The 288,358-nt window shown below is 34.1% G+C and overlaps 1 protein-coding gene across 1 annotated transcript; it reads left to right on the forward strand.

Annotated features, from left to right (window-relative positions):
* The first annotated feature begins 266,830 nt into the window (after window positions 1-266,830).
* Window positions 266,831-267,962, forward strand: LOC142235078 (uncharacterized). The gene is made up of 2 exons (XM_075306303.1): window positions 266,831-266,958; window positions 267,054-267,962. Exons 1-2 carry the CDS (start codon window positions 266,896-266,898, stop codon window positions 267,528-267,530), a joined length of 540 nt encoding a protein of 179 aa, XP_075162418.1. The 5' UTR covers window positions 266,831-266,895; the 3' UTR covers window positions 267,531-267,962.
* Window positions 267,963-288,358: the final 20,396 nt, after the last annotated feature.

Consider the following 288,358-nt stretch of genomic DNA (forward strand, 5'->3'; position numbering starts at 1 on the left):
AGAAACCCAATGAGTGAAATCGGGAGATCGGTCTTATGGGGTGTATACTAAACCATGGACCTATACTCACTGTTTCGGCACACCACTTTATGGTCCTAAAATAATTCTAGATTTCGAATTTCATGCCAATTGGATAAAAACTTATAAAATCCCAAACAACAAAATCATTTCGTGCATACCTATTTATAGTCGTAAACAACCTCCAGATTTTCAATTTCAGGCAAATTGGACAACAACTACGGTTTCTACAAACCCAAAAAGTTAAATCGGGAGATCGGTCTATATGATACTCTAGCGATACTCACCATTTTCGGCGCATCTGTTTATGGTCATAATATAATTCAAGATTTCCACTTTTCATGCTTATTGGATAAAAACTACTACCCAAGAAATAAAATCGGAAGGCGGTCTATATGGGGGATATACCAAAACATGGACCAATACACGCCATTTTCGGCACACCTCTTTATGGTCCTAAAATACCTCTAGATTTTCAATTTCAGGCAAATGGGAAAAAACTACGGTTTCTATAAGCCCGAGAAGTAAAATCTGGAGATCGGTCTATATGGGGGTTATATCAAAACATGGACCGATACCCACTATTTTCGGTATACCTCTCTGTGGTCGTAAAATACCTCTAGATTTCCAATTTCAGGCAAATTGGATAAAAACTACGAATTCTATAAGCCCAAGAAGTAATATCAGAGATCGGTTTATATGGGGGCAATATCAAAACATGGACCTATACTCACCATTTTTGGAACACCACTTTGTTGTCCTAAAATACCTCTAGATTTCCAATTTCAGGAACTGGATAGAGACTACAGTTTTTATAAGCCCAAGACCCCAAATCGGGAGGTCGGTTTATATGGGGATTATACACTGGTAGAAAAAGTTTCGTTATATGAATGAAATGTGTCATTAAAATTGAGCCAATGAAACAAATACATTGATATAACGAAATTTTTCGTTATTGTAACGAATTTTCTGTTAGTTAACGAAACGTTTCGTACTATTAACGAATATTTTCATTGTCTTAATGAAAATGTTTCGTTGTATAATGAAACATTTTCGTTTGCTCAATTTTAATGAAATTTTCTTTGTGTGTATCAAAACTTGAACCGATATAGCCCATCTTCGATGTTGACCTGCCTGCAAACGAAAGACGAATGTGTGCCAAATTTCAGGACGATAGCGCCATTATTGAAGGCTGTAGCGTGATTACAACAGACAAACAGACGGACATGCTTGTATCGTCTTAGAATTTCTCCCTGATCAAGAATATATATACTTTATACAGTCGGAAATCGATATTTCGATGTGTTACAAATGGAATGACAAACTTATTATAGCCCCGTCACCATTCTATGGTGGTTGGTATAAAAATACTGGATATATTTAAATTGCAAATATTTCGCAAATCGGCATTTACGATTTATAGGTCGATATATACGAATTAGAGTATAGGTAAATTTGAATCATTGAATCATAGTAAAAATGTTATTTCCATTCCTTGTGCACAATTTTAAGTAAATCGGTGGGAAATTTTGATCTACGGTAGTCATATGTTTGTAAATCGGACGACAGATATATATGAGAGCTAAATATAAATCTGAACCGATTTCAACCAAATTCGGTATGCATATTTATCATGTTTGTTCTACTCCTTGTGCAAAATTTTATGCAACTCGGAGTAAAACTTTGGCCTCTGGGGCCGTAGGAGTGTAAATCGGGTGAAACCTGTATATGGAAGCTATATCAAAATCTGAACCGATTTAAACAAAATTTGGTATGTATATTTATAATGTTAATTCTACCCCCTGTGTAAAATTTCACGTAATTCGGAGTAAATCTTTGGCCTCTGGGGCCGTAGGAATGTAAATCGGCGAAAGCTATATTTGGCAGCTAATCTGAACCGATGTGACTGATATTCTGCAAAATGTACGAGACTCACAAAGTATTCAATTATGCGAAATTGGAAGAAGATCGGTTGATCAATACGTCATTTATGACCAGATCGGTTATAAATATATGTATATAGCAGCTAATCTAAATCTGAACCGATTTTTTCCAAAATAAATAGGGATCGTCTTTAAGTCGACTCAGATCCCTATTTATTTTTTCCAAAAATAAAATAGGGATCGTCTTTGAGTCGACTTAGAATTTAGTTCTAAGCCGATCGGTCTATTGGTCTATGACTATTCCTTCTCGGTGTTACATACAAATGCACAAACTTATTATACCCTGTACCACAGTAGTGGTGTAGGGTATAAAAATTAACCATGGAATAGATAAATTGCCTATTGGTACAGTTAAATTAACAATTCTTTATTGTTAAATTCGAGTCAAAAAAACAATATTTAAATTAACCTTATATAACGTAGGCGCCAAATCATATTTATTTATGGTTAAATTTCCATTATATAACGTTAATTTTTTCTCTGTGTAAAAGTAAATTTCTGTAATTTTTCGCTGTGAATCCAGTCATTGTGCACTAGTTCATTGGTTGGAGAATAATATTCCGTTGTATCATTTAGACTTCAAATTTAAGAATATCTGAGACAGACGGATACTCACGGCTAAATTGGTAATTCTGACTCGATCAGAATACATTCTTATGGGTTCAGGTTCTATGATTTTGTTGAATAATGAAAATGTTCGTAATACCAAAGGGTGATACGGTCAAAATTTGGTCAAGGGAAAACGTGTGTATATCGGTGAAATCGTTTATTTAAAAAATCAAATTAAATTTCTTTTTCAAGTTCAATTAGTATAAAATTCAGGAAAAATATTCAGTTAGGCTTTCGCTTTTCCAAATCCGAATTGCCGGGCCTCACGCTTGACACCTGCCATCAGATTTTGTACAGCCAGCTTGTCCACCTTCTTCGCCGCAGAAAGCCAGTTTGCCTTGAACTGCTGCTCGTCCTTAGCAGCTTTTTTGGTCTTCTTTAGGTTCCGCTTGACAATAGCCCAGTATTTCTCAATTTGGGCGGAGCTCTGGCGTGTTCGGAGGGTTCTTGTCCTTGGGAACCACCTGCACGTTGTTGGCGGCGTACCAATCCATGGCCTTTTTACCGTAATGGCAAGATGCCAAATCCGGCCAAAACAGTACGGAACAACCGTGTTTCTTCAGGAAAGGCAGCAGATGTTTATTCAAACACTCTTTCACGTAAATTTCTTGGTTGACAGTCCCGGAAGCTATGAAAATGCTGCTTTTCAAGCCACAGGTACAGATGGCTTGCCAAACCAGATATTTCTTTGCGAACTTTGACAGTTTTATGTGCTTGAAAATATCTGCTACCTTTCCCCTTCCTTTTGCCGTATAAAACTCCTGTCCCGGAAGCTGTTTGTAGTCGGCTTTGACGTAGGTAATGGACGACGAACATTACCACGCAGTCAAACTTCGTCAGCATCGTCGTGTACAGCCTCCGGGATTGCGCTTTGGCCGTCGTATTTTGTTTATCATCGCGATTTGGAGTCACTACCTTCTTGTAAGTCGATTGTCCGGCTCTTTTTTTTGGCTCGATGCACGGTTGTAGACGATACACCCAGCTTATTTGCGGCATCTCGGAGAGAGAGGTTAGGATTTCGCTTGAAACTACCGGCAACTCTCTTTGTCGTCTCAGCGGCTTCCGGGTTTCGATTTGCCCCCGATCCAGACTTCCTGGCTTTCGACAAACGTTCCCCAAACACTTTAATTACATTTGTAACGGTTGATTTGGCAACTTTTAGCGATTTTGCCAGCTTTGCGTGCGAGTAGCTCGGATTTTCGCGATGCGCGAGCAAAATTTTGATACGCAGCTCTTCTTGCTTGGACGGCATTTTGACAACTGAAGAGTGAATTCCAAAATCAAAATAGGAGCAACATTCTACACACACACACACCTTCAAAATGAGGGGTGATCAGTTTTTTAGATGCAAAATTGAAAGATATACGTCAAGTTTATATTGACCAAATTTTGACCGTATCACCCTTTAACGAAATTAATCCTAATTGTAAAAAGGATATTTCGTTAAACCTTCTGTAGGATTAATGTCCCTGGTTGAGAGTGTATGAGCAACAGCTAGGCAGCTCTTAAGCACTTTTTTTATCGATTTCTTTCGCTTTGTAAACACTGTTTCACAGCTACGACAATAAACCATCCAAAGACATGTCCGTCTTTTTGTATGCATGTTGGTGATTTGTGTTGTAAACAAAGATGATGTTGTTGACAACACAGCGCAAATTCATCAAAGGCAATTGGTTAAGACGACGACTAAGGAGACTCACTTATACATCCACTGATGTGTTATCAGTCCGTCTGTTTCCATCGCCCTTATGTTGTACTAAACTGATTGTCTGAATCACTCTTCTGATCAATCCGTATATGAGAGAATATCATCAAGGCAATGGTCTAAAGATTGCCGCTACAATATAATGAAAACCGAAAAAAAAAACAAACAACTAAATGTTGATATTATGGGACATCATCTGTTTTTATTTGGATAAAGGACGGTATTTGAATACGCATAGATTTTGACTGTCGCACAGACATTTGTAACCCTTATGAGATGGAAAGGACGAGTGGATGATGCTTGTATTAAAGTTGATGTCGAAGCCATTGATAATGTAGATGGCGATGACGACGACTAGTTCGGAACTGATGATTCGTATAATGGGTGTAAAGACAACAAACAGAATGTTGTATCCACTAGCTGGCATAGCAATGCCATTATTCACTGGTTACAAATATCCATATAATTTTTCGTTTATTTATCAGATACAGGTATCCGTATCTATGAACCTCCTTATGATTCGACTTGTATAGGTGTTTCGTCTTTACTCATGCGCCACACATTGGTTTCAAAATATTTTACAATATTTTTGAATCTTTTTATGCCCATCATCATAGAATGGGGCATAAAAAAGTTTATCTCTCCTTACACAGAAAAAAATTTCCGTAGTCAAATTAACGCTAAAATTAGCTTATTTTTATTTTTATTGGAAAAAAATTATTTGCTTGTAGTTAAATTTTATTATTTTTATCGATATTTCTTTTTTGAATTTAGACATGTTAGCAATCATTTGTATATTATTAGAGAGTTGTTCCAAAGACGAATGGTGGATATGTAAAATTGCCTTTCAGATATCGGAACTGGATTAGACGATTACCACGATTTGATTGGGCAAACTGAAGTCTCTCGAAGAGATTATGGGGTTCTCGGCTATAGATGATTTTATGTACAAATATCATAGAATTAAACTTTAAAAGATTCTCAAAGCTGATGTTAAAAATTTTATGCGCAAATTCTGATATTCGTTCGCTAGGCTCTTTCAGGAATATATACCTTGCGATGTTATTGAAGGCGACTTTAAGTTTATGGAAGTCAGCAGCACTATAGTTGCACATATTTTACAGTCATATAGCAGAACAGGGATAATATAAGTTTTAGCTAAAAGTGTACGAATATTTTGGGGTGTGGAGTCTTTGACAGCCCATAAGTTCCTAATCATTGCGTTAACTCTTCCGACTATATTATTAATATGGTTGCTCCAAGTTAGCTCTTTGTTGAACGTTATTCCAAGGTTTAGTACAATATCGCCTCGTTTTAAAACCGTATCATTAATTATACGATCATGATACGAACTGACCTGCTGTCTACGCTTAGAAATCACAATGTATTTAGATTTTTTCGGGTTAAGAGTTAAGCAGTTACTGGATGCCCATGAATATATTGCATGTAAATCATGATTTACATTCTGATAGAGCGAAGTGATGTTTCCGAATTCAGAACTCAACGTTGTCTGCATATATTTGTAATCACAATATTTCAGAGTGTTTTCCAAATCATTTATGTAAATACAGAATAATAAAGGTCCTAGAAGGGATCCTTGTGGAACTCCACGGTAGATTTTCATTTCGCTAGATCGAGTATTTTCGCAGTAAACATTTTGAGAACGATTCGAAATAAACGATTGTTATAGCTTACATGCCGTGTTTGAAAAGTAAAATAGTTTATCCAGTTTATTGATAAGAGTTGTGTGATTAACAGTGTCAAATGCTTTGCTGTAGTCAAGCAGGACAAGAGTGGGCACTTGGTTATCATCTATTTTCTCCCTCACAGATTCAACTACATCTATAAGAGCTGCGATTCAACTACGCTTTGGCCTAAATCCAGATTGTCGTTGTATAAATAAGTGCGAGGATTCGATGTAAGTGCTCCCCTGTTGATACATAATCTTTTCAAGTACTTTCGATAAGTATGGCAATATAGAAATACGTCTGAACTCACTATTAGTCTTGGGTATCGGTAGTACCTGTGATCGTTTCCATGATGTAGGGAAGATTGATTTAGTCAAGATTTTATTGGACACATATGTATGTGAAGTACGGAAGGAGATTGGGTAAAAGCATTTTTATACCCTCCACCATAGGATGGGGGTATATATATATTTGTCATTCCGTTTGTAACACATCGAAATATTGCTCTAAGACCCCATAAAGTATATATATTCTGGGTCGTGGTGAAATTCTGAGTCGATCTGAGCATGTCCGTCCGTCCGTCCGTCCGTCTGTTGAAATCACGCTAACTTCCGAACGACTTGAAGTTTGGCACAAGTAGTTGTTATTGATGTAGGTCGGATGGTATTGCAAATGGGCCATATCGGTCCACTTTTACGTATAGCCCCCATATAAATGGACCCCCAAATTTGGCTTGCGATGCCTCTAAGAGAAGCAAATTTCATCCGATTTGGCTGAAATTTGGTACATGGTATTAGTATATTGTTTCTAACAACCATACAAAAATTGGTTCACATCGGTCCATAATTATATATAGCCCCCATATAAACCGATCCCCCGATTTGGCTTGCGGAGCCTCTAAGAGAAGTAAATTTCATCCGATCCGGGTGAAATTTGGTACATGGTGTTAGTATATGGTCTCTAACAACCATGCAAAAATTGGTCCACATCGGTACATAATTATATATAGCCCCCATATAAACCGATCCCCCGATTTGGCTTGCAGAGCCTCTAAGAGAAAAAAAAATTCATCCGATCCGGCTGAAATTTGGTACATGATGTTAGTATGTGGTCTCTAATGACCATGCAAAAATTGGTCCATATCGGTCCATAATTATATATAGCCCCCATATAAACCGATCACCAGATTTGAACTCCGGAGCCTCTTGGAAGACCAAAATTCATCTGATTCAGGTGAAATTTGGTACGTGATGTTAATATATGGCCTCAAAAATCCATGCAAAAATTGGTCGATATCGGTCCATAATTATATATAGGCCCCATATAAACCGATCCCCAGATTTGACCTCCGGAGCACCTTGGAAGAGCAAAATTCTTCCCATTCGGTTGAAATTTGATACGTGATGTTAGTATATGGTATCCAACAAACATGCAGGAATTGGTTCCTATCAGTTCATAATTATATATAGCTCCCATATAAACCGATCCCCAGATTTGACCTCCGGTGCCTTTTGGAGAAGCAAAATTCATCCGATCTGGTTGAAATTTGGTAAGTGGTGGTAGTATATGATATTTAACAACTATGTGAGTTGAAATTTGTAGATAAAAGTCTTTCGTAGAAGTTTCGACGCAATCCATGGTGGAGGGTACATAAGATTCGGCCTGGCCGAACTTACGGCCGTATATACTTGTTATGAGTTTCGGAGTTAAGAAAACGTGGAAGAAGATGATTAAATTAATGCAGTACACATTTTTTTCGATAACTGGGGAAAGGAAAACCCCCTCTGAAGTAGTGAAAAATCTAAACTTCTTCGATTTGCTTGGAATTAATAGGGAACGTGGGGAGGGCTATGATGTGGATGCTGGGTATCTTAATTTTTGGTATCTGGTTCAGACCCAAAGGCGCGCGCACCCTCTTTTTCAGTTTTTTGAAAATTTTCCCATTTTCTTGAAATTTTGCAAGGAAGCAAAATGGGATGATGTTTGCAGAGGAAGGATAACATCTTATTGTCAGACTTTTTTTAAGTAAAAAGACTTAATTTATATGACATTGATAGGCAACATATACGTATATTTTTATATTATTGTCAGGAAAGACATCTTTCCATTGTCTTACATTTAAAAATGTTACCATGCTAATTTTTTTTAATAACTTTTAAACATTTATTTTCTCTCATTTTTTTGACTACACGCAAAGAAAAAAAAAACAAGTATATACGGCCGTAAGTTCGGCCAGGCCGAAGCTTATGTACCCTCCATCATGGATTGCGTAGAAACTTCTTCTAAACACTGCCACCCACAATCGAATTACTTAAGTTGCGGTAACGCTTGCCGATGACAAGGTATCTTAAAACCTCCTAACACCATCTTCTAAATTGTATGTAAGTCCATACGTGGTATATATTAAATCAAAAAAGATCGATCCAATACGTATATAATTCAGTTTGACAAAGTAGACATACAATTTTGACAAAATTTTCTACAGAAATAAAATTTTAACAAAATTTTCTATAGAAATAAAATTTTCACAAACTTTTCTATAGAAATAAAAATTTTCACAAAATTTTCTATAGAAAGAAAATTTTCACAAAAATGTCTACAGAAATAAAATTTTAACAAAATTTTCTATAGAAATAAACTTTTGACAAAATTTTATGTAGAAATAAAATCTTGGTAGATTATTTTTGGCTCGATTTTCTATAGAAAGAAAATGTTGACAAAAATGTCTACAGAAATAAAATTTTAACAACATTTTCTATATAAATAAACTTTTGAACAAAATTTTCTATAGAAATAAAATTTTGACAATGATGAAAATTTTATTATGAACCGAATAAAATTTTAACAAAATTTTCTCTAGAAATAAAATTTTGACACAATTTTCTATAGAAATAAAATTTTGGTAGATTATTTTTGGATCTAGTGGCAACCATGATTATGAACCGATATGGACCAATTTTTGTGTGATTGGACCAATTTTGGTATGGTTGTTAGCGACCATATACTAACACCACGTTCCTAATTCGAACCGGATCGGATGAATTTTGCTCCTCCAAGAGGCTCCGGAGGTCAAATCTGGAGAACGTTTTATATGGGGGCTATATATAATTATGGACCGATATGGACCAATTTTTGAACGGTTGCTAGAGACCATATACCAATACCATGTACCAAATTTGAGCCGGATCGGATGAAATTTGCTTCTCTTAGAGGCTCCGCAACCCAAATCTGGGGATCGGTTTATATGTGCGCTATATATAATTATGGACCGATGTGGACCAATTTTTGCACGGTTGCTAGAGACCATATACCAATACCATGTACCAAATTTCAGCCGGATCGGATGCAATTTGCTTCTCTTTGAGGCTTCGCAAGCCAAATCTGGAAATCGGTTTATATGGGGGCTATATATAATTATGGACCCATGTGGACCAATTTTTGCATGATTGTTAGAGACCATATACCAACACCATGTACCAAATTTCAGCAGGATCGGATGAAATATGCTTCTCTTAGAGGCTCCACAAACCAAATCTGGGGATCGGTTTATATGGGGGCAATATATAATTAAGGACCGATATGGACCAATTTTTGCATGGTTGTTAGAGACCATATACCAACACCATGTACCAAATTTCAGCCGGATCGGATGAAATATGCTTCTCTTAGAGGCTCCACAAACCAAATCTGGGGATCGGTTTATATGGGGGCTATATATAATTATGAACCGATGTGGACCAATTTTTGCATGGTTGTTAGAGACCATATACCAACATCATGTACCAAATTTCAGCCGGATCGGATGAAATTTGCTTCTCTTTGAGGCTCCGCAAGCCAAATCTGGGGATCGGTTTATATGGGGGCTATATATAATTATGGACCGATGTCGACCAATTTTTGCATGGTTGTTAGAGATCATATACCAACATCATGTACCAAATTTCAGCCGGATAGGATGAAATTTGCTTCTCTTTGAGGCTCCGCAAGCCAAATCTGGGGATCGGTTTATATGGGGGCTATATATAATTATGGACCAATATGGACCAATTTTTGCATGGTTGTTAGAGACCAACACCATGTACCAAATTTCAGCCGGATCGGATGAAATATGCTTCTGTTAGAGGCTCCACAAGCCAAATCTGAGGGTCCCTTTATATGGGGGCTATACGTAAAAGTGGACCGATATGGCCCATTTTCAATACCATCCGACCTACATCGATAACAACTACTTGTGCCAAGTTTCAAGTCGATAGCTTGTTTCGTTCGGAAGTTAGCGTGATTTCAACAGACGGACGGACGGACGGACGGACATGCTTAGATCGACTCAGAATTTCACCACGACCCAGAATATATATACTTTATGGGGTCTTAGAGCAATATTTCGATGTGTTACAAACGGAATGACAAAGTTAATATACCCCCATCCTATGACGAGGGTATAACAAAACGTTTGGAAAACGTGTACGTTTTTCTTTTGATAGATTTTTTTGAATTTCTTCGAAAATGTTAAACAGGTATCACCAAAAAAAAATATTTTTTATTGAAAAAAATAAAAAAATTGTATTTTTTTTTCAATAAAAAAATATATTTTTGAACCAATAACACAGTCCATTTCGTTTATATCAAGCGTTTTCTGACTTTAAGTCTTTAATAAGACACATTTTACAGTTTCATAGTAAAAATTTAATATATTACTATGTAACGTTGAACATTTAAAAACTATATGTAAAAAAAAACTTTTTAGGGATCGAATCCACGACCCTTGTGGTATGCAAGGCGGACGTATTAACCATTGCTCCACGGTAACCAACTAATTGTATGTTTCTGCCACATAAAGTTTGTTTAATCGGCTCGTGGGCGTCGAAAACGAAATTACTTACAAATTGTATAGTCCGCGGTTCGATTCTCCGTCCAGGTGAAAGGTAAAATTTATAAAATAGAATAATTTCTTGTACACTGTTTACATTACAGAAAAAGGTGCTAAGAACTAAAAAAAACACCTTATGGAAGTGAGAAAGATGTGAGAGAAAATGCAATTAGCCAGAAAAGTTTGTTTTTTGAGTTAGTCTTTATGAAATTGTTTTTACATCCTGGAAAAGAATAAACGTTTATCACAAAAAGTATATACTTTTCTTCCGAAGAAACTTCCTTACTGCGAAAAGCAAATGAGGAACGATCATTGTTTGTCTAAAATTTCGTTTGGGAGGAAAGAATTATTTTTTGCGTACACTTTTTAAATAGTTCGACGGTTTATTCTTTTGGTTGGTAACATCACGATCGGTCCCCGATAATAATTCAGCTTATGTTTTGTTGTTGGTATCAAGAAATTTAAAATTTTCATTAAAGTGGGTCCGCATTATCGGAACAATTTTACTTCGAATTTCCGAATTAATTTTCAATTTTTCAACAAATAGTCTCTCAGATTTAAAAAAATAGGGAAGACACATCGAAACGGGCCCTCTTCATACACATTTTGCTCGAACCCACTGTGCATTACTATCAGTTTTAATTTTACGTTAAGTATAAACAAACGTTTTTAATGTTGTTCGTCTCTTCTGACTGATACCGCAAAGTGATTATGGTTGATGAGAAATTTATGTGTTTTCTCCTGTCGTTCTCGTTTGTTGGTGATTTAGTCGCGAGAACATGTTCCCTGTGCCTGCCTGTCTGACTAAAGCAGTTTCATCTTAAACTCGAATGACTTACTTCGATGCGCCAATGGATGATGCCTACATACAATGTACTCCTTGGTGTCTGGTTCAAGATTTCCTTTGGTCTATAAATTTATCATCATCGTCAATTTGGTATTCATCGTTTTGTTCGACACTCTTCGCTTCCTTTGAAGCGCTATAGTTGCACACACACACACACACACACACACAAGTCAAGTGTCGCACAGATCAAACGATATAATCCAAGGAGAATTGTTTTTTGTTGACACAATTTTCTTTAGACTCCTTAAAAATTTTCCTTTCTCTGTGGTAAAAGGAGTTTCCCTTTCCATGCATACAGCTGAAATACATTTCAAATTTTGAGAAAGTTAGACCGCAGGCGCCATCTAGGACTAAATTTCAAATTTCAATAAGTATAATACGTGAACATATGAAAGCTTTTAGGTTCCGTATCTGCTAGCTTACCCTTAACAAGAACCTATTTTGTAGGATGCATGCCGATGAATAATGCAGTACGTACGACAGCTGGCTGAAAAGCTTTTTGCTTGGAGAGCTTTTGTTAACCATTCGGTATGTCATAGGGTTTGCATGAGGCTCGTTGTTTAGCGATAAGTGGAAAAGTCGTGTTGGACTAGAATACACCACATTATTCGTTTATCCAGAGCATTTGCAGGTTGGGGATTTTTTTTTATCAACCACCATACACTCAAAAAAGAGTGAACCCTCTAGGGTAGTAAATCCAATTTAAATTTATTGCAGTTCATGGAAATTATTATGTTTTAGATAAAATTTACCCAACATGTGAAAGTTCCCTACACTTACTTTTGTTTTGTATGTTAAGGTGAGTACTATGTTTGGTTTTTTCAAAAAAAAAGAACACTAAAACAAGAGTACAAAAATTTATATTGATTAAGATTAAATTATTATCAAGTTTTTTCAAATATATGCAGTGATTGCGAAATATTTTATATTTCTAAATTAATTGATTCAAAAAGGTAACCGTGAAATGGAGCGATGGGAATATATTGACTTTGTCATTCCGTTTGGAACACATCGAAATATTGGTGCAATTCTGAATCAATCAAGCGATGTCCGTCCGTCTGTTGAAATCACGCTAACTTCCGAACGAAATAAGCTATCGACTTGAAACTTGGCACAAGTAAATGTTATTATTTTAAATCGGATGATATTGCAAATGGGCCATATCGGTCCATAATTATATATAGCCCCCAGATTTGACCCCCGCGTCCTCTTGGAGCATTACCTTTAATCTAATTTCCTTGTAGTTCGGTACTTGATGTTACCGAAAATTTATCTAAATTGCTCCATAATTATGTATATATAGCTCCCATATAAACCGTCTTCCCAAGCTTTAACTTCCCAGCAAAAAAACGTCGCTAAACAATTTGTGAAAATGCTCTTTCTTGATCCGGAAATGGTGCAAAATTGACGCAGCAGCGATGAATTTAATATAGGATGTGAATTAAAAATGTTGTGATATTTGCGGAAGGCTCATGGAGGAACACATTTAATCCGATGTTGTTCAAATTTGGCCCTCTAATTACTATGCGAAAATTAGTTCATATCGTTTAATTACTATTTATAGACTCCTCTATATAAAACGATCAAGAACTGGAGGAAAAAAATTGCAATTCGAAAAATGTCTTTATCGTCATACGAAGTTTAAGGTGGTAAAATTTACAAATTTTAAGCCAATATGAACTATTTTGAGGGAAATACAAATTTAGTTCATTTTTATACTTTCTCATATTAAGGAAATTTTTAATAAACCATAATAAATTTCATGAAGTAAAATAGATTATAATTGGCTTTTTTAACATAAAGAGTTCACTGTGTTTCGATCGAGTGTCTCGATCAATGCAGTGTTGCCAGAGAAATTTTTCGGTTTACCCTAAAAGGTAAAAAAAGTTCACTACTTTTACCTACATTCACAAAAAATTTTCCCTACAATAATTTTCGTTAAATTTAAACAAAATGTACAAAACACAAATGGTTCTATATGCTTTATTATTTTAAAACATATGAAAATGCAACGTATATAACGTAAAAATAAATTTTTATAACCACCACGATTGCCACAGTGTGTAGAATTCTAGATTGGTCGAATTCTTTATGTTTTGGTAGATCAAATCTCTATAGAAATAAAATTTTGGAAAAAGTTTCTACAAGGGCGGTTCGGAAGCTTCTTAGCCTATCAATGAAATGAAATAGTTAGGTTACACTGAAAAAAATATTGTCGTGAGGTCAAAGATTTCATGTCTTTAAAATGCGAATGCAAATTTTGCTTAGCATAGACGACGCATTTCTCTAATATAAAGTTTTTTTCCTTGTCCAAAAGTCGATAAACTTTTCAATAAAGTCGTGTTGTCCTTATAATTAAGTGATTTCACTTAAAAATGGGTATCATAACATGAAAGACAAAATGTTTGGGCAAAGGTCAAGTTGACTTTAATAATTCAGAAAAATTCTTTAAATTTAATGAAATTGCCATTAAATTTGTTGTCTTTTTGCATCTTGACTATAAAGCAAAAAATCGTTCAAATATAGGACATGTTTCTCAAAACTTTATTTTAAGGAAGTTTGTTACTGGAAACATAGCATAATTTCTACTGGAAGTCGAGTCTTAATTTGGAAAATAAAGTTGTCGTTAACTCGTTTTTAAAGGTCTTTGATAGCATATGAAGTAAAAATGATGAGAAAGCGAAAAATTAAAATTTGCTTCCTAGAAGCAAGTACACAATACCCAAATTTAAAAGAGAATTGTGTCTTAAAAGTATCCTTACTTGTATTCCCCGCTTCTTTGGCTCGGAATCAATACCAAATTTTTTAAAGGAAAGTCAAAATCTTTGGAACCGGGCATGCTTTTTTTCAGTGTAGGTTAGGTTAGGTTCAATACACTTAGTCCAACGCTTTTCTAGCAATTCTATCCCTTGATTAAAATAGTTTTCCTCAAGGTCTTCAAAATAGTGGTTTACACCTGTAATTGCATCTTCATTTGAGGTAAAACGCTTGCCAGCAAGGAATTTTTTTTAGATTTGGGAACAAGTAAAAGTCACTAGGAGCTAAATCAGAAGAATAAGGTGGGTGGTCAAGCAATTCGTACTTTAATTCGTTGATTTTAGCCATTGTTAAAACACTCTTGAAAAATTATTTTGTTGTGTTGTAAGCCAGGATGTTTTTCTCGAATTTGTACTTTTAATTGATCCAAAAGGTTGCAATAGTACTCTGAATTTATTGTTTTACACTTTTGCAGATAGTCAATCAATAAAATACCTTTGAAGTCCCAAAAACCCGTTGCCATAACCTTACCAGCCGATTGAATTGTTTTTGCCTTCTTTGGGGCACTTCCTCCAGCTTCAGTCCATTTTGGTTGGATTGTTCTTTTGTCTCTGGAGTATAGTGGTGGATCCATGTCTCATCAACAGTTATGAAACGACGCTTAAAATCCATTTTATTTCGCTTAAAACGATCCAAGCAAGCTTGAGAAATGTTCATTCTTATACGTTTTTGATCGACTGTTAAAAAATGCGGCACCCATCTTGCAGAAAGCTTTTTCATCTGTAGTTCTTCATGCAAAATTAAATGGACTCGATCATGTGAGATGCCCATGATATTAGCAATTTCACGCACTTTTATTCGTCGATCATTTAATACCATATCATGCACTTTGGCTACAATTTCTGTTGTTGTTGCTGTTTTTGGACGTCCACTACGTGGTTCATCTTCAGTGCTTGTACGACCACGTTTAAATTCAGCAACCCAATTTTTTACTGTTGCATATGAAGGAGCACTTTCACTTAACACATTCACCATATCATTATGAATTTCTTGTCCCGATAAACCTTTTTTATGTAAATATTTAATGACAGCACGTATTTCTAATTTTTCCATTGTAAAAAAATTGCGGATGCGTATTTTTTGAACACCTGTTTCTATATAAAGGAGTTGCCAGATCGAAACAAAATTTAACATATGTTCATAATAGAGGTGGAAGTTTCCAAAACACTTAACTTAACTATCTCCTTAAATATGCGTCCTAGAGCGAAATGGACTTTAATTAGTGACCACACCCAAAAAATTGGAAAACTACCCAAAACCTAAAATAATTTAAATTTTTATATGAAAAACTTCTTTTGCCCATATCTCCTTAAATATGCGTCTTAGAGCGAAAGGACTTTAATTCGTGACCACCCCCAAAAAATTGAAAAATCCACCCAAAACCTAAAAAAATTGAAATTTTTATATGAAAAACTTCTTTTGCCCATATCTCCTTAAATATGCGTCCTAGAGCGAAAAGGACTTTAATTCGTGACCATCCCCAAAAAAATGAAAAATCCACCCAAAACCTAAAATAATTTAAATTTTTATATGAAAAACTTCTTTTGCCCATATCTCCTTAAATATGCGTCCTAGAGCGAAAAGGACTTTAATTCGTGACCACCCCCAAAAAATTTAAAAATCCATCCAAAACCTAAAAAAATTGAATTTTTTATATGAAAAACTTATTTTGCCCATATCTCCTTAAATATGCGTCCTAGAGCGAAAAGGACTTTAATTCGTGACCACCCCAAAAAATTGAAAAATCCACCTAAAACCTAAAAAAATTGAATTTTTTATATGAAAAATTTCTTTTGCCCATATCTCCTAAACTAAGCGTCCTAGAGCGAAAAGGACTTTAATTCGTGACCACCCTCAAAAAAGTGAAAAATCCACCCAAAACCTTTTCTTTGTGCTAGGCTAAGAAATTTCCGAACTGCCCTCGTATAACAAATTTTTTTGATAAATTTTTCTATAGAAATAAAATTTCGAGAAAAAAAATCTATAGAAATAAAATTTTGAAAAAATTTTCTATGAAAATAAAATTGTGACAACCTTTTCTATAGAAATAAAATTTTGACCAAATTTTTACAGGAAAAAAAATTTTGACCAAATTTTCTATAGAAATGTTTATTATATGAACTAAAAAACCAGTAAAAAATTATACACAAATGAAGCATAGGGTTTAACTTAATTTGAACTTCTCACAAAATAGTTCACTATTTGTTTTTAATTTGTAAACTTGAAACTCCATTTTTTCCTTCAAACTACAAAATTTTCTTTAACAAGAGGAAAAATAATTACGTCTAATAAATTTTCTTGTATTTGTTGAAAAAATTTACTTATTTTTGTGACAACGGCTTGATGTCAGCGTTTGTATATTGTTTGGTTAAAAAAATATTCAAAAATTTCTAAAAATACAATTCAGTGCAGAAACTTCTTCACAGAAACCAAGATATATTAAAAAAGTTTCGCTAAAAGCACGAATTTTTAAGAAGAAAAGTTAAAGTAGCAAAATTTTTATACATTTCGTATTTTTTGATTCTTTGTAAAATTTATGAAAATTTCATTGTTTTTAATCAAGAACTTATGAATAATACATTGAAATAAATAATGCATTGAAGTTAATTCTTTCGGTGTAGCTCTACACCTATATTGCACATGAAAGCTTTTTTTCCACACCCAAGAAACAAGGAAAAGCAGGTAAAGAAATTTCTAAATATGAGAAGCCCATATTGCAAATGACAAAGTTATCTAATTTTAGTAAATTCTTAACTCGAGGAATTAGATGGAAATTGTGAGCAATATTTTATCTATAACGTGCTAACAAAATTTCCCACTATTTTCTCAGCTAGAATTTCATTTACTACCAGAGTCTTCGTTCTCTCTTAGCCAACCACTAGATAAGTGGTGTAAATTAGAACAGCCCCAAAAATGGCTGATTTCACTTGTGGCTGTGGAGGTTTCTACACACAAGATATTTTTATCTGTGCTCTAGTAAAACGATATGTGAAAAGAGTTTAGCAATATATTTTGCTTCTTGTCTACCATCGATTGAATTGTCCACACTTTGCTCTCTTATCTATTGTTAGCGTTCTCTTTTTTTGGGGGGGAATTATCTCAATGTTATGGTATGTATGCGTGCGCAATTTCCCCTTTTGATTGAATTTGTGGTGGTAATTGGGACACACATTTCCACACAACAGCGATGATAAATAGCAGGGATAGGTACCATATTGAAGCTTCGAAAAAGTACCAACCAAAATTAACTTTTTCATATTTGTGAAACTAATACCAATATTCCGCTAGAGTGATACAAAAAACCGGGTCTTTCGGAAGACGGGGTTTCACGGTTTTTAAAAACCGCACTTCTTCCCAAAAACGATTGACGGTGTTTCTTGAAAAACCCGCTTTCAATAAAAACACCTAATTTTGTAAAAAAAATATAAATTTATTGTCACAAAAATCAAAGAAAAAACTAATTCGCTAAATCGTTAAAAGTTGGATACATTTTTATACCCACCACCATAGTAATACATTGAAATATTGATTTCCGACTATATAAAGTATAGGTTAGGTTAGGTAGCAGCCCGATGTATCAGGCTCACTTAGACTATTCAGTCCATTGTGATACCACATTGATGAACTTCTCTCTTATCACTGAGTGCTGCCCGATTCCGTGTTGAGCTCGATGACAAGGGACCTCCTTTTTATAGCCGAGTCCGAACGGCGTTCCACATTACAGTGAAACCACTTAGAGAAGCTTTGAAACCCTAAGAAATGTCACCAGCATTACTGAGGTGGGATAATCTACCGCTGAAAAACTGTTTGGTGTTCGGTCGAAGCAGGAATCGAACCCAAGACCTTGTGTATGCAAGGCGGGCATGCTAACCATTGCACTACGGTGGCTCCCATATAGAGTATATATATTCTTGATCCGGTAGAAATTCTAAGATGATATTGCTATATCCGTCTGTCTGTAATCACGCTACAGCTTTCAATAATGGCGCTATCGCCCTGAAATTTGACACAGACTTGTTTTTGTTTGCAGGCAGGTCAAGTTCGAAAAGAGCTTATAACAGTCCAGGTTTTGATATAGTCCCCATATAATCCGACCTCCCGATTTGGGGTCTTGGGCTTCTAGAACCCGTAGTTTTTATCAAATTTTCCTGAAACTGAAAATCTAGAGAGAGGTAGTGCTGATTACATTTCGGAGTGTTTTTAAGCTTATCTAAGTAGGCTCACCGTTGTTGTGATTTCATCCATTGTTATGTTATGCGCTTTGCTACTTCAGTTTGTATCCAGATCAAGGAACTCTGCGACTAAGGTGGGATGTGCCTAGTGTGGTCTGGTAGTGAGTGTGGTTGGTTTAGATGGGCAAGCGAAAAGGTGACGCTTCACGTCAGCTACGCTGCTATCAACCACTGATACACTGAAACAAATATTTACGTGATATTAAAGATTACGCAACCTTAATTTTAGGATGCGAAATTTACAAAATATTAAGGACAAATTTCTTTAAAATAATGAAATTTTAATTAAAATAAAGTTTAAAATCTTTGCTTCAAAAATTTGTTTCATTAAATTTATGACACAAATTTTGTAAATGTGCGTCCCTCCGTTAAAGTCGCATGCCTTTAAACTAAGGCTAACTTTCCTTAAAGTAAAGAAAAATATTTTTGATTTAAAGAAATTGTCCTCAAATTAACTGAAATATTGAAACTTTAGATTTAAGATAAAAACGCTTCAAATATAGGCTAAGACTTATTTTGAGGATTTAGCGTCTTTGGTTTAAAGTTTTTTTTTCTTTTTTGAATTAAGAAAATATTTTTTACTTTGAAGTATCTGTTATAATTTGGATTTTTTAAACTGGTATTTTTTTGTACGTGAGTACCTTTATTTGTTAATAAACCGCAAAAGGAGAATGAAAATTTGATAAATGAGATCTGTATCTATTTTTAATTTTAATGGTCCTCGATTTAAAGCCTGATAGGTCGCTAAAAATTTCTTTATTTTAAAGAAGCCGCATTTTTTGGCTCGGAATCCATACCAAAATCCTTAAAGGAAGGTCAAAATCTTTGAATCCAAGTAAACTTTTTTTTGAGTGTAGATAGGAATTTAAGCGGCTACATTTGTCTGATTTAAGTTGGGTCAAAACTATCCTAGTCTGTCTTGAAGCGTATCTTTCCTCCGGTGCTATGGGCGGTGGTCGGACTCCAAGAACAGGATTAGCCACGTAGCATTTTACCGCTTCAACTACAGTTTCCTCATGAACAACGGTGCCAACTCTAACGATTTTTCGTCATTTTGACGATTTTTAATTTGGCTTGTGACGATTTGGCCTGTGATGATTTGACGACGATTTTAAGACACTTAGTTATGAGTTGACGATTTTTGAAAATGTTCGACTCGAGTGTTTCCTTTTAACGTTTTTCATGGCGATTTGACGATTTTTCAAAGTAACATAGTTATAAGTTGACGATTTTTCATAAGTTGTAAAGTAAACAATAATTTTTTAGTCTCAATGCTATGACAATTTGTGTCTAGATTGCTCTCGTTCGTCTCCAATGTAGAAAGAAATTAACAGCAAACATTATAAATAACACAACAATTCGGAATTCCTTTAAACTTCAACTTTACAAGGTATTCTGTCCAAAAACTATTTAAAGGCTATTGGCGATAAGCCAAGTTATTCACACAAATAGTAATAACAATAAAAATTATACATGAGAAAGTAATCAGGATTTAAGGAAAAAAGAAAAAATTATCAAGGAACATTTTTAAACAAATTGAATCGGAAAAAAATTTTAAAAATGTAGTCACAATCAGAAATATATTATAGTCTAGTCATATCTTAAAAAGTAATCTACGTTTAAAACACTGGAAGTTACATTACTGAAGTAGAGATTTAAATGGTATTGTTCATGAATTTAAGCCTCTTCTTATATTTTTGCTTGAATAAAACTTTTATTTTGCTCCTAAATCATTGTTTTCAGCTCTTTTGTGGGTGACGATTTTTTGACGAATTTTTTGGGACGAATTGACGATTTTGACGAAAAATATTTTAAAAATTGACGATTTTCAGCCCAAACCAGTTGCCACCACTGCTCATGAATCCTGTTCAAACCTGCTTGGTATGCTGCCTGATCTAGAGGTTATATTTTGTAGCGCTGGATCTCGCGCTTTAGATGATGTAGATCAACCCTTACATTGTAGTGGTTGTTTATCCATAAGATGGTGATTTGGATGATTACTGCGATAACAACCCACTAGATACTGCTTTGACAGCATGTAATTCTGTCTACGCACTCGAGTGATCTTTGTCTCCACATAAAGGTGATCCAGGTGTGCCGCAGTTCTATGGTCAGCGTTCTGGCAGTTGTATGTTATTCCACTGCGTATTACTTGTCTGACGTGTCGGCTCACCGTAGGTTAGGTTAGGTTATATGGCAGCCCGATGTATCAGGATCACTTAGACTATTCATTCCATTGTGATACCACAGTGGTGAACTTCTCCCTTATCACTGAGTGCTGCCCGATTCCATGTTAAGCTCAATGACAAGGGACCTCCTTTTTATAGCCGAGTCCGAACGGCGTTCCACATTGCAGGGAAACCACTTAGAGAAGCTTTGAAACCCTCAGAAATGCCACCAGCATTACTGAGGTGGGATAATCCACCGCTGAAAAACTTTTTGGTGTTCGGTCGTAGCAGGAATCGAACCCACGACCTTGTGTATGCAAGGCGGGCATGCTAACCATTGCACCACGGTGGCTCCCTCGGCTCACCGTAATACGTCGTTCGGACTTGAATATATAAAGGTGTCATTGAGCTAAAGATGACTGATTAGTCTAAGTGAGCCTAAATTACGGACTGACACAGTACCTATGCTATCCTAATCTAAGGACGTTAAACATTCTTAGTGTTCGGATTTTATATAGACAGGTTTTTTGTATGATTCAATCAAGAAATGAATTTTAATTGAAATTGCTTCAATAACGAAAATGGTAACATCATTCACAGAATTATTTAGAAATAAAGGGTGATACGGTCAATATAAACTTGACGTATTTCTTTCAATTTTGCATTTAAAAAACCTGAACACCCCTCATTTTGAAGGTGTGTGTGTGTAGAATGTTGCTCCTATTTTGATTTTGGAATTCACTCTTCAGTTGTCAAAATGCCGTCCAAGCAAGAAGAGCAGCGTATCAAAATTTTGCTCGCTCATCGCGAAAATCCGAGCTACACGCACGCAAAGCTGCCAAAATCGCTAAAAGTTGCCAAATCAACCGTTACAAATGTAATTACAGTGTTTGGGGAACGTTTGTCGACAGCCAGGAAGTCTGGATCGGGGGGAAATCGAAAACCGGAAGCCGCTGAGACGACAAAGAGAGTTGCCGGTAGTTTCAAGCAAAACCCTAACCTCTCTCTCCGAGATGCCGCAAATAAGCTGGGTATATCGTCTAAAACCGTGCATCGAGCCAAAAAACGAGCCGGACTATCGACTTACAAGAAGGTAGTGACTCCAAATCGCGATAATAAACAAAATACGAAGGCCAAAGCGCGATCCCGGAGGCTGTACACGACGATGCTGACGAAGTTTGACTGCGTGCTAATGGACGACGAAACCTACGTCAAAGCCGACTACAAGCAGCTTCCGGGACAGGAGTTTTATACGGCAAAAGGAAGGGGAAAGGTATCAGATATTTTCAAGCACATAAAACTGTCAAAGTTCGCAAAGAAATATCTGGTTTGGCAAGCCATCTGTACCTGTGGCTTGAAAAGCAGCATTTTCATAGCTTCCGGGACTGTCAACCAAGAAATTTACGTGAAAGAGTGTTTGAATAAACGTCTGCTGCCTTTCCTGAAGAAACATGGTTGTTCCGTACTGTTTTGGCCGAATTTGGCATCATGCCATTACGGTAAAAAGGCCATGGAGTGGTACGCCACCAACAACGTGCAGGTGGTTCCCAAGGACAAGAACCCTCCCAACACGCCAGAGCTCCGCCCAATTGAGAAATACTGGGCTATTGTCAAGCGGAACCTAAAGAAGACCAAAAAAAACTGCTAAGGACGAGCAGCAGTTCAAGGCAAACTGGCTTTCTGCGGCGAAGAAGGTGGACAAGGTGGCTGTACAAAATCTGATGGCAGGTGTCAAGCGTGAGGCCCGGCAATTCGGATTTGGAAAAGCGAAAGCCTAACTGAATATTTTTCCTGAATTTTATACTAATTGAACTTGAAAACGAAATTTAATTTGATTTTTTAAATAAACGATTTCACCGATTTACACGCGTTTTCCCTTGACCAAATTTTGACCATATCACCCTTTAGGAAATTAAATATATAACAAACAAAATTAAATAACTTCTTCGGCAGTTTCCATTAATTTTTTCAATGATTCAATTACAAATTTTATTAATATATATGACAATATGTAGTTAATTTTTAAATGAGGGAATTAATTAATTGCCAACCATTTTCTTGTAATTTGACAGCAATTCATTAATATTTTTTACATTTTCCAATTATACAATAGAACCGGGCAACTATGTGATACCACCACTGTGGTATCACAAAGGTCTTCAATTATATTTTTAATTGAAGATCTTTTGAATAGTTTTCTTAACTGAATTTATTTTTTTTTAAATTTGATTAAAAGTTTATTTTAGTTTCTAATTGATCACGTTGGCAACTGCAATCAACTTTTTAATTTGAAAATTCTATTTTCTGTGTCTGAGTTTGAAAATTGTGTCAAACGTCTAGCAGGAGTACCATTGTAATTGTTTCATTCAAAAAGTACCAGAAAAAGTACTAAAGTGTCAACTTGTTCAGCCCTGATACACAAGTGCTTTTGAATTCTTGTTGTTTGAGTACTCGTTTGCAGTTCACTTCACTCACTTTACTTTGAACGCTCTTTCGTAGGCTTTGTTTCAGATTTTGTTTTATTTGATTGTTCGACGACTAAGTGCCAACAACTAAAGCGAACGCATCGGGAGCTTTTTTAGCTAACCAGCAAAACAAAAATTCAGTAAAGTGGCATGGACGCCAATGTTTGAACCAAAACTATAATAATTTTAAATTGCAGAATATTGATTTATTTCCTTGCATGAAATTATATGTGAGATAATAATGTAAATACATATTAAAAAATATTGTTTTTTTTCGTCAGGAAATTTATTGATCCAATTAAATTTTAACTGAAATATTTCAATCATGGAAATGATAGTACACCATTTAAAAATTTTATTAGTGCAACCTAGCGAAAACTGGTGTACTTTATATGAATTGCAAAGTAAAACGCTATCCCCCAGTATACAAAAAAATTAAAGAAGACTTCAAGCCTACGTTTACCATAGAAATTCCTTCGATAAACTGTCAATAAATTGTTTTACATATGGGCATATATATTTTAATTTTATTGTCCAAAAGCAACGAAAATCGGATATAGCATCAAATTTTAGAATTTTATTAAATTTTTTCGAATTGGCTACCATTGGCACGAATTGTGGTCATCTAACGGACGACCAAGCCATAAAAAGCTTTGGAACATTATCCAAATAATATTCGGTATCAAGTGTGACCCCACGGTCGACAAATACGATCGGGAAGCGACCGACGGCCCACACAATACTATCGGCGGCTGTTCAAATCTGGTGGCCAATGGAATGTGTTGATTTTCAGCTGACCTCTCCATCATTTTGTTTGTTCACAAAGTGCTCAATTCGGAATGGATTCTGCCAATACGGTAACAGGCCACTTTGATGCAAACGAAGAAAGTCCTTGGCTCTCTCCAGTATAACATTTGTCGGGCATCTGTGAATGCTTGCACTTTTTAGAACTTCAATAAACTTATGTCCAAGCTTACTATTCATATGTTTTGCATCCGTTTTCGCGGTATGTTCAGCATTCACTGCTTGGATCATTCTGGTGTTGTTACGGTTTTTCGTCCGCTTTTTGGACGAAAAAGAGCAGGGTTAAAATCTAGAGAATCTAGATCTCGAGTTATCTGATAGGCTTTTGAGATTTTGAATCAGAGATGAAAAATTAAAAACTCAGATGCGAAAATCTGTGCGTTTGCACACTAACGACAGATAAAACAAATAATTAAATTGACTTAAATTTAAAAGTGAATGAGTGGTCTTAAGTGTTGCCTTAGTGTAATACATCGCTTTTTTCCTTGGAATCAATAGCATAAAGACAAATTCTTGGAAACTGTGAAAGCTGTGTTTTTTTGTTTTTCTATGTAAATATGTAAGATTCGGCCTGATCAAACTTACGGCCGTATTTACTTGTTCAACTTCAATATATGAAATTTTCTTAAACAATAGAAAACCATTACTTACGTTTAATCATTTTTCAAAAAACAAAAAAAAAACAAGTAAGTAAAGTCTAAAGTCGGGCGGGGCCGACTATCTTATACCCTTCACCCCTATGTAGGCCAAAATTTGTGTTACCATCTCAACTACTTCATATTTGCTGGAAGCTAGATAAAGGAGACAATTTTTTTACTTCTACAAAATCTCTAGAAATATCTCTAGAAAATTTAAATCGGCTAAATCGGCTATCCAGTTAATTGGAGGAAACTTCCATTGAAAATGGGTTTAAAATGTGTATCAGTCTACCATATTTCCCCAACTCTGGTGTACGTATATATGGGAACTATATATAATCTGAACCGATTTTGACTAAATTTGACATGTATAGTTTGAATAATAATTCTGCTATCTATGCGAAATATCACGTAAATGGGAGTATAACTTTGCAAATCGGACGGAAGATATATATGGGAGCCATATCTAAATCTGAACCGATTTCAATCAAATTTGGCACAGTTACCGATACTACTAAACGTACTCCTTGTGCGAAATTTGAAGGAAATCTCGGCAAAACCCTGGATTTTGAGGACATATAAGTTCAAATCGGACAAAAGATATATATGGGAGCTATATCTGAATCTGAATCGATTTTGACCATATTTGGCACATACAATAGTATCATTAAAAGTACCGCTTGTGCAAAATTTGAAGTAAGTCAGGGCAAAACTCGGGCTTTTGAGACCATATAAGTCCAAATCGGGCTAAAGATATTTATGTGAGCTATATCTAAATCTGAACCGATTTTAACAAAATTTGACACACTTAACGATACTATTAAACGTACCCCTTGTGCAAAATTTGAAGCAAATCACGGCAAAACTCTGGCTTTTGTGGCCATATAAGTTCAAATCGGACGAAAGATATATATGGGAGCTATATCTAAATTTGAACCGATTTCAATCAAATTTACCAAGCATTGGTAGAATGTCAATTATATCCTCTGTGCAAAATTTCACGAAGATCGGTAGTAAACTTTGGCCTCTGTGGTCATATGAGTCTAAATCGGACGAAAGATATATATGGGAGCTATATCTAAATCTGAACCGATTTGGCTGATATTTTGCAAGATTTTCGAGATTCATAAAATATTTGGATGTACGGTATTTCAAGAAAATCGGTTGATAAACACGCTAACTATGACCAAATCGGGGATAAATATATATGGCAGCTATATCTAAATCTGAACCGATTTTTTCCAAAACCAATAGCGATTGTCTCTGTCCCAAGAAACGGCCCTACGCCAAATTTTAAGACGATCGCACTTAAATTGCGAGCTGTACTTTGTGCACAAAATTACATATACGGACAGACGGACGGACAGACAGACAGACAGGCAGACGGACAGACAGACAGACAGTGGGACATCGCTAAATCGACTCAGAATTTAATTCTAAGCCGATCGGTATACTAAAAGATAGGTCCATGACCACTATTTCTTGGCGTTACATACAAATGCACAAACTTATTATACCCTGTACCACAGTAGTGGTGAAGGGTATAAAAATACACTAAACAAGTATATACAGCAGTAAATTCGGCCGGGCCGAATCTTAAATACCCACCACCATGAATCAAATATTATAGTTTCTTTTGAAATTTCAGGGGGGTTTGATGACAGATATTCACCCAAGCAGAGCAGTTCAACCAGTACACTTCCCGAAGATAAATTTAAAGATTTTACCTATGAAGACTATATCAGGTTGTGGATTTATATGAACCACTTTTGTTTGAGTTTTAGAGGAATCATTAACATGTCTTGTAAGTGTGCAAGGCAATGATGAATCCTATACACGTTTTTGTGAGTCTAAAATACCAGTATATTTACAATATCAGGCAAATTGGATAAAAGCTACGGTTTCTAGAATCCCAAACAATAAAATTATTTCGTGCACACCTATTTATAGTCCTAAAACACCTCCAGATTTTCAATGTCAGGCAAATTGGACAACAACTACAGTTTCTACTAGCCCAAAAATTCGGGAGATCGGTCTATATGATACTCTATACTCACCATTTTCGGCGCATCTGTTTATGGTCATAGTATAATTCAAGATTTCCAATTTCATGCATATTGGATAAAATCTACTACCCAAGAAATAAAATTGGAAGGCGGTCTATATGGGGGATATACCAAAACATGGACCAATACACATCATTTTCGGCACACGTATTTGTGGTCCTACAATACCTCTAGATTTTCAATTTCAGGCAAATTGGATACAAACTACGGTGTATACTCGTATAAGCCCAAGAAGTAAAATCAGGAGATCAGTCTATATGAGGGCTATACCAAAACATGGAGCGGTACTCACCATTTTTGGCACACCTCTTTGTGGTCCTAAAATACCTCCAGATTTCCAATTTCAGTTAAATTGGATATAAACTACATATTCGTGAAGCCCAAGAAGTAAAATCATGAGATCGGTCTATATGGGGGCTATATCAAAACATGGACCGATACTCACCATTTTCGCCGCACCTCTTTATGGTCCCAAAACAAACATTTCCAACTTTAGGCAAATTGGATAAAAACTACTGTTTCTACACGCAAAGAAAAAAAACGTTTGGAAAACGTGTACCGAAAACGTTTTTCTTTTATTAGAGTTTTTTGAATTGCTTCGAAAATTTTAAACTTTTATCACCAAAAAAATTCGTTTGTTTCAAAATTTTTATTTTTTCAATAAAAAAAGTTATTTTTGAAATAACAACACAGTCCATTTCGTTTATATCAAACACTGTTCTTTTCTGACTTTAGGTCTTTAATAAGACACATTTTACAGTTCTAAATTTAATATAGTACAATGTAATGTTGAACATTTTTTCGGAATCTTCCGAATATATCTGGAATATATATAAAAAAAAGCAAACGCAAAAAAAAAAACTTTGGCCGAAGCAGGGATCGAACCCACGACCCTTGGCATGAGAGTCGGACGTAGCTACCACTGCTCCACGGTGACAAACTAAATGTTTGTTTCTGTTAAATAAACTTTGTTTATTTGGTTCGTGGGCGCCGCAAGCTATGCTATATAAATATAACTTATATGGATATTTATCTATTGATGACCATAACAGGTACATAGCTCAGTGGTTAGTGTGTTGGCTTACAATGTGCATGGTCCGCGGTTCGATTCTCCGTCCAGGCGAAAGGTAAAAAAAAATTATAAAATCGTATAATTTCTTCTACATTGTTGGTATTACAGGAAAAGGTGTTAAGAACTAAAATTCCTCGTGGATGTGAGGGACAATGCAATTAGCAAGAAAATAATGTTTTTTTTTTTTGAGCTAGTCTTTATGAAATTGTTTTTACATCTTGGAAAAGAATAAACGTTTATCACAAAAAGTATATACTTTTCTTCCAAATACACTTCCTTACAGCGAAAAGCAAATGAGAAACGAACTTTGTTTGTCTAAAACTTCGTTTGGGAGGAAAGAATTATTTTTTTGCGTGTATAAGCCCAAGACCCCAATCGGGAGGTCGGTTTATATGAGGACTATATCAAAACCTGGACCGATAAAGCCCATCTTCGAACTTGATCTGCATGCAAACAAAAGACGAGTTTGTGCAAAACTTCAGCACGATTGCTTCATTATTGAAGACTTAGCACACAGACAGACCGACAAACGGACGTGGTTATATCGTCTTAGCATTTCTCCCTGATCAAGAATATATACTTTATATAGTCGGAAATCGATATTTCGATGTGTTACAAGCGGAATGACAAACTTATTATACCCCCGTCACCATTCTATGGTGGTGGGTATAGAAAAGTGAACTCTATATGGCACTAAAGCCAATTTAATTCTATTTTACTTCATGAAATTATTGTGGTTTGAGAAAATTTTCTTGACATTAATAAATTTTGTGTACGTTAGTCAAATGAACTAAAAAAGGGAAAAAATTATACACAAATGAAGCATAAAGAATTCAAAATAGTTCAGAATTCCTTAAAATTTGTAAATTTTAACAGTAATGCGACCATCATGAACTTCGTATGGTACTAAAGACATTTGTAAAATTTTTACCTCCAACTTTGATATTTTCTTTCAACTTGGCTTTTATACTTCTGAAAAAAAAAATTCAAAATTAATGAAATCGTTTCAAAATTTGTTGACTTGGTAATCTTGGCTACAAAGCGTTTAAAATTGGAGATGTTAACTTTATTTCAAAGACGTTTTTACTTGCAATATAGCATAATTTACACGTGAAGTCTTTTCTGAATTTCGAAATTTGAGGTGCCGTTAACACGTTTTTAAAGGACTTTGATAGCACATTAAGAAAAAATCTTAAACAATTAACAAATTAAAATTCGTTTTCTAGAATCAAGTAAGCAAAACTCAAATTTAAAAGAAATTTGTGTCATACAGTTATCCTTAGTTCAATTCTTCTTTGGCTCGGAATCAATACCAAAATCATTAGTGTAAAGATAAAATCTTTAGAACATGATTTTTTTTAGTGTCAGTGTTTTTTTTTTTTTTTTGCAGTGTGTCAATTACTTCATAAATGATCGCGATTTAAGTTCGGGGAAATTCCAACCAATTTCCATTTTAAACAAGTAAGGAAAGTCTAAAGTCGGGCGGGGCCGACTATATTATACCCTGCACCACTTTGTAGATCCAAATTTTCGATACCATATCACATCCGTCAAATGTGTTGGGGGCTATATATAAAGGTTTGTCCCAAATACATACATTTAAATATCACTCGATATGGACAGAATTTGATAGGCTTCTACAAAATCTACAGACTCAAAATTTAAGTCGGCTAATGCACTAGGGTGGAACACAATGTTAGTAAATAAAAAAAATATGGGAAACATTTAAATATGAAGCAATTTTAAGGAAACTTCGCAAAAGTTTATTTATGATTTATCGCTCGATATACATGTATTAGAAGTTTGGGAAAATTAGAGTCATTTTTAAAACTTTTCGACTAAACAGTGGCGATTTTACAAGGAAAATGTTGGTATTTTGACCATTTTTGTCGAAATCAGAAAAACATATATATGGGAGCTATATCTAAATCTGAACCGATTTCAACCAAATTTGGCACGCATAGCAACAATGCTAATTCTACTCCCTGTGCAAAATTTCAATTAAATCGGAGCAAAAAATTGGCCTCTGTGGTCATATGAGTGTAAATCGGGCGAAAGCTATATATGGGAGCTATATCTAAATCTGAACCGATTTCAACCAAATTTGGCACGCATAGCCACAATGCTAATTCTAGTCCCTGTGCAAAATTTCAACTAAATCGGAGCTAAAAAATGGCCTCTGTGGTCATATGAGTGTAAATCGGGCGAAAGCTATATATGGGAGATATATCTAAATCTGAACCGATTTCAACCAAATTTAACACGCATAGCTACAATGCTAATTCTACTCCCAGTGCAAAATTTCAACTAAATCGGAGCTAAAGGTTGGCCTCTGTGGTCATATGAGTGTAAATCGGGCGAACGATATATATGGGAGCTATATCTAAATCTGAACCGATTTCAATAAAATTTTGCACACTTGACTACACTGCTAATTCTACTCCCTGTGCAAAATTTCAACCTAATTGGGGTAAAACTCTGGCTTCTGGGACCCTATTAGTGCATATCGGGCGAAAGATATATACGGGAGCTATATCTAAATCTGAACCGATTTCAATGAAATTTGGCACACTTGACTATAGTACTAATTGTTCTTCTTGTGCAAAATTTTAAGCCAATCAGGGTAAAACTCTGGCTTCTGGGGCCATATAAGTCCATATCGGGCGAAATATATATATGGGAGCTATATCTACATCTGAACCGATTTCTTGCAAAATCAATAGGGATCTATTCTGAGCCAAGACACATACTTGTGCCAAATTTGAAGTCGATTGGACTAAAACTGCGACCTACACTTTGATTACAAAAATGTGTTCACGGACAGACGGACAGACGGACATGGCTATATCGACTCAGAAGCCCACCCTGACCATTTTTGCCAAAGACACCATGTGTCTATCTCATCTCCTTCTGGGTGTTGCAAACATATGCACTAACTTATAATACCCTGTTCCACAGTGTGGAGCAGGGTATAAATATTTGGCATATTTAATTGTGCCATATATTCAGGCACATGGTACACTTTTCTCTTATCACTCAGGAACAATATTATATCGAAATATGGACTTTACACTCTACAAACGGAACAAATCGATAAGTTGGCGCCAGTCTTATTGTCCAATTTTATGTATCAAAGATATACAAACGAGTTGTTCTTTGTTCCCTCTAAAAACAACAGACAAAAAATAAATCGAATTGCTTAATTAATATTAAGGCGACATAAATAGAATTAAATGAAGTAACAACAAGTTTATACGGCCGTAAGATCGGTCAGGCCGATTCCTATGTACCCTCCACCATGGATTGCGTAGAAACTTCTACGAAAGACTGTCATCCACAATCGAATTTCTTGGGTTGGCGTAACACTTGCCGATGGCAAGGTATTTTGAAGCTTCGTAACACCGTCTTCTCAAAAAAAGGGCGATTAAGTACGTATATAATTCAGTTTGACAAAATTTTCTATGGAAATAAATATTTTGACAAAATTTTCTATAGAAATAAAATTTTGACAAATTTTTTTTTAAACAAAATTTTCTATATCAATAAAATTTCGACAAAATTTTCTATAGCAATAACATTTTGACAAACTTTTGTACAGAAATAAAATCTTGAAAAAATTTTGTATAGTAATCAAATTTTGACAAAATTTTCTATAGTAATAAAATTTTGACAACATTTTCTATAGAAATAAAATTTTGGTAGATTATTTTTGGGGATCGGCTATATATAACTAGGGAGCCACCGTGGTGCAATGGTAAGCATGCCCGCCTTGCATACACAAGGTCGTGGGTTCGATTCCTGCTACGACCGAACACCAAAAAGTTTTTCAGCGGTGGATTATCCCACCTCAGTTATGCTGGTGACATTTCTGAGGGTTTCAAAGCTTCTCTAAGAGGTTTCATTGCAATGTGGAACGCTGTTCGGACTCGGGTATAAAAAGGCCAAAGCTTCTCTAAGAGGTTTCACTGCAATGCGAAACGCTGTTCGGACTCGGGTATAAAAAGGCCAGCACTCAGTGATAAGAGAGAAGTTCACCAATGTGCTATCACAATGGTCTGAATAGTCTAAGTGAGCCTGATACAGCCTCCTAACCTAACCTAACCTAACCTAACCTATATATAACTATAGACCGATATGGACCAATTTTTGCATGGTTGTTAGCGGCCATATACTAGAGCAATGTGCGAAATTTCACCACGTACCAAATTTCAACCGGATCAGATGAATTTTGCTCCTCCAAGATCTACGGAGGTCCAATCTGGGGATTGGTTTAAATGGGGGTTATATATAATTAAGACCGGTATGGACCAATTTTTGCATGGTTGTTAGAAACCATATACTAACTCCATGTACCAAATTTCAACCGGATCAGGTGAATTTTGCTCTTCCAAGGGGATTCGGAGGTCAAATCTGGGGATCGGTTTATATGAGGGCTACATAAATTTATGGACCGATATGGACCAATTCCTGCATGGTTGTTAGAGACCATAAACTAACACCACGTACCAAATTTCAACCGAAGCGGATGAATTTTGCTCATCCATGAGGCTACGGAGGTCAAATCTGGGGATCGGTTTATATGGGGGCTATATATAATAATGTACCGATATGGACCAATTTTTGCATGGTTGTTAGAAACCATATACTAACACCATGTACCAAATTTAAGCCGTATCTGATGAAATTTTCTTCTCTTAGAGGCTCCGAAAGCCAAATCGGGGGATCGGTTTATATGGGGCTATATATAATTATGGACCGATGTGAACCAATTTTTGCATGGTTGTTAGAGACCATATATTAACACCACGTACCAAATATCAACTGAATCCGATGAATTGTGGTCTTCCAAGAGTCTACGGAGGTCAAATCTGGTGATCGGTTTATATGGGGGCTATTTATAATTATGCACCGATGTGGAACAATTTTTGCACAGTTGTTAGAGACCATATACTAACACCATGTACCAAATTTAAGCCGTATCTGATGAAATTTTCTTCTCTTAGAGGCTCCGAAAGCCAAATCGGGGGATCGGTTTATATGGGGCTATATATAATTATGGACCGATGTGAACCAATTTTTGCATGGTTGTTAGAGACCATATATTAACACCACGTACCAAATATCAACTGAATCAGATGAATTTTGGTCTTCCAAGAGTCTCCGGAGGTCAAATCTGGTGATCGGTTTATATGGGGGCTATTTCTAATTATGCACCGATGTGGACCAATTTTTGCATAGTTGTTAGAGACCATATACTAACACCATCATTGGCGGAGCTAGAAATTTTCTCTGGGGGGGGCTATGCCCCCCCCAGACACCCTTAAAGATTTTGTCGAAATTTTCGAAGCGATAAATTACGCCTATTGATAAAACTATACATCCTCAATTTTATTGCGGTGTTAAAGGCAATATGCAGCAAAATCAATCAAAAACAAAAAAAAACTCAATCACAAAAATTAGTTGTATCAATTAATTTTTTAATTGGCTTTGATGATTGATACTATCATTTTTTTTATTGAATACATTTCAATTAAAAACAAGTAAGTAAAGTCTAAAGTCGGGCGGAACCGACTATATTATACCCTTCAACACTATGTAGACAAACATTTGTGTTACCATCTCAACTACTTAAAATTTGCTGGGAGCTATATAAAGGTTTGCATTTCCAGATACAAATACTTTTAATGGAAACAATTTTTTGTACTTCTACAAAAACTCTAGAATTAAAATTTAAATCGGCTAACGCCCTGGGATGATACACAATGTTAGTAAAAATATGGGAAATATGAAGCGAGAGAAATTTTAATGCAATTGTACAAAAGAGATTTATGATTTTTCAGGCGATACATATGTATTCGAGATATAGGACAATTAGAGTAATATTTACAATTTTTGCTACTCAGCAGTGGCGATTTTACAAGGATATTGGTTAGATCTCGCCAAGATATGTGTAGGGCGACTTGGAGCCTTATTTAAAACTCATCCGTTCTGTGGAAATTTTGGCATTGCAGTGTGTAGGATATGGCTAAGATATGGGGAAATCATCACAGAATTTTGTGTAAACTGTGAGAATTTTGGCCATATTTGTATTCTCTGTGGAAACTATCCAGTCAATTGGAGGAAAATCCCATTGAAAATAGGTCTAAAATATGAAACAGTCGACCATATTTCCCCAACTCTGGTGTACGTATATATGGGAGCTATATACAACCTGAACCAATTTTGACTTAATTTGGCATGCATAGTTAGAATAATAATTCTGCTATCTATGCGAAATTTCACGTAAATGGGAGTATAACTTTGGGCCCCTGGTCATATGAGTGCAAATCGGACGGGAGATATATATGGGAGCCATATCTAAATCTGAATCGATTTCAACCAAATTTGGCACAATTACCTATACTACTAAACGTACTCCTTGTGCGAAATTTGAAGCAAATCACGGCAAAACCCTGGATTTTGAGGCCATATAAGTTCAAATCGGACGAAAGATATATATGGGAGCTATATCTAAATGTGAACCGATTTCAATCAAGTGTACCAATCATTGGTAGAATGCCAATTCTACCCTCTGTGCAAAATTTCATGAAGATCGGTAGTAAACTTTGGCCTCTGTGGTCATATGAGTCTAAATCGGACGAAAGATATATATGGTAGCTATATCTAAATCTGAACCGATTTGGCTGATATTTTGCAAGATTTGCGAGATTCATTAAATATTTGGATGTACAGTATTTCAAGAAAATCGGTTGATAAACACGCTATCTATGACCACATCGTAGATAATTATATATGGCAGCTATATCTAAATCTGAACCGATTTTTTTCCAAAACCAATAGCAATTGTCTCTGTCTCAAGAAACGGCCCTATGCCAAATTTGACGACGATCGGACTTAAATTGCGAGCTGTACTTTGTGCACAAAATTACATATACAGACAGACGGACGGACAGACAGACGGACATCGCTAAATCGACTCAGATTTTAATTCTTACCCGATCGGTATACTAAAAGATGGGTTTATGACCACTATTTCTTGGCGTTATATACAAATGCACAAACTTATTATACCCTGTACCACAGTAGTGGTGAAGGGTATAATTAATTAGATCAATTAATTTCATGGTTGAAGACAAAAAATATTTTATTGTGTGTGGGAGCCGGTTCCACGACACCGCTATAAATAATCAAATAGCAACTTACCATTATTTAATATAACAAAAAATAAAAGCATTGCTTTAAGTATGTGTTTGAAAAATATTTTATTTAAAATGTGTGTTTTAAAACAGGACTAGAAATCATAAAGCAAAACATAAACTTAACATATTCATCGTGTATAAAAAATACTAAGAATAAAAAATTAAATAAAAGGCAAAAAATAAATTGAATATTATAAAACGTCTATCTTCGATTAGTTTTTAAAAATTCTGTGAGAACAGAATACAACGAAGCAACTGTTGAGAGCAGCGGTGCTAACTCTGTGGATTTTTCGTGATTTTGACGATTTTAGATGGTAAATTGGGCATGTGACGATTCATGATTTTAATCAACGTAGTTATAAAGTGACTATTTTTGAAAATGTGCGTCTCAAGTTTCCTTTTAGTGTTTTTATTACGTGTTTTTAGTTGTAATGTAAATATCAATACTAAAAAATATGCTAAACATACTCTCTCTGCCACAATCTTAATTGGATTAAACACATCGCAAAGCTTGAATTAAAATATAAAACAACTGTAGCTTTGATTATTCTGGGGGGGGCAAGAACTATTCTGGGGGGGGCATAGCCCCCCCCAGCACCCCCCTAGCTACGCCAATGAACACCATGTACCAAATTTCAGCCGGATCGGATGAAATTTTCTTCTCTTAGAGGCTCCGCAAGCCAAATCTGGGGATCGGTTTATATGGGGGCTATATATAATTATGGACCGATGTGGACCAATTTTTGCATGGTTGTTAAAGACCATATACTAATTGCATGTACCAAATTTCAGCCAAATCTGGGGATCGGTTTATATGGGGGCTATATATAATTATGGACCGATATGGACCAATTTTTGTGTGGTTTTGAGAGACCATATACTAACACCATGTACCAAATTTCAACCGGACCGGATGAAATATGCTTCCGTTAGAGGCTCCGCAAGCCAAATCGGAGGGGTCCGTTTATATGGTGGCTATACGTAAAAGTGGACCGATATGGCCCATTTGCAATACCATCCGAGCTACATCAATAACAACTACTTGTGCCAAGTTTCAAGTCGATAGCTTGTTTCGTTCGGAATTTAGCGTGATTTCAACAGACGTACCGACGGACGGACATGCTCAGATCGACTCAGAATTTCACCACGACCCAGAATATATACTTTATGGGGTCTTAGAGCAACATGTCGATGTGTTACAAACGGAATGACAAAGTTAATATACCCCCCATCTTATGGTGGAGGGTATAACAATAAACAATGTGCCCATCATATCAAATTTGTTTAAAATAAATTTAATTATTTCTAAAAGATAAAAGCCACAAAATCTTTTAATTATGGTATGGCAAATATTATAACAAAAACTTTGGTCGGCGTGCATTTATTATCGACGTCATACACCAATGCGATACGATCCCTTTTGACAGACATGAAAAGCATGAAAGGTATACAAGTAACTGGCCTCAGTGTAATACGACACTATCCGATTAGTTGATTTAATTTAACTGATTATACCCTTAAACATGCCTTTTATTTAAATCCTTCCAATTTCCATTCACTCAACTGATGTCGTAATGACCTCAAAGACATCAAAACTTAAGCATGGCAAATGATTAACATGAGACCGACCCGGCCAACCACTTTGACATGCTCTGCCATCTAGAGTCTTAAATGTCAAAGGATCTAATTGAACTTAGCCCTTATACTCTGCTTTAGTTCAATGTATTCTTGTGGTTAGACCATGTCACATTTTACAAATTACAATGACAAACTTTCGCAATAGTTTTTTCAACAGCCCCACTCCACCTCCCCCGCAACATAAACCAATATGCCATACCTTTGCAACAAAAGGCAATTGACCGAGAACTTCGCTAAATCCTTAACAAATACACCATATATTTAGGTATTTTGCTGGTATTTACGCATGGAAATCATTCATAAGTACATGAAGCTTTCGGAATATTTCATGAGAGTCAGAGAAAGTGATTTCAACAAATCAGAGAGTCAACAAATCAAATTTTAACAAATTCCTGAAACCTTAGCTCGTTTACTTTTGTTAACGACCTGGGGGAGGGGAGCCAACAAGCCAGCACATGTCCACATTTCACCACAAGGATTATCATTCATGTGTGCAGCTTGTAAAGGGTGATTTTTTAGCTATTATCTTTTTGGCAACACGGGTTTAAACAACTGACGCACGTCAACATCTTCAATTTGGTCTACACAGCATGAGCGGTTCCAAAGATTTTGTCTTTACACGAATGATTTTGGTATTGATTCAAAGCCAAACAAGCGGAGAATTGAAGTAAGAATACTTTTACGACACAATTAACATATCTTTTAAATTTGAGTATTGCGCACTTAATTCTGGGAAACAAATTTAAATTTTCTTCGTTTTTCAGAAATACGTCTTCTATGCTAAGTAAAATTCGCATCCGCATATTATTTTTAGTGTATAATTTAACTATGAATTGCCTATGTTACAGATCATGTCTGTACTAAAAAGCGCTTCAATTGACGCTATGGACGACACCATTAGAATGGATTAGTAAATTTAATTATTTCTGTTAACCAATCTGGCGTTTAGGCCAAATCTGTCCGGGGACACAGCGAACAATTCATTATAAGAGTAACTTCACATTTTTCACTTTTGCTTCCAAGCTTTCTAACACTATTCTCTTAAATGTAACGACGGAATATGAACGGAATTAAAAATTTAATTAATTCAACAAATTTTTTAATTAAAGCAAAAATAAATCACAAAAATTAATAGTAACAAGTAATTTTTTAATTAATTTCGGTTATTGATACTATTATTTTGCGATTTAAGACATTTCAATTAAAAATTATTTCTTTGTGTATTATGAGTGTCGAAAAATATTGTCGTGAGGCCAAAGATTTCATGTCCATAAAATACGAACGCGAATCTTGCTTAGCATACAAGACACATTTATCTGATATAAAGTTTTCTTCCTTGTTCAAAAGTCTATAAAATGTTTAGTGAAGTCGCTTTGTCCTTATAGTTAAGTGTTTCGAGTTAAAATTGGGTACTCTAACATGAAAAAAAATCATTTTACTAAGGCCAACTTGGCTTCAATAATTCTGAAAATTTTTTGATTGAAATCTTCTCTAAATTTGTTGAATTTTTGCATCTTAGTAAAAAAACTAAAAAACGCTTAAAAGTAGGAGATGTTTTCCGGAATCCTTTTGCACAATATATAATAAAACATTAGCATACTTGTTACAACAATGAAATTTCTAAAGTCACATCCCATAATCTTACAATATTCCGCAACATCTTCACACTGAAAAAATCATAGTTACGAGGCATAGAAACGGAGAATTGAAGTTAATACACATTTAAGTCACAATTCTTTTTTATGTTTGAGTTTTGCGTACTTGATTATAGGAAACAAAAATGTAAGTTCTTTCACACAATTACCACAAAATTACTTGATCCAATTAATTTTTTAATTGAAATGTCTTCAATCACGAAAATAATAGTATCAATCGTAGTTTTAACTATGCTTTATTTGATTAAAAAATAAATTGAAATGATTTGAAAATTTCAATTAATTTTTTATTAGATTCAATTAAAAATTTAATTGAAGTTGATTGCAAAAATCAATTTTTAAATTGATTCAATAAAACCTTTATTTTATGTCGATTGGGAAACTCAATCAGTTTTTTAATAGATTCAATTAATTATTTAGTTCAACTTTTTAATTAAACATTTAAATAAAGGGTGATTCTTTTGAGGTTAGGATTTTCATGCATTAGTATTTGACAGATCACGTGGGATTTCAGACATGGTGTCAAAGAGAAAGATGCTCAGTATGCTTTGACATTTCATCATGAATAGACTTACGATCTGCCACAACGTCGAATTTTCAGTGAATGGGCCCTACACCGAAAAAATTCTCTTCGTTAATTTTACGCAGAATTCTTCATTAACTATTCTTCCTGAATTCTTCATTAAAATGACGAAATTTTCATTCATTTTCGTAAATTTTACGAAGAACATTTTACGAATATACGAAACTTCTACGAAACATTCTACATTAACTTTTCTTCGTACAAAGTTCGTACTTTTAACGAAACTTTCTTCATATTTCATGAATTTTGTGAAGAAGTTTTTACGAATATTTTACGAAACATTCTGCGTTAAAATTTCTTCATAAAAAGTACGAAACATTTTCTTTGAAATAACGAAGAAGTTTCATCGAAGTTGTAAAATTTCCGTTCGCGGCATTAAATTGTCTTTTATAATGTGCTTGAGTGTATTTCTTTATTCTATTTTTTATGCAAGTCTATGCTACTTCTCATTTAGGTGATAGCGCGCTATGAATAAAAGTGAAGCAATAAAACTAAAAATTATTCAAAAACTTAAGATGTAAAGTAGTGATGTCATTTTTCACATTTGCAACTACAACCAAATGCACTTTCGACTATATTTTTTTTTTTCTAAAAGTTCGAACATTTTTCAGAAAAACTACTAAAATTTTTCATAAAAAGTACGAAACATTTTCATAAAAAGAACGAAATTGTTTCATAAAAAGTACGAAGATTTTTCATAAAAAGTACGAAGATTCTTCATAAAAAGTACGAATTTTTTTCTTACAAACTACGAAAATTTTGGAAGAACTTTTCTTCGTAAAAAGTACGAAATATTTCGTACTTTTAATGAAAAGTTTCTTTGGTTGTAAAACAATGACAAATTTCGTACTTTTAACGAAATTTTTCGTTCTTTTTACGAAGAAAATTCTTTCGGTGTAGAAAAGTTGGCAGAAAATCCGCTTTTTTATCGACAAATTTTGTTCAGCGATGAGGCTCATTTCTGGTTGAATGGCTACGTAAATAAGCAAAATTGCCGCATTTGGAGTGAAGAGCAACCAGAAGCCGTTCAAGAACTGCCCATGCATCCCGAAAAATGCACTGTTTGGTGTGGTTTGTACGCTGGTGGAATCATTGGACCGTATTTTTTCAAAGATGCTGTTGGACGCAACGTTACGGTGAATGGCGATCGCTATCGTTCGATGCTAACAAACTTTTTGTTGCCAAAAATGGAAGAACTGAACTTGGTTGACATGTGGTTTCAACAAGATGGCGCTACATGCCACACAGCTCGCGATTCTATGGCCATTTTGAGGGAAAACTTCGGAGAACAATTCATCTCAAGAAATGGACCGGTAAGTTGGCCACCAAGATCATGCGATTTGACGCCTTTAGACTATTTTTTGTGGGGCTACGTCAAGTCTAAAGTCTACAGAAATAAGCCAGCAACTATTCCAGCTTTGGAAGACAACATTTCCGAAGAAATTCGGGCTATTCCGGCCGAAATGCTCGAAAAAGTTGCCCAAAATTGGACTTTCCGAATGGACCACCTAAGACGCAGCCGCGGTCAACATTTAAATGAAATTATCTTCAAAAAGTAAATGTCATGGACCAATCTAACGTTTCAAATAAAGAACCGATGAGATTTTGCAAATTTTATGCGTTTTTTTTTAAAAAAAAGTTATCAAGCTCTTAACAAATCACCCTTTAATTAATTGAGGTTTGCAATCGACATCGATTAAATTTTTTACCGCGGAAAAGTTGATACATTTCCTTAACTAACTGTGTGTTATCAGTTTGATTAAAAAATGACTGTGTCAATTAATTTTTTTAATTAAACATGTAACTATTTGAAATCACTTTCTTAATTGACTTTGTGTTTTTAGTTTGATTAAAAACTTCATTGTATTTATTTTTAGTAAAAATTAAACAAATTCAATAATTTTTATGCCCTCTACCATTGGATGGAGGTAACACAGACGGGCTGTTTGACTGACAAGGTTGGCGCTTGCCAATATTTTTCATGGATTCTATGGAGTCATAGACCATTTCAATTCCATTAGATATGACAAAATTAAATTATTACAATATAATGGATATTTATGAAATTTTTATACCCTCCACCATAGGATGGGGGTATATTAACTTTGTCATTCCCTTTGTAACACATCGAAATATTGCTCTAAGACCCCATAAAGTATATATTCTGGGTCGTGGTGAAATTCTGAGTCGATCAAAGCATGTCCGTCCGTCCGTCTGTTGAAATCATGCTAACTTCCGAACGAAACAAGCTATCGACTTGAAACTTGGCACAAGTAGTTGTTATTGATGTCGGTCAGATGCAGCGTTGCCAATTTAGCTTTTTTCCCGCTAGATTTGGCTTTTTTTGAAGACGTTTAGCGGGAAAAAAATGCATTTAGCTTTTAGCTTTTTTTCTGGCTTTTTTTTCATGACACTTTTAGCTATTTTTGGCTTTTTTTATTTTCGACATGTTCCTATTGAAATATGGATAAAACTTCGTTTTTATCTAAGCCTTGCAACCAGAATAAGGTTTTCCACATATTTCAATTCCTTATATAAACTGTCAGTAAATTATTAGGAATATTAGCATTTGACTCGTTTATCCTTTTTATGTTATTATAATATTCTACACTTATTATGATATTACTAAATTAAAATAGTAGATGTGAATTGCTGTATACATTGAAAAAATATTGTGGTGAGGCCAAAGATTTCATTTCCTTAAAATACGAACGCGAATTTTGGTTATAATAGCATTTGTGAATTTCTCTTATATAAACTGTTTTCCTTGTCCAATAGCCGATAAATTCTTTTTGTCCTTATAGTTAAGTGATTCAACTTAAAAATGGGTATCTTTTCATGAAAGAAGGCTAGGTCAATTCTAAAAAATTCTTAAAATTAATGAAACAGTCTTTAAATTTGTGGAGTTTTTGTATCTTGACCACAAACCAAAATAGCGTTCAAAAATAGAACAGGTTTTTCAACATTTTATTTTAAAAACGTATACATAGAATAATTTCTACTTAAAGTCGAGTCTGAATTTGTAAATTTAAGTTGTCTTTAGCACGTTTTTAAAGCACTGTGATAACTCATGAAGAAAAAGCTGAAAAAAACGAATATTTAAATTCAAATTTGACTCGGAATCAATACCAAAATCATTAGTGTACAAAATCTTTGGAACCGAACATAGAAATAATTAAGGAAATAAAGTTTTGAATGTGGTATTATTTTTTTTAACATCAAAAAATGCAATGAAAAAATTCGTAGTGATAGGATCAAAACAAATCTGCTATATATTAATGGAATGGATTTACATTTACGAAAATTGGACAACAATAGGTTTGTATGGGAATTTTTCGAATAAAAGTTATTCAATATAAACTTGCAAGACAGTTAGAATGGGTTTTATTCTCTTGGGTAAAATTAGGAGAAGTGTACACGTTCACGAATTTATCATTAATTCAGTTAAAACGAAATATATTGATATTTTCTAATGCAGTTCTATGTGATATTATGCAATATATCGCACATTGGACTTGTTGATGATTAACCAGCTGGCAATTGCAAGTTTACTGGGAAAAATGTTTTTACTAGGAAATATAAACGAAGGACTTCCAGTAAAAATTTGTGATAGTAATCAAAATGTATCGAGTACGCAAACAGAGCTAATATGACTTAAATTTTCTTACAGTCTCACAGAAATTGAATTAAAATGAATACAATTAAAATAATATGCATTTTAAGTGAAATAAAGCCTTTAAGTTTGTTAAATTTCAACCAAAAATGTGACTATTGATACAAAAAATTTTAGCTTTTTTTCTAGCTATTTTTTAAAATTTTTTAGCTTTTTTTGGCTAGTTTTTTGGACAAATCTAGCGGTTTTTTGTGAAACAATTCTGGCAACGCTGTTCAGATGGTATTGCCAATGGGCCATATCGGTCCACTTTGACATATAGCCCCCCTAAAAACGGGCCCCACATTTGGTTTGCGGAGTCTCTAAGAGAAGCATATTTAATCCGATCTGGCTGAAATTTAGTACATGGTATTGGTATATGGTCTCTAACAACCAATGGTCCATAATTATATATAGCCCCCATATAAACCGATCCCCAGATTTGACCTCCGGAGCCTCTTGGAGGAACAAAATTCATCCGATCCGGTTGAAATGTGGAACGTTGAGTTAGTATATGGCCGCTAACAACCATACCAAAATATCGGTCTATATTTATATATAGCCGATCCCCAATCACACAAAAATTGGTCCATATGGGTTCATAATCATGGTTGCCACTCGAGCTACAAATAATCTACCAAACATTTATTTCTATAGAAAATTTTGTCAAAATTTTATTACTATAGAAAATTTTTCAACATTTTATTTCTATAAATGTCAAGATTTTATTTCTATAGAAAATTTTGTTAAAATTTTATTTCTATAGAAAATTTTGTCAAAATTTTATTTCTATAGAAAATGTCAAGATTTTATTTCTATAGAAAATTTTGTCAAAATTTTATTTCTATAGAAAATTTGGTCAAAATTTTATTTCTAAAGAAAATTTTGTCAAAATTGTATTTCTATAGAAAATTTTGTCAAAATTTTATTTCTATAGAAAATTTGGTCAAAATTTTATATCTAAAGAAAATTTTGTCAAAATTTTATTTCTAAAGAAAATTTTGTCAAAATTTTATTTCTAAAGAAAATTTTGTCAAAATTTTATTTCTATAGAACATTTTGTCAAAATTTTATTTCTATAGAAAATTTGATGAACATTTTATTTCTATAGAAAATTTTGTCAACATTTTATTTTTATAGAAAATTTTGTCAACATTTTATTTCTATAGAAAATTTTGTCAAATTTTATTTCTATGGAAAATGTTTTCAAAATTTTATTACTATAGAAAATTTTGTCAAAATTTTATTTCTGTAGAACATTTTGTCAAAATTTTATTTCTACAGAAAATATTATCAATATTTTATTTCGTTGTTGTTTTTTGTTTTCAGCTTTAAACCATGCATTGACTAAACTACAAGTGTAGCTTAACCAACAGAGGAAAAGAATGTTTGTCAAATTTATTTGGGCTAATCCCTATAGACTGCAAGATAGTTGGATAGACGCACGTTTCGGAATTAACACATTCCTCATCAGCATCCTCTACTTGCAGCAAAACTATCAACCAATTATCAGAATAAATTCAGGCAGTTCATTAAACACAACAATGAACCACACTTAAACCTTCCGAAAAAAGGTTTTGCATGATAGCCGGCTTATGCCGAAATAAATTCGTACAAACATATTTTATTTCTATAAAAAATTTTGCCGTATTTAATCGGCCTTTTTTAGTTTAACTTATACCATGTATGGACTAACTTACAATGTAGAAGACGTTGGTAGGAAGTTTTAAGATACCTTGCCATCGGCAAGTGTTACCGCAACCCAAGTAATTAGATTGTGGATGACAGTAATTAGTAGCTTCTACGCAATCCATGGTGGAGCGTACATAAGCTTCGGCCTGGCCGAACTTACGGCCGTATATACTTGTTTTAACTAACTTTGTATTCCGGGTTTGTCAATTAGTTTTACGTTACAAGTAAAAAACGTGTTAAAAATAAATTATTACACTGAAAAAACAGTGAACACACCAGGAAGAAAATTCTTGGTAAATTTTAAAGAAATGTAAATTATTTTTAGAAAATGTTAACTTAATAATATTACAAACGCTGACATCACGCCGATATCACAAAATTAAGTAAATATTTTTCAACAAAATTTATTAAACATATTCAATTTTTTCGCTTGTAGTTCGATGTAAAAAATTGGAGTTGAAAATTGCAAGAATATTTTTAGTGCCATACGTAGTTCAAGATGGGCGCATTTGTTGTAAAATTTACAAATTTTAAAAAATAATGAACTATTTTATGAGAAGTACGAATGTAGTAAATCTTTATGCTTCATTTGTGCATAATTTTTTCCTAATTGGTAGTTCATTAAAATAACTTACGAAAAAAATAATTAGAGTAAAGGAAACTTTCTCCAAACATAATTATTCTATGAATAGAGGGTTCACTTTTTTTGAGTGTAATAAACATATTCTATCTTTTAACACTTTTTGTTTTGTAGTTAAGATACAAAAAGTCTATACATTTAAAAACGTTTTCATTAATTTTGAAGAAGTTTTCTCAAGGCCAAGATAACCATAGTCAAGGAAAAGATACCCATTCATATAAGATACCCATTTTTATGTCGTGTCACTCAATTATAAAGACAAAACGACTTTATTGAAAAGTTTATCGTCTTTTGGGGAGAAATGTGTCGTCTATGCTAAGCAAAATTGGCCTTTATTTTAAGGACATGAAAACGTTGGCCTCACCATTTCAGTGTAAGCATTCTAAAGGGTGATACGGTCAAAATTTGGTCAAGGGAAAGCGCGTGTAAATCGGTGAAATCGTTTATTTAAAAAATCTAATTAAATTTCCTTTTCAAGTTCAATTAGTATAAAATTCAGGAAAAATATTCAGTTAGGCTTTCGCTTTTCCAAATCCGAATTGCCGGGCCTCACGCTTGATACCTGCCATCAGATTTTGTACAGCCACCTTGTCCACCTTCTTCGCCGCAGAAAGCCAGTTTGCCTTGAACTGCTGCTCGTCCTTAGCAGTTTTTTGGTCTTCTTTAGGTTCCGCTTGACAATAGTCCAGTATTTCTCAATTGGGCGGAGCTCTGGCATGTTGGGAGGGTTCTTGTCCTTGGGAACCACCTGCACGTTGTTGGCGGCGTACCACTCCATGGCCTTTTTACCGTAATGGCAAGATGCCAAATCCGGCCAAAACAGTACGGAACAACCGTGTTTCTTCAGGAAAGGCAGCAGACGTTTATTCAAACACTCTTTCACGTAAATTTCTTGGTTGACAGTCCCGGAAGCTATGAAAATGCTACTTTTTAAGCCACAGGTACAGATGGCTTACCAAACCACATATTTCTTTGCGAACTTTGACAGTTTTATGTACTTGAAAATATCTGCTACCTTTCCCCTTCCTTTTGCCGTATAAAACTCCTGTCCCGGAAGCTGCTTGTAGTCGGCTTTGACGTAGGTTTCGTCGTCAATTACCACGCAGTCAAACTTCGTCAGCATCGTCGTGTACAGCCTCCGGGATCGCGCTTTGGCCGTCGTATTTTGTTTATCATCGCGATTTGGAGTCACTACCTTCTTGTAAGTCGATATTCCGGCTCGTTTTTTGGCTCGATGCACGGTTGTAGACGATATACCCAGCTTATTTGCGGCATCTCGGAGAGAGAGGTTAGGGTTTCGCTTGAAACTACCGGCAACTCTCTTTGTCGTCTCAGCGGCTTCCGGTTTTCGATTTCTCCCCGATCCAGACTTCCTGGCTGTCGACAAACGTTCCCCAAACACTTTAATTACATTTGTAACGGTTGATTTGGCAACTTTTAGCGATTTTGCAAGCTTTGCGTGCGAGTAGCTCGGATTTTCGCGATGCGCGAGCAAAATTTTGATGCGCTGCTCTTCTTGCTTGGACGGCATTTTGACAACTGAAGAGTCAATTCCAAAATCAAAATAGGAGCAACATTCTACACACACACACACCTTCAAAATGAGGGGTGTTCAGGTTTTTTAAATGCAAAATTGAAAGAAATACGTCAAGTTTATATTGACCAAATTTTTACCGTATCACCCTTTAGATGCCCAAGAAGTAAAATCGGGAGATCGCTCTATATGGGGGAATACCAAAAAATTGACCGATGCATCTCAATTTCGGCACACCTTTTTATGGTCCTCAAGTACCTCTAGATTTTCAATTTCAGGCAAATTTGATAAAAACTACTGTTTTTATAAGCCCAAGACCCCAAATCGGGAAGTCGGTTTGTATGGGGACTATATCAAAACTTTGACCGATATAGCCCATCTTCGAACTTCACCTGCCTGCAAAAAACGAATCTGTGCCAAATTTCAGGACAATTGCGCCATTATTGAAGACTGTAGCGTGATTACAACAGACGGATAGACGGACATGCTTATATCGCCTTTAAAATTAGAAGTGCCCATATGTAATAGGTACTTTTAGTTAATGTGGTATCACAATGGACTGAATAGTCTAAGTGAGCCTGAATCTTAATCGGGCTGCCACCTAACCTATATCGCCTTAGAATTTCTCCCTGATCAAGAATATATATACTTTATATAGTCGGAAATCGATATTTCAATGTGTTATACACGGAATGACAAACTTATTGTACCGCCATCATCGTTCTATGGTGGTGGGTATTGGCTTTCAAATTGAATATTGATAGAGTTGCTAATAAATTATGACAACTTAAACTGTAATATATTACATATTAACGACTAGTCAGAAAAGGTAGTTAATTTTATTTTGATATTTACAATGGGAATTCAGTATTAATTGAATTTTAACCCTTTCACTACCGATGTCCACTACAGAGGACATTCGAAAACAACTCCAAACTCTAACTCCCCACTTAGTTTCGATTTATTTCTCAATTCTATTTTAACCCTCTAATGCCCCAATTTTTTTGTCACCTGATTAAATTTTCAATGTTAACGACACAAAAACAAGAAAACTAAACAAGATAAATTATACGGTACAATTCAGTGTATGCTGCAAAGCATCTTGAACAGTTTAAACTAAGTTTTCTCTTTATTTTATCCATTTTTGTTGTCTTAAGGCGTGTTTTACTAAAAGCTTCCTTATTAAATGAAGCCCGCCTAAAGGCGTTATTGGGCATTAGAGGGTTAAAATAGAGGTTCTTATCTAAATAAGCTATAAATATTTTCCATATTACTGGGCCCTAAAACGTATTTTCATAACATTTCTTGACAATAAACAAAAAATACACAATTTTGATTCTAGTAAATCGATATTCGTATAAAAACTATAGCCTATGTTATTTCAGATTCTTTTTTGATTTTTTTCCAAAACCTCAACAGATACAGGCCAAATAGTGTTTAGTTTCGTATGACCATTTGGTCACAGTTCAAGAATTAACTTTTCAGAACAAACACATATAGCTTTATAAATAATTGAGGTAGGCCTTCCAAATTGCAATATTTTTATACCCTGCGCCACACTGTGGAACAGGGTATTATAAGTTAGTGCATATGTTTGTAACACCCAGAAGGAGACGAGATAGACACATGGTGTCTTTGGCAATAATGCTCAGGGTGGGTCCCTGAGTCCATATAACCATGTCCGTCTGTCCGTCCGTCTGTATGTGAACACATTTTTGTGATCAAAGTCTAGGTCGCAATTTAAGTCCAATCGCCTTCAAATTTGGCATATGTTCCTAATTTGGGTCAGAATAGAATCCTATTGATTTTGGAAGAAATCGGTTCAGATTTAGATATAGCTCCCATATATATCTTTCGCCCGATATGCACTAATATGGACCCAGCAGCCAGAGTTTTATACCGATTTGCTTGAAATTTTGTACAAACATAGCTTTTAGTCGTATAGTCAAGTGCGCAAAATTTGGTTGAAATCGGTTCAGATTTAGATATAGCTCCCATATATATCTTTCGATATGGACTTATATGGCCCCAGAAGCCAGAGTTTTGGCCCAATTTGGTTGAAATTTTGCACAGGGAGTAGATTTAGCATTGTAGCTATGCGTGCTAAATTTGGTTGAAATCGGTTCAGATTTAGATATAGCTCCCATATATATATTTCGCCCGATATGGACTAATATGGTCCTAGAAGCCAGAGTTTTGGCCCAATTTGTTTGAAATTTTGCACTAGGAGTACAATTAGTAGTGCAGTTAAGTGTGCAAAATTTGATTGAAATCGGTTCAGATTTAGAAATAGCTCCCATATATATCGTTCGCCCGATATGGACTAATACGGTCCCAGAAGCCAGAGTTTTACCCCAATTTGATTGAAATTTTGCACTAGTAGTACAATTAGGACCATATCAGATATAGATATCTCCCATATATATGTTTTTCTGATTTCGACAAAAATGGTAAAAATACCAACATTTTCCTTGTAAAATCGCCACTGCTTAGTCGAAAAGTTGTAAAAAGACTCTAATTTTCCTAAACTTCTAATACATATATATCGAGCTATAAATCATAAATAAACTTTTGCGCAGTTTCCTTAAAGTTGCTTCAGATTTAAATGTTTCCCATATTTATACCCTGCGCCACACTGTGGAACAGGGTATTATAAGTTAGTGCATATGTTTGTAACACCCAGAAGGAGACAAGATAGACACATGGTGTCTTCGGCAATAATGCTCAGGGTGGGTCCTTGAGTCGATATAACCATGTCCGTCTGTCCGTCCGTCCGTCCGTCTGTCTGTGAACACATTTTTGTGATCAAAGTCTAGGTCGCAATTTAAGTCCAATCGCCTTCAAATTTGGCACATGCTCCTAATTTGGGTCAGAATAGAACCCTATTGATTTTGGAAGAAATCGGTTAAGATTTAGATATAGCTCCCATATATATCTTTCGCCCGATATGGACTAATATGGACCCAGCAGCCAGAGTTTTATACCGATTTGCTTGAAATTTTGTACAAACATAACATTTAGTCGTATAGTCAAGTGTGCAAAATTTGGTTGAAATCGGTTCAGATTTAGATATAGCTCCCATATATATCTTTCGCCCGATATGGACTTATATGGTCTTAAAAGCCAGAGTTTTAGCCCAATTTGGTTGAAATTTTGCACAGGGAGTAGATTTAGCATTATAGCTATGCGTGCCAAATTTGTTTGAAATCGATTCAAATTTAGATATAGCTCCCATATATATCTTTCGCCCGATATGCACTTATATGGACCCAGAAGCCAGGGTTTTATCCCGATTGGCTTGAAATTTTGCACAAGGAGTATAATTGGTAGTATAGCCATGTGTGCCGAATTTGATTGAAATCGGTTCAGATTTAGATATAGCTTCCATATACATTTTTCGCCCGATATGGTCTCATATGACCCCAGAAGCCAGAGTTTTGGCCCAACGTGGTTGAAATTTTTCACTAGAAGTACAATTAGTAATATAGTCATGTGTGCCACATTTGATTGAAATCGGTTCAGATTTAGATATAGCTCCCATATATATGTTTTTCTGATTTCGACAAAAATGGTCAAAATACCAATATTTTCCTTGTTAAATCGCCACTGCTTAGTCGAAAAGTTGTAAAAATGACCTAAACTTCAAATACATATATATCGAGCGATAAATCATAAATAAACTTTTGCGAAGTTTCCTTAAAATTGCTTCAGATTTAAATGTTTCCCATATTTTTTACTAAAATTGTTTTCCACCCTAGTGCATTAGCCAACTTAAATTTTGAGTCTACAGATTTTGTAAAAGTCTATCAAATTCTGTCCAAATCGAGTGATATTTAAATGTTTGTATTTAGGACTTTAGACTTTCCTTACTTGTTTTTTACTAACATTGTGTTCCACCCTAGTGCATTAGGTTAGTTAGGTGGCAGCCCGAAGTATCAGGCTCACTTAGACTATTCAGTCCATTGTGATACCACATTGGTGAACTTCTCTCTTATCACTGAGTGATGCCCGATTCGATGTTAAGCTCCATTACAAGGGACCTCCTTTTTATAGCCGAGTCCGAACGGCGTTCCACATTGCAGTGAAACCACTTAGAGAAGCTTTGAAGCCCTCAGAAATGTCACCAGCATTACTGAAGTGGGATAATCTACCGCTGAAAAACTTGTTGGTATTCGGTCGAAGCAGGAATCGAAGCAGGAACCATTGTACCACGGTGTCTCCCCATTAACCGACTTCAATTTTGAGTCTATAGATTTTGTAGAAGTCTATCAAATTCTGTCCAGATTGAGTGATATTTAATTGTATGTATTTGGGACAAACCTTTATATATAGCAGCCAACACATTTGACAGATGTGATATGGTATCGAAAATTTAGATCTACAAAGTGGTGCAGGGTATAATATAGTCGGCCCCGCTCCACTTTAGACTTTCCTTACTTGTTTCTACTTGTTGTTAGTACAAGTAGAAACAGAGGAAAAATTAAAGTTTTTAACATTAGGTTTAATTCGATAGTGTAAGGGTTAATACATTATATGCAACAAGTATAAATCCTTGTATATGCGGCAAAACGTTGTCCTATGGCACACTCACCTCCACATACAATTTCGAACATCATCACATCAAAATTCCTTAATTGTCAAGAAGTTATTCCGGGTCAGCATTTTAATTGAAATTCTTGCTGATCGATCGAAGTTTGAATTATTTTTTACAAGCAGCCCTCATACGATTGCAATTCTGTCCATCGTTCATAAAGATCAAAGTAACTTTAAATGGTATTATCGCCATCTATGAAATATCCTTGCCAAAACATTATTGATCCTATCACAGATAAACATTTCAATATCACTTTTATGTGCGCCAGTATAAAACCCTCTACGCAAGCAAAGCAAAGTAGTAAAAGGATCGGAGGCAGGGGTTCTTCAACATGTGTCAATTGCTTTAGCGCCTCGTTGACGCCACCACAGTGTACAACAAACAGCGGCTAATGAAACTACACAAAGCAATACATGAGAGAGGGAAGGGGGATAATTCAAAATCTATATCTATGAAAAATATCAACAAAAAGAAAAACTAAATCGAAAAATAGAAGAATAAAAAAAATAATAAGCAATCACGACGGCCACGAAGATATGATGTTCAAGTACGATTGTTTAGTATATGCCGTATTGTCGGTATCTTGCCTTTATCTATTCACATGATTATGATTAGTATAAAGCGGGTGGTGTCAATATAAATGCGACGCCACCGCCACCACCAACCACCATCATCCTCATCATATTCCACTACACATGCATATGATGTGGCTACGTTCACCACAAACAAATACATTTCAATACTGCCACATATAAATGAATTTCTTACCAATTATTGACACTTAAAAAAAGGCTATTTTTCAATAATCAGAGACTATGATTTATTTGCTGTATGCATTCGATGTCATATATTGAGGTAGGTATTAGTAAGTTTGGGAATTACAATTTTCAAAGAACTAAACTTAGAATAAGAGGTTAAGACTCCTATAAGACAAAAACCAAATAATAGGGAGTTACAATAACCAGAGCCACCGTGGTGCAATGGTTAGCATGCCCGCCTTGCATACACTAGGTCGTGGGTTCGATTCCTGCTTCGACCGAACACCAAAATGTTTTTCATCGGTGGATTATCCCACCTCAGTAATGCTGGTGACATTTCTGAGGGTTTCAAAGCTTCTCTAAGTGGTTTCACTGCAATGTGGAATGCCGTTCGGACTCGGCTATAAAAAGGAGGTCCCTTGTCATTGAGCTTAACATGGAAGCGGGCAGCACTCAGTGATAAGAGAGAAGTTCACCAATGTGGTATCACAATGGACTGAATAGTCTAAGTGAGCCTGATACATCGGGCTGCCACCTAACCTAACCTACAATAACCAGATGAAATAGGTTGCTCCATGAGGAGGAAATTTACGGATCAGTTTTTGAGGGCCTATACGATGTCCGTGTGTCAGTTTTTTTCTGTATGTTGTAAACAATGCTACATCCTTCAATAATAAGTCTATCGTGCTAACATTTTCTACAAACTCATTTTTTTGTGCAAGCAGACTAAGCTCAAAGATATTTCGTTTTGGCCCGATCCAACACACAGAAAAAAGCGCCTTCGAAACTAAAGGAAAAAATGTTTATCAATTTAGTTTAGCCACTTTATTTCCATTAAGTTAAATTTTTGTGTGAAATAGTAAAATTTACTTGTTTCAGTAAAAAAATCCTAAACTGAAAGCAGTTAGGAATAGTTCATTAACTAGAATAAGGCATGGAATTTTATTAATACGGGTTTCTTCGCTGGGTATAACAGTTTGGCTGATAAGTCCCCGGTCTAACAAAGAAAAACAAAATTCAAATTTCATTTTTATTATTCAACATAGTTCCCTTCAAGAGTCTTTCCACGCTTCGGAGGCGGTTCACTGGTCGCTGTCCACTCAGCCGACTGTCGATTGGACTCAGGAGTGTAGTGATGGAGCCATGATTCATCCATTGTCACATATCGACGGAAAAACTCGGGTGTATTAGGAGTTAACAGCTGCTAACACCGCTCAGAATCATCAACACGTTGTTGTTTTTGATCAAATGCACGCTCACAAAAAATCGCTTCTGTAACATATACTCCCAAACATATTTTGCTTCAAGCATATATATTTTTGGGTATTGCCCAAACATTTATATGTTTGATCTCTACCAATATATAATATGTTTGAAAGCATATTGGTCTAAACAATATATATTTGGGTAGTCTAAGTTCCAAACATTTTGTATTTTTGCATCCAAATTCAATAATGTTGTCTTCCAAAAAACAATATGTTATTATGTGAACATATAATATGTTTGGAAGCATTTTGCACCCAAAAATATTGTATGCTTAAAAAAAATTCTCCCAAACAATATTGTGCTCAAAATTTTATTTATTTATTTATATATTTACAATCATAATGAATTATGAAAATAAACAGGTAATATAGGTGCTAACAACATAGGTTTTCGACCTGAATGCTCAAAATTTTGTTTCTGCTAAATTGTATATTCCCCCCACATCTTTCTCACTTCCACGAGATTTTTTAGTTCTTATCACCTTTTTCTGTAATACCAACATTGTAGAAGAAATTATTCAATTATATGATTTTTTTATTTTAATTTGACCTTTTGCCGGACGGGGATTCGAACAGCCGACCACACAGTTTGTAAGGATCAAAGAAGTAGCTGACCAAGGAAAAATAAAATGTTAATTTTGTAATAAGCAACAAAATTGTAAATAACAACAACCACCAACTTAATTCAATATCGCTCCCTGTTAAATAGCGCTCCAAGCTACTAAACACATATATGTTTATAGGCTATTTCTAAATTAATATATGTTTGCATCCAAGCATATTATATTTACAAACATTTTATGTCCCAAACATAATATGTTCTAACATATTAACATATATGTCCCAAACATGTTATGCTAGTTTATGAACATTATATGCTTGCACTCAAAAATATTGTGTTTAAAAATTTGTGTTCCAAACATATACTGTTTATAGCCAAACATATGAAAAACAGTCTTTTTCATCCGTGTGGGTGCCGCATTTTGCACAGAGCTTCCGCATATCCAAATATTGATGAATGATATGACCAATACGTTCCTTTGATATCTTTACGGCCTATGCTATCTCGATCAACTTCAATTTACGGTCATTCAAAATCATTTTGTGGATTTTTTTGATGTTTTCGTCGATAACCACCTCTTTCGGGCGTCCACTACGTTCACCGTCTTTCGTGCTCACGACGCTTGAATTTTGCATACCAATCAATTATTGTTGATTTCCATGGGGCAGAGTCCGGAAACTCATTACCAAGGCAAGTTTTTGCTTCCACCGTATTTTTCCCTTCAGAAAACAGTATTTTATCAAAACACGAAATTCCTTTTTTCCATTTTTTTCACAATAACAAAAGTTGCTTCACAAAAGACGCTCTATCTCACAAACTAATTGACTTACGGACGTCAAATTTTGACACGAATCATTTGAAGGTTGGTACTATATAAAAATAATATGCATTTAATACTAGCGACGCCATCTATGTGTCAGACCGGGGACTTATCAGACAACCTGTTATATTCGAAGCAAAATTAGCGTTAGTATTTTAAGAACATGAAATATTTGGCCTCACGCCAATATTTTTTTTCAGTGTACCGAACTCAGCACCATCGATTATATAATGACCTTATGATTTACATCGATAGCTGACAATATATCGAGTTAAGCTTCGTTCTTTACGTTTAACCTCACTTATAGACCATCGCCTCTATGGGATTTTTGTCATCAGACATCACTCAATAGCTAGCATATTGATTATTATTTCGCTGTTGTTTTTATTATTGTTTTCAAACGATTTGTTTTTGTTACTCATTTCATTTGGAATTTATGGAAGGCTACAGAAAATTGAAAAGCGAAAAATAATCAAAAGGAAAAATAAAACTAAATGAGTTATCATCAATGCTGATGATAACTTATTTGTTTATATATGTGGGGTATGTTTTAAAGTGAATTACGACGTTGCTAAGTTTCTCGTTGCGTTTCCCTATGTACTATGTCCATTGTCACATTGATGTTCTTAAGTGTTAACTATAGATAGCCCCTATACATTTTATGTCACTCCTACGAGCTATCGTAAATGACTTGCTGACAGACGGGCTGTTTGACTGACAAGGTTGGCGCTTGCCAATATTTTTCATGGATTCTATAGAGTCATAGACCATTTCAATTCCATTAGATATGACAAAATTAAATTATTACAATATAATGGACATTTATGAAATTTTTATACCCTACCCCATACACAGAAAGAAGAGTTTTCTTTTCTGAGGAACGAAATTTTAGACAAGCAAAGTTTTCTTTTAACGCTAATTTTTTTCATTTAAAGCAAATAAAAAATACGAGAGACAATCGACGAATCGCTTATCATAAATTCGGCTTTAGTTGCTCTAAAAGAAAATATGTGATAAGAAAGAGGAATTTCGTTTGGGGAATTTCGTTCGTGGTGAAATTCTGAAAGTCAAAGTCAACTTGACTTTAATAATTCAGAAATTTTTTAAATTTAATTAAATTGTCTTTAAATTTGTTGTCTTTTTGCAAAAACTCGTTCAACACAACATTTTAAAGACGTTTTTACTTGAAACACAGCATAATTTCTACTGGAAGTCGTGCCTGAATTTGGAAAAAAAAGTTGTCGTTAACTTGTTTTTAAAGGACTTTGATAGCATATGAAGAAAAAAAGCTGAAAAATAAAAAAAAATAAAATTTGCTTCCTAGAGTCAAGTACACAAAACCCAAATTTAAAAGGGAATTGTGTCTTAACAGTATCCTTATTTGATTGCTTCCTAGAGTCAAGTACACAAAACCCAAATTTAAAATGGAATTGTGTCTTAACAGTATCCTTACTTGAATTCACCGCTTCTTTGGCTCGGAATCAATACCAAAATTTCTAAAGACAAAATCTTTGGAACCAGGCATTCTTTGTGTCTTAAATTTGTCCTTACTTCAATCCTCCGCTTCTTTGGCTCGAAATCAGTACCAAAATCATCAGTGTAAAGACAAAATTATTGGAACCGAGCATGCGTTTTTTTTCAGTATGGGAAGAGATTTTTTGTACAAACATTTTTTTCACTATACGAGGCCGGTTCGGAAACTATCAATGAAAAAGAATAGTTTTTCAAAAATATTTTTATTTTTCAATATAATCGCTTTTTTAGCAATTCTATCCCTTCATTAAAATAGTTTTCCTCAAGGTCTTCAAAATAGTGGTTTACAACTGTAATTGCATCTTCATTTGAGGTAAAACGCTTGCCAGCAAGGATTTTTTTTTTAGATTTGGGAACAAGTAAAAGTCACTAGGAGCTAAATCAGGAGAATAAGGTGGGTGGTCAAGCAATTCGTACTTTAATTCGTTGATTTTAGCCATTGTTAAAACACTCTTGTGCGCTGGTGCGTTTTCTTGATGAAAAATTATTTTTTTGTGTTGTAAGCCAGGACGTTTTTCTCGAATTTGTACTTTTAATTGATCCAAAAGTTGCAATAGTACTCTGAATTTATTGTTTTACCCTTTTGCAGATAGTCAATTAATAAAATACCTTTGGAGTCCCAAAAAGCCGTTGCCATTAACTTACCAGTCGATTGAATTGTTTTTGCGTTCTTTGGGGCACTTCCTCCAGCTTCTGTCCATTGTTTGGATTGTTCTTTTGTCTCTGGAGTATAGTGGTGGATCCATGTCTCATCAACAGCTATGAAACGATGCTTAAAATCCATTTTATTTCGCTTAAAACGATCCAAACAAGCTTGAGAAATGTTCATTCTTATGCGTTTTTGATCGACTGTTAACAAATGCGGCACCCATCTTGCAGAAAGCTTTTTCATCTGTAGTTCTTCATGCTAAATTAAATGGACTCGATCATTTGAGACGCCCATGATATTAGGAATTTCACGCACTTTTATTCGTCGATCATTTAATACCATATCATGCACTTCGGCTACAATTTCTGTTGTTGTTGCTGTTTTTGGACGTCCACTACGTGGTTTTTCTTCAATGCTTGTACGACCACGTTTAAATTCAGCAACCCAATTTTTTACTGTTGCATATGAAGGAGCACTTTCACCTAACACATTCACCATATCATTATGAATTTCTTGTCCCGATAAAACTTTTTCATGTAAATATTTAATGACAGCACGCATTTCTAATTTTTCCATTGTAAAAAAAATTGCGGATGCGTCTTTTTTGAACACCTGTTTCTATATGAAGGAGTTTCCAGATCGAAATAAAATTTAACATGTGTTCATAACAGAGATGGAAGTTTCCAAAACACTTCACTTTTTTCTGTTTATACCGCGCTGTTTGTGCTAGGCTAAGTAGTTTCCGAACTGCCCTCGTAGGAAGAACTTCTAAGCTTTTTTGTTTGCTGGGTACACTCAAAAAAGAAAGTGAACTTTCTAAAGCCAATTTAAATTTATTTTAGTTCATGGAATTGTTATGTTAGGAGAAAGTTCCCTTTACTCTAATAATTTTTTGCGTACGTTAGTAAAATTAACTAAAACAAGCATGAAGCATAAATATTAACTAAATTCGTGTCTCCCAGAAAATAGTTCATTATTTCTTTGAACTTGTAAATTTTACTACAAATGAACCCATTTTCACATTCTTGCAATTTTGAACTGCAATTTTTTCCTTTAAACCTAAAAAGTTTCTTTAACAAGTAAAAAAATAATTATGTCCAATAAAATTTCTTGAATTGGTTATTTTTAGTTAGTTTAGTTATTTTTATTATATCGGTGTGATGTCAGCGTCTGTAATACTGTCTAGATAAAATTTTCAAAAAAAAAAAAAAAACAAAACAAAAATTAAAATGTTCTAAAATTAACCAACATATTTCATTCTGGTGGGTTGAGTGTTTTTTCAGTGTACTTATTTGTTTCATATAGGAAATATGTGCCTTTGGTGTATAAACGTCTCCGAATATCTCAAAATTTGCATATTCATTTTTCACCTATCGACACATATTCCAAATTATTGGTTGCTCTTTGTCAGTTGTTCGTGTTTTCTGGCCAAAAACTTTAAACTCAAAATTGTCAAGAGAATCCACTGCTTAGTTTTCGGGCCTACGACGCATTTTCGTGAAATTTTGGTTTGGCGAATTTAGCAGTGCGAAATTTAATTTTTCCATCATTGAAACGTGAGCTGGCATATGGTATTTCTCTCCGAAATTTGTTGTTACTGCAACCTCATGCGTAAGTTTTGTTATTGAATCGTAGTCTTTCGAAGAAATGGCCAATTTAAACAAAAGTGCATTCGCATTGGCCTAATCCCTTCTACCATTCAACTCTCCATGCCAATACAGCTATGACGCGTTATGCGTCACCTATTTAGCAATTAAATAAAAAAGAAGCCGACGGATATATCAACGTGAAAGTGAAGAAGTAAGCAAAGCATTATGTCGTTTGCCATTGATGTTGGCAACACGTAGTTCAGTGTAAACTGTCGACACCAACTAAAATTTATGAATGAATCCATGGACAAACAGCAATAAAGGTAGTTTCTTCTTTCACCCATTGATTGACCAATAATTTAATAATGAATTTTGTTAATAAATTAAATGTTTGCATATTTATGAAATATGCCTATAAAAAAAGACAACAAGAAAACAAATCGAAAATGCATATTTCAGCGAAACATTGTAATTGTATACAACTGCACTGTCACATACATATACATACGTCTATAAATGTGGGTGAATTATCAATTCAAAACGACCACTTCCGTTCGAATTTATCAAATAGAGGTCATTGACTGACAATTGAAAATATAGATTTTTTTTTGGAGTCAGGTTTACTTAGTCATCATATTTTGATGCAACCAAGCCCAATACCATTTACTTGGCTATAATTGCAAGAATATGATTGAGAGCTTTGTTGATTATAATATGTGGTGAATTTACCCATCCAATTATTATACTCTTAACAAAGTTTGAGAGTATAAATATTTGTAGACCCCAATGATATTAAACAAGTCAAAATTCAGAAAAACCAAATTTGTTTCATGAATGTCATCCATCCGCTCGAGGGTGGAAACTTTGTCTTTCCTTTTGTAGAACATCGAAATACTAGTCTCAGACCCCGTAAAGTACATATATGTTATTCTGTGTCGTGGTGCAATTCTAAATCGATCTAGCGATGTCCGTCCGTGTGTTGCAATCAGTCTAACTTTCGAACGAAACAAGCTATCGACTTGAAACTTGGCGGACGGTATTGCAAATGGGCCATATCGTACCACTTTTAGGTATAGCCCCCATATAATACATACGAATGTTATCCGATCCGGTTAACATTTTATGCTTAGCAGATTTAGGGAAATATTTAATTCAATGGAACACGTAAGATTGGAATATGGAAATGGGGAAATTATGTCTATCGTGGGTATTCTCCTGGGGATCCTAAATGGCATCTGCTCTTTTTTCCCATGGACACCTGTCTTATCATGTGGTGGTGACACACGGGACATGATTGGTTTCTTTTCGGGATACTAGAGATTGAATTTGATTGATTTTGATTTGGGGTGATTTTAATAGGGGTGTTTGGAATCGACCATCGTTGGGATTTTTTATATTTTTATATTTTTTTATTATACCCTCCACCATAGGATGAAGGTATATTAACTGTGTCATTCCGTTTGTAACACATCGAAATATTACTCTAAGACCCCATAAAGTATATATATTCTGGGTCGTGGTGAAATTCTGAGTCGATCTGAGCATGTCCGTCCGTCCGTCCGTCTGTTGAAATCACGCTAACTTCCGAACGAAACAATCTATCGACTTGAAACTTGGCACAAGTAGTTGTTATTGATGTAGGTCAGATGGTATTGCAAATGGGCCATATCGGTCCACTTTTACGTATAGCCCCCATATAAACGGACCCCCAAATTTGGCTTGCGATTGCTCTAAGAGAAGCAAATTTCATCCGATCCGGCTGAAATTTGGTACGTGGTGTTAGTATATGGTCTCTAACAACCATGCAAAAATTGGTCCATATCGGTCCATAATTACATATAGCCCCCATATAAACCGATCCCCCGATTTGGCTTGCGGAGCCTCTAAGAGAAGCAAATGTCATCCGATCCGGCGGAAATTTGGTACAGGGTGTTGGTATATGTTCTCTAATGACCATGCAAAAATTGGTCCATATCGGTCCATAATTATATATAGCCCCCATATAAACCGTTCCCCAGATTTGATCTCCGGAGCTTCTTAGAGGAGCAAAATTCATCCGATCCGGTTGAAATTTGCAACGTGGTGTTAGTATAAGGACGCTAATAATCATACCAAAATTGGTCCATATCCGTCTATAGTTATATATAGGCGATCCCCAATCACACAAAAATTGGTCCTTATCGGTTCATAATCATGGTTGCTACTCGAACCAAAAATAATCTACCAACATTTTATTTTCATAGAAAACATTGTCAAACTGTTATTTCTATAGAAAATTTTGTCAAAATTTTATATCTATAGAACATTTTGTCAAAATTTTATTTCTATAGAAAATTTTGTCAATATTTTATTTCTATGGAAAATTTTGTAAGAATTTTATTTCTATAGAAAATTTTATCCAAATTTTATTTCTATAGAAAATTTTTTCCAAACCATGAACAAACGTGGGAGTAATTTCTAAAAGTGGACTGTAGTTAATAATGGTAAACTCCCAGAGTTGTTAATGCAGAAACCAAGACAATTTACCAAAAAATAAAGAAACAGAAAAAATTCAAGATTCAGTATACAATATTCAGATTTATTGCTGCTGCTCTCGATTGTGCTTCTTACCGTCTTCGATGAATGTTGTCAAAATTTTATTTCTATAGAAACTTTAAACTTAATTATATACGTGTTTAATCGGCCTTTTTATACCCTCCATTATAGGATGGGGGTTATTAACTTTGTCATTCCGTTTGTAACACATCGAATTATTGCTCTAAGACCCCATCAAGTATATATATTCTGGGTCGTGGTGAAATTCTGAGTCGATCTAAGCATGTCCGTCCGTCCGTCTGTTGACATCACGCTAACTTCCGAACGAAACAAGCTATCGACTTGAAACTTGGCACAACTAGTTGTTATCGATGTAGGTCGGATGGTATTGAAAATGGGCCATATCGGTCCACTTTTACGTATGGCCCCCATATAAAGGGACCCTCAGATTTGGCTTGTGGAGCCTCTAACAGAAGCATATTTCATCCGATCCGGCTGAAATTTGGTACATGGTGTTGGTATATGGTCTCTAATAACCATGCAAAAATTGGTCCATATCGGTCCATAATTATATATAGCCCCCATATAAACCGATCCCCATATTTGGCTTGCGGAGCCTAAAAGAGAAGCAAATTTCATCCGATCCGGCTGAAATTTGGTACATGGTGTTGGTATATGGTCTCTAACAACCATGCAAAAATTGGTCCACATCGGTTCATAATTATATATAGCCCCCATATAAACCCATCCCCAGATTTGGCTTGCGGAGCCTCAAAGAGAAGAAAATTTCATCCGATCCGGCTGAAATTTGGTACATGATGTTGGTATATGGTCTCTAACAACCACGCAAAAATTGGTCCACATCGGTTCATAATTATATATAGCCCCTATATAAACCGATCCCCAGATTTGGCTTGCGAAGTCTCAAAGAGAAGCAAATTTCATCCAAGCCGGTTGTAATTTGGAACATGGTGTTGGTATATGATCTTTAACAACCGTGCCAGAATTGCTCCATATCGGTCCATAATTATATATAGCCCCCATATAAAACGTTCTCCAGATGTGACCTCCGGAGCCTCTTGGAGGAGCAAAATTCATCCGATCCGGTTCAAATTTTGTCAAAATTTTATTTCTATAGAAAATTTTGTTCAAACTTTATTCGGTTCATAATCATGGTTGCCACTCGAGCCACAAATAATCTACCAAGATTTTATTTCTATAAAAAATTTTGTCAAAAGTTTATTTCTATAGAAAATTTTGTTAAAATTTTATTTCTGTAGAAATTTTTGTCAAAATTTTCTTTCTATAGAATATCTTGTCAAAATTTTATGTCTACTTTGTCAAACTGAATTATATACGTATTGGATCGATCTTTTTTGATTTAATATATACCACGTATGGACTTACATACAATTTAGAAGATGGTGTTAGGAGGTTTTAAGATACCTTGCCATCGGCAAGCGTTACCGCAACTTAAGTAATTCGATTGTGAATGGCGGGTACATAAGCTTCGGCCTGGCCGAACTTACATCCGTATATACTTGTTTTGTTTAATATATACCATGTATAGACTATGTGGTATATATTACGGTGTTAGGATGTTTTAAGATACCTTGCCATCGGCAAGTGTTACTGCAACCCAAGTAATTCGATTGTGGATGACAGTCTTCAATAGAAGTTTCTACGCCTGGCCTGGCCGAACTTACTGCCGTATATACTTGTTTTTTTACATTTGTTTTTTCGCATGATTCAATTTTTGACTCTTTGATATGGACTGTGTTTTGGTGACTGCTTGACTCTTGGGAGATGATATAAGGAATATCTATTGGGGATTGATGGTTAGAAGTGGTATGACTGATATAGGAAGTATTCCCCGTACACTGAAAAAAATATTGTCGTGAGGTCAAAGATTTCATGTCTTTAAAATACGAATACAAATTTTGCTTAGCATAGAAGACGAATTTCTCTAAAATAAAGTTACTTTCCTTGTCCAAAAGTCGATAAACTTTTCAATGAAGTCGTATTGTCCTTACAATTAAATGATTTGACTTAAAAATGGGTATCTTAACATGAAAGAAAAAATTTATAGGCTAAGGTCAACTTGTCTTTAATAATTCAGAATTCAGAAAAATTCTTGAAATTTAATGAAATTGTCTTTAAATTTGTTGTCTTTTTGCATCTTGACTACAAAGCAAAAAATCGTTCAAATATAGGACATGTTTTTCAAAACTTTATTTTAAAGAAGTTTTTTACTTCAAACATAGCATAATTTCTACTGGAAGTCGAGTCCTAATTTGGAAAATAAAGTTGCCGTTAACTCGTTTTTAAAGGATTTTGATAGCATATGAAGAAAAAAAGCTGAGAAAGCGAAAAATTAAAATTTGCTTCCTAAAAGCAAGTACACAAAACCTAAATTTAAAAGAGAATTGTGTCTTAAAAGTATCCTTACTTGTATTCTCCGCTTCTTTGGCTCGGAATCAATACCAAATTTTTTAAAGTAAAGACAAAATCTTTGGAACCGAGTATGCTTTTTTTCAGTGTATTTGTGAGATATGACTTTTCTTATGTACTTTGACCTGCCAAATACGAAAAAAACGTTAAAAATGTTTGTATGTAACAGTTTTTGAGATATCCCGTAATTTTTGGTTTTTCACTCTTTTTTTACTAAACAAATTATATCTCGAGTTAGAAATGTCCGCTTATATCGTTGATAATTATATGAAAGTTATTGAGATGCCGTCGTGTGTAATTGGATATGTGATAAGTTAAGTGGTCGAAAAATATCGATGCAAAAACAAGTTTTCAAAAAATAGAGCGAACAAATAAAAATAACGGGATATCAAAAACTGTTTCATAAAAAAAATTTTTAGCATTTTTTTCTTATACTTATATGAAACTTATTGAGATGCCGTCGTGTGTAATTGGATTTGTGATAAGTGCAAAAACAAGTTTTCGATGCAAAAACAAGTTTTCAAAGAATAGAGCGAAAAACTAAAAATAACGGGATATCTCAAAAACTGTTCCATAAAAAAATGTTTAACATTTTTTTTCGAATTCAGCAGATCAAAATGAATAAGAAAATTCACATCTCATCAAATGTACATTTTCAGTGTAAACTAGTGTAATATAAACCATATAAACCGATCCCCAGATTTGGCTTGCGGAGGCTCTTGCGAAAGCAAATTTCATCCGATCCGTTTGACAGTTGGTACGTGATATTAGTATATGCCCTCTAAAAACCATGCAACAAATGTTCCATATCAGTCCATAATTAGATGTAGCTCCGATATGAACCGATTCTCAGATTTGGCTTGCGGAGCCTCTTGGAGGAGCAAATTATATCCGATCATGTTGAAATTTTTTACGTGGTGTGAGTATATGACCTTTAACAACCAGACCATTAGTACGTATAAACTCAGGGTGGAACAAATGTCATCCGATCCAGGTGAAATTTGGCCCTCTAATTACCGTGCGAAAATTAGTTCATATCGGTTCATAATTATTTACAGATTCCTCAAGAAATGAATGGGCTTACATAGGTATTTAGTCTGCCTGCAGATGGACTAAGGCCATGTTATGAAGGTTCAAGATACAAATGTTACCACAACTCAAGTAATTCTTTAGTAGAACTTTCTACGCATTCCATAGTGGACCGTTCATAACATTAGGCCTGGCCGAACTTAGGGCTCTATAAACTTGGTTTTGAAATTAAGTGTTCAAAAGGCAAAGAAAAACGTCAATTTTCAACACATTCAAAAAAATTTATTAGATGCAATTAATTTGTTCAGTTATTTAAGAAAATTTCGTAGTTTGAAGAAAAAATTGGAGTAAAAACTTACCAAAATGTCTTAAACGCCATACATATTAAAATTCAAAAATGTTTAAGAAATTCTGAACTATTTTGTGGGAAATACGAATTTCGTAAATCCTTATTTGAGTAAAATTGTTTATCCATTTTTAGTGCATTTAACTAACGTACGCAAAAGATTATTAAAGTTAAGGAAACTTTCTCAAATCATAGTAATTCCATGAACTAAAAATCGGATGCAAAAAGTATGACTTCCGCCCTATGACAAGACCATGTAAAATTCATTGCTTCTGAGCCAAATTCGCACTACTTCCGGATCCAAAAGGAAAATTTCCATTGCTTCTTGGGAGTTTTGCACAAACCCTCGGACATCCTAGTAAAAAGAAGGATGTCCGACGGTAGTACAAGGGCAGTTCGGAATCTTCTTAGCCTAGCACAAAAAGCGCGGTATAAACAGAAAAAAGTTAAGTGTTTTGAAAACTTCCATCTCTATTATGAAGACAAGTTAAATTTTGTTTCGATCTGGCAACTTATTCATATAGAAACAGGTGTTCAAAAAAGACGCATCCGCAATTTTCTTACAATGGAAAAATTAGAAATGCGTGCTGTCATTAAATATTTACATAAAGAAGGTTTATCGGGACAACAAATTCATAATGATATGGTGAATGTGTTAGGTGAAAGTGTTCCTTCATATGCAACAGTAAAAAATTGGGTTGTTGAATTTAAACGTGGTCGTACAAGCATTGAAGATGAACCACGTAGTGGACGTCCAAAAACATCAACAACAACAGAAATTGTAGCCAAAGTGCATGATATGGTATTAAATGATTGACGAATAAAAGTGCGTGAAATTGCTAATATCACGCACCCTCAAAAAAAATCGCTTATGTAACATGTGCCCCAAACACATTTTGCTTCAACATATATATATATTCAGGATCGGTCCAAACAAAATATTGTTTGTATCGTTCAAACATATTATGTTTCGTATTAGGCATGTGCTGGTAGAACAAAATTTTAATGAAATTTTCTTTGTGTATATATATTTTTAAGGAGCCAATTGGTTACTTCCATTCTTTTACTTGCTGCATAACATACTCTGTAATTCTCTCTTTCGAAACACATATATGTTTATAGGCTATTTCTCAATTAATATATGTTTGCATCCAAGCATATTATATTTACAAACATTTTATGTCCCAAACATAATATGTCTAACATATTAACATATATGTCCCAAACATGTTATGCTAGTTTCTGAGCATTATATGCTTGCACTTAAAAATATTGTTTTAAAAAATTTATGTTTCAACATATAATTTTTACACCCAAACATATGAAAAATAGTCTTTTTCGTCCGTGTGGGCATCTCAAATTATAGAGTCCATGTAATTTTGCATGAAGAACTACAGATGAGACATGGATCCACCACTATACTCCAGAAACAAAAGAAGAATCCAAACAATGGACTGAAGCTGGAGGAAGTGCCCCAAAGAAGGCAAAAACAATTCAATCGGCTGGTAAGGTTATGGCAACGGGTTTTTGGGACTTCAAAGGTATTTTATTGATTGAAGGGTAAAACAATAAATTCAGAGTACTATTGCAACCTTTTGGATCAATTAAATGTACAAATTCTAGAAAAACGTCCTGGCTTACACACAAAAAATTATCACCAACATTTTTTCAATTAAACACTTAATTGAATTTGGAAACGGATTCAATTAATATGTTAATTGATTCAATTAATTATTTAATCAAATCCGATTAAAAACCAATTAAAAAAATGATTGATATTTGTTACGTTTCCAATTAAAATATTAATTGATTCAATCAATTTGTTAATCAATTCCGAAATAATTTTCAATTACAAACGTGATTGAAATTTTTTCCGTTTCCAATTACACATGTGATTGATCCAATCACCTTTGTGATTGAAACTGAATAATTTTGAGCAGTGGAAAGAGCGAAAAGAGAACAAGAGAACGGGTATTTATTCAACAATGTATGATGGAGAGATCAGTCTGTGGAAGTAACTCGTAACGAATGGTTGGGTTTTTGTTTTTCGCGTAAATTGAAAAACATGATTGGCGACATTCTGTCTGATGCATTCAAAATGTGTGCATAAATATTTTGAACGCAACAACAAATCATAGCAAAGGGTTGAAATAAACAAAGTGTGCAACAACAAACGGCCACGTGGTAAAGGTTTGAAAAAAATATGTGACAGAACGCATTTGAAATTACCTGTGTTTGTGTTTTGTGGTATTGTAAAAATGGAAAACAATCTACGTTTATTGAAGGTAAGAAATTGTGCAATGTGAATACCGTTTTCCATTGAAGCCTGTTTATATTAAACGGACTAAAGTAATATATTTTTTATTCATTTCTTTTAGTGACCAATTTTATTTCGTGAAATTGACCAATCAACTCCATCATTGTATCAAATATATAATAAACATGTTATTATATATTTGATAAAATAAAAAAGTGGGTACCGTATTGATCTTTTAAAATTATAAATTTTTTTCACTCCTAGTTTTCTTAAAACCAAGAGCGGTATGGGTTTGTTGGAAGATTCACCTTGAAGTTGCGAAGTAGCGTTGGCATTAAATTGCATTTTTGTTTTACCTGCCTTTTTCAGTTTGAACCCAAGTAGAGAGCAGTATATCTGGTATATAAACTACTGAGCTGAATTATGTAATGGTAAAAAAGTTCTTTCTTTTGGATTTAAAAATATGAAAAATATCCGAAAATAATAAAAATATGTATTTTCCATTTATATTTTTTTCTATTTCCAGAATTTGAAAAGTATCATCAATATAATACCAAATATTACATTGCTTTCCCATTATTTTTGTCTTTGATTGGTTCAAATTTTAATAGACGATTTTAATGTGTTGAAATTTTGAAAAGGAATTGTTACTAAAATTAAATTACCGAGCTCCTTAATACACCTTTTTATGCTAAAAGACTACAACTGCAAAAGAAGATTATAAATCTGCAACCTGGAACTAAGAATTGAACTTGCTATTCTATGCAGGTAATGTTTAACAAAATTAACTTTTAATTGAACAAAATTAAATTCGAATTATTCTGTTTACTTACAGAAAAACTAATTTAGCTTACAGGCTGCTGATTTATTGGAAATCTAGGCGCATCTACATATTAGAAGGAACATGCTAACATGGTTATTATAAGGAAGATAATGATTTATATAATTTATTTTTTCACCCTATAGTTGTTATTGATAGTAGTTGTATTTGTAAGTTATGTTAGAACAAAACACAAATGACAAGAAAAAAATTTATTTGTCTATTGCATAATTCAAAAAATAATAAAATATTAATGTTTTATAAGAAACACATATTTTCTTTTATTTCAAAAGAAAAAAAAATTAAATACGATTTTGGGGTCGCAATATATAAATATTTTGATCGAAATTTATAGCCAATTTCAATTAATTATTTAATTGAATGAATCAAATAGTTGATTGATTTTTGTCGCGAAATTAATTAAAATTTTAATTGATTCAATTAAAACTGTGATTGAATTTTATGTTAAAAATCAATCACGTTTTTAATTGATTCAATCACACAATTAATTGATTCAGTGACAAAAGTCAATTAAATTTTTAATTAAAAATCGTGTTGGTTTTCAATCAAAATGGGTGATTGATACTATCATTTTCGTGATTGAAGACATTTCAATTAAAAAAATGATTGAATCCGCGATTTTCGTGATTGAAATCAAAAAAAAATTTTGTGTGTTACAACACAAAAAAATATTTTTTCATCAATACAACGCACCAGCGCACAAGAGTGTTTTAACAATGGCTAAAATCAACTAATTAAGGTACGAATTGCTACACCGCCCACCTTATTCTCCTGATTTAGCTTTTACTTGTTCCCAAATCTTGAAAAATTCCTTGCTGGCAAGCGTTTTACCTCAAATGAAGATGCAATTACAGTTGTAAAGCACTATTTTGAAGACCTTGACGAAAATTATTTTATTCAAGGGATAAAATTGCTAGAAAAGTGTTGGACTAAGTGTTTTGAAGTTTCAGGAGATTATATTGAAAAATAAAAATATTTTTGAAAAACTAACTATTCTCTTTCATTGATAGGCAAAGAAGTTTCCGAACCGCCCTAGTAGACCTTTACAATAGTGTGCAAAACTAATTACTTATTGAATGACCCTCGCATTGCCACAAGTTTCAGAAGTTTCCCTACCAATGATCACAAACATGATAGCAATTGAGGGCGAATTGTTTGACTAAAAAATCACATTTTTTGTTTTAGTTAAAAAACACGTTTTAGCAAACAATCAATTAAAAATGGGCTGTGATTGCAAATTAACATGTTGATATTATTACTGATACATAAGCACAGTTATGAAAACCATTTAGCTTGCATTAAATTAATAATTCTGAATGAAGAAAACTAATTTATGAGCATAGACGTAGCTAAAACCATTCTCTAGGAGGGAGGGATTAAATTGATTCAGACGTCTTTATATGGGGGCTACATAATCATGAATCCATAAGGACCAAATTTTGTATAGTCGTTAGATGTCATTAAAGTTCGTTTAAAAATAAAAATTAAAAAATATCGTTGATTTATTGAAAAAAAAAAAACAGAGAATGAAAATTCGATGAATAAGACCTATGTCCTATTTTTTAATTTATAGAGCCTAAATTAAAAGCTAAAAATCTCCATAAAAAATTATTTATTTAAAACAAGTGTAAACGGCCCTAAATTCGGCCAGATCGAATCTTATGCACCCTCCCCCATGGAGTGCGTAGAAAATTCTACTACAGACTGTCATCCACAATCAAATTTTTTGGGTTGCGGTAACATTGCCGATGGCAAGGTATCATAAAACTTCTTAACAACGTCTTCTACATTGCAAGTTAATCCATACGGGGTATATATTAAAAAAAGCATATTCAATACATATATAATTAAGTTTGACAAAATTTTCTATAGAAATAAAATTTTGACAAAATTTTCTATATAAATAAAATTTTGACAAAATGTTCTATAGCAATAAAATTTGGACAAAATTTTCTATAGAAATAAAATTTGGACAACATTTTCTATAGAAATAAAATTTTGACAAAATTTTCTATAGAAATAAAATTTTTACAAAATTTTCTATTGAAATAAAATTCTGACAAAATTTTCTATAGAAATAAAATTTTGACAAAATTTTCTATAGAAATAAAATGTTAACAAAATTTTCTATAGAAATAAAATTTTGACAAAATTTTCTATAGAAATTAAATTTTGACAAAATTTTCTTTAGAAATAAAATTTTGAAAAAATTTTCTTTAGAAATAAAATTTTGACAAAATGTTCTATAGCAAAAAAATTTTGACAAAATTTTCTATTGAAATAAAATTTTGACAAAATGTTCTATAGAAATTAAATTTTGACAAAATTTTCTATAGAAATAAAATTTTGACAAAATGTTCTATAGCAAAACAATTTTGACAAAATTTTCTATAGAAATGAAATTTTGACAAAGTTTTCTATAGAAATACAATTTTGACAAAATTTTCTATAGAAATAAAATTTTGACAAAATTTTCTATAGAAATAAAATTTTGACAAAATTTTCTATTGAAATAAAATTTTGACAAAATATTCTATTGAAATAAAATTTTGACAAAATATTCTATAGAAATTAAATTTTGACAAAATTTTCTATAGAAATAAAAATTTGACAAAATTTTCTATTGAAATAAAATTTTGACAAAATTTTCTATAGAAATAAAATATTGACAAAAATTTTTTTTCGTAGTAAAATTTTGACGAAATGTTCTATAGAAATTAAATTTTGACAAAATTTTCTATAGAAATAAAAATTTGACAAAATGTTCCATAGAAATAAAATTTTGACAAAATTTTCTATAGAAGTTAAATTTTGACAAATTTTTCTATAGTAATAAAATTTTGACAAAATGTTCTATAGAAAGTAAATTTTGACAAAATTTTCTATAGAAATAAAAATTTGACAAAATTTTCTATAGAAATAAAATTTTGACAAATATTCTATAGCAAAACAATTTTGACAAAATTTTCTATAGAAATAAAATGTTGACAAAATTTTCTATAGAAATAAAATGTTGGCAAAAATTTCTATAGAAATAAAATTTTGACAAAATTTTCTATTGAAATAAAATTTTGACAAAATTTTCTATAGAAATTAAATTTTGACAAAATTTTCTATAGAAATTAAATTTTGACAAAATTTTCTATAGAAATAAAATTTTGACAAAATTTTCTATAGAAATAAAATTTTGACAGAATTTTATATAGAAATAAAATTTTGACAAAATTTTATATAGAAATAAAATGTTGACAAAATGTTCTATAGCAATAAAATCTGGACAAAATTTTCTATAGAAATAAAATTTGGACAAAATTTTCTATAGAAATAAAATTTTGACAAAATTTTCTATAGAAATAAAATTTTTACAAAATTTTCTATTGAAATAAAATTCTGACAAAATTTTCTATAGTAATATAATTTTGACAAAATTTTATATAGAAATAAAATTGTGACAAAATTTTCTATAGAAATAAAATGTTGACAAAATTTTCTATAGAAATAAAATTTTGACAAAATTTTCTATAGAAATAAAATTTTGACAAAATTTTCTATTGAATTAAAATTTAGACAAAATTTTCTATTGAAATAAAATTTTGACAAAATTTTCTATTGAATTAAAATTTAGACAAAATTTTCTATTGAAATAAAATTTTGACAAAATTTTCTATAGTAATAAAATTTTGACAAAATGTTCTATAGAAAGTAAATTTTGACAAAATTTTCTATAGAAATAAAAATTTGACAAAATTTTCTATAGAAATAAAATTTTGACAAATATTCTATAGCAAAACAATTTTGACAAAATTTTCTATAGAAATGAAATTTTGACTAAATTTTCTATAGAAATAAAATTTTGACAAAATTTTCTATAGAAATAAAATTTTGACAAAATTTTCTATTGAAATAAAATTTTGACAAAATTTTCTATAGAAATTAAATTTTGACAAAATTTTCTATAGAAATTAAATTTTGACAAAATTTTCTATAGAAATAAAATTTTGACAAAATTTTCTATAGAAATAAAATTTTGACAGAATTTTATATAGAAATAAAATTTTGACAAAATTTTATATAGAAATAAAATGTTGACAAAATGTTCTATAGCAATAAAATTTGGACACAATTTTCTATAGAAATAAAATTTGGACAAAATTTTCTATAGAAATAAAATTTTTACAAAATTTTCTATTGAAATAAAATTCTGACAAAATTTTCTATAGTAATATAATTTTGACAAAATTTTCTATAGAAATAAAATTGTGACAAAATTTTCTATAGAAATAAAATGTTGACAAAATTTTCTATAGAAATAAAATTTTGACAAAATTTTCTATAGAAATAAAATTTTGACAAAATTTTCAATAGAAATAAAATGTTAGCAGTTTATTTTTGGCGATATGGACCAATTTTTGTTTGATTAGGGATCGGCTATATATAACTAAATACCGATATGGACCAATTTTGGCACGGTTGTTAGCGGCCATATACTAGCTTAATGTACCAAATTTCAACCGAATCGGATGAATTGTGCTCGTCCAAGAGGTTTCGGAGGTCAAATTTGGGGATCGATTTATATGGCGACTATATATAATTATGGACCGATATGGACCAATGTGGGCTATACGTAAAAGTCGTCCGATATGGCCCATTTGCAATACCATTCGACCTATATCAATAACAACTACTTATGCCAAGGTTCAAGTCGATAGCGTGTTTCGTTCGGAAGTTAGCTTGATTTCAACAGACGGACGGACGGACATGATCAGATCGACTGGGAATTTCACCACGACCCACAGTATATACATATATACTTTATGGGGTCTTAGAACAATATTTCGATGTGTTACAAACGGAATGGCAAAGTTAATATACCCCCCTCCTATGGTCGTGGGTATAAAAGGTAGCATCTTCGGCCCGGTATCAATAAGAAAATTCTTAAGGGAAGGTCAAAATCTTTGAATTCAAGTAAACTTTTATATGTGTGTGGTCGTACACAAAGCTGCACTGGAAATTATTTTTCAGGTGAATTTGAAGCCCACCTATTTAACTCCTCCTCCAGCTACTCCAATGATGTTAAGTTAATTACAATATGAATATATGAATAAAAGCATGTCACGTCTGTGGTATAAAAAAAAATTGTATTTCCGGATCTTATTTTATTGTTACATGTAATTGACATTAGCAAAATGTCTCAATGATTTTCCCTATAATTGAATCTAAAAAGATCGAAGGTTGGTTTTTAATTATTCTGTTTTTCAGTTTTTTCTTTGGTATTTCACATAACTCAATTGCGTATGGATTCATTAATGAAAAATTACTGTTTACAATTGTCATTAACCTAAACAATTTAACATATCAATGAATACGCTTAGGGACTTTGTATTAAGAAACCAACAATAGGAAAGACATGTGTAAATAAAATGTAAAACAATTTGTTTAAGTTGTAGTTTTGATGCAATTGCGAACATAAATATGTTACATGTATACAAAGGAGGATAGTTCTAACAAGTATATACAGCAGTAAGTTTGGCCGGGCCGAATCTTAAATACCCACCACCATGAATAAGATATTAAAGTTTCCTTTGAAATTTCAGGAAGGGGATATGCTCCCAAGCAGAACAGTTCAACCAGTACACTTCCTGAAGATAAATTTAAGGATTTTACCTATGAAGACTATATCAGATTCTGGATTTATTAAAGGTTGATACGGTCAAAATTTGGTCAATATAAACTTGACGTATTTCTTTCAATTTTGCATTTAAAAAACCTGAACACCCCTCATTTTGAAGGTGTGTGTGTGTAGAATGTTGCTCCTATTTTGATTTTGGAATTCACTCTTCAGTTGTCAAAATGCCGTCCAAGCAAGAAGAGCAGCGCATTGCTCGCGCATCGCGAAAATCCGAGCTACTCGCACGCAAAGCTGGCAAAATCGCTAAAAGTTGCCAAATCAACCGTTACAAATGTAATTAAAGTGTTTGGGAAACGTGTGTCGACAGCCAGGAAGTCTGGATCGGGGGGAAATCGAAAACCGGAAGCCGCTGAGACGACAAAGAGAGTTGCCGGTAGTTTCAAGCGAAACCCTAACCTCTCTCTCCGAGATGCCGCAAATAAGATGGGTGTATCTTCTACAACCGTGCATCGAGCCAAAAAACGAGCCGGACTACAAGAAGGTAGTGACTCCAAATCGCGATGATAAACAAAATACGACGGCCAAAGCGCGATCCCGGAGGCTCTACACGACGATGCTGACGAAGTTTGACTGCGTCGTAATGGACGACGAAACCTACGTCAAAGCCGACTACAAGCAGCTTCCGGGACAGGAGTTTTATACGGCAAAACGAGGGGAAAGGTAGCAGATATTTTCAAGCACATAAAACTGTCAAAGTTCGCAAAGAAATATCTGGTTTGGCAAACCATCTGTACCTGTGGCTTGAAAAGCAGCATTTTCATAGCTTCCGGGACTGTCAACCAAGAAATTTACGTGAAAGAGTGTTTGAATAAACGTCTGCTGCCTTTCCTGAAGAAACACAGTTGTTCCGTACTGTTTTGGCCGGATTTGGCATCTTGCCATTACGGTAAAAAGGCCATGGAGTGGTACGCCGCCAACAACGTGCAGGTGGTTCCCAAGGTCCCCATATAAACCGACCTCCCGATTTAGGGTCTAGGGCTTATAAAAACCGTAGTTTTTATCCAAATTGCCTGAAATTGGAAATCTAGAGGTACTTGAGGACCATCAAAAGGTGTGCCGAAAATGGTCCGTATCGTTCCATGTTTTGGTATAGCCCCCATATAGACCGATCTCCCGATTTTACATCTTGGGTTTATAGAATCCGTAGTTTATATACAATTTGTCTGAAATTGGAAATTTATACGTATTTTAGGACCATAAAGAGGTGTGCCACAAATGGTGAGTATCGGTCCATGCTTTGGTATAGCCCCCATGTAGGTCGATTTTACTTCTTGGGCTTCTAGAATCCGAAGTTTTTATCCAATTTGCCTGAAATTGGAAATCTAGAGGTATTTTCGGGCCATAAAGTGGTGTGCCGAAAACGGTGTGTATCGGTACATATTTTAGTATATCGGATTAAGTTTTTATCGTGTATCGGATTAAGTTTTTATCGGTCCTTTTGGTAATGACTCCATATAGACCGACTTCACTTCTTGGGGGTATAGAAGGCGCACTGATCATGAAATTGCTTGAAACTCAATGTAAAATTTCCAGATTTTACATCTCGGGTGAAAATCTACAGATTTAAGATTTCAAATCAAGACGTTATTTTATAATTTTCTTGCACACTTACAAGAGATATTAATGATTCCTCTAAACCTGAAAAAAATGGTTCTTATAAATCCAGAATCTGATATAGTCCTCATAGGTGAAATCTTTAAATTTATCTTCGGAAAGTGTCCTCAAGCCCTCCTGAAATTTCAAAGGAATCCCTAATATTTGGTTCATGGTGGTGGGTATTTAAAATTCGGCCCGGCCGAACATACTGCTGTATATACTTGTTATGAAGATCCCTTTGTAATTATAGCCACCACCATAGAATGGTGACGGGGGTATAATAAGTTTGTCATTCCGTTTGTAACACATCGAAATATCGATTTCTGACTATATAAAGTATATATATTCTTGATCAGGGAGAAATTCTAAGGCGATACAAGCATGTCCATCTGTCTGTCTGTTGTAATCACGCTACAGCCTTCAATAATGGGCCTATCGTGCTGAAATTTTGCACAAACTCGTCTTTTGTCTGCAAGCAGGTCAAGTTCGAAGATGGGCTATATCGGTCCAAGTTTTCATATAGTCCCCATATAAACCGACCTCCCGATTTAGGGTCTTGGGCTTCTAAAAACCGTAGTTTTTATCCAAATTGCTGAAATTGGAAATCTAGAGGTATTTTAGGACCATAAAAAGGTGTGGCAAAAATGGGGCGTTTCGGTCCATGTTTTGCTATAGCCCCCATATAGACCGATCTCCCGATTTTACTTCTTGGGCTTCTAAAAGCCGTATTATCAATCTAATTTACCTGAAATTTGAAATCTAGAGATATTTTAGTACCAAAAGTTGGTGTAGCGCAAATGGCGCATATTGCTTCATCTTTTGGTATAGCCCTTATATAGACGGATCTCCCGATTTTACTTCTCGAGCGTCTAGAAACTGTATATACTGTCCCATTTGCCTGAAATTGAAAATCTATAGGTATTATGGGACCACAAATAGGTGTGTGGCGAAGGGGGTGTATCGGTCGATGTTTTGGCGTAGCCCCCATATAGACTGATCACCCGACTTTACGTCTTTGGCTTCTAAAATCCATAGTTTTTATCCAATTTGCCTGAAATTGGAACTCTACACGCAAAGAAAAAAAACGTTTGGAAAACATGTACCGAAAACGTTTTTCTTTTGTTATAGTTTTTTGAATTGCTTCGAAAATTTTAAACTTTTATCACCAAAAAAATTCGTTTGTCACAAAGTTTTTATTTTTTCAATAAAAAAGTTAGTTTTGAAACAACAACAGAGTCCATTTCGTTTATATCAAACACTGTTCTTTTCTGACTTTTGGTCTTTAATAAAACACATTTTACAGTTCAAAATTTAATATAGTACAATGTAATGTTGAACATTTTTTCGGAATCTGCCGAACATATCTGGAATATATGTACAAAAAAAAAAAAAACTTTGGTCGAAGCAGGGATCGAACCCACGACCCTTGGCATGAAGTCAAACGTAGCAACCACTGCTCCACGGTGCCAAACTAAATGTTTGTTTCTGTTAAATAAACTTTGTTTATTCGGTTCGTGGGCGCCGCAAGCTATGCTATATAAATATAATTTATATGGATAATTATCTATTGATGACCATAACAGGTACATAGCTCAGTGGTTAGTGTGTTGGCTTACAAATGCATGGTCCGCGGTTCGATTCTCCGTCCAGGCGAAAGGTAAAAAAATTTTAAAAATTTATAAATTCGTATAATTTCTTCTACATTATTGGTATTACAGAAAAAGGTGTTAAGAACTAAAAAAACTCGTGGATGTGAGAAAGATGTGAAAAAATGCAATTAGCAAGAAAAACATTTTTTTTAGATAGTCTTTATGAAATTGTTGTTACATCCTGGAAAAGAATAAATGTTTATCACAAAAAGTATATACTTTTTTTCCAAATACACTCCCTTACAGCGAAAAGCAAATAAGAAACGAACTTTGTTTGTCTAAAATTTCGTTTGGGAGGAAAGAATTATTTTTTTGCGTGTAGATGTATTTTAGGACCATCAAAAGGTGTGCCGAAAATGGTCCGTTTGGGTATAGCCCTCATATAGACTGATCTCTCGACTATACTTCTTGGGCTTCTAGAATACGTAGTATTTACCTAATTTGTCTGAAATTAGAATTCTAGAGGTATTTGAGGACTATTAAGAGGTGGGTAGAAAATGATGAGTATTGGTCCATGTTTTGGTATAGCCCCTATATAGACCTACTCCCCGAATTTATTTCTAGGATTATATTTTTATTTTTACTTCTAGGACCGAATATGGTGTGTGTCGAACCATGTTTTGGCTCGACACACACCATAGACCGATCTCCCGATTTAACTCTTTGGGCTTCTAGAAACCGTAGTTTTTATCCGATTTGCTCGAAAATGTAAGTATACTGGTATTGTAGACCCTCAAAAATCTGTATCTCGTTTATTTTTACCGGTCCATTTGGTAAGGCATCGATATAAACTGATTTCTCTTCTTGACGGTACATCCAAAGAAAAACTAATTTCCTCCGGAATGCATTTTTAGACAAACGAAATTATTTCGTTTAGAGCAAATAATCCGAATTTTCGATTACAGATTTAAGATCAAGGCATTATTTCATAATTTGCACGATATGCACGATTTCTCTAAAACTCAAACAAAAATGGTTCTTCTAAATCCAGAATCTGACCTAGTTTTCATAGGTAAGATCTTTAAATTTATCTTCGGGAAGCGTACTTAATGAACTAATTTGCTGGGGAGACTATTTGTCATCAATCCCCCTGAAATGCAATATATTATCAACTAACGCGCTACGACGAAGAGTTTTCAAAGGAAACTATTATATGTATTTGATTCATGGTGGTGGGTATTTAAGATTCGGCCAGGCCGAACTTACTGCTGTATATACTTGTATTCTTTACTTTTAGTTAATTTTTCCCCATTGGGAGGGTGTTATTTCCTAAATTGTAATTATACCAGATCATTAGTTTTTTTTTCCTTAGTTTAACAAGGAAATGTAGAAATATTAAAAAGTGGAGTACAATTTATTTAAATTTTCGCACAATGTAGTTAATTTATTCCATAATACAGTTTCTATTTTTCTCTATGTATATTTGAAAGTACTGATTGTACATCATCAGTGTAATAAAATACTTACAAGGGTCGCGTGATTTGATGCCTTAAACTCAAAAATCATTCGTTTTATTTTATTTTGCCATCTACTTGTGTTTCTTAAGAGGATTTCCATTTTACCTTACGAGTTGAGTTGCCTTTTTAGTCCCTACTACCCTTTTCTGGCCGTACCAGAAATTTCGGTTGAAATGCAAACTATTTTTATTGCATTTAATTTGTTTTTTGTTTTCTTCGTTTCTCGGTTCGTGTATAAAAATGTTTATACATTTATGGAGATTGTTATAAATTTTACAAGATTTTCACATTTAACTTTGAATTTGAATGATAATGATATGCGATTTTTAAACCACTTTAAAAATGTTCAACACGAATTGAATTTATATTTTTTGTGTAAGTAATATTAGTTTGTTGTTCTGTTCGGTATAATGCCCTACACAAAAAAGGCCGTAGTTAAACTAACGTTAATTTCATTTTATTTTTATTGCAAAAAAATATTTGTTTGTAGACGCAAAAAAAAATTCATTCCTCCCAAACGAAATTTTACACAAACAAAGATCGTTTCTCATTTGCCATTCGCTGTAAGGAAGTTTATTTGAAAGAAAAGTATATACTTTTTGTGATAAACGTTTATTCTTTTCCAGGATGTAAAAAAAAATCATAAAAAACAATATTTTCTGGCTAATTGCATTTTCCCTCACATTTTTCTCACGACAATATCTGTAACACAAACAATGTAGAAGAAATTATGCAATTTTATAAATTTTACATTTCGCAACCGCGGACCATGCAATTTGTAATCAAACACACCATCCACTGAGCTACGTAGCTGTTATTGCCATCAATAGAAAATTATCGTTATAAGTTATATTTATATAGCACAGTTTGCGGCGCACACAAGCCGATGAAACAAATTTTATTTAATAGAAACATACATTTAGTTGGGCACCGTGGAGCAGTGGTTGGTACGTCCACCATGCATACCAAGGATCCCGACCGAACACCAAAAGGTTTTTTTTGTTTTTTATACACGCAGCGAAGGAATATGATCACCTCAAACATGTTTAAAGAGCAAAATGTTATTTTTGTATGGTGACGTAACATGTTTGATGATGGTGATGTAACATGTTTGTCACTAAAATGTTATTTTCTCGTCAAATATAACCTGCTTGCCGAAATCATATACATGATTTCTGAGAAAAGAACATGGTTGCGAAAACCATGTTAAATGGTCACTACCCAAAAATAACATTTTGCTCTTAAAATATGTTTGAGGTGATCATATTCCTTCTCTGGGTGTACCCTCCACCATAGGATGGGGGTATATTAACTTTGTCATTCCGTTTGTAACACATCGAAATATTGCTCTAAGACCCCATAAAGTATATATATTCTGGGACGTGGTGAAATTCTGAGTCGATCTGAGCATGTCCGTCCGTCCGTCTGTTGCAATCACGCTAACTTCCGAACGAAACAAGGTATCGACTTGAAACTTGGCACAAGTAGATGTAGGTCGGATGGTATTGCAAATGGGCCACTTTTACGTATAGCCCCATATAAACGGACCCCCAAATTTGGCTTGCGAGGCCTCTAAGAGAAGCAAATTTCATCCGATCCGGCTGAAATTTGGTACATGGTGTAAGTATATCGTCTCTAACAACCATGCAAAAATTGGTACACATCGGTCCATAATTATATATATCCCCCATATAAACCGATCCCCCGATTTGGCTTGCGAGGCCTCTAAGAGAAGCAAATTTCATCCGATCCGGCTGAAATTTGGTACATGATGTTAGTATATGGTCTCTAACAACCATGCAAAAATTGGTCCACATCGGTCCATAATTATATATAGCCCCCAAATAAACCGATCCCCCGATTTGGCTTGCGGAGCCTCTAAGAGAAGCGAATTTCATCCGAACCGGCTGAAATTTGGTACACGGTGTTGGTATATGTTCTCTTATGACCATGCAAAAATTGGTCCACATCGACCCATAACTATATATAGCCCCCATATAAGCCGATCCCCAGATTTGACCTCCGGAGCCTCTTAGAGGAGCAAAATTCATCCGATCCGGTTGAAATTTGGTACAAGGTGTTAGTATATGGTCTCTAACAACCATGCAAGAATTGGTCCATATCGGTCCACGTTTACGTATAGCCCCCATATAAACGGACCCCCAAATTTGGCTTGCGAATGCTCTAAAAGAAGCAAATTTCATCCGATCAGGCTGAAATTTGGTACATGATGTTAGTATATGGTCTCTAACAACCATGCAAAAATTGGTCCACATCGGTCCATAATTATATATAGCCCCCAAATAAACCGATCCCCCGATTTGGCTTGTGGAGCCTCTAAGAGAAGCGATTTTCATCCGATCCGGCTGAAATTTGGTACATGGTGTTGGTATATGTTCTCTTATGACCATGCAAAAATTGGTCCACATCGACCCATAATTATATATAGCCCCCATATAAGCCGATCCCCAGATTTGACCTCCGGAGCCTCTTAGAGGAGCAAAATTCATCCGATCCGGTTGAAATTTGGTACATGGTGTTGGTATATGTTCTCTTATGACCATGCAAAAATTGGTCCACATCGACCCATAATTATATATAGCCCCCATATAAGCCGATCCCCAGATTTGACCTCCGGAGCCTCTTGGAGGAGCAAAATTCATCCGATCCGGTTGAATTTTGGAACATGGTGTTAGAATGTGGTCTCTAACAAACACGCAAGAATTGGTCCATATCGGTCCACTTTTACGTATAGCCCCCATATAAACGGACCCCCAAATTTGGCTTGCGAATGCTCTAAAGAAGCAAATTTCATCCCATCAGGCTGAAATTTGGTACATGATGTTAGTATATGGTCTCTAACAACCATGCAAAAATTGGTCCACATCGGTCCATAATTATATATAGCCCCCAAATAAACCGATCCCCCGATTTGGCTTGTGGAGCCTCTAAGAGAAGCGAATTTCATCCGATCCGGCTGAAATTTGGTACATGGTGTTGGTATATGTTCTCTTATGACCATGCAAAAATTGGTCCACATCGACCCATAATTATATATAGCCCCCATATAAGCCGATCCCCAGATTTGACCTCCGGAGCCTCTTGGAGGAGCAAAATTCATCCGATCCGGTTGAATTTTGGAACATGGTGTTAGAATGTGGTCTCTAACAAACACGCAAGAATTGGTCCATATCGGTCCATAATTATATATAGCCCCCATATAAACCGTTCCCCAGATTTGATCTCCGGAGCCTCTTGGAGGAGCAAAATTCATCCGATCCGGTTGAAATTTGCAACGTGGTGTTAGCATAAGGCCGCTAAAAACCATGCCAAAATTGGTCCGTATCGGTCTATAATTATATATAGCCGATCCCCAATCACACAAATATTGGTCCATATCGGTTCATAATCATGGTTGCCACTCGAGCCAAAAATAATCTACCAAAATTTTATTTTTATAGAAAAACATTGTCAAAATGTTATTTCTATTGACAATTTTGTCAAAATTTTATTCCTATAGAAAATTTTGACAACATTTTATTTCTTAGAAAATTTTGTCAAAATTTTATTTCTATAGAAAATTTTTTCTAAATTTTTTTTCCATAGAAAATTTTTTCTAAATTTTATTTCTATAGAAAATTATGTCAATATTTTACTTCTATAGAAAATGTTGTCAAAATTTTATTTTGTCAAAATTTTATTTCTATAGAAACTTTAAACTTAATTATATACGCATTTAATCGGCCCTTTTGTAGATTAATATATACCACGAATGGACTATATGGTATATATTACGTTGTTAGGAAGTTTTATGATACCTTGCCATCGGCTTCAGTAGACGTTTCTACGCAATCCATGGTGGAGGGTACATAAGCTTCGGCCTGGCCGAACTTGCGGCCGTATATACTTGTTTTTTACATACATTCTACATATTTATGTCCGAAAGATTTCGAAAAGGTGTTCAATATTACATACTATGTTACCATATTAAATTTTTACTATGAAACTGTAAAATGTGTCTTATTAAAGACTTAAAAACAGAAAAGAACAGTGCTTGATATAAACGAAATGGACTGTATTGTTGGTTCAAAAAACAAAAAAAAAAAATCAAAAAACTCCAACAAAAGAAAACCGTTTTCGGTACACGTTTTCTAAACGTTTTTTTTTTTCTTTGCGTCTAGTTATCTTTTCCGAAATTGTCCACAGATTAAAGAAGTTCTTAAGTATGTCTCAAAAATTTTATGGACTAAACGACAACATACATAAATTCAATATGATCCAAAGTAAAAGAAAATGTTCGTATGATTCCCAAAAAAGGTAAGAATAAACCACTGTATCGTTAAAGTGGTCAAGATTCGGAGCCAATGATTTTTTCTTTAATTTTTGGTTAATTTGTTCTTCTATGAGAGGGTATTAAATTTTCTTGGTTTTAACAATTCTTTGGGGATATCTGAAAATGTTGAGTACAATTTTGTTCAGCTTAACATGGAATCGGGCAGCACTCAGTGATAAGAAGTTCACCAATGTGGTATCACAATGGACTGAATAGTCTAAGTGAGCCTTATACATCGGGCTGCCACCTAACCTAAGATAAATTCTTCTTAAAGTACAGAAAAATATTTTTGATTTAACCCTTTCACTACCGAAATAAAACTAATGTTAATAACTTTAATTTTTCTTCTGTTTTTACTTGTACTAACAGCATGTAGATCAAAAATTGTCATTTTGAGAACCTACCTCAATTACTTCAAGAGCTATATGAGCTTGTTTTGAAAACTTGATTCTTGAATTGTGACCAAATGGCCTTACGAAAGTAAGCGCTATTTGACCTATAATATCTTTCAAAGTGTGAGAAAAAATACAAAAAAAACCCAAAGTAGTATCAGCTATAGTTTTTGTATGAATGTCCCTATACTAGAAATGTATAGTAGAAAAATTGTCTCAAATTGTCGTATTTTTCATTTATTGTTAAAGAAGTTTATACAAATGTATTTTAGTGCTCACCAGAAGGAAAATATTTATAGCTTATATAGATTAAAGCCTCTACTTTAAAATAATATCGAGAAATAAATCGAAACTAAGTGGGAAAATAGAATTTGGTGTCTTTTTCGAATGTCCTTCTTAGTGGACATCGGTAGTGAAAGGGTTAAAGAAATCCTTCTTCAATTTACTGAAATATTTATGCCCATATGCAAAACAATTTATTGAGAATTTATCGAATGAATTTATATGACAAAAGTAGGTTTGAAGTTTTCTTTAACTCTTTCACACATGGGGGTTAACCTAACCTAACCTAACCTTACCTAGTTCAGTTTTCGCACGAGTTAATTCATTCATCGTATTCGTTCATTATCTTTATACATCAGTCTAATCTTTTGTATCATTCGCAACCTAACCTCTTAATATGGAGACTATATGAGATTTGTTCCGGCCTAACACAAGTGTGATTCGAATTTGTTTACAATCTGAAAATCACTTAGAAATGCGACTAAGCTTGAAAATATGAAAGGATATGTTCTAAACAGTGTTTCACATTTTTATGATTTTATTGCTTTATAACCATAATTCAATTTTCAGTATGAACTTTTTGTTATTTTATTGGTAGTGTTATGCTTTTAAATGCATAAATATCATATAATGTATATGACCCATGAAGAGTATTCAGTATACACTGAAAAACATTGTGAAAAAATAAATCAATAAAAAAATGCGAATTTTGCTTAGCATGGAAGACGCCTTTCTTTGGTGTAAAGTTTATTTTTTTTTGTCCAAGAGATGATAAACTTTTCAATGAAGTTGTTTTGTCCTTAGAGTTAAGAGTTTTAATTTGAAAACTGATATCTTTATTTATTTAATATTTCTGAAAAATTCTTCAAAATTAATGAAATCGTTTTTACATTTATTGACATTTTGTATCATACTCGTAAAGCGTTTAAAAATATTATATGTTTTACGATACTATAGTTTAAATATAGTATATAATAGTTTCTACTTGAAGTCAAGTCTGAATGTGAAAATTTGAGTGGTCGTTAAAACGTTTTTAAAGGACTTTGCAGTATGCATGAAGAAAAACGCAGAAAAAACGAATATTTTCAAATTTGCTTCCTTCTATTCCTTCTTTCAAAATTGAAAGAGTTTTGTGTGTTTTAGTTATCCGTACTTCAATTTTCCACTTCTTTGGATCGGAATTTTGAACCTTGGGTGCTTTTTTGCGGTGTAGAAATGCCTCGCTATAACCGAAACCAAAGACTTGTAAGTGCGTGTGGTAAAGTTTCAAAACAAAGAATTTAAATAAATTTCTCCAAGGCATTGTTTTAGGTGATACCATGGCATTTGGATACCTTTCTGAATGTATAAACCATTAATCGCTAAATACCTTTATGGCCACAATTACATTGTAAAATTTATATTTTAGCAAGCTAAAACAAGATGTTCATGTCCTTAATTCTTAGTCAATAGGCTGCCAAGTAAAATATTCCCATTAAGGATTTATTGAGTTTATGTCGAAGTCATCTGTATCGATCGTGCACTCAACAAAAAAGTTTTCTTGAATTCAAAGACTTTCCCTTAAGGATTTTGGTATTGATTCTGAGCCGAATTTTTTTAGAAAGCTATCTAGCTTTTAATCTATGATCAATAAAATTAGAATACAGAACTCATTCGTGGAATTTCCATTCTCTTTTTCCGATAAAGGTTCACGAACAAATTAACGTCAGTTAAAACAAGTAAGTCTTTACTTACTTACTAGAAAGTCGGGCGGGGCCGACTATATCTGAAATAGTAATCATAGGCATTTGAGGGGTAACATTGATGTAGGTCTGGGAGATAAACCGCAGTTTCATATTTAAGAAAATTAAGCCGTACATGTTTATGGGTGCTTTGTCTCAATCTGACTATAGCTCATAGTCAGTGTTGCCAGGGAAAGTGTTCCGTTTACTCTACAAGAACAAAAAAAGTTCCCTACTTTCCCATATATTCCCAAACAATTTTCCCTATAATATTTTTTGTTAAATTTAAACAAATTTTACAAAACAAAAATGGTTCTAAGTACTTTATTATCTTAAAACATGAAAATGCAAAGTATATAACCTAGAAAATAAATTTGTATTACCACCATGGTTGGCCCAGTTGGTAGAATTCTACCAAAAATAGTAATTTTTTTGTTAAATCTCTATAGAAATACAATTTTTGAAAAAGTTTCTATAAACTAATTTTTTTGAGAAATTTTTCTATAGAAATAAAATTTTGATAATAAATTCTATAGAAATAAAGTTTTGATAATAAATTCTATAGAAATAACATTTTGAGAAAATTTTTTATAGAAATAATATTTTGAAAAAAAAATTCTATATAAATACAATTTTGACAAAATTTTCTGTAGAAAATAAATTTTGACAACATTTTCTACAGGAATAAAGTTTTGACAAAAATTTCTATAGAAATAATTGTTTGGTAAATTTGTGGTAATCTTAAAACTTTGTTTGATTTTTTTTTTTGGCACGAGTGTGTTGTTAACACACGTTGTTAAAGATCAAGCCTTGCCGGCTTCTAATTTCCTGCTCTAGAGCCACCAAAAGGTAAAAATTATTACAAATTGTGTTGAGTGAAAATGTCCCTACATTAATGCCCTACGTCCCTACAAGACGCTAAATATTAGAAAAATATTGTAAAAATCGAGCAATATTCTTATGTAAGAGCTACAAGTACGTATAAATACAATAGGCTAGTACATCAAAATTTGAAATTTGAGTAATATACTCTTATTAATAAATAAAAGTTTTATGGCCAAATTTGGGATGCGATGCATATATATGGAAGCTATATGCAAATCTGAACCAATTTGCATAATATTTTGCGGATTTGATTAATACCACAAAACAAGTTACCTTGTGCAAAATTTGAGTAAGACCAGTTAAGAAATGAGACCTCTATGGTCAAACATAAGGTTATTAGGGGCAAATTTTTCAAAATCGGGAGCTATATCTACATCTGAACCGATTTCGATGAAATTTTGCACATACCGTTAGAGGACTGGATCTAGCCAACTTTGAGTAAGATCGGTTAATAAATAGGGGTTCTATGGCCAAATTTGGGAAAATCGAGCTATACATATATATGGGAGCTATATCTCAATCTGAACCGATATCGATAATATTTTTGCACATATAGTTAGTGCTATAGAAGATTACATTTAGCCAACTTTGAGTAAGATCGGTTGATAAATAAGGGTTTTATGACCTAATTTGGCAAAATCGGGTGATACATATATATGGGAGCTATATCTAAACTTGATACGATTTCTTCCAAATTCAATAAAGGGTGATACGGTCAAAATTTGGTCAAGGGAAAACGTGTGTATATCGGTGAAATCGTTTATTTAAAAAATCAAATTAAATTTCTTTTTCAAGTTCAATTAGTATAAAATTCAGGAAAAATATTCAATTAGGCTTTCGCTTTTCCAAATCCGAATTGCCGGGCCTCACGCTTGACACCTGCCATCAGATTTTGTACAGCCACCTTGTCCACCTTCTTCGCCGCAGAAAGCCAGTTTGCCTTGAACTGCTGCTCGTCCTTAGCAGTTTTTTTGGTCTTCTTTAGGTTCCGCTTGACAATAGTCCAGTATTTCTCAATTGGGCGAAGCTCTGGCATGTTGGGAGGGTTCTTGTCCTTGGGAACCACCTGCACGCTGTTGGCGGCGTACCACTCCATGGCCTTTTTACCGTAATGGCAAGATGCCAAATCCGGCCAAAACAGTACGGAACAACCGTGTTTCTTCAGGAAAGGCAGCAGACGTTTATTCAAACACTCTTTCACGTAAATTTCTTGGTTGACAGTCCCGGAAGCTATGAAAATGCTGCTTTTCAAGCCACAGGTACAGATGGCTTGCCAAACCAGATATTTCTTTACGAACTTTGACAGTTTTATGTGCTTGAAAATATCTGCTACCTTTCCCCTTGCTTTTGCCGTATAAAACTCCTGTCCCGGAAGCTGCTTGTAGTCGGCTTTGACGTAGGTTTCGTCGTCCATTACCACGCAGTCAAACTTCGTCAGCATCGTCGTGTACAGCCTCCGGGATCGCGCTTTGGCCGTCGTATTTTGTTTATCATCGCGATTTGGAATCACTACCTTCTTGTAAGACGATAGTCCGGCTCGTTTTTTGGCTCGATGCACGGTTGTAGGCGATACACCCAGCTTATTTGCGGCATCTCGGAGAGAGAGGATAGGGTTTCGCTTGAAACTACCGGCAACTCTCTTTGTCATCTCAGCGGCTTCCGGTTTTCGATTTCCCCCCGATCCAGACTTCCTGTCGGTCGACAAACGTTCCCCAAACACTTTAATTACATTTGTAAGGGTTGATTTGGCAACTTTTAACGATTTTGCCAGCTTTGCGTGCGAGTAGCTCGGATTTTCGCGATGCGCGAGCAAAATTTTGATACGCTGCTCTTCTTGCTTGGACGGCATTTTGACAACTGAAGAGTGAATTCCAAAATCAAAATAGGAGCAACATTCTACACACACACCTTCAAAATGAGGGGTGTTCAGGTTTTTTAAATGCAAAATTGAAAGAAATACGTCAAGTTTATATTGACCAAATTTTGACCGTATCACCCTTTAGTATTCGTTCTTGTGCCGAAGGAACTCCCTGTATCAAATTTCATCATAATAGGTTAATAATTGCGACCGGAATCCTGTGAAAAACAAATACATGGACAGACGCCAAGCGCTAGATCGACTCAGGAGGTGATTCTGAGTCGATCGGTATATATTTTATGGGGTCTAAAATCAATATTTCTGGTAGGCACATTTTTTGGCAGATCAAACTTATTATACCCTGACCACTATGTGGTTTAGTGTATACAAATCCAAATTATAAAGGATACTTCAAATAAAAATTAATTTCAAAACAATATTTAAACCAAAGACGCAAAATCCTCTAAATAAGTAGCAGCCTTTTTTTTGAAGCCAACATTGAATTAAGTTAATCGATGCACTGTGGTTGAGTTATTTCACGCCGAAATTTAAAAAAAAATCATTGCACGGGCAGAGAAGGAATATGATCACCTCAAACATGTTTCAAGAGCAAAATGTTATTTTTGTATGGTGACCATGTAACATGTTTGTCACTAAAATGTTATTTTCTCGTCAAATATAACCTGCTTGCCGAAATCAGATGGTCACCACACAAAAATAACATTTTGCTCTTAAAACATGTTTGAGGTGATCATATTCCTTCTCTGGGTGCAAGAAATGGTATTAAATCGTAATACCATTTCTTGGGCTGAAGCTGCGCCTTTAGAAGAACTTCCAATTTTTTTTTTTACTGGGTATAAATGAAATAAATTTTGTAGCAATTTGACTCAATAGACGAGTTTTATTAAGCAATTAAAGCATACTCCTACACACAAAAAGGTAAACCACACTATGGGAAAATGAACTATCTCGTGCGAAAATTGAACTAAATTGTATTCCAAATTTTAATTCATTCATTAAATTAGCGCAACATTTTCGCTCCAGATCATTCCCATTTTAATCGCGCTGCAGTTCATTCTTACTATTTTTGAGAAGTGTACGAAAAACCTCTTCTGTTTAATTTGGAATTGAACTAATTTGTATGTCATTGAAATTTAACTGCCATTTAGTTCATAAAATATTTGAGGCATACTTGGAATAAAGAAAAGATCGTTGGGCTGCGGAAAAATTCATACAACATTTTAAAAATAAACTAAAACAAAATAAATTTATTACAATAAATATAATTTAATTTTAGCATCACTTTTACAACAGACTTTTTTTTTTCTGTGTAAGTGGTCAACATGCACTCGGTTTAGCTCCCCACTGTTGTTCTAATTTACATATAATACAAAGCGTCCTTAAACTTTAGTGTCTCCGAACAATGTTAAACTGTTTTTGAATATTCAAAGCATTTACACTTCACATTCCCCCTTTAGATATTCTAACAATCATATAAGCTTGTGTAAATTATTAAGTCTAATAAGTTCAATTAAATTCACTTTAATTATAAAACTTTTGTCGCCTCTACATATGCTGACATATCCATTAAATATTTCACGAGGGGGTCTATGTGTTACAGTTGTGTGATTAAAATGCATTGCTGTGCTCACATTGCATATTACAAAGGGAAACGATAGGCTAGGGGGCGTGGATGGTGTGGAAGCAGTGAAGACAATTTGCAACAAACTGCAAGCAATTACAGCCACTAGTCAAATTATAATGTAAAATTATTGCCTTAACACATTTGAACAACAAAATTAATGACATTTTAATTAAAAACCAGTACATATGACCGTATTTACTGGACGAATTTTTGTACTCTACACTATGAATTGGATGCAACACAGAAACAAGTATACACGTCATTCAGGTCGGCCCGACAGAGCTATATACAACCTGGAACGATATAGCCCATCTTCAAACAAGTAAGGAAAGTCTAAAGCTGGACGGGGTCGACTAAATTATACCCTGCACCACTTGTAGATCAACACTTTCGACACCATATTAAATCCGTCAAATGTACGTATTTGGGTCCCAAATACATACATTTAAATCTAACTCGATCTGGACAATATTTGTTAGACATCTACAAAATCTATAGACTTAAAATTTAATTCAGCTAATGCCCTGGGGTCGAACGCAATGTTAGTAAAAACAAGTAAGAAAAGTCTAAAGTCGGGCGGGGCCGATACCCTGCACCACTTTGTACATCTAAATTTTCGATACCGTCAAATGTGTTGGGGGCTATATATAAAGGTTTGTCCCAAATACATACATATAAATATCACTCGATCTGGACAGAATTCGAGAGACTTCTACAAAATCTATAGACTCAAAATTTAAGTCGGCTAATGCACTAGGGTGGAACACAATATTAGTAAATCTGAAGCAATTTTAAGGAAACTTCGCAAAAATATATTTATGATTTATCGCTCGATATATATGTATTAGAAGTTTAGGAAAATTAGACTCATTTTTACAACTTTTCGACTAAGCAGTGGCGATTTTACAAGGAAAATATTGGTATTTTGACCATTTTTGTCGAAATGAGAAAAACATATATATGGGAGCTATATATAAATCTAAACCGATTGCAATAAAATTTGGCACACTTGACTATAGTACTAATTGTTCTTCATGTGCAAAATTTCAAGCAAATTAGGGTAAAACTCTGGTTTCTGGGGCCATATAAGTCCATATCGGGCGAAATATATATATGGGAGCTATATCTAAATCTGAACCGATTTCAATAAGGTTCTATTCTGAGCCAAAACACATACTTGTGCCAAATTTGAGGTCGATTGGAGTAAAACTGCGACCTAGACGTTGATTACAAAAATGTGTTCACGGACTGACGGACATCGCTACATCGACTCAAGAGCCCACCCTGAGCATTTTTGCCAAAGACACCATGTGTCTATCTCGTCTCCTTCTGGGTGTTGCAAACATATGCACTAACTTATAATACCCTGTTGCACAGTGTGTCGCAGGGTATAAAAAGAATAGTGATTGATGTCAACCGAAAGGTTATTTTAAAAATTTTATTGCAAAAATAAGTATATACGGCCGTAAGTTCGGCCAGGCCGAAGCTTATGTACCCTCCACCATGGATTGCGTAGAAACTTCTACTGAAGACTGCCATCCACAATCGAATTACTTGGGTTACGGTAACAATTGCCGATGGCAAGCTATCTTAAAACTTCCTAACAACGTAATATATACCATATAGTCCAAACGTGGCATATATTAATCTATAAAAGGGCCGATTAAATACGTATATAATTAAGTTTAAAGTTTCTATAGAAGTAAAATTTTGACAACATTTTCTATAGAAGTAAAATTTGGAAAAAATTTTCTATAGAAATAAAATTTGGAAAAAAATTCTATAGAAATAAAATTTTGACAAAATTTTCTATAGATATAAAATTTTGACAACATTTTCTATAGAAATAAAATTTTGACAACATTTTCTATAGAAATAACATTTTGACAATGTTTTCCATAAAAATAAAATTTTGGTAGATTATTTTTGGCTCGAGTGGCAACCATGAATATGAACCGATATGGACCAATTTTTGTGTGATTGAGGATCGGCTTTATATAACTATAGACCGATATGGACCAATTTTGTCATGGATATTAGCGGCCTTATACTAAAGGGTGATACGGTCAAAATTTGGTCAATATAAACTTGACGTATTTCTTTCAATTTTGCATTTAAAAACCTGAACACCCCTCATTTTGAAGGTGTGTGTGCGTAGAATATTGCTCCTGGTTTGATTTTGGAATTCATTCTTCAGTTGTCAAAATGCCGTCCAAGCAAGAAGAGCAGCGTATCAAAATTTTGCTCGCGCATCGCGAAAATCCGAGCTACTCGCACGCAAAGCTGGCAAAATCGCTAAAAGTTGCCAAATCAACCGTTACAAATGTAATTAAAGTGTTTGGGGAACGTTTGTCGACAGCCAGGAAGTCTGGGTCGAGGGGGAAATCGAAAACCGGAAGCCGCTGAGACGACAAAGAGAGTTGCCGGTAGTTTCAAGCGAAACCCTAACCTCTCTCTCCGAGATGCCGCAAATAAGCTGGGTGTATCGTCTACAACCGTGCATCGAACCAAAAAACGAGCTGAACTATCGACTTACAAGAAGGTAGTGACTCCAAATCGCGATGATAAACAAAATATGACGGCCAAAGCGCGATCCCGGAGGCTGTACACGACGATGGTGACGAAGTTTTGACTGCGTGGTAATGGACGACGAAACCTACGTCAAAGCCGACTACAAACAACTTCCGGGACAGGAGTTTTATACGGCAAAAGGAAGGGGAAAGGTAGCAGATATTTTCAAGCACATAAAACTGTTAAAGTTCGCAAAGAAATATTTGGTTTGGCAAGCCATCTGTACCTGTGGCTTGGAAAGCAGCATTTTCATAGCTTCCGGGACTGTCAACCAAAAAATTTACGTGAAAGAGTGTTTGAATAAACGTCTGCTGCCTTTCCTGAAGAAATACGGTTGTTCCGTACTGTTTTGGCCGGATTTGGCATCTTGCCATTACGGTAAAAAGGCCATGGAGTGGTACGCCGCCAACAACGTGTAGGTGGTTCCCAAGGACAAGAACCCTCCCAACACGCCAGAGCTCCGCCCAATTGAGAAATACTGGGCTATTGTCAAGCGGAACCTAAAGAAGACCAAAAAAAAAACTGCTAAGGACGAGCAGCAGTTCAAGGCAAACTGGCTTTCTGTGGCGAAGAAGGTGGACAAGGTGGCTGTACAAAATCTGATGGCAGATGCCAAGCGTGAGGCCCAGCAATTCGGATTTGGAAAAGCGCCTAACTGAATATTTTTCCTGAATTTTATACTAATTGAACTTGAAAAAGAAATTTAATTTGATTTTTTAAATAAACGATTTCACCGATTTTTTTTTTTTTTTGACGGTATCACCCTTTAACACCACGTTGCAAATTTCAACCGGATCGGATGAATTTTGCTCCTCCAAGGAGATCAAATTTGGGGAACGGTTTATGTGGGGGCTATATATATTTATGAACCGATATGAACCAATTCTTGCGTGTTTGTTAGAGACGACATTCTAACACCATGTTCCAAATTTCAACCGGATCGGTTGAAATTTGCTTCTCTTAGAGCAATCGCAAGCCAAATTTGGGGGTTCGTTTATATGGGGGCTATACGTAAAAGTGGACCGATATGGACCAATTTTTGCATGGTTGTTAGAGACCATATACTAACACCATGTACCAAATTTCAGCCGCATCGGATGAAATTTGCTTCTCTTTGAGGCTCCGCAAGCCAAATCTGGGGATCGGTTTATATGGGGGCTATACGTAAAAGTGGACCGATATGGACCAATTTTTGCACGGTTGTTAGAGACCATATACTAACACCATGTACCAAATTTCAGCCGGATCGGATGAAATTTGCTTCTCTTAGAGCAATCGCAAGCCAAATTTGGGAGTCCGTTTATATGAGGGCTATACCTAAAAGTGGACCGATATGGCCCATTTGTAATACCATCCGACCTACATCAATAACAACTACTTGTGCAAAATTTCAAGTCGATAGCTTGTTTCGTTCGGACGTTAGCGTGATGTCAACAGACGGACGGACGGACGGACGGACGGACATGCTCAGATCGACTCAGAATTTCACCACAACCTAGAATATATATACTTTATGGGGTCTTAGTGTAATATTTCGATGTGTTACAAAGGGAATGACAAAGTTAATATACCCCCATCCTATGGTGGAGGGTATAATAATTACAATTGTTTTTACGATGATATAGGTTTGAATGTTTTGAAGAAATTAAAAAAATTCTTTCTCCAAATATTTTTCTTTGCGTGTGGATTCCACCTTCCAATCAAGCATTCACTTAGGCCTAAGGTCTCCCCCAGCCTATATTTACTGAGATATATAGGTTTCATTATCTCAAAATGTTCGCTAAACATTGATGAACATGTCTCATAGGTGGAAAGACAAGAAGTTACTTCAAACTCAGCTAGTTAATCAAAAAGGTGTGTTCCGATAATGTCGTCACTTGGCCCACTGAGCCACAATCTGGCCAAATAGTCAGCCATACTTCTAATTCCGCCAAGACGACGACCACCACCACCATAAACATTATTTTGACATTCTCTAATGATGGAGAATTAATTTTGTCGCATGTTTAACTCCATTACAAATCGAACTGAAATGTCTGTTCGGCTATTTGTTACCATTTTCCAGATAACAAATGTTAACTCTTGACATCGTGTAGGTGGCACTTTACACTGCATTTTACCTGGAACATTAGACAAGAGCAATCGAACGACAACAGCGATAATAATAAACGGCAACAACAGCCACATCAGCAATACTGAACAACATTGAAAAAGTCGCAATCAGTTTAAGAGACCAAATCGAGAATATGGTTAAGGTAGCCGTTAATTTCAAATGTTTTTTAACAAGACAAAAAATGGGTGGAGTTTTACTGAAGAAACCAAAAAAAAAATCGTACATGGTTCCAAATGTCTTTTGAGAGCTTTGCTATATGTAAAGGTGCAGCTCAAACATCTACAATCATATGTAGTTATTGGAAAATCTTTAAGGGAAATTACATTCTAAGAAACAACGTGGATGTGTTTAATGTATACGTCCATCAAAGTATTAACAAGTATATACAGCAGTAAGTTCGGCTGGGCTGAATCTTAAATACCCACCACCATGAACCAAATATTATAGTTTCCTTCGAAAATTTCACAGGGGGTTTGATGACAGATATTCTCCCAAACACATCAATTCAACGAGTACGCTTCCCGAAGCTAAATTTAAAGATTTTACCTACGAAGACTAGATCAGATTCTGGATTTATAAGAACAATTTTTGTTTGAGTTTTAGAGGAATCATAAGCGTCTTGCGTAAGTGTGCATGAAAATTATGAAATCTTGAATCTGTAGATTTTTAGATTTGTGAGAAGTAAAATTTGGAAATGTTTTATTCAGTTTCAAGTAATTTTCATGATCAGTGCTTCTTCTGTACTTTTCCAACTGGACCGATAAAAACTATATCCTATACACTTTTTTGTGGGTCTAAAATACCAGTATATCTGCAATTTCAGGGATGTCGGATAAAACCTATGGTTTCTAGAACCCCAAGGAGTTAAATCGGGAGATCTGCCTTATGAGGACTATGTCAAAAACATGGACGGATACACACAATATTCAGCACTTTTCATTGTAGTTGTAGAATTTAGATCCCAAATCGAAGGGTCGGTTTATAAGGGTGCTATATCAAAATCTGTACCGATGCACTATATATTCGGCACACCTATTTATGGTCCTAAAAACCATATACACTGAAAAAACAGTGAACCCACCAGGAAGAAAACTTTTGGTTAATTTTAGAAAATTTTGAATATTTTTAGAAAATTTTAACTAAACAGTATTACAAACGTTGGCATCACGCCGATGTCATAAAAATAAGTAAATATTTTTCGATAAATTCAAGAAAATTTATTAGACATAATTGAGTTTTTTCACTTGTTAAAGAAAATTTTTTAGTTTGAAGGAAAAACTTGGAGTTCAAAATTGCAAGAATGTCTTTAGTGACATACGAAGTTCATGATGAACGCATTTGTAGTAAAATTTACAAATTTAAAGAAATGTTGAACTATTTTGTGGAAGGCACGAATTTAGTTAATCTTTATCCTTCATTTGTGTATATTTTTTTCCTCGGTTTTAGTTAATTAAACTAACGTACACAAAAAATTATTAGAGTAGAGGAAACTTTCTCCAAACATAATAACTCCATGAACTAAAATAAAATTAAATTGGCTATAGTGAAATAGAGAGTTCATATTTTTTTGAGTGTAGATTTTCCATTTCAGGCAAATTGGATAAAAACTACGGTCTAGAATCCCAAAAACGAAAATCGGGACATCGGTCTATATGGGGGCTATAGTACAACGGTGTCTGCAAGCCGAAGAAGTAAAAACAAGAGATCGGTTTATATGGGGGATATACATAAACATGGACCGATACACCCAGAAAAAAGTGCCTTCGGAACTAAAGGAAACTAGTATATAGGGCCGTAAGTTTGGCCAGGCCGAATCTTATGTACCCTCCACCATGGATTGCATAGAAACTTGTACTAAATACTGCCATCCACAATCGAATTACTTGGGTTGCAGTAGAACTTGCCGATGGCAAGGTATCTTAAAACTTCTTAACACTGTCTTCTCAATTGTAAGTTAGTCCATACGGGGTATATATCAAACAACAAAAGGCCGATTAAATACATATATAATTCAGTTTGACAAAATTTTCAATAGAAATAAAATTTTGACAAAATTTTGTATAGAAATTACATTTTGACAAAATTTTCTATAGTAATAAAATCTTGACAAAATTTTGTATAGTAATAAAATTTTCACAAAATTTTCTGTAGTAATAAAATTTGGACAAAATTTTCTATAGAAATAACATTTTGGTAGATTACTTTTGGGGATCGGCTATATATAACTATAGACCTACATGGACCAATTTTGAGCTCCGGAGGTCAAATCTGGGGATTGGTTAAATGGGGGTTATATATAATTAACACCGGTATGGACCAATTTTTGTATGGTTGTTTGTTGTTTCAACCGGATCGGGTGAATTTTGCTCTTCCACAGGCTCCGGAGGTCAAATTTGCTTCTCTTAGTGGCTCCGCAAACCAAATCTGGGGATCGATTATGTGGGGGCTATATATAATTGTGGATCGATGTGGACCAATTTTTGTGTAGTTGTTAGAGACCACAGACTTATACCATGTATCCCATTTCAGCCGGATCGGATGAAATTTGCTTCTCTTAGAGGCTCCGCAAGCCAAATCTGGGGATCGGTTTATATGGGAGCAGTATATAATTATGGACGGATATAGACCAGTTTTTGCATGGTTTTTAGAGACCATATACTAACACCATGTTCCAAATTTCAGCCGGATCGGATGAAATTTGCTTCTCTTAGAGGCTCCGCAAGCCAAATCGGGGGATCGGTTTATACGGGGGCTATATATAATTATGGACCGATGTGGACCAATTTTTGCATGGTTTTTAGAGACCATATACTAACACCATGTTCCAAATTTCAGCCAGATAGGATGAAATTAGCCAAGTTTAGCCAATTTATTTCCATTAAGTTAAATTTTTGTTAAAAATAATAAAATTTACTTGCTTCAGTAAAAAAATCCTAAACTGAAAGCAGTTAGGAATAGTTCATTAACTAGAATAAGGTATGGAATTTTACTAATTCTGTTTTCTTTGCTGGGTATAAGAATTTACTAATGAACAAGAAAATTTTATTCATTGATAACATAGCATTCGTAAAAATAAACAAAATATGAACTAAAACCAAGTTTCCTCAAATTTAGTAAAATTTCTTATAAAATAATAATTCTGACTTCCTTTATTATAGAAAGCTTATCATACATACGAATAACACTTGGCATAGAAAAATATTTTAGTTCATTCGTACTAAGAAGTATTCAATCCTTTTAAAACTTAAGGAAACACACTTGTTAGAATATAGGAAATTTTCCTATATTTCTTTTATCTTCCTGTAATCGATACCAGTCATCGATGTAATCGATATGTTTGCGCGTGGATTGTTTTTTTAGTTGGAATCGCGTTATTATGGTATATGGAGGGATTGTGCAAAAAATAATATAATAAATAACAAATAAAATATATAAAATGTTTTTATTTTAAATTAGTGAGAAAAAATTATGTTCGTGATGGTGTATAAAGAAATAAAACAGAATAGCAACCCCTTCATTCGTCTTCATTTTGGAATCTTCAATTAACAGGTAACATTCAGTGGCGCTAACTTTTTTGAAAAAATTGGTTTATGGTTTTTTATATTTGTAGGTATTAAAATTGTAAAACGAGGACAAAATCGTTACGCAGCAACTTACCAAAAGTGAAAGGTACAAGAAAAAGAAAAAATGCGTTTTACAGTTGATGACATTACATGGAAATTGGAAATAGTGGAATAATAAACTAATATTTCAAGGCCAGTCGATGCTGTTGATTCTTAAAAAATATATTTAATATATTAATAGAATGTGTATTTTATTGAAGAAAAAATTGCCTATATAAATAAATAAAATTGTATTTAAAAACGATGGTAAGCAGTTCTAAGTTTGAAGTAAAAAGGTTTACCACAAATATGTAAGATTTGTCCCAATGAATGAAAAAAAGTTCAATAAAATTATTCCATATATGAATTCAATTTAGTTACATTTTTCATTCTGTAGTATAGTGGTACATAAATATAGGAAAATATTAACTAATATATGGAATACATTCTACCTAATTTCAATGAAAATCACATCGTTCAAAAAAATAAAAATATCTTTGGCGCTAGACGAAGTTCAACTTTCTTCACAATTAGTTAATTTTAACTTAAAGAAGGGGTCACTTTTTTTCTGGGTGTATACGCAATTTTCGGCAAATTGGATAACGACTATGAATTCTAAAGGGTGATACGGTCAAAATTTGGTCAATATAAACTTGACGTATTTCTTTCAATTTTGCATTTAAAAAACCTGAACACCCCTCATTTTGAAGGTGTGTGTGTGTGTAGAATGTTGCTCCTATTTTGATTTTGGAATTCACTCTTCAGTTGTCAAAATGCCGTCCAAGCAAGAAGAGCAGCGTATCAAAATTTTGCTCGCGCATCGCGAAAATCCGAGCTACACACAAAAAAATTTCACGAAAATTTTTCCAATTAAAATTTTAATTGAGTTTTAAAAAATATTCAATTAAAAATTTAATGGATTCAACAAATTTTTTAATTGAAACAAAAATCAATCACAAAAATAACAGTATCAATTAACTTTTTAATTGGATCAATTAACTTGTTAATTGACCTTCAATTAACTTTTTAATTGATACTATCATTTCTGTGATTGAAGACATTTCAATTAAAAATTAATTGGATCAATTAATTTCGTGATAGAATCAGAAAATTTTTTTTTGTGTGTACTCGCACGCAAAGCTGGAAAAATCGCTAAAAGTTGCAAAATCAACCGTTGCAAATGTAATTAAAGTGTTTGGGGAACGTTTGTCGACAGCCAGGAAGTCTGAATCGGGGGAAATCGAAAACCGGAAGCCGCTGAGACGACAAAGAGAGTTGCTGGTAGTTTCAAGCGAAACCCTAACCTCTCTCTCTCCGAGATGCCGCAAATAAGCTTGGTGTATCGTCTACAACCGTGCATCGACCCAACAAACGAGCCGGACTATCGACTTACAAGAAGGTAGTGACTCCAAATCGCGATGATAAACAAAATACGACGGCCAAAGCGCGATCCCGGAGGCTGTACACGACGATGCTGACGAAGTTTGACTGCGTGGTAATGGACGACGAAACCTACGTCAAAGCCGACTACAAGCAGCTTCCGGGACAGGAGTTTTATACGGCAAAAGGAAGGGGAAAGGTAGCAGATATTTTCAAGCACATAAAACTGTCAAAGTTCGCAAAGAAATATATGGTTTGGCAAGTCATCTGTACCTGTGGCTTGAAAAGCAGCATTTCCATAGCTTCCGGGACTGCCAACCAAGAAATTTACGTAAATGAGTGTTTGAATAAACGTCTGCTGCCTTTCCTGAAGAAACACGGTTGTTCCGTACTGTTTTGGCCGGATTTGGCATCTTGCCATTACGGTAAAAAGGCCATGGAGTGGTACGCCACCAACAACGTGCAGGTGGTTCCCAATTACAAGAACCCTCCCAACACGCCAGAGCTCCGCCCAATTGAGAAATACTGGGCTATTGTCATGCGGAGCCTAAAGGAGACCAAAAAAACTGCTAAGGACGAGCAGCAGTTCAAGGCAAACTGGCTTTCTGCGGCGAAGAAGGTGGACAAGGTGGCTGTACAAAATCTGATGGCAGGTGTCAAGCGTGAGGCCCGGCAATTCGGATTTGGAAAAGCGAAAGCCTAACTGAATATTTTTCCTGAATTTTATACTAATTGAACTTGAAAAAGAAATTTAATTTGATTTTTTAAATAAACGATTACATCGATTTACACGCGTTTTACCTTGACCAAATTTTGACCGTATCACCCTTTAGAAGCCCAAGAAGTAAAATCGGGAGATCGGTCTATATATGGTCACTTCAACCCTATATACAATGTATATACGTTTCTTTTCTTAAACCAATTTGAAGCCTATAAAAATATGCCTTCCTTTGATAGTACATAATTTTAGCTAAGGTAGGTCATATCAACCGAATTCAAATAAAATTATTCAAAAGGGAGACATTTAGTTGCTACAAGCATTTGTTTTCAGTTACAAACGAAAATCTATTGAAATTATAGTAAAATAATATTAAGGACAAACAAATGCTTGTGATTGAAGGAAATAGATCAGCACAACTGATATTTAACTTGGAATGTATACTTTGTTTTAGATACTTTATAAGCCCGACACAGTTTTATTTATGTTTTTTTTTTTGTACTTTTCATTGTGCTTGCAAGCATTTTCTGTAGCACACTTCATACCATTTATTGGTTTCGTATTTTAGAGGTACAATGTCCTCGAAGTTTTCATATCATTTATTGTTGAAACGACAACAAAATATCCAACAGGAAAAAGTCCAGCAATAACAAAAAAACCAAAAAAACAATCGCTTTTTTTTTATAAAATCTGACTTGGTACATCCGGTCGCGATTGTTACCTTGTTTCACTGCCATTGCCACCTCAGCTCACAGTCATTGTCACCACTTGGCCAAATGTAAACTTTTTGTTCTTGTTCAGGTTTGTCGTTACTTATGCTGGATGGCTGATAGCTGCCGGTGTAGATATCTGATTTTGCAATTCATACACGGAGAGAAAAGTCTGGGTGTTTTCATATGTTTCGGTGTAAAAATGTACGTTTTGGGACTACATTTATGTTTTTCGTATTCTTTCTATATTAAAACTTTCGCAACAAGAACATGAAAGTCTTATAATTATAGAACAAGTGAAACACCATGTGGATTGAGTATGAAAACTAACAACAGTAAAAATTATTTATAGGATCTTTAATAAAATAAAAAAAATAGTTGCAAACGTCGTAAACATCACATACGCGTCGTAAATGTAAAAAAAGTAACAAAAGTCGCAAACTGAAAATACTTTTGTCGCGTCGGCTAGGCAGCGAATTCGATGATATCCAAGACGATGGTAGGTGCGAAGAAGTTTCAATTCTTAGGAATGTTCACAATTTTCGGTTTTAGTCCCCACATTTTCCCTATTGCTTTTTGCACGAGTACAGGGTAACCGTGGATTTCCTCGTCCTTTCTTAGCTTTAAGTTCAGTCTCCTGTCCAATATAACTCCAAGGTATTTTACACACTCACTAACGGGAATTTCGATACCACCTAAGAAAATAGGCTTGACCATGGGAAAACTTTCACAAATTTCTGCAGAAACTCACAGCAAATGCTGTCAAACTAAATTAGAAAATGTTCAGGTTTTCTTCTATTCAAAATTTGGTTTTCTACAGTAGGTTTACGACTTTTGTGACATACGTATTATACACAGAAAAAATATCACCAAAATATTTCCAATTAAAAAGTTAATTGAAGTTGAATATTTTTTCAATTAATAAATTAATTGATACAATTAACTTTTTAATCAAGATAGAACATAAAGATAATTAAGTCAATGATTGAAAATTTTAAAATTTTTAATTAAAAAATTAATTGGTACAATTAACTTTTTAATCAAATTCGGAAGACTAAGTCAGTTAAAAAGAAAGTGATGAACATTTCTTAATCCAAATAAAAACTCTAAGCCAATTCAGAAAGTAATTGAAAACAGTTACCTTTTTAAATAAAAAATTAATTAGGGTTTGCATTCAAAATCAATTAAATTTTTAATTGAATCAATTAAAAAATTAATTGAAAATTGCTAATGACATCAATTAATATTTTAATCAAGAATTTTTTCTATGCCCAATTAAAACATTTTCGTGATTGAAGACATTTCAATTAAAAAATTAATTGGATCAATTAATTTCGTGATTGAATCAGAAAAAAATTTTTTTTGTGTGTACCGTCGCAAACGTATGTCGCAAAAGTCACAGTTTGTGACAGGCCAACCCTGGTAGTAAGTTCAGCCGGGCCGAATCTTAAATATCCTCCAACATGAATCAAATATAATAGTTTCCTTTGAAAACTCTTCATCGGTGTGGGTATCTTGATAATATATGTAGGATTTAAGGGGGTTTGATGACAGATATTCTACCAAGCAGATCAATTCAACCATGATAAATTTAAAGATTCTACCTATGTATGAAGACTAGATCAGATTCTGGATTTATAAGAACCAATTTTGTTTGAATTTTAGATAAATCATAAACATATCGTGTAAATGATGAAAAAAGCCTTAATTTGAAAACTTAAATCCGTAGATTTTTACCGACATTATTTAAATGATAACGGGGAGTAATATCTGGAAATTTTACTTTTAGTTTCAAGCTATACTCCTGCTATACCCTCAAGAAGTGAAATCGGTCGATCGATCAATGTCTTACATAATGGACCGGTAGAAATAAATGCGATACAAATTTTTGAGGGTCTTAAATACCAGTATATTTACATTTTTAGGCAAAGTGGATAAAAACTACAGATTCTAGCAGCCTAATAAATAAATCCGGGAGATAGGTCTATATGAGGGCTACACCAAAACATGGACCCATACTCAAAATTTTCGACATTAAACCTACCGAAATCTAAAATCGGGCGATCAGTGTATAAGGGGGCTATACCAAAACTTGGGCCGATACGGACCATTTTCGACACACATCTTAATGATCCTAAAATACTTGTAGATTTCCATTTCCTGGCAAATTGGATAAAATCTACACTAATAGAAGAAATTGCTTTGCACAATCGTTGTCAAAATGAAACGGAAACGTTCACAAAAAATAGAAACGGAATGTTCACGATTTCGTCCACCGGCGTTCACGATTTCATGAACGGCATTCGTTTTTCTTTGGCCATGAAAAGTCTTAAAATAATCGTTAGACGTTATTATGGTAACTCTGCCGTTGGTGCAATGTGCTAAGGCGACTGTTAACGCGTATTGTGCAGGCAACACAGGTTCGAGTCACAGTAGCGGAAATCTTTTTTTTTTTATTTTGTTTATAAATTCGTAACCATTACTTTTTCAGATCATGAACGCTGGTTATTGTTTTGACAACGTATGGTGTCATTTTCATACCCTAAACCACATAGTGGTCAGGGTATAATAAGTTTGATCGGCCAAAAAATGTGCCTACCAGAAATATTGATTTTAGACCCCATAAAATATATACCGATCGACTCAGAATCACCTCCTGAGTCGATCTAGCGCTTGGTGTCCGTCCGTCCGTCTGTCCATGTATTTGTTGTTCACAGGATTCCGGTCGCAATTATTAACCGATTTTGATGAAATTTGGTACAGGGAGGTTTTTGGGCACAAGGACGAACGCTATTGAATTTGGAAGAAATCGGATCAAATTTAGATATAGCTCCCATATACATGTACCGCCCGATTTCGACAAATGGGGTCACGTTGCGCTTTTTTTCAAACGGATCGTCACCGAATTTGGCAAAAGGTAATCTTTTCCATCGCCCTTCAAGTCTGCAAAATTTCATCCAAATTGGTTCAGATTTAGATATAGCTCTCATATATATGTATCGCCCGATTTTCCCAAATTTGGCCACAAAACCTTTATTTATCAACCGATCTTACTCAAAGTTGGCTAAATATAATCTTCTATAGCACTAACTATATGTGAAAAAAATCATCGAAATCGGTTCAGATTTAGCTATAGCTCCCATATATATGTACCGCCCGATTTTTCTAAATTTGGCCCTAAAACCCTTATTTATTAACCGATCTTACCCAAATTTGGCTAAATGTAGTTTTCTATAGCACTAACTATATGTGCAAAAAATCATCGAAATCGGTTCAGATTTAGATATAGCTCCCATATATGTATCACCCGATTTTGAAAAATTCACCCCTAATAACCTTATGTTTGACCTCATTTCTCAACTGATCTTACTCAAATCTTGCACAAGGTAACCTTTTGTGGTATTAATCAAACCCGCAAAATATTATGCAAATTGGTTGAGATTTAGATATAGCTTCCATATATATGTATCGCTCGATTTTCCCAAATTTGGCCATAGTACTCTTATTTATTAACCAATGTTACTCAAATGTCAAATTTTGATGTACTAGCCGATCGTATTTATACGTACTTGTAGCTCTTATATAAGAATATTGCTCGATTTTTACAAATTTGTATTTATTACCCACACTAATTTAACGATTTTCTCTTTTTTAATAATGGGCTCAATATTAGTGGCATACTAACTCCGTAGGTGCAATATCAACACAGCCAGTGTTGCTAGAAGTAGGGGAAATTCCCTATATGTAGGGTTTTTCTAATATTTAGCGTCTTGTAGGGACGTAGGGCCACAATGTAGGACATTTTCACTCAACACAATTTGTAATAATTTTTACATTTTGGTGGCTCTGGAGGAGGAAATTAGAAGCCGGCAAGGCTTGATCTTTAACAATGTGTGGTAAACTTTATTCCTATAGAAAATTTTATCAATATTTTATTTCTATAGAACATTTTGTCAAAATTGTATTTCTATAGATTTTTTTTTTTTCAAAATATTATTTCTATAAAAAATTTTCTCAAAATTTTATTTCTGTGGAATTTTTTCTCAAAATTTTATTTCTATAGAATTTATTGTCAAAATTTTATATCTAGAGAAAAATTTCTCACAAAAATTTGTTTATAGAAACTTTTTCCAATATTTTATTTTTATAGAGATTTAACAAAAAAGATTACTAATTTGGGTAGAATTCTACCAACTGTGGCAACCGTGGTAGTAATACAAATGTATATTCTAAGTTATATACGTTGCATATTCATGTTTTAAGATAATAAAGTACTTAGAACCATTTTTGTTTTGTAAAATTTTTTAAATTTAACGAAAAATATAGTTGGGAAAATTGTTTGGGAGTGTATGGGAAAGTAGGGAACATTTTTGTCCTTGTAGGGTAAACCGAAAAATTTCCCTGGCAACATTGACTATGAGCTATAGTCAGATTGACACAAAGCACCCATAGACATGTACCCCTTAATTTTCTTAAATATGCAACTGCGGTTTATCTCCCAGACCTATATGTTACCCCACAAATGCTTATGATTACTAATTCTATAATCGTGGTTTAGGGTATGATATAGTCGGCCCCGCCCGACTTTCTACTTTACTTACTTGTTACGTTGTCAGATTGACCCCATATCTTCTCAGTTTGACAACACATGTGTATTGATTCACTTTCATGAACGGATCGTTTCGACCACGCCGTTCATGATTTTGTCTATGGGTGTACGGATTTTATAAGTCCAAGATGTAAATTTGGGAGATGGAGCGATACATACCATTTTCTTCACACCTATTTGTGGTTCTAAAATACATCTCAATTTCCAATTTTAGGCAAATCGAATAAAAACTACGGTTTCTAGAAGCTCAAGACCCCAAATCGGGGGATCGGTTTATATGTGAGATATATCAAAACTTGGACCGATACTCCCCATTTTCGACACACCAATCTTTGGTCCTAAAATACCTCTAGATTTTCAATTTCAGGCAAATTGGATAAAAAATACAGTTTCTGAACGCCGAAGAAGCAAAATCCGGAAATCGGTCTATATGGGAGCTATACCAAAACACCTCTAGATTTCCAATTTCAGGCAAATTCGATAAAACCTACGGGTTTTAAAGGCCCAAGACTCCAAATCGGGAGTTCGGTTTATATGGGGACTATATCAAAACCTGGAACGATATAGCCCATCTTCGAACTTGACCTGCTTGCAAACAAAACACGAATCTGTGCCCAATTTCAGGACGATAGCGTCATTATTGAAGGCTGTAGCGTGATTACAACAGACAGACGGACTTGCTTATATCGTCTTAGAATTTCTCCCTGATCAAGAATATATACATATATACTTTATATAGTCGGAAATCGATGTTTCGATGTGTTACAAACGGAATAACAAACGTATCCCTCTAATGCCCAATCCCGCCTTTAGGCGGGCTTCATTAATTACGAAAGCTTTTAGTAAAACACACCTTAAGACAACAAAAATGCGTAAAATAAAAAGAAAACTTTGTTGAAACTGTTCAAAAGGCTTTGCAGCATATACTGAATTTTACCGTATAAAATTTTCTTTTTTAGTTTTCTTGCTTTTGTGTCGTTTAACCGTGGTGCAATGGTTAGCATGCCCGCCTTGCATACACAAGGTCGTGGGTTCGATTCCTGCTACGACCGAACACCAAAAAGTTTTTCAGCGGTGGATTATCCCACCTCAGTAATGCTGGTGACATTTCTGAGGGTTTCAAAGCTTCTCTAAGTGGTTTCACTGGAATGTGGAACGCCGTTCGGACTCGGCTATAAAAAGGAGGTCCCTTGTCATTGAGCTTAACATGGAATCGGGCAGCACTCAGTGATAAGAGAGAAGTTCACCACTGTGGTATCACAATGGACTGAATAGTCTAAGTGAGCGTGATACATCGGGCTGCCACATAACCTAACCTAACCTAACATTAAATATTTAATCAGCTGGCCAAAAAATATAAAAAAGGGAAAAAATATTACAAAGAAATAAAATAAAATAAAATAAAATAAAATAAAACAAATATAAACGGCCGGAGCTATATATAATCATGCACCGATGTGGACCAATTTTTACATGGTCATTAGAGACCATATACTAACACCATGTACCAAATTTCAGCCGGATAGAATGAAATTTGCTTCTCTTAGAGGCCCCGCAAGCCAAATCTGGGGATCGGTTTATATGGGGGCTATATATAATTATGGACCGATATGGAGCAATTTTTGCATGGTTGTTAAAAACCATATACTAACACAATGTACCAAATTTCAGCCGGATCGGATGAAATTTGCTTCTCTTAGAGGGTCTGCAAGCCAAATTTGGGGTTGCGTTTATATGGGGGCTATACGTAAAAGTGGACCGATATGGCCCATTTGCAATACCATCCGACCTACATCAATAACAACTACTTGTGCCAAGTTTCAAGTCGATAGCTTGTTTCGTTCGGAAGTTAGCGTTATTTCAACAGACGGACGGACGGACATGCTCAGATCGACTCACAATTTCACCACGACCCAGATGTGTTCCTATGGTGGAGGATATAAAAATAAAATAAGAGAAATATTTTAAAAGTAGAAGTTTCTTTCATAAATTTTATATATTTATATATATTTAACATATTATTTTTAGTTGGAAATAAATAATGTTCATAAACTATTACAAAATGTTAGGGGCATAAATAAACTAAAAATGTTTATAAATTCCGGTGTTGAGTTAGGTTAGATTAATAGGACATGTTCCCTGAATATAAGTAGCATCATCACATCAGACTCCGAAAAATTTCCAAATAATTTTTCCTCTCCTTTTAATCGTTTTCCGATACCCAATACATGTTGTTAGCATTTAGTAATAGCCAGAGTTGTAGGTGGTAGCCAGGCAAGTGTAGGGCTCAAACGTTCTATTCCAATAAAGTTGTCCCTTTACAGCTACGCTCCTTCGCCCATTTTATATATGAGGTAAGAGAAGGCCACAAAAACAAACAAAAGGAGAAGATTAATCGCAGTTGATTGCAAAGTGTTGGATGTTGCACAAAAACGCGGTAGGTAAACTTTTTTCGATTTTCAGTTTTTGATAACATCGGCAACAACAACCGAGTTTATTTCATTGCATTGGTGGTGACTAGAACTAACGATGGTGCTGGTTGTACTCATCTGTCGATTCGATTTGCTATTAAAAATAAATGACACTGAGGATTTGATGACAAGTTATTTCCATTTGAAGGCATTTTTAAATTTCCATTTTAAATGTTTATTTTTTATTAAATACAGCTTCTATCCAGCAATTGGATGTTATGGCGAGGAGGTGTATATCGAACTTCTGTAAACTGCTGGGGAATGAATTCAGTTGAATAACGAATGCCAATTTCAATAGATAACATAAACTTTTAAAATCAGTTTAGATTTGTTCGAATTATATTTAATTTTGGTACAAATTTTGGTCCGACAATGCCATCACACATTTGCACAATAGTTGCTCTGGCCCATTTCCGGCGAAATGCCGTCTTAATATGATCGCCCCTTTAGTATTTATTACTGCCAATCTAACCATGATTTTGGTGGCAATTCTGCTTTGGAAATATAGAGAATAACCTCCTTTATAAGACATTCTGGGTTGACGCGTGTTGAGATCGAATGTGGTGAGTTCTGTTGGAATGTCCGTGGGCTGCGGCCGAAATGGTTGCCTGCCCAGGGCGATAATAATGTCTATAGGGCATATTACCGATAATAAGAGGGATTTATATTGACACCACGGTCGATGAACGAGAGAGGAGCGACCATAAGCCGTACCGGGGCCTACATCTTTACTATTGGCGTCGCTAGAATTCTGGTAGCTAATCGATGGTGTGTATTTTCAGCTGACCTCTGTGGCAAGTAACTTTGTTTGTTCACAAACTGCTCAAATTGGAATGGTTTCCATCGGTGAAAACCAATTTTGAATTGAAAAATTGGATCGAAGTTTTCTGATTCACGTGAGTACAGTGAAAAACTCTTCAGATTTACTTAAAATTTACAGGCGACGTGGGGAGAGGTTATAAAATTAATATGGAGTACCTGATTTATTGATATTTTTAATATTTCGGGGAAGGGGACCCCCTTTTCCAGACTTTTTGAAAATTGGACTTAAGTTCCCAGCAAAAAACATTTTGAAGTTGTTCTAAAGTTCTAGTTATATCCTGCTCCACACTGTGGAACAGGGTATTATAAGTTAGTGCATATGTTTGCAACACCCAGAAGGAGACGAGATAGACACATGGTGTCTTGAGTCGATATAGCCATGTCCGTCTGTCCGTGAACACATTTTTGTAATCAAAGTCTAGGTCGCAGTTTTAAGTTTTAATCGACTTCAAATTTGGCACAACTATGTGTTTTGGCTCAGAATAGAAACCTATTGATTTTGGAAGAAATCGGTTCAGATTTAGATATAGCTCCCATATATATCTTTCGCCCGATTTACACTCATATGACCACAGAGCCCAATTTTTTGCTCCGATTTATTTGAAATTTTGCACAGGGAGTAGAATTAGCATTATAGCTATAAGTGCCAAATTTGGTTGAAATCGGTTTAGATTTAGATATAGCTCCAATATATAACTTTCGTCCGATTTACACTCATATGACCACAGAGGCCAATTTGTTGCTCCAATTTGGTAGTAATTTTGCACAGGGAGTAGAATTAGCATTGTAGCTATGCGTGCCAAATTTGGTTGAAATCGGTTCAGATTTAGATATAGCTCCTATATATATGTTTTTCTGATTTCGACAAAAAGGGTCAAAATACCAACATTTTCCTATAAAATCGCCACTGCTTAGTCGAAAAGTTGTGACTCTAATTTTCCTAAACTTCTAATAAATATATATCGAGCGATAAATCATAAATAAACTTTTGGGAAGTTTCCTTAAAATTGCTTCAGATTTAAATGTTTCCCATATTTTTATACCCTGCGCCACACTGTGGAACAGGGTATTATAAGTTAGTGCATATGTTTGTAACACCCAGAAGGAGACGAGATAGACACATGGTGTCTTTGGCAATAATGCTCAGGGTGGGTCCCTGAGTCGATATAACCATGTCCGTCCGTCCGTCTGTCTGTGAACACATTTTTGTGATCAAAGTCTAGGTCGCAATTTAAGTCCAATCGCCTTCAAATTTGGCACATGTTCCTAATTTGGGTCCGAATAGAACCCTATTGATTTTGGAAGAAATCGGTTCAGATTTAGATATACACATTTTTGTGATCAAAGTCTAGGTCGCAATTTAAGTCCAATCGCCTTCAAATTTGGCACATGTTCCTAATTTGGGTCCGAATAGAACCCTATTGATTTTGGAAGAAATCGGTTCAGATTTAGATATAGCTCCCATATATATCTTTCGCCCGATATGCCTTAATATGGACCCAGCAGCCAGAGTTTTATACCGATTTGCTTGAAATTTTGTACAAACATAAATATAGACCGATATGGACCTAGTTAGGCATGGTTGTTAACGGCCATATACTAGCACAATGTACCAAATTTCAACTGACTCGGATGAAATTTGCTCCTCCAAGAGGCTCCAAAACCAAATCTCGGGATCGGTTTATATGGGGGCTATATATGATTATGGACTGATATGGACCACTTTTGGCATGTTTGTTAAATATCATATACTACCACCACCTACCAAATTTCCACCAGATCGGATTTTTGCTTCTACAAAAGGCACCGGATGTCAAATTTGGGGATCGGTTTAAATGGGGGCTATATATAATTAGGGACTGGTGTGATCCAATTCCTGCATGATTGGTGGATACCATATACTATCATCACGTACCAAATTTCAACCGTATCGGATGAATTTTGGTCTTCCAAGAGGCTCCGGAGGTCAAATCTGGTGATCGGTTTATATGGGGGCTATACATAATTATGGACCGATGTAAACCAATTTTTGCATGGTCATTGGAGACCATATGTTAACACCATGTACCAAATTTCAGTCCGATCGGATGAAATTTGCTTCTCTTAGAGGCTCCGCAAGCCAAATCGAGGGATCGATTTATATGGGGGCTATATATAATTATGGACCGATGTAGACCAATTTTTGCATGTTTGTTAGAGACCATATACTAACACCATGTACAAAATTTCAGTCGAATCGGATGAAATTTGCTTCTCTTAAAGGCCCCGCAAGCCAAATCGGGGGATAGGTTTATATGGGGGCTATATATAATTATGGACCGATATGGACCAATTTTTGCATGGTCGTTAAAGACCATATACTAACCCTATGTACCAAATTTCAACCGAATCGGATGAAATTTGCTTCTCTTAGAAGATCTGCAAGCTAAATTTGGGGGTCCGTTTATATGGGGGCTATACGTAAAAGTGGACCGATATGGGCCATTTGCAATACCGTCCGACCTACATCAATAACAACTACTTGTGCCAAGTTTCAAGTCGATAGCTTGTTTCGTTCGGAAGTTAGCGTGATTTCAACAGACGGACGGATTTCAACAGATGGACGGACATGCTTAGATAATGCTTTCCGCAAATCATCATTTTCTGGTACAAAATTCGAAATCTTTAACACGATGAAAAAATTTGATGTTGTTTGTTTCATGACTTGATGTCATAGCAAACAAACAAAAAACAAAGGCTCGTTAACAACAAATGTTCCTTAACGAGACATTTGTATCTTGACGCTTCATACCGGTATACCAGGTATACTTTATTGCAACTAAGACCAATACTTCAATGTGTTACAAACGGAATGACAAAATTAGAACACCTGTGGGCTCGGCTGTTTATTAAATCCTTTCAGTCAAATTAACTTTTAAAGCGATGCGAAATATCAGAAAACGGGATTCTCTCTTTTTATGACAAGCCTGTTAAAGATTATAACAATTTTGCTACTCACACACAGATTTTTATAACTTTTTATGGTTTTCTAGCAAGAAAACTTCATCTCGGCTGAAAGTAACAACGTTATTCTTATTGCTTAAAGATTTTATAGGGCATACATCAGTTCAGTATCAAAATGGTGACGACCCTTCATTCGTATTGACAAACACTGTTGCATAGGGCTTATCAAGAAAGTCTAAGCAAACAGAACTCAATTGAATTTAGCAATTGGCATTCAATGTTTATTCTATTGTCTCATAGGGATTGTGGTAAAACAAAGAAGAAATCCTTCCAAAGAATATGATGAAAATAAAATCCAAGATATTTTCAAGTAAAGCTACCCCAGCTACCCCAATAAGCATTAAAAATAAATGGTACAGGAAATGATGGCGTTATATTTTTTTTATGGCAATCATTCACAGATTTGGAAGTATTTGTCTTAGGACATGTCTCACCAGAAACACGATGAGCAGTAACCAATCGAATGACAAGAAATTTAAGCCTTCCCTGGTCAAGCTTAATAACCACACCAAGATTTTGTACCATTAAACTTGAAGAGGTGTGATTATCGAAGGAGTGGAAAGCCCAATGTCCCATGGCTTTCATCAAAAGGATGTGCAGCTTAGTTTCGCTTAAGAGATATTGTCACTAAGAAAATCAGACAATGCCAGACTGAAAACAAAAAAAAAAAAAACCAAAAGTCAAAACCAAATCTGAAGAAAACGAATTTATCAAAAAAGTAAAACAAAAAACACCCAGCGGAAATTGAAAGCTAAGAAAAATCTTGCAATGCCACCATCCATTTACCATTCAATTTTCGAGGTTCATTCATTGAATTTTTGTAGACAGACGTACTACGAGTATGGTCATGAGCAGAGATCTTCAATTCAAGAATGAAACTACGTGAAATTTTTCTTGGCCATCATTGTCTGGTGTCACTGTTGTTTGGAAGATTTCAAAATTTTTGTGAATGAAATGCACTGAAGTCATTGTCGTTGTTTTTTTTTTTTTTTTTGTTAGTTGTTCTGTTGTCTTCGTCATTCACACTCTATGTTTTTATGGTCCTTGGAGGATTTAGGAAATATACAAAAACCAACAAAAAACATTTTAAACGTGCTCCTCAAACAATGTGTCAACATGACCAGATCTAAAGACATGCAGACATGGTTGGATGTTCTGGACTCATCCTCTTCGCATACAAAGTGTGCCCAAGTGCTTGATGGTTAGCGGACACTCTCTGAAGGAAGAAAAGGAAGTATTTGTTGGACTTAACAACAATAAGATTGTTTGATAAGATTGACCAATATATATAGTAAAGTAACTACTGTCACAAGGCACCAATGACATTGAGAGTGACCATGTGACTCAAAAAATAGTTATGACTCGATATATCGATGGCCAATCGTCTTGTAAAATTGCACTAACATCCGAAAGTATAAAGGGTGAAAATGGACCGCAGTAAGATGAGCCCAAAACCTGCATGGAACAGGCAACAATAGTGGGGCGACGCTTCATAATGACAACAAAATTAAATTGAAGCCTGCACTGAAAAAAAGCATGCCCGGTTCCAAAGATTTTGTCTTTACCCTAATGATTTTGGTATTGATTCAGAGCCAAAGAAGCGGAGAATTCAAGTAAGGATACCTTTAAGACGCAATTCCCTTCAATTTTAGGTTTTGCGTACTTGATTCTAGGAAGCAAATTTTAATTTTTCGTTATTTCAACTTGTTTTCTTCATATGCTATCAAAGTTTTTTACAAACGTGTGAACGACAAAATAAATTTTCAAATTGAGACTCAACTTCCAGTAGAAATTGTGCTATTTTTCAAGTAAAAACGTCTTTAAAATAAAGTGTTGAAAACCATGTCCTATTTTCTAACACTTTTTAGCTTTGTAGTCAAGATGCAAAAAGGCAAAAAAATTTAAAGACAATCTCATTAATTTCAAAGAATTTTTCTGAATTATTAAAATCAAGTTGACCTTGGTGCAAAAACATTTTCTTTCATGTTATGATACCCATTTTTAGGTCAAATCACTTAATTATAAGGACAAAACGACTTTATTGAAAAGTTTATCGACTTTTGGACAAGGAAAAAAACTTTATATCAGAGAAATGCGTCTTCTATGCTAAACAAAATTCGCATTCGTATTTTAAGGATATGAAATCTTTGGCCTCACGACAACATTTTTTTTTCTGTGTGAAAATCGACCACAAAACCAAATTAGGGCACATTTTCACTTTTGATTAAAAAGACCGTGTGAAAAATAACCCCGGGTTATGTTAGTTTCGGTATAGAGGCAGCCTGATATTTCAGGCTCACTTGGACTATTCAGTCCACTGTGATACAACAGTGGTGAACTTCTCTCTTATCACATAGTGCAGTCCGATTCTATGTTAAGCTCAATAACAAGGGACCTCCTATTTATAGTGGAGTCCTAACGGCGTTCCACTTTGCAGTGGGAAAATATGAAGTTTTGAAGAAAAAAGTAAATATGTGTTACTAGGTGCGAATGTTTTGAGAATCGCGTTACACCACTAATTTTAATGGGTCCCATATTCATTGCGTCGGCATTGGTCGGATCCCAAAACGAAAATGAACAAGTATATACGGCCGTAAGTTCGGCGAGGCCGAATCTTATGTATCCTCCACCATGGCTTGCGTAGAAACTTCTACTAAAAATCTACAATCAAATTACATGGGTTGTGGTAATACTTGCCGATGACAAGGTATCTTAAAACTCCTTAACATCGTATTAAAAACCTATATAATTCAGTTCGTGATGGGTATGAATTTTTGCGCGGTTCAATAGAGGCAGATGTGAAATATGGGGGTCGGTTTAGATGGGGGCTATATACCGAGGTAAGATCTGGGGATCGGTTTATATGGGTGCTATATATAATTATGGACCTATATGAACCAAGTTTTGCATGGTTGTTAGAGACCATATACTAATATAACCTAAAAAATTTTAACCGAATCGGACGAAATATGCTCCTCTAAAAGCCTTCAGAGGTCAAATCAGGGGCTATATATAATTATTGATAAATTTTTGCATGGTTGTTAGTGTCCATATACTAACACAACATAGAAAATTTCAACCGAATCGAATGAAATTTGCCCCTCCAAGAGGCTCCGGAGGTCAAATCTGGTGATTGGTTTTTATGGGCGCTATATATAATTATGGACCAATTTTAGCATGAATATTAGAGACCATATACTAACACCACGTACCAAATTTCACCGGTATTGGATGAAATTTGCTCCTCCAAGAGGATCCGCAAGCAAAATCTGGGGATCGGTTTGTATGTGGGATATATATAATTATGGACAGATATGGACCAATTTTTGCATTTGGTATAGTCCATTTGCAATACCATCCCACCTACATCAATAGCAACTACTTGTGCCAAGTTTCAAGTCGGTAGCTTGTTTCGTTCGGACTGACAGCCGGAAGGACGTGCATAGCTAGATCGGTTCATAATATATATACGACCCAGAATATATGTACTTTATGGGGTCTTAAACCAATATTTCGATGTGTTACAAACGGAATGACAAAGTTAATATATCCCCCATCCTATGGTGGAGGGTATAAAAAGGGCCCCCACTTCATGAGCCCCAACTGTTGTAAATTAAATATGAAAATCGGCCCTAAATCAAAAATGTTTTAATCCCCGGTCAAAGGCCTTCCACTAATTTAGCCTATTTTTAACAGACAAAATTCTGCCTTATCCGGATTTATATTGAAGCCTCTGGATGGATATGGTACCATTAAGATTATTTCTGCCCACCCAAGTGTCTGTTAGGATCCGTCCGCTGCATAAGTATTGTAAAAACGTCTGCGAAACAGACGGGTTGAAATCCCTCCTTAGCTAGAAACCTTATTAGAACGTGTACAGTCTTAACAGAAAAAAAGTAAGGAAAGTCTAAAGTCGGGCGGGGCCGACTATATTATACCCTGCACCACTTTGTAGATCTAAATTTTCGATACCATATCACATTCGTCAAATGTGTTGGGTGCTATATATAAAGGTTTGTCCCAAATACATACATTTAAATATCACTCGATTTGGACAGAATTTGATAGACTTTTACAAAATCTATAGACTCAAAATTTAAGTCCGCACTAGGGAGGAACACAATTTTAGTAAACAAATATGGGAAACATTTAAATCTGAAGCAATTTTAAGGAAACTTCGCAAAAGTTTATTTATGATTTATCGCTCGATATAAAGGGTGATTTGTTAAGAGCTTGATAACTTTAAAAAAAAAAAACGCATAAAATTTGCAAAATCTCATCGGTTCTTTATTTGAAACGTTAGATTGGTCCATGACATTTACCTTTTTAAGATAATTTCATTTAAATGTTGACCGCGGCTGCGTCTTAGGTGGTCCATTCGGAAAGTCCAATTTTGGGCAACTTTTTCGAGCATTTCGGCCGGAATAGCCCGAATTTCTTCGGAAATGTTGTCTTCCAAAGCTGGAATAGTTGCTGGCTTATTTCTGTAGACTTTAGACTTGACGTAGCCCCACAAAAAATAGTCTAAAGGCGTCAAATCGCATGATCTTGGTGGCCAACTTACCGGTCCATTTCTTGAGATGAATTGTTCTCCGAAGTTTTCCCTCAAAATGGCCATAGAATCGCGAGCTGTGTGGCATGTAGCGCCATCTTGTTGAAACCACATGTCAACCAAGTTCAGTTCTTCCATTTTTGGCAACAAAAAGTTTGTTAGCATCGAACGATAGCGATCGCCATACACCGTAACGTTGCGTCCAACAGCATCTTTGAAAAAATACGGTCCAATGATTCCACCAGCGTACAAACCACACCAAACAGTGCATTTTTCGGGATGCATGGGCAGTTCTTGAACGGCTTCTGGTTGCTCTTCACTCCAAATGCGGCAATTTTGCTTATTTACGTAGCCATTCAACCAGAAATGAGCCTCATCGCTGAACAAAATTTGTCGATAAAAAAGCGGATTTTCTGCCAACTTTTCTAGGTAATAAAATTCAATGATTTGCAAGCGTTGCTCGTTAGTAAGTCTATTCATGATGAAATGTCAAAGCATACTGAGCATCTTTCTCTTTGACACCATGTCTGAAATCCCACGTGATCTGTCAAATACTAATGCATGAAAATCCTAACCTCAAAAGAATCACCCTTTATATGTATTAGAAGTTTAGGAAAATGAGAGTCATTTGTACAACTTTTCGACTAAGCAGTGGCGATTTAACAAGGAAAATGTTGGTATTTTTACCATTTTTGTCGAAATCAGAAAAACATATATATGGAAGCTATATCTAAATCTGAACCGATTTCAATCAAATTTGGCACACATGACTATATTACTAATTGTACTCCTAGTGCAAAATTTCAACCAAATTGGGCCAAAACTCTGGCTTCTGGGGCCATATAAGTCCATATCGGGCGAAAAATATATATGGAAGCTATATCTAAATCTGAACCGATTTCAATCAAATTTGGCACACATGACTATACTACCAATTGTACTCCTTGTGCAAAATTTCAAGCTAATCGGCATAAAACTCTGGCTTCTGGGTCCATATAAGTGCATATCGGGCGAAAGATATATATGGGAGCTATATCTAAATCTAAATCGATTTCAACCAAATTTGGCACACTTTACTATACTACTAATTGTACTCCTAGTGCAAAATTTCAACCAAATTGGGCCAAAAATCTGTGGCGCAGGGTATAAAGATCACTCTAGAGTATGTACCAACTTATATATTAGAGTCTCCACCGATCCACCAAAATCCCACTTTCTCGTTTCTCTTCACAAGAAATGATGTTAGAATAATAGGTCTGTGTGGCTTTGGATGTGCATAACTCGGTTTCTCGGGTTTAGGTATAAAGTCTACTCTAGCATCCTGCGTGTATTTTGGAGTATATACGAATCTGAACCAAACCGTAGAAATTTCGGCTATATGGGATGCTATGTAGTCCACCTCCTTTTGAAGTAGTGCAAGCCCAGACGGCTGGACGACTAAATCTTTAAACCCTATATCTGTCACCCTGCATAAACTTTATTTTATTTTAGTCAATGAAAAATTGTTGATTTTAGTTAAATTTTGCCCAATATGAGCAAATGTTCCTTATTTTAATAATTTTTTGCGACATGAACTAAAAATAAGAAAAAAGTAGTATACAAGTATAGCACACAATTTTACTAAGAAATAAAATAGTTCATAGTTCCTCAGATGGGAGATGTTTCCTTAAATGGAGTTCATAAGTCTCTCAAATGAGTACATTTTACTAAATTGTACCTATCTTGAACTTCGTATAGCGCCAAAGACATTTTAACAATTTTTAAATCCAATTTTTTCCTTCAACATATGAAATTTTCTTAAGCAACCGAAAACAATTATTATTTTTAATAAAATAAAATTTCTTCACTTTGACTAAAAGTATTGACTTATTTGTAAGATTAGATTAGAAAACTATTTTAGTTAAAATTTTCTACAGTAAACCATTTTCACATTTTCTTTCGTGGTGGGATCACTTTTTTTGTGTGTTCAAAGTAAATTTTGGATTATGGAATTAACCATAAAAATTTTAAACCAAAGGTACAAAATCCTCAAAATAAATCTTAGCCTATATTTGAAGCGTTTTTATCCTAAATTCAATATTGTAGTTATTTTAAGGACGATTTCTTTAAATCAAAAATGATTTTCTTTACTTTAAGAAAAATCTGCCTTAGTCTAAAGACAAACGACTTTAATACAGGGACGCAAATTTCCAAAAATTTGTATCCTAAATTAAATAACTATTTTAAAGCCAAAATCATAAACATTCTTTTAATTAAAATTTCATTATTTAAAAAAAAAATTGTTTTTAGTTTTGTGTAAATTGTGTGTCCTAAAGTTTAGGATGAATATTCTTTCATATTAGGTCAATACAATTTTTTTTCAGTGCAGCGAGAAATTTTCTGCAATTTATTTTTTGTTAATTTATAGTTAAAGCCTAACAAAGCTGCATAAAATTGACAGTAAATACTATTTTTTCATCGGAAATGGTCACCCTATCTCTGTACTGGCCTTTGTTTGAAACATCATCATTTTAGTCATTTTGTCATTTCATTTCGTAGAATCAATGCATATCTGACTAAACTTATATACCACACACATGGTTTTAAGATTTTGTGTGTTTGTTTCGAGTTTTTGTTTTTTTTTGCGGTGCTCTGCAAGAACTTATATGGACAAAGAATCGAAGCAAATTAATTCACACCTTGTTCAAGAACCTTTTACTTCTACCCCGGATGGCTTTCAGCTAAAAAAAAGGACAAAAAAATTCATATGGCAAAACACCCTGAATGGAAATTGTAAAACGTTAAGAAACACAATTTAAGACTACAAAAATATGCAAATTGTTTCTCAAGAATTAAATGAAATACACATACGAGTCTATATGTTTTTGTTGTTTAGCAAAATTTCCTCAAAGAATTTGGTGCCAAATTTCGATATTCTCAAAAGCTTGTATATGACTACCATGGAAAGAACTCCACACAAAATTGAAATTTGAATAACATCACAACTAGTGAACAACAATTTCAAATACCAGTAGTATGGATAGGATATTTGGACATGTTGTACATACAGAGAGTTAAAAAATCTTGTTTTTATTTTACTAAGGAACAATATTTTGCAATTTTTTAATAAAAAAAAAAAAAAAACAAACAAACAAATATATACAGCCGTAAGTTCGGCCAGGACGAATCTTATGTACCCTCCACCATGGTTTGCGTAGAAACTTTTACTAAAAATCCACAATCGAATTACAAGGGCTGTGGTGAAACTTGCCGATGGCATGATATCTCAAAACTCCTTTACATCTCCTTTACAAAATTTTAAAATTTTTTTCAAATTTAGCAGATGAAAAAAAAAAAACATAAGAAAATTCACATCTCATCAAATGTACATCAAAAAAGTATATTTTGTAAACTAGGTTAATTACTAAACGATATATTTGCGAGCAAGATCAAATTAAATTTGCTTATCCAGGAAGAAGTAAAATGTGGGGATTGGTTTATCTGGGGGCTGTTGAAAGCCACCATGGTGCAATGGTTAGCATGCGCGCCTTACACATAAAAGGTCGTGGGTTCGTTTCCTGCCTCGACCTAACACCAAAAAGTTTTTCAGCGGTGGATTATCCCACCTCAGTAATGCTGGTGACATTTCTGAGCGTTTCAAAGCTTCTCTAAGTGGTTTCACTGCAACCTACCAAATGTACGCCGAATCGGAAGAAAGTTGTGCCTCCAAGAACTTAGCTCTTCCATGAGGCTCCCGAGGTCAAATTTGGAGATCGGTTTATATGGGGGCTATATATAATTATGGACCGATATGGACCAATTTTGCATGGTTGTTAGTGGTCATATACTTACACCACACACCAAATCGGATAGAATGACATTTGCTCCTCCAAGAGGCTCCGGAAGTAAATTCTGAGGATCGTTTTGTATTGGGGTTATGTATAATTATGGGCCTATATTGACCAATTTTTGCATGGTTGTTAGAGGCCATATACTAACATAACGTACAAAATTTCAACCGAATCGGATGAAATTTCCTGCTCCAAAAGGCTCCAGAGGGAATAGGTTTATATGGGAGCTATATATAATAATGGACCGATATGGTCTAATTTTTGCATTTGAACCGAATCGGATGAAATTTGCTCTTCCAATATATATATATATATATATATATATATATATATATATATATATATATATATATATATATATATATATATATATATATATATATATATATATATATATATATATATATATATATATATATATATATATATATATATATTCCATGTTAAGCTCAATGACAAGGGACCTCCTTTTTATAGCCGAGTCCCAACGGCGTTCCACATTGCAGTGAAACCACCTAGAGAAGCTTTAAAACCCTCAGAAATATCGCCAGCATTACTGAGGTGGGATAATCCACCGCTGAAAAACTTTTTGGTGTTAGGTCGAGGCAGGAATCGAACCCACGACCTTGTGTATGCCAGGCTGGCATGCTAACCATTGCACCACAGTGACTCCCTAGAATGGATATTGCTTTTTTTGATGAAATTTTAATAATGTGTATCATTTTATCTCAGTTTTTAACTTATTTGAAACAAAAAAAGTAAAAAAGTATATACGGCCGTAAGTTCGGCCAGGTCGAATCTTAACTACCCTCCACCATGGATTGCGTAGAAAGTTCTACGAAAGACTGTCATTTCTAAATTGTAAGTTAGTCCATACATGGTATATATTAGACAAAAAAGGTATGTAAGTCTACAAATAATTACGAATCGATGGACTTTTGCATGGTACGTAGAGAGCCAGAATTGAAATATGGGGGTCGCTTATATTGGGGCTATATACAATTATGAACTTGATATGGACCAATTTTTGTGTGATTGGGGATCGATTTATCTGAGGGCTATATAAAGGGTGATTTGTTAAGAGTTTGATAACTTTTTTTAAAAAAAAAACGCATAAAATTTGCAAAATCTCATCGGTTCTTTATTTGAAACGTTAGATTGGTCCATGACATTTACTTTTTGAAGATAATTTCATTTAAATGTTGACCGCGGCTGCGTCTTAGGTGGTCCATTCGGAAAGTCCAATTTTGGGCAACTTTTTCGAGCATTTCGGCCGGAATAGCCCGAATTTCTTCGGAAATGTTGTCTTCCAAAGCTGGAATAGTTGCTGGCTTATTTCTGTAGACTTTAGACTTGACGTAGCCCCACAAAAAATATTCTAAAGGCGTCAAATCGCATGATCTTGGTGGCCAACTTACCGGTCCATTTCTTGAGATGAATTGTTCTCCGAAGTTTTCCCTCAAAATGGCCATAGAATCGCGAGCTGTGTGGCATGTAGCGCCATCTTGTTGAAACCACATGTCAACCAAGTTCAGTTCTTCCATTTTTGGCAACAAAAAGTTTGTTAGCATCGAACGATAGCGATCGCCATTCACCGTAACGTTGCGTCCAACAGCATCTTTGAAAAAATACGGTCCAATGATTCCACCAGCGTACAAACCACACCAAACAGTGCATTTTTCGGGATGCATGGGCAGTTCTTGAACGGCTTCTGGTTGCTCTTCACTCCAAATGCGGCAATTTTGCTTATTTACGTAGCCATTCAACCAGAAATGAGCCTCATCGCTGAACAAAATTTGTTGATAAAAAAGCGGATTTTCTGCCAACTTTTCTAGGGCCCATTCACTGAAAATTCGACGTTGTGGCAGATCGTTCGGCTATTCATGATGAAATGTCAAAGCATACTGAGCATCTTTCTCTTTGACACCATGTCTGAAATCCCACGTGATCTGTCAAATACTAATGCATGAAAATCCTAACCTCAAAAGAATCACCCTTTATAACTATAGACCGATATGGACCTAGTTAGGCATGGTTGTTAACGACAATATACTAGCACAATGTACCAAATTTCAACTGACTTGGATGAAATTTGCTCCTCCAAGAGGCTCCAAATCTCAGTATTGGTATATATGGGGGCTATATATGATTATGAACTGATATGGACCATTTTTGGCATAGTTGCTAAATATCATATACTACCACCACGTACCAAATTTCAACCAAATCTGATGAATTTTGCTTCTCCAAAACGCACCGGAGGTCAAATCTGGGGATCGGTTTATATGGGGACTATATATAATTATGGACTGATATAAACCAATTCCATGAAGCAAATTTCAGCCGGATCGGATGAAATTTGCTCCTCAAAGAGGATCTGCAAGCCAAATTTGTGGGCCGTTTATATGGGGGCTATACGTAAAAGTGGACCGATATGGCCCATTTGCAAGACCATCCGACCTACATAATTATGGACTGATATGAACCAATTCCAGCATGGTTGTTGGATACCATAACTAACATCACGTACCAAATTTCAACCGGATCGAATGAATTTTGCTCCTCCAAGAGGCTCCGGGATTGGTTTATATGGGGGTTATATATATACTAGTTATGGACCGATATGGACCAACTTTTGCATGGTTGTTAGAGACCATATACTAACATCCATTCAATCGGATCGGATGAATTTTGCTGCTCCAAGAGGCTCCACAGTTAAAATCTGGGGATCGGTTTATATGGGGGTTATATATAGTTATGGACCGATATGGACCAATTTTTGAATGGTTCTTAGAGACCATATATTAACACCACGTACCATAATTCAACCAGATCTAATGAAATTTGCTGCTCCTAGAGCAGCCGCAAGCCAAATCTAGGGGTCGGTTTGTATGGAAGCTATACATAAACGTGGTCCGATATGGCCCATATGCAATACCATCTGACCCACATCAATAACAACTACTTGTGTCAAGTTTCAAGCCGATAGCTTGTTTCGTTTGGAAGTTAGCGTGATTTCAACAGACGAACGGACGGACATGCTCAGATCGACTGAGAATTTCACCACGACCCAGAATATATATACTTTATGGGGTCTTGGAGCAATATTTCGATGTGCTACAAACGGAATGACAAAGTTAATACAACCCTATCCTATGGTGGAGGGTATAAAAAGTTGAAATACCTAAAATGAAGAACATCTTCGAGAGAACATTTTTGGAAATGCTTTTGAAGTTGTGCCTGTAGAAGAACTTCCAAATTTTTTTGCTGGGTATATATAGCTCCCATATAAACCTATTTTCAGTTTTGGCTTGCGGAGCTTATTGGAGGAGCAAATTTCGTTCAATCGGTTAAAATTTGATACATGGTGTTGGTATATATTAATTATACCAAAACTGGTCCATATCGATCTATATGATATATAGCCCCCATATAAATCGATTCGAAGATTTGATTCCCCCCTCTTGCAGTTGCAAATTTTATCCGATCCGGTTGAAATGTGGGTCTCTAATTATAGTACGAAACAAAAGTCACTTTATGAGTGTACAAATAGAATTACAAACTTTATAAACCCCCATCCTATTGATAAGGTACACAAATCGGTCACTCTTCTCTGGACAACTGTCCGTGTTCTTTGGAATATACATTTCTAAAATGTAGCAGAAATGATACAATGAAATAAATGTTAGAAAATAGTGCAGACGTAAGCAACATTAAATATTTATTAAATTTCAAATGCGCCTTTTAATTTGCGCCATTTAATTATCACAAACTATCACATTACCTGCTACTTTGATGAATATAAAATCCATTCATTAGCTCAAGTCTGTCAACACCGTGGAATAGTTGGACAGACGCAATGGACATGAATGTGTAAATTTTGTCATGTTTATACAAGAGTCGAAAGCAACGAAAACATTTGTATTTGGGGAACATGAACATACACATATTTTATTAGTTATTTATTATATTTAGTGATTGTATTGTATAAATAATTATTCGAAAACAAGCAAAGTTTTGAAATGAATTCATTAAGCAAATGTGATGAAGGGATTATTGCACTACAAGCACAAACAAAAAAAAAATATGTTTGTGTACACCGAAAAAAAAAAAATTACGTGAATACTACACTGAATTAAATTTCGTAGTCAAATCAACGCTAAATTTAACTTTTTTTTTTTTTTGAAAAAAAATTATTTATTTGTAGTTAATTTTTTTTTTCGAAATTGTCCACAGCCCAATGAAATTTTCCATTTTTTAAGTATGTCTCAAACATTTGTTGAACTAGACGTGAGTATAAAGTTCAATGACCGTACACATAAGTTCAATATGAACTAAAGCAAAAGAAAATGTTCGTACGATTCCCAAAAATAGTAAATAAAAATAGTATGGTTAAAATGACCATGATTTGGCGCCAATTATTCCTTTCTTTATTTTTAGTTCATATTTTCTTCTATGGGAGGGTGTAATTTCGTGATTTATAGTTAGAACGTACACACAAAGAAAATTTCATTAAAAGTCAGCCAATGAAAAATTTTCATTGATATAAAGAAACATTTTCATTAATACAATGAAAATATTCGTTAATAGTACGAAACATTACGCTGATTGGCAGAAAATTCGTTATATTAACGAAAAAAATCGTTGTATTAACGAATTTGTTTCATTGGCTGACTTTTAACGACACATTTCGATAATATAACGAAACTTTTTCTATTAGTGTACTTTAGTGCATTACATTTTCCTGGTTTTAACAACGCTTTGTGGAAATCTCAAAATGTGGAGTATAATTTAGTTCAATTTTCGCACGACGTAGTTCATCCTTGCATTCAGTTTACTTTTTTATCTGTGTAAAGATTACGCAATTTCTTACAAAATTATTCGTATGCGAAATGTTTTTATACCCTTCACCATAAGATGGAGGGGCATATAACTTTGTCAGTCTGTTTGTAACACATCTAAATATTGGTCTAAGACCCCATAAAATATATGGTATATTGTGGGTCGTGGTGAAATTCCGAGTTGATCTAGCGATGACCGACGTACGTCCGTCCGTAACTTCCGAACGAAACAAGCTTTCGACTTGAAACTTGTCACAAGTAGAGCTGCAAAACTATCGATAGAACTAGGGAGCCACTGTGGTGCAATGGTTAGCATGCCAGCCTGGCATACACAAGGTCGTGGGTTCGATTCCTGCCTCGACCTAACACCAAAAAGTTTTTCAGCGGTGGATTATCCCACCTCAGTAATGCTGGCGATATTTCTGAGGGTTTTAAAGCTTCTCTAAGTGGTTTCACTGCAATGTGGAACGCCGTTGGGACTCGGCTATAAAAAGGAGGTCCCTTGTCATTGAGCTTAACATGGAATCGGGCAGCACTCAGTGATAATAGATAAGTTCACCACTGTGGTATCACAATGGACTGAATAGTTTAAGTGAGCCTGATACATCGGACTGCCACCTAACATACCTACCTACCGAATATCCATTCTAGAAAAATTGCGAATTTTTGTACATTTTCGAAGTCAAACGTTTAAGACAAGCGTTAGAATGCATTAAAAAGTCATAAAAAATTAAATAAATTATTTATTTAGCAAAATATCACAAAATTTTCTAATTCACATCCAAAACACAGAATTCGGATCACACCTTAAGAAGTGATGCAAATTCAGTGCAACAGCTATTTAAATGGTGGGCATCCGTCCTATGACAAACTCATGTTAAATTCGTCGCTTCTGCGCCAATTTTGCACCACTTACGGATCCAAAAAGAACATTTTCACTGCTTTTTTGCTGGATAATTATAGACCGATATGGACCAATTTTTACATGGTTCTTAGAATCCATATACAAATATCAAGTACCAAATTTCAACCGGATCCGATGAAATTTACTCCCAAATGTACACGAGGTTCCGAAGTCAAATGTGAGAAATGGGAGCTATATATACCCTACAGGAAATGGATCAACCACAGGACCGGTACAGGACTAGTCCCTGGTGTGTATGGACCTGTCCCAGTTCTGGTCAAAACGTATGGAAGGGACCCGTCACTTTAACATGGGTTTGTCATTGTAAATTTACATTTTAGGACGCGTCTTGGACTCATCACAAAGGACACGTCCTGGGACAATTTCGCAAGAGCACCCCATATACAGGTCCTCAGGAACCAGTCTCGGACAAACTCTTAGAAATCTTTTTCAATTTGGGCATCCCAATCGAATCCGAAATGAAAAAAAAAACTTTTGAAATATGTCGAACAATAGGTTGTTCTGATAATTTTATTTTATAAATGTGAAAATGTTTGATATTAAAATCTTAATGGATCTAAGATTTTAATATCAAACGAGTACGGAAATAAATAAATTACGACTATTTAAAAATTGCAACTAATTGGAGCACAGATACCAGTTCTGTGATAGGTCCGTCAGTGGCAATTTGCACCAATATCCCGTAGGGTAATTATGGATGGTTGTTAGGGAGCATATATACTGAAAAAATATTGATTTAATATTGCATTTAAGCAAACTAAATTGTATGATAAGCAATTGACACAATCATGAGGCCATATTTATTGAAAATAATTAAATTTTCATAAAAAGAAAGTTTAAGATCTTAAGTTAAAAAAATTTTTTCATTAGATTTGGGACACAAATCTTGGAAATTTGAATCTCTCCATTAAAGTCGGAGGTCTTTGATGTATGGCAATTTGTCCTCAAAGTTAAAGAAATCGTCTTTAAATTAACTACTATATTGAATATTTAGATTAAAGATAAAACCGCTTCAAATATAGGCTACGACTTTTTTTTGAGGATTTTGTTTTGGTTTAATTTTTTGTCGTATTAAGAAAACATTTTTCACTTTTTAGTATGGGTTATTTTAAATTGTCGTTTGTTTCTACTTGAATAGCTTCATTAATATATCCCAAAAAGAGAGCAGAAATTCGATAAATGGAGAATCAAAGAATTCAAAGAATCCTCATCTTTGGCTCGGAATCAATACCAAAAAATCTTTGAATCCAACTAAATTTTTTGTTGAGTGTACAAAGATCTTGTATCAAATTTCGACCGGATCAGATGAAATTTGTTCTCCTTAGAGACTCTGCAATACAATTTTAAGTTGTCTTTAACACTTTATTAAAGGACTTTGAAAGCCCATGTAAAAAAATGCTGAAAAAACGAATAAATTCATATCTGTCCTAAAATCAAATACGCAAAACTCAACTTAAACAAGTAAGTGAAGTCTAAAGTCGGGCGGGGCCGACTATATAATACCCTGCACCACTTTGTAGATCTAAATTTTCGATACCATATCACGTCCGTCAAATGTGTTGGGGGCTATATATAAAGATTTGTCCCAAGTACATACATTTACATATCACTCGATCTGGACAGAATTTGATAGACCTCTACAAAATATATAGACTCAAAATTTAAGTCGGCTAATTCACTAGGGTGGAACACAATGTTAGTAAAAAAATATGGGAAACATTTAAATCTGAAGCAATTTTAAGGAAACTTCGTAAAAGTTTATTTGTGATTTATCGCTCGATATATATGTATTAGAGGTTTAGGAAAATTAGAGTAATTTTTACAACTTTTCGACTAAGCAGTGGCGATTTTACAAGCAAAATGTTGGTATTTTGACCATTTTTGCCGAAATCAGAAAAACATATATATGGGAGCTATATCTAAATCTGAACCGATTTCAACCAAATTTGGCACTTATAGCTACAATGCGAATTCTACTCCCTGTGCAAAATTTCAACTAAATCGGTGTTAAAAATTGGCCTTTGTGGAAAGTAAATCGGGCGAAAGCTATTTATGGGAGATATATCTAAATCTGAACCGATTTTAACCAAATTTGGAACGCATAACTGCAATGCTAATTCTACTCCCTGTGCAAAATTTCAATTAAATTGGAGTAAAAGATTGGCCACTGTGGTCATGAGGTAAATCGGGCGAACGATATATATGGGAGCTATATCTAAATCTGAACCGATTTCAATAAAATTTAGCACACTTGACTACACAACTAATTGTATTCCTAGTGCAAAATTTCAACCAAATTGGGATAAAACTCTGGCTTCTGGGACCGTATTAGTCCATATCGGGCGAAAGATATATATGGGAGCTATATCTAAATCTGAACCGATTTCAATAAAATTTGGCACACTTGACTATAGTACTAATTGTTCCTCTTTTGCGAAATTTTAAGCAAATTAGGGTAAAACTCTGGCTTCTGGGGCCATATAAGTCCATATCGGGCGAAATATATATGGGAGCTATATCTAAATCTGAACCGATTTCAACCAAATTCCGCACACTTTACGAAACCATCAATTGTACTCCTTGTGCAAAATTTAAAGTAAATCAGGCTGAAATTCTGGCTTCTGGGACCATATTAGTTGATATCGGGCGAAAGATATATATGGGATCTATATTTAAAACTGAACCGATTTCTTCCAAAATCAATAGGGTTCTATTCTGACCCAAAATACATACTTGTGCCGAATTTTAAGTCGATTGGACTACAATTGCAACCTAGACTTTGATGACAAAAATGTGTTCACGGACAGACGGACATCGCTATATCGACTCAGGGACTGATCCTAAGCAATATTGCCAAAGACACCATATGTCTATCTCGTCTCCTTCTGGGTGTTGCAAACATATGCACTAACTTATAATACCCTGTTCCACAGTGTGGCGCAGGGTATAAAAATAGAATTGTTTCTTAAAAACATTTTTTTCTTATCTTCGTTTTTTTGGCTATGAATCAATACCAAAATCGTTAATGTAAAGACAACATTTTTGGAACCGGGCATGTTTTTTTTTGAGTGCAGATTTAAAATTCGATAACTCCCCAAAAACTGATTTTCTTTTTAAAAAAGTCACATCCTTGGCTCGAAATCCATACCAAAACTCTTAAGGCAAGTTCAAAACCCAAGTAGGCATATTTTGAGTACAGACTTCATCTAATCAGGGGATGATTCTGGTTTTAATTCCATCGATATCAATCTCCATACTCTGAAAACATACTGATGTAGGGTATAAAAATACAGCGTATAATTTCTTTTATACATGATTAATAGTCAATTTTTGACCTGTGTTAGTCAACGCATTTCCTCTTGTCATTGGGCCAGTGAACATTTGAGGATTTTTGACACTACATTTTCATTATATCAGCAGCAAGTGACTTGCCTCCTCATAACATTGTCTCCATCCGTCCGTCATTTTTGCTGGAAATGTTTAATTTTTTTTCAACAAATTTGTGTCATTCTCTTCAGATACAAGGCGCACATATCTGTAATATTTACTATTTAGTATGTACCTCAACAATGTATATGCATAAATATGTTCAAAGGTGAAGCCTATCAGTGTTTTTGGGGAATACTGGGACTTATTTCTTCGATTTTCGCACAGCGCACAATACCATCCATTCTCACCAAGTGGCATTGTCAGCCACCCAGTCACCAATAACTAACACCATACATCCATTGCCATGTCATCCACTCCCTCATTTAAGACAGTGTCCAGCACTACCGTATACAATTAAAGGGGGGCCTCAGGAATAAGCGGGAATGGACGACTAACAGACTGACGGTAACAGACAAATACCCAACCAAAACAATGAAGGAAACCCAAAATATCATAAGAATCGGATTTTTTTTTCGATATTCAAAAAGTGATTAAAATTCCCAACAGCACAATCGAAATGAAAAACAAAAGAATGAAGAAACAGTGAACAACTTTGGGGATGACATCCAGCATTGTTGATGTCCATACATTGGGAAAGGGTTTCTACGGTGTACAAGTAGAAGCGGTAGTACGCACGTCCGACATGAACAAATAATGATTTCTTTTACGTTTTTGATTTTTACACAAAACCTCTTGATGGCGTTGATGACGGCGGTGATAATAGCCATACGAAATAATCTCTGAAAATGTTCAATATGTAAATAGGAAAAGTTTCAGATTCAAAAAATCAATACATTATTGAAAAACAAACGATTTTGCCGCTTGTTGACATGACCAAACGCAAAACCTTTTTACAGTGGGCTAAAAGAACAAATGCCAGAGAAAAATAAGTATAACATATATGGCAAAAAGATCGGTCATGGTGAATCTTACGCACCCTCCAACATGGATTGCTTTCAAAATTCAAGTAAAAGCTACCATCGACAATCAAATAACGTAGGTTGTGGTAACAATTGCTTATCGCAAGGTATTTTAAAACTTAGGTTAGGTTTGGTACATTGACAGCTACGGTTGCCACTCGAGCCACAAATAATTTACCAAAATTTGGAGAACATTTTGCAAGAGAACTACCAAACACAAAATCTTAGTTTGCAAAATTTTATTTCTATAGAAAATTTTGTAAAATTTTTATTTCTATTCCATTTTGTCAACATTTTATTTCTATAGAAAATTTTGTCAAAATTTTATTTCTGTAAAATTGTGGCAAAATTTTATTTCTATAGAAAATTTTGCCACAATTATATTTCTATAGAAATGTTTTTCAAAATTTAATTTCTATAGAAATTTTTGTCAAAATTTAATTTCTGTGAAATTGTGGCAAAATTTTTTTTTATAGAAAATTTTGTCACAATTATATTTCTATAAAAATTTTTTCATAATTTTTTTCTACAGAAAATTTTGTAAAAATTTTATTTCTACAGAAATTTTTGTCAAAATTTTATTTCTATAGAAAATTTTGTAAAAATTTTATTTCTATAAAATTTTTTTTTCATAATTTTTTTCTATAGAAAATTTTGTAAAAATTTTATTTCTATAGAAATTTTTTTTGCAACTATATTTCTACTCGTATAGACAATTTTGTCAAAATTTTATTTCTATAGAAGATTTTGTAAAATTTTTTTAAATGTTTGTTCTAAACAATATTTTGTCAAAATTTTATGTCTGTAGAAAAATTTATCAAAATGTTATTTCTATACAAAATTTTGTCAACATTTTTCTTCTATAGAAAATTTGGTCAAAATTGTATTTCTATAGAAAATTTTGTCAAAATTGTATTTCTATAGAAAATTTTGTCAATATTTTATTTCCATAGAAAATTTTGACAAATTTTATTTCTATAGAAAATTTTGACAAAATTTTATTTCTATAGAAAATTTTGTCACAATTTTATTTCTACAGAAAAATTTGTCAAAATGTTATTTCTATAGAATTTTTTTTCACAATTTTTTTCTATAGAATATATTGGCAAAATTTTATTTCTATAGAAAATTTTGTTACAATTATATTTCTATAGAAATTTTTGTTAAAATTTTATTTCTATGGAAAATTTTGTTTGTTTATTTCTATAAAAAAAATTGTCTATAGAAAATTTTGACAAAATTTTTTTCTATAGAAAATTTTGTCAAAATTTTATTTCAATAGAAAATTTTTTGACAACTATATTTCTACTCGTATAGACAATTTTGTCAAAATTTTATTTGTATAGAAAATTTTATCACAATTATATTTCTATAGGCAATTTTGTCAAAATTGTATTTCTATAGAAAATTTTATCAACATTTTATTTCTATACAAATTTTTGTCAAAATTTTATTTCTGTAAAATTATGGCAAAAATTTTTTCTATAGAAAATTTTGTCAAAATTTTATTTCTATAGAAAAGTTTGTTTGTTTTATTTCTATAAAAAAATTTTTGTCAATAGAAAATTTTGTAAAAATTTTATTTCTATAAATTTTTTTTTTCATAATTTTTTCTATAGAAAATTTTGTAAAAATTTTATTTCTGTAGAATTTTTTTTTTTTGAAACTATATTTCTACTCGTACAGACAATTTTTTCAAAATTTTATTTCTATAGAAGATTTTGTAAATTTTTTTTAAATTTTTGTTCTAAAGAATATTTTGTCAAAATTTTATGTCTAGAAAAATTTGTCAAAATGTTATTTCTATACAAAATTTTGCTTTTATAGAAAAATTTGTCAAAATTTTATTTCTATAGAAAATTTTGTCAAAATTGTATTTCTATAGAAAATTTTGTAAACATTTTATTTCTATAGAAAATTTTGACAAAACTTTATTTCTATAAAAAATTTTGTCACAATTTTATTTCTATAGAAAAATTTGTCAAATTGTTATTTCTATAGAAAATTTTTTCACAATTTTTTTCTATAGAATATTTTGGCAAAATTTTATTTCTATAGAAAATTTTGTCACAATTATATTTCTATAGAATTTTTTGTCAAAATTTTATTTCTATAGAAAATTTTGTCACAATATTATTTCTATAGACAATTTTGTCAAAATTTTATTTCTATAGAAATTTTTGTCACAATTATATTTGTATAGACAATTTTGTCAAAATTTTATTTCTATAGAAAATGTTGTCACAATTATATTTCTATAAACAATTTTGTCAAAATTTTATTTCTATAGAACATTTTGTAAAAATTTTATTTCCATAAAAAAATTTTTTTCATATTTTTTTTCTATAGAAAATTTTGTAAAAATTTTATTTCTATAGAATTTTTTTACAACTATATTTCTACTCGTAAAGACAATTTTGTCAAAATTTTGTTTCTATAGAAAATTTTGTAAAAATTTTATTTCTATAGAATTTTTTTTCACAACTATATTTCTATTCGTATATACAATTTTGTCAAAATTGTATTTCTGTAGAAAATTTTGTCACAATTATATTTCTATAGACAATTTTGTCAACATTTTATTTGAATAGAAAATTTTGTAAAAATTTTATTTCTATAGAAAACTATATTTCTACTCGTATAGACAATTTTGTCAAAATTGTATTTCTATAGAAGATTTTGTAAAATTTTTTTAAATTTTTGTTCTAAAGAATATTTTGTCAAAATTTTATGTCTGTAGAAAAATTTGTCAAAATGTTATTTCTATACAAAATTTTGCTTCTATAGAAAATTTTGTCAAAATTGTATTTCTATAGAAAATTTTGTCAAAATTGTATTTCTATAGAAAATTTTGTCAATATTTTATTTCCATAGAAAATTTTGACAAATTATAGAAAATTTTTTCACAACTATATTTCTACTCGTATAGACAATTTTGTCAAAATTTTATTTCTATAGAAAATTTTGTCACAATTATATTTCTATAGAAATTTTTGTCAAAATTTTATTTCTATGGAAAATTTTGTTTGTTTATTTCTATAAAAAAAAAAATTGTCTATAGAAAATTTTGACAAAATTTTATTTCTATAGAAAATTTTGTCAAAATTTTATTTCAATAGAAAATTTTTTCAAAATTTTATTTCTATAGAAAATTTTTTGACAACTATATTTCTACTCGTATAGACAATTTTGTCAAAATTTTATTTCTATACAAAAAAATTTTTTTTCAAAATTTTATTACAATAGAGAATTTTGTCAACATTTTATTTCTATTGAAGATTTTGTTAAAATTTTATTTCTATAGAAGATTGTGTTAAAATGTTTACCTGCAAGGCGGGCATACCATGGCACCTTTGCGGTGATTCATACATTTTCTATGGTAGATCGAAAGGGAGATTAAATACCTATATAAATCACTACTTACATCTCATACCAGATTTCAAACGTGTAGGATGAAATGTGATCGTCCAAGATTCTCCGGAAGGCATACTCAGGTACACCCTCAAAAAAAATCGCTTCTCTAACATATGTTCCAAACATATTTTGCAGGAAGCACATATATTATTGGATGCTGCCGAAACATTAATATGTTTGTTTTATGTGAACATATTATATGTTTGGAAGCATTTTGAGCCCAAAAATATTATATGCTTGGAAGAACTTTCCCCAAAGAAGATTGTGCTCATTCCCTAACATAATTTTCACTTCCACGAAATTTTTAGTTCTTGGTACCTTTTTCTGTAATACAAATAATGTTGAAGAAATTATTCAATTTGAACAAAAATGGGGCTTCAGGAGAGGATGTCAAATGCACCAACTGACACCAATAGCGCTAAATGAGTATACGACTCTTGAGGTTGTGTTTATTGTGGACTGTATGTGGATATTGGATATGCAGAGAAGACAGAATCCCAAAACTTCACAGAAGGTTCGATGGATGAGGTTGCTAGACGAGATAGTATTGTTATTTTGGGTTGGGAATGGTTCCTCGAGCAATGGGAAATCATAGCCCAATCCAAAAATAATTCATGAAAGAGAAATGAGACAAACACAAGTGGGTTAAATTTTGAGTTAAGTCTTTATTCGAGGATGATCTCACCAAGTAGTTCTATTCGTGGCTGCGGGAAAATAAAAAGTGTTTTATTAAATGTTTCCTGCCAGCCAGGAAACCTATCGATTTTCTATTTAACTAATTTTTAGAACTTGTTGAAAACAGAAATTATCGTTTGACATTTATCGATATTACTATCTTTAGTGTAAATCGAACAATTTCATACATTTCAAGTGATTCTTAAACCATAATATTTTTCCGTTACAATTCAATACAATTCAAAATTCAGAATGATTAATTTCTATACATAGTAAATTCACAAATGGGTTATAGTTAAATTAATTCTAAACAGTCTTGTTTAGACACAATTTTATAAATTTTTTAAATTTTACCTTTCGCCTGGACGGAGAATCGAACCGAGGACCATACAGTTTGTAAGCCAAAACACTATCCACTGGGCTACGTAGCAGTTATAGTCACCAGTAGACAATTATCGTTATAAGTTACATTTATATAGCATAGTTTGTAGCGCCCACGAGCCCATGCAAACATAACATTATTTAAAAGAAACATACATTTGTCGGCCACGTGGAGCAGTGGTTAGCATGTCTGCCTTGCATGCAAAGGGTCGTGGGTTCAATTCCTGCTCCGACCGAACCAATTTTTTTTTGTAATTTATTTATTTATACTATATTAAATTTTTATAATGAAACTTCGAAATGTGGGTTATTAAAGATTTACAGTCAAAAACAGTGCTTGATATAAACAAAATGGCTTTTGAATAAAATATTATTATTTTTTTTTTTTTTGCAAAATAACAATTTTATAACAAAAAACTGTTTTTGGTGTAAAAGTTTGAAATTTTGGAAGAAAATCAAAAACTCTAACAAAAGGAGAGTATAAACACAGATAAATAATTTTATAATGTACACATAAATTTATTTAGGCGTGAACCGTTTTTTACTAGCATTTAACAACATTTTAAATGCCTTTAAAACTGATCGTGTTTTGTACTTAATTTCATTTTTACCTTTAAGGCCGTTAAAAAATGTGTGTCCATAATGTCAAAATGATAAACAAAACACGTGTCCACATATACATAAAATTCTCCTCTCAAGGGGAAAACACATGCTGTTTTTTTCAAATCTCTATGCTCTTGGTTCCGAATGTCTATTCTCTTTACTTCGAATACTCGTTCTAGTATTCAAATTAAATAATATTTAGACTTAAGCATATCAAATTTGTGGCCTTATCATAAAGCAGTTTTCCGAAACAACATCCAACCGTTTCACAGAAATTGTAAACATATATATGTTTACTCGAAATTTGTAAATTTATATATGTTTACATTCAACATATTATTTTTATGAAACATTCATGTCCCAAACAAAATATATTTTAACATATTAACATATGTGTGCCAAACATTTAGTGTTAGTTTAGGAACATTACATGTTGGCACTTAAATATATTGTGTTTAAAAATTGTGCCCGAAACACATTTTGTTTATATCGGAACATATGAAAAACATATTTTTCTAACAGTGTATCAAATACATGGTTGTTGAGGACGTATACTAACATCAGCTACCAAATTTTAACCGGATCGAATGAAATTTATTCCTTCAAGAGGCCCCGGAATTCAAATTTGGAGATCGGTTTATATGTGGCTATATATACTTATGAACCGATATGGACGCGGGGTTTTTATAGGGTATATACTAACATCACGTACTAAATTTTAACCTTATCGGATGAAACTTGTACTTCTAAGAAGATCCGGTAGTCAAATTTTTGGGATCGGAATTTCACACGACGAATAAATAAAATATTTCGATTTGGTACACATTGAATGTGCTCTCCATGGTGGAGGGTAAATAAGATTTGGCCCGGCCGAATGGCTTTTAGTTGTATATACAGCTAAAGCTCGTTTATATTGTCAGCCTTTTTCGTTTATTTAAAAATTTTATTACTTAAAATATAGTACCACAATGGGCCTACTGTTCGACAATATTTTACCATTACTCTCTATGACAATGTAAAGAAACACACTCAACATGAACACCAACAGGGGGCAACAACAATGTCAAAAACGTATCCGAAAAACAATAACATAATTTTTGACACATTATTTAGCAATCATTGTTGTACGATTGACAATTTTCAAATTATCTGTTTGGAATAATAATTTCTTCATTCCAAAGCCATCGTTTAAAATTTCTAACCATAGGTCGGACGAAGAACCAACGACAAAAACTAACAGGAATAGCGAAAATGACAAGAGATACATTGCTTTCAAACTGTTGTAGTTTGACTATAACCTACAACATTTAGTAAAGAGATTAGGATTTTGAGATGGATTTTATTTAGTTTGGTCTTATTGTGGTTTTAGCTGCATTATTTAACCTTCCAATGAATAAAGTTTTTCTGACTTTTGTCACGTTTGACGAACTAAACATCATTTAAACTTTGTTTCAGTTCCACATTACAATAGACGTGACAATTGCCTCTGGTGTGTACATCAATCCAACTAAGGGTGCCACAATAACTCCATATTCTTGTATGGCTTTTATTTAAATTTCAAATATTTCATTGGTATCTTGCGTTGAAATTTCCAAAAGAAACCAAAAAAAAAAAAAAACAAATAATGTCAAATAAATGCGTGTAATTAGTATTAAAATTCAGGGCATTCTCCCTATCGCCACCGAGTCTAATAAATATGACATTTTTATGAGGAGAGCCAACAGAATGAGGTGAGCTTATGTTAAACCCGTAGAATAATTATGTACGTATTAGAGCGATAGATATGAGCATTTATAAATACACTGAAAAAATATAGACCTAATACTACCTTTAAAATTTGCACGATCGTATGGATAAGTTTCCTTAAAGCAAAGAAATAAATATTATTGGTGCTCTTTTTGACAAACAATATTAAGGAAACGTGTAAAGTTAGGCGTTTTATAGATTTGTATTGGCATTGACTTTTTTTTCATTGGTATAAATCTTTGACAAAAATATTAAGATTTATCGACTAATTTAAGAATGTGTATACTAAATTCTTAGTATACTAAGGCAAATTTTCTTTAGGGTAAAGAAAACCATTTTTGATATAAAAAATTTAGCTGAAATATTGAATCTTTAGATTTAAATTAAAACAAGTAAGTAAAGTCTAAAGTCGGGCGGAGCCGACTATACTATACCCTTCCCCACTATGTAGACAAACATTTGTGTTACCATCTTAACTACTTAAAATTTGCTGGGAGCTATATAAAAGTTTGCATTTCCAGATACAAATACTTTTAATGGAAACAATTTTTTGTACTTCTACAAAAACTCTAGAATTAAAATTTAAATCCGCTAACGCCCTGGGATGAAACACAATGTTAGTAAAAAATATGGGAAATATGAAGCGAGAGAAATTTTAATGCAATTGTACAAAAGAGCTTTATGATTTTTCAGACGATACATATGTATTCGAGATATAGGACAATTGGAGTAATATTTACAATTTTTGCTACTCAGCAGCGGCGATTTTACAAGGATATTGATTAGATCTCGACAAGATACGTGGTCAAGTGTGGGTTGTGATATATTATTTGGTCTAGTCGGGCGACTTGTAGTCTTATTTAAAACTCATCCGTTCTGTGGAAATTTTGGCATTGCAGTGTGTAGGATATGGCTAAGATATGGGGAAATCATCACAGAATTTTGTGTAAAGTGTGAGAATTTTGGCCATATTTGTATTCTATGAGGAAACTATCCAGTCAATTGGAGGAAATCCCATTGAAAATGGGTCTAAAATATGAAACAGTCTACCATATTTCCCCAACTCTGGTGTACGTATATATGGGAGTTATATACAATCTGAACCAATTTTCACTAAATTTGACATGCATAGTTAGAATAATAATTCTGTTATCTATGCGAAATTTCACGTAAATGGGAGTATAACTTTGGCCCCCCTGGTCACATGAGTGCAAATCGGACGGGAGATATATATGGGAGCCATATCTAAATCTGAACCGATTTCAACCAAATTTGCCACAATTACCTATACTACTAAACGTACTCCTTGTGCGAAATTTGAAGCAAATCACGGCAAAACCCTGAATTTTGAGGCCATAAAAGTTAAAATCGGACGAAATATATATATGGGAGCTATATCTAAATCTGAATCGATTTTGACCATATTTGGCACATGCAATAGTATAGTTAAAAGTACCGCTTGTGCAAAATTTGAAGTAAGTAAGGCAAAACTGTGGCTTTTGAGGCCATATAAGTGCAAATCGGACGAAAGATATATATGGGAGCTATATCCAAATCTGAACCGATTTCAATAACATTTACCAAGCATTGGTAGAATGTCAATTCTACTCTTTATGCAAAATTTCACGTAAAGCGGTAGTAAACTTTGGCCTCTGTGGTCATATGAGTCTAAATCGGACGAAAGATATATATGGGAGCTATATCTAAATCTGGACCGATTTGGCTGATATTTTGAAAGTTTATCGAGACTCATAAAATATTCGGATCTACTGAATTTGAAGAACATCGGTTGATAAACACTCCAATTATGACCAGATTGGTGATAAATATATATGGCAGCTATATCTAAATCTGAACCGATTTTTTCCAAAACCAATAGCGATTGTCTCTGTCCCAAGAAACGGTCCTATGCCTAATTTGAGGACGATCGGACTTAAATTGCGAGCTGTACTCTGTGCACAAAATTACATATACAGACAGACGGACGGACAGACAGACAGACAGACGGACATCGTTAAATCGACTCAGAATTTAATTCTAAGCCGATCGGTATACTAAAAGATGGGTCTATGACCACTATTTCTTTGCGTTACATACAAATGCACAAACTTATTATACCCTGTACCACAGTAGTGGTGAAGGGTATAAACACTTAAATATAGGCTAAGACTTATTTTGTGGATTTTGTATATTTGGTTTAAAGATATTTTGGAATTAAACAAAACATTTTTACATAATTTGGAGTTTTAAAATGATATTTGCTAATGTATCCTAATTTTAATTTTATTGATCGCACACCCTCACAAAAAATCGCTTCTGTAACATATACTCCCAAACATATTTTGCTTCAAGCATATACATTTTTGGGTATTGCCCAAACATTTATATGTTTGATCTCTTCCAATATATAATATGTTTGAAAGCATATTGGTCTAAACAATATATGTTTGGGTAGTCTAAGTTCCAAACATTTTGTATTTTTGCATCCAAACTTAATAATATTGTCTTCCAAAAAACAATATGTTATTATGTGAACATATAATATGTTTGGAAGCATTTTGCACCCAAAAATATTATATGCTTAAATAAAATTCTCCCAAACAATATTGTGCTCAAAATTTTATTTATTTATTTATATATTTACAATCATAATGAATTATGAAAATAAAAAGGTAATATAGGTGCTAGCAACATAGGTTTTCGACCTGAATGCTCAAAATTTTGGTTCTGCCTAATTGTATATTCCCTCACATCTTTCTCACTTCCACGAGATTTTTTAGTTCTTAGCACATTTTTCTGTAATACAAACATTGTAGAAGAAATTATTCAATTTTATGATTTTTTTATTTTAATTTTACCTTTTGCCAGACGGGGATTCGAACAGCGGACCACACAGTTTGTAAGGATCAAAGAAGTAGCTGATCAATTGCCCAAGGGAAAATAAAATGTTAATTTTGTAATAACAAGCAACCACCACCAACTTAATTCAATATCGCTCCCTTTTAAATAGCGCTCCAAGCTACTAAACACATATATGTTTATAGGCTATTTCTAAATTAATATATGTTTGCATCCAAGCATATTATATTTACAAACATTTTATGTCCCAAACATAATATGTTCTAACATTAACATATATGTCCCAAACATGTTATGCTAGTTTATGAACATTATATGCTTGTACTCAAAAATATTGTGTTTAAAAATTTGTGTTCCAAACATATAATGTTTATAGCCAAACATATGAAAAACAGTCTTTTTCATCCGTGCAGATTTAAAGCTAAGCCGATTAAATACATATTGACAAAATTTTCTATAGAAATAAAATTTTGACAAAAATTTTCTATAGAAGTAAAATTTTCTATAGTAATAAAATTTTGAAATATTTGACAACATTTTCTATAGAAAAAAAATTGATAACATTTTCTATAGAAACAAAATTTTGAAATTTTCTGTAGAAATAAAATGTTGATAAAATTTTCTATAGAAATAAAATTTTGACAACATTTTTCTATAGAAATAAAATTTTGATGAAATTTTCTATAGAAATAAAATTTTGTCAAAACTTTCTATAGAAATAAAATTTTGACAAAATTTTTTATGGGAATAAAATTTTGACAAAATTTTTTATGGGAATAAAATGTTGACAAAATTTTTTATGGGAATAAAATATTGACAAAATTTTCTATAGAAATAAAAGTTTGGTAGATTATTTTTGGCTCGAGTGGCAACCATAATTGTGAACCGGCATGGACAAATTTTTGTGTGATTGGGGATCGGCTCTATATAACTATAGACTGATATGGACTAATTTTGGCATGGTTGTTAGCTGCCATATACTAACTCCAAATTTCAACCGGATCGGATGAATTTTGCTCCTCCAAGAGCCCCCGGAGGTTAAATTTTGGGATCGGTATATATGGGGGCTATATATAATTATGGGCCGATATCGACCAATTGCATTGTTATTAAAGAGCATATACTAACACGACGTGCGTAATTTCAACCGGATCAGATGAATTTTTCTCCTCCAAGAGGCTCCGGAGGTCAAATCTGGGGATCGATTTATATGGGGGCTATATATAATTATGAACCGATATGGACCAATTTTTGCATGGTTGTTAGATGCCATATACTAACACCACGTACCAAATTTCAACCGTATCGGATGAAATTTGTTTCTCTTTGAGGCTCCTCAAGCCAAATCTGGGGATCGGTTTATATGGGGGCTATGTATAATTATGGACCGATGTGGACCAATTTTTGCATTGTTGTAAGAGACCATATACCAACACCACGTACTAAATTTCAGCTACATCGGATGAAATATGCTTCCCTTAGAGACTCCGCAAGCCAAATCTGGGGGCCCATTTATGTGGGGGCTATATGTAAAAGTGAACCGATTGCAAATGGGCCATTTGCAATACCATCCGACGTATATCAATAACAACAACTTATGCCAGGTTTCAAGTCGATAGCTTGTTTCGTTCGGAAGTTAGCGATATTTCAACAGACGGACGGACAGACATACTTAGATCAACTCAGAATTTCACCACGACCCAGAATATATATACTTTATGGGGTCTGAGAGCAATATTTCGAAGTGGTACAAACGGAATGACAAAGTTAATATACCCCCCATCTTTTGCCTCGGAATCAATACCAAAATCTTTATGGGAAGGTCAAAAAGTTTGGATCCACGCTTTTCTAAAATACCGGTACCGATTTGGCGCTAATGTTTTTTATACCCTACGCCACACTGTGGAACAGGGTATTATAAGTTAGTGCATATGTTTGTAACACCCAGAAGGAGACGAGATAGACACATGGTGTCTTTGGCAATAATGCTCAGGGTGGGTGCCTGAGTCGATATAACCATGTCCGTCTGTCCGTCCGTCCGTCTGTCTGTGAACACGTTTTTGTGATCAAAGTCTACGTCGCAATTTAAGTCCAATCGCCTTCAAATTTAGCACATGTTCCTAATTTGGGTCAGAAAAGAACCCTATTGCTTTTGGAAGAAATCGGTTCAGATTTAGATATAGCTCCCATATATATATTTCGCCCGATATAGATTTATATCGCCCCAGAAGCCAGAGTTTTACACTAATATACTTAAAATTTTGCACAAGAAGAACAATTAGTACTATAGTCAAGTGTGCCAAATTTTATTGAAATCGGTTCAGATTTAGATATAGCTTCCTTATATATCTTTCGCCCGATATGGACCCAGAAGTCAGAGTTTTACCCAAATTTGGTTGCAATTTTGCACTAGGAGTACAATTAGTAGTGTAGTCAAGTGTGCCAAAATGAAATCGGTTCAGATTTAGATATAGCTCCCATATATATCGTTCGCCCGATTTGCACTCATATGACCACAGTGGCCAATCTTTTACTCCGAGCATTGTAGTTATGCTTGTCAAATTTGTTTGAAATCGGTTCAGATGTAGATATAGCTCTCATATATATGTTTTTCTGATTTCGACAAAAATGGTCAAAATACCAACATTTTCCTTGTAAAATCGCCACTGCTTAGTCGAAAAGTTGTAAAAATGATTCTAATTTTCCTAAACTTCTAATACATATATATCGAGCGATAAATCATAAATAAACTTTTACGAGGTTTCCTTAAGATTGCTTCAGATTTAAATGTTTCCATTTTTTTTACTGTTCCGCGGTAGTGCATTAGCCGACTTAAGTTTTGAGTCTATAGATTTTGTAGAAGTCTATCAAATTCTGTACAGATAGAATGATATTTAAATGTATGTATTTGGGACAAACCTTTATATATAGCCCCCAACACATTTGACAGATGTGATATGGTATCGAAAACTTAGATCTACAAAGTGGTGCATGGTATAATAGAGTCGGCCCCGCCCGACTTTAGGCTTTCCTTACTTGTTTTTCATAAAGGGTGATACGGTCAAAATTTGGTCAAGGGAAAACGCGTGTAACTCGGTGAAATCGTTTATTTAAAAAATCAAATTAATTTTTTTTTTTTTTCAAGTTCAAGTAGGAAAAATATTCAGTTAGGCTTTCGCTTTTCCAAATCCGAATTGCCGGGCCTCACGCTTGACACCTGCCATCAGATTTTTTACAGCCACCTTGTCCACCTTCTTCGCCGCAGAAAGCCAGTTTGCCTTGAACTGCTGCTCGTCCTTAGCAGTTTTTTTTGGTCTTCTTTAGGTTCCGCTTGACAATAGCCCAGTATTTCTCAATTGCGCGGAGCTCTGGCGTGTTGGGAGGGTTCTTGTCCTTGGGAACCACCTGCACGTTGTTGGCGGCGTACCACTCCATGGCCTTTTTACCGTAATGGCAAGATGCCAAATCAGGCCAAAACAGTACGGAACAACCGTGTTTCTTCAGGAAAAGCAGCAGACGTTTATTCAAACACTCTTTGGCGTAAATTTCTTGGTTGACAGTCCCGGAAGCTATGAAAATGCTGCTTTTCAAGCCACAGGTACAGATGGCTTGCCAAACCAGATATTTCTTTGCGAACTTTGATAGTTTTATGTGCTTGAAAATATCTGCTACCTTTCCCCTTCCTTTTGCCGTACAAAACTCCTGTCCCGGAAACTGCTTGTAGTCGGCTTCGACGTAGGTTTCGTCGTCCATTACCACGCAGTCAAACTTCGTCAGCATCGTCGTGTACAGCCTCCGGGATCGCACTTTGGCCGTCGTATTTTGTTTATCATCGCGATTTGGAGTCACTACCTTCTTGTAAGTCGATAGTCCGGCTCGTTTTTTGGCTCGATGCACGGTTGTAGACGATACACCCAGCTTATTTGCGGCATCTCGGAGAGAGAGGTTAGGGTTTCGCTTGAAACTACCGGCAACTCTCTTTGTCGTCTCAGCGGCTTCCGGTTTTCGATTTCCCCCCGATCCAGACTTCCTGGCTGTCGACAAACGTTCCCCAAACACTTTAATTACATTTGTAACGGTTGATTTGCCAACTTTTAGCGATTTTGCCAGCTTTGCGTGCGAGTAGCTCGGATTTTCGCGATGCGCGAGCAAAATTTTGATACGCTGCTCTTCTTGCTTGGACGGCATTTTGACAACTGAAGAGTGAATTCCAAAATCAAAATAGGAGCAACATTCTACTCACACACAACTTCATAATGAGGGGTGTTCAGGTTTATATTGACCAAATTTTGACCGTATCACCCTTTATGTATATGGGGGATATATCTAAAATTGATTCGATTTTTATTTAAACTGAATAGCGTTCGTCCTAACACCACTAGGTGGTTGAGGGTATAAAAAAGTTCAGCCTTTCATGTGAACACATGTTTGTAATCAAAGTCTAAATTGCACTTTTGGTTCAACTAACTTCAAATTTAGCACAAGTATCTTTTTTGGTCAAATCAGACTGCTAAGTCGAGAATTTGTAAAAATTACTAAAATTTCGCTATACTATATAATTGTTACACCCAAACATATGAAAAACACTCTCTTTCGTACATGTAATACATTTCAGTTAACATTTTCTAAAATTGACCTACATTTTCTTTTCAGGTGAGTGTTGCTGAATATTTCTTAAATAACATTAAGCTGCTAAACAAAAGTTGTTAATAATTATCAAATATCGTTTAATCGGCCTCATTACTCACAAGGCCGATTCGTAGTCGATCATCGATTTTTAACCGAAACTGATTCCTCGTGACAGCTCCATCATATGTTTAAAGTTTATCTTATTATCAAAACAGCTGCAACACGGTAGTATATCTCCCTGTTAAATGCTAATCAAAGATAGATAAAATGACCAACGTACTTTAGTATACTCCGGTTTAGTGTAGTGGAATGGAACTAGAGACTCAAGATATTTTCGTTAATATAAGAGAAACTTTTACTACCACTTTCCCCACAAGGATAATCCAAATTTACGAAAAATACACTTCTGTCATAGACATTTGTCATTAATGGTAGAGTGATATGGGGTCTTCATCGCAGAATATTATCATGTCAACACATCGTAAACTATTACAGCCCTTAACATAAGGTCGCATAATTTACACTATCTTCAAAATCTACCTAATAAAAAATTTTTAAAAAAATATTATTTAATTAAAATTTCATTGCTAATGAAGATCAAATGATAGACAAAATAAAAACAGGACCTCACATGGCGGTTTATCTGTCCGTTAAATTGGCCCTCAGCACCAAAACTACCAAGATATGTTTCAAATGCACTATTCCGCTCGAAAAATAAATATAACACATAAATTCTACCCCCAAAAATGAATGCATCCAAATCATGAAACAACCAAATTACATGGGGGCGCTGAAGACAAGAAAGCAGTTTCTATTTTTTACGGAAGCGCTAGGCGGAGGCTACTAAGCAGGTGTGGAAAATTACCTTTTTATGGCATGGCTGACATTTTAGTGGTTTTATTATGACAAATAAACTGAAACATTAAAATATGAATAGCTAGAGAGCTAGAGGAGACTAAAGTCAAAGGAATAAAAAACCCTCAAGGCGCATGCGTACAAACTTCAGCTATAAATGAATGAATAAACAAACCTTTACGGTGGTATGGCAAAGCAACAAAAATATCATAAATCATCAAATTGTTAAAAGAAACCCCCAAAAAGGCAGAATATATTCAAAGAAATTTTCTAAAACCTCATGATGGCTTGCCAGCAACAATAGCCAAGAGTGTTGATAAATTGAAGGTGGTGGTAATAGATAAGGGAAAACAAAGGAATTAGCCCATGGCAAAGTCGAAAAACAGTGGCGGCCCGAGAACCCAGCTAACAAGAGCTACAAACACCATAAAAACATTCAAATAAACACTGATGCGAAAGGTATGTGTCTGTCCCTCCTTCCGTGTGCTCTTCCACAATAGTTTTGATAGCACCTGAACTTTTTTTTTTTTTAATATTTTGTTTTGTCTTGCCAACAAAAGAAGAAAAAACACAAAACTCTTACAATGACTGAACCATAAAAACGGCTGTCCATTCAAACCATGTCCGTTTATACGCCAAATTCTTTCATTTGGCCTTTGATGGATTCTCGCCGGTAAATTCTTTGGGTTCTACCACTAAATGGAAATGAGCTCAAACCACCAAAAAGCACTAACTCTGCTTTAGTTGAATTTAATTGTGGAAATAGCATTAACATTTTTAACAATGGAATAAATGAGGTTTTATTATTTTTAGAATTCCATTTGGTGAGTTATCTGTTTTCAGGTCATAGATGAAAATATGAGTATCAATGGATAATGAAATGTTAATTTCTTCTTTCTCCGAAAGAACTCATCATTAGTGGAAACAAGTAAGAAAGTCTAAAGTCGGGCGGGGCCGACTATATTATACCCTGTACCACTTTGTAAATCTAAATTTTCGATACCATATCACATCCGCCAAATGTGTTGGGGGCTATATATAAAGGTTTGTCCCAAATACATACATTTCAATATCACTCGATCTGGACAGAATTTGATAGACTTCTACTAAATCTATAGACTCAAAATTTAAGTCGGCTAATGCACTAGGGTGGAACACAATGTTAGTAAAAAAATATGGGAAACGTTTAAATCTGAAGCAATTTAAAGGAAACTTCAAAAAATTTTATTTATGATTTATCGCTCGATATATATGTATTAGAAGTTTAGGACAATTAGAGTAATTTTTACAACTTTTCGACTAAGCAGTGGCGATTTTACAAGGAAAATGTTGGTATTTTGACCATTTTTGTCGAAATCAGAAAAACATATATATGGGAGCTATATCTAAATCTGAACCGATTTCAACGAAATTTGGCACGCATAGCAACAATGCTACTTCTACTGCCTGTGTAAAATTTCAACTAAATCGGAGTTAAAAATTGGCCTCTGATGAGTGTAAATCGAGCGAAAGCTATATATGGGAGATATATCTAAATCTGAACCGATTTCAACCAAATTTGGCACGCATAGCTACAATGCTAATTCTACTCCCTGTGCAAAATTTCAACTAAATCGGAGCAAAAAATTGGCCTCTGTGGTCATATAAGTGTAAATCGGCCGAAAGCTATATATTGGAGCTATATCTAAATCTGAACCGATTTCAACCAAATTTGGCACACATAGCTACAATACTAATTCTACTCCCTGTGCAAAATTTCAACTAAATCGGGGCAAAAAATTGGCTTCTGTGGTCATATGAGTGTAAATCGGGCGAAAGATATATATGGGAGCTATGTCTAAATCTGAACCGATTTCAACCAAATTTGGCACGCATAGCTACAATGCTAATTCTACTCCCTGTGCAAAATTTCAACCAAATTGGGCTAAAACTATGGTTTCTGGGACCGTATTAGTCCATATCGGGCGAAAGATATATATGGGAGCTATATCTAAATCTGAACCGATTTCAATAAAATTTGGCACACTTGACTATAGTACTAATTGTTCTTCTTGTGCAAAATTTTAAGCAAATTAGGGTAAAACTCTGGCTTCTGGGGCCATATAAGTCCATATCGGGCGAAATATATATGGGAGCTATATCTAAATCTGAACCGATTTCTTCCAAAATCAATAGGGATCTATTCTGAACCAAAACACTTACTTGTGCCAAATTTGAAGTCGATTGGACTAAAACTGCGACCTAGACTTTGATTACAAAAATGTGTTCACGGACAGACGGACAGACGGACATGGCTATATCGACTCAGGAGCCCACCCTAAGCATTTTTGCCAAAGACACCATGTGTCTATCTCGTCTCCTTCTGGGTGTTGCAAACATATGCACTAACTTATAATACCCTGTTCCACAGTGTGGAGCAGGGTATAAAAACACAAGTTCTAAGGTCAGGTTGAGGCAGCCGTATGTGGCACATTACCGAATTGTTCCACGTCAAATGAGAATGATGCTGGATGCCAATCCTTGTTCTTCATATTTTACGAGCGAAAATCTTCCACAAATGAAGACAAGTATTGAGGATTTTGTCTTATTCAAATTAAAGGATTTCACGTAATGATCACCTTACGCATCAAAAGTCGAAATAAATGTAAAACAAGTATATAAATACGGCCGTAAGTTCGGCCAGGCCGAATCTTATGTACCCTACACCATGGATTGCGCAGAAACTAAAGACGGTCATTCACAATTAAATTAGTTGGATTGCGGTCGATGGCAAGGCATCTTAAAACTTCTTAACATCATCTTCTAAATTGTAAGTTAGTTCATGCGGGATATATAGTAGACAAAAGAAAGGTCGATTAAATACGTGTATATTCAGTTCGTGGCCGGTAAATATACACTCAAAAAAAGTTTACTTGGATCCAAAGATTTTGACCTTCCTTTAAGGATTTTGGTATTGATTCCGAGCCAAAGATGCGGCTTCTTTAATATAAAGGCATTTTTTAGGGACCTCCCTGGCTTTCAATCTAGGATCGATAAAATTAAAATTGGATACAGATCTCATTCATCGAATTTTTATTCTCTGTTTGCGATATTTTAATAAAGGTATTCATGTACAAACAAATTCCAGTTTCAAAATCCAAATTATGCCAAGTAAAAACTGTTTTCTTAACGCGAAAAAAACTTTAAACCAAAGATGCAAATCCTTAAAATAAGTCTTAGCCTATATTTGAAGCATTTTTATCTTAAGTTTAAAAATTCAATATATCAGTTGAGTTAAAGACGATTTCTTTAAATTAAAAATGTTTTTCTTTATTTTAAGGAACATTTGCCTTACTTCAAAGATGTGCAACTTCAACAGAGGGACGCAAAATTTCAAGATTTGTGGCCTAAATTTAATGAAAACTATTTTTGAAGCAAGGATTAAAAACTTTATTTTAATTAAAATGTAATTATTTTAAAGAATTTTGTCCTTAGCATTGCGTAAATTTCGAGTCCTAAAATTTAAGTTGCATAATCTTCCATATTATGTCAATATTTTTTTCAGTGTAGGAATGAAATAATTACGAATCGATATGAACTTTTGTGCTGTAATTATAGAGCAAGAATTGAAATATGTGAGTCGCTTTATATGGGGGCTATATACAATTATGAACACGAGTCTACCAAAAATGGCAGATTTTTTACTGTTTGGTAGATTGGTAGAATTCTTGATATTTTGAAAGATTTTGCAATATATTCCTCTCCAACTATGAAATGCTTCATAAATTTTCTATAGAAATAATATTTTCGCAAAATTTTCTACAGAAATAAAATTCTGACAAAATTTTCTATAGAAATAAAATTTTGACAAAATTTTCTACAGAAATAATTAAAAAGTTCAAAAGCCATTTCTTTATGAATTATTTTCTTTAAATGTAGGACACGAATATTGTTAATTTGCGACCCTCTGTTAAAGTCGTATGTATTTGACATATTGCAAAATTCCCTTAAAGTAAAGAAAAAAGATTTTCGATGTAAAGAAATAGGTTTAAATTAACTGATATATTTAATCCTTGGATTAAAGACAAAAACACTTCAAAAATAAACCAATATTTATTTTGAGGATTTTGCATCGTTTGTTTAATGTTTTTATAACCTGCGTCATACTCTGGAAAAGGGTATTATAAGTTAGCGCATATGTTTGCAACACCCAGAAGGAGATAAGAGAGGCATATGGTGTCTTTGGCAATATTGCTCAGGCAATATTTGGGAAATCAAAATGTCGTTAACTCGTTATTACAGTACTTTGATAGCATATGAAGAAAAAAAGCTGAAAAAAATAAAAAAAAATTAAGAAGCATTAGCAGCATTAGAAGCATTACTTGCATTAGAAGCAAGTACACAAACCCCAAATTTAAAAGAATATTTGCTCTTAAAAGTAGCCTTCCGCTTCTTTGGCTCGGAATCAATACCAAAATTGTTAAAGTAAAGACAAAATCTTTGGAACCGGGCATGCTTTTTTTCAGTGTATATCTTTTGACCCAATAAGCCAGAATTTTAACTTCATTTGCTTTAAATTTTTCACAAGCTGTGCAATTAATTTGGTTGAAATTGGTTCAGATTTAGATATAGCTCCCGTATATATCTTTCTCCCGATATGGATTTAACATAAATATCACTCGATCTGGACAGTATTTGATAGACTTCTACAAAATCTATAGACTCAAAATTTAAGTTGGCTAATGCACTAGGGTGGAACACAATGTTAGTAAAAAACAAGTAATAAAGTCTAAAGTCGGACGGGGTCGACTATATTATACACTTCAACCCTATGTAGGCCAAATTTGTGTTACCATCTCCACTACTTCACATTCGCTGGAAGCTATATAAAGGAGACAATTTTTTACTTCTACAAAATCTCTAGAATCGGCTATCCTGTTAATTGGAGGAAACTTCCATTGAAAATGGGTCTAAAATGTGTAACAGTCTACCATATTTCCCCAACTCTGGTGTACGTATATATGGGAGCTATATATAATCTGAACCGATTTTGACTAAATTCGACATGCATAGTTAGAATAATAATTCTGCTATATATGCGAAATTTCACGTAAATGGGAGTATAACTTTGGGAGCTATATCTAAATCTGAACCGATTTCCAAAATCAAACCAAAATCAGTAGGGTTCTATTCTGAGCCAAAACACAAACTTGCGCCAAATTTGAAGTCGATAGGACTAAAACTAAAACGACCTGGACTTTAATTACAAAATGTGTTTCCGGACAGACGGACATGGCTATATCGACTCAGGAGCCCACCTTGCGCATTTTTGTCAAAGACACCATGTGTCTATCTCGTCTCCTTCTGGGTGTTGCAAACATATGGACTAACTTTTAATACCCTGTTCCACAGTGAGGCGCAGGGTATAAACAGTGAACCCACCAGGAAGAAAACTTTTGATTAATTTTAGAAAATTTTGAATAAATTTAGAAATTTTTAACTAAACAGTATTACAAGCGCTGGCATCACACCGATATCAAAAAAATAAGTAAATATTTTTCGACAAATTCAAAAAAAATCTATTAGACATAAATAATTTTTTTTCACTTTTTGAAGAAAATTTTGTAGTTTGAAGGAAAAAAAAACGGAGTTCAAAATTGCAAGAATGTCTTTAGTGACATACGAAGTTCATGACGGACGCTTTTGTAGTAAAATTTGCAAATTTGAAGAAATAATGAACTATTTTAAGAGAAATACGAATTTAGTAAATCCCTATGCTTAATTTGTGTATATTTTTTTGGGTCTTTTAGTTCATATAAACTTTCTTCAAATTTAACAATTTCATGAACTAAACTAAAGTTAAATTGGCTTTAGTGAAATAGTGAGTTCACTTTTTTTTGAGTGTAATAAGGTCAGAGGCCAAAATGTCAATGGGTTATAAACGGAATGACAATGTTAGTATACTCCACATGCTATGGCGGAGGGTACAACAAGTATATACCTACACTGAAAAAAAAAAGCATGCCCGGTTCCAAAGCTTTTGTCTTCACTTTAACAATTTTGGTATTGATTCCGAGCCAAAGAAGCGGACAATTGAAGTAAGGATACTTTTAAGATACAATTCTCTTTTAAAGGGTGATACGGTCAAAATTTGGTCAAGGGAAAACGCGTGTAAATTGGTGAAATCGTTTATTTAAAAAATCAAATTAAATTTCTTTTTCAAGTTCAATTAGTATAAAATTCAGGAAAAATATTCAGTTAGGCTTTCGCTTTTCCAAATCCGAATTGCCGGGCCTCACGCTTGACACCTGCCATCAGATTTTGTACAGCCACCTTGTCTACATTCTTCGCCGAAGAAAGCCAGTTTGCCTTGAACTGCTGCTCGTCCTTAGCAGTTTTTTTGGTCTTCTTTAGGTTCCGCTTGACAATAGCCCAGTATTTCTCAATTGGGCGGAGCTCTGGCGTGTTGGGAGGGTTCTTGTCCTTGGGAACCACCTGCACGTTGTTGGCGGCGTACCACTCCATGGCCTTTTTACCGTAATGGCAAGATGCCAAATCCGTCCAAAACAGTACGGAACAACCGTGTTTCTTCAGGAAAGGCAGCAGACGTTTATTCAAACACTCTTTCACGTAAATTTCTTGGTTGACAGTGCCGGAAACTATGAAAATGCTGCTTTTCAAGCCACAGGTAAAGATGGCTTGCCAAACCAGATATTTCTTTGCGAACTTTGACAGCTTTATGTGCTTGAAAATATCTGCTACCTTTCCCCTTCCTTTTGCCGTATAAAACTCCTGTCCCGGAAGCTGCTTGTCGTCGGCTTTGACGTAGGTTTCGTCGTCCATTACCACGCAGTCAAACTTCGTCAGCATCGTCGTGTACAGCCTCCGGGATCGCGCTTTGGCCGCCGTATTTGTTTATCATCGCGATTTGGAGTCACTACCTTCTTGTAAGTCGATAGTCCGGCTCGTTTTTTGTCTCGATGCACGGTTGTAGACGATACACCCAGCTTATTTGCGGCATCTCGGAGAGAGAGGTTAGGGTTTCGCTTGAAACTACCGGCAACTCTCTTTGTCGTCTCAGCGGCTTCCGGTTTTCGATTTCCCCCCGATCCAGACTTCCTGGCTGTCGACAAACGTTCCCCAAACACTTTAATTACATTTGTAACGGTTGATTTGGCAACTTTTAGCGATTTTGCCAGCTTTGCGTGCGAGTAGCTCGGATTTTCGCGATGCGAGAGCAAAATTTTGATACTCTGCTCTTCTTGCTTGGTCGGCATTTTGACAACTGAAGAGTGAATTCCAAAATCAAAAGAGGATCAACATTCTACACACACACACACCTTCAAAAAGAGGGGTGTTCAGGTTTTTTTAAAAGCAAAATTGACAGAAATACGTCAAGTTTATATTGACCAAATTTTGACCGTATCACCCTTTAAATTTGGGTTTTGTGTACTTGACTCTAGGAAGCAAATTTTAATTTTTCGCTTTTTTTTCGTATGCTATCAAAACAAGTTAATGACAACTTTATTTTCCAAATTCATTTAAAAACAAGTTAATGACAACTTTATTTTCCAAATTCATACACGACTTCCAATAGAAATTATGCTATGTTTCAAAGTAAAAAACGTCTTTAAAAGAAAGTATTTAAAAACATGTCCTATTTTTTAACGATTTTTTGCTTTGTAGTCAAGATGCAAAAAGGCAATAAATTTAAACACAAGTTCATTAATTTTCAAGAATTTCCCTGAATTATTAAAGTCAAGATGACCAAAAAATGTTTCTTTCATGTTATGATACCCATTTTTTAAGTCAAATAACTTAATTATAAGGACAACACGACTTCATTGAAAAGTTTGTCGACTTTTGCATTCGTATTTTAAGGACACGAAATTTTTGGCATCACGACAATATTTTTTTTTTCAGTGTACCACCATTAAATTTATAAAATAATTTTCTTTTAAACCGTCTTCTCGTAATGCAGTGCAGCCATATATAGCACATATGATGAGTTTAGCTACGGATAAAAACCCCAAAGTTAACTAAGAATTCAAATTGGGAAATGCATCCATAATTGAGATATATCGAAACATTGATCAATATAAATTACACTAGGAATAGTTACAAGCAATTCGTATGAAATTTGAGGTTTGCATGACCTCCGGAAGTCAAATCGGGAAATTACTTATGATTGCTTACATACAGCATGCACCTTATTTCAGGCAGATTAAGTGAAAAACAAGTATATACGGCCGTAAGTTCGGCCAGGCCGAAGCTTATGTACCCTCCATCATGGATTGCGTAGAAACTTCATCTCAACACTGCCATACACAATCGAATTACTTAAGTTGCGGTAACGCTTGCCGATGGCAAGGTATCTTAAAACTTCCTAACACCATCTTCTAAATTGTATGTAAATCCATACGTGGTATATATTAAATCATATACGTGGTATATATTAAATCGATCCAATACGTATATAATTCAGTTTGACAAAGTAGACATAAAATTTTGACAAAATTTTCTACAGAAATAAAATTTTAACAAAATTTTCACAAAATTTTCTATAGAAATAAAAATTTTGACAAAATTTTCTATAGAAAGAAAATTTTGACAAAAATTTCTACAGAAATAAAATTTTAACAAAATTTTCTATAGAAATAAGCTTTTGACAAAATTTTCTATAGAAATAAAATCTTGGTAGATTATTTTTGGCTCGAGTGGCAACCATGATTATGAACCGAATAAAATTTGAACAAAATTTTCTATAGAAATAAAATTTTGGTAGATTATTTTTGGCTCTAGTGGCAACCATGACTATGAACCGATATGGACCAATTTTTGTGTGATTGGATTGGGCGCTATATATAATTATGGACCGATGTGGATGTAGAGACCATATACTAATACCATGTACCAAATTTCAGCCGGATCGGATGCAATTTGCTCCTCTTTGAGGCTTCGCAAGCCAAATCTGGAGATCGGTTTATATGGGGTCTATATATAATTATGGACCGATGTGGACCAATTTTTGCGTGATTGTTAGAGACCACATACCAACACCATGTACCAAATTTCAGCCGGATCGGATGAAATATGCTTCTCTTAGAGGCTCCACAAGCCAAATCTGGGGATCGGTTTATATGGGGGCTATATATAATTATGGACCGATATGGACCAATTTTTGCATGGTTGTTAGAGACCATATATCAACATCATGCACCAAATTTCAGCCGAATCGGATGAAATTTTCTTCTCTTTGAGGCTCCGTAAGCCAAATCTGGGGATCGGTTTATATGGGGGCTATATATAATTATGGACCGATGTGAACCAATTTTTGCATGGTTGTTAGAGACCATATACCAACACCATATACCAAATTTCAGCGGGATCGGATGAAATATGCTTCTGTTAGAAGCTCCACAAGCCAAATCTGAGGGTCCCTTTATATGGGGGCTATACGTAAAAGTGGACCGATATGGCCCATTTTCAATACCATCCGACCTACATCGATAACAACTACTTGTGCCAGGTTTCAAGTTGATAGCTTGTTTCGTTCGGAAGTTAGCGTGATTTCAACAGACGGACGGACGGACGGACATGCTCAGATCGACTCAGAATTTCACCACGACCCAGAATATATACTTTATGGGGTCTTAGAGCAATATTTCGATGTGTTACAAACGGAATGACAAAGTTAATATACCCCCATCCTATAATGGAGGGTATAATAAACCTTAAGAATGCTCGAAAATCTAAATCTGGTGACTCTGTGGTCCTATGGGTATAAAAATGCCGATTTCTGGATTTGAAAGAAATAAGATTTGCAGATAGAATCTATATTGCCTTTAATACTCAATACCCAAGCCGAATGCGCATTTCTACGCAAAGCTTTCCTATGATAATTTTTAATTAACATTTCTTGCCCATTGGCTAGTCATGCTGTTATCTTTTTGAAAATCGAATACACGTTTACTATTTCGGAGTTTTTAAATAAACATAAATATTTCCGAAATTAATTAAATTTTGTCAATTGATGATATGTGTGTTTGTTTCTTTTTTTCGTTATTTTCCACCTCATACTACAAACGTATCAATCGATTTGGGTATCTGATGAGTGGATCAGAAAAAAAGTAGTCATAAATCGTTATTTAGCGGTGCCATAATTGGAAATTGTATATCACTTAATAGAACAACATTTTGTTGGTATTGCAATAAAAGAAACATTGCCGACATTGTCTGGGGGCAACTTGAATCCAACAACAAATACCTTCTCATTCCTGCTTATGTACACAACCGGCTATTTATGGCCACAAATAGCTATATGCCTTAAATATCGGTCAATATAATGAATAACTAGAGAAGACACATACAACACCTATGTTTGATGAGCTTCATGTGTACAATATTTAATGATTCACCTTTGTATGCCATGGGATCATGGAGGTCACAATACAATATTCCATATAGATTTATATACACGCACAAAAAAATATTTTTCCCCCCAAACGAAATATTAGATAAACGACTATGGTTTCCCATTTGCTTTCCGCTGTAAGAAAGTTTGTTTGGAAGAAAAGTATATCGAGCAGCAGACCATACAGCTTGTAAGCCAACATACTATCCACTGGGCAACGTAGCTGTTATTGTCACCAAGAGACAATTATCGCTATAGCCATCAACACACAAGCACTTCTTGAACGTCTCAGCAGAAAATATTGCACATCCCGGATGCCAAAGGAAATTATCATGACATTAGCATACACAGTTACTTCAATCATGCATGATTCTTGTGGACGATGTCCCACTAAAATGCGATACATTCATTATTAACATTATTATTTCAGATTCTCCACAGATCACTGATATCTCTGGAATGAAATACCTAATGATATCCATAAGTTAGGTTGTCCACTTAGGCCACTATAGGTCCATTGTGGTTCCTCGATGTGATCTTTCCATCTTCTTCCTTCCGATGCGGTCCCCTTTGGAATAGTCGGAGAACTTCCACCTGCCCGTTTTCTTTAAAAGAAATCTTAAAACTATCAACCAGACGCCCTGGTGAATGTAAGTATGTTCCTGAAGCTGCACTCACGCAGATCAGAGAGAGCCTGAAAGAGAAAGGAGCCCAGTATCTTGTTGCTTCTAAAGGATAATGCTGGACACTAGAACAGGAAGTGGTACGAGTCTTCCGTAATTTCCGGATCCAGGCACCATCTACGCATTTCATCATCTTTGAGGACTATTCTTAGCATCCCAGCAAAAAAATTTGGAAATTCTTCCAAAGGCACAACTTTAAAAGCACTTCCAGAAGATGCACTCCCAATGATGTTCTTTATTTTAACTACCCAGGAAGTTCTTTTCATTAAATTTTTTATAACTTTTTAATGGGCAATTTCAACTTTTTTTTTGTTTCAAATAGGTTAAAAACAGAATAAGAATTCATAAAATGGTACAAATCATTTAAATTTTGTCGAAAAAATGCTAAATCCAATCTGAAAAAATTGTGCATTTTTGAAAATATTTGAAGTCAAACGTTTCCGACAAGCGTTAGAATCCATTAAAAATTAAAAAAAAATATATGAAAATTATTTATTTGACAAAATATCACAGAATTTTTTAATTTACAGCCAAAACATTGAATTCGGATCACACCTAAAGAATTGGTGCAAAGTCAGTGCACCGGCTGCTGAAAAAAATATGAAAATTATTTATTTAACAAAATATCACAGAATTTTTTAATTTATAGCCAAAACATTGAATTCGGATCACACCTAAAGAATTGATGCAAAGTCAGTGCACCGGCTGTTGAAATGGAGGACTTCCCATGCCCATGTTAAATTCATCGCTTCTGCGTCAATTTTGCACCACTTCCGGATCCAAAAAAGAACATTTTCATTAGGAAGACTAAGTTAGTTAAAAAAGTGATTGCGTTTTTTTAATGTTTAATTAAAAATTAATTTCAAACAATCAATTGTTATTCCAATAAAAACTATAATTTAGATAACAGAAATTAATTGAAAATAGTTACCTTTTTTAATTTATAAATTAATTGAGTTTTACAATCAACTTCAATTAAATTTTTATTTGAATCAATTAAAAAATTAATTGAAATTTGCTAATGAAATCAATAAATTTTTTAATCAAGAATTTTTTCTATGCCCAATTAAAATTGTGATTGATACTATCATTTTCGTGATTGAAGACATTTCAATTAAAAACTTAATTAGATCAATTAATTTCGTGATTGAAACACAAAAAATAATTGTAAGTAAGTCCATACGTGGTATATATTAAATAAAAAAAGATCGATCAAATACGTATATAACTCAGTTTGACAAAATTTTCTATAGAAATAAAGTTTTAACTAAATTTTCTATAGAAATAAACTTTTCACAAAATTTTCTATAGAAATAGAATTTAGACAAAATTTTCTATAGAAATAAAATTTTAACAAAATTTTCTATAGAAATAAAGTTTTGACAAAATTTTCTATAGACATAAAATTTTGACAAAATTTTCTATAGAAATAAAATTTTAACAAAATTTTCTATAGATATAAAATTTTCACAAAATTTTCTATAGTAATAAAATTTTGGCACAATTTTCTATAGAAATAAAATTTTGACAAAATTTTCTATAGAAATAACATTTTAATAAAATTTTCTATAGAAATAAAATTTTAAGAAAATTTTCTACAGAATTTTTGGTACAATTTTCTATAGAAATAAAATTTTGACAAAATTTTCTATAGAAATAAAAATTTAACAAAATTTTCTATAGAAATAAAATTTTGGTACATTATTTTTGGCTCGAGTGGGAACCATGATTATGATCCGATATGGACCAATTATTGTGTGATTGGAGATCGGCTATATATAACTATAGACCGATATGGACCAATTTTGGTAGGGTTATTAGCTGCCATATACTAACACCACGTTCCGAATTTGAACCGGATCGGATGAATTTTGCTCCTCCAAAAGGCTCCGGAGGTCAAATCTGGGGATCGGTTTATATGGGGGCTATATATAATTATGGACCGATGTGGACCAATTTTTGCATGGTTGTTAGAGACCGTATACCAACACCATGTACCAAATTTCAGAAAGATCGGATGAAATTTGCTTCTCTTTGAAGCTCAACAAACCAAATCTGGGGATCGGTTTATATGGGGGCTATATGTAATTATGGACCGATGTGAACCAATTTGCATGGTTGTTAGAGACCATATACCAACACCATGTACCAAATTTCAGCCGGATCGGACGAAATATGCTTTTGTTAGAGGCTCCGCAAGCCAAATCTGAGGGTCCCTTTATATGGGGGCTATACGTAAAAGTAGACCGATATGGCCCATTTGCAATACCAACCGACCTACATCAATAACAACTACTTGTGCCAAGTTTCAAGTCGATAGCTTGTTTCGTTCGGAAGTTAGCGGACGGAAATGTTCAGATCGACTCAGAATTTCACCACAACCCAGAATATATATACTTTATGGGGTCTTTGAGCAATAATTCGATGTGTTACAAACGGAATGACAAAGTTAATATACCCCCATCCTATGGTTGAGGATATAAAAAATAGAATTAAAAGAACTTCCTGGGTAGTTAACATAAAGAACATCATTGGGAGTGCATCTTCTAGAAGTGCTTTTAAAGTTGTGCCTTTGGAAGAACTTCCAAATTTTTTTGCTGGGCAGTTCAGTTTGGAATCAAAAAGAACTCCCAAGTACCTTGCTGATTTCGAGAGGCTCAACTTCGTGCTCTGGAAATCAGGAGACTTGTAACCAATAAACCATCCAAACCATCCTGGAAAGTTTAAATGTCATCTAAACTCAAGGTAGGCGCAAACCTCCGCAAAGTTATGGCAATTTTATTGCAAAATATCAAGGTTGTCTCTTTTTTCATGATTCCTCATTATTATCCAGCGGCCATGTGTGTTCCCATCCCGACACTATGAGTATTCCCCCTCCATGTTTAATGGTTTGCTCGACATGGTGTCTGAAAAGTCTGAAAACAAGTTTGACATTACCAGATCATTACCAGTAATATTCTTAGGTCGTTACCTGTAATGCTTTTTTTTGCATCGAATGGAAAAGGGTTATTATTATTTCACATCAACGGTCCAATTTTGGTGGCTTAACTAGATATTTTCTATTTAGTAAAAATTGCAAAAAGTAAACAAGTATATACGGCCGTAAGTTCGGCCAGGCCGAAGCTTATGTACCCTCCACCATGGATTGCGTAGAAACTTCTGCTGAAGACTGTCATCCACAATCGAATTACTTGGGTTGCGGTAACTTTTGTCGATGACAAGGTATCTTAAAACTTCCTAATACCGTAATATATACCACGTAGTGGTATATATTAAACTTCAAATGGCCGATTAATTACGTATATAATTAAGTTTGATAAAATTTTCTGTAGAAATAAAATTTTTATAAAATAAAAATTTGACTACATTTTCTATAGAAGTAAAATTTGAACAAAATTTTCTATAGAAATACGACTTTAACAAAATTTTCTATAGAAATAACATTTTGACAAAATTTTCTATAGAAGTAAAATTTTAACACAATTTTCAAAATATTTAAAATTTTGACAACATTCTCTATAGAATTAAAATTTTGACAACATTTTCTACAGAAATAAAATTTTGCCAAAATTTTCTATAGGAATAAAATTTTGACAAAATTTTCTATAGGAATAAAATTTCGACAAAATGTTCTATAGAAATAAAATTTTGCTAGATTATTTTTGCTCGAGTGGCAAGCATGATTATGAACCGATATGGACCAATTTTTGTGTGATTGGGGATCGGCTATATATAACTATAGACCGATATGGACCAATTTTAGCATGGATATTAGCGGCCATATATTAACACCACGTTGCAATTTCAACCGGATCGGATGAATTTTGCTCGTCCAAGTAGCTCCGGAGTTCCAATCTGGGGATCGGTTTATATAGGGGCTATATATAATTATGGACTGATATGGACCAATTTTTGAATGGATCTTAGAGACTATATACTAATACCATGTACCAAATTTCAGCCGCATCGGATGAAATTTGCTTCTCTTAGAGGATCCGCAAACCAAATCTGGGAATCGGTTTATATGGGGGCTATATATAATTATGGACCGATATGGACCAATTTTTGCATGGTTGTTAGAGACCATATACTAACACCACGTACCAAATTTCAACCGGATCGGATGAATTTTGCTCCTCTAAGAGGCTCCGGAGTTCAAATCTGGGATCGGTTTATATGGGGGCTATATATAATTATGGACCGATATGGACCAATTTTTGCATGGTTGTTAGAGACCATATACAAATACCATGTACCAAATTTCAGCCGTATCGGATGAAATTTCCTTCTCTTTGAGGCTCCGCAAGCCAAATCTGGGGATCGGTTTATATGGGGGCTATATATAATTATGGACCGATGTGGACCAATTTTTGCATGGTTGTTAGAGGCAATATACTAACACCATGTACCAAATTTCAGCCGGATCGGATGAAATTTGCTTCTCTAAGAGCAATCGCAAGCCAAATTTTCGGGTCCGTTTATATGGGGGCTATACGTAAAAGTGGACCGATATGGACCAATTTTTGCATGGCCGTTAGACACCATATACTGACACCATGTACCAAATTTCAGCCGGATCGGATGAAATTTACTTCTCTTAGAGCAATCGCAAGCCAAATTTGGGGGGTCCGTTTATATGGGGGCTATACGTAAAAGTGGACCAATATGGCCCATTTGCAATACCAACCGACCTACATCAATAAGAACTACTTGTGCCAAGTTTCAAGTCGATAGCTTGTTTCGTTCGGAAGTTAGCGTGATTTCAACAGACGGATGGACGGACGGACGGACGGACATGCTCAGATCGACTCAGAATTTCACCACGACCCACAATATATATATGCTTTATGGGGTCTTAGGGCAATATTTCGATGTGTTACAAACGGAATGACAAAGTTAATATACCCCCATCCTATGGTGGAGGGTATAAAAACATGAACTCGGTTTTGCTCCCCACTCATGACAATATCTTTATCCAAAGAAGGTTATTTTTTATCAGAAATATATAGAAATCTATAAAGAAATTCAAATTATCAATCCAAAACTTTATCAAATGTTGTATAATTTTCTTGATAAACATTTTTATCGAAATTTAACAAGGCGTATTTTTTTCTGTGTATCACGTTTAGTATTCTAATATTCTGTATGGGCCTAATATAGGAAAATAATACTTTCAACCAATGTGCACCAGCTATTCCACAATTATCGTGGACAGTCGAAAAAAGAAAACACCTTTCACAGAGACCTTCATTCAGTTTATCATTCCTTTAAGTGTCGGTTTATTTGTTGTCCGTCCATCTATCTAACGTTTTTGACATGGCCACATGAAGCGTAATTGTTTCTTTTGAACTACAATGATTCGGAAGCGTCAAATAACAATAATTAAATTTGGATAACCCTTTTGTCTGCCTTTCCGTTTACCTCACCTTTCGTTTACTTAATAAAGATATTAATCTTACTTACTTTTGAATTCGAATTGAATTACGATGGTGAAATGAGGCAACGTTAGTTACACAAACGCACTGACCGTTCATTGGCTTGAAAAAGAAAGCTGATAGTGAAGATGAAATAAGAATAAATAAAAGGGGGTAACAATTTCTCTTCGGAATTAAATTTTAATATTCACGTTAATGGTCCTAATATGTTGTTACTAGAGGTACTTAAGGTCCGTTCAGGTCATGCTCTAACGCACGTGAGCTATTGTTTGAGTATGACTATAGTTTTTTGGTGTTGTTTCGAATAGATATATAAACTAAATATAAAGGACCACCCATATTCTTGGTGATCATTTAATGTTAGATTATTCTATTCTCTAATTAGAAAATGGTGCTTGCTTTGTATTCTAGTTTCGTAAGGAAAATTTAAGTAGTTAGCAACTGTAGTCCAAGTAGTTTAGGGTACCCTGTACAAACCCAATTTAAGTACGATCATTTTGAAAATGTCGCTTAGCTATTGATTCAAAGGAAATCATTATCTATATAGATGTTCAGTTTTAGTTGTACTTTAATTTGCAATTTAAAGCAAATCGGATGGGGGTATACCAAAATATGGACCAATACAAAATCTATTTGACATTCTTTTTTATACCCACCACCATAGAATGGTGACGGGGGTATAATAAGTTTGTCATTCCGTTTGTAACACATCGAAATATCGATTTCCGACTATATAAAGTATATATATTCTTGATCAGGGAGAAATTCTAAGACGATATAACGATGTCCGTCTGTCTGTCTGTTGTAATCACGCTACAGTCTTCAATAATAAATCAATCGTGCTGAAATTTTGCACAAACTCGTCTTTTGTCTGCAGGCAGGTCAAGTTCGAAGATGGGCTATATCGGTCCAGGTTTTGATATAGTCCCCATATAAACCGACCTCCCGATTTGGGGTCTTGGGCTTAGAGAAATCGTAGTTTTTATCCAATTTGCCTGAAATTTTAAATCTAGAGGTATTTTATGACCATGGTGAGTATCGGTATAGCTCCCATATAGACCTATCTCCCGATTTACTGAAATTGGAAATCTAGAGGTATTGTAGGACCACAAATACGTGTGCCAAAAATTGTGAGTATCGGTCCATATTTTGGTATAGCCCCCATATAGACCTATCTCCCGATTTTACTTCTTGGGCTTATAGAAACCGCAGTTTTTATTCAATTTACCTGAAATTGGAAATCTAGAGGTATTACAGGACCACAAATACGTGTGCCAAAAATTGTGAGTATCGGTCCATGTTTTGGTATGGTCCCCATATGAAACGACCTCCGGATTTGGGGTCTTGGGCTTATAGAAACCGTAGTTTTTATCTAATTTGTCTGAAATTGGAAATCTAGAGGTATTTTAGGACCATAAAGAGGTGTGCCGAAAATGGTGAGTATCGGTCCATATTTTGGCATAGCCCCCATATAGACCGATTTCCCGATTTTACTTCTTGGGCTTCTAGAATCCGAAGTTTTCATCCTATTTGCCTGAAATTGGAAATCTAGAAGTATCATAAAGAGGTGTGCCGAAAACGGTGAGTATCGGTCCATATTTTAGTGTAGCCCTCATAGGAACGATCTCCCGATTTAACTCCTTGGGTTTCTAGAAACTGTAGTTTTTATCTGATTTGCCTGAAATTGTAAATATTCTGGTATTTTAGGCTCACAAAAACGTGTATCGGATTAAGTTTTTATCGGTCCATTTGGTAATGCCTCCATATAGACCGACTTCACTTCTTGAGGGTGTAGAAGGCGCACTGATCATGAAAATTGCTTGAAACTCAATGTAAAATTTCCAGATTTTACTTCTACAGATGTATGTTTTCAAATCAAGACGTTATTTTATAATTTGCTTGCACACTTGCAAGAGATGTTAATGATTCCTCTAAAACTCAAACAAAAATGTTTCTTATAAATCCAGAATCTGATATAGTCTTCATAGGTGAAATCTTTAAATTTATCTTCGGGAAGTGTCCTCAAATCCTCAAGCCCTCCTGAAATTTCAAAGGAAACCCTAATATTTTGCTCATGGTGGCGGGTATTTAAGATTCGGCCCGGCCGAACTTAGTGCTGTATATACTTGTTTTTTATTTATTTAACTCATTTTACAACCAAGCCCAAATAACCATATACGGTTACAGAGATACTCATCATAGAGAAAATACATTGAATTTGGTAAAAATATTTATGTTATGGAGTCCGAGACCAACATTTCGATGCGTTTTTAACGAAATGATAAAGTTTCAATACTCGCATCCCTTGGTGGAGGGTATACAATTAAGTTAAAATATTATTTTATTTCTCTGTTATTCAAAGGTAACTCGGAAGAATTGGGTTATTGGTACTTCATTTATCAACTGTCTGAATTCTTTTTCTTCCTACTTCTTTTATATTGCACATAAAGCAGTTGGTGACCTTTTGCGTGTTAAACAAAACGAATGCATGAAAGGAAGTTGGTCTGGCCTGTTGGCTTGGGCTGAGCAAATCTTACACATAGGTGATAAAAGGAAAAGGGTTGTGTCTTTGAAAGCAGTATTACTGACTGACATCTTCTTTTTCTTTTTCGAATTTTATGGAAGTTATGACACAGAATGTGTTTTCTTAATGTGGGAGCTATTAACATTACACGTGTCAGAAGAAGTAAAAAAATAATTGTTGGTTTTCTTGGCATTATGTTACAGGTGCTATTCAACAAGACAGATACCTTGCATGTTAGTCAAAAGGTGTACAGAAATTTCTCATATCAAACCTTGGGGTTTTCTTTTGACAAATGATTTCTGTCAAGAGAATAGAAATATTCTATGCTATTCGTTTTGCTCTAAATATGGATAAGAGCAGCAGCAAAAGTTGAAACTCTACAAAAATAAACTTTTCTTAGCAAAATTTTATATAAATTCATAAAAACCCATTAAAATATCTTTACCTTTGTCATAAAATTAAAATAAACTTCTGATCGTGTTTAGCACAAAAAAAAAATACCAATAACCCATATACGTCGACACGGACCAGATTTCAGATTTAAATTCCACGAAATTTGGAGGATTTGAGATGGTATCAACAATTTTAGTCAACAAAATGGTGAAGGGCTTTATATAGTCGGCCTAGCGCGACCTTAGACTTCCTTACTTGTTCTATTTTTATACCCTCCACCATAGGATGGAGAGTATATTAACTTTGTCATTCCGTTTGTAACACATCGAAATATTGCTCTAAGACCCCATAAAGTATATATATTCTGAGTCGTGGTCCAATTCTGAGTCGATCTAACCATGTCCGTTCGTCTGTTGCAATCACGCTAACTTCCGAACGAAACAAGCTATCGCCTTGAAACTTAGCAAAAATAGTTGTTCTTGACGTAGGTCGGATGGTATTGCAAATGGGCCATATCGGTCCACTTTTACGTGTACTCGCCATATAAACGGACACCCAGATTTGGCTTGCGGATCCTCTAAGAGAAGCAAATTTCATCCGATCCGGCTGAAATTTGGTACATGGTGTAAATATATGGTCTCTAACAACCGTGTAAAAATTGATCCATATCGGTCCACTTTTACGTATAGCCCCCATATAAACGGACCCCCAAATTTGGCTTGCGATTGCTCTAAGAGAAGGAAATTTCATCCGAACCGTCTGAAATTTGGTACATGGTGTTAGTATATGGTATCTAACAACCATGCAAAAATTGGTCCATACCGGTCCATAATTATATATAGCCCCCATATAAACCGATCCCCAGATTTGAACTCCGGAGCCCCTTGGAAGAGCAAAATTCACACGATCCGGTTGAAATTTGGTACGTGGTGTTAGTATATGGTCTCTAACAACCATGCAAAATTGGTCCACACCGGTCTTAATTATATATAACACCCCTTGAAACCGATCCCCAGATTCGACCTCCGGACCTATTGGAGGACCAAAATTCATCCGACCCGGTTGAAATTTGGTACGTAGTGAAATTTGGTATATTGCGCTAGTATATGGCCGCTAACAACCATGCCAAAATTGGCCCATATCGGTCTTTAGTTATATATAACCAATCCCCAAAAATAATCTACCAAAATGTTATTGCTATAGAAAATTTTTGTCAAAATTTTTTTTCCAAAGAAATTTTTGTCAAAATTTTATTTCTATAGAAAATTTTGTCAATCTGAATTATTTACGTATTTAATCGGCCTTTTTATACCCTCCACCATTGGATGGGGGTATATTAACTTTGTCATTCCGTTTTTAACACATCGAAATATTGCTCTAAGACCCCATAAAGAATATATATTCTGGGTCGTGGTGAAATTCTGAGTCGATCTGAGCATGTCCGTCCGTCCGTCCGTCCGTCTGTTGAAATCACGCTAACTTCCGAACGAAACAAGCTATCGACTTGAAACTTGGCACAAGTAGTTGTTATTGATGTAGGTCGGATGGTATTGCAAATGGGCCATATCGGTCGGCTTTTACGTATAGCCCCCATATAAACGGACCCCCAAATTTGGCTTGCGATTGCTCTAAGAGAAGCAAATTTCATCCAATCCAGCTGAAATTTGGAATATGGTGTTAGTATATGGTCTCTAACAACCATGCAAAAATTGGTCCACATCGGTCTATAATTATATATAGCCCCCATATAAACCAACCCCAGATTTGGCTTGCGGAGCTATTGGAGGAGCAAAATACATCTGATTCGGTTTGGTACGTGATGTTAGTATATGGTCTCTAACAATCATACAGGAATTGGTCCATATCGGTCCATAATTATATATAGCCCCCATATAAACCGATCCCCAGATTTGACCTTCGGAGCCTCATGGATGAGCAAAATTCATCAGATTCGGTTGAAATTTGGTACGTGGTGTTAGTACATGGTCTCTAACAATCATGCAAAAATTGGTCTATATCGGCCCATAATTATATATAGCCCCCATATAAACCAGATTTGACCTCCGGAGCTATTGGAGGAGCAAAATTTATCCGATCCGGTGCTAGTATATGGCCGCTAACAACCATACCAAAATTGGTCCATATCGGTCTAAAGTTATATATCCCCAAAATAATCTACCAAAATTTTATTTCTTAGAAAATTTTTTCAAAATTTTATTACTATAGAAAATTTTTTCAAAATTTTATTACTATAGATTTTTTTTCAAAATTTTACTACTATACAAAATTTGTCAAGATTTTATTTCTATAGAAAATTTTGTCAAAATTTTATTTCTATAAAAAAATTTTGTCAAAATTGTATTACTATAGAAAATTTTGTCAAAATTTTATTACTATAGAAAATGTTGTCAAAATTTTATCATACCCTGTGCCGCACTGTGGAATAAGGTATTATAAGTTAGGTGGAGAGTATAAAAATAATACCACCCAGAAGGAGACGAGCTAGACATATGGTGTCTTTGGCAAAAATGCTCAGGGTGAGGTCCTGAGTCGATATAGCCATGTCCGTCTCTCCGTCTGTCTGTGAACCGACTTCAAATTTGGCACAAGTATGTGTTTTGGCTCAGAATTAAATCCTATTTATTTTGGAAGAAATCGGTTCAGATTTAGATATAGCTCCCGTATATATCTTTCGCCAGATATGTACTTATATGGCCCCAGAAGCCAGAGTTTTACACTGATTTGCTTAAAATTTTGCTCAAGAAGAACAATTGGTACTGTAGTCAAGTGTGCCAAATTTTATTGAAATCGGTTCAGATTTAGATATAGCTCCCATATATATCGTTCGCCCGTTATGGACTAATATGGTCCCAAAAGCCAGAGATTTACTCGAATTTGGTTGAAATTTTATACTAGGAGTACAATTAGTAGTGTAGTCAAGTGTGCCAAATTTGATTGAAATCGGTTCAGATTTAGATATAGCTCCCATATATATCGTTCGCCCAATTTACACTTATATGACCACAGTGGCCAATCTTTTACTCCGATTTAATTGAAATTTTGCACAGGGAGTAGAATTAGACGGGGGTATAATAAGTTTGTCATTCCGTTTGTAACACATCGAAATATCGATTTCCGACTATATATTCTTGATCAGGGAAAATTCTAAGACGATATATCGATGTCCGTCTGTCTGTCTGTTGTAATCACGCTACAGTCTTCAATAATGAAGCAATCGTGCTGAAATTTTGCACAAACTCTTTTATCTGCAGGCAGGTCAAGTTGGAAGATGGGTTATATCGGTCCAGGTATTGATATAGTCCCCATATAAACCGACCTCCCGATTTGGGGTCTTGGGCTTATAGAAATCGAAGTTTTTATCCAATTTGCCTGAAATTTTAAATCTAGAGGTATTTTGTGACCATAAAGAGGTGTGCCAAAAATGGTGAGTATGGGTCCATGTTTTGGTATAGCCCCCATATAGAACGATCTCCCGATTTTACTTCTTGGGCTTATAGAAACCGCAGTTTTTATTCAATTTACCTGGAAGTGGAAATCTAGAGGTATTGTAGGACCACAAATACGTGTGCCAGAAATTGTGAGTATCGGTCCATGTTTTGGTATGGTTCCCATATAAAACGGCCTCCCGATTTGGGGTCTTGGGCTTATAGAAACCGTAGTTTTTATCCAATTTGTCTGAAATTGGAAATCTAGAGGTATTTCGGGTCATAAAGAGGTGTGCCGAAAACGGTGAGTATCGGTCCATATTTTAGTATAGCCCCCATGTAGACCGATTTCCTGATTTTACTTCTTGGGCTTCTAGAATCCGAAGTTTTTATCCTATTTGCCGGAAATTGGAAATCTAGAGGTATTTTCGGGTCATAAAGAGGTGTGCCGAAAACGGTGAGTATCGGTCCATATTTTAGTATAGCCCCCATAAGAACGATCTCCCGAGTTAACTCCTTGGGTTTCTAAAAACCGTAGTTTTTATTAGATTTGCCTGACGTTGTAAATATTCTGGTATTTTAGGCTCACGAAAACGTGTATCGGATTAGGTTTTTATCGGTCCATTTGGTAATGCCTCCATATAGACCGACTTCACTTCTTGAGGGTGTAGAAGGCGCACTGATCATGAAAATTGCTTGAAACTCAATGTAAAATTTCCAGATTTTACTTCTACAGATGTATGTTTTCAAATCAAGACGTTATTTTATAATTTGCTTGCACACTTGCAAGAGATGTTAATGATTCCTCTAAAACTCAAACAAAAATGGTTCTTATAAATCCAGAATCTGATATAGTCCTCATCGGTGAAATCTTTAAATTTATCTTCGGGAAGTGTCCTCAAGCCCTCCTGAAATTTCAAAGGAAACCCTAATATTTGGTTCATGGTGGTGGGTATTTAAGATTCGGCCCGGCCGAACTTAGTGCTGTATATACTTGTTTTGTTTAATATATACCCCGTATGGACTAACTTACAATTAAGAACGCGGTATTAAGAAGTTTGAAGATACCTTGCCACCGGCAAGTGTTACGGCAACCCAAGTAATTCTATTGTGGATGACCGTCTTTAGTACAAGTTTCTATGCAATCCATGCTGGAGGGTACATAAGATTCGGCCTGGCCGAACTTACGTATATACTTGTTAATTACTTTGTTAACTGACTTTGTGTTTTTAGTTTTCTTAAAAAATAGGCTGTTTGAAACAAATTTTTAGTTAAAAATTAAAAATTTTCCATCACTTAAGTGACATAGCTTTCCGAGTTTGATCAAAAAATTAATTGTATAAATTATTTTTTTAATATTTTTTTTTTTATTTTCAATCATTGACTTAGTGTTTCTATCTTGATTAAAATATTAATTGTATCAATTAATTTATTTATTGAAAAAAAAAAATTTTCAACTTTAATCAACTTTTTAATTAGAAATAGTTTGGTGATATTTTTTCTGTGTGTTCATCCGTTTATTTAGCAAACACTTTACACTGAAAGAAGAGTTTTCTTTTCTGATGATGATGCTAAAAACTTTGTTTTAACATAATCAAATTTGAGGCAATCAATGCAACGCTTGTCATAAATCCGGCTTTAGTGTTCATTAATTTAATCAATTTGAAAATTTGGAATTCAATTTAGTTCAATTTTCGCAGATAGTTCATTTTTGCCATAAAATAGTTTACATTTCTTCTGTGCAATTTAATATAATTCTGATTGAATTTAACTTAATATAGCTTAATTTCTATAATTAAGGCTACGTATTACATTTTTATACCCTCCATCATAGGATGGGGGTATATTAACTTTGTCATTCCGTTTGTAACACATCGAAATATTGCTCTAAGACCCCATAAAGTATATATATTCTGGGTCGCGGTGAAATTCTGAGTCGATCTAAGCATGTCCGTCCGTCCGTCCGTCTGTTGAAATCACGCTAACTTCCGAACGAAACAAGCTATCGACTTGAAACTTGGCACAAGTAGTTGTTATCGATGTAGGTCGGATGGTATTGAAAATGGGCCATATCGGTCCACTTTGTGGACCGATTTGGCTTGTGGAGCCTCTAAGAGAAGCATATTTCATCCGATCCGGCTGAAATTTGGAATATGGTGTTAATATATGGTCTCTAACAACCATGCAAAAACTGGTCCACATCGGTCCATAATTATATATAGCCCCCATATAAACCGATCTCCAGATTTGGCTTGCGGAGCCTAAAAGAGAAGCAAATTTCATCCCATCCGGCTGAAATTTGGGACATGTTGTTGGTATATGGTCTCTAACAACCATGCACAAATTGGTTCACACCGGTCCATAATTATATATAGCCCCCATATAAACCGATCCCCAGATTTGGCTTGCGGAGCCTCAAAGAGAAGACAATTTCATCCGATCCAGCTGAAAGTTGGTACATGAGTTTGGTATATGGTCTCTAACAACCATGCAAAAATTGGTCCATATCGGTCCTTAATTATATATAGCCCCCATATAAACCGATCCCCAGATTTGGCTTGTGGAGCCTCTAAGAGAAGCATATTTCATCCGATCGGGCTGAAATTTGGTACATTGTGTTGGTATATGGTCTCTAACAATCATGCAAAAATTGGTCCACATCGGTCCATAATTATATATAGCCCCCATATAAACCGATCCCCAGATTTGGCTAGCGAAACCTCACAGAGAAGCAAATTGCATCCGATCCGGCTAAAATTTGGTACATGGTATTGGTATATGGTCTCTAACAACCGTGCAAAAATTGGTCCACATCGGTCCATAATTATATATGGCGCCCATATAAACCTATTCCCAGATTTGGGTTGCGGAGCCTCAAAGAGAAGCAAATTTCATCCGATCCGCCTGAAATTTGGTACATGATATTGGTATATGGTCTCTAACAACCATGCAAAAATTGGTCCACATCGGTTCATAATTATATATAGCCCCATATAAACCGATCCCCAGATTTGGCTTGCGAAGTCTCCAAGAGAAGCAAATTTCATCCAATCCGGTTGTAATTTGAAACATGGTGTTAGTATATGATCTTTAACAACCGTGCCAGAATTGGTCCATATAGGTCCATAATTATATATATCCCCCATATAAAACATTCTCCAGATTTGACCTTCGGAGCCTCTTGGAGGAGCAAAATTCATCCGATCCGGTCGCTAACAACCATACCAAAATTGGTCCAATCACACAAAAATTGGTCCATATCGGTTCATAATCATGGTTGCCACTAGATCCAAAAATAATCTATCAAAATTTTATTTCTATAGAAAATTTTTGTCAAAATTTTATTTCTATAGAAAATTTTGTCAAAATTTTATTTCTAGAGAAAATTTTGTTAAAATTTTATTCGGTTCATAATAAAATTTTCATCATTGTCAAATATTTATTTCTATAGAAAATTTTGTCAAAATTTTATTTCTATAGAAGATTTTGTTCAAATTGTATACGGTTCATAATCATGGTTCTATAGAAAATTGTGTTCAAATTTTATTCGGTTCATAATCATGGTTGCCACTCGAGCCACAAATAATCTACCAAGATTTTATTTCTATAGAAAATTTTGTCAAAAGTTTATTTCTATAGAAAATTTTGTTAAAATTTTATTTCTGTAGAAATTTTTGTCAAAATTTTCTTTCTATAGAATATTTTGTTAACATTTTTATTTCTATAGAAAATTTTGTGAAAATTTTATTTCTGTAGAAAATTTTGTTAAAATTTTATTTCTGTAGAAAATTTTGTTAAAATTTTATTTCTGTAGAAAATTTTGTCAAAATTGTATGTCTACTTTGAATTATATACGTATTGGATCGATCTTTTTTGATTTAATATATACCACGTATGGACTTACATACAATTTAGAAGATGGTGGTTTTAAGATACCTTGCCATCGGCAAGCGTTACCGCAACTTAAGTAATTCGATTGTGGATGGCAGTGTTTAGATGAAGTTTCTACGCAATCCATGATGGAGGGTACATAAGCTTCGGCCTGGCCGAACTTACGGCCGTATATACTTGTTATTATGTTACATTAAAAATAATTAAATAATTTAATTATTATAAGATCCCAAGGCTAAGGGTACATTTAAGTCGGTCTACCTAAATGATGCGTGTTGGCTAAATATCGTTTCGTTCGTTTTTGTGTGTGTGTGTGTGTGTTTTTGTTTTTTTTGTAGAAATGAATAAATACACATTAATGACATGACTTTTCCCCATTAAATTCGCACATAACAAAAGTTTTCTTTAGAATTAATTAAACATTAGCCGGTTCTGTTAGCTGTGGCTCTAGTTTTATTCACGTGATTGCAATACCTGCATGTGTCTGGCAAAGCAGATGTCTGATTAATGTCTGAAAATTTTTCATATTTGTATAAAACATAAAACATGTTAAAAAGCGATACGCTCCGTTAGTGGATATAAATCAAGATGAAAATGCGCCAATATATTCATACATTGATAGACAAGTTTGCTTTTCTACACTGACAACAAAAGCTTCGTAGTAATAATAGAATTTACACTCAAAAAAGTTTACTTGTATCCAAAAATTTTGACCTTCCCGTAGGGTGTTTTGGTATTGATTCCGAGCCAAAGATGCAGCTTCTTTCAAATAAAAAAGTTTTTTAGCGGCCTATATGGCTTTAAATCTAAGATAAATAAAACTAACATTAGGGTACAGATTTCATTTATCACATTTTCATTCCCTTGTCGCGGTATGTTTACAAAGCTTCTCACGTATAAAACAAATGCCTGTTTAAAAATTCAAATTATAAAGGATACTTCAAAGTAAAAAATGTTTTCTTAAGTCCAAAAAAACTTTAAATCAAAAATGCTAAATCCTCAAAATAAGTCTTAGCCTATATTTGAAGCGTTGTTATCTTACATCTAAAAATCCAATATTAAAGTTAATTTAAGGACGATTTCCTTTAATCAAAAATGCATTTCCTTACTTTCAGGAAAATTTGACATTGTTCAAAGACATACGACTTTAACGGAGGAACGCAAATTTCCAAAATTTGTGTCCTAAATTTAATAAAAAAATAAAAAAATTGATGCAAGGCTTATAAACTCTATTGTAATTAAAATTGTATTATTATTTTAAATAAATTTGTCCTCAATATTTTGTAAATTACGCATCCTTAAATTTAGGCAGGGTACTCTTTAATATCATCTAAATATTTTTTTTTTTTTCAGTGAATATTTCCCTATTTTGATCAACGCAATATTTCTCGTTTTTTTCAACTTTTTTCTTCATGTGCTACCAAAGTCATTTAAAAACGTGTTTACGACAACTAAGATTTCCATATTGAGGCTAGACTTCAAGTAGAAATTATGCTTAAAGAATTATCTTTAAGCCACAGTTCTCTTCTTAAATTTAAGTTTTGCGTACTTGATTCTAGGAAAGTAATTTTAATTTATTTGTTTTTATACCCTAAACCACATAGTGGTCAGGGTATATATGTATCGCCCAATTTTCAATAATTTGTCCCTAATAACCATATTTTTGACCATAGTGGTCTCATTTATTAACCGATCGTACCAAACACGAAAAATATCATTCAAATCGGTTTCCATATATATATATATCGCTCGATTTTCCCAACCCTGCAAAAAATATTTCAGCAGTAAGAGTTTAGTTGAGCTTTTTGGTATATAATAAAGTGCATCCATACTATATGAATCGATGGCAATAATGTAAACGAGTAATCAAACTAGTCTATGATCATTCGTTTACGTTAATTCAACCAATTCATGCAGTATACACCCTCACAAAAAATCGCTTCTGTAACATATACTCCCAAACATATTTTGCTTCAAGCATATACATTTTTGGGTATTGCCCAAACATTTATATGTTTGATCTCTTCCAATATATAATATGTTTGAAAGCATATTGGTCTAAACAATATATGTTTGGGTAGTCTGAGTTCCAAACATTTTGTATTTTTGCATCCAAATTCAATAATGTTGTCTTCCAAAAAACAATATGTTATTATGTGAACATATAATATGTTTGGAAGCATTTTGCACCCAAAAATATTATATGCTTAAAAAAAATTCTCCCAAACAATATTGTGCTCAAAATTTTATTTATTTATATATTACCAATCATAATGAATTATGAAAATAAACAGGTAATATAGGTGCTAACAACATAGGTTTCGACCTGAATGCTCAAAATTTTGTTTCTGCCTAATTGTATATTCCCCCACATCTTTCTCACTTCCACGAGATTTTTTAGTTCTGTAATACAAACATTGTAGAAGAAATTATTCAATTTTATGATTTTTTTATTTTAATTGTACCTTTTGCCGGACGGGGATTCGAACAGCGGACAACACAGTTTGTAAGGATCAAAGAAGTAGCTGATCAATTGCCCAAGGAAAAATAAAATGTTAATTTTGTAATAACAAGCAACAACCACCAACTTAATTCAATATCGCTCCCTGTTAAATAGCGCTCCAAGCTACTAAACACATATATGTTTATAGGCTATTTCTAAATTAATATATGTTTGCATCCAAGCATATTATATTTACAAACATTTTATGTCCCAAACATAATATGTTCTAACATATTAACATATATGTCCCAAACATGTTATGCTAGTTTATGAACATTATATGCTTGCACTCAAAAATATTGTGTTTAAAAATTTGTGTTCCAAACATATAATGTTTATAGCCAAACATATGAAAAACAGTCTTTTTCATCCGTGTAGATGCATGAAAGGCAGTGCTGTTTTCCTTCACGCCAACAATGCTTTACTCAAGATTATATATCACTTCTGAGCAATATTTCTATTAAAATGAGAAATTATGCTCTAAATCGGGACAGCGCCCACAAAAATCAGCGCTGATTCGGTTGTTTTGTAAGCAGTTGATACTGCTTCTCTCCCTTACAATCCTGCTGAAATAGTGCTCCGCTTTGCTGGAAAATTTTGCTATAATACCCAGCAAAAGTGATGAATTTAACATGGACCTGGGAGCCACCGTGGTACAATGGTTAGCATGCCCGCCTTGCATACACAAGGTCGTGGGTTCGATTCCTGCTTCGACCGAACACCAAAAAGTTTTTCAGCGGTCGATTATCCCACCTCAGTAATGCTGGTGACATTTCTGAGGGTTTGAAAGCTTCTCTAAGTGGTTTCACTGCAATGTGGAATGCCGTTCGGACTCGGCTATAAAAAGGAGGTCCCTTGTCATAGAGCTTAACATGGAATCGGGCAGCACTCATTGAAAGAGAGAAGTTCAAGAGAGAAGTTCACCAATGTGGTATCACAATGGACTGAATAGTCTAAGTGAGCCTGATGCATCGGTCTGCCACCTAACCTAACATGGACCTGTCAAAGGACGGATGTCCACCATTTCAATAGCCGCTGCACTGAATTTGCATCATGGCTTAAGTGTGATCCGAATTCAGTGTTTTGGATGTAATGGTAAAAAAATGTTGTAAGATTTTGCCTAATAAATAATTTTTATAATATTTTATGATTTGTAGTCCATTCTAACGCTTGTCTGAAACATTTGACCTCAAATATTTTCAAAAATTCGTAATTTTTCCAGATTGGATTTTGCATTTTTTTTTTCGACAAAACTTAAATAATTTCGACAATTTTATTATGTTAATTCTCACTCTGCTTTAACCTATTTGAAACAAAAAAGTTAAAATTACCCATTAAAGAAGCGTGTTATAAAATATTAAATCTAAAGAACTTCTTGTAAAGGACATCTATGGAAGAATATTTTTGAAGTTTTTGTTTTTTAAAGTTGTGCCTTTTTAAATAACTTCCAAATTTGTTACTGGGTAATGATAGAAGTTACACCGACAAAAAATACTGTTTTTCATATGTTTGGGTGTAAAAATTATATATTTGGAACTCATAGTTTTGGAACATTATTTTTAAGTGCAAGCTTATAAAGTTCATAAACTAACATAACATGTTAGAACATATCATGTTTGGGACATAACATTTTTTAAATATAATATGTGTGGATGTAAACATATATTAATTTAGAAATTGCCTATAAACATATATTTGTTTAGAAAGAGAGACCGAAAGAGTATGCTGGAAGTAACCAATTGGCGCCTTAAAAATATATACACCAAAAAAAAAAAAAATATTAAAATTTTTTTCTACCAGTGTATGCCTAAACTGAAACATAATATGTTTGAACAGTACAAACAATATTTTGTTCGGACCAATCCTGAAAATATATATTCTTGAATCAGAATGTGTTTGGGAGTATATGTTACAGAAGCGATTTTTTTTTAGGGTGTACCATGATCGAGCCACCGTGCTGCTATGGTTAACATGCCCACCTTGCATACACAAGGTCGTGGGTTCGATTCCTGCTTCGACCGAACACCGAAACGTTTTGCAGCGGTGGATTATCCCACCTCAGTAATGCTGGTGACATTTCTGAGGGTTTCAAAGCTTCTCTAAGTGGTTTGACTACAATGTGGAACGCCGTTCAGACTCGGCTATAAAAAGGAGGTCCCTTGTCATTGAGCTTAATATGGAATCGGGCAGCATTCAGTGATAAGAGAGAAGTTCACCACTGTGGTATCACAATGGATTGAATAGTCAAAGTGAGCTGATATATCGGGGCTTACCTAACCATGATCGATACTAGAGGTCTGCATCGAATAACTTTTCACTACATGTATGCATTTCGCTATCGAATATAGTACATACACTGTCTTTCTCTCAGAGCGCAAGTAGTGAAGTGAAGAGAACACTTGCTTGTCAAATACCACCAAGTACTTATCCGAAACAATATGTGTTCCGAAAAAAAGGAACAATAAAAATGTAAGTACTTGAGAAAAAGTACAACATGGATTCTCTTCTCTTCACGTGGTACCACAAGTAATTCTCAGTTATGTGCGAAGCAAAACTTTCCATTATTATTAATCATAGATATGTATGTATATTACATATTTCATATATTTATGTATGTCACACACTTACATTAACGTTTGCCGTTCTTTATAACAAACCAAAACATATATTGTGGAGAGTAACTGTTTTTTTTGTATTTCTGAAACTGCACGTGGTACATGGAGTACTCTATGAAGTTTTGTTCTCGCAACATACTCGACGTGATCACTCTGAGTACACTTCAATAAAAGAGAAAGAGGAATATGTGTTTGTTGGTAGTGAAGACATCAGAGTACCAACAAGAAGTTACTCGTGACTTTTGGTGTTCATCAAAATGTGTACCAATAGTTTTGCGACTCTCTCAAATAGATGTACTCATGTAGCAAGTACACGTGTACTCTGCAGTTACAAATGGAATTGTGCAGACCTCTAATCGATACAATTGTAAAATTCCCATCCTATGCCATAATCTCTGCCTAATAGATTTTTTGGCCGTATTAGCTTCATTGTAAACCATTTAATTATAGACGTTCAATTCAATACCATATTTTCTGATTTATATCACCTTCAAACATATGTTCTATAATTTACCTTATGCAAATAATTTTGCAGCTTATTTTTCTCAAACATACTCGTATTAGCACGTTGGCCAATAAGTCTTTTTCAATTTTCTTATGAAATGTTTAAACATGAAAGTGTTTGTCACAATGAATACTTGAAGTGACTGCATGACTGACGTTTTGGTGACACCACAAAAACGGCATTGAAATCGCGTGATTTTAATGAGCCAACAGCTATGTCGACGCAGCTATTAATATGTCAATGGCCCAGGTTGGCTGTACGAAGACAACCAATTTTATGGAAAACTTACTGCAAAAGGTGATCCCAGCGTTGAAAACTTCTAGGTTTTGGTTGTCAAAACCTTTAACCAAAATCAAAAACCATAATGATTTTGGTATTGATTCTAACTTGTGAATTATTACAGCCAAAGAAGAAATGCTTTCCTTTGGAACGAACTTTTAGACAAACGAAATTTCCCTTTATTTGTATACCCACCAACCATACAATGGTGATGGGTGTATACCCATCTTTTTGGATCCGGAAGTGGTGTAGAGGCGGTGAATTTAACATGGGCTTGTCATAGAAAGGATGTCCACCATTTCAACAGCCGTTGTACTAAATATGCATCACTTCTTCAGGTGTGATTCGAATTCAGTGTTGTGGATGTGAATTAAAAAGTTTTGTAATATTTTGCCAAATAAATAATTTTCATAATTTTTTTATGATTTTTAATGCATACTACCGCTTGTCTGAAACGTTTGACCTCAAATAGTTTCATGATTGGCATTATGTATGTCATTCCGTTTGTAACACATTGAAATATCGATTTCCGACTATATAAAGCATACATATTCATAATACATATGTTCATGAGCGGAACTCATGAACATGCTCAGATACGAACTTTGGTTAATATTTTCGAGAGCTAAGCTTCACAAAGATATGGGATTTATAATTTTTTTTTTTTTTTTTTTTTTTTTTGAGGATAAATATTGGATATTGTATGGCAAATTTTTGTAAATTGCCCATATAAAAAGGCCTTTAATAATGATCTCTACGCCTAATAACCTCTTAAACTAAATACTTATAATGGAATCCATAAACACGCTTATTCTCCCAAGAAAGTACGCGCGCGTGCGCAATATGAGTATGGAGTTTTAAAAGCGACAACAATTGCATAAATCTTCTACAAAAAAGAGGATACATATTTTTATACAAACAGGGAATATGCGTAACATAACAAAACAAAACAAAAAAACGAAACCAAAAACAAAAATGAAGCCATGTAGTGGTAACTCTTTAGTCCATAATTTTCCATCGAAAAACTCACTGTAAAATTGTTGCCTACAAGACTTATGCCATAGTGCGGTTGCCAGTGGCTTCCACGTACGTGATCATATGACTAATACCAAGATTTAGGTCCAAAAACATATGTACTCAGCTGCTAATACCTTATGATATGTGCCCAAGACACAATGTATTCCAAAGCCATAGGCTAGGACATGGAAAACAAAAATTGGTGAATTCCATATGCTGCATTGCATGCGAATTAGAATTTAAACAAATGTTATCCATACATGCAAAAAAATAATTCTTTATTAAATGTTATCCATACAAACGAAGATCGTTTCTCATTTGCTTTTCGCTGTAAGGAAGTTTATTTGGAAGAAATGTATATTCTTTTTGTGATAAACGTTTATTCTTTTCCAGAATGTAGAAACAATTTCATAAAGACTAACTCAAAAAAAAAACAATCTTTTCTGGCTACGTCTTTCTCAATTCCACTAGTTTTTTTTGTTCTTAGCACCTTTTTCTGTAATACACACAATGTAGAAGAAATTATTCGATTTTATAAAGTTTATAAATTTTATTTTCGCCTGGACGGAGAATCGAACCGCGGACCATGCAATTTGTAAGGCAATACACTATCCACTGGGCAAGGTAGCTGTTACGGTTATCCATAGACAATTTTCGTTATAAGTTATTATACCCTTCACCACTACTGTGGTACAGGGTATAATAAGTTTGTGCATTTGTATGTAACGCCAAGAAATAGTGGTCATAGACCCATCTTTTAGTATACCGATCGGCTTGTAATTAAATTCTGAGTCGATTTAGCGATGTCCGTCTGTCTGTCTGTATATGTAATTTTGTGCACAAAGTACAGCTCGCAATTTAAGTCCGATCGTCCTCAATTTTGGCACTGGACCGTTTCTTGGGACAGAGATAATCGCTATTGGTTTTGGAAAAAATCGGTTCATATTTAGATATAGCTGCCATATATATTTATCCCCGATTTGGTCATAGTTAGCGTGTTTATCAACCGATTTTCTTGAAATACCGTACATCCAAATATTTTATGAATCTCGAACATCTTGCACAATATCAGCCAAATCGGTTCAGATTTAGATATAGCTCCCATATATATCTTTCGTCCGATTTAGACTCATATGACCACAGAGGCCAAAGTTTACTACCGATCTTCGTGAAATTTTGCACAGAGGGTAGAATTGACATTCTACCAATGCTTGGTAAATTTGATTGAAATCGGTTCAAATTTAGATATAGCTCCCATATATATCTTTCGTCCGATTTGAACTTATATGGCCACAAAAGCCAGAGTTTTGCCGTGATTTGCTTCAAATTTTGCACAAGGAGTACGTTTGATAGTATCGTTAAGTGTGTCAAATTTTGTTAAAATCGGTTCAGATTTAGATATAGCTCACATATATATCTTTCGCCCGATTTGGACTTATATGGTCTCAAAAGCCAGAGTTTTACCCTGACTTACTTCAAATTTTGTACAAGCGGTACTTTTAACGATACTATTGTATGTGCCAAATATGGTCAAAATCGATTCAGATTTAGATATAGCTCCCATATATATCTTTCGTCCGATTTGAACTAATATGGCCTCAAAATCCAGGGTTTTGCCGTGATTTGCTTCAAATTTCGCACAAGGAGTACGTTTGGTAGTATCGGTAATTGTGCCAAATTTGGTTGAAATCGGTTCAGATTTAGATATGGCTCCCATATATATCTTCCGTCCGATGTGCACTCATATGACCGGGGGGTCAAAGTTATACTGCCATTTACGTGAAATTTCGCATAAATAGCAGAATTATTATTCTAACTATACATGTCAAATTTAGTCAAAACTTGTTCAGATTATATATAGCTCCCATATATACGTACACCAGAGTTGGGGAAATATGGTAGACTCCCAGCAAAAAAAGCGTCGCCAAAAAAGTAATGAAAATGTTCTTTTTGGATCCGGAAGTGGTGCATAATTGACGCAGAAGCGATGAATTTAACATGGGCTTGTCATAGGACGGAAGTTCTCCATTTCAACAGCCGTTGTACTGAATTTGCATCACTTCTTTAGATGTAATCCGAATTCAGTGTTTTAGATGTAAATTGAAAAATTCTGTTATATTTTCTCAAATAAATACTTTTTATAAGTTTTTATAATTTTTAATGGATTCTAACCCTTGTTGGAAACGTTTCACCTCAACTATTTTCAAAAATTCAAAATTTTTTCAAATTGAATTTAGCTTTTTTTTCGACAAAATTAAAATGACTTGTACCATTTTATGAATTCTTTGTCTGTTTTTAACCTATTTGAAACAAAAAAAGTTAAAAATACCCATTAAAAGTGTGAACAAATCAAGTTATAAAAAATTGAATTAAAAAGAACTTCGTGGGTAGTTAAAATAAAGAACATCAATGGGAGTACATCTTCTGGAAGTGCTTTTAAGGTTGTGCCTTTGGAAAAACTTCCAAATTTTTTTTGCTGGGCTGTTACACATTTTAGACCCATTTTCAATGGAAGTGTCCTCCAATTAACTGGATAGCGTTAGCCGATTTAAATTTTAATTCTAGAGATTTTGGAGAAGTAAAAAAATTTTCTCCTTTATATTATATAGCTTCCAGCAAATGTGAAGTAGTTGAGATGGTAACACAAATTTTGGCCTACATAGGGATGAAGGGTATAATATAGTCGGCACCGCCCGACTTTAGACTTTACTTACTTGTATGTATATAGCATAGTTTGCAGCGTCCACGAGCCAATTAAACAAATATTATTTCACAGAAACATACATTTAGTTCGGCACCGTGGAGCAGTGGTTGGTACGTCCGCCTTGCATACCACTGGTCCTGGGTTCGACCCCTGCTTCGACCGAACACCAAAAAGTTTTTTTTTTGTTTTTACATATATTCCAGATATGTTCGGAAGATTCCCAAAAAAAGTTCAACACTACATACTGCTATATTAAATTTTTACTATGAAACTGTAAAATGTGTTTATTAAAGTCTTAAAGTCAGAAAAGAACAGTGCTTGATATAAACGAAATGGACTGTTTTGTTGGTTCAAAAATGATTTCTTTTGTTGAAAGAATAAAAATTTTGTAACAAACGAATTTTTTTGGTGTTAAAAGTTTAAAATTTTCGAAGAAATTTAAAAAAACTCTAACAAAAGAAAAACATTTTCGCTACACATTTTCCAAACGTGTTTTTTCTTTGCGTGTAGCTGCTGTTTTATTCTGTTTGTTGATGAGGAAAACGTGAAATATGCCTTTCCCTACTACATCAAATGGTAGATGAGCGACCGAACACGATTTGACGCATGTCATTTTCAATAGCTTCTGTTCGAAATAAACTAAAATTCTATGGGATTGCTAATTTGGGAGGTATGTTACTTTTCTTCAAATAATTTAACATGAATTATATATTATATTACATATGCTGGTCATACCCGCCTTGCACACAAAAAGTCATGGGTTCAACCCCTGTGTCGACTGAACGCCAACAAGTTTTTCCTCTTTGGTGAGATTTCTCTAAGTGGTTTCACTGTAATGTGAAACGACGTTTGAACTCGACTATAAAATAGGTACCTTGTCATTGAGAAAGGAGTTCACCCCTTGTGGACAATGGACTAAATCGTCTAATTAAGCCTAAAACAAGTATATATGGCCGTAAGTTCGGTCAGGCCGAAGCTTATGTACCCTCCACCATGGATTGCGTAGAAACTTCTTCTAAACACTGCCATCCACAATCGAATTACTTGAGTTGCGGTAACGCTTGCCGATGTTAATGTATCTTAAAACCTCCTAACACCGTCTTCTAAATTGTAAGTAAGTCCATACGTGCACTGAAAAAAATATTGTCGTGAGGTCAAAGATTTCATGTCTTTAAAATACGAATACAAATTTTGCTTAGCAAAGAAGACACATTTCTCTAAAATAAAGTTATTTTCCTTGTCCAAAAGTCGATAAACTTTTCAATGAAGTCATATTGTCCTTATAATTAAGTGATCTGACTTAAAAATGGGTATCTTAACATGAAAGAAAAAATTTATAGGCTAAGGCTTGACTATAATAATTTAGAAAAATTCTTTAAATTTAATGAAATTGTCTTTAAATTTGTTGTCTTTTTGCATCTTGACTACAAAGCAAAAAATCGTTCAAATATAGGACATGTTTTTCAAAACGTTATTTTAAAGAAGTTTTTTACTTCAAACATAGCATAATTTCTACTGGAAGTCGAGTCCTAATTTGGAAAATAAAGTTGCCGTTAACTCGTTTTTAAAGGACTTTTATAGCATATGAAAAAAAGCTAAGAAAGCGAAAAATTAAAATTTGCTTCCTAGAAGCAAGTACACAAAACCTAAATTTAAAAGAGAATTGTGTCTTAAAAGTATCCTTACTTGTATTCTCCGCTTCTTTGGCTCGGAATCAATACCAAATTTTTAAAGTAAAGACAAAATCTTAGGAACCGAGTATGCTTTTTTTTCAGTGTGGTATATATTAAATCAAAACAAGTATATACGGCCGTAAGTTCGGCCAGGCCGAATCTTATGTACCCTCCACCATGGATTGCGTAGAAACTTCTGCGAAAGACTGTCATCCACAATCGAATTACTAAAAACTTCTTAACCACTTACCACTTGGACCACTTTTGGCATGGTTCTTGTGGTAATACTTACCGATGGCAATGTATTTTAACACTTTTTAACATCGTTTCTAAATTGTGAGTTAGTCCATACGTGGTATAACATATATTAGACAAAAAAGTTATGTATAAGCAAGTCTACAAATAATTACGAATCGATATGGACTTTTGCGCGGTACGTGGAGAGCCAGAATTGAAATATGGGGGGTCGCTTATATGGGGGCTATATGCAATTATGAACTTGATATGGACCAAATTGTGTGTGATTGGGATCGATTTATCTGAAGGTTATATATATAACTATAGACTGATATGGACCTAGTTAGGCAAGGTTATTAACGGCCATATACTAGCACAATGTACCAAATTTCAACTGACTAGGAAGAAATTTGCTCCTCCAAGAGGCTCCAAAACCAAATCTCAGAATCGGTTTATATGGGGGCTATATAATTATGGACTGATGTGGACCAATACCAGCATGGTTATTAGAGACCATATACCAACACCACGTACTAAATTTCAATCACATCGGATGAATGTTGCTTATCCACCGGAGGTCAAATCTGGGGATGGGTTTATATTGGGGCTATACATAATTATGGACTGATATGAACCAATTCCTGCATGGTTGTTGGATACCATATACTAACATCACTTACCAAATTTCAACCGAATCGGATGAATTTTGCTCTTCCAAGGGGCTCCGGAGGTCAAATCTAGGGATGGGTTTATATGGGGGCTATATATAATTATGGACTGATGTGGACCAATTTTTGCGTAGTTATTAGAGACCATATACTAACACCATGTACCAAATTTCAGGCTGATCGGATTACATTTGCTTCTCTTAAAGAAGCACCGATCCCCCGATTAAAGCCAAATCGGGGGATCGGTTTATATGGGGGCTATATATAGTTATTGACCGATGTGGACCAATTTTTGCATAGATGTTAGAGACCCTATACTAACACCATGTACCAAATTTCAGCCGAATCGGATGAAATTTTCTTCTCTTAGAGGCTCCGCAAGCCAAATCTGGGGATGGGTTTATATGGGGGCTATATACAATTATGGACCGATGTGGACCAATTTTTGCATGGTTGTTATAGACCATATACAAACACCATGTACCAAATTTCAGCCGGATCGGATGAAATTTGCTTCTCTTCGAGGGTCTGCAAGCCAAATTTAGGGGTCCGTTTATATGGGGGCTATACGTAAAAGTGGACCGATATGGCCCATTTGCAATACCATCCGACCTACATCAATAACAAGTACTTGTGCCAAGTTTCAAGTCGATAGCTTGTTTCGTTCGGAAGTTAGCGTGATTTCAACAGACGGACTGACGGACGGACGGACGGACATGCTCAGATCGACTCAGAATTTCACCACGACCCAGAATATATATACTTTATGGGGTCTTAGAGCAATATTTCGATGTGTTACAAACGGAATGACAAGGTTAATATACCCCCATCCTATTGTGGAGGGTATAAAAAGCTTCGAACCAAAGACGCTAAATCCTCAAAATAAATCTTAGCCTATATTTGAAGCATTTTTATGTTAAATCTAAAGTTTCAATATTTCAGTTAATTTAAGGACAATTTCTTCAAATCAAAAATGTGTTTCTTTACTTTAAGGAAAATTAGCCTTACATGCGACTTTAACGGAGGGACGCAAATTTACAAAATTTGTGTCCTAAATTTAATGGAAAAAATTTTTGAAGCAAAGTTTATAAACTTTATTTTAATTAAAATTTCATTATTTTAAAGATATTTGTCCTTATTATTTTGTAAATTTGGCATCCTAAATATTAGGTTGCGTAATCTTTAATATCACGTAAATATTTTGTTCAGCTTTCTGAATATTGAGTAAAAATTATACTTATGTATTTGTTTTCCTTATGTTTTCGAAATGTGCATATTGGAATATTAGAAATGCCATACATTATAGAAATTTTCGGATTATTCTATTATACAATTTTTTTATTTACGGATTACACAATTTTTACAATCGTCAAATATTATCTAAAGAAAGTTAATTTAAATTCATTGCTTCTGCGTGAATTTTGCACCACTTCCGGTTCCGAAAAGAACATTTTCACTGGCGACACTGCATCTTTGGGAAATTGCATATGTGGCAACTTCATCTTTGGCTCAGAATGAATCCCGAAATCCTTAAAGGAAGTTCAAAATCTTTGGATCCAAATAAAATTTCTTTTGAGTATAGAAAGTAATGTTTGAGGAATATTTTCATTTTTTGTTTGCTGCGTAGTACAACCCTTCTGGATACACGACACTGTGCATTGCTCTTGCTTGTGGTAGTTCAACGGGCGCACATACTATGGTTTGCCTAGATATTATTTTAATGTATTCTGTATTTCTAATATTTCCCATGAAAATGTTAAAAAGAAAATAACAAATAAATGTGTAAGTTCACAAGCTTCTTAGACAAACATGGAACAAAAACAGAATAAAAAAAAAATAAAATGAACACCTTCATCAATTTGAAGTAAAAACATCACATTAACGTATAAACAGCAACGTTTTTTTATTATTATTAGACCATAAACCCACTTAATGCCATTGTTAACTAGAAACAGTTAAAATAAAAAGAGATGAACACTCATTGTAACTTGGTCATAATTATGTAAAGGTAAACAACATCTTTCTTTTAATCCACAAAACCGCAAGCAATCCTCCTCCACTTCCCAAGCCATAGCTACTGTTGGCGCGAGTTGAGTTTATGAGCCTAGAAAAAATTTAAGGCGCTTGTGTTGTTTGGATATTTTTTCTTCGCTTTTGGACATAAAATTCAACTGCTAAGGCATTTTGTACAATTTTGTTCCAAGAAGTCGAAAGTCATAAAATCTTGGCGTAACACTGTGAACAACACTTGCTTATATCTCAACAACACTTCATGAGTTTGGCTATAAATAAGATGTAATGATTGTGCCATGCTTAAAATAATTACCCTCATGACAAAAATGGGTCAACTGATTATTTTCCTGTATGGATTCTTAGAAGGGAAATATTTTTCACTGGAGGAGAATGGTGGAAATTCACATGTATTTCCCGTGAAATGCCCTTAATTGTAGCAGTGACCCATACTCTCAAAACGAAGGACCTTTTATGGAAATATCAAAATCGTATCAATCGATATTTCAAATAAGGAAGAAAGTGGAGTTGACTTGACTGTATGTATAATTGGTCGAACAGATGGCTCTAAGTGGGTAACTGTGGGGTATTAATTTCCAATCATTTCCTCCCAAGCGAGGTGTAGACCATGGCCAATGGCTCCGTCCTTTTAACGAAGACTCCTTTATAATTATTTATATGTCACCTGCATTACTGAGAGGGGATAATAAGCATTGTTGCTACTCGGCCAAAAATAATCTACCAAAATTTGGAGAAAATTTTACCAAAAACCTACCAAATACAAAAAAATTATTTCAATAGAAAATGTTTTCAAAATTTTATTTCTATAGAAATTTTTTAAAAAATTTTATTTCTATAGAAATTTTTTAAAAAATTTTATTTCTACACGCAAAGAAAAAAAACGTTTGGAAAACGTGTACCGAAAACGTTTTTCTTTTGTTTGAGTTTTTTGAATTGCTTCGAAACTTTCAAACTTTTATCACCAAAAAAAATCGTTTGTTAAAAAATTTTTATTTTTTCAATAAAAAAGTTATGTTTGAAACAGCAACACAGTCCATTTCGATTATATCAAACACTGTTCTTTTCTGACTTTATGTCTTTAATAAGACACATTTTACAGTTCAAAATTTAATATACTACAATGTAATGTTGAACATTTTATCGGAATCTTCCGAACATATCTGGAATATATGTAAAAAAAAAAAAAAACTTTGGTCGAAGCAGGGATCGAACCCACGACCCTTGGCATGCAAGTCGGACGTAGCAACCACTGCACCACGGTGCCAAACTAAATGTTTGTTTCTGTTAAATAAACTTTGTTTATTCGGTTCGTGGGCGCCGCAAGCTATGCTATGTAAATATAACTTATATGGATATTTATCTATTGATGACCATAACAGGTACATAGCTCAGTAGTTAGTGTGTTGGCTTACAAAGTGCATGGTCCGCGGTTCGATTCTCCGTCCAGGCGAAAGGTAAAAAAAAATTTAAAAATTTATAAAATCGTATAATTTCTTCTACATTGTTGGTATTACAGGAAAAGGTGTTAAGAACTAAAAAACATCGTCGATGTGAGAAAGATGTGAGGAAAAATGCAATTAGAGGGAAATGCAATTTTTTTTTAGTTTGTCCTTATGAAATTGTTTTTACATCCTGGAAAAGAATAAACGTTTATCACAAAAAGTATATACTTTTCTCCCAAATACACTTCCTTACAGCGAAAAGCAAATGAGAAACGAACTTTGTTTGTCTAAAATTTCGTTTGGGAGGAAAGAATTATTTTTTGCGTGTATAGAAAATTTTCCCAGCACAAAAGGCGTCGACAAAAAAAGTAATGAAAATGTTCTTTTCAGATCCGGAAGTGGTGCAAAATTGACGCAGAAGCGATGAATTTAACATGGGCTTGTCATACAACGGAAGTCCCTTTAGGTATGATCCGAATTCAATGTTTTGGATGTAAATTAAAAAATTCTGTGATATTTTGTCAAATAAATAATTTTTATGGGATTCTAACGCTTGTTGGAAACGCTTGACATATACGGCCGTAAGTTCGGCCAGGCCGAAGCTTATGTACTCTCCACCATGGATTGCGTGAAACTTCTTCTGAAGACTGTCATCCACAATCGATTTACTTGGGTTGCGGTAACTTTTGCCGATGAAAAGGTATCTTAAAATTCCTAATACCGTAATATATACCACGTAGTCCATACGTGGTATATATTAAACTTAAAATGGCCGATTAAATACGTATATAATTAAGTTTGACAAAATTTTCTATAGACATAAAATTTTGACAAAATAAAATTTTGACAACATTTTCTATAGAAGTAAAATTTGAACAAAATTTTCTATAGAAATACGATTTTAACAAAATTTTCTATAGACATAATATTTTGACAAAATTTTCTATAGAAATAAAATTTCTACTAAATTTTCGAAAGATTTAAAATTTTGACAACATTCTCTATAGAATTAAAATTTTGACAACATTTACTACAGAAATAAAATTTTGCCAAAATTTTCTATAGAAATAAAATTTGAAAAAATTTTCTATAGGAATAAAATTTCGACAAACTTTGCTAGATTATTTGTGCTCGAGTGGCAAGCATGATTATGAACCGATATGGACCAATTTTTGTGTGATTGGGGATCGGCTATATATAACTATAGACCGATATGGACCAATTTTGGCATGGTTGTTAGAGACTATATACTAATATCATGTACCAAATTTCAGTCGGATCGGATGAAATTTGCTTCTCTTAGAGGATCCGCAAACCTAATCTGGGAATTGGTTTATATGGGGGCTATATATAATTATGGACTGATATGGACCAATTTTTGAATGGTTCTTAGAGACTATATACTAATATCATGTACCAAATTTCAGTCGGATCGGATGAAATTTGCTTCTCTTAGAGGATCCGCAAACCAAATCTGGGAATTGGTTTATATGGGGGCTATATATAATTATGGACCGATATGGACCAATTTTTGCATGGTTGTTAGAGACCATATACTAACACCACGTACCAAATTTCAACCGGATCGGATTAATTTTGCTCCTCTAAGAGGCTCCGGAGTTCAAATCTGGGAATCGGTTTATATGGGGGCTATATATAATTATGGACCGATATGGTCCAATTTTTGCATGGTTGTTAGAGACCAAATACTTACACCACGTACCAAATTTCAACTGGATCGGATTAATTTTGCTCCTCTAAGAGGCTCCGGAGTTCAAATCTGGGGATCGGTTTATATGGGGGCTATATATAATTATGGACCGATATGGACCAATTTTTGCATGGTTGTTAGAGACCATATACTTACACCACGTACCAAATTTCAAGCGGATCGGATGAAGTTTGCTCCTCTAAGAGGCTCCGGAGTTCAAATCTGGGAATCGGTTTATATGGGGGCTATATATAATTATAGACGGATATGGACCAATTTTTGCATGGTTGTTAGAGACCATATATTAACACCACGTACCAAATTTCAGCCGGATCGGATGAAATTTGCTTCTCTTAGAGCAATCACAAGCCAAATTTGGGGGTCCGTTTATATGGGGGCTATACGTAAAAGTGGACCGATATGGACCAATTTTTGCATGGTTGTTAGAGACCATATACTAACACCATGTATCAAATTTTAGTCTGCTCGGATGAAATTTGCTTCTTTTAGAGCAATCGCAAGCCAAATTTGGGGGTCCGTTTATATGGGGGCTATACGTAAAAGTGGACCGATATGGATCAATTTTTACACGGTTGTTAGAGACCATATATTTACACCATGTACCAAATTTCAGCCGGATCGGATGAAAATTGCTTCTCTTAGAGCAATCGCAAGCCAAATTTGGCGGTCCGTTTATATGGGGGCTATACGTAAAAGTGGACCGATATGGCCCATTTGCAATACCATCCGACCTACATCGATAACAACTACTCGTGCCAAGTTTCAAGTCGATAGTTTGTTTCGTTCGGAAGTTAGCGTGATTTCAACAGACGGACGGACGGACGGACGGACATGCTCAGATCGACTCAGAATTTCACCACGACCCAGAATATATATACTTTATGGGGTCTTAGGGCAATATTTCGATGTGTTACAAACGGAATGACAAAGTTAATATACCCCCATCCTATGGTGGAGGGTATAAAAAGGTAAAATTACCCATTAAAAATATGAAAAAAGCATGTTATAAAAAATTGAATGAAAAGAACTTCCTGTGTAGTTAAAATAAAGAACATCATTGGGAGTACATCTTCTGGAAGTGCGTTTAAAGTTGTGCTTTTGGAAGAACTTCCAAATTGTTTTGCTGGGATATTAGGGTTTGAAATTTGAAATTTCAGGGGGTTTGAGGACAGATCAAGCAGAGCAGTTAAACCAGTACACTTCACGAAGATAAATTTAAAGATTTTACCTATGAAGACTACATCATATTCTGGATTTATAAGAACCATTTTTGTTTGAGTTTTAGAGGAGTCATTAACATCTCTTGTAAATGTGCAAGAAAATTATAAAATAATGTCTTGATGTGAAATCTTAAATCTGTAGATTTTCACCCGAGAAGTAAAATCTGGAAATTTTGCATTGAGTTTCAAGCAATTCTCATGATTTGTGCGCCTTCTATACCCTCATGAAGTGAAATCGGTCCGATACACGTTTTTGTGAGCCTTAAATACCAGGATATTTACAATTTCGGGCAAATTGGAAAAAAACTACGGTTTCTACGGTTTAAATTGGGAGATCGTTCTTATGGCGGCTATACTAAAATATGGTCCGATACTCACCGTTTTCGGCACACCTCTTTATGGCCAGAAAATACCTCTAGATGTTCAATTTCAGGCAAACTGGATAAAAACTACGGTTTCTATAAGCCCAAGAAATAAAATCTGGAGATTGGTCTATATAGGGGCTATACCAAAACATGGACCGATTCTCACTATTTTTAGGGCACCTCTTTATGGTCATAAAATTCCTCTAGATTTCAAATTTCAGGCAAATTGGATAAAAACTACGATTTCTATAAGCCCAAAACCTCAAATCGGGAGGTCGGTTTATATGGGGACTATCTCAAAACCTGGACCGATATAGCCCATCTTCGAACTTGACCTGCCTGCAGACAAAAGACGAGTTTGTGCAAAATTTCAGCACGATTGCTTCATTATTGAAGACTGTAGCGTGATTACAACAGACAGACAGACGGACATGGTTATATCGTCTTAGAATTTCTCCCTGATCAAGAATATATATATATATATATACTTTATATAGTCGGAAATCGATATTTCGATGTTTTACAAACGGAATGACAAAGTTATTATACCCTCGTCACCATTCTATGGTGGTGGGTATAAATATATTTTTATACCCTAAACCACATAGTGGTCAGGGTATAATAACTTTGATCTGCCAAAAAGTGCTCCTACCAGAAATATTGATTTTAGACCCCTAAAATATATACCGATCGACTTAGAATCACCTCCTGAGTCGGTCTAGCGCTTGGTGTCCGTCCGTCCGTCTGTCGATGTATTTGTTGTTAACAGGATTTCGGTCGCAATTATTAACCGATTTTGATGAAATTTGGTACAGGCTGTTTCTTAGGCACAAGGACGAAGGCTATTGAATTTGGAAGAAATCGGATCAAATTTAGATATAGCTCCGCCCGATTTCGTTGCGCTTTTTTTACAAACGGCCAAATTTGGTGACGATCCGTTTCTTCTTCATCCGTTTCTTCTTCTTCATCACTCTTCAAGTCGTAAAAATTTCATCCAAATCGGTTCAGATTAAGATGTAGCTCTCATATATATGTATCGCCCGAGTTTTCCAAAATTGGCCATAAAACCTTTATTTATCAACCGATCAAAGTTGGCTAGATCCAGTCCTCTATAGTACTAACTGTACACACAAAGAAAATTTCATTAAAAGTCAGCCAACGAAAAATGTTCATTGATATAACGAAACATTTTCATTAATACAGTGTAAATATTCGTTAATAATACGAAACGTTACGTTGATGTGCAGAAAATTCGTTATATTAACGAAAACATTCGTTGTATTAACGAATTTGTTTCATTGGCTGGCTTTAAAGGACACATTTCGTTAATATAACGAAACTTTTTCTATTAGTGTATGTGCAAAATTTCATTGAAATCGGTTCGGATGTAGATATATCTCCCATATACATATAACATTTGTTTCGCCCGATTTCGAAAAATTTGCCTCTAATGTTTGACCATAGAGGCCTCATTTCTTAACTGATCCTACTCAAATTTTGCACAAGGTCACCTTCTGTGATTTCAATTAAACCTGGAAAATATCATCTAAATCGGTTCACAGTTAGATATAGATCCACTGTATACATCGCTCGATTTTCCCAAATTTTGCCAAAATACTCTTATTTATTAACCGATGCTGGTCAAGTTTAAAATTTTTATGTATTATCCGATCGTATTTAGACGTACATGTAACTCTTACATAATAGGTAAGGTTAGGTGGCAGCCCGATGTATCAGACTCACTTAGACTAGTCATTCATTGGTGAACTCTTACATAATAATATTGCCCGATTTTCCCAAATTTTGATTTATTACCCACACTAATTGAGCGATTTCCTCTTTTTATACCCTGCGCCACACTGTGAAACAGGGTATTATAAGTTAGTGCATACGTTTGTAACACCCAGAAGGAAAAGAGATAGATACATGGTGTCTTTGGCAAAAATGCTCAGGGTGGGCTCCTGAGTCGATATAGCCATGTCCGTCTGTCCGTGAACACATTTTTGTAATCAAAGTCTAGCTTGCAGTTTTAGTCCAATCGACTTCAAATTTGGCACAAGTATGTGTTTTGGCTCAGAATAGAACCCTATTGATTTAGGAAGAAATCGGTTCAGATTTAGATATCGCTCCCATATATATATATATATATATATATATATATATATATATATATATATATATATATATATATATATATATATATATATATATATATATATATATATATATATATATATATATATATATATATATATATATATATATATATATATATATATATATATATATATATATATATATATATATATATATTTCGCCCGATATTGACTTATATGGCCCCAGAAGCCAGAGTTTTACCCCAATTTGCTTAAAAGTTTGCTCAAGAAGAACAATTAGCACTATAGTCAAGTGTGCCAAATTTATTGAAATCGGTTCAGATTTAGATATAGCTCCCATAGATATTCTTCGCCCGTTTTACACTCATATGACCACAGTGGCCAATCTTTTACTCCGATCTAATTGAAATTGTGCACAGGTAGTAGAACTGGCATTATAGCTATGCGTGCCAAATTTGGTTGAAATCGGTTCAGATTTAGATATAGCTCCCATATATAGTTTTCACCCGATTTACACTCATATGACCACAGAGGCCAATATTTTGCTCCGATTTAGTTCAAATTTTGCACAGGGAGTAGAATTAGCATTGTAGCTATGCGTGCCAAATTTGGTTGAAATCGGTTCAGATTTAGGTATAGCACCCATATATATGCGTTTCTGATTTCGACAATAATGGTCAAAGTACCAACATTTTTCCTTCGAAAATCGCCACTGCTTAGTCGAAAAGTTGTAAAAAGGACTCTAATTTAAGTAAACTTCTAATACATATATATCGAGCGATAATCATAAATAAACTTTTGCGAAATTTCCTTAAAATTGCTTCATATTTAAATGTTTCCCATATTTTTTTACTAAAATTGTGTTCCACCCTAGTGCATTAGCCAACTTAAATTTTGAGTCTATAGATTATGTAGAAGTCGCTAAAATTCTGTCCAGATCGAGTGATATTTAAATGTATGTATTTGGGACAAACCTTTATATATAGCCCCCAACACATTTGACGGATGTGATATGGTATCGAAAATTTAGATCAACAAAGTGGTGCAGGGTATAATATAGTCGGACCCGCCCGACTTTAGACTTTCCTTACTTGTTTTTATTTCAATTTTGGTTTGAATTTACACAGAAGTACTATAGATTTTCTGGAAAAACATATTTTGTAAAGATGAGGTATGATATTTTAAATGCAACAAACTTGATTTCGTAGAATTCGTAAGACATAAGAATTCTTTGTCTCGTTGTATCTTAAAAGATACAGTGCGCATTTAAGGGTTAAATCTAAAGATTCAATATATCAGTTAATGAAAAGGCGATTACTTTAACCCTTCGTTGCATGACATTGCATATCTGCAATGTTAGTTTCTTGCCTGTCTAGCTCCTATTCTTTTACATATTTTACCATAATTTTTTTTGTTATTCACATTTTGGAAGCCGTAGATTATATTTGATAAGGATTTTGTCCAGCATCGTAACAATTTCATTCAAATAAAGCGAAATTAAAATAAGCATTTTGAGTACCTCGAAAAATTTAACTTATTTGTTTTAATATTATGAAACTTTCTTAAAATTTTTTTTAAATGTAAATATAAAATGAAAAGTTTACTCTATTCTAAACGCTACGTATATAGTTTTATAATACAAATTATATTTACAAGTGCTCTACAATGTATGATATCATATCTGCAATTTCATGCGTTTGAGCCGATATGAACTGGCATTGTATATATGCCATATAATTGCATACACAGAAAAAAAATTCACAAAAATTTTTCCAATTAAAATCTTAATTGAGTTTTAAAAAATATTCAATTAAAAATTTAATTGATTTAACAAATTTTTTAATTGAAACAAAAATCAATCACACAAATTAATAGTATCAATTAATTTTTTAATTGGATCAATTAATTTTTTAATTGACTGTCAATTAATTTTTTAATTGATACTATCATTTCTGTGATTGAAGACATTTCAATTAAAAAATTAATTGGATCCATTAATTTCGTGATTGAATCAGAAAAATTTTTTTGTGTGTATGTGCAATGTCATGCATTCGATCAATTTTTGTTACTACTAGGAAACTTAACGACGAATATGAATATAAAGACGAGTATTTTGATGATGGTGAAGATTTAAACACCGAGTTTGATATAAATCGAGGTCGTAGAAGAAGATTCGATTTGATCCTTGCCCTACATCGTTGGAGAATCGTATAACATACAAGCTGCTGGGTTGTAATTGTTACACGTATATCATCGTGATAGATAGGTTAAATGGGTTCAACATTTTTTTGCGGTGGTCTATCCCCTGTCAATATGTTGGTGACAATTTTAGAGCTTAATATTGCATCGAACTACACTCAGTGATAAACAAAAGGTCAATATTGTGGTATCATAATTAACTGAAAAGTCGCCATTATACCTACTCTAAGTAAATACGAGAGTCCAGATTTCCGTGTATCATATAAGCTGGTATATACCAAAACCAGTTTTCAGCATGTGGTACGCTCCAACTTCTTTGTTCCATCATCCGATTAATAAGCGTAGAATTTGACATAAAAAGAGTTCCAAAGTCTATTTATCGACTGCATACACAAGTACCCGCTGCTCTTACTCGGCTCCAACTCTAGGTATCAGGTAATGATTGCTATGACGTTTCTGTTCCTCTTTTCTTTAAGCATGCTACTTCTCCAGTCTTTTTCTTGTTTGGGTCACTCCCTATGTTTGAAGTTTCGTCCCCCTCCGACCATTGTACTGTTCTACGTGGAACAGTGCAATGGTAAACGGCAAACGTTCTCGCATCTATGGGATTGCGTTCTCCATGTTCACATCCCTTTGTGTTAAATGCAAAACTGGGGAATTCTGTCCATCAAGAGTTTGACTTTTAATATTGCACCCCAAGAAGGAATATGATCACCTCAAACATGTTTCAGGAGTAAAATGTTAGTTTTCGATGGGGAACATGTAACATGTTTGACGCAACCATGCTATCTGATTTTGGCAAACATTTTATGTTTGGCGAGAAAAAAATTTTTTTTAAGTAAAAATGTTCTATTTTCCCCATCCAGCAATACAATTTTTCACTTAAAACATTTTTTATCTCATCACTTTTCTCCTCTACCTGTGATATATAGAGATAACAACGTGGACTAAAGAAATTGATTATCTGCATGAAATTGCATATATGCAATGTTACGTAACTTTTGCTTCAGTGATCAGAATCGAACGAAAATTGGTATACGGTATCATAACTCCATATACAACAATTCTAACATACTAAATAATTTTTATCCTTGCTCAAATTAAATCATGCAACGAAGGGTTAAATTAAAAAGGTGTTTCTGTTATTTAAGGAAACTTTGCCGTACTTCGATGATGTTCGACTTTAACGGAGGGACGATTCGTGTACTAAATTTAATGAAAAAATGTTTGAAGCAAAGATTATAAACTTTATTTTTATTAAAATTTCATTAATTAATAAACAATGTAATATTGTGTAAATTTCGTATCCTAAAATTGGTGTTGCATATTAGGTCAATATTTTTTAAGTGCGATAGATGAAATTTGTTTCATAATTTTTAATTTCTAGAGCCTAGGCTATCTGGCCTACCTAAAAATTTATTTATTTCAAAACAATCTCAAATCAAAAATCCTTAAAAGATCTAAGGAGGGAAGGGGGCATCCCTCCTAAATATTGAAGAAGTTCACCGCCTGCCTTTTTCTTAATGTGAACCCATAACGAAAGATCAAAACAAAAATGTTGGCTAAATTTCTTATTATCATCTGTCGTTTGCATAGAAAAAAGTCAATATTTGCAAGCATTAAACGGATTATTTGAAAATCTCTTAAGCATAACGTTTATTTATTCTTATTTTTTTTTTTTGTAAATTGAAATGTATACTTATTTATATAAAATGTGGTAAATTTGATGTATGTTTTGGTTGATCTGCTTGTGTGTAAATAAATAAACAAAAACGTTTCCATAAAACAACCAATCATGGGAAGACCACTTTCCCAATAGCATAAACACCCAGCTGGTAGTTTCTGCTCTTCGAAAAGTGGTGGTAATGATGCTGACATAAAGATGCGTCTATTGTTGCTATTTGACAAATAACCAGAAGAAATCTTAGATGTCGATAGAGTAACTGCAAATGGCTGATGCATGTTAGAGACAAACTAACTCTAATATTGACAAACAAATACTTAAGGTATTTTAAGAGCGATTAATGTGGACGGAGCTATGGAGTTGTGTGGTTAATGTTTGTAGCTTTAGACGCTGATCAAATGTAAACGTTACTGCATCATGCAAACGTCCTAACTAAAATTTAGTTTTTCATGCTTTTGTCATACGAACATCGTTTGCCATTTTCCTTTCACTGTAAAAAGGTTTGTTTTAAAAAGTATAGAACTTTTGTGATAAACGTTGATGCCTCAATGATAAGGGACCCGATAAATCGCGGAATGTACGGCGCAAAGTGTCGGATTTCAGCAATCATTCCTAGTTCCCCCTGTTATGACATAGTTGTCATCTAAGATGTTAACTAAGATGTTATGTGAGCATATTAAATGTTTGGAAGCATTTTGAGCCAAAAATAGTATATGCTTGGAAGAATTTTTCCCAAACACGATTGTGCTCGTTCCCTAACATACTCGTAATTTTCACTTCCACGAAATTTTTTAGTTCTTGGCACCTTTTTCTGTAATACAAATAATGTTGAAGAAATTATTCACTTTTATAATTTTTTTTTTAAATTTTACCTTTCGCCTGCACGGAGAATCGAACCGAGGACCATACAGTTTGTAAGCCAACACACTATCCACTGGGCTACGTAGCTGTTATAGTCACCATTAGATAATTATCGTTATAAGTTACATTTATATAGCATAGTTTGCAGCGCCCACGAGCCCATGCAAACATAACATTATTTAATAGAAACATATATTTGTTTGCCACGTGGAGCAGTGGATAGCATGTCTACCTTGCATGCAAAGGGTCGTGGGTTCAATTCCTGCTCCGACCGAACACTTTTTTTTTATTTACACATGTATATTTATACTATATTAAATTTTTATAATGAAACTTCGAAACTTAAATATTTATACTCAGTAACAGTGCTTGATATAAACGAAATTGACTGATTTTTGGACAAAATATTATTTTTTATTGCAAAAATAACAACAAAAACTGTTTTTGGTACAAAACTTTAAAATTTGGAAGGAATTCAAAAACTCTAACAAAAGAAGAACGTGGAGTCAAGTATAAACATACATAAATAATTTTATAATATAAACATAAATTTATTTAGGCGTGAACAGTTTTTTTACTAGCATTTAACACCATCGCTCTAAAATGCCTTTTATTTTTCTTTAATAATTCATTTTAACGAAAATAAACTTTTTAAATTGTTTTAGCTGTAAAACTCGTCCGTCAACTCCTCGTGGACTACTTATTAATAAAGAGGAACTAAACTTTGTTTTTATACATTTTACTGTGTAACTTTTCACTATTTCCTCCTTATTTCATTTTACTGTCCCAACTCTAAAAAGAGTATAGTGCCCTTTCGTTATTTTTATGAAGACCCCTGATTTCTTTTAACGAACCAAAAAAAAAAATTGTGCCCATAATACCAAAATGATAAACAAAACACATGTCCACACATAAATAAAATGCTGCTCTCAAGGCGAAAACATATGCTGTTTGTTTTTCAAATGTCTATTCTCTTGGTTCCGAATGTCTATTCTCTTTATTCTAATTAAATAATATTTAGACTTCAGCATATCAAATTTTTGGCCTTATCATAAAACAGTTTTCCGAAACAACATACAAGCGGTTTCACAGAAATTGTTCTCTTTTGATTCTTTTGCTGTGTTATGTTGATATCTTTCGTCAACTCTCCCGGTTTCCATCTCTATTTCTTTCTCTATACTCTCTCTGTCACTTTGAATAAAATGTCACAACATATGTATGTTTAGTCGAAATTTGTAAAGTTATATATGTTTGCATTCACACATATGATTTTTATGAAACATTCATGCCCCAAACATAATATATTCTAACATATTAACATAGATGTCCCAAACATTTAGTGTTAGTTTAGGAATTAAATATATTGTGTTTTAAAATTGTGCCCGAAACACATTTTGTTTATATCGGAACATATGAAAAACATATTTTTCTAACAGTGTAGGATCTTGTCGGAAAGAAATGTGTTTGAATTAAAAACAAGTAAAAACAAACGGAATGACAAAGTTAATACCCCCCATACTATGGTGGAGGGTATAAAAATGTGACTCTCTATAATGGTATGAGAAAATTATTTTTTCTTAAACTAAAAGAGCATGGTCATCGTCTAAAATGATTTATGAAAAAACTGTTGAAGTACACACTGAAAAAAAGCATACCCGGTTCCAAAGATTTTGTCTTTACTTTAAAAAATTTGGTATTGATTCCGAGCCAAAGAAGCGGAGAATATAAGTAAGGGTACTTTTAAGACACAATTCTATTTTAAAATCGGGTTTTGTGTACTTGCTTCTAGGAAGCAAATTTTAATTTTTCGCTTTTCTTCTCCATATGCTATCAAACTCCTTTAAAAACAAGTTAACGACGACTTTATTTTCCAAATTAAGACTCTACTTCTAGTAGAAATTATGCTGTGTTTCAAGTAAAAATCGTCTTTAAAATAAGGTGTTGAAAAACATGTCCTATATTCGAACGATTTTTTGCTTTGTAGTCAAGATGCAAAAAGACAACAAATTTAAAGACAATTTCATTAAATTTAAAGATTTTTTCTAAATTATTAAAGTCAAGTTGACCTTAGCCCAAACATTTTTTCTTTCATGTTATGATATCCATTTTTAAATCAAATCACTTAATTATAAGGACAATACGACTTCATTGAAAAGTTTATCGACCTTTGGTCAAGGATAAAAACTTTATACTAGAGAAATGCGTCTTCTATGCGAAACAAAATTTGCATTCGTATTCTAAAGACATGAAATCTTTGACCTCACGACAATATTTTTTTCAGTGCAGATCATCAGACCATATTTTGACATTCTTGTTGTGGTACCTCCCAAAATTTCCCCACGATGAACGCTTGCTTATATCACATGCTCCTATCGTACAAAGGGCTGCCACTTTAGTCCCTTCCCACTTACTAATATATATTCACAATGTGCTGAAGCTGATGTTGGCGTTTTCCAGCAATGATGATTCAATGTGACTTCCTCTTTTGGAGGAATTAATATCTGTTAGTGTCGGAGTATCAAACAAATGACACCATACTTTCAAAATAGTCTTAGAAAAAAACAATCAACAACGAACATTAACTATCCATTTTGTTAAATGTTTTAATAAATTTTTAAACAAAATTGCAACTTTGTGTTAAGTTTCCCACAATGGCAACCACAAGAGTAAGCATGTTAGTGCTAGATAAGTGGTTATGGTCTTTATAGGATTTAGGGGTACACTAAATTTGTCATTACGTATGTAACACATGACAATATTTGGTCCGAGACTGCATAAATTATACGGTTGATTTGAAAAATGATCCATGTATCCCTGTTTCATGTCGGCTGAAAAAAGCTTCCCAATTCCAAAGATTTTGACTTCACCATGCCATTTTGAATAAGGTATCATAAAACTTTTTAATTCTTTTAAATTGTAAGATAGTCCATTGGGAAAAATATATTTACTTTATATTAAAGGTTAGAATGCGCAAATTACAAAAAAATTAAGGACAAATTTCTTTAAAATAACGAAATTTTAATTAAAATAAAGTTTCTAATGTTTGCTTTATTTTTTTATCAAATTTTGGACACAAATTTTAGAAATTTACATCTCCGGGAAAGTCATAGATATTTGGTCTAAGGCAAATTTTCCTTATAGTAAAGAAACACATTTTTGATTTAAAGAAATCGTCCTTAAATTAACTTGAATCTTTAGATTTAAGATAAAAACGCTTCAAATATATACTAAGACTAATTTTGAGGATTTATCATCTTTGGTGGAAAGTTTTTTTTTTTTGGAATTAACAAAACATTTCTTACTGTGAAGTATCCACCATAAATTAGAATTTCAAACTAGCATTTGTTTGCACCTTAATAGATTCATAATTAATATACGGCGAAAAGAGAATGAAAATTCGATAAATGAGATCTGTATCCTAGTTTTAATTTTATTGATCCTGGATTTAAAGTCAGATAGGTCGCTAAAATTGCCTTTATTTTAAAGAAGCCGCATCTTCGGCTCGGAACCAATACCAGGTCAGGCCAGGAAGGTAAAAATCTTTGGATCCAAGTAAACAATTTTTTGAGTGTATACTAGATAAAAAGGCTGATTAGTTGCCTATATAAGCTTCTTTATATCTTGATCATTTTATATAGAGGAGTCTTTCGACAACCATTTTATGTTTGGCAAGAAAACACAATTTTTGTAGAGGCCGATGGTTCTCCAGGAGTCGAGAGTCAAATATGGTGCTCGTTTTATATGGATGGATGATATGTACTGTAAACAAATTCTGGTTGTTATTATTTCTACACCACTCCTCTGATAGCGGATAGATTTATTCCAGTTGCAGTTTATTTTATTCTTTACAAGCTCACAAAAGCATTTTGATGTATTGTATTCAAATAAAATTATTCGTGATGAAATTCAAGCGTGGAAGTTCGAATTCTTTATATTTGAGTGGAAAATATCGTTGCTATCGTTGAGCCCTCCAGCATTTAAATGTTAATAAATCTTTGGTGTCTTGTTCCAGTCGTCGTTACTTTGATACGCCGAAGAAAATATTCTAATAATGAGCCAGTGAAAAGAGTTTTCAATCGAATTTCTAGTACAGATTTTGATTTTTCAATTCCATTGCATAATTTTCTAATGAAATTAGATTTATTATATTTTTAGATGTAAGCCATAGTCTGTAAGGACATTTATACATCCATAGATTGAAACAAATGAAATGATATCACATCCAAGAAGTGGACGAAAACAACTGTAGCAATGCCAGAAATTATCCGAAAACTGAAGACCTAATTTGATCGAAGTACATGCCACAATTACCGAATTTGATTTTCTGTAATGAGAAACCATTTCAAATTGAACAGTTTGAATGGGTTTACTTGTCAAAAGGCCAGCTGAAAATTTACACCTCCGAATGACAGCCAGAACACAACAACGACGGCCACAGACTACGGACATTTCAACAGGACTTAGCGCGCTAATTACAGCTTAAAAAGGATTTTTTTTTTTTTTTGGGTGAGGGGGAGAGGTTGGATAAAACATGCCTTGATCGCTATACGAGTATATCGATAATACCGGCTAAAAAACCCGACCCTTATGGCTCCTGGCGTTTTGCTCCACCTCGGTACCATTACAACATTACTTCAAGGTGGACCCCCAGGGGCTTGATCTATTCGTCTACCGTGTCTGCGTCCAGAACGTAGTTTTTCTATGCGTCCATCTCTTTCCTCAGTCATTCCGTATCACTTTATAGTCTGTATAGCCCATGTGTTGTAAAACTCGATGTATATTGGTCATAAAATCTACAGTCCCCACACAGACAAAAAAAATATTTTTTTACCCTCCACCATAGGATGGAGGGTACACTAACTTTGTCATTCCGTTTCTAACACATCGAAATATTGCTCTAAGACCCCAAAAAGTATATATATTCTGGGTCGTGGTCAAATTCTGAGACGATCTAAGCATGTCCGTCCGTCTGTTGAAATCACGCTAACTTCCGAACGAAACAAGCTATCGACTTGAAACTTGGCGCAAGTAGTTGTTATTGATGTAGGTCAGACGGTATTGCAAATGGGCCATATCGGACCACTTTTACGTATAGCCCCCATATAAACCGACGCTCAGATTTGGCTTGCGGAGCCTCTTGGAGGAGCAAAATTTATCCGATGCGGACGAAATTCGGTACATGGTGTTAGTATATGGTCTTTCGCAACCATGCAAAAATAGGTCCAAATCGGTCCATAATTATATATAGCCCCCATATAAACCGATCCCCAGATTTGGCTTGCGGAGCCTCTAAGAGAAGCAAATTTCATTCGATCCGGCTGAAATTTGGTACGTGGTGTTAGTATATGATCTTTAACAAACATGCAAAAATTGGTCCACATCGGACCATAATCATATATAGCCCCCATATAAACCGATCCCCAGATTTGGCTTGCGAAGCCTCTAAGAGTAGCAAATTTCATCCGATCCGGTTGAAATTTGGTACGTGGTGTTAGTATATGGTCTCTAACAACCATGCAAAAATTGGTCCATACCGGTCTTAATTATATATAACCCACATTTAAACCGATTCCCAGATTTGACCTCCGGAGCTATTGGAGGAGCAAAATTCATCCGACCCGGTTGAAATTTGGTACATTGCGCTAGTATATTGCCGCTAGCAACCATGCCAAAATTGGTCCATATCGGTCTATAGTTATATATAGCCGATCCCCAAAAATAATCTAGCAAAATTTTATTTCTATACAATATTTTGTCAAAATTGTAATACTATAGAAAATTTTGTCAAAATTTGGTTACTATAGAAAATGTTGTCAAAATTTTATTAGTATACAAAATTTTGTCAAGATTTTATTTCTATAAAAATTTTTTTTCAAAATTTTATTACTATAGAAAATTTTGTCAAAATTTTATTACTATACGAGTAGAAAATTTTGTCGAACTGAATTATTTACGTATTTAATCGGCCTTTTTGTTTAATATATACCCCGTATGGACTAACTTACAATTGAGAACGCGGTGTTAAAAAGTTTTAAGATACCTTGCCATCGGCACGTGTTACCGCAACCCAAGTAATTCTATTGTGGATGACAGCCTTTAGTACAAGTTTCTGTGCAATACATGGGTGGAGGGTACATAACTTAGGAACTTACGGCCGTATATACTTGTTTTTTCTTGTCTTCAATCACGAAGTTAATTGATCCAATTAATTTTTAATTGAAATATCTTCAATCACCATAGTCAATTAAAAATTTAATTGATTGAAAATTGTTGAATCAATTAAATATTTAATTATTTTTTTTTAATTCAATTAAAATTTTAATTGGACAATGTTTCTTCTATGCAATCTATGGTAGAGGATACTTATGACTCGACTCGACAGTACTACATATTTGTTGTCATTGTTTCCCCCCACAGAGATTTCCAAATATTGTCTCAAGCATCAATATGGTACTTGATTCACTTCACTCGCTGTAGAAACTCAACATCTGTGTTTGGAGATGAATTATTTGTGGTTTTTGTATTGACTTACCAACACCTAGACCAAGATGTATGTGTTGTCGTGGACTTAGTAAAATGCTTGCCACGGAGATTAACTTTTATAGAGCCTGCTGTGATGGATTTTGTTTTTGTTTTCGATGGATTTTAAGCCACCAACTTTTAAGTGGTTTACTTAGTACGCGTGCTGATCGTCTCTTAAGTGACCGCCTCAGCGACAGCGGCATGATCATAAACATTTTTCAGATTTTCCATAATCATGAAAAGCAAATTAACTAAAACTCCCAGTATGTATTGACATTAATTGACAATTAGTGTTTTGTGTCGCGATCTTGTAGATCTGAATCTGTGAATGTGGATGGTTTGAGCGGTTCGATGATTGAAGCAAACTCTGTTTTGATCGTTCGTCGATGTTTTATGTGAAATGTTCAGTGAACATCTATGTAGGTACGAGAAGGCATGAGTATGGGAACACGATCTATGTCATCATAAATGGTCACGTTTAATGTAAAACATTCTTTCGAAGCGATGGAAAAGTTCATCGCTTATTCATATTAACCCATGAATATTACACTCAAAATGTAGACGTAAATCCAATCCATATTTGAACTACAGGTTGACTGTATATAAACTAAGGATATATTTCCTAAGCTGTGTATTTCTAAATATTGGATACGAACTGACTTAAAGGTGTCATTTGCATTAGATCTGTCAAAACAAATTTTTTTTTTTTGGAGCAAATTTTTCTAGTAAAATACACTGAAAAAATATTGTCGTGAGGATAAGGATTCTTTGGTTTTAATAATTCGCAAAAATTCTTCAAAATTAATGAAATTGTCTTTAAATTTGTTATTCTTTTGCATCTTGACTTTAAAGCAAAACAGTGTTCAAAAATAGGACATGTTTTTCGTAACTTTATTTTAAAGACGTTTTCTACTTGAAACATAGCATAATTTTTACTTGAAGTCAATTTTGCATTTGGAAATTTAAGTTGTCGTTAACACAGTTTTAAAGGACTTCCATAGCACATGAAGAAAAAAGCTAAAAAAAAGAATAAATTAAAATTTGTTTTTTAAAACTCAAATTTAAAAGAGAATTCTGCCTCAAAAGTATCTCTACTTTAATTCTCTAAAGGAAGGCCAAAATCTTTGGATCCAAGTAAATTTCTTTTGAGAGTATAACTTCAAATTGAAATTCTATAGATTGCTTGAATGAGGGGAATTTTAATTCTAGTTTCGTGCAATTTGGATGGTAGGTGCGTCTTCTATTACCTTAAGAAGTTAAATCAGGAGACCGATATATAGAAGGATTATACAAAACCCTTACCGATATAAGCCAAATTTGACATATCTTTTATGGTTCTAACAGGTTGGCTGATAAGTCCAAGTATATACGGCCGTAAGTTCGGCCAGGGCGAAGCTTATGTACCCTCCACCATGGACTGCGTAGAAACTTCTACTGAAGCCGATGGCAAGGTATCTTAAAACTTCCTAACACCGTAATATATACCACATAGTCCATACGTGGTATATATTAAACTAAAAACGGCCGATTAAATACGTATATAATTAAGTTTATAGTTTCTATAGAAATAGCATTTTGACAAAATAAAATTTTGACAAAATTTTTTATAGAAATAAAATTTGGAAAAAAGAGAAGAGAAGCAAATTGCATCTCTTAGAGCAATCGCAAGCCAAAATTGGGGGTCCGTTTATATGGGGGCTATACGCAAAAGTGGACCGATATGGCCCATTTGCAATACCATCCGACCTACATCAATAGCAACTACTTGTGCCAAGTTTCAAGTCGATAGCTTGTTTCGTTAGGCAGTTAGTGCGATTTCAACAGACGGACGGACATACTCAGATCGACCCAGAATTTCACCACGACCCAGAATATATATATACTTTATGGGGTCTTAGAGCAATATTTCGATGTGTTACAAACGGAATGACAAAGTTAATATACCCCCATCCTATGGTGGAGGGTATAAAAATATGGGAAACATTTAAATATGAAGCAATTTTAAGGAAACTTCGCAAAAGTGTTTTTATGATTTATCGCTCGATATATATGTATTAGAAGTTTAGGAAAATTAGAGTCATTTTTACAACTTTTCGACTAAGCAGTGGCGATTTTACAAGGAAAATGTTGGTATTTTTACCATTTTTTGTCGAAATCAGAAAAAGGTATATATTACAGATATATCTAAATCTGAACCGATTTCAACCAAATTTGGCACGCATGGCTACACAGAAAAATATATCACCAAAATATTTCCAATTAAAAAGTTAATTGAAGTTGAAAATTTTTTCAATTAATAAATTAATTGATACAATTAACTTTTTAATCATGATAGAAACATTAAGTTAATTAAGTAAATGATTGAAATTTTTAAAATGTTTAATTAAAAAATTAATTGATACAATTAACTTTTTAATCAAATTCGGAAGACTAATTCAGTTAAAAAAGTGCTGATTTTTTTTTACTTTTTTTAATTAAAAATGTATTTCAAACAATCATTTGTTAATCCAAATAAAAACTCTAAGCCAATCTAACTAAGTAATTAAAAATAGTTACCTTTTTAAAAATAGTTACCTTAATAAATTAATTGCGTTTTGCAATCAACATCAATTAAATTTTTAATTGAATCAAATTAAAAAAAAAATTAATTGAATTTTGCTGAAAAAATCAATTAATTTTTTAATCAAGAATTTTTTCTATGCCCAATTAAAACTGTGATTGATACTATCATTTTCGTGATTGAAGACATTTCAATTAAAAAATTAATTGGATCAATTAATTTGGTGATTGAATCAGAGAAAAAATTTTTTGTGTGTACAATGATAATTCTACTCCCTGTGCACAATTTCAACTAAATCGGAGCAAAAAATTGGCCTCTGTGGTCATATGAGTGTAAATTGGGCGAAAGCTGTATATGGAAGCTATATCTAAATCTGAACCGATTTCAATCAAATTTGGTACGTATAGCTACAATGCTAATTCTACTCCCTATACAAAATTTCAATTAAATCGGGGTAAAAGATTGGCCACTGTGGTCATATGAGTGTAAATCGGGCGAACGATATATATGGGAGCTATATCTAAATCTGAACCGATTTCTTCCAAAATCAATAGGGTTCTATTTTGATCCATAACACATACTTGTGCCAAATTTGAAGTCGATTGGGCTAAAACTGCGACCTAGACTTTGATTACAAAAATGTGTTCACGGACATGGCTATATCGACTCAGGAGCCCACCATGAGCATTTTTGCCAAAGACACCATGTGTCTATCTCGTCTCCTTCTGGGTGTTGCAAACATATGCACTAACTTATAATACCCTGTTCCACAGTGTGGCGCAGGGTATAAATATGGGAAATATGAAGCGAGAGAAATTTTAATGCAATTGTACAAAAGAGCATTTATGATTTATCAGGCGATACATATGTATTCGAGATATAAGACAATTTTAGTAATATTTACAATTTTTGCAACTCATCAGTGCCGATTTTACAAGGATATTGGTTAGATCTCGCCAAGATATGTGGTCAAGTGTGGGTTGTGATATATTATTTGCTCAAGTCGGGCGACTTGGAGCCTTATTCAAAACTCAACCGTTCTGTGGAAAGTCTGGCATTACATTGTACAGGATATGACTAAGATATGGGGAAATCATCACAGAATTTTGTGTAGTGTGGGAATTTGCCCATATTTGTATAAACCAGGAGAACGAATATATGGAGGCTTTATCTACTTCTGAACCAAATTAGATTACACTTGACACACTCAAATATATTAAATATATTCTCCGTGGAAATGCAGTAAATTGGAGGAAAATCCCATTGAAAATGGGTCTAAAATATGAAATAGTCTACCATATTTTCCCAACTCTGGTGTACATATATGTGTATATATATTCTGAACCGATTTCGACTGAATTTGACATGCATAGTTAGAATAATAATTCTGTTATCTCTGCAAAATTTCACGTAAATGGGAGTATAACTCTGGCCCCGTGGTCATTTGAGTGTAAATCGGGCGAAAGATATATATGGGAGCTATATCTAAATATGAACCGATTTCAACCAAATTTGGCACACTTACCGATACTGCAAAACGTACTCCTTGTGCAAAAGTTGATGCAAGTCATGGCTTTTGAGGCCATATAAGTCCAAATCGGGCGAAAGATATATATGGGAGCTATATCTAAATCTGACCCGAATTCAACCAAATTTGGTACACTTACCGATACTATTAAACGTACTCCTTGTGCAAAATTTAAACCAAATCACGGCAAAACTCTTACCTTTGAGGCCATATAAGTTGAAATCGGACGAAAGATATATATGGGAGCTATATCTGAATCTGAACCGATTTCGATCAAATTTACCAAGCATTGGTAGAATGTCAATTCTACTCTTTTTGCCACAGACACCATGTGTCTATCTCGTCTCCTTCTGCGTGTTGCAAAAATATGCACTAACTTATAATATCCTGTTCCACAGTGTGGCGCAGGGTATAAAAAACGAATAAATTAAACTTTGTTTCCCAGAAACAAATACGTAAAACTTACATTTAAAAGAAAATTGTGTCTTTGGCTCGGAATCAATACAAACATCATTAAAATCTTTGGAACCGGACATGCTTTTTTTCAGAGTAAGTGGATTAGTTAGTTTCGTCTTTGAAGACAAAAAAAATATTTGGTTCTGTGCACCATCATTTGAAGATTTTTCACAAATGCTTTTTTAAAACCAATTATTATTTTTGTTTTTTGAATTCGTTATAAATTTTTGTAAGGAAAATGTTATTTGATTGTGACCGAATTGTCTAATAACAGCGATAAAAACTTCTTGGCTAATCACCAAGAAATATGCATAGCAAATGAATGTGCAACTCACGTAGCCTACCAAAAAAGACAATAGAACACCTGTTTATTAACAAATTCAAATCAAATTAAAATGTTTAGTAGTATTAACAAAAATAAACGTTTTTTGCTAAATACTATAAGAGACCTCAAAGTTTACAAAATACTGTGACTCACGGGGCTTGCATCTATGCGGCATGTCCAATGAATCGTCGTTATATAGCGCTGAGCTATTGGCTGGTGTCTCACGAAATATTATTAACACGTGCATAACACACATATCACATTAGTGTGCCATAGAAAATCTATCATCATATGTTTGATGAATATTCGTACGTGTTACCCAAATCATAGCGATATTACAAAAACACTTTCTACGAAAAATTAAGCTCCTTCTAGCCAACTGCTAGCAGTACAATAATCGTTCAAATGGCAATTTCCGGTCAAGCCAAGACAATTCGTCAACATCAACAACACCATGAACACTGCCACTCAACCAGCCAACACTGCCAAAAACATCACAGATCATCCAATGCATATTGATGAAGCTGAAATTCTGGTCATTTGCTATGGACTTTTGGGGTAAAAGTTGGATATTGCTCATAGCCACACTATAAAGCATATTTGCCTATTGTTGTTATCGTTGACATGGGTCGTTTATTGTTTAAATAGTTTACGTTTAATGTCTTTAACAAGTTTTTAGCGATCGTACAATCATAAATTATATTAAATAACTGACAAATTGTTAGCCACATTGTTAAGTGTTAGGTGACCGTGTCAGCTATACGATAGAAATTCAGGGAAGTAAAATTGTGCCCAACCTCAATGTTTGAGTAGTGGCATGATATTTAGGCCTTCCAGACCTATAAGCTAGAAAATAGCTTTGACCTTTTGATTTCTAATGTGATCGAATCGAATTTGTCTTCAGAGTCACATCTCATAATGGTACCAGCCCTTTATGAGAAGTTCACTTTAATTATGTTATTCAGTCCATTTCCTACGGTCAAGGGAGCCACCGTGGTGCAATGGTTAGCATGCCCGCCTTGCATACACAAGGTCGTGGGTTCGATTCCTGCTTCGACCGAACACCAAAAAGTTTTTCAGCGGTGGATTATCCCACCTCAGTAATGCTGGTGACATTTCTGAGGGTTTCAAAGCTTCTCTAAGTGGTTTCACTGTGGAACGCCGTTCGGACTCGGCTATAAAAAGGAGGTCCCTTGTCATTGAGCTTAACATCGAATCGGGCAGCACTCAGTGATAAGAGAGAAGTTCACCAATGTGGTATCACAATGGACTGAATAGTCTAAGTGAGCCTGATACTTCGGGCTGCCACCTAACCTAACCTAATCTAACCTACGGGCAATTGGTATAAATTGCCACTGATGGATCTATCACAGAACTGGTAAATTTTAAATTATCATGTACATTTTTCCCAGCCTGGTTCATGAAGACCTCTCTATGGGGTTGCTCTTCTAAATTGTCCCAGGACGTGACCTTTGGAATTAGTCCAAGTCATTTCCTGAAGTGCAAATGTGCCCCGTTAATGGCAAACCGCTCCTTTCCATACGTTTTGACCAGAACTGGGACTGGTCCATAACACCAAGAAGTAGGCCTGGGGTAGATCCATTTGCCGTAGGGATGTTGTACTCAATGGCATTTTGCATTTCGAATACTTGAATCCTTCAGAAACGTCATCGCCATTATTGGCACGGGATAATCCAACACTGAAAATGGTTAGAATGCCCGCCTTGCGTATAGACTTGCCAGATGGGCGGGATTCGCCTCGATTGTACCAGAATTTCATCTCCAGGAAGTGTTGCGCATTTCAGTTACCTGCGATCGAAAGACTAATTGTATGTTAGCCAGCTATTAAACATTATTTCTTACATACAGACAAGAAAAACGACCGGATTGAAACGTTGCAATTTATTGCTAGGAAAGTTTCGGATTTCGAAAAAAGTATATATTCTGAGGAAAAAGTATCTTGGAAGGATTATAGGAAGCATATTGGCTCTAGCAACTGACACATGTACCATTATAGAAGTATATCCTATAAACAGTACCTTGCAAAATAAGCAAAGTTATGTCTACAATGTAGAATGTCCCGAGTAGAATGTTCGAGTTTCAAGAAACAGTTACAAAAATTTCGATGTTTGATATAAAATTTTTGCTGCTATCAAATGTGGCTGTTTTCCCGCATCGCAACCAGTCCATACACAGAAAAAATTTCCGCAGTTAAACTAACGTTAAATTAAACTTTTTTTATTGCAAAATAATTATTTGTTTGTAGTTAAATTTTATTATTTTTTGCGAAATTTTCCACAGCCCAATGAAAATTTAGTTTTTTTAAGTATGTCTCAAACATTTTAAGAACTAAACGTAAGTATAAAGTTCAATGACCGTACACATAAGTTCAATGTGAACTAAAGCAAATGAAAATTTTCGTACGATTCCCAAAAAAATAGTAAGAATGAACTACTGTATGGTTAAAATGGTCAGGAGAGGGTTTAATTTCGAGAACTGCAGTTAAAAAGTACAACGGGGCATTAAATTTTCCATATTTTAACAACGCTTTGTGGAAATCTCAAAATGTGGAGTAAAATTTAGTTACATTTTCATATGAGTTAGTTTATTCTTCCTATAAAACAGGAAGGCTATGTTATATAAAAAGAAATACTAGATCTTATATAAACCTATTTAGTTCTTGATAAGTCTTTGTACAGGAGTCTACAATGAACCGACGTAAACCAATTTTCGTGTGGTACTTAGTGGTCCAAATTTCAACCGGATCGGAAAAAAGTTTGTTCCTCCATAAGGCTGGGAAGTCTTACGTTGGGGGGACGGGTCGCTGGAGCTGTATATAATTATGAACCGATATGTACTAATTTGATGGTTACTAGAGACTATATACGAACATTACATACCAAATTTCAACTAGATCGAATTAAGTTTGTTCTTGAAGTTGATTCAAGAAGTAAAATATGGAGATAGTTTTATATGGGGGTATAATAATTATAAACCGGTATGGACCAATTTTCGCATGGTTCTTGAAGGACGTATACTTCACGTACGAAATTTCAACGAGATCGGATGAAATGTACTCTTCCAACAGGCTCTGGAAATGAAAACATGGGGATCAACTTATATGGGGGGCTATACCTAAAAGAGGTCCGAGATGGCCCATATGCAATTTCGTTCAAGGGTTGACATGTTTTCATGAGATGGACGGACAGATCGAATAAGACAATCGCCAAAACCGCCAACAATACAATTTCATGAAAATCTAATAAAAATTGAGGCTACCATTCCCTCAAGAAATCAAATCGGGAAATTGGTCTATAGGGAGGCTATATCGAAACATGGGTCAATATAGCACATCTACGAACCTAACCTGTCTGCAGACAAAAGACGACAAAATGTTAGCACGTTAACTCGATAAAGGCTATACACCCATAGAAAAAATCATGAACGGCGCCCACGTTTCAAAACAATCCGTGCATGAATCAACAACATTACTACAGACAGGCAGACGGACTTAGATTGTGTTAACATTTATCCCTGATCAAGAATATATATACTTTATATAGTCGGAAGTTGATCAATCAATATGAAATAATCGCTCAACATGGAATCATGTCGAAATCGAGCAATATATATGTATGGGGGCTATATCTACATTTGATCCTATTTTTATACCCACCGCCATATGTTAGAATGGTGAAGGGGGTAAGTTTTTCATTCCGTTTGTAACACATTGAAATATCAATTTCCGACTATATGAAGTATATATATATTCTTGATCAGGGAGAAATTCTAAGGCGGTATAACGATGTCCGTCTGTCCTTCTGTCTGTCTGTCTGTCTGTCTGTCTGTCTGTTGTAATCACACTACAATCTTCAATAATGAAGCAATCGTAATGAGCTTTTGCACAAACTCGTTTTTTTGTCTGCAGGCAGGTCAAGTTCGAAGATGAGCTATATCGGTCCAGGTTTTGATATAGTCCCCATATTAAGCGACCTCCCCATTTGGGGTCTTGGACTTATAGAAACCGCAGTTTTTATTTAATTTACCTGAAATTGGAAATCTAGAGGTATTGTAGGACCACACATACGTGTGCCAAAAATTGTGGGTATCGGTCCATATTTTGGTATAGCCCCCATATAGACCGATCTCCCGATTTTACTTCTTGGACTTATAGAAACCGCAGTTTTTATTCAATTTACCTGAAATTGGAAATCTAGAGGTATTGTAGGACCACACATACGTGTGCCAAATATTGTGGGTATCGGTCCATATTTTGGTATAGCCCCCATATAGACCGATCTCCCCATTTTACTTCTTGGACTTATAGAAACCGCAGTTTTTATTCAATTTACCTGAAATTGGAAATCTAGAGGTATTGTAGGACCATACATACATGTGCCAAAAATTGTGGGTATCGGTCCATATTTTGGTATAGCCCCCATATAGACCGATCTCCCGATTTTACTTCTTGAGCTAGAAACCGCAGTTTTTATTCAATTTACCTGAAATTGAAAATCGAGACGTACTTTAGAACCGTAAAGAGGTGTGACAAAAATGGTGAGCATAGGTCCATGTTTTGGTATAGCCCCCATATAGACCGATCTCCCGATTTAGGGTCTTGGGCTTATAGAAACCGTAGTTTTTATCCAAATTGCCTGAAATTGAAAATCTAGAGGTATTTGAGGACAATCAAAAGGTGTGCCGAAAATGTACCGTATCGTTCGATGTTTTGGTATAGCCCCCATATAGACCGATCTCCCGATTTTACATTTGGGGTTTATAGAATCCGTAGTTTATATACAATTTGCCTGAAATTGGAAATTTATAGGTATTTTAGGACCATAAAAAGGTGTGCCGAAAACGGTGAGTATCGGTCCATATTTTAGTATAGCCCCCATAAGAGCGATCTCCCTATTTAACTCCTTGGGTTTCTAGAAACCGTAGTTTTTATCCGATTTGCCTGAAATTCTAAATATTTTGGTATTTTAGGCTCACAAAAACGTGTATCGGATTAAGTATTTATCGATCCATTTGGTAATGCCTCCATATAGACCGACTTCACTTCTTGAGGGTATAGAAGGTGCACTGATCATGAATATTGCTTGAAACTCAATGTAAAAATTTCCAGATTTTACTTCTCGGGTGAAATTCTACAGATTTAAGATTTCAAATCAAGACGTTATTTTATAATTTTCTTGCACACTTACAAGAGATGTTAATGATTCATCTAAAACTCAAATAAAAAATGGTTCTTATAAATCCAGAAACTGATATTGTCCTCCTAGGTGAAATCTTTAAATTTATCTTCGGGAAGTGTCCTCAAGTCCTTAAGCCCTGCTGAAATTTCAAAAGAAACCCTAATATTTGGTTCATGGTGGTTGGTATTTAAGATTCGGTCCGGCCAAACTTACAGCTGTATATACTTGTTTTCTAATTTAAAAAAAAAAAAAAAAAAAAAAAACTGCCTGTGCCAAATTTCATAAACAAAACACAAGTAACTAAAGCCTAAAGTCGGGCGGGGCCGACTATATTACACCCTTCACCACTATGTAGACAAACATTTGAGTTACCATCTCAACTACTTCAAATTTGCTGGGAGCATATAAAGGTTTGCGTTTCCAGATACAAATACTTTTAATGGAGACAATTTTTTGTATTTCTACAAAATCTCTAGAACTAAAATTTAAATCGGATAACGCCCTTTGATGAAACACAATGCTAGTAATAAAATATGGGCGAGAGAAATTTTAATGCAATTGTACAAAAGAGCATTTATGATTTATCAGGCGATACATATCTATTTGAGACAGAGGACAATTTTAGTAATATTTACAAGTATTGCTACTCATCAGTGGCGATTTTACAAGGATATTGGTTAGATCTCGCCAAGATATGTGGTCAAGTGTGGGTTGTGATATATTATTTGCTCAAGTCGGGCAACTTAGAGCCTTATTTGAAACTCAACCGTTCTGTGGAAATTCTGGCATTGCAGTGTGTAGGATATGACTAAAATATGGGGAAATCATCACAGAATTTTGTGTAAAGTCTGGGAATTTTGGCCATATTTGTATAAACCGGAGAAACGAATATATGGAGTCTAAATCTGAACCAAATTAGATCAAACTTGACACACATAAATATTATATTAAATATACATAAATATCATATTAAATATATTCTCTGTGGAAACTATCCAGTCAATTGGAGGAAAATCCCATTTAAAATGGGTCTAAAATATGAAACAGTCTACCATATTTCCCCAACTCTGATGTACGTATATATGGGAGCTATATATAATCTGAACCGATTTTGACTAAATTTGACATGCATAGTTAGAATAATAATTCTGCAATCTCTGCAAAATTTCACGTAAATGGGAGTATAACTTTGGCCTCCGTAGTCATATGGGTGGAAATCGAAAAATATATATGGAAGCTATATCTAAATCTGAACCGATTTTAAACCAAATTTGGCACACCTACCGATTCTGTTAAACGTACTCCTTGTGCAAAATTTCAAGCAGGTCATGGCAAAGCTCTGGACTTTGAGGTCATATAAGTGCAAATCGGACGAAAGATATATATGGGAGCTATATATAACTGTGAACCGATTTCAATCAAATTTACCAAACATTTGTAGAATATCAATTCTAGTCTCTGTGCAAAATTTCACGAAAATCGGTAGTAAACTTTGGCCTCTATTGACATAAGAGTCTAAATCGGACGAAAGATCTAAATCTTAACCGATTTGGTTGATATTTTGCAAATTTTTCGAGACTCATAAAATATTCGGATGTACGGAATTTGAAGAACATCGGTTGATATACACGCAAATTATGGCCAGATCGGGGATAAATATATATGACAGCTATATCTTAATTTGAACCGATTTTCTCTAAAGTCAATAGCGATTGTCTTTGTTCCACAAAACGAACCTATGCCAAATGTGAGGACGATCGAACTTATACTGCGACCTGTACTTTGCGCTCAAAAATATATGAACAGACAGACAGACGGACATCGCTAATTCAACTCAGAATTTAATTCTAAGACGATCGGTATACTAAACGATGGGTCTCAGACTTTTCTTTCTTGGCGTTACATACAAATGCACCAACTTATTATAACATACCCTGTACCACAGTAGTGGTGAAGGGTTTAAAAACACCATATGACTCTGAGTCTATTAATATATATTTTGGGGCGTCTGAAATCAAAATTTCTGATAGGCTCTGTTTTTTATGCAGATCAAAGTTTATAGATGCAAATTAATTTATGATTTAAGAAATGACACGCATTTGTATGGGCGAAAGTCAAAAAACCACACACAGCGCTCACTTGAAATGCATAGTAAAATTTTGTGTAACTACATTTGTTGATCTTTGATCGTTAATTCATTGGAAATCTGCAATACTTACAAAGCCACTACAAGCAAGTGAACAAAAAAACAAACAAAATTAATTTACATCACAATGTTATGGTGATTAAATGGAAAACGCGCGTTTAGGCATATGGTCAGGCGTTGTATGACACACCATCATGTTTCGGCAAGTGCGTCATAGGTGTTGGACAATTTCAGCATTCATATTAAAAGCCGCACCTGTGCAGTTTATAACGAATAATAGTGCCTCACTCTTTATTCAATTTTGTGTAGTTGTTTGCAGCGTTTAATTTTCCATTTGGTCATCGTAATCGAATGTTTTATGCATCTGAATTTTGACTACATTTTGTATCATCAATAAATGATACTTGATGCATTGCAATTTGAATATCAGCAGCTAAGGTTAAGTAAATAGCACTTATTTTATTAATGCCGTACGCGATTGGGTAAGTCAGAATAAACGAATTAATTCGTTTAATCGTAATGACATAAAAGATTTTCAAATATAGCGATAACGGTTATTACAACAAGTGTATACAGCAGTAAGTTTGGCCGGGCCGAATCTTAAATACCCACACTCAAAAAAAAAGTGAACTCTCTATTTCACTAAATCGAATTTAACTTTATTTTACTTCATGGAATTATTATGTTTGGAGAAAGTTTCCTTTACTCTTATAATTTTTTGTGTACGTTAGTTAAATTAACTAAAACCGAGGAAAAAAATATACTCAAATGAAGCATAAAGATGAACTAAATTCGTGTCTTCCACAAAATAGTTCAGAATTTCTTTAAATTGGTAAATTTTACCAAAAATTCGTCCATCATGAACTTCGTATGTCACTAAAGACATTCATGCAATTTTGAACTCCAAGTTTTTCCTTCAAACTACAAGATTTTCTTTAACAAATGAAAAAACTTAGTTATGTTCAATAAATTTTCTTGAATTTGTCGAAAATATTTACTTATTTTTACGACATCGGCGTGATGCCAACGTTTGTAATACATTGTACTTAAAATTTTCTACAAATATTCCAAATTTTTTAAAAAGTTTTCTCCCTGGTGGGCTCACTGGTTTTTCAGTGCACCACCCTGAATCAAATATTATAGTTTCCTTTGGAATTTCAGTGGGGTTTGATGTCAGATATTCTCCCAAATAAAGCAGTTCAACTAGTACACATTCCGAACATAAATCTAAAGAGTTTACCTATGAAGACTATATCCGATTCTGGATTTATAAGAACCATTTATTTCCATTTATTTAAGTCATTCATAGCATTTAGGAGGCCAAATTAACGAATTACAATGTACTACTCTAAATTTTCTTTGTGTTTTAGAGGAATCATTAACATTTCTTGTAGGTGTGCTAGAAAATGATCAAATAACGCCTTGATATAAAATCTGTAGATTTTCATACCCATTATTTAAATGATTACGACAAGTAAAATCTGGAAATCTTACATTCAGTTTCAAGCAATTTTCATGATTGGTGCGCCTCTATAACCTCAAGAAGTGAAATCGGTCTATATGGAGGTCTTTACCAAATGAACCGATAAAAACTAAATCCGACACGCTTTTTTGTGAGTCTAAAATACCAGTATATTTGCAATTTCTGGCAAATTGGATCAAAACTTCGGAGATCGGTCTATATGGGGGATATACCAAAACATGATCCAATACACGTCATTTTCGGCACACCTCTTTATGGTCCTAAATACCTCTAGATTCTCGATTTCAGGCAAATGGGATAAAAACTACGGATTCTATAAGCCCGAGAAGTAAAATCAGGACATGGGTATATATGGGGGCTATATCAAAACAAGGACCGATACTCACCATTTTTGCAGGCCTCTTTGCGGTCCTAAAATACCTACAGATTTCCAGTTTCAGGCAAAGTGAATCAGGGATCCGGAGCGGAGCGGAGCGTGGAGCGGAGCGGAGCAAGCCCTTTTTTTGCCGGAGCGGGAGCGGAGCGGGAGCGGCATTTCTAAAATCCGGAGCGGAGCGGGAGCGGAGCGGTTTCCAAATGAAAAACCGCTCCGAATAAAATATTACTTGAATGAAATGTGTAACTTTGAAATTACACTGTGTAGGTAATTTCAAATTTAGCTAGTACTTAGCGTAGTGTGAGTAAACGTTTAAAATGTACGATATGTATTTTTGTACGTACGTACATTGGGGAAAACACAACGTGTTTTTTAGTAATTGCTTTCAAAAACGGCAAATGTCAAAATATATATCTAGTATGTGTTGTAAAAGTAACAACAGTACTTTCGATCAATTTCATCCCGTATTACTACAAAGATGTTTGTAATGAACGTCAAATAAATGCAATTCAACGATCTTATTTATATTTAATTTTTTAGTTTTCTACACTGAAAAAAATATTGTCGTGAAGTCAAAGATTCCATGTCCTTAGAATAAGAATGCAAATTTTGCTTAACATGGAAGACGCATTTCTCTAAAATAAAGTTTTTTATACCCATCACCATAGAATGGTGACGGGGGCTTATAGAAATCGTATTTTTTATCCAATTTGCCTGAAATTGGAAATCTAGAGGTATTGTAGGACCACAAATACGTGTGCCAAAAATTGTAAGTATCGGTCCATATTTTGGTATAGCCCCCATATAGACCGATCTCCCGATTTTACTTCTTGGGCTTATAGAAACCGCAGTTTTTATTCAATTTACCTGAAATTGGAAATCTAGAGGTATTGTAGGACCACAAATACGTGTGCCAAAAATGGTGAGTATCGGTCTATGTTTTGGTGTGGTGCCCATATAAAACGACCTCCCGATTTGGGGTCTTGGGCTTATAGAAACCGTATTTTTTATCCAATTTGTCTGAAATTGGAAATGTAGGGGTATTTTCGGACCATAAAGAGGTGTGCTGAAAATGGTGAGTATCGGTCCATATTTTGGTATAGCCCCCATATAGACCGATTTCCCGATTTTACTTCTTGGGCTTCTAGAATCCGAAGTTGTTATCCTATTTGCCTGAAATTGGAAATCTAGAGGTATTTTCGGGTCATAAAGAGGTGTGCCGAAAACGGTGAGTAGCGGTCCATGTTTTAGTATATCCCCCATAAGAACGATCTCCCGATTTAACTCCTTGGGTTTCTAGAAACCGTAATTTTTATCTGATTTGCCTGAAATTGTAAATATTCTGGTATTTTAGGCTCGGTCCATTTGGTAATGCCTCCATATAGACCGACTTCACTTGAATTGCTTGAAACTCAATGTAAAATTTCCAGATTTTACTTCTACATATTCAAGATTTCAAATCAAGACGTTATTTTATAATTTTCTTGCACACTTACAAGAGATGTTAATGATTCCTCTAAAACTCAAACAAAAATGGTTCTTATAAATCCAGAATCTGATATGGTCCTCATAGGTGAAATCTTTAAATTTATCTTCGGGAATATCCTCAAGTCCTCAAGCCCTCCTGAAATTTCAAAGGAAACCCTAATATTTGGTTCATGGTGGTGGGTATTTAAGGTTCGGCCCGGCCGAACTTAGTGCTGTATATACTTGTTTTCTTGTCCAAAAGGCAATAAACTTTTGAATGAAGTTGTAATGTCCTTATAATTAAGTGGTTTTACTTAAAAATGTGTATCATAACATGAAAGATAAAATTTTTGACTTTAATAATTAAGAAAAATTCTTTAAAATTAATAAAATTGTCTTTAAATTTGTTTCCTTTTTGCATCTTGCCTACAAGCAAAAAATCGTTAAAAAATAAGACATGTTTTTCAACACTTTATTTTAAAGACGCTTTTTACTTGAAACATAGCATAATTTCTTCTGGAAGTCGAGTCTTAATATGGAAAAAAATAACTCGTTAACTCGTTTTTAAAGGATTTTGATAACAACTGACGAAAAAAATCTAAAAAAATGAAAAATTAACATATGCTTCCTAGAATGCTTCCTTTAATGAAGTCAAAATAGATTTAATATTTCTAAAAAAATCTTCAAAATTAATAAAATATTTCAATACATTGTTTTAAAGTCATTATACCCTAAACCACATAGTGGTTAGGGTATAACAAGTTTGATCTGCCAAAAAATGTGCCTACAAGAAATATTGATTTTAGACCCCACACACAAAAAAATTTCACGAAAATTTTTCCAATTAAAATTTTAATTGAGTTTTAAAAAATATTCAATTAAGAATTTAATTGATTCAACAAATTTTTTAATTGAAACAAAAATCAATCACAAAAATAATAGTATCAATTAATTTTTTAATTGGATCAATTAACTTTTTAATTGACCTTCAATTAATTTTTTAATTGATACTATCATTTCTGTGATTGAAGACATTTCAATTAAAAATTAATTGGATCAATTAATTTCGTGATTGAATCAAAAAAAAATTTTTTGTGTGCATAAAATATATACCGATCAACTCACCTCCTGAGTCGATCTAGCGCTTGGCGTCCGTCCGTCCATCCGTCCGTCTGTCCATGTATTTGTTGTTCACAGGATTTCGGTCGCAATTATTAACCGATTTTGATGAAATTTGGTACAGGAAGTTTTTTTGGGCACAAGGACGAACGTTACTGAATTTGGAAGAAATCGGATCAAATTTAGATATAGCTCCCATATATATGTATTGCCCGATTTCGACAAATGGGGTCACGTTGCACTTTTTTTACTAACCGATCGTCCCGATCAGACCCTTTAGGTCTGAAAATTTCATCGAAATCGGTTCAGATTTAGATATAGGTCCCATATATATGTATCGCCCGATTTTGTCAAATTAGGTCATAAAACCCTTATTTATCAACCGATCTTACTCAAAGTTGGCGAAATGTAATCTTCTATAGCACTAACTATATTTGCAAAAAATCATCGAAATCGGTTCAGATTTAGCTATAGCTCCCATATATGTACCGCCCGATTTTTCTAAATAAAATAAAACTCAATTGAACAAATAATACAATGTTTGTACTATAATTTTCTCGAAGAGGAGCGGAGCGGAGCGTGGAGCGGAGCGGAGCGATTTTTTTTTTCTCGGAGCGGAGCGAGGAGCGGTTTTTTTTTCTCCGGAGCGGGAGCGGAGCGGAGCGAAAAAAATGGACCGCTCCGGATCCCTGAAGTGAATATAAACTTTTTTTAGTTTTTATAAACCCAAGACCCGAAATCGAGAGGCCGGTTTATTTGGGACTATATCAAAACCTGGACCGATGTAGCCCATCTTCGAACTTGACCTGCCTGCAGACAAAAGACGAGTTTCTTCGAAATTTCAGCACGATTGCTTCATTATTCAAGATTGTAGCGTGATTACAACAGACAGACAGACAGACGGACATGCTTATATCGTCTTAGAATTTCTCCCTGATCAAGAATATATACATATATACTTTATATAGTCGGAAATCGATATTTCGATGTGTTACAAACGGAATGACAAACTTCCCAACAAAAAAGCATCGCCAAAAAAGTAATGAAAATGATCTTTTTGGATCCGGAAGTGGTGCAAAATTGACGCAGAAGCAATGAATTTAATATGGGCTTATCATAGGACGGAAGTCCTCCATTTCAACAGCCGGTGCACTGAATTTGCATCACTTCTTTAGTTGTGATCCAAATTCAATGTTTTAGATGTAAATTAAAAAATTCTGTGATATTTTGTCAAATAAATAATTTTTATAACTTTTTATAATTTTTAATGGTTTCTAACGCTTGTCTGAAACGTTTGACCTCAAATATTTTCAAAAATTCACAATTTTTTCGGATTGGATTTAGCATTTTTTTCGACAAAATTTAAATAATTTGTACCATTTTATGAATTCTTAAACTGCTTTTAACCAATTTGTATCAAAAAAAGTTAAAATTACCCATTAAAAATGTGAAAAAAACATGTTATAAAAAATTGAATGAAAAGAACTTCCTGTGTAGTTAAAATAAAGAACATCATTGGGAGTACATCTTCTGGAAGTGCTTTTAAAGTTGTGGATTTGGAAGAACTTCCAAATTTTTTTGCTGGGTTATTATACCCTTGTCACCATTCTACGGGTGACGGTGACGGGGGTATAATAAAATATGAAAGAAGCGAGTTATAACAAGTTTATACGGCCGTTAGTTCGGCCAGGCCGAATCTTATGTACCCTTCACCATGGATTGCATAGAAATTTATACTAAAGACGGTCATCCACAATAGAATTACTTGGGTTGCGGTAACACTTGGCGATGGCAAGGAATCTTAAAACTTCTTACCACCGCGTTCTCAATAGTAAGTTAGTCCATACGGAGTATATATTAAACAAAAAAGGCCGATTAAATACGTAAATAATTCAGTTTGACAAAATTTTCTATTGAAATAAAATTTTGACAAAACAAAAATTTTTGTCAAAATTTTTTATAGAAATAAATTTTTGACAAAATTTTCTATAGAAATAAAATTTTGACAAAATTTTCTATAGAAATAAAATTTTGACAAAATTTTCTATAGAAATAAAATCTTGACAAAAATTTGTATAGTAATAAAATTCGGACAAAATTTTTTATAGAAATAAAATTTTTACAAAATTTCCTATAGAAATAAAATTTTTACAAAATTTTGAATAGTAATAAAATTTTGACAAAATTTTCTATAGTAATAAAGTTTTGACAACATTGTCTATAGTAATAAAATTTTGACACAATTTTCTATAGTAATAAAATTTTTACAAAATTTTCTATAGTACTAAAATTTTGACAAAATTTTCTATAGCAATAAAATTTTGACAAAATTTTTTATAGAAATAAAATTTTGAAAAAATTTTCTATAGAAATAAAATCTTGACAAAATTTTGTATAGTAATAAAATTTTGACAAAATTTTCTATAGAAATAAAATTTTGGTTGGCTATTTTTGGGGATCGGCTATATAAAACTATAGACCGATATGGACCAATTTTGGCATAATTGTTAGCGGTCATATACTAGCGCAATGTACCAAATTTTACCACGTACCAAATTTCAATCGGGTCGGATGAATTTTACTCCTCCTATAGCTCCAGAAGTCAAATCTGGGGATCGGTTTAAATGGGGGTTATATACAATTAAGACCGGTATGGAGCAATTTTTGCATGGTTATTAGAGACTATATACTAGGTTAGGTGGCAGCCGATGTATCAGGCTCACTTAGACTATACAGTCCATTGTGATACCACTTTGGTGAACGTCTCTCTTATCACTGAGTGCTGCCCGATTCCATGTTAAGCTCAATGACAAGAGACCTCCTTTTTATAGCCGAGTCCGAACGGCGTTCCACATTGCAAGAAACCACTTTGAGAAGCTTTGCAACCCTCAGAAATGTCACGAGCATTACTGAGGTGGGATAATCCACCGCTGAAAAACTTTTTGGTGTTCGGTCGAAGCAGGAATCGAACCCACGACCTTGTGTATGCAAGGCGGGCATGCTAACCATTGCACCACGGTGGCTCCCGACCATATACTAACACCACGTACCAAATTTCAACCGGATCGGGTGAATTTGGCTTTTCCAAGGGGCTCCGGAGGTCAAATCTGGCGATCGGTTTATATGGGGGCTACATATAATTATGGACCGATATGGACCAATTCCTGCATGGTTGTCAGAGACTATATACTAACACCACGTACCAAATTTCAACCGAATTTGGTGAATTTTGCTCATCCATGAGGCTCCGGAGGTCAAATCTGGGGATCGGTTAATATGAGGGCTATATATAATTATGGACCGATGTGAACCAATTTGTGTATAGTTGTTAGAGACCATATACTCGTAGTTACACCATGTACCAAATTTCAGCCGGATCGGATGATATTTGCTTCTCTTAGAGGCTCCGCAAGCCAAATCTGGGGATCGGTTTATATGGGAGCTATATATAATTATGGACCCATTTGGATCTATTTTTGCATGGTCGTGAGAGACTATATAGTAACACCATGTACCGAATTTCATCCCGATCGAATGAATTTTGCTCCTCCAAGAGGCTCCGCAAGCCAAATATGAGCAGCTTGCGGAGCCTGTTAGTTTGTTTTGTTCGGAAGTTAGCGTGATTTCAACAGACGGACGGACATGCTTAGATCGACTCAGAATTTCACCACGACCCAGAATATATATACTTTATGGGGTCTGAGAGCAATATTTCGATGTGTTACAAATGGAATGACAACATTAATATACCCCCCATCCTATGGTGGAGGGTATAAAAAATTGAAGTAAAAGAACTTCCTGTGTACTCGTAGTTAAAATAAAGAACATCTTTGGGAGGACGGCCGATATCCGATGTAGCCCGTTTGCAATACCATCCGACCTACATCAATTATAACTACTTGTGCCAAGTTGCAAGTCGATAGCTTGTTTCGTTCGGAAATTAGCGTGATTGCATCACACGGACGGACATGCTTAGATCGACTCAGAATTTCATCACGACCCAGAATATATACCTTATGGAGTCTTAGAACAATATTTCGATGTGTTACAAACGGAATGACAAAGTTAATATACCCCCCATCATATGGTGGAGGGTATAAAAATTGGGCTCATAACACTTCCTTAATCGATCGAACCCTTTTTTTTGTTATTCAAATGGACCATAATTTTTTAAGCCCTGAATAAAACTTAATGAGGTTTTTTCCATTAAGACCCGTGCTTATGAAAGTGGAAAATTTGCGACCAAGTTGAATATAGCGTACATAAAATGTAATTCCTGCTCCATGTAACAATAGCACTTAGACTTAAATTATAATTTCCTGCTAAACATTTTCACTCATCTGTAAGTGCATTTTTTTAGCAAATACTCGACTATATGAAAATTCCAACGACAATATGTTCGTCCATCAATACCACCAATGAACAATGCGATTTTTAATTGCAACGACATGCCTAGACTTCAAATCAATTGTCATTACGTCTTGTTTCGGGCTGTGGCGGTGTTAGCCTGTTTAGGCTTATATTGTGCAGGGAGTAAAGACTTTGCCAAGTACATGGTGGCTAAAATGGCAAATGCCTATAAGTTATTGATTATATTGAAAAAAAAAAAGAAATTATAGAACAAACCAACTATTAAATATACGTGCCATAATACTTTTGTTCAAGAATGGTCAAATCCGAAAAAAAAAACAAGAAAAGGAAAATGATCTTGACACATTACGTCAAATAGTTGAATGTGGTACCATTTATGGTTGCAACAATCTCAACAACATCAACACTTATGGAACTCTAAATCCAAATTGAAGGAGTGATTTAATTCATTGTTCAAATGGGCAAGAGTCATCGTTGCGTTCAATATTTTATGGCTGCTTTTCTCTAGGCACCTTTGTCATCCTATAGGGATTAATGATTGCTTAAAGTGTGGAAACATAATCATAGCGACGAATACTTGGGTTCTGTGTGGGTGATATGTATTGTAACCAACTAAAGATTGCTCGTCTGATAGTTGCAGATTTATTCCCGTAACAGTTCATTTCATTGTTTACAAGTTTACAAAAGCATTTTGATCTATTGCACTCAGAAATAATGTTCCTGGTGATGGAATTCCATCGTGATGGTGTGATTGCTTTATATTTGGCTGGAAAACCAAAGCTAACATATCCTTAGAGCCCTTCAGCATTTAAATGATATTCGCACAGCGTCCAAAATGTGGACGAAACCTACAGTAATAACACCATAAGAAAGTCAGACTTGTTCGAAAGAATTTCAAAGAATTTCATTTGCCGGTCCTACTGAATACTATAACATGGCAGACAGATTAAAAAACATTTATATTATCTTCATTTAAAAATGGACTGAAGTCATACTTACTAGATACTTTGACTATGCTTTTGTAATTTAAATGTTATATAATTTATAAAGAACATTTTTATTAAATATTTGAATATTAGTTAAAGTTGCCATGCTTTGGTCTCTTTAAAGCCTTGAAGGCGCTGACACCTCAAAAAGTACCTAACGTGAATTTAAAATATGAAATAAAATGAATTTAAATACTAAAATTCATGCCGCGATAGAAGAAAACTGGTTGGTGGGCAGAACATATCGTGAGAACGGGTGCAATACATATTGAAAAATTAGTTTGGACTAAAGACATTGAAGTCATTAAAAGTGAAAGAGCTCATCAATGCACAAAAAATTATAATGGAAAGAACCAAGGAGTTGCTTCACTTGTATGAAAGTGGTCAGTTACCAATTTTTCTCCTTAGCAAAGCGATTCCAAATTGAGCAATTTGTGAACAAACATTTTGATTCGATTGGCTCAATGACCAGGAACCTACCTTTTATAGCCGAGTGCGAACGACGTTCCACATTGTGGTGAAACCACATACAGAAGCTTTGTAACACTCAGAAATGTTACCAGCATTACTGAGAGGGGATAATACACCGCTGAAAAATTTTTTGATGTTCGGTCGAAGCTGGGGTTGAACCCACGACCCTATGTATGCAAGGCGGGCATGCTAACCATTGACCGACCGGTCACATACCCTAACGGACATATCGCCCAAAATTATCATTTTGGCCGGTATGGTTTATCTGAGGGATATATATATAACTATAGACCGATATGGACCTAGTTAGGCATGGTTGTTAACGGCCATATACTAGCACAATGTACCAAATTTCAACTGACTCGGATGAAATTTGCTCCTCCAAGAGGCTCAAAAACCAAATCTCGGGATCGGTATATATGGGGGCTATATATTGTTAATTATCATATACTACCACTACGTACCAAATTTCCACCAGATTTGATGAATTTTGCTTCTCCAAAAGGCACCGGAGGTCAAATCTGGGGATCGGTTTAAATGGGGGCTATTTATAATTAGGGACTAATATGAACCAATGGTCAAATCTGGTGATCGGTTTATATGGAAGCTATACATAATTATGGACCGATGTAGACCAATTTTTGCATAATCATTAGAGACCATATACTAACACCATGTACCAAATTTCAGCCGGATCGTATGAAATTTGCTTCTCCTAGAGGCTCCGCAAACCAAATCGGGGGATCGGTTTATATGGGGTCTATAAATAATTATGGACCGATGTGGACCAATTTTTGCATGGTTGTTAGAGATCATGTGGTGACACCATGTACCAAATTTCAGCCTGATCGGATGAAATTTGCTTCTCTTAGAGGCTCCGCAATCCAAATCTGGGGATCGGTTTATACCGGGACTATATATAATTATTGACCGATGTAGACCAATTTTTGCATGTTTGTTGGAGACCATATACTAACACCATGTACCAAATTTCAGCCCAATCTGATGAAATGTGCTTCTTTTAGAAGATCTGCAAACCAAATTTAGGGGTCCGTTTATATGGGGGCTATACGTAAAAGTGGACCGATATGGCCCATTTGCAATACCATCTGACCTACATCAATAACAACTACTTGTGATAAGTTTCAAGTCGATAGCTTGTTTCGTTCGGAAGTTAGCGTGATTTTAACAGACGGACGGACGGACATGCTCAGATCGACTCAGAATTTCACCACGACCCAGAATATATATACTTTATGGGGTCTTAGAGCAATATTTCGATGTGTTACAAACGGAATGACAAAGCTAATATAGCCCCATCCTATGGTGGTGGGTGTAAAAATTAATAATATCAATTAAAATGTATAATTAGGTTAGGTTAGGTTAGGTTATGTGGCAGCCCGATGTATCAGGCTCACTTAGACTATTCAGTCAATTGTGATACCACAGTGGTGAACTTCTCTCTTATCACTGTGCTGCCCGATTCCATGTTAAGCTCAATGACAAGGGACCTCCTTTTTATAGCCGAGTCCGAACGGCGTTCCACATTGCAGTGAAACCACTTAGAGAAGCTTTGAAACCCTCAGAAATGTCACCAGCATTACTGAGGTGGGATAATCCACCGCTGAACAACTTTTTGGTGTTCGGTCGTAGCAGGAATCGAACCCACGACCTTGTGTATGCAAGGCGGGCATGCTAACCATTGCACCACGGTGGCTCCCAAAAAATGTATAAAAATTTATAATTGGATCAATTAAGTTTTTAATTGACTTTCAATTAAATTTCTAATTGATACTATCATTTCTGTGATTGAAGACATTTCAATTAAAAATTAATTGGATCAATTAATTTCGTGATTGAATACAACAAATATTTGTGTGTGTGATTCGAATTTATTGTTTTGGATGTGGATCGAAAATTTTTGAGATATTTTGCCAAATAAATATTTTTTATGATTTTTAAAGCATTCTAACGATTGTCTGAAACGTTTGACCTTAAACATTTTCAAAAATTCGCATTTTTTCTAGAACGGATCTAGCATTTTTTTTTCTCCAAAATTTAAATAATTTGCACCATTTATTAATTCTTTTTAAGCTATTTGAAACAAAAAAGGTTAAAATTAGCCGCTAAAAATATGAAAAAAGCGAGTCATAAAAATTCAATTGAAAGAACTTTCTGTCTAGTTAAAATAAAGAACATCTTTGGGAAGACATTTTTGGAAGTGCTTTTAAAGATGTGCCTTTAGAACAAGTTTTCTGAGTAGTGAATGGGTTATTTAGTGAATAAGTCAGTCACATGAAATTGTAAAATTTCGATTGCACATCATCTTTGTGATGGGACATCACCTGGCCTTTATTGAACTCATTTCAAGAGGAATAATTAACGAATATAGCAAATACTTCTTAGTCTGACGAAAATTCTCCGAAAATATTCGAAAATGCTTTGTTATATAATTGAGGTCATAGGTCATCAAAGGTGGTTATGGTCATTTATTTATATATCAAACCAATTCACAAGCAGCTGCAGATTTTAAAAACTCCAACATTCAAAGTGCCACAGATTATATTAGAACGTATCACCCAAGCCCTTATTGATGCTATAGTCGACCGCCAGGAAGAGCATATCATAAATTATCGATAATCACATTTTGTTGTGACAGGATTGGCTACAATGCACGGGCTAGTAGGGGGATGAATAGAATGACGTCCTCAATATGTGCTCAATTGTTTGGCAATGCAATGCACATCATCCTTCCATATCCAAATACGAATTGCATTGTCTCTACCCGATGTGGTCTATTTGGGATACAAAGACAATTGAATGCGTAATAATGATGCGACAAATATTTATGTGTTTATTTAATGGACGGACAAAAGGACGAATAGAGGACGTAAAATGGGCAGGCCGTAACATTTCTAAAGTTCTAGTGGTTATTGTTACTCCCGATGGATAATGATCGCTTGAATGGAAGAACATTTTCATTTCATAGTAACTATATGCTGTTGTTGAAATGTTACAGTCTACGAAGTCTACGACCCCGTAAAGCATTGAGGTAAAATTCTGAGTCGATCTACCGATGTCCGTCCGGCTGTCGTCCCTATTCATGCTAACTTCCGAAACTTGAAACTTTGTACATGTAGTTGTTATTAATGTAGGTCAGATGGTATTGGAAATGGGCCATATCGGACCAAGTTTAGATATAGCTACCCAAGAAACCGATCACCAGAGTTGACTTCTGGATACTCAGGAAGGAGAATATTACATTAGAATTGCCGATCTGGTTGAATGTATATGCTTTTTAATAATCATGAGAAGAAATTCTTCATATACATTTAAAATGTTATTTATTTTCATTTAACTTCAAAATAAACAGACTACGAAGATTTTTCTTCTGGAGCTTAATGGAGGAGCACATTTTATCTGTAAAGGCAAGTGAACTGGTGATAAAAGCTAAGATACATAGGAAGTAAACTTAGAAAACGCAAAACCGGCACGAAAGACACATAAGTCGACCAATGCAACGATCGGAAGGACAAAAAACTATGGGATAATCCAGACAAGAAAAAGACTGGAGATCTACTCAAGAAGAAGAGGACGACTTTCTGGATGGTTGTATGAATAATGACCGGACACTTAGAACTGAGAGCACATCTGGACGTATTTTGAGGATTAAGAGATGTTGGAACGCTTCGTTTATCACTGCTCTGCCTTTAGTAGGTAAAGAGTTAACTCTATCAGTGAAGAGGTGATTCCGGGACCTGGAAGAGCAGACAAACAGGGATTGGAAACAAATTAGGGAATTCATTAGGGACACAGAGTTTCTGGAGAGAAGAACTTAGAGTGCACACCAAGCGGAATACTAGCTTAAGTGTATGTCATTGAGACAGGGTGTCCTGAATCTTCTTCTCAACCTTACCTAAATTAGTTACCATATACTGTGCACCAAATATCACCTGGAACGTAATAAATTTGTTCCTCCATGAGGCGTAAAAGGAATCTGGGGATCGATTAGGTTGATATATATAATTCTGGAGCGATATGAACCAATGACTTTTTGATTCTCCTGGAAGAGCAATTTCCATCCGATCCGTTTGAAATTTATTACGTGATGTTGTTATATACCTCCTGACAACCATGCGCAAATTGGTCCTTATCGGTCCATAATTACATACCCAGTAAAAAAACGTGGATTTCAACAGACGGACGGACGGACATGCGTAGATCGACTCAGAAATGCACCGCGACCCAGAATATATATATACTTTATGGGGTCTTAGCGCAATATTTATAATTTTTTCAAAATTTTATTACAATAAAAAATTTTGTCAAGATTTTATTTTTATAGAAAATTTTGACAAAATTTTATTTCTATAGAAAATTTTGTCAAAATTTAATTACTATACAAAATGTTGTCTAGATTTTATTTCTATAGAATACTTGGTTTGCGGAGCCTCTAAGAGAAGCAAATTTCATCCCATTCGGCTGAAATTTTGTATATGGTGTTAGGGTATGGTCTCTAACAATCATGCAAAAATTGGGCCACATCGGTCAATAATTATGTATAGCCCCCCTCTAAGAGAAGCAAATTTCATCCGATCGGGCTGAAATTTGGTACATGGTGTTGGTATATGGTCTCTAACAAACATGCAAAAATTGGTCTACATCGGTCCATAATTATATATAGCCCCCATATAAACTGATCCCCAGATTTGGCTTGCAGAGCCTCAACAAGAAGCAAATTTCATCCCATTCGGCTGAAATTTGGTACATGTTGTTGGTATATGGTCTCTAACAACTATGTAAAAATTGGTCTACATCGGTCCATAATTGTATATAGCCCCCATATAAACCGATCCGCAGATTTGGCTTGCGGAGCCTTTAAGAGAAGCAAATTTCATCCGATCCGGCTGAAATTTGGTAAATGGTGTTGGTATATGGTCTCTACCAATCATGCAAAAATTGAACCACATCGGTCTTTAATTATATATAGCCCCCATACAAACCGATCCGCAGATTTGGCTTGCGGAGCCTCTAAGAGAAGCAAATTTCATCCGATTCTGTTCAAATTTGGCACGTGGTGTTAGTATATGGTCTCTAACAACCATACCAAAATTTGTCCATATCGGTCCATAATTATATATAGCCCTTATATAAACCGATCTCAAGATTTGACCTTCGGAGCCTCTGGGAGGAGCAAAATTCATCCGATCAAGTTGAAATTTGGTACATTTCTCTAGTGTATGGCCGATAACAACCATGCCAAAATTGGTCCTTTTCGATCCATAATATATATAGCCCCCATATAAACCGATCCCCAATCAAACAAAAATCACAATTGCCACTCGATTGCCAAAATTTTATTGCCATAGAAAATTTTGTCAAAATTTTATATTTCTATAGAAAATTTTGTCAATATTTTATGTCTTTAGGAAATTTTGTCAAAATATAATTTCTATACAAAATTTTTTCAAAAATTTATTTCTATAGAAAATTTTTTCCAAAATTTATTTCTTTTATTTCTTATTTTTTCTCTTATTTCAAAATTTTATTTCTATAGAAAATTTATGAAGCATTTCATAGTTGGAGAGGAATAAGATTCGGCCTGGCCTAACTTACGGCCGTATATACTTGTTTTGTTTCAAATGGGTTATAAATAGGGTAAGATTGAGTAATATAAGAAATTATTTAAATTTTGTCTAAAAAATGTTAAAACCAATATAGAACATTTGCGAATTTTTGGAAATATTTGAGGTCAAACGTTTCAGAGAAGCATTAAAATCATAAAGAATTATTCACTTGGCAAAACATTACAAATTTTTTTTAATTCATATTAAAAACACTTAATTCGAATGGTGGACAACCGACCTATGACAAGCTCATGTTAAATTCATCGCTTCTACGACAATTTTGGAAAATTGTTCTCTGATTTCGACAAACATATTATATATATATGATTTCAACAACTATATACGGCCGTAAGTTCGGCCAGGCCGAAGCTTATGTACCCTCCACCATGGATTGCATAGAAACTTCTACTGAAGACTGTCATCCACCATCGAATTACTTGGGTTGCGGTAACACAATGGCAAGGTATCTTAAAACTTCCTAATACCGTAATATATACCACATAGTCCATACGTGGTATATATTAAACTAAAAAAGGCCGATAAAATACGTATATAATTAAGTTTAAAGTTTCTATGGAAATAAAATTTTGGCAAAATAAAATTTTGACAACATTTTCTATAGAAATAAAATTTTGACAAAATTTTCTACAGAAATAAAATTTTGACAAAATTTTCTATAGAAATAAAATGTTGACAAAATTTTCTATAGAAATAAAATTTTGACAAATTTTTCTATAGAAATAACATTTTGACAATGTTTTCTATAAAAATAAAATTTTGGTAGATTATTTTTGACACGAGTGGCAACCATGATTATGCACCGATATGGACCAATTTTTGTGTGATTGGGGATCGGCTATTTATAACTATAGACCGATATGGACCAATTATGGCATGGTTATAAGCGGCCTTATACTAATTTCAACCGTATCGGATGAATTTTGCTCCTCCAAGAGGCTCCGGAGATCAAATCTGGGGAACGGTTTATATGGGGGCTATATATAATTATAGACCGATATGGACCAATTTTTGCATGGTTGTTAGAGACCATATACTAACACCATGTACCAAATTTAAGCCGGATCAGATGAAATTTGGTTCTCTTAGAGACTCCGCAAGCCAAATCGGGGGATCGGTTTATATGGGGGCTATATGTAATTATGGACCGATATGGACCAATTTTTGCATGGTTGTTAGAGACCATATACTAACACCATGTGCCAAATTTCAGCCGAATCGGATGAAATTTGCTTCTCTTAGAACAATCGCAAGCCAAATTTGGGGGTCCGTTTATATGGGGGCTATACGTAAAAGTGGACCGATATGGACAATTTTTGCATGTTTTTAGAGACCATATACTAACACCATGTACCAAATTTCAGCCGGATTGGATGAAATTTGATTCTCTTAGAGCAATCGCAAGCCAAATTTGGGGGTCCGTGTATATGGGGGCTATACGTAAAAGTGGACCGATATGGCCCATTTGCAATACCATCCGACCTACATCAATAACAACTACGTGTGCCAAGTTTCAAGTCGATAGCTTGTTTCGTTCGGAAGTTAGCGTGATTTCAATAGACGGACGGACGGACGGACATGCTCAGATCGACTCAGAATTTCACCACGACCCAGAATATATATACTTTATGGGGACTTAGAGCAATATTTCTATGTGTTACAAACGGAATGACAAAGTTAATATTTAGGTTTATACCCTCCACCATAGGATGGGGGTATCCTATGGTGGAGGGTATAAAAATGTTTTCCCTTTGCGATAGCGGTATTTATTTGAACATACGGTGCGTATAATTGAATTTAGAATAAATGGGAATTTCGAGTCTCCATTGCAATCGTCAAACTAAAACATCTCAACGCAGTGTGAACGGTGAAATGTTTAGGAAAAATGAATGAGGAAAACCAGTCAGCAAAAACAATACCCGAATTTGTCTTATGACGATTCAACGATTGTCTCTGACATTTTTTTTTTTTGGTTTGAATTAAATGTTTTAGGATCAAAACAAAACTTTCCTTGTCTAAAATTTCGTTCATCAGAAAAGAAAGCTCTTCCTTCTGTGTAGTTTTTATATATTTTTTCATTCTACAAGCTTAGATCGAAAATCAAACAGTTTTAAAATTGCTTTAGTGACATCCCTATACGAATGATAAGAATAATGGTAATTTTTCGCCCATTTGTGTCTTATAGATATTTAATTCGAGCACAAATACACGTCATCTCTTTAGTCTCATAACAATACAAATGCAATAGAAATGACATTGCAATCTCTGCACCAGGCTTTTGAGACATACAATAGGGGCTATTCGTTCTGGGACACCCAAGACCCAATTTCCCAATAATAAAGAGTGCGGTCATAATGGTGGTTCGACAGATTGTTGAACAGGATACCTCATGCTCATTCTATTGCTAGCACATCGAAGCCATACACCCTTGCCCACTAGGGGGGTACCTCAACACATTTGTGACATTGAAATGTCACATTTGTATTGGAAAGTATTGTCATTTATTTTTATTGTTTTGCTAGAATGCTAGAGCATTCGCTCACTCAATATTTCCGATCCCAATCACAGTTTGTGTTATCACTGTTAATGTTACATTTCCGTTTCCGCAGTTAACAAAAAAAAACACTGCAAATGCGACTGTTGTGTTTGCAAATACAAAACTCGAAAAACGATTGGATGTCCTTATTGCGTCGCCCTATAAGGCAGATGATAAACGTTTGCTGATAGTTCTCTGCATTTTGTAGTATCCAGCTGAGACTCCTGTGGCTGTCAAAAATGCAAGCATATCCCTCATAGCGCCATTGCACGCTGGTGATATGAGCTATAGCAAATATTTCATTTTCTTTTAATCCTTTTAAATGGAAAATCGAAGCATCCGATCATGGGATTACAGATAATCTAATAATAGAAACAAGTCAAGATTGCGATTTTTTATAAACTGTGAACCCATTCTTTGCAATGTTTTCTCAACATAGGTATGACTGTCATCTGTGCAAAATGTTTTATCCCAGTTTTTGAAAATAGAGGATATAATTAATTCTTAATTTTTCCACCACGATAATGCATCGTCCTATACAGCATAGATTCTTCGTGATTTTTATACCCCCACTATAGGTTGGGTCTCTTATAGATATTTGACTTTGTCAATCCGTTTGTAACACATCGAAATATTGGTCTCACACCAATGTGACACAAAAAGTGGCAAACGTCGAAAGTAGCACATTCTCTTTATTAACTTATACAAAAAAAATATTAAACAAGTATATGCGGCGGTAGGTTCGGCCAGGCCGAATCTTATGTACCCTCCACCATGGATTGCGTAGAAACTTCTACTGAAGACTGCCATCCACAATCGAATTACTTGGGTTGCGGTAACACTTGCCGATGGCAAGGCATCTTAAAAACTTCTTAACATCATCTTCTAAATTGTAATATAGTCCATGCGAGATATATAGTAGACAAAAGAAAGATCGATATAGGGAAGAATAATTACGCACCGATATGAACTTTTGTGCGGTATTTATAGAGCCAGAATAGAAATATGGGGGCTATAAACAATTATGAACACGAGTCTACCAAAAATGGGAGATTGTTTACTGTTTGGTAGATTGGCAGAATTCTTGATGTTTTGGAAGATTTTGCAAAATATTCCTCTCCAACTATAACCGTGGTGCAATTGTTAGCATGCCCGCCTTGCATACACAAGGTCGTGGGTTCGATTCCTGCTTCGACCGAACACCAAAAAGTTTTTCAGCGGTGGATTATCCCACCTCAGTAATGCTGGTGACATTTCTGAGCGTTTCAAAACTTCTCTAAGTGGTTTCACTGCAATGTGGAACACCGTTCGGACACGGCCATAAAAAGGAGGTCCCTTGTCATTGAGTTTAACATGGAATCGGGCAGCACTCAGTGATAAGAGAGAAGTTCACCACTGTGGTATCACAATGGACTGAATAGTCTAAGTGAGCCTGATACATCGGGCTGACACCTAACCTACCATAACTATAAAATGCTTAATAAATTTTCTATAGAAATAAAATTTTGACAAAATTTTCTGTGGCACTAAAATTCTGGTAGATTATTTTTGGCTCGAGTAGCAATCGTGATTTTTCTGTGATTGTGGTTCGGTTTAACTGCAGGCTATATATAACTATAGAACGACACGGACCAATTTTGGCATGGTTGTTATCGGCCATACTCTATGTACCAAATTTCAACGGGATCGGATGAATTTTGCTCCTTCAAGAGGTTCCGGAGGGGGATATATATAGTTATGGACCGATATGGACCATATACTAATACCACGTGCTCCTCCAAGAGGCTCTGGAGGTATATATATTTGGAGGTATCTATATTTGTACCAATTGTGCATGGTTGTTAAAGACCATATACTAACACCATGTACCAAATTTCAGCCGAATCGGATGAAATATGCGTCTCGTAGAGGCTCCGGAAGCCAAATCTGGTGGTCCGTTTATATGGGGGCTATACGTAAAAGTGATTCGATATGGCCCATTTGCGATACCATCCGAACTACATCAATAGCAACTACTTGTGCCAAGTTTCAAGTCGATAGCTTGTTTCGTGCGGAAGTAGCGTGATTTCAACAGACGGACGGACATGCTTAGATCGACTTAGAATTTCACCACGACCCAGAATATATATATATATATATATATATATATATATATATATATATATATATATATATATATATATATATATATATATATATATATATATATATATATATATATATATATATATATATATATATATATATATATATATATCATACAAATTGAAGATCAAATCCTATTTAAAATTATTTCTTAAGCATTTATAAAATAATCAGGCCTTGCGATTATATCTTTAAAAATATTTACGATATCAAAATAATTTATATCATCATTAGTTTTTAAGTAATGCGGATCTAAGAAACTTATTTTATTCAATTTTTCATTTGTCATTTATGTCAATTTATGATAAAATTTGTCGACAATTTTCGTGTAAAATTGTAGTATATTAGCTTTAACTGTAATAATATTAGTTTCAGAGATGTTTCCTCAAATAATTTGTGATTTGGATTTGTGGCCTATCTATATTTTCGAAATTTCTTTAATATACAAATAAGTTTTATAGACGATATCTGCTAAATCACTAATTGCTATATAACACTTTTTTTTACAAAATTTATGTATGTTTGTAATAGAATATCCCAGCAAAAAAAATTGGAAGTTCTTCCAAAGGCACTACTTTAAAAGCACTTCCAGAAGATGCACTCCCAATGATGTTCTTTATTTTAACTATCCAGGAAGTTCTTTTAATTCAATTTTTTATAACTTGGTTTTTTCATACTTTTAATGGATAATTTTAACTTTTTTGTTTCAAATAGGGTAAAAACAGAGTAAGAATTCATAAAATGGTACAAATCATTTAAATTTTGTCGACAAAAATGATAAATTCAATCTGGAAAAATTGTGAATTTTTGAAAATATTTGAGATCAAACGTTTCCGACAAGCTTTAGAATCCATTACAAATTATAAAAAATTATAAAAATTATTTATTTGACAAAATGTCACATATTTTGTTAATTTACATCCTAAACATTGAATTCCGATCACACCTAAATAAGTGATGCAAATTCAGTGCAACGGCTGTTGAAATGGAAGACTTCCGTCCTATGACAAGCCCATATTAAATTTATCGCTTCTGCGTCAATTTTGCACCACTTCCGGATCCAAAGAGAACATTTTCACTACTTTTTTGGCGACGCTTTTTTTGCTGGGATGTTTTGTTAAATATATTAAATAAACAATTTAGAAGGATTCGCTTTGGAATGTTTTGTTAAAGGTGTTCATACTTTTGATAATATAAACTAAAAGTTTAAGACATATATCGTTGGTATTTGAAAATGAAATTTTGGATTCTTATATTTTCTCTAATTTCTTAGGACATTTTTCTTCCAACTTTTCTCTAATAAAGTAATGCTTCCATACTGTCCACTGTTCCAACATTCAGTTTCAGGAATATAGTCTGTCGAACTGGAACAATCAGTCTCAAAGATAGATTACAATATGTTTTAACTGAGGTCTTATGGGATCCACCATCAATTATTCCTTGTTGTGGCAATACAAACCTTAAACATTTTTATATTTATCATAGAAATGATATTCAATGCCACAATAAAATTGATATATTCAAATTACGCTTTAAGGTGGGTACTATGTTCGGTTTTCGAGTAGAAAATCATTTTGTTTTCGCGATTACTTTTCCTGAAATAATCAAAATTATAAATGAAAGCAAACCTATTTCGTAAAGTCTTGCCGAAATCTGGAGGAACAAGAAACTGTGCAACAATTGAGTTAATTTATATGCTTTATATTGAACTATTTTAATAATATTTTAATAAAATAACAGCCAAAATTTCAACTCGAAAACCGAATATAGTACCAAATAAATTGAATCATAAGTGTTCACTTAATAATAAGAAATAATGCTTTTGTCCATTAATTTTTTTGTTTATCGTTGGTGCACAATATTCAATTTTCTGAATAACACATCTCTTTTTAATATTATTCTGAATCGTACACTCAAAAAATGAACCCTGTATTTCACTAAAACCAATTTAACTTTATTTTAGTACATGGAATTATTATGTTTGGAGAAAGTTTCATTTACTCTAATGATTATACCCTGCGTCACACTGTGGAACAGGGTATTATAAGTTAGGGCATATGTTTGCAACACCCAGAAGGAGATGAGATAGACACATAGTGTCTTTGGCAATAATGCTCAGGGTGGGTCCCTGAGTCGATCTAGCCATGTCCGTCTGTCTGTGAACACATTTTTGTGATCAAAGTCTAGGTCGCAGTTTAAGTCCAATCGCCTTCAAATTTGGCACAAGGTCCTGTTTTGGGTCAGAATAGAACCCTATTGATTTTGGAAGAAATCGGTTCAGATTTAGATATAGCATGCCCGCCTTGCATACACAAGGTCGTGGGTTCGTGGGTTCCTGCCTCGACCTAACACCAAAAAGTTTTTCAGCTGTGGATTAGCCCACCTCAGTAATGCTTGTGATATTTCTGAGGATTTCAAAGCTTCTCTAAGTTGTTTCACTGGAATGTGGAACGCCGTTCGTACTCGGCTATAAAAAGGAGGCCCCTTGTCATTGAGCTTAACATGGAATCGGGCAACACTCAGTGATAAGAGAGAAGTTCACCACTGTGGTATCACAATGGACTGAATAGTCTAAGTGAGCCTGATACATCGGGCTGCCACATAACCTAACGTAACATTAGATGTTCTAAAATGTAATGTGTCGGATATATAAAACAAACATAAACTGCCAACGGGCGGAATTTTAAATAACAACTACCATACAACATATGATAGGAATAGCTGGACAGTTATGAATATTGTTTCCATAGAAATAAAATGGTGAAACATCGATTTATAAATGGTCTATCAGTTATAGACATTAGAGGCCATTAATTTAATATAAAGAATTTCGAGTGGCTTTGATGAAACAAACTTTCTCCCAAAAGACCAGCAGTGGTTTAATTTAAAATTACAGCTTCTAAAGACATCGGCTTCAAGTAATTATGTAGGGCTACCAGAAAATCTGGGCCGACGGGAAAATTCCGCACTTGTTTATGAATCTCAAATAACTCTAAAATCAAAATTTTTGATAAATCTTATGAAAATTTTAGACTGGGAAAAATTTCTTTAAAAAATCGGAAGTTGTGTTTAAGTCTGTTGTTAACATATATCACAAAATTTCGAACTCGACATGCCTGCCAAAAATTCAGAACGTTAAAATTGTACCTTTATCAAGAGTATATACACCCATAGAAAAAATCATGAACGGCGTTGTCATTTCAAAACGTTTCGTTCATGAAAGTGAATCAACACACATGTGTTGTCAAACTGAGAACAGACGGGGTCAATCTGACAACGTTAAAATGACACCATCCGTTGTCAAAACAACAACGAGTGTTCATGATCTGAAAACGTAATGGTTACGAATTTAAAAACAAAATTAAAAAAAAAAAGATTTCCGCTACCGTGACTCGAACCTGTGTTGTGTGCACCATATGCGTTAACAGTCGCTTTAGCTCATTGCACCACCGGCGGAGTTGCCATAACAACGTCTAACGATTATTTTAAGAATTTTCATGGAAAAAGAAAAACGAATGCCGTTCATGAAATCGTGAACGCCCGTGGACAAAATCGTGAACATTTCGTTTTAATTTTTTGTGAACGTTTCCGTTTCATTTTGTCACCGTCCGTTCACGATTGTGGAGCGCAATTTTTCTATTAGTGTATAGGGTCAAAAATCTATATTTTAATATGTTAAAAATGGACAATACAATAGACTAATTCAGCCCATATTCTAGTCAACCTAATTTTTGCATCATCGCGAAATTTCACCCATATAAATACACTTTGAATGGCTTGAAATCCAGTACTTCGTTTTTCGTTGTTCGATTGCAAAACCCTAAGGGAAACTAATTTGTCGAAATATTTCTATAGCTAGAAAGATATAAAGTGTCTTTCAAATTTTGTTTCGCTGGAGTCGGAGTCGAGCAAAATTTCTACGACTCCGTCTCCAATTCCAGCAAAATCTTCAGACTCCGACTCCACAGCCCTGGTCACGACGTCATTATAAATTCTTAGCAAATTCTAGTTCATTAGCCGTGTCCCATGTCCCATTTCAAATTATCATCAATTCGTAGTGTTTATCGACAAGCTATGAATATTTACATTTCTTTTGAGCTCTCATGTTCCAGCTCATGTTCGTTTTGGCCATATTTGTGGCATCTTACCAGCTACACACATGAAAACAGTTCAAAGTACTGCTTGGTGTTATTTGTCCGTCTTTCAGTTCCTGACCGATAAACTTTGGGTTATGTTTACATGCCAATAGATATGCGAGTTACATGCTATTTTATCATTCTTTTCAGTGGGGGCCTTAACGCTATGAGCCATGTATAGCGGACGTATGGCTTTGGAAGCTTCTTTGTGGTAAGTCTTTCGTTGGTATGGTTTTGTCTTTAGTTTTCATGTTGAATATTTGTACTGTTACCTCTGTTGTTTTAGCAATGTAAGTTTGGCTAAACAAAACAACAGAGAAAAGCCGTAGTCAATGCATTCGAACAGAGAACAACTACATGTTCTTGGTTATCAATTTCATATGGTAACATGTTCGAGCCAATCATGCACTTCTCTAACAATGTGTGCTAGATATGCCTCTGATGTCTTTTCTGTTCCATATGCATTTTTTTAAAAAAATAGGATAAAGGTTTAACCCTTTGAGGGAAGCAGTTGTGCAAATTCTAACAAAAAACAAGTAAGGAAAGTCTAAAGTCGAGCGGGGCCGACTATATTATACCCTGCACCACTTTGTAGATCTAAATTTTCGATACCATATCACATCCGTCAAATGTGTTGGGAGCTATATATAAAGGTTTGTCCCACATACATACATTTAAATATCACTCGATCTGGACAGAATTTGATAGACTTCTACAAATTCTATAGACTCAAAATTTAAGTTGGCTATTTAATGCACTAGGGTGGAACACAATGTTTTTAAAAAAATATAGGACAGATTTAAATCTGAAGCAATTATAAGGAAACTTCGCAAAAGTTTATTTATGATTTATCGCTCGACATATATCTATTAGAAGTTTAGGAAAATTAGAGTCATTTTTACAACTTTTCGACTAAGCAGTGGCGATTTAACAAGGAAAAATGTTGGTATTTTGACCATTTTTGTCAAAATCAGAAAAACATATATATGGGAGCTATAACTAAAACTGAACCGATTTCAATCAAATTTGGCACACATGACTATATTACTAATTGTACTCCTAGTGCAAAATTTCAACCAAATTGGGCCAAAAGTCCATATCGGGCGAAAAATATATATGGAAGCTATATCTACATCTGAACCGATTTCAATAAAATTTGTCACACATGACTATACTACCAATTGCACTCCTTGTGTAAAATTTCAAGCTAATCGGGATAAATCTCTGGCTTCGGGGTCCATATAAGTGCACATCGGGCGAAAGATATATATGGGAGCTATATCTAAATCTGAATCGATTTCAACCAAATTTGGCACGCATAGCTACAATGACAAAACTCTGTCTTAGGACCATATTAGTACATATCGGGCGAAAGATATATATGGGAGCTATATCTAAATCTGAACCGATTTCTTCCAAAATCAATAGGGTTCTATTCTGAACCAAATTAGGAACATGTGCCAAATTTGAAGGCGATTGGACTTAAATTGCGACCTAGACTTTGATCACAAAAATGTGTTCACAGACAGACGGACGGACGGACAGACGGACATGGTTATATCGACTCAGGGACCCATCCTAAGCATTATTGCCAAAGACACCATGTGTCTATCTCGTCTCCTTCTGGGTGTTACAAACATATGCACTAACTTATAATACCCTCTTCCACAGTGTGGCGCAGGGTATAAAAAAGACAAGTATATATGGCCGTAAGTTCGGCCAGGCCGAATCTTACATGCAGAGAAGGAATATTATCACCTCAAACATGTTTCAAGAGCAAAATTTTATTTTTGTATGGTGATCATGTAACATGTTTGTCACTAAAATGTTATTTTCTCGTCAAATATAACCTGCTTGCCGCAAATAACATGGTTGCGAAAACCATATTACATGGTCACCACCCAAAAATATCATTTTGCTCTTAAAACATGTTAGAGGTGATCATATTCCTTCTGTGGATGTATATAACCCTCCATAATGGATTGTGTGGAAACTTTTACTAAAGGCTTTAATCCACAATCGAATTACTTGGGTTGTGGTAGCACTTACCAATGGCCAGGTATCTTAAAAATTTCTTAACATCGTCTTCTAAATTGTAAGCTAGTCCATATAGGGTACATGTTAGACAAAAAGGCATATTAAATACCTATATAATATAGTTCTTAACCGGTGTTTATAGCGGAGTCTATATGAACCATTTTTGGGCGGTAATTAGAGGAGGTCGATTTATTTGGAGGCTACATACAATTATAAACCGATATGGACCCATTTTTGCGTGATAAGTACCAAATTGTAGCAGTATCACATGAAATTTGCTTATCCAGAAAACTCAAGAAGTAAAATGTGGACATCAGTTTCTCTGGGGCTATATAACTTTGGACCAATTTTTGCATGGTTATAAAGAGGCCATATACTAACACAACGTACCAAATTTCTACGTGATCGGATGAAATTTGCTTGCTCCAAGGGGCTCCCATATCTAAATGTAGGGATCGTTTTATATGGGGGCTATACATAATTATGGACCTATATGGAACAATTTTTACATGGTTGTTAGAGACCATATACTAACACCACGTACCAAATTTCAACCGGTTCGGGTAAGTTTTGCTACTCTAAGATGCTCCGTAGTTCAAATCTGGGGATCGGTTTATATGGGTGCTATATATATATTTATGGACCGATATGGACCAAGTTTTGCATGGTTGTTAGATACCATATGCTTACACCTCGTATCAAATTTCAACCAGATCGGATGAATTTTGCTCCTCCAAGAGGCTCCGGAGATCAAATCTGAGGATCGGTTTATATGGGGGCTATATATATATATATATATATATATATATATATATATATATATATATATATATATATATATATATATATATATATATATATATATATATATATATATATATATATATATATATATATATATATATATATATATAATTATTGATCGATATACACCAATTTTTGCACGGTTGTTAGATACCATATGCTTACACCTCGTATCAAATTTCAACCAGATCGGATGAATTTTGCTCCTCCAGGAGGCTCCGGAGGTCAAATCTGAGGATCGGTTTATATGGGGACCGATATGATCCCATTTTTGCATGATTTAAGTTGGCTAATGCACTAGGGTGGAACACAATGTTGGTAAAAAAAAAATATGGGAAACATTTAAATCTGAAGCAATTTTAAGGAAACTTCGCAAAAGTTTATTTATGGTTTATCGGTCGATATATATGTATTAGAAGTTTAGGAAAATTAGAGTCATATTAACAACATTTCGACTAAGCAGTGGCGATTTAACAAGGAAAATGTTGGTATTTTGACCATTTTTGTCGAAATCAGAAAAACATATATATGGGAGCTATATCTAAATCTGAACCGATTGAAACTCTGGCTTCTGGGGCCATATAAGTCCATATCGGGCGAAAAATATATATGCAAGCTATATCTAAATCTGAACCGATTTCAATCAAATTTGGGACACATGACTAAACTACCAATTGTACTCCTTGTGCAAAATTTCAAGCTAATCGGGATAAAACTCTGGCTTCTGGGTCCATATAAGTGCATATCGGGTGAAAGATATATATGGGAGCTATATCTAAATCTGAATCTGAATTTCAACCAAATTTGGCACGCATAGCTACAATGCTAAATCTACTCCCTGTGCAAAATTTCAACCAAATTGGGCCAAACCTCTGGCTTTGAGGACCATATAAGTCCATATCGGGCGAAATATATATATGGAAGCTATATCTAAATCTGAACCGATTTCAATCCATTTCTGCACACTCGACTATACGACTAAGTGTTATGTTTGTACAAAATTTCAAGCAAATCGGTGTAAAACTTTGGCTGCTGGGCCCATATTAGTGCATATCGGGCGAAAGATATATATGGGAGCTATATCTAAATCTGAACCGATTTCTTCCAAAATCAATAAGGTTCTATTCTGACCCAAATTACGCACATGTGCCAAATTTGAAGGCGATTGGACTTAAATTGCGACCTAGACTTTGATCACAAAAATGTGTTCACAGACAGACAGACGGACGGACGGACGGACAGACGGACATGGTTATATCGACTAAGGGACCCACCCTGAGCATTATTGCCAAAGACACCAAGTGTCTATCTCGTCTCCTTCTGGGTGTTACAAACATATGCATAACTTATAATACCCTGTTCCACAGTGTGGCGCAGGGTATAAACATGGCCTAAAAAGTAATGAAAATGTGGTGCAAAATTGGCGCAGAAGCGATGAATTTAACATTGGCTTGTCATAGGACTGAAGGCTCCATTTTTTTTAAAGAACATCATTGGGAGTACATCTTCTGGAAGTGCTTTTAAAGTTGTGCCTTTGGAAGAACTTCCATTTTTTTGCTGGGTATATATACTTTATGGGGTCTTAGACCAATATTTCGACCCTATGGTGGAGGGTATAAAAATGCGTGATTATATGTTCTAACATAATAATGTGCTAAAAATTTAGTGCCAAACATATAATGTTTACACTCAAACATAACAGTCTTTTTCGTGCTTGCATACGGTGTTCATGGGGATATGACAGAAATTCTTGTATTTAAGAGTTTTTCTCCTTCACTACCTACCCAATTTTTGCACTTCGAAATTTGCCCAATGGGTTAAGAAGAAGGCATAATAAACAACCGTCCCCCTACCCATATGTCGGTTAGTTAGACCTGTGTACAAGTCAAATACTACTCATAAATAATAAGAATTCACGTAGCGCATATATTGTTCGAGGTTTTTGTTTTTTTTTTTTGGTCGTGCTAGTTAACAGCAAATAGTAAAACACGGCAACCAGAGTAAAAGCAACATAACGCTAAGTTCAAAGTAGAGGCATCATAACTACTGCAACCACTTTACCAATTGCTGCTGCTTTTCTGTCTGGCACTTGTCTTCAAGCAAATGTTGCTGCTGTTCATATTGCCTCATTGCTGTTCATATTTTCTTTTGCCGCTGAAGGTGTTGTTGTTGCAATTGGTGAATGAGAACAACATCATTGCTACTATTTAGTACATCTAACGAATTTGTGTATGCTACCGATTCGAAAGAAGCATCCAGTAACATCAGGTTATCAGTAACAACATTGGAAACGACAAGGTCTGAAAGCAGCAGAATGCACGCATTACCCTAGAATTCGAATGACAAATGGAATTGTGAAAACTGTATGTAATGTTATATGTATATTAGGGTGCCCCAATTGAGTTAATCGTCTAATCCTTAACTTCAAGAATGTCGAACGAAACTATACAGAAAAAAAGTTACACGAACTTTTTTCCAATTAAATTCTTAATTGAGTTTTAAAAAATATTCAATTAGAAATTTAATTGATTCAACAAATTTTTTAAGTAAAACAATTAATTAATAGTATCAATAAATTTTTCACTTGGATCAAATAATTTTTTAATAGACTTTCAATTAATTTGTTAATTGATACTATCATTTCTGTGATTGAAAACATTTCAGTTAAAAAATTAATTGGATCAATTAATTTCGTGATTGAATTAGATTTTTTTTTGTGTATTCGTGGTCTGATATGGACTAATCTTTTTGTGGTTACCATAGAACCACTGACATCACATGTCGAACTTTTAATTTCTGTGTAAATCTAAAGCTATATATTTTTGTTTTTAAATTCCCTTATTATAAAAAAAATGCTTTAAGGGGCGGAGAGCAAATTTCATCCGATCAGATTGAAATTTGGTACCCCAGCAAAAAAAAATGTGGAAGTTCTTCCAAAGACACAAAAAGCATTTGGGTTAAAAGCAGAGCAATTATTAATAAATTGGTCCAAATTATTTAACTTTGTTTAAAAAATGCGTGATCTTTGAAATTATTTAAATTCAAACGTTTCAGACGATCGTTAGAATGCATTAAAAATCAAAAAAAATATAAAAAATATTTATTTTGCAAAATATCACAGAATTTTTTAATTTACATCCTAAACATTGAAACATTAAATTAAACATTGAATTCGCATCACACCTAACGAAGTGATGCAAATTCAGTGCAACGCCTGTTGAAATGGAGGACTTCCCTGCAACAACCATGCAATATTGGTCCATATATATGTATAATTAAATAGCCCTCATAAAAACCGACACCAAAGATTTAACTTCTGAAGCTTTCTGGAGGAACAAATTTCACCTGATGCGTTTAAAATTTGGCTCTCCAGTTCATTTTTGTAGACTCTTCTACATAAAACGATCAAGAAGTAAAGAGGCTTATATACACTGAAAAAAATATTTACGTGATATTAAAGATTACGCAACCTAACTTTTAGGAAGCTAAATTTGCAAAATATTACGGACAAATGTCTTTAAAATAATGAAATTTTTATTAAAATAAAGTTTAAAAAATTTTTCCATAAATTTAGGACACAAATTTTGTAAATTTGCATCCCTTCGTTAAAGTCGCATGTCTTTGAACTAAGGCTAATTTTCCTTAAAGTAAAGAAACACATATTTGATATAAAGAAATTGTCCTTAAATTAACTGAAATATTGCATCTTTGGATTTAAGATAAAAACGCTTTAAATATAGGCTAAGACTTATTTTGAGGATTAAGGGTCTTTGGTTTAAAGTTTCCTTTGGAATTAAGACAACATTTTTATACCCTCCATCATAGGATGGGGGTATATTAACTTTGTCATTCCGGTTGTAACACATCGAAATATTGCTCTAAGACCCCATAAAGTATATATATTCTGGGTCGTGGTGAAATTCTGAGTCGATCTAAGCATGTCTGTCCGTCCGTCCGTCTGTTGAAATCACGCTAACTTCCGAACGAAACAAGCTATCTACTTCAAACTTGGCACAAATAGTTGTTATCGATGTAGGTCGGATGGTATTGAAAATGGGCCATTTCGGTCCACTTTTACGTATAGCCCCCATATAAAGGGACCCTCAGTTTTGGCTTGTGGAGCCTCTAACAGATTCGATCCGATCCGACTGAAATTTGGTACATGGTGTTGGTATATGGTCTCTAACAACCATGCAAAAATTGGTCCATATCGGTTCATAATTATATATAGCCCCCAGATTTGGCTTGTGGAGCCTCTAAGAGAAGCATATTTAGTCCGATCCGGCTGAAATTTAATACATGGTGTTAGTATATGGTCTCTAACAATCATGCAAAAATTGGTCGACATCGGTCCATAATTATATATAGCCCCCATATAAACCGATCCCCAGATTTGGCTTGCGGAGCCTCAAAGAGAAGCAATTTTCATCCGATCCGGCTGAAATTTGGTACATGATGTTGGTATATGGTCTCTAATAACCATGCAAAAATTGGTCCATATCGGTCCTTAATTATATATAGCCCCCATATAAACCGATCCCCAGATTTGGCTTGTGGAGCCTCTAAGAGAAGCATATTTCATCCGATCCGGCTGAAATTTAGTACATGGTGTTGGTATATGGTCTCTAACAATCATGCAAAAATTGGTCCACATCGGTTCATAATTATATATAGCTCCCATATAAACCGATCTCCAGATTTGGCTTGCGAAGCCTCAAAGAGAAGCAAATTGCATCCGATCCGGCTGAAATTTGGTACATGGTAATGGTATATGGTCTCTAGCAACCGTGCAAAAATTGGTCCACATCGGTCCATAATTAGATATAGAGCACATATAAACCGATCCCCAGATTTGGGTTGCGGAGCCTCTAAGAGAAGCAAATTTCATCCGATCCGGCTGAAATTTGGTACATGGTATTAGTATATGGTCTCTAGCAACCGTGCAAAAATTGGTCCATATCGGTCCATAATTATATATAGCCCACATATAAAACGGTCTCCAGATTTGACCTCCGGAGCCTCTTGGAGGAGCAAAATTCGTCCGATCCGGTTCAAATTAGGAACGTGGTGTTAGTATATGGTCGCTAACAACCATACCAAAATTGGTCCAATCACACAAAAATTGGTCCATATCGGTTCATAATCATGGTTGCCACTAGAGCAAAAAATAATCTACCAAAATTTTATTTCTATAGAAAATTTTGTCAAAAGTTTATTTCTATAGAAAATTTTGTTAAAATTTTATTTCTGTAGAAATTTTTGTCAAAATTTTCTTTCTATAGAAAATTTTGTGAAAATTTTTATTTCTATAGAAAATTTTGTGAAAATTTTATTTCTATAGAAAATTTTGTTAAAATTTTATTTCTATAGAAAATTTTGTCAAAATTTTTATTTCTATAGAAAATTTTGTGAAAATTTTTATTTCTATAGAAAATTTTGTGAAAATTTTATTTCTATAGAAAATTTTGTTAAAAATTTATTTCTGTAGAAAATTTTGTCAAAATTTTATGTCTACTTTGTCAAACTGAATTATATACATATTGGATCGATCTTTTTTGATTTAATATATACCACGTATGGACTTACATACAATTTAGAAGATGGTGTTAGGAGGTTTTAAGATACCTTGCCATCGGCAAGCGTTACCGCAACTTAAGTAATTCGATTGTGGGTGGCATTGTTATTATTATTGGTTATTATTTGGATTTTTAAACTGGAATTTGTTTGTACGTGACTACCGTTATTAATAAACCGCGAAAATAGAATGAAAATTTAGTAAATAAGATCTGATTTCTAATTTTAATTTTATTGGTCCTAGCTAGATTTAAAGCCAGATAGGTCGGTAAAAAATTTCTTTATTATAAAGAAGCCGCATCTTTGGCTCGGAATCAATACCAAAATCCTTAAAGGAAGATCAAAATCTTTGGACCCAAGTAAACTTTTTTTGAGTGTAGGTATTTGTTCAGTATAATTTTCTAATTTTAATTTTATTGGTCCTAGCTACATTTAAAGCCAGATAGGTCGCTAAAAAATTTCTTTATCATAAAGAAGCCGCATCTTTGGCTCGTAATCAATACCCAAATCCTTAAAGGAAGGTCAAAATCTTTGGACCCAAGTAAACTTTTTTTGAGTGTAGGTATTTATTCAGTATAATTTTATATATAAGATTCTCGCCGAATTTTCGGCAGTATTTATTTGTATATATATATATATATATATATATATATATATATATATATATATATATATATATATATATATATATATATATATATATATATATATATATATATATATATATATATATATATATATATATATATATATATATATATATATATATATATATATATATATATATATATATATATATATATATATATATATATATATATATATATATATATATATATATATAATATATATATATATATATATATATATATATATATATATATATATATATATATATATATATATATATATATATATATATATATATATATATATATATATATATATATATATATATATACAAATAAATACTGCCGAAAATTCGGCGAGAATCTTATATATAAAATTATACTGAATAAATACCTACACTCAAAAAAAGTTTACTTGGGTCCAAAGATTTTGACCTTCCTTTAAGGATTTGGGTATTGATTACGAGCCAAAGATGCGGCTTCTTTATGATAAAGAAATTTTTTAGCGACCTATCTGGCTTTAAATGTAGCTAGGACCAATAAAATTAAAATTAGAAAATTATACTGAACAAATACCTACACTCAAAAAAAGTTTACTTGGGTCCAAAGATTTTGATCTTCCTTTAAGGATTTTGGTATTGATTCGAGCCAAAGATGCGGCTTCTTTATAATAAAGAAATTTTTTACCGACCTATCTGGCTTTAAATCTAGCTAGGACCAATAAAATTAAAATTAGAAATCAGATCTTATTTACTAAATTTTCATTCTATTTTCGCGGTTTATTAATAACGGTAGTCACGTACAAACAAATTCCAGTTTAAAAATCCAAATAATAACCAATAATAATAACAATGCCACCCACAATCGAATTACTTAAGTTGCGGTAACGCTTGCCGATGGCAAGGTATCTTAAAACCTCCTAACACCATCTTCTAAATTGTATGTAAGTCCATACGTGGTATATATTAAATCAAAAAAGATCGATCCAATATGTATATAATTCAGTTTGACAAAGTAGACATAAAATTTTGACAAAATTTTCTACAGAAATAAATTTTTAACAAAATTTTCTATAGAAATAAAATTTTCACAAAATTTTCTATAGAAATAAAAATTTTCACAAAATTTTCTATAGAAATAAAAATTTTGACAAAATTTTCTATAGAAATAAAATTTTAACAAAATTTTCTATAGAAATAAAATTTTCACAAAATTTTCTATAGAAATAAAAATTTTCACAAAATTTTCTATAGAAAGAAAATTTTGACAAAAATTTCTACAGAAATAAAATTTTAACAAAATTTTCTATAGAAATAAACTTTTGACAAAATTTTCTATAGAAATAAAATTTTGGTAGATTATTTTTTGCTCTAGTGGCAACCATGATTATGAACCGATATGGACCAATTTTTGTGTGATTGGACCAATTTTATATATATATATATATATATATATATATATATATATATATATATATATATATATATATATATATATATATATATATATATATATATATATATATATATATATATATATATATATATATATATATATATTATTTTTTTTTAAATTAGTTTGCACTACCCTAATGTAAGAGTTCATAGACAATCCATTCAATTTCTCGACTCAAAAACATTTTAAACGAATTTTTAATTAAACTACTTAACATTGTAGCTGAACAATGAAGACTTGCATCATTTTCCTAATGGAATACTCCGACGACGTGTTAATGATCGCAATGAAGAAGCCAGTGACATGGCAGAATGACGACAAGTAGCCAAGTATCTAATAGTAGGAATATTTTCTAGTTTGTCTAGTGAAAGAAGAGGCCAATGAAAGCAATCCATAAACAATGCCTTCAGAATATGAATATGAATTGTATTTGATAAGAATTGAACAAGAATATCATCTTTCATATAAAAATATGCAATTCATAATCAAAACATTTTTGAATATGTATGAATAGATAGATATTCATATCACAATAGAATTTAACTGATGTGCTGATGAGATGGGGGAAGAATTTCGAAGCAATCATAAAGAAAAATGTAAATGGAGTATGTGAAGTGGTTGATGATAATGCAGATAGTAAAGAATATCGAATTTGCATGAAAGCAGCATTCATTAAAATATGAAATAGTGGTAGCATTTTCAAAAAATTATACAGAGAGTATTAACAAATAATACCAGAGGAAATGTCATCTACGTAAAGCCTATGGATTTACTTTACTATTAGGAATTTAAATTAAATTTTCGATCCACGACTACAAATTATACCAATCGATTTGTTTAACCCTAGAAAGCTTATCCTACTGAAAGTCACGGATAAGCTAAACATACGTTTGTGAGACGTATCATAGCTTGTCATCACGTGGACAAAATTCGTGGATTTTTGTTTTAAATTTTTGTACTTACACCGATACTATATACCAATACTTACGTTTAAACACGTTTTTGGCTAAACTTTTATTTATTGTGTTACAAAAAAAAATCACATTTTCGGTACTCATTTTCATGAGGGAGACCGAAAAGCAAAAAACGCATACGCATCTCAGACGTAGATAAGCTGTTTAGGGTTAATATATACAAATGTTCGACTAAAAAAGTTAAAACTCATATCACCAAAACCAAAAAAAGTAAAATAGACCCTATACATACATACAATTTAGAAGTCAATGTTAAGAGAGTTTAAATATCTTGCCATCGGTAACTGTTGCCACAACCCAAGTAATTCGATTGTGGGTGACAGTCTTTAGTAAAAGTTGTGGTCGGACCTCGTTTTGGTATATATTTCCATGTGTTAACTCTCCCAACTTTTATGTTGATATATATGTTTGCTTGGCAGAATTTCAAATCCACATGAAATTCTAAACTGAAAAAAAGCATACTCGGTTCCAAAGATTTTGTCTTTACTATAAAAAATTTGGTATTGATTCCGAGCCAATGAAGCGGAGAATACAAGTAAGCATACTTTTAAGACACAATTCTCTTTTAAATTTAGGTTTTGTAGAAGCAAGTACTAGGAAGCAAATTTTAATTTTTCGCTTCCTCAGCTTTTTTTCTTCATATGCTATCAAAGTCCTTTAAAAACGAGTTAACGACAACTTTATTTTCCAAATTAGGACTCGACTTCCAGTAGAAATTATGCTATGTTTGAAGTAAAAAGCTTCTTTAAAATAAAGTTTTGAAAAACATGTCCTATATTTAAACGATTTTTTGCTTTGTAGTCAAGATGCAAAAAGACAACAAATTTAGAGACAATTTCATTAAATTTAAAGAATTTTTCTGAATTATTAAAGTCAAGTTGACCTTAGCCTATAAATTTTTTCTTTCATGTTAAGATACCCATTTTTAAGTCAAATAACTTAATTATAAGGACATACGACTTCATTGAAAAGTTTATCGACTTTTGGACAAGGAAAATAACTTTATTTTAGAGAAATGCGTCTTCTATGCTAAGCAAAATTTTTATTCGTATTTTAAAGACATGAAATCTTTGACCTCACGACAATATTTTTTTCAGTGTATATATTTTTCTTCAATTAACCTGACGAAGAGTTTTCTAGAGAAGCAATAATATTTTGTGATTCTTAGTGGTGGGTATTTAAGATTCGGCCCGGCCAAACTTAAGTCCGTATATACTTCTTATTAACTTATTCAAATTTAGCAAACGGTAACCCTCTGCGATATCAACCAATCCTGCTAAATATCATCCAAAACAGTTCAGATTTAGATATAACATAGCTCCCATATATGATTCGCCCAACTTTGAAACATTTCCCCCTAATAACCTTATCTTTCATCATAGAGGCCTCATTTATTAACTGATCTTACTCAAAAAGTCCGCAAGGTAGCCTTCTGTGGTATAAATCAAATCTGCAAAATATTATACAAATTGGTTCAGATTTAGTTACAGCTCCCAGATATATGCATCGTCTGATTTTCTCAATTTGGCCATAATACTCTTAAAATTTGATATACTAGCCGATCGTATTTAGACTTATATGAAGCTTTTACATTATAATTTTGACCGATTTTTCCAAATGTGGATTCATTACCCACATCAACTGAGCGATTTCCTCTTTTTTTTATACCCTAAACCACATAGTGGTCATGGTATAATAAGTTTGATCTGCCAAAAAATTTGCCTACAAGAAATATTGATTTTAGACCCCATAAACCGATCGACTCAGAATCACCTCCTGAGTCGATCTATGTTAGCGCTTGGTGTCCGTCTGTCCATGTATTTGTTGTTCATAGGATTCCGGTCGCAATTATTAACCGATTTTGATGAAATTTCGTACAGGGAGTTTTTAGGGCACAAGGACAAACGCTATTTGGAAGAAATCGGATGAAATTTAGATATAGCCCCCATATATATGCATCGCTCGATTATCCCAAATTTGACCATAATACTTTTATTTGTTAACCAATGTTACTCAAATTTCAAATTTTAATGTACTAGCCGATCGTATTTATAAGTACTTGTAGCTCTTGCATACGAATATTGCTCGATTTTTACAAATTTGGATTTATTACCCACACTAATTGAGCGATTTTCTCTTTTTTAATAATGGGCTCAATATTAGTGGCATACTAACCCCGTAAGTGCCATATCAACTACATCCAGTGTTGCTAGAAGTAGAGGAAATTCCCTATATGTAGCTTTTTTCTAATACTTAGCGACTTGTAGGACGTAGGGCCACAATGTAGGGACATTTTCACTCAACACAATTTGTAATAATTTTTACATTTTCGTGGCTCTAGATTAGGAAATTAGAAGCCGGCAAGGCTTGATTTTTAAGAATGTGTGGTAACAACAATTACCACTCGTGCCAAAAAAAAATCTAACCACAGTTTAAGTTTACCACAAATCTACCAAACAAAGATTTCTATAGAAATTTTTGTCAAAACTTTATTCCTGCAGAAAATTTTTTCAAAATTGTATTTCTGTAGAAAATTTTGTCAAAATTGTATTTCTGTAGAAATTGTTTTCAAAATATTATTTCTATAAAAATTTTCTCAAAATTTTATTTCTATGGAATTTTTTCTCAAAATTTTATTTCTATAGAATTTATTGTCAAAATTTTATTTCAACACGCAAAGAAAAAAAAAACGTATGGAAAACGTGTACCGAAAACGTTTTTCTTTTGTTAGAGTTTTTTGAATTGATTCGAAAAGGATACACTTTTATCACCAAAAAAATTCGTTTGTTACAAAATGTTTATTTTTTTCGATAAAAAAAGTTATTTTTTAACCAACAACACAGTCCATTTCATTTATATCAAACACTGTTCTTTTCTGACTTTAGGTTTTTAATAAGACACATTTTACAGTTCATAGTAAAAATTTAATATAGTAGAATGTAATGTTGAACATTTTTTCGGAATCTTCCGACCATATCTGGAATATATGTAAAAAAAAAACAAACAATGTGGTCGAAGCAGGGATCGAACCCACGACTCTTGGCATGCAAGTCGGACTTAGCTACCACTGCTCGATTCTCCGTCCAGGCGAAAGGTAAAAAAAATTATAAAATTTATAAAATCGTATAATTTCTTCTACATTGTTTGTATTACAGAAAAAGGTGCTAAGAACTAACAAACTTCGTGGAAGTGAGAAAGATGTGAGGGAAAATGCAATTAGCCAGAAAAAAATTTGTTTTGAGTTAGTCTTTGTGAAATTGTTTTTACATCCTGGAAAAGAATAAACGTTTATCACAAAAAGTATATACTTTTCTTCCAAATACACTTCCTTTCAACGAAAAGCAAATGAGAAACGAACTTTGTTTGTCAAAAATTTCGTTTGGGAGGAAAGAATTATTTTTTTGCGTGTATATAAAAATTTCTCACAAAAATTTGTTTATAGAAACTTTTTCCAAATTTTATTTTTATAGAGATTTAACAAAAAATCTTCATGTTTTAAGATAATAAAGTACTTAGAACCATTTTTGTTTTGTAAAATTTGTTTAAATTTAACGGAAAATATCGTATGAGAAAGTATTTGGGAATGTATGGGAAAGTAGGCAATTTTTTTTGTCCTGGTAGGGTAAACCGAACATTTTCCCTGGCAACACTGACTATGAGCTTTAGTCAGATTGAGACAAAGCACCCATAAACACGTACCCCTTAATTTTCTTAAATATGCAACTGCGGTTTATCTCCCATACATATATCAATGTTAGCCCACAAATGGGAGCCACCGTGGTGCAATGGTTAGCATGCCCGCCTTGCATACACAAGGTCGTGGGTTCGATTCCTGCTTCGACCGAACACCAAAAACTTTTTCAGCGGTGGATTATCCCACCTCAGTAATGCTGGTGACATTTCTGAGGGTTTCAAAGCTTCTCTAAGTGGTTTCACTGCAATATGGAACGCCGTTCGGACTCGGCTATAAAATGGAGGTCCCTTGTCATTGAGCTTAACTTGGAATTGGGTAGCACTCAGTGATAAGAGAGAAGTTCACCAATGTGGTATCACAATGGACTGAATAGTCTAAGTGAGCCTGATACATCGGGCTGCCACCTAACCTACCCCGCAAATGCTTATGATTACTAATTCAGTAAGTGTGGTTTAGGGTATGATATAGTCGGCCCCGCCCGACTTCCTACTTTACTTACTTGTTTAATAATGGACTCACTATTAGTGACATACTACTCGGTGCAAAATCCTAATATAGCTCCTAATATCAGACATTTCTGTTCATATTGCGATAAAATTCCCATAGACATGTACCTCTTAATGTTATTAAATATGGAACTGCGGTTTATCTCCCAAACATATACCCCACAATGATACCCCACAAATGCTTATGTTTACTACTTCAGTATGGGGTGCTGTAGGGTATGATATTGTCGACCGCGCCTGACTTTCTACTTTACTTACTTGTTTATTTTAATTTTGAGCTACTCTCAGGGTTATTCTATAATTCTTTATAGGGTGTGATTTATTGTTAGGGCTGCAATTACCACAAAAGGTTCAATCTAAGTGCCTTACAAAATTCTTTGTCAATTCAGGCTTCCTGAAAATAATTTGTTTATATATGGCGTAATGTGGCAAGTGATAATATGTCATTTGCAGATATAATTTACTAAAATCTCCTTTCCATTGTTTTCAAAAAAGAAAATCCCCCTAATCTAGAAGATCTGTTAAAATAGTCAAAAAAAAAAAACATAAAAAAGGAAACGGATGGCATTTTCTGCATGCTTTGGTTTCAACGATGATGATGGTGCATTTCGTAAATATTTACGTAAAATGGCTTTTCCATATTTCTCTCGATTTCTCGCCGAGACCGCAATCATATTTGAGGCACACACACGTTTGATCCTTTTAATGTATTTTCCTAAGTAATTTAAGATACTTATGATGTTTACATAACACAAACCAAAACACCCTACGACAGAATGCCCAACCAGCAGACGCAAATCCAAATATACAAAATGCAATGCATAGAGAAGCATCCATATAAGTGTGTGTGTGTGTTTGAACACCTCGAGGAAATCACAAACGGATAGAGGTGATCATATTTGTGCTAATGGTTTTAGCATTAACTTTTCACACAAACAATCAAGGGAGTGGAAAATCGGCTACACAGATGAAAAATGGAAATTCAAGCATGTTTATAGACACACATACTCACATATGGCCAAAATACGATGACAAAAGGCGGCTAAAAAGGATAGCCATTGTATGAGACTATGAAATGCGCATGCGCGCCGACGTGAAAACCACATTAACAAAAGGAAAGAGTAAATAAACATTCAAATGATCCTTGGTATTTATGTGTATTTAGGACCAAACATAAAAACACCAGGGAGTGTATGCAAAAACCATTCATGGGATTCATTGAGACCCAAGCATTCGTTCAGAATAAATATTTGAACGGGCGATTTGCGGTTTAAAAGAAAACAAAGACACACTAACCAAAGCAGTCATTGTGTAATATGGAGTTTTTCTTTATAGCAACAAAAACACCAATGTTGTTTTAACGCCCAGTTAATGATACATGGACATCTGGTCGATGGTAATATTTTGGGAAATTCATATATATCAGTACTTTATACAATTTCGATACTCTGTTTTCAAATTTTCCCAAAACAAATATTATTTCCAATAACTTCCCAACAGAAAAAAAATACTTTATTATGTTTCTTAAAACATTAATTCATAAACATTCCACACTCAAAAAAAGTTTACTTGGATCCAAACATTTTGACGTTCCCTTAAATTACATAAGGATACAGATCTCATTTATCGAATTTTGATTCTCTTTTGGTAGTAGACTAACTATTCACGTACAAACAAATGCCATTTTAAAAATCCAAATTATAACGGATACTTTATATTTTAAGGTTTCAAGACATATGACTTTAATAGAGGGACGCAAATTTTCAAAACGTGAGTCCTAAATTTAATAAACAAAAAATGTTTAAAACAAAGGTTATAAACTTTATTTTAATTAAAATTTCATTATTTTAAAGAAATATTTAATACAGTCGAAGCTCTGTTTAACGAATAACCTATTTAGTGATAATTATGGACCGATATGGACCAATTTTTGCATGGGCGATAGAGGTCATAAACTAACACCACGTACCAAATTTCAACCGGATCGGATCGGAAATTTGCTCCTCCAAGAGGATCCGCAAGCAAAATCTGGGGGTCGGTTTATATGCGGGCTATATATAATTATGGCCCGATATGGACCAATTTTTGCATGCGTGTTAGAGGTCATATGCTAACGCCACGTACAAAATTTTAAGCGGATCGGATGAAATTTGAAATTTCGTAGAGCCTCCGCAAGCCAAATCTGAAGGCTATACTTAAAAGTGGTCCGATATGGGCCGTTTTCAATACCATCCGACCCACATCAACTACTTATGGCAAGTTTCAAGTCGATAGCTTGTTTCGTTCGGAAGTTAGCATGACGGATGGACAGACGGACGGACGGACATAGCTAGATCGACTCAGAATTTCACCATGACCCTGAATATAAATACTTTATGGGGTCTTAGAGCAATATTCCGATGCGTTACAAACGGAATGGCAAAGTCAATATACCCCTCATCCTATGCTGGAGGGTATAAAAAGGCAAATCTACACAGAGGAGTCTAAAAATAATTTTGAACCGATATGAACGAATTTTCGCAAGGTAATTTGAGGTCATATAATTACACCATGTATCACATTTCAGCCGGTTGGGATTTCAATGAGGCTCCAAAAGTATATGGGAAATACATATAATTATGAACCAATGTGGATATGGGAATTAGCGTGATTTCAACAGACGAACGGACGGACATCGCTAGATTGACTCAAAATTTCACCACAACCCAGAATATATATATATATATATATATATATATATATATATATATATATATATATATATATATATATATATATATATATATATATATATATATATATATTTTCTATAGAAATTTTCTATAGAAATATATATATAAAAATATATGCCGAAAATAACAAAATAAGAAATATAAAAAAAAGTATATACGGCCGTAAGTTCGGCCAGGCCGAAGCTTATGTACCCTCCATCATGGATTGCGTAGAAACTTCTTCTAAACACTGTCATCCACAATCGAATTACTTAAGTTGCGGTAACGCTTGCCGATGTCAAGGTATCTTAAAACCTCCTAACACCATCTTCTAAATTGTATGTAAGTCCATATCTGGTATATATTAAATCAAAAAAGATCGATCCAATACGTATATAATTCAGTTTGACAAAGTAGACATAAAATTTTGACAAAATTTTCTACAGAAATAAAATTTTCACAAAATTTTCTATAGAAATAAAAATGTTGACAAAATATTCTATAGAAAGAAAATTTTGACAAAAATTTCTACAGAAATAAAATTTTAACAAAATTTTCTATAGAAATAAACTTTTGACATAATTTTCTATAGAAATAAAATCTTGGTAGATTATTTGTGGGTTGAGTGGCAACCATGATTATGAACCGAATAAAATTTGAACAAAATTTTCTATAGAAATACAATTTTGACAAAATTTTCTATAGAAATAAAATTTTGAAAATGATGAAAATTTTATTATGAACCGAATAAAATTTTAACAAAATTTTCTCTAGAAATAAAATTTTGACAAAATTTTCTACAGAAATAAAATTTTGACAAAATTTTCTATAGAAATAAAATTTTGGTAGATCATTTTTGGCTCTAGTGGCAACCATGATTATGAACCGATATGGACCAATTTTTGTGTGATTGGACCAATTTTGGTATGGTTGTTAGCGACCATATACTAACACCACGTTCCTAATTTGAACCGGATCGGATGAATTTTGCTCCTCCAAGAGGCTCCGGAGGTCAAATCTGGAGAACGTTTAATATGGGGCCTATATATAATTATGGACCGTTATGGACCAATTCTGGCATGGTTGTTAGAGACCATATACCAACACCATGTACCAAATTTCAGCCGGATCGGATGAAATTTGCTTCTCTTTTAGGCTCCGCAAGCCAAATCTGGGGATCGGTTTATATGGGGGCTATATATAATTATGGACCGATGTGGACCAATTTTTGCATGGTTGTAAGAGACCATATACCAACACCATGTACCAAATTTCAGCCGGATCTGATGAAATTTGGTTCTGTTTTAGGCTCCGCAAGCCAAATCGGGGGATCGGTTTATATACGGGCTATATGTAATTATTGACCGATGTGGACGAATTTTTGCATGGTTGTTAGAGACCATATACCAACACCATGTACCAAATTTCAGCCGTATCGGATGAAATATGCTTCTGTTAGAGGATCCACAAGCCAAATCTGAGGGTCCCTTTATATGGGGGTTATACGTAAAAGTGGACCGATATGGCCCATTTTCAATACCATCCGACCTACATCGATAACAACTACTTGTGCCAAGTTTCAAGTCGATAGCTTGTTTCGTTCGGAAGTTAGCGTGATTTCAACAGACGGACGGACGGACATGTTTAGATCGACTCAGAATTTCACCACGACTCAGAATATATATACTTTATGGGGTCTTAGAGCAATATTTCGATGTGTTACAAACGGAATGACAAAGTTAATATACCCCCATCCTATGATGGAGGGTATAAAAACAAGTAAGGAAAGTCTAAAGTCGGGCGTGGCCAACTACAAAATACCCTGCACCACTTTTTAGATGTACATTGTATATTTACATTCAATCCTTCAAAATATCAACTTTTCCAAATATAGAAAACGTTAGAAACTTAAATTTGTCTAATTTTGAAAATGTGGATTTTTCAAAATTTTCCAAATGTCTATATTTCCAAATTTCAGATACCCCTTAAAAATATTAGATCGGGGACTTTTCCACTAACCTGTAACACATCATTGGCCTCACGACAATATTTTTATACCCTAAACCACATAGTGGTCAGGGTATAATAACTTTGATCTGCCAAAAAATGTCCCTACCAGAAATATAGGTTTTAGACCCATAAAATATATACCGATCGACTCAGAATCACATTCTGAGTCGATCTAGCGCTTGGTGTACGTCCATCTGTCCATGTATTTGTTCTTCACAGGATTCCGCTCGCAATTATTAACCGATTTTGATGAAATTTGGTATTGAATTTGGCTATTGAATTTGGAAGAAATCGGATCAAATTTAGATATAGCTCCTATTTATATATAACGCCCGATTTCGGCAAATGGAGTCACGTTGCGGTTTGTTACAAACGGATCGTCACCAAATTTGGCAAAAAGTAATCTTCTTCATCACCCTTGAAGTCTGCAAAATTTCATCCAAATCGGTTCAGATTGATATATAGCTCTTATATATATATGTATCGCCCGATTTTCCCAAATAAAACCGTTATTTATGAACTGATCTTACTCAAAGTTGGCTAGATGAAATCTTCTGTAGCACTAATTTTATGTGCAAAAAAAATCATCGAAATCGGTTCAGATTTAGCCATAGCCTCCATATATATGTACCGCTAGATTATTCTAAATTTGGCTATAAACCCCTTATTTATCAACCGATAATACTCAAACGTGATTAATTTAATCTTCTATAGCACTTACTATTTGTGCAAAAATTCAGAAATCGGTTCAGATTTAGATATAGCCCGATTTTCCCAAATTTGGCTATAGAACCCTTATTCATTAACCGATCTTACTCAAAGTTGGCTAGATCCAGTCCTTTATAGTACTAACGGTTTGTGCAAAATTTCATCGAAATCGGTTCAGATCTAGATATAGCTCCCATATATGTATCGGCCGATTTTGAAAAATTTGCCCCTAATAACCTCATGTTTGACCATAGAGGCCTCATTTCTTAACTGATCTTACTCAAATTTTGCACAAGGTAACATTTTGTGGTATTAATTAAACTCGCAAAATATTATGCAAATTGGTTCAGATTTATATATAAAAAAAATATAGACATTTTAGAATTTTACTTTTAACTTTTGGCTTTTTATTTCTATAGAGATTTAATCTACCAAAACATCAAGAATTCTACCAATTGTGGCAACTGTTTTTCATGTGTTTTGAGATAGTAAAGCACATAGAACCATTTTGTTTAAATTTAACGAAAAACATTGTGGAGAACATTTTTTGGGAATGTAGTGGACTTTTTTTGTCCTTATAGGGTAAACCGAAAATTTTCCATGGTACCACTGAATATAGCTCCTAATATCAAACATTTCCGTTCAGATTGAGACAAAGCACCCATAACATGTACCCCTTAATTTTGCTTAAATATGGAACTGCGGTTTATCTCACAAACCTATATCAATGTTACCCCACAAATGCTTATGTTTACTAATTCAGTAGGGGTGGTTTAGGGTATGATATAGTCGGCCCCGTCCGACTTTATACTTTACTCACTTATTTTCAATGTATAGTTGCCCATTCCCCAAAATTTAATAGGCAAACTTCGTAACTACCCACCAAAAAAGCGTCGCCAAAAGAGTAATCAAAATGTTCTTTTTGGATCCGGAAGTGGTGCAAATTTGACGCAGAAGCGATAAATTTGATATGGGCTTGTCATAGGACAGAAGTCTTCCATTTCAACAACCGTTTCACTGAATTTGCATCACTTTTTTAGGTGTGATCCGAATTCAATGTTTTGGATGTAAATTAAAAAAATCTGTGATATTTTGTCAAATAAAAAAATTTTATATTTTTTATACTTTTTAATCGATTCTTACGCTTGTTGAAACGTTTGACCAAAAATATTTTTTAAAAATTCAAAATTTTTTACAGATTGGATTTAGCATATTTTTCGAAAAAATTTAAATGATTTGTACCATTTTATAAATTCTTACTCTGTTTTTAACCTATTTGAAACAAAAAAGTTAAAATTACCCATTAAGAATATGAAAAAAAAGTTATAACAAGTATATACGGCCGTAAGTTCGGCCAGGCTGAATCTTATGTATCCTCCACCATGGATTGCGTAGAAACTTCTACGAAAGACTGTCATCCACAATCGAATTAATTGGGTTGTGGTATCTTAAAACTTCTTAACATCGTTTTCTAAATTTTTAGTTAGTCCATACGTGGTATATATTAGACAAACAAGGTATGTATAGGTAAGTCTACAAATAATTACGAATCGATATGGACTTTTGCACGGTACGTAGAGAGCCAGAATTGAAACATGGTGTCGCTTATATGCGCTTGATATGAACTTGATATGGACCAATTTTTGTGTGATTGGAGATCGATTTATCTGAGGGCTATATATAACTATAGACCGATATGGAACTAGTTAGGCATGGTTATTAACGGCCATATACTAGCACAATGTACCAAATTTCAACTGACTCGGATGAAATTTGCTCCTCCAAGAGGCTCCAAAACCAAATCTCGGGATCGGTTTATATGTGGGCTATATATGATTATGGACTGATATGGACCACTTTTGGCATGGTTGTTAAATATCATATACTACCACCACGTACCAAATTTCACCCAGATCGGATGAATTTTGCTTCTCCAAAAGGCACCGGAGGTCAAATCTGGGGATCGGTTTATATGGGGGCTATATATAATTATGGACCGATATGGACCAATTTTTGCATGGTCTTTAGAGAGCATATACTAACATCATGTACCAAATTTCAGCCGGATCGGATGCAATTCGCTTCTCTTAGAGGCTCCGCAAGCCACATCGGGGGATCGGTTTATATGGGGGCAATATATAAAGGGTGATTTGTTAAGAGCTTGATAACTTTTTTTTAAAAAAAAACACATAAAATTTGCAAAATCTCATCGGTTCTTTATTTGAAACGTTAGATTGGTCCATGACATTTACTTTTTGAAGATAATTTCATTTAAATGTTGACCGCGGCTGCGTCTTAGGTGGTCCATTCGGAAAGTCCAATTTTGGGCAACTTTTTCGAGCATTTCGGCCGGAATAGCCCGAATTTCTTCGGAAATGTTGTCTTCCAAAGCTGGAATAGTTGCTGGCTTATTTCTGTAGACTTTAGACTTGACGTAGCCCCACAAAAAATAGTCTAAAGGCGTCAAATCGCATGATCTTGGTGGCCAACTTACCGGTCCATTTCTTGAGATGAATTGTTCTCCGAAGTTTTCCCTCAAAATGGCCATAGAATCGCGAGCTGTGTGGCATGTAGCGCCATCTTGTTGAAACCACATGTCAACCAAGTTCAGTTCTTCCATTTTTGGCAACAAAAAGTTTGTTAGCATCGAACGATAGCGATCGCCATTCACCGTAACGTTGCGTCCAACAGCATCTTTGAAAAAATACGGTCCAATGATTCCACCAGCGTACAAACCACACCAAACAGTGCATTTTTCGGGATGCATGGGCAGTTCTTGAACGGCTTCTGGTTGCTCTTCACTCCAAATGCGGCAATTTTGCTTATTTACGTAGCCATTCAACCAGAAATGAGCCTCATCGCTGAACAAAATATCGATAAAAAAGCGGATTTTCTGCCACTGATTTTGGTAATAAAATTCAATGATTTGCAAGCGTTGCTCGTTAGTAAGTCTATTCATGATGAAATGTCAAAGCATACTGAGCATCTTTCTCTTTGACACCATGTCTGAAATCCCACGTGATCTGTCAAATACTAATGCATGAAAATCCTAACCTCAAAAGAATCACCCTTTAATTAGTGACCGATGTGGACCACTCTTTGCATGGTTGTTAGATATCATATCCTGACACCATGTACCAAATTTCAACCGGATCGGGTGAAATTTGCTTCTCTTAGAGGCTGCGCGAGCCAAATCTGGGGATCGGTTTATATGGGGGCTATATATAATTATGGACCGATGTGGACCAATTTTTGCATAGTTGTTAGAGACCATATACCAACACCATGTACCACATTTCCGCCGGATCGGATGAAATTTGCTTCTCTTTGACGCTCCGCAAGCCAAATCGGGGGATCGGTCTATATGGGGGCTATATATAATTATGGACCGATGTGGACCAATTTTTGTATAGTTGTTAGAGACCATATACCAACACCATGTACCAAATTTCAGCCGGATCGGATGAAATTTGCTTCTCTTAGAGGCTCTGCAAGCCAAATCGGGGGATCGGTCTATATGGGTGCTATATATAATTATTGAACGATATGGACCAATTTTTGCATAGTTGTTAGAGACCATATACCAACACCATGTACCAAATTTCATCCTGATCGAATGAAATTTGCTTCTCTTAGAGGATCGGCAAGCCAAATTTGGGGGTCCGTTTATATGGGGGCTATACGTAAACGTGGACCGATATGGCCCATTTGCAATACCGTCCGACCTACATCAATAACAACTACTTGTGCCAAGATTCAAGTCGACAGCTTGTTTCGTTCGAAAGTTAGCGTGATTTCAACAGACGGACGGACGGACGGACATGCTCAGATCGACTCAGAATTTCACCACGACTCAGAATATATATACTTTATGGGGTCTTAGAGCAATATTTCGATGTGTTACAAACGGAATGACAAATTTAATATACCCCCATCCTATGGTGGAGGGTATAAAAAATTGAATTAAAATAACTACCTGGGTAGTTAAAATAAAGAATGTCATTGGGAGCGCATCTTCTGGAAGTGGTTTTAAAGTATGCCTTTGGAAGAACTTCCAAATTTTTTTGCTGGGTAAGGCTATAATGTGGACATGTCGAACCGTAGGTCATAAATTTGGAAAAGTCGAAAAATCGAAAATTCAAAATTTCCAAATTTAGAAAACGTTGAAAACTTAAATTTGACTAATTTTGAAAATGTGATTTTTTCAAAATTTTCCAAATGTCGAAAAGTCCACATTTCCAAATTTATTCACTTCGTGTCAGGTACCACTTAAAAATATCAAATGGGGGACTTTTCCACTAAAGCGTAACACATTTACAACTTTCGCATTTGTTTACAGGAAATTTCAGATTTCTTATCTCAGTATGACAAGATCCAGTCTGGCTAACTGTAGTTGCAAAAGCGGTGAGAGTAGTAATTACGATATTTGGATGTTGTCATAATAAATTTCCATCGGACTTAATTATATACACTTTGAAAATGCTTGATTACAACAGGGTTGTGTTTTATTTTTTGCTGTAATAAATTTCTATCAAATAACCATCCTCTTCCTTGTTTGGAATATAAAAAAAATTATTTGAAAGTAAAAAATTTGAAAAACAAAAATTTATGTGGCATTAGTATAATGGCGATTATAGGTATCAAAATATATATTTAAAATATTAGCTGTTACGACGAATATACAAAATCCCATAATTATTTTTACTCATTTGAGATCGATTCAGCATTGACTATATATAAATGAACATAAATTCCATATGGACCAAAAAGCAACTCAACTATGAGTCGTTACATTCAAATCCTATTAATCGTTTATTTAATTATAAGCCTTGTGGAGGGCAAAGTAAGTAAAGATACTTAAATTCTATATAATTTGGTTTACTATTTGCCTATATGATATCTTGCTCATATCATGGGTAATTATTTTCTTCCTTTCAGTTTGATATAGATATTATCGAGGTTGACTGGAATATTACCACCAACAATGCCATTGATATTAAAATGAAATCAGTCCAGCCAAGACGTGGAATTTTTGCTGTCAAGGGTTATATAGAACTAAAGGAAGATCTCGATCTGGAGGCATCTCTATCTCAAGTGAAAATTTACTATAGCAGTCGTGGGCAGGTATTTCAATTGTCACCATTTCGTGTACCCGAACAAACTCTTGAAACTACGATGAATGGAGCCTACAAAATCTATCTAATGGATAGATTGCACGAATGCTGTGACAATGCTCCGTATGGCGATCCAATTGAATCACCAGTGACAAAACGTAAGATCAACTTCAACAATTGTCTATTTCCAACTGATACTTTTCCACCAACTATGCGTCTCGGTTATTATAAATTGGTAATAATGGTATACCAAGAAGTTGAGTTCAATCTATCTATTCTTCTTAAAGTAGATTTAGCATAGTGCAAATAGCCATTTTGAAGGCTACAAAAACATCTTTCAGAGAAATGTCGAAACAAAACATTCAAATAACTGAATTCAATTTTGGGGTTAAAGAAATATCTTCAAGGCAAATAACAAATGTCTGACGATACAATCAACTTGGCAAATATTTGACAAAAATCAAAAAAGAATTCGTCACCACAATGAAATCAACAAACAATTTTAGCTCATATGGAACATCACGATAGGAGCGATTTCCAAAAACTCTATCCAAATATTTTCCAAAATTTTCCTGGAAAAAAGTTTGACACTTATTTTAGTCAAATATTTACCCAGAGTGGAACTGTACCGTAGGACTATCATTAATCTAAATGTGTAAGCGTTTTCTATATTGAAAATTTCATTAAAAAAAAAAAAAAAATTTTTTGTTTTTTTTTATCATGTAAAAATTTAACGATCTTAGTGGGTTTTTGTTTATTACTTTTTTTTTCATTACATATTTGGCTTTAAATCTATTAAAAATTGTAAATATTAAATTTAAGTTGAAAATTTGTAATTTGTAATTGATCTATTAAAATTATTGTGTTTCTGTAATACACCAAATTTAAAAAAAAATGTTTTGACATGTGTTGATTACGTTTATGTCGCTTCCCTGCAACTTCTTGATTTTTTGAAACTGAGAGACTGTTTGTTAAAAAATACCGCATTTCTAAGGAACATTTCACAGAATGTTTTGTGTATCTTTAACAAAATATTATAACAACAGAAAAAAATATTGTCGTGAGGTCAAAGATTTCATGTCTTTAAAATACGAATGCAAATTTTGCTTAGCATAGAAGACGCATTTCTATAATATAACGTTATTTTCCTTGTCCAAAAGTCGATAAACTGTTCAATGAAGTCGTATTGTACTTATAATTATGTGATTTGACTTAATAATGGGTATCATAGAATGAAAAAACAAATTTTTAAGCAAAGATCAACTTGACTTTAATAATTTAGAAAAATTCTTTAAAATTAATGAAATTGTCTTGAAATTTGTTGTCTTTTTGAATCTCAACTACAAAGCAAAAAATCGTTCAAATATAGGACACATTTTTCAACACTTTATTTTAAAGACGTTTTTTACTTGAAACATAGCATAATTTCTACTGGAAGTCGAATATGAATTTGGAAAATAAAGTCGTCGTTAACCCATTTTTACAGGACTTTGATAGCATTTGAAGAAAAAAAACTGAAAAAGTAAAAAATTAAAATTTGCTTCCTACACTGAAAAAAATATTGACCTAATATGGAAGATTATGCAACTTAAATTTTAGGATTCGAAATTTACGCAAGGCTAAGGACCAAATTCTTTAAAATAATGATATTTTAATTAAAAGAAAGTTTATAATCCTTGCATCAAAAATTTGTTTCTTTAAATTTATGACACAAATCTTGAAATTTTGCGTTCCTCTGTTGAAGTTGTAGATCTTTGAAGTAAGGCGAATGGTCCTTAAAGAAAAGAAAAATATTTTTAATTTAAAGAAATCGTCTTTAACTCAAATGACATATTGAATGTTTAAATTTAAGATAAAAACGCTTCAAATATAGGCTAAGACTTATTTTAAGGATTTGCATCTATGGTTTAATGTTTTTTTTTGTTAACATTTAGAAAACAGTTTTTACGTTGAAGTACTTGGCATAATTTGGATTTTGAAACTGGAATTTGTTTGTACATGAATACCTTTATTAATATATCGCAAACAGAGAATAAAAATTCCATGAATGAGATCTGTATCCACCTTTAATTTTATCAATGCTAGATTTAAAGCCAGGAAGGTCCATAAAAAATATATTTATTTTAAAGAAGCCGCATCTTTGGCTCGCAATCAATGCCAAAATCCTTAAAGGAAGGTCAAAATCTTTGGATCCAAGTACTTTTTTTTTGAGTGTAGAAACAAGTACACAAAACCCAAATTTAAAAGAGAATTGTGTCTTAAAAGTATCCTTACTTGTATTCTCCGCTTCTTTGGCTCGGAATCAATACCAAAATTTTTAAAGTAAAGACAAAATCTTAGGAACCGGGCATGCTTTTTTCAGTGAAAGGATCAAATACGAATATAATCCTTCTGGAAAAATTCTTCAACCTGAAATAAGCACGGCTTATTTCAGGTTAAAGAAGAAGATAAAGCCCTATTCTAAAGGCAAGACTTTAAAAGCACTTCCAAAGGTTTCCTCCCAAAGATATTCTTTATTTTAACTAAATTCCAGATTTATCATATCTTAATCATTCGGCCGTGCTGAATCTTTAATACCCACCACCATGAATCAAATATAATAGATTCCTTTGAAAACTCTTCGTCGTACCGGGTTGCTTAATAATATATAAAATTTTAGGGGGATTTGACGACAGATATTCTACCGACCAGATCAGTTCAACCAGTAACCTTCCCGAAGATAAATTAAAAGATTCTACATATGAAGACTGATTCTGGATTTATAAGAACCATTTTTGTTTGCGTTTTAGAGGAATCATAAACCTCTCGTAGAAAATGATGAAATAACGCCTTGATTTGAAATCTAAAATCTGTAGATTTTTAATCCCATTATTCAAATGATTATGAAAAATTAATACTGGAAATTTAACTTTCAGTTTCAAGCAATTTGCATGATCAGTGCGCCTTCTGTACTCTCAAGAAGTGAAATTGGTCTGTATGGAAGCTTTACCAAATGGACCAATAAAAACTAAATCCGATACAGGTTTTTGTGGGTCTTACATACTAGTATATTTACAATTTCAGGCAAATTGGATAAAAATTACGGTTTCTAAAAGCCCAAAGAGTTAAATCGGAAGATCGGTCTATATGGGGGCTATACCAAAACATGGACCGATATGGTGTGATTCAGCACACCTACACCCTCAAAAAATCGTTTCTGTAACATATACGCCGAACACATTTTGTTGCAAGCATTTCTAATTTTAGGCAAATTGGATAAAAACTGTTTTTAGAAGCCCAAGAAGAAAAATCGGGAGATCGATCTATATGAGGGCTATAACAAATTCTGGACCGAAAAAAACGAGTTTATGCAAAATTTCAGCACGATAGCTTCATTATTGAAGACTGTAGCGTGATTACAACAGACAGACCGATAGACAGACGGACATAAAGACATGGTTATATCGTTTTAGAATTTCTTCCTGATCAAGAACTTATGTTTTTATACACTGCGCCACACTGTAGAACAGGGTATTATAAGTTAGTGCATATGTTTGTAACACCCAGAAGGAGACGAGATAGACACATGGTGTCTTTGGCAATAATCCTCAAGGTGGGTCCCTGAGTCGATATAACCATGTCCGTCTGTCCGTCCGTCTGTCTGTGAACACATTTTTGTGATCACAGTCTAGATCGCAATTTAAGTCCAATCGCCTTCAAATTTGGCAAATGTTCGTAATTTGGGTCAGAATATAACCCTATTGATTTTGGAAGAAATCGGTTCAGATTTAGATATAGCTCCCATATATATCTTTCGCCCGATATGCACTAATATGGACCCAGCAGCCAGAGTTTTATACCGATTTGCTTGAAATTTTTTACAAACACAACACTTAGTCGTATAATCAAGTGAAATCGGTTCTAACATTTGATTGAAATCGGTTCAGATTTAGATATAGCTCCCATATATATCTTTCGCCCGATATGGACTTATATGGCCCCAGAAGCCAGAATTTTGGCCGACTTTGGTTGAAATTTTGCACTAGGAGTACAACTAGTACTATAGTCAAGTGTGCAAAATTTGATTGAAATCGGTTCAGATTTAGATATAGCTCCCATATTTATCTTTCGCCCGATATGAACTTATATGGTCCCAAAAACCAGAATTTTGGCCCAATTTGGTTCAAATTTTGCACACACCCAGAAAAAAGTGACCCCTTCTTTAAGTTAAAATGAACTCATTGTGAAGAAAATTGAACTTCGTATAGCGCCAAAGACATTTTTATTTGTTTGAACGATGTGATTTTCGTAGAAATTAGGTAAAATGCATTCCATATATTAGTTAGCATTTTCCTATATTTATGTACCACTATACTACAGAATGAAAAAATTTAACTGATTTGAATTCATATATGGAATGATTTTATTGAAATTTTTTCATTCATTTGGACAAATCTTACATACTTGTGATAAAACTTTTACTTCATAATTAGAACTGATTACCTTCGTTTTTAAATACAATTTTATTTATTTATATAAGCAATTTTATCTTCAATAAAAGACAAGTTTTATATATATTGAATATATTTATTAAGAATCAACAGTATCGACTGTCCTTGAAATATTGGTTTATTATTCCACTATTTCCAATTTCCATGTGATATTATCAACTGTAAAACGCACCTTTTCTTCTTCTTGTACTTTTCACATTTAATAAGTTGCTGCCTAATGATTTTGTCCTCCTTTTACAATTTCAATACCTACAAATATAAAAAATCATAAACCATTTTTGATACAAAAGGTTAGCGTCACTGAATATTACCTGATAATTGAAGATTCCAAAATGAAGACAAATGAAATGAACATTGATAGATTCATTTTCAAAAAACGAACATTTTTCTCACTAATTTAAAATAACAAATATTTTATATATTTTATTTGTTATTTATTATATTATTCTACCATATTCTTTTTTAACAATCTCTCCGTATACCACAACAACGCGATTCCCACTAAAAAAACAACCCACGCGCAAACGTATCGATTACTCGCACGCGCAACACACATCGATTACGATGTCAGGTATCGATTACAGGTAGACAATAGAAATATAGGAAAATTTACTATATTCTAACAAGTGTGTTTCCTTAAGTTTTGAAAGGATTGCATACTTCTTAGTACGAATGAACTAAAATATTTTTCTATGCCAAGTGTTGTTCGTATGTACGAAAAACTTTCTATTATAAAGGAAGTCGCAATTATCATTTTATAAGAAATTTTACTAATTTTGAGGAAACTTGGTTTTAGTTCGGATTTTGTTTATTTTTACGATTGCTTTGTTATCGGTGAATAAAATTTTCTTGTTCAGTAGTAAATTCTTATACCCAGCGAAGAAAACAGTATGAGTAAAATTACATGCCTTATTCTAGTTAATGAACTATTCCTAACTGCTTCCAGTTTAGGATTTTTTTACTGAAACGAGTAAATTTTATTATTTCTCACAAAAATTGACCTTAATAGAAATAAAATGGATAAACTACAGTGATGAAAAAATTTTCCTTTAGTTTCGAAGGCACTTTTTTCTGGGTGCAGGGAGTAGATTTAGCATTGTAGCTATGCGTGCCAAATTTGATTGAAATCGGTCCGGATTTATATATAGCTCCCATATATAGCTTTCGCCCGATTTACACTCATATGACCACAGAGGCCAATTTTTTACTCCAATTTAGTTGAAATTTTGCACAGGGAGTAGAATTAGCATTGTAGCTATGCGTGCCCAATTTGTTGAAATCGGTTCAGATTTAGATATAGCTCACATATATATGTTTTTCTGATTTTGACAAAAATGGTCAAAATACCAACATTTTCCCTTTTAAAATCGCCTCTGCTTAGTCGAAAACTTGTAAAAAAGACTGTAATTTTCCTTATCATCAAATACATATATATCGAGCGATAATCATAAAACACTTTTGCGAAGTTTCCTTAAAATTGCTTCAGATTTAAATGTTTCCCATATTTATACCCTACGCCACACCGTGGCGCATTATTTTACTAACATTGTGTTCCGCCCAAGAACATTAGCCGACTTAAATTTTGAGTCTATAGATTTTGTAGAAGTCTATCAAATTCTTTCCAGATCTAGTGATATTTAAATGTATGTATTTGGGACAAACCTTTATATATAGCCCCCAACACATTTGACGGATGTGATATGGTATCGAAAATTTAGATCTACAAAGTGGTGCAGGTTATAATATAGTCCGCCCCGCCCGACTTTAGACTTTCCTTACTTGTTATTTGTAGAAATGTTTAGAAACTGGAACAAACTTTTTGGGTCCTTAAACTAGATATGCTCAGGGTGAAATTCTGAAAATATATATGCTTGAAGCAGAATATATTTGGGAGTATATATGTTACTGAGAGTGTTTGGGAAAGTAATCCCCCACGGCCAATCAAACAATCAGGTGCAATGAAATTTCCAAATTTTTTTATTTTATGCCAGCTACTCTTTATACATATGAGAACGAGAACTGGCATGTAACACATTTACAAATTTTGTAGTTGTTTACAAGAAATTTGGGATTTCTTATCACAGTATGACTAAATGTAATTGAAATAGTGGTGAGAGTAGTAATTAAAATATTCTATTGTTATCATCCCAGCAAAAAAATTTGGAAGTTCTTCCAAAGGCACAACTTTAAAAGCACTTCCAGAAGATGCACTCCCAATGATGTTCTTTATTTTAACTACCCAGGAAGTCGTTTTAATTCAATTTTTTATAACTTGGTTACTTTTAATGGTTAATTATAACATTTTTTTGTTTCAAATAAGGTTAAAAACAGAGTAAGAATTCATAAAATGGTAGAAATCATTTAAATTTTGTCGAAAAAATCTTAATTCCAATCTGAAAAAATTGTGCATTTTTGAAAATATTTGTAGTCAAACGTTTCCGACAAGCGTTAGAATCCATTAAAATTATAAAAAAAAAATTATAAAATGCATTTATTTGACAAAATATAACAAAATTTGTTTATTTACATCCAAAACATTGAATTCGGATCACATCTTAAGAAGTGATGCAAATTCAGCGCAACGGCTGTTGAAAGGGAGGACCTCCGTCCTATGACAAGCCCATGTTAAATTCATTGCTTCTGCGTCAATTTTGCACCACTTCCGGATCCAAAAAGAACATTTTCATTACTTTTTTGGAGACGCTTTTTATGCTGGGATATTAAATACACATGTTACACCCTCAAAAAAAAATCGCTTCTTTAACATATATTCCAAACATATTTTTCAGGAAGCACATATATTATTGGATACTGCCGAAACATTAATATGTTTGTTTTATGTGAACATATTATATGTTTGGAAGCATTTTGAGCCCAAAAATATCATATGCTTGGAAGAATTTTTCCCAAAGACGATTGTGCTCATTGCCTAACATACTCGTAATTTTCACTTCCACGAAATATTTTAGTTCTTGGCACCTTTTTCTGTAATACAAATAATGTTGAAGAAATTATTCACTTTTATAATTTTTTTAAATTTTACCTTTCGCCTGCACGGAGAATCGAACCGAGGATCATTTTTTATATTTGAAGGTGTCCGTCAACTCCTTGTGGACTACTTATTAATAAAGAGGAACTAAACTTTGTTTTTATACATTTTACTGTGTAATTTTTCACTATTTCCTCTTTATTTCATTTTACTGTCCCAACTCTAAAAAGAGTATAGTGTCCTTTCGTTATTTTTATGAAGACCCCTGATTTCTTTTAACGAACCAAGAAAAAAATTGTGCCCATAATGCCAAAATGATAAACACATACATAAAATGCTGCTCTCAAGGCGAAAACATATGCTGTTTGTTTTTCAAATATCTATTCTCTTGGTTCCGAATGTCTATTCTCTTTATTCAAATTAAATAATATTTAGACTTAAGCATATCAAATTTTTGGCGTTATCATAAACCAGTTTTCCGAAACAACATACAAGCGGTTTCACAGAAATTGTTCTCTTTTGATTCTTTCGCTGTGTTATGTTGATATCTTTCGTCAACTCTCCCGGTTTCCATCTCTATTTCTTTCTCTATACTCTCTCTGTCGCTTTGAATAAAATATCACAACATATGTATGTTTAGTTGAAATTTGTAAATTTATATATGTTTGCATTCACACATATGATTTTTATCAAACATTCATGCCCCAAACATAATATATTCTAACATATTAATGTTCCAAACATTTAGTGTTAGTGTAGGAACATTACATGTTTGCACTTAAATATATTGTGTTTAAAAATTGTGCCCGAAACACATTTTGTTTATATCGGAACATATGAAAAACATATTTTTCTAACTGTGTACTTACTCTATGAAAGTGCTTCATTACAACATTATTTTAACACTTTAATAAATTCCGAATATATAAATCGATTACTCATTGGAGATCGATTCACCATTGACTATATATGGGCCAAAATGCACATCGACAATGAGTCGTTACATTCAAATACTATTAATCGTTCATTTAATTACACTGTTAGAAAAATATGTTTTTCATATGTTCCGATATAAACAAAATGTGTTTCGGGCACGATTTTAAACCACAATATATTTAAGTGCGAACATGTAATTTTCCTAAACTAACACTAAATGTTTGGGACATCTATGTTAATATGTTAGAATATATTATGTTTGGGGCATGAATGTTTCATAAAAATCATATGTGTGAATACAAACATATATAAATTTACAAATTTCAACTAAACATACATATGTTGTGATATTTTATTCAAAGCGACAGAGAGAGTATAGAGAGAAATAGAGATGGAAACCGGGAGAGTTGACGAAAGATATCAATATAACACAGCAAAAAAGAGTCAAAAGAGAACAATTTCTGTGAAACCGCTTGTATGTTGTTTCGGAAAACTGTTTTATGATAAGGCCAAAAATTTGATATGTTTAAGTCTAAATATTATTTAATTTGAATAAAGAGAATATACATTCTGAACCAAGAGAATAGACATTTGAAAAACAAACAGCTTATGTTTTCGCCTTGAGAGCAGCATTTTATGTATGTGTGGACATGTGTTTTGTTTATCATTTTGGCATTATTTTTTTCTTGGTTCGTTAAAAGAAATCAGGGGTCTTCATAAAAATAACGAAAGGGCACTATACTCTTTTTAGAGTTGGGACGGTAAAATGAAATAAGGAGGAAATAGTGAAAAATTACACAGTAAAATGTAAAAAAACAAAGTTTAGTTTCTCTTTATTAAAAAGTAGTCCACGAGGAGTTGACGGACACCATCAAATATAAAAGCGGGCATTAAGTTCGACTTTTACAGCTAAAACAATTTTAAAAGTTTATTTTCTTTAAAATGAATTATTAAAGAAAAATAAAAGGAATTTTAGAGCGATGGTGTTAAATGCTAGTAAAAAACTGTTCACTCCTAAATAAATTTATGTTTATATTATAAAATTATGTATGTATGTTTATACTCGACTCCACGTTCTTCTTTTGTTAGTTTTTGAATTCCTTCCAAATTTTAAACTTTTGTACAAAAACAGTTTTTTATTACAATATTGTTATTTTTGCAATAAAAAATAATATTTTATCCAAAAATCATTCAATTTCGTTTATATCAAGCACTGTTACTGACTATAAATCTTTAATAACGCACATTTCGATGTTTCATTTAAAAAAATTAATATAGTATAAATATAAATGTGTAAATTAAAAAAAAAAAAAAAAATGTTCGGTCGGAGCAGGGATTGAACCCACGACCCTTTGCATGCAAGGCAGACATGCTAACCACTGCTCCACGTGGCAAACAAATGTATGTTTCTGTTAAATAATGTTATGTTTGCATTGGCTCGTGGGCGCTGCAAACTATGCTATATAAATGTAACTTAAAACGATACTTATCTACTGGTGACTATAACAGCTACGTAGCCCAGTGGATAGTGTGTTGGCTTACAAACTGTATGGTCCTCGGTTCGATTCTCCGTGCAGGCGAAAGGTAAAATTTAAAAAATGTATAAAAGTGAATAATTTCTTCAACATTATTTGTATTACAGAGAAAGGTGCCAATAACTAAAAAATTTCGTGGAAGTGAAAATTACGAGTATGTTAGGGAATGAGCACAATCGTGTTTGGGAAAAATTCTTCCAAGCATATAATATTTTTGGCTCAAAATGTTTCCAAACATATAATATGTTCACATAAAACAAACATATTAATGTTTCGGCAGTATGCAATAATATATGTGCTTCCTGCAAAATATGTTTGGAACATATGTTAAAGAAACGATTTTTTTGAGGGTGTATAAGCCTTGCGGAGGACAAAGTTAGTTAAAAGATTGAAACTGCTATTCGCTAATAGAACCAATCTAAGTTGACAAAACTAAAAAGGTCTTCTCGCTGCTATTTGTTACTCTCTTCAGGCAAAACAAAAAGGATATAAGAAAAACATACTTCTAACGGAGTAGCTAATAAATGCAATATATGCTGGTTCGGAATGTTCATTGGAAAATTGTAGCAATTATTTGTCGACGTCATAGATTTCATAGTTCCACCCCTTCTGTAGCTTTCATATTCCATAGTCGGAGGTAGATATAGACCAGTTAACGGTCATAAATTATACTGACAATTGCAGGCCATGTATGGCGACATTGACTGCTTCATGGTATATGATGATGGTGTGGGTATAAGTGCGGGTATATGATCATTTGTTTAGACTGAAGTAAATAATTTGTTTATGAGTTGAGATAGAAACACGTATGACCGAGGGAAATTTTGCACGAACTTGGGGCCTCAATAAAAACCCTTGTACACAGAAAAAAAGTTGACTATTTAGTGGAAAAAATGAACGAAAATTTACTCTACTTTATTGAGAAAAAGAGGGAAAAAACTGGCATGGTATAATTGTTATCTACAATTTACGAAATTACAACCTTTCATAGAATAAAAAAATAACAAAAATTAAAGAACAATTCATTAAGGCAATCTTATGACGATTTTAACCATACAATAGTTCATTCCTACTATTTTTGGCAATCGTTCGAAAAATTTTCCTTGGCAAAAAGAACTTCAAATGAAACATTTTACATGTCAAATGAAACCTTATTTAATTGCAATGATGTTGTTGTTGTTGTTGTTGTAACAGTTTATTGTGATTTCATCCATTTTTATACCCTGCTCCACACTGTGGAACAGGGTATTATAAGTTAGTGCATATGTTTGCAACACCCAGAAGGAGACGAAATAGACACATGGTGTCTTTGGCAAAAATGCTCAGGGTGGGCTCGTGAGTCGATATAGCGATGTCCGTCTGTCCGTGAACACATTTTTGTAATCAAAGTCTAGGTCGCAGTTTTAGTCCAATCGACTTCAAATGTGGCACAAGTATGTGTTTTGGCTCACAATAGATCCCTATTGATTTTGGAAGAAATCGGTTCAGATTTAGATATAGCTCCCATATATATATTTCGCCCGATATGGACTTATATGGCCCTAGAAGCCAGAGTTTTACCCTAATTTGCTCAAAATTTTGCACAAGAAGAACAATTAGTACTATAGTCAAGTGTGTCAAATTTTATTGAAATCGCTTCAGGATTAGATATAGCTCCCATATATATATTTCGCCCGATATGGACTAATACGGTCCCAGAAGCCAGAGTTTTACCCCAATTTGATTGAAATTTTGCACAGAGAGTAGAATTAGCATTGTAGCTATGCGAGCCAAATTTGGTTGAAATCGGTTCAGATTTAGATATAGCTCCCATATATAGCTTTCGCCCGATTTACACTCATATGACCACAGAGGCTAATTTGTTGCTCCGATTTAGTTGAAATTTTGCACAGGGAGTAGAATTAGCATTGTAGCTGCAAAATTTGGTTGAAATCGGTTCAGATTTAGATATAGCTCCAATATATAGCTTTCGGCCGATTTACACTCATATGACCACAGAGGCCAATTTTTTCGCCCGAGTTAGTTGAAATTTTGCACAGGGAGTAGAATTAGCATTATAGCTATGCGTGCCAAATTTGGTTGAAATCGGTTCAGATTTAGATATATCTCCCATATATAGCTTTCGCCCGATTTACACTCATATGACCACAGAGGACAATTTTTAACTCCGATTTAGTTGAAATTTTGCACAGGGAGTAGAATTAGCATTATAGCTATGCGTGCCAAATTTGGTTGAAATCGGTTCAGATTTAGATATATCTCCCATATATAGCTTTCGCCCGATTTACACTCATATGACCACAGAGGACAATTTTTAACTCCGATTTAGTTGAAATTTTGCACAGGGAGTAGAATTAGCATTGTTGCTATGCGTGCCAAATTTGGTTGAAATCGGTTCAGATTTAGATATAGCTCCCATATATAGCTTTCGCCCGATTTACACTCATATGACCACAGAGGCCAATTTTTAACTCCGATTTCGTTGAAATTTTGCACAGGGAGTAGAATAAGCATTGGTGCTATGCGTGCCAAATTTGGTTGAAATCGGTTCAGATTTAGAAATAGCTCCCATATATATGTTTTTCTGATTTCGACAAAAATTGTCAAAATATCAACATTTTCCTTGTAAAATCGCCACTGCTTAGTCGAAAAGTTGTAAAAATTAATCTAATTTTCCTAAACTTCTAATACATATATCGAGCGATAAATCATAAATAAACTTTTGCGAAGTTTCCTTAAAATTGCTTCAGATTTAAACGTTTTCCATATTTTTTTACTAACATTGTGTTCCACCCTAATGCATTAGCCGACTTAAATTTTGAGTCTATAGATTTTGTAGAAGTCTATCAAATTCTTCCAGATCGAGTGATATTTAAATGTATGTATTTGGGACAAACCTTTATATATAGCCCCCAACACATTTGACGGATGTGATATGGTATCGAAAATTTAGATCTACAAAGTGGTGCAGGGTATAATATAGTCGGCACCGCCCGACTTTCCTTACTTGTTATGTTATACGCTTTGGTACTTCAGCTTGTGGCCAGATCGAGGAACTCTGCGACTACGTGTACGTATTGCAATGATTCATTTGTTCGGCTCGGTTCCATTTGAATTGAAAAAAAAATCAATAATTTAATAATACCAATACCTTAATTTTTAAAAAAATTATAAAAATAAAATTAATCATAGGCAAAATAAGTCGACTAGATTAAGTCGAATGATGCCAACTATATGAAAAGAGTTCACATTTTCCATTATACACTCAAAAAGCAGTAAACCCACCAGAAAGAAAAATTTTAGAAAATTTAGGTTAATTTCATAAAATGTTTACAGTTTTTTTCACAAAGAAATAAAGAATATTTTCTTTCACTTGTTAAAGAAAATTTCGTAGTTTGAAGGAAAAAAATAGAAAAATGTTTTTAGTTGCAACAAAGTTCACGATGGGCGCTTTATTAGAAATTTTACGAAATTCGAGCAAGGCACGGAAGGAATTTAGTTAATCTTTGTACTTCATTTCTGCATAATTGTTTCCCCTTTTTATACCCTCCACCATAGAATGGGGGGTCATTCCTTCGAAATATTGGTCTAAGACCCCATAAAGTACACAGTGCCAAACACAAGTATTGGCACAGCACTCTAAACCACATAGTGGTCAGAGTATCCACGACAACATGCGCCTACCAGAAATATTGATTTTAAGCTCCATATAATATATAGACCGATCAACTCTGAACCACCTCCTGAGTCGGTTTAGCCCTTGGTGTCCGTCTGCCGACGTATTTGTTGTTCGCAGTATTCAGGGCACTATTATTAACCGATTTTGATGAAATTTGGTACAGTGTTGATAGAGGAATGGGGGAATATAGATACAAATACAAAAAAAAAAAACAAGTATATAAGGCCGTAAGTTCGGCCAGGCCGAATCTTATGTACCCTCTACCATGGATTGCGTAGAAACTTCTACGAAAGATTGTCATCCACAATCGAATTACTTGCGTTGTGGTATATTAAAACTTCTTAACATCGTTTTCTAAATTGTGAGTTAGTCCATACGTGGCAGAGACCCAGAATTGAAATTTGGGGGTCGCTTATATGGGGGCTATATAGAATTATGAACTTGATATGGACCAATTTTTGTGTGATTGGGGATCGATTTATCTGAGGGCTATATATTACTATAGATCGATATGGACCTAGTTAGGCATGGTTGTTAACGGCCATATAGTAGCACAATGTACCAAATTTCAACTGCCTCGGATGAAATTTGCTCCTCCAAGAGGCTCCAAAACCAAATCTCGGGATCGGTTTATATGGGGGCTATATATGATTATGGACTGACATGGACCACTTTTGGTATCGTTGTTAAATATCATATACTACCACCACGTACCAAATTTCAACCAGATCGGATGAATTTTGCTTCTCCAAAAGGCACCGGAGGTCACATCTGGGGATCGGTTTATATGGGGGCTATATATAATTATGGACTGATATGAACCAATTCCTGCATATTTGGTGGATACCATATACTAACATCACGTTCCAAATTTCAACCGAATCGGATGAATTTTGCTCTTCCAAGGGGCTCCGGAGGTCAAATCTGGGGAACGGTTTATATGGAGCCTATATATAATTATTGACCGATCTCGACCAATTTTTGCATGGGTGTTTGAGGCCGTATATTAACACCACGTACCAAATTTCAACTGAATCAGATGAATTTTGGTCTTCCAAGAGGCTCCGGAGGTCAAATCGGGTGATCGGTTTATATGAGGGCTATATATAATTATTGACCGATGTCGACCAATTTTTGCATGGTCATTAGAGACCATATACTAACACCATATACCTAATTTCAGCCGGATCGGATGAAATTTGCTTCTCTTAGAGGCTCCGCAAGCCAAATCGGGGGATCGGTTTATATGGGGGCTATATATAATTATGGATCGATGTGGACCAATTTGTGCATGGCTGTTAGAGACCATATACTAACACCATGTATTAAAATTAATTTCACCATGTATTAAATCGGATGAAATTTGCTTCTCTTAGAGGCTCCGCAAGCCAAATCTGGGGATCGGTTTATATGGGGGCTATACGTAAAAGTGTACCGATATGGCCCATTTGCAATACCATCCGACCTACATCAATAACAACTACTTGTGCCAAGTTTCAAGTCGATAGCTTGTTTAGTTCGGAAGTTAGCGTGATTTCAACAGACGGACGGACCGACGGACATGCCCAGATCGACTCAGAATTTCACCACGATCCAGAATATATATACTTTATGGGGTCTTAGAGCAATATTTCGATGTGTTACACACGGAATGACAAAGTTAGTATACCCCCATCCTATGGTGGGGGGTATAAAAATAGTCAATTTATTATGTAGACTGCTCGATGCTGTTATCAAACAAAAAGGAATGCCCAAAAAGTTATAAATGTAGCAAAAATATAATTTAGAACTACCAGTGCTAATTCTTTTGTTCCTCAAAAAATTTTTTATAATTTAAATATTTATCCCCATTTTCATGAAGCTCTGTTAGTGCAACGTTGGCTAACGAACTTTTAAGCCGTAGTATAGATATATGTGTCATCTTGTTTATATATTCCATATGCCAGTTAGGAACTGGCATATGCAGCGTTGCCAGAATTGTTTCACCAAAAACCGCTAGATTTGCCCAAAAAATAGCTAAAAAAAGCTAAAAAATGCTAAAAAAAAATAGCTAGAAAAAAAACTAAATTTTTTTGTATCAAAAGTCACATTTTTGATTGAAATTTAACAAACTTAAAGGCTTTATTTCACTTACAATGCTTATTATTTTCATTTTAATTCCACTTCTGTGAGACTGTAACAATATCTAAGGCATATTAGCTCTGTTTGCGTATTCGATACATTTTGATTACTATCACAAATTTTTTACTGGAAGTCCTTCGTTTTGTGGGAGCTACCTTCCCAACACCTCTATTTTTTTACTTGTTATTTTAAAATATTAAATGACCTAAGCATGCTTTGAATTTGGTAAAAAAATGATTTGTCATTTTTTTAAATAAAATTTTAGTTTGGATTTGAAATTGTGAAAAATTCGAAATACATTACTTTTATTTAAATTGTAGAAAATACCTATAGTTTACATTTCCCAGTAAAAACATTTTCCTTTTCTTCATGAGCTATCAAAGTGTTTTAAAAACGTGCTAACGCCAACTTAAATTTCCAAATTCAGACTCGACTTCAAGTAGAAATTATTGTATATATACGTTTTTAAAATAAAGTGTTGAAAAACATCTTCTATTTTTGAACGCTATTTTGGTTTGTGGTCAAGATGCAAAAACTCCTCACATTTAAAGACTATTTCATTAATTCTTCCTTCTTTCATGAAAACATACCCATTTTTAAGTTGAATCACTTAATTATAAGGACAAAACGACTTTATCGTCTTTTGGACAAGGAAAACAGTTTATATAAAAGAAATTCACAAATGCTATTATAACCAAAATTCGCGTTCGTATTTTAAGGAGATGAAATCTTTGGCCTCACGACAATATTTTTTCAGTGCACAAAGCTATTCACATCTACTATTTTAATTTAGTAAGATCGTAATAACTTTAGAATATTATAATAACATAAAAAGGATAAACGAGTCAAATGATAATATTCCCAATAATTTACTGACAGTTTATCTAACAAATTTGTATGGTAATAGTAGATTTAAAGTTTACGATAAATTTTATGTATATAATGAAAAAACTTTACAACAAGGTGTATTTGCTAAAAAATGCCCGCATAATGGCTGGACTCATTATTAATGTTTCAACTGAGCTTTGAAATATGTGGAAACCCTTATAAAGGGTGATTCTTTTGAGGTTAGGATTTTCATGCATTAGTATTTGACAGATCACGTGGGATTTCAGACATGGTGTCAAAGAGAAAGATGCTCAGTATGCTTTGACATTTCATCATGAATAGCCGAACGATCTGCCACAACGTCGAATTTTCAGTGAATGGGCCCTAGAAAAGTTGCCAGAAAATCCGCTTTTTTATCGACAAATTTTGTTCAGCGATGAGGCTCATTTCTGGTTGAATGGCTACGTAAATAAGCAAAATTGCCGCATTTGGAGTGAAGAGCAACCAGAAGCCGTTCAAGAACTGCCCATGCATCCCGAAAAATGCACTGTTTGGTGTGGTTTGTACGCTGGTGGAATCATTGGACCGTATTTTTTCAAAGATGCTGTTGGACGCAACGTTACGGTGAATGGCGATCGCTATCGTTCGATGCTAACAAACTTTTTGTTGCCAAAAATGGAAGAACTGAACTTGGTTGACATGTAGTTTCAACAAGATGGCGCTACATGCCACACAGCTCGCGATTCTATGCCATTTTGAGGGAAAACTTCGGAGAACAATTCATCTCAAGAAATGGACCGGTAAGTTGGCCACCAAGATCATGCGATTTGACGCCTTTAGACTATTTTTTGTGGGGCTACGTCAAGTCTAAAGTCTACAAAAATAAGCCAGCAACTATTCCAGCTTTGGAAGACTACATTTCCGAAGAAATTCGGGCTATTCCGGCCGAAATGCTCGAAAAAGTTGCCCAAAATTGGACTTTCCGAATGGACCACCTAAGACGCAGCCGCGGTCAACATTTAAATGAAATTATCTTCAAAAAGTAAATGTCATGGACCAATCTAACGTTTCAAATAAAGAACCGATGAGATTTTGCAAATTTTATGCGTTTTTTTTTTTAAAAAAAGTTATCAAGCTCTTAACAAATCACCCTTTACTTGCAGCAAGGCTTAGATAAAAACGCCGATTTATCCATATTTCAATAGAAACATGTCGAAAATAAAAAAGCCACAAATAGCTAAAAGGGTCATGAAAAAAAGCCAGAAAAAAAGCTAAAAGCTAAATGCATTTTTTCCCGCTAAACGTCTTCAAAAAAAGCCAAATCTAGCGGGAAAAAAGCTAAATTGGCAACGCTGGGCATATGGAATATTTTTCGGTTAAAGTTAACCATATAAAATGTATTTTCATTTTTCTTTCTGTTAACTGTCAGTTAAAGCCTAACGGAGCTACATGAAAATGACCGTTAAAGAACAAAAAATTTTCCAATATGCTCGTCACTTCATTAGGTTTGTAAATCACATTCACGCACCCTCATGCCGTTGCCATCAGCGTAACTCACGAGTCACGTGTGAGTCGTGAGTTACTACTACATTGAAAACAAAGCGTGTCCGGTTCCAAAGAATTTGTCTTTAGACTAATGATTTTGGTATTGATTCCAAGCCAAAAGGCAGATTTAAGACACAATTCTCTTTTAAATTTTGCGTTAAAGTTTGGCGCACTAAATTCTAGGAAACAAAGTTTAATTTAATTGTTTTTTTTTCAGCTTTTTTCTTCATGTGCTACAGAGTCCCTTAAAATCATGTTAACGACGGCTTAAATTTCCAAATTTGAACTCGGCTACAAGTAGAAATTATGCTATGTTTCAAGCAAAAAAATCTTTAAAATAAAATGTTAAAAAATTTCATATTTTTAAATGATGTTTTCCTTTGTAGTTAAGATGCGAAAAGTTAACAAATTTAAAGACGATTTTATTAATTTTAAAGAATTTTTCAGAATTATTATAGCCAAGTTGACCTTAATCCTTAATCAAACAAACTTTTCTTCCATGTGAAGACAACCAGTCATAAGTCGAATCACTTAACAATAAGGAGAAAATGACTTCATTGGAAAGTTTATGACTTTTGGACAAGGAAAAAACTTTATATATGAGAGAAATGCGTCTTCTATGCTAAGCAAAATTCGGATTTGTATTTTAAGGATAATAATATTTTTTTCGGTTTCAGTGTATCAAAACGACATAAAGGCCTTCTTTGAAACCAATTTATCCCTTGCTTTGCTCTGGTACATATACACACGAATACTCGTCTATGTGCGTGTGTGTGTCACATAAGGACATACGATTAACTGTTGAAATTCTGCATCCCTCTTTTTATCAAACGCATATATATTGCAATCCCCCAGCGATATGGAGTGGGGTGGATTTTATTTCAACGGGAAAATTCTCACCGTTTCACATTGAGATTCGTTTGTATTCTCATAAAGAGTGCGTATGTGCGTGTGTGTGTATGTAATGTTATTTTATTGCCTTTGTTGTTACTGTTATTCGTTTACGCCATAATTAAATATAAAACGGAAATATGTTGCCCCGACGACGAGGACGACGACATTGACAACCCTTAACACCACCAGTTACGACAAACAACCAAGATAGTTAGACAGGCAATTTATGACCATAACCGGGGTAAATGGATAACATCGGAGATGTATGTAGGCCTCAATGTGTTCGTTATATGCGTTTATGAATGTAGAGCAAGTAGTAGTAGTAGTTGTTGTTGTTGTTATTATTCCAAAACATTCAGTTTTATCTCTCAAAAACATTAATTCAATGTGAACAGCATTAGCATTGGCATTAGTAAAACCATTGTCAGCGAAGCGCCGCAATAGAAACAGCAGTCGTAATGATGATAAGGAATACAAAAACGACATGAGTATAGGAATAAGGACAACGATGACAACGGTAACATCAACAACAGCATATGTGTGAAATTTGTATTGACTATGTAGCGTATATCCGTATCCTCTTCCGTAGTGTTTCGCATATAATCATGCACATTTACACAGCTTACACTCACTCGACAATGTGTGTATGACAATTGGGCTCGTTCATTCAGTTAACTAATTTTCAATTTTTCGATAAAAATAAAATGAATCATAGGCAAAATAAGTCGACTAGATAAAGACGAATGATGCCGACTATATGAAAAGAGTTCCACTAGGAGGAACAATTTTAGAGAATTTAGGTTAATTTTAGAAAAACTTTACAGTTTCTTCACAAAAAAAAGTAAGAATTCTCCGACAAATTGAACAATATTTTTTAGACATATTTTCTTTCACTTGTTAAAGACAATTTCGTAGTTTGGAGAAAAAAAATGGAAAAATGTCTTTAGTGCCACACAAAGTTCACGATGGGCGCATTATTACAAATTTTAAGAAATTCGTGGAAGACACAAATTTAGAAAATCTTTGTGCTTTATTTGTGCATAATTGTTTCCCCTTTTTTATATACTCCACCATAGTATTGGGGGTATATTGACCTTGTCATTCCATTTGTAACACATCGAAATATTGGATAATCTCTACGTAAAAAAACATTTTATTTCACATTTTAAAGAATTTTTCTAAATTATTAAAGTCACGTTGACCTTACCACAAACAGTTTTTCTTCCATGTTAGGATACCCATTTTGAAGTCAAATCACTTAATTATAAGGACAACACGACTTCAAGCTTATCGACTTTCCGACAAGGATAAAACTTTATTTTAGAGAAATACGTCTTCTATGCTAAGCATAATTTGCATTCGTATTCTAAGGACATAAAATCGTTGGCATCACGACAATATTTTTGTTTTTAGTGTAGAAAAGGGAACTCGATTATTCAAAATTGCGTTTGATAAAGCCAGGTCATACACAGAAAAAAATATCACCAAAATATTCCCAATTAAAACGTTGATTGATGTTGAAAACCTATTCAATTAAAAAATTAATTGATAATATTAATTTTTTAATCTAACTAGAAATATTAAGTCAATTAAGTCAATGATTGAAATTTTTAAATTTTCAATTAAAAAATTAATTAATACAATTAACTTTTTAATCAAACTTGGAAGACTAACGGCCATTTTCATGTAGCTACATTAGCCTTTAACTGCCAGTTAAAAGAAAATAATTTGCAAATATCTCCTCTTCCATTAACCTTAACTGAATTATTTTCAGCAGTTCTAACTGGTATATGGAATACATAGGTCAGATAACAAATATGTCCATAGTACGGTTTAAAAGTTCGTTAGCTAACGAAGCCCTAACGGAGCTTCATGAAAATGGTGGTAATGCAGTTAAAAAAATTACCACATCAATTAAAAATTTAAATGAATCAGTTAAAAAATTAATTGAAATTTGCTATGAAATCAATTAATTTTTAAATCAAGTATTTTTTTGATTCTCAATTAAAACTGTGATTGATACTACCATTTTTGTGATTGAAGACATTTCAATTAAAACATTAATCGGATCAATTAATTTTGTGATTGAATCTAAAAAAGTTTTTTGTGTAT

The sequence above is a fragment of the Haematobia irritans genome, chromosome 4 (genome assembly GCF_050003625.1).
Source record: "Haematobia irritans isolate KBUSLIRL chromosome 4, ASM5000362v1, whole genome shotgun sequence".
NCBI classification, from domain to species: domain Eukaryota; kingdom Metazoa; phylum Arthropoda; class Insecta; order Diptera; family Muscidae; genus Haematobia; species Haematobia irritans.

Coding starts and splice junctions, on each gene's coding strand:
- LOC142235078 (XM_075306303.1), top strand. CDS start 266,896: ATGAGTCGTTACATTCAAATCCTATTAATCGTTTATTTAATTATAAGC. Junction 266,959..267,053: donor TAAGCCTTGTGGAGGGCAAA/GTAAGTAAAGAT, acceptor TCTTCCTTTCAG/TTTGATATAGATATTATCGA.